Source organism: Ornithorhynchus anatinus, chromosome 2 (genome assembly GCF_004115215.2).
Source record: "Ornithorhynchus anatinus isolate Pmale09 chromosome 2, mOrnAna1.pri.v4, whole genome shotgun sequence".
In the NCBI taxonomy this organism is placed as follows: Eukaryota; Metazoa; Chordata; class Mammalia; order Monotremata; family Ornithorhynchidae; genus Ornithorhynchus; species Ornithorhynchus anatinus.
Genome location: NC_041729.1, coordinates 86,697,822 through 86,986,179, shown reverse-complemented (window position 1 = coordinate 86,986,179; position 288,358 = coordinate 86,697,822). Strand labels below are relative to the sequence as shown.

At 45.1% G+C, this 288,358-nt stretch overlaps 4 protein-coding genes and 1 non-coding gene across 8 annotated transcripts in view; 3 read left to right on the top strand and 2 right to left on the bottom strand.

Annotated features, from left to right (window-relative positions):
* Positions 1-68,898: 68,898 nt before the first annotated feature.
* On the top strand, positions 68,899-83,116 carry CCDC28A (coiled-coil domain containing 28A). 2 transcript variants are annotated; one of them, XM_001508948.4, is made up of 6 exons: positions 68,899-68,997; positions 73,097-73,294; positions 78,405-78,568; positions 80,488-80,642; positions 81,703-81,725; positions 82,514-83,116. In XM_001508948.4, exons 2-6 carry the CDS (start codon positions 73,137-73,139, stop codon positions 82,566-82,568), a joined length of 555 nt encoding a protein of 184 aa, XP_001508998.2. In that variant the 5' UTR covers positions 68,899-68,997; positions 73,097-73,136; the 3' UTR covers positions 82,569-83,116. The 2 variants fall into 2 exon arrangements, with proteins under 2 accessions (XP_001508998.2, XP_039767102.1); XM_039911168.1 differs by lacking the exons at positions 81,703-81,725; positions 82,514-83,116 and adding an exon at positions 82,028-82,507 and having other exon boundaries at positions 68,907-68,997.
* Positions 83,117-87,682: 4,566 nt separating this feature from the next.
* Positions 87,683-156,001, top strand: ECT2L (epithelial cell transforming 2 like). The gene is given in 24 exon segments (XM_039911167.1): positions 87,683-87,767; positions 95,531-95,708; positions 97,004-97,116; positions 109,123-109,285; positions 110,508-110,588; positions 110,590-110,761; positions 115,865-116,033; positions 117,761-117,899; positions 118,945-119,113; positions 123,592-123,623; positions 123,625-123,721; positions 127,904-127,996; positions 131,427-131,609; positions 134,661-134,764; positions 136,552-136,680; positions 140,952-141,038; positions 143,110-143,324; positions 144,771-144,918; positions 146,478-146,551; positions 147,453-147,609; positions 149,654-149,719; positions 151,322-151,410; positions 154,423-154,595; positions 155,416-156,001. Coding segments are annotated over 23 exon segments (2,901 nt in total). The 5' UTR covers positions 87,683-87,767; positions 95,531-95,588; the 3' UTR covers positions 155,544-156,001.
* LOC114809284 lies at positions 125,165-125,302 on the bottom strand. The gene has a single exon (XR_003757071.1). It is a non-coding gene; the product is annotated as a small nucleolar RNA SNORA7 (small nucleolar RNA).
* A 377-nt stretch (positions 156,002-156,378) lies between the features above and the next one.
* On the bottom strand, positions 156,379-250,979 carry REPS1 (RALBP1 associated Eps domain containing 1). Its single transcript, XM_029057595.2, is given in 22 exon segments — positions 156,379-157,787; positions 158,657-158,762; positions 159,750-159,898; positions 160,989-161,084; positions 161,320-161,505; positions 163,491-163,555; positions 164,322-164,440; positions 165,753-165,822; positions 169,463-169,564; positions 170,680-170,767; positions 178,285-178,365; positions 182,330-182,451; positions 196,580-196,734; positions 197,623-197,686; positions 197,974-198,136; positions 198,678-198,802; positions 207,159-207,312; positions 211,674-211,870; positions 213,520-213,643; positions 250,623-250,730; positions 250,732-250,746; positions 250,748-250,979. Coding segments are annotated over 22 exon segments (2,388 nt in total). The 5' UTR covers positions 250,778-250,979; the 3' UTR covers positions 156,379-157,718.
* Positions 250,980-281,324: 30,345 nt separating this feature from the next.
* ABRACL (ABRA C-terminal like) overlaps positions 281,325-288,358 on the top strand; it is a 14,739-nt gene continuing 7,705 nt past the window's right edge. The window contains exon 1 of one of the 3 annotated variants that reach the window (XM_029047759.2): positions 281,325-281,382. The gene's annotated coding sequence lies outside the window, so the exon portion shown is untranslated. Of the gene's footprint in view, positions 281,383-282,630; positions 282,650-285,949; positions 286,084-288,358 lie in introns of those variants that run through there. The other 2 variants (XM_039911166.1, XM_029047768.2) reach the window with 2 other exon arrangements.

The following is a 288,358-nucleotide window of genomic DNA, read 5'->3' as shown; positions in this document are numbered from 1 at the left end:
CCACTCAAAGACCAGTCACTTGCTCTAGTTATCGGTCACATGTTGTTCCCCCCCAACTACCATATCCTGGGCTTCCGGCAGTTCCCAGACTACCCGAAGCCACAGGCTATAGAATTCACATCCTGTGACAGGGAAAAACATCAAATCATGACGTCCAAAGATGTTCCTGTCAATTAAATACTTATCACATTCAATCCATTAGTCACTGAGTTGACAAAATCATCAACCCTCCCAAGTACATTTGTTGCCATTCCCAATCTTCAAGGTCAAAAGGCTGGAGCAGCCACAGAATGAAAAGCAGTGCTTTGTCCACAGACTCGCTAGAATTAATGTCGTGTCAATTCATCAATTTCAAAAGTGCATCACCGACGTAACTCCGGTGTCGGTCTGGCGGACCGGCAACCGTGCTGGAAGCCAGGATTGGCTCCCACCTAGGCCCCAGGGCCCGGGGATGCGTTCCCAGCATCTTCACCATCAGACCAAGCGGGAAGGAGACCAAGAAGACTGACCAGAGGCCATATTTGAAAGTCCAGGCACAGGCTGGGCAAGCCCAGATCTGCCTTCCCCAGCCCGATACAAAATCCTCTGGCTGTTACTTGCCACAGGCCTCCTGCTCACCAAATACCACCACTGGCAGCTATTTTTATTTTCTCTCAACCCTGTCAGCTACAGCGAGTAGCCCCACGGTGGCACAGAGGGACTTAATAATAATAATAATGTTGGTATTTGTTAAGCGCTTACTAGGTGCCGAGCACTGTTCTAAGCGCTGGGGGAGATACAGCGTAATCAGGTTGTCCCACGGGGGGCTCACACACTTTTAATCCCCATTTTACAGATGAGGGAACTGAGGCACAGAGAAGTTAAGTGACTTGCCCACAGTCACCCAGCTGACAAGTGGCAGAGCCGGCAGTCCAACTCAAGACCTCTGACTCCGAAGCCCAGGCTCGACTTCTGATCATGTGCATTTTGCTGCACAACTGGAGGCACGTTCAGCTACAACATCTTCCAAGGGCCCTTCCTCCATGCTCCCGATACTGGATTCTGAACCCCTTAAGATGCCGCTACCCACTGGGCTACGGTGAGAGCTGGAAGGCATTCGGAGATCGCCGGTCTGGGCTGCCAGGGCTCACTGAGAGAAAGCTGCCATACTGGGAGCAGTGTGGCTCAGTGGAAAAATCCTGGGCTTCAGAGTCAGAGGTCATGGATTCGACTCCCGGCTCTGCCACTTGTCAGCTGGGTGACTGTGGACAAGTCACTTCACTTCTCTGGGCCTCAGTTCCCTCATCTGTAAAATGGGGATGAAGACTGTGAGCCTCAGGTGGGACAACCTGATTACCCCTCTCTCCCCCAGTGCTTAGAACAGTGCTCTGCACATAGTAAGCGCTTAACAAATACCAATATTATTATCTAGCTCTGAGCCAGTTCAGAGAAGCAGCTTGGCTCAGTGGAAAGAGCTCATGGAAAGAGTCAGGGCTCATGAGTTCGAATCCCAGCTCTGCCACTTGTCGGCTGTGTGACTGTGGGCAAGTCACTTCACTTCTCTGGGCCTCAGTTCCCTCATCTGTAAAATGGGGATTAACTGTGAGCCTCACGTGGGACAACCCGATTCCCTGTGTCTACCCCAGCGCTTAGAACAGTGCTTGACACATAGTAAGCGCTTAACAAATACCAACATTATTATTATTACTTCACTTCTCTGTGCCTCAGTTACCTCATCTATAAAATGGGGATTAACTGTGAGCCTCATGTGGGACAACCTGATGATCCTGTATCTCCCCCAGCGCTTAGAACAGTGCTCGGCACATAGTAAGCGCTTAACAAATGCCAACGTTATTATTATTATTATTATTACTGCTAGCCAATCAAGGGATTCTGAACTGAGACAAAAAAACATTCGACTTAAAGTAAAGGAAGAAAACAGGGGTTCTTAGTACAGTGCCTGGCACATAATAAGCATTTAACAAATGTCATATATTAAAAAAGGAGTCGGGGGGAGCTAATTCAAATCATTTACCCTTAGAAAGCTTAACTTGTCTTTCTTTCCTCACCCTGTTGTCCTATTCAGGGCTCTTTGAGACAAGTGTTCTACTCAGCATTTTCCTTCTCAATCTAAAACTAGTATTTGAGGGCCGACCGTATGAAAAGCACTGTTCTAAGCCCTTGGGAGAGTAGGAGAGAGATAAAGGACACAATCTCTGCTTTGAAGGAGCTTCCAAGCTAAGGGGGGAAGAAATGGAAGTATTTTCAGATATGAAGAAAAGGAGAAGAGAAAGATGGTTATGTACATGCTTAAAGAGTAGAATGCCTAATCTAATATGCACATACATCCCTTGGGTATCATGGTGGAATGCCTCTTGGAGAGGTGAGATTTCAGGTGGGCTCTGAAGCTGGGAAGAGCTGATGTCTGGAGAATGTGAAGGTGGGAGAGAGCTGCAGGCAGTAAGGAGAATATGTGCAAACTGGGTGGGGAGGCAGGAGAGATGGGAGGGAAGGACAATGAGATGGCTCACTTGGGAGAAGGGTAAAGCATGGGCTGAGGAATAGTGGGTGAAGAATGCTGATACGTAAGTACTATGCGCAAAGCACCAATACCCAGAGGGCCCAGATTATATATTTAAAAAGGCCCCTTGATATAAAAATAAGGGGCAAAGATTGACAATAGGCCCATAAGGACAGATGAAACAAACCAAAAAAACCCCAAGAAACCAGGACTGCGATAAACATGAAAGAAACAGCAAGATTTCAGGCGCCTCACGGCCCAGACGAGTCACAGAAGGCACAGCCGCTGCTGCGCTGGTGACCTTCTCCAAGTTCTGAATGTTGGGAAGACACACTGTAAAAACGAGCAGGAGGTAATGAGAAGCAGCGTGGCTCAGTGGAAAGAGTCCTGGCTTGGGGGTCAGAGGTCATGGGTTCTAATCCCAGATCTGCCGCTTGCCAGCTGCGTGACTTTGGGCAAGTCACTAAACTTCTCTGTGCCTCAGTTACCTCATCTGTAAAATGGGGATTAAAACTGTGAGCCCCGCATGGGACAACCTGATCACCTTGTATCCCCCAGCGCTTAGAACAGTGCTTTGCACATAGTAAGCGCTTAACAAATACCACCACTTTTTAAAAATTTTTAATGAGAGTACGGCTGGTAGGGGGATGGGGCAGCCTCTCTCCCACATGGTTCGGCCCCAGCGGTTGGGTGTAAAGGAAGCAGTGAAGGGCTCCTTGCTGCTGTCACTCTATAAATCTTTCCCGGACTCAAAGAGAGGGAGCTGGTGGACAGTCTTGAACGTAATGGTCAAGAGTTTGGCTTGAGGCAGAGGGAACTAGGTAGCCACTGGAGGTTTTGGATTGTGGGGAGAGAGATGTGAGCAGAACAATATTGTTGGAAGAGGGTTCAAAACTGTGGGGTGGAGTTCAGATTGATGAGAGAAGATGAGACAAGCAGTGTGACTCGGTAGAAAGAGCCCGGGCTTGGAAGTCAGAGGTCATGGATTCAAATGCCGGCTCTGCCACTTGTCAACTGTGTGACTGTGGGCAAGTCACTTAACTTCTCTGTGCCTCAGTGACCTCATCTGTAAAATGGGGATTAAGACTGTAAGCTTCACGTGGGACAACCCGATCACCCTGTATCTCCCCCGGTGCTTAGAACAGTGCACTGCAGATAGTAAGCGCTTAACAAATACCCACATCATTATTATTATTATTATTATTATATGAGAAGATGAGAGAGGCCAGAGGCAGGGAGACCAGTGAGGAAGAGGTTATGGTAATCTAATTGAGAGAGAAGAACTTGAACCAGGGTGACAGCTAGTTGGGTGGAAAGGACGGGAGGGTTCTGAGAAACAAGATGGAGAGACAGCCAGTAGGATTTCATTCATTCATTCAATAGTAGTCATTGAGCGCTTACTATATGCAGAGCACTGTACTAAGCGCTTGGAACGTACAAATCGGCAACAGATAGAGACAGTCCCTGCCCATTGATGGGATTACAGTCTAATCGGGGGAGACAGCAGACCCAATGTTCGGTTTAAGACGCTGAGGAATTAAAGATGACGCCGAGGTTGGAGGCTCCGGGGACAGGGAAGGGGGTGTTGTCAACAGAGATGAAGAAGTTAGGAGAGGAGCAGAGACAACGCTCCCCGCTCGCCTTTCAGACCTTTTTAAAAGCCACCTCCTCTACAAACGATTCTGACTAATTTCCCTACTCTGATCTATTTTCCCAGCCCCTTTCCCAGCAGTCATCCATTCATGTATTTTTGCTATGTGTCTATTTAATCTATGGTCACTTGCTGGTCATGCTTACCCCCACTCCTTTCCCCACAATCTACACTGGACTTCAAATTCCTCAAGGGCAGAGGCAGTACTTGATAATTGTTTTAGGCACTCAGATACAAAATTCAACCCATTAAGCGTCTAAATTCTGTTCAGTTTTTCTCCCAGTATATTATTCAGTTGGGTTTTTTTACACATACTAAAGAATTCTAGAGTTATATTTTAGAAAACATTACCAATTCTAGTGTATTTCTTGTAAAGAATTGTTCATGAATAGATCTGCCAGAGATGGCAGCCTCACAGAGCAATTACTGATTTCAGGCTCGCAGAGAGAGAAAGGTAGAAGCAGGAAACTATCAGTCTGTTCCACTTCCATCCCAAAGAAGATTAAAAGCAAAATAATTGAAATAATAATAATAATAATAATGATAATAAATAATTGAAAGACAGATGACATCAAATAAGCCTGAAACAAATCCTAGTCATTTTAAGGATCTGAAAAATCTCGCTTAGCAGATACCTATTACAACCCTCTAGATTGTAAGATCCTTGTGAGCAGGAATTGGGTCCAAAACTCTATTGTATTGTCTTGAAGCAGTGTGGCTTAGTGGAAAGAGCACAGGCTTGGGTATCAGAGGTGGTGGGTTCTAATCCCAGCTCCGCCATTTGTCTGTTGTGTGACCCTGGGCGAGTCACTTCACTTCTCTGTGCTTCGGTTAGCTCATTGCTTCGGTTAGCTCATTTGTAAATTGGGGATTAAGACTGTGAGAGCCCCACGTGGGACAACCTGATTACCTTGTATCTAGCCCAGTGTTTAGAACAGTGCTTGGCACATAGTGAGCACTTAACAAATACCATTACTATTATTACTCTCCCAGGTGTTTAGTATAGTGCTCTAGTGCTCTGTACAGAGTAAGAGCTCCACAAATACCACTGATTAACCGACCGAATAGAAACATTTGGCTGTAGATAACTGGGAACTCTTCACTCAAATTGGTTACCACTTCCCACTGCCTCAATGCTTCCCTTTTGCTCGTCTCCTTCCTTTTCCCTACAGCATGGGGATGGGGTTAACGAGTCTGCCATTTCATCGAACCTAGTCTAATTAGGAGGCTACGGTGAAGTGGAAGCATTATCTTCCAAGAACAACTAGAAGGGTTTTTACCTCTTTAAGTCAGAATTCTCTTCATGATAGACACCGCTCCTTCAGCTCATTGCCTTTTTCTGAGCACTTTGAAGTAAAGGGCACTGGTGAAGAGCCCAGAGCCCAGTCAACCACTTCTTTGGACTTCCTCCCTCACACAAGCCACTCTGAACAGTGCTGAGAGCTTAATACAGTGCTCTGCACACAGTAAATGCTCAACAAATGCCACTGATTCGAACAATCCTCATGATTGTCTTCAAAGCTCTCCGTCACCTTGCCCCCTTCAACCTCGCCTCCCTTCTCTCCTTCTACAGTCCAGCCCGCACAATCTGCTCCTCTGACGCTAACCTCCTCCTCACTGCGCCTCTTTTCGCCTGTCCCGCCGTCGACCCCTGGCCCTCATCCTACCTCTGGCCTGGAATGTCCTCCCCCTTCTCACATTCGCCAAACTAGCTCTCTTCTCCCCTTCAAAGCCCTACTGAGAGCTCAACTCCTCCAGGAGGCCTTCCCAAACTGAACCCCCCCTTTTCCTCTGCTCCTCCTCCCCTCCCCATCGCCCCGACTCCCTCCCTCTGCTCTACCCCTTTCCCCACCCCGAAGTACTTGTGTATATTTGTACATATTTATTATTCTATTTATTGTATTAATAATGTGTGTATATATCTCTAATTCTACTTATCTATTTTGTTGCTACTTGCTTTGTTTTGTTGTCTGTCTCCCCCCTTCTAGACTGTGAGCCCATTGTTGGGTAAGGATTGTCTCTATCTGCTGCCGAACTGTACTTTTCAAGCATAGGTGCGGTACAGTGTGTGTAAGTAAGTAAGTAAGGTAAGTATACAGTAAGTAAGGTACCAACTAAGGTTCAGCGCTCTGCACACAGAAAGCTCTCAATAACTACGACTGAATGAATGAATGAATAAGCCAAGTTTACTCATCCTTGCGGGCCTGCCCCTGGATGCTATCTTGGGATTTTTGTTTGTTTGTTGTAGTGGTTCTTCTCATGCGCTTACTTTGTACCAGGTACTGTACTAAGCATCGAGATAGCTACAAGACAATCGGGTTGAACACAGTCCCTGTCCCACTTGGGGCACAATAATCGATCTCTTAGAGCAAGCGTGCAGCTCTGCTCTTCTCGTTGTACATTCAAGAGGCATTTGCCAGTAAGCTTTTATTGTCCTGGGCGGGAGGCAGAAGCTGTCGGACAGACCCTGTGGGTATTGAATCACTGAAAGATCTGCTGCCGAAACAGAGCCCAAATCTCCGAGCGCGCCCTCCTGAGGGACCATCCTCTCCGAGCTCGGCTAATAGGTTTCTTCCCCGGGTCACCACTGCCAGCTGGTACACCCAATACCTAGCGCTAAGAGCGAATGGGACAGGACCAGGAGCCTTACAGTTGTGGGGCTTTAGCCAATCATCACCGCTTGTTCAAATTTGCCATCATCTGAAGAAATATTTAAACGATACTATTTCTGCCTTCCCTCTTCCAGGAACCGAAGATGATAATCTAAACAGGAAACCAGGCAGTCACAGATGGTGTTTATATTTATTTTTTTACATCCCATCAATCCCACGGCAAACCTGAAAGCACCTTTCTTTACAATAAACAAAAATAAAAGGCTACAATTTTAACCGCCACCAATTTCGCCATCCATTATTTCAACTCGGCAAAACTTCTTCAGCTTGGAAAAATAGGTCCGAAAAGGAAATGTGAAGTAAAAAATAAGGAGTCCTTTCAAAATGCTCTGCATCTGAGAAGCTCCAAGCACCTAACAAACACGATGAATTCAACAGTACTGTCCTGATGGTCAGGTATAGCAGGAGGAGAGCAACGCAGTGATTGAGTCCTCTGCGCAACTGAGACATACCAACAATAATATGGGCAAATAAAAGTATTTCACTACTGCATTACAATGCTGGGATTGGGTGGGGAGGCGAAGTGGGGGGGGGGGGGAGGGAATCCCCTGCTCTAGCATAAACATTCACTTTTTTTTTTAATGGTATTTCTTAAGCGCTTACCATGTGGCAGGTTGGGTGTAACAACAAGTCAATCAGGTGAAACACAGTCCATGCCCCACCTGGGATTTACAGTCTTCATTCCCATTTTGCAGATGAGGTAAGTGAGGCACAGAGGAGGAGTGAAGTGACTTGCCCAAGGTCCCACAACAGACAAGTGACGGAGCGGCATTAGAACCCAGGTCCTACTGACTCCCCAGGCCCGTGTTTTATCCATTAGATCACAGTGCTTTGGGATTCTGCACACACTAGAGGTCGAGGAACTGGTTGGTGATTTGTTCATCTAACTTCCCTCCTTAAGCAATGAGTCAAAAAGCCAGTCCAGGAGAATTGTGAAAGAGCCTTTTTCTGACCAAGCCGCATTTGGTTTAAACACCATCATCTCTAGAAAGATTAGGAAGGGTGATTTCCCGTTCATTCCTCCTTTCCTACTGAACAACAAGAACAAAAGGTGCAGCTAGAGATAACCTTATGGGCCTATCTTTTGAATCCTGTGAATCCTGCGGGGCTCCCTTTAAGTGGGCTCCATATGTTAACTAAAGCAGGCACTGCCCAAGATGGAAAAACAGACAGATGTCGGTTTGCCATTCCGCTGGGTGGGAGGAAGGGGGCAGGAGATGAAATGGAAGAGAGAAGCTACAGTTTGTTTGGGTTCTTAAAGGAAAACAAAATCAAAAAGAGCAAGACAAAGGACCTTCTCGGTGCCAAGCCGAAGCATGGAACAGGCAAGCTTCTCAATTCACGCCGACTAAAGAAGAGAGCGGAAAGTAACGGCTGCAGTACTATTACCCTGCAGATACGAAAAGTTTGGTAGTCACAGTACAATTGATGCATGGAACTAAATTAAAAGTTTATACAACCCATTCTTAAGGAAGGCTTTTTTCAATAAGTGAAAATAACCTGTTAAAATAAAGGCTTCACTCTTCCCCACACACAAGTACAGCAAGTGTCTGTTAAGTCAAGATTTAAGCCAAATTTTGACCAAGAGACCGATTTATATGTATCTGAGGGTAGTGATTTCTCACTCAGAGCCCTAGTAACGGAAGCCCATCAAGCTATGGGAGGTCGGCAAGCAAGAAACCAACAAGAATACCCCACGATGCAGCCGGGTTGCGTTCCTAAAAAGTGTGGCAGTATTGGGGGATGTTGTTTCCCCCGATTAGACTGTAAGCCCGTCAAACGGCAGGGACTGTCTCTATCTGTTGCCAACTTGTTCATCCCAAGCACTTAGTACAGTGCTCTGCACATAGTAAGCGCTCAATAAATACTATTGAATGAATGAATGAATGTTTCCCACTGATTTAAATGCAATTAGTTAGGTCCACTCTAGAACCAATCATATTTATCGAGCATTCACTGTGTACAGAGCACTGTACTAAATTCGGGAGAGAACAATAGAACGGAGTTGGTAGACACATTCCCTGCACACAGGGAGCTTACAGTCTAGAGGGGGGGACGGACATTAATATAAATAAATGACAGATATGACAGATATGGGCCTGGGGAGGTGAATAAAGGGAGCAAATCAGGGCGATGCAGAAGAGAGTGGGAAAAGTGGAAATGAGGGTTTAGTCAAGGAAGGCCTCTTGGAGGAGGTGTGCCTTCAATAAGGCTTCGAAGGTGGAAAGAGTAATTGTCAGCTATGAAGAGAAAGGATGCTCTAGGCCAGAGGCAGGATGTGGAAGAGAGGTCAGCGGTGAGATAAATGAGATCGTGGTACAGTGAATAGGGTGGCACTAGAGGAGCAAAGCGTGCGGGTTGGGCTGTAGAAGGAGAGCAGGGAGGTGAAGTAAGAGGGAGCAAGGTGATTGAGTGCTTTAAAGCTCATGGTAAGGAGTTTCTGTTTGACGTGGAGGTGGATGGGCAACCACTGGAGATTCCTGAGGAGTGGAGAAACATCGACTGAACATGTTTCATGAGGAGGAGGCAAGGCAAGATAGGATAAGTCTTGTATTAATGTAGTAGGAGTTCGGATGGAGAGGAAAGAAGAGATGTTAGTGATGTCGTGAAGGTTGAACAGACAGGACTAAACGACAGATTGACGATGTGGGTTATATGCGAGGAAAGAGTCAAGGATAACGTCAGGGTTATGGGCTTGAGAGACAGGAAGAATGGTGGTGCCGTCTACAGTAATGGGAAAATCCCGGAGGACAGGGTTTAGGTGAGAAGATAAGGTGTTCTGTTTTGGACATTTTAAGTTTGAGGTGTCAGCAGGACATCCAAGTAGAGATGCCTGAAGGCAGGAGGAAATGAAAAACTGCAGAGAGGGAGAGAAATCAGGGCTGGAGATGGAGCTTTGGGAATTATCTGCACAGAGGTGGTAGTTGAAGCCACGGAAGCAAATGAGTTCTCCAAGAGAGTGGGTGTAGATGGGGAATAGAAAGGGACCCAGAACTGTGCCTTGAGGGACTCCCACAGTTGGAGGATGCGAGACAGAGGAGGATCGCGCGAAAAAGACGGAGAATGCGCGGTCAGAGAAAGAGGAGGAGAGCCAGGAGGGGAGGGTGTGTGTCAGTGAAGCCAAGGATGGACAATGTTTCCAGGAGACGGGGTGGTCAACAGTGTCGACGGCAGCTGAGAGGGTGAAGAGAATCAGGATGGAGCAGAGGTCGCTGGATGCAGCAAGAAGGAGTTCACTGCTGACCTTTGAGAGGGGGGTTTCTGTGGAGTGAAGAGGAAAAAAGCTGGATTGGAGGGGGTCAAGGAGAGAACTGGGCCAGAGGAAGTGGAGACAGCAGAGCAGTGGTAGGAGGGAGATGGAGCGATGACTGGAGGGAGTCATGGGGTCACGGGGGCAGGTTAGGATAGGGGAGACACGGGCACGTTTGAAAGCTGTGGGGAGGAAGCTGCTGGAGTGCAGAGTTGAAGATGACGGTCAGGGAGGGAAGAAGAGAGGGGGTAAATGCTTTGAGACAGTGCAAAGGGATGGGGTCAGATGCGCAGGTGGAGGGGGTGGATTTTGAGAGAAGGCAGATCTTTTGAGATACTGCTGGGAAAGATGGGAGAGTTAAAGAAGGGGGCAGAAGGGAGGGAGGAACTGGAGAGGACCAGGGGAGATTTTAGGGAGAGACGCCTGACAGTTTCAGTTTTCTCAGTAAAGAAGGTGGTCAGGTCATTAGGGGCAAGAGCTGGGAGAGGTGAGGGTGCAGGGGATTTAAGAAGGGAGTTAAACATCCAGAACAGACGGTGAGGGCAATGGGCATGTGTATCGTTAAGGATGGAGAAATAACTTGACCGGGCAGAGTTAAAGCAGGCAAGGATAAACCTCACATGGACGGGGTCAGCCTGATATCTAGATTTCCGCCAGCAGCGCTCTGTGGCTCATGTGCAGGAGCAAAGGAAGCCGACTACGGAGGTGATCCAGGGACGAGAATGACGAAGGGATAAGAGAATAAATGAGTTGGGTAGAGAGGGTGGCTGAGGCCTTCGGCTAAGAAAACATTTTCAGAGTAATTACACTGAAAATTCCTGCCCATCTCCTTATGCACTTCCCTGCTCTGAGCAACCTCCTCGTCCTGGGCATCCCAAACCCCACCCAGTCTTCTGCCTTCTCAACTCCCCTTTCACCATCCCACACTCCTCTACATATTTTTTCCTAAAAGTGGAGTACAAAGAACAACTGCGGGCTGTAGGTGCCGCTATCAGTGTGCCCACCCCCCTCCGCCATTACTTTCCTGGCTTGTAGTCCCCACCCCCCTGCTCCAACCCGTGGTGTTACCCTGGGGAAGCAGCATGGAGGAGTGGACAGAGCACGGGTCTGGGAGTCAGCAAGTCATGGCTTCTAATTTCGTCTCCGCCGCTTGTCTGCTGGGTGACCTTGGGCAGGCCACTTTGCTTCTCTGTGCCTCAGTTACCTCATCTGTAAAATGGGGATTAAGACTGTGAGCCCCATGTGGGACAGGGACTGCTTGCATCCACTCCAGCTTTGCTTGCATCCACTCCAGCACTCAGTACAGCACAGTGAACGCTCAACAAGTACCAAAATCATTATTATTGTTGTTTTGCTAGGAACGGGAAGGACGAGGGGAAGGAGGGGCGGCCCAGGGGTGTCGGCAGCAACAGCTGCTGCCCCAGTCTCACGTCAGGGCAAGGAGGGGGGCTCTAAGCAAAGATGGGGTTGTGGGATATTACCACATATGGGGTGTGCAGTGGTAGCCTCTAGACTGGAAACTCCCTTTGGGCAGGGAAGGTGTCAACCAACTCTGTCGTATCATACTCTCTGAAGCGCTTAACACGCAGTAAGCGCTCAATACATATCACTGATTGTAGCTTGCAGCGGCACCTCAACTAGACTTAGTTTAAGAAGGAAGAAAACAAAGAGGGCGTAGAGACAGAAAAACTGCTTGTGAAAGGGAAAAGTACAAAGGGAGCCAAATTGAGGAGAGGGCGGGTACGGAGCTTACCAGACGCCGGGGAAACGGCAGGACGGAACCGTGGGCTGCGCGTTTTGTCAGGTGGCTGTGACCTGGGGTACAGCTCAACTTGAAAAACATGATTTTTCCAGGACAAAACTTTAACGTAATGCAACCCATTTGATGATTAAGATTCATTCAGAGTCTACACCCACGAATAATGCTTTAATTATTTGTTTCCAATCTTCCACATTAATGCAAGGCAAAGCTTTGATCATGTGCTACTGACTGCGGTGACTAGAAAGGAATGATTTTAATGGTCCGAATTGCTTCATTCCCATTTCGCAGGCTCGTTGACTAAAATAACATGAACTCATAACGAGGCACTTTCTGTCTGACCAACACGTCACTGAACGCCGAAGTTGTGCCCATCCAGCGCAGGTGCACTCTTTCAGTTTGCCTCACTGAAAACGCCTCGTGCCACTGCAGATTCTACCTTGGAGACATCCCCTGTTCAAACACACTCAACCCCCAAGATTAGGAGGCGGCGAAAGGCTAATTCATCACGTGTCTGTCTTAGTCTGAAAGGAAATACAATTCAGGTGAGCAGCCTTGTGCTGTATTCAGATATCAGGGGCAACAAAGCCGGAATTGCTTTGTTCAGGCAAGACATTCAGTGGTCAGCCATCCCGCACATGAATATTCAGCTCCCTGCTTTCCGCTCTCCCCTCACCTCACTTTTAGAGCATCATGAATCTATTTGTTTTACAGTCTCCGAGGAACCTTATAGGCCGGCCCCAAACCCACACAGAGATGGACAATGCCAGGGCAAGACCGCACACTGGAAGAGGCATTAATATAGACAGACTGCATTGTAAATGTGCTCGTGTGTATTTTAATAGATGTCAGAGGTCAGACACCTCGCCCCACTCAATGCTTTTCTGAAACATATCGGGGATGTCCATCATGAATATTTTAAAAGGAGTCTCAAAAGGCTCTCCCCTCTTCAGAATCCCTCCTCGCCCAGCAGGCCCTCCCCGATTAATTCCCTGCCTTCTAGGGGAAATACACCCCATTTATCCATGGCACTTTGGTCCCTAAGCTTATTCGATTATTCACCTTGACTGCTCAATTTGTAAATATTTTTGATGTCTTTCACTCCACTGGGCCCCTTTCCCACATCCTCCCTCTGGCCTGTAACTGTCTCCCCCCTGCTTACGAACCAGACCCCCACTCTCCCCACCTTCAAAGCCTTATTAAGGTCATGCCTCGTCTAAGAGGCCTTCCCTGATTAAGTCCTCTTTTCTCTGGCTCTCTCTCCCTTCTACGTCGTCTATACGCCTGGACCTGTGACCTTTGGCATTTGGGATTCACCCCACCGGCAGCCCCACAGCACTTATGTACTCTCTCAAGCGCTTAATACACCATAAGTGCTCAAGTACTTATGTACACATCCCTAACTCATTTATATTTATCTCTGTCTCCCCCTCTAATCTGCAAGATCCCTGTGGGCAAGTGTCTACTAAAGGTTGTATTATACTCTCCCAGACACTTAGTACAATGCTCCACAAACATTCAAACGCTCAATAAATACCTCTGCTTGATTGAGGGCAAGACCCCTGTGGGTGGGGAATGTCTGTTTATTACTTCCCAAGTGGTCAGGAGTACACTGAACCCAGAGGGTGCTCAATAAATAGTAAATAAATAATCATAAAAAAGTAATACAATAACTTAAAAGTGCATTCACAGCTAACAGAGCAACACTTGAGAAATACACAAATGTAGCTCCAGACTCAAACCGGAGGGAGGCTGAGAATGAAGGAGCAGAAAAAAGAAAATCTTTCCCTTCAAGAGAACGGTGTCCATCACGCAGGGATTCCACTTCCATAGGCAAACTCTCTTTTAACCCTGCTCTGATTTCTAATCCTATTAGGAGTAGTGATAATAATAATGGTATTTGTTAAGCGCTTACTATGTGCCAGGCACCGTACTAAGCACTGGGTGGACAGAAGCAAATCGGGGTGGACACAGTTCCTTGTTCCAAATTATCCAAGAATCCATCCGGATTTCTGTAATTCTGTAAATTTATGTATTTATATTCATGTCTGTCTCCCCCACTAGACTCTAAGCTCGTCGTGGGCAGGGAATGTGTCTGTTTATTGTTATATTGTACGCTCCCAAGAGCTTAGTACAGCGCTCGGCCCACAGAAAGTGTTCAGTAAATACGACTGAATGAATCAATTTCCGTAATTGTCTCCAAACCAAAGAGAGAGAGAACGAGCAAGTGCCAGTTTCCCAGTAGTCTGATTAAAAGGTTAGAAAGTGTCGACTTGTGGTTGAAATTAGCTATTAGAAGGGCATTATGTTCCCAATTAAGGCAACCTATCAGGCGGGTTTGCTCCACGGGGCCAATGAGGAATGTCCTCTTGCTTGGATGGTGGTCCCAGCAGCCGGACTAGCATCTGGGAAACCAGGCTCCTGACTGGAGTACCTGTACTGTAGTGCTCAGATATCAATATAATGATAATAATAATAATGTTGGTACTTGTTAAGCACTTACTATGTGCAGAGCGCTGTTGTAAGCGCTGGGGTAGATACAGGGGAATGAGGTTGTCCCACATGGGGCTCACAGTCTTCATCCCCATTTTACAGATGAGGGAACTGAGGCACAGAGAAGTGAAGTGACTTGCCCACAGTCACACGGCTGACAAGGGGCAGAGTCGGGATAAGGTTTTTGGGCCACAGGCCAGGCCCTGCGTAATTGAATTTCCTGTATTATCAAGCACGATTTATTAGACCCTCCCCATCCTACAAGCAAGATAACTGGCAATGTCTTAGGAAGCCTTCCATTTTCAACATTACAATAAGAATCAACACCACTGCTCAGGTCATTGCAACCTGACAAGATCTTGAACAGAGGTCACTTTGGAGAAGGACTGGAGTGCAGGAAACGGAGATGGAGAAAAGAGTTTCCTTGTCGGAATAGCCTGAATAAAGTTTCCTGTCCAACTGAAGCAGGAAGTGTATGCTCCAACACTGCCTTCATACGCTAGTGGAAATTACTCACTAAACAAAATAACAGGAGATGAGGTGAAAACCAAGTGGATTTGAAACTCCAGCACCACCCGATTGCAGCCAAAGTCCCGTCGAGATTTGAACTCTTCAGAGAAACACCGTATGGACACCATCATTCTACTCCTCCTACAGTTCCAACCACCCAAAGAGGGGCAGCAAATGTCTCAAAAAAAAAAAGTGTGGGTGTAGAAGTATATACTATGTATAATATAATGTATATAAGCATACAATAAAATACACTTTATTATGCATACAATTCCAGGTTAATGATTCAAAACAAGAGGACACGCTGCATTGACATCAAATGAGGAACAGATGTGAGCCCCACGTGGGACAATCTGATTACCCTGTATCGACCGCAGCGCTTAGAACAGTGCTCAGCACACAGTAAGTGCTTCACAAATACCATAATCATTACTCTTCTTATTATTATTATTATGTGGCCAAAACACTGGGCCAACGACTAGATACACCAGACATTTTACACCGCACTCTTATCTCATTCTTCTCACTAGAGAAGCAGTATTGCCTAGTGGAAAGCGCATGAGTCTGGGAGTCAGAGGACCTGGAGTCTAACTCTGGCTAGGCCACTTGTCTGCTGTGTGACCTTGGCCAAGTCACTTAACTTCTCTAGGCCTCAGTTATCTCATACGTTAAACGGGGATGAAGACTTTGGGCAACATGTGGGACGGGGACACATCCAACCTGACTAGCTTGTATCTATCCTAGCAGTTAGTACAGTGCCTGGCACATAATGCTTAACAAATACCATTTAAAATATATAAACACACACACATGTACACACACAGAGACACACACACAAGTAACAGCACTATTACAACTGGAGAACTACTTTAAACTGACAAAACAAATTGAATAAACCCATAATCCACCTCATTCTTGGGGTTACTCTGTTTTTGTCCAATGGCTAGAGGTTTTTTTTTTCGAAGAGTAATTAGCAAAAATCAGCCATGAAGTGGGTTTATTAATTTAGCAACTTCATTTTAACCCGTTCCAACTGCATTTTCACACTAAGTACGGGGCACCACTTAGGCAATATAATCTTCCTCGCATTAAGAGTTTCGTTTTACAAAGAAACTCTGCTCTGTAGGAATTTGTCAAGCAAAAACTCTAGAATACTTTTCTTAAAACTGATTTTAGTCTATTCTTGGCTCTCCACGATAATGGGTGTAAGGAAAAGAGGAAGGGTCGGAAAGAACCTGAATGAGTGAAATCCACAGAACCCCAAAACCTATCCTATTTAATCTTCTGTCCTTAGAACCCTTTAAACGGAGGTGCTGGGAATAACTACGCTGACGGATTTATGTCTCACCTCTTTCCCTAGTCCAAGACTATTTGGGGGGAGAGATTGCTCATGACCAAAAGAATACAACAGGAGTACAAACAAAGGACCCGGAAAAGTCCACAAATCGGACCACGGGACCCCTGAACGGAAAGTATTGAAAAGGAAGAAGGAGAGGAGGGGTCATAAAGCCGGAAGAGGGCACAAGGAAAGCAACTCTTAGTGCGTAGACTTCCTTTAAGATGGGAAGAGTGCAGATGGGTTCGGAGGCCGCTTCTGCCACTTATCTGCCGTGTGACCCTGGGCAAGTCACTCCACTCTTTTATGCCTCAGTTAAATGGGGATTAAATATCTGTCCTCCCTTCCACTGAGACCGTGAGCCCGCTACGGGCCTGCATCCAACCCCATCATCTTGTATCTGCCCCCGCGATTAGTCCAATGCCCTTAACAAACACCACAACTGTTGTATCATTCACAAGTTTGAAAACAAGCCTCGATGGCCTCCGCCTATGACGTGCTCAGCCGCCTAATATCTACCACTTCAACAATGTCTTTCACCTGGCACTTAAGTAGCTTTCCATTATCATTAGTCACGACGATGACAGAGATGATGATTTCTCAAATCCCAGGGTTAGAAAGCGATGAAAAATTTTGAAACAATAACAAGAAAATGAAAAACAAGGAGGGACCAGTGGTAGGCAGGCAGCGTTGGCCCCTAGCGGCACAGCTCTTTGCTTGAGAGGAGAAGTTTGCTCGGTGCAGATTCGGGGACCGGGAGGGAAGCGAGACCTTGCCTCTAACCAATTTTTAAAAAAAAGATATCCCTGTCTTAGGGTCAGTGCCAAGAATACCAAGTACGGTTCGAGACCGAAACAGGGGTCAGATAAGCCAACCATTTTAACAAAAATACAAGTCTTTGTCAATTTAGAGGTAGTGAGGTCATTTCAACATACGCCCCCTGCCCCCCCTCCACTCCTTGCCCCTAAAGTGAAGATTTTTCCATTCTGTCAACAGAATGAAATCTTGCTCCAAAGTGACACTGGAAAGCGGTCTGACACTGGAAAGCGGTTTGCAGGGGAACATCTACAATGCAGTGCAAAGGTCAAAACAACTCTGGCGATCTGCTCAGACAAAGGCAAGGCTAACCCTAACACTTCCATCCTCGGGAATCATCACAAACAGTGCCCCCTCTGTGCAAAGCGCCAACAATGGTGGGAAATGATACAAACTCCTCCCTCCTCCGCTCCCCACCATTCCCCTATGGTCTTATTAGGAAAAACATCTAGAATATGGGAACTGAGTCCACCCGATGCTGACAAAATAGAGTTTGCAGAAATGGCGTGTTGTTTGGAAGAGCTATTCATTCAATAGCGTTTATTGAGCGCTTACTGTGTGCAGAGCACTGTACTAAGTGTTTGGAATGTACAATTCAGCAACAGATAGAGACAATCCCTGCCCAATAATGGGCTCACATATTGAAAGACCAATATCTACATAGACATTTTATATATATATATATATATATATATATACACGTATTATTATTTATTTATACATATGTATATATATATGTGTGTAAACACGTATATATATACACGCATATATACATAAAAATATATAAATAAATTAAAATTGTGGTATTTGTTAAGCACTTACTAAGTACCAGGTACCGTTCTAAGTGCTGGGGTGAATACGAGCATATCGGGTTAGACCCAGCCCCTGTCCCACGGGGGGCTCGCCAGTCTCAATCCCCATTTGACAGATGAGGTCAATGAGGCCCAGAGAAGTGAAGTGACTTGCCCCGAGTCACACAGCAGACAAGTGGCGGAGCTGGGATTCGCTCCCAGGACCTTCTGACTCCCAAGCCCACGCTCTATCCACTATGCCACGCTGCTTCTCCGTTGGGAGAGACATCCTGGAGTGGACACAGTCCACTGTCCACGAAGATTTTGAGGATTTAGTTCACGACAGGAGGGGGGAGTAATTCAGGGTAACCCAGAGGGGCCCGTCGAGGATCGGTGCAGTAAAACCCGACAGCGGCCTTTCCTATCGAGAAGCAGCGTGGCTCAGTGGAATTTCCCGTCGAGAGTAGCGTGGCTCAGTGGAAAGAGCCTGGGCTTGGGAGTCCGAGGTCACGGGTTCGAATCCCGACTCTGCCACTTGTCAGCTGGGTGACTGTGGGCAAGTCACTTCACTTCTCTGGGCCTCAGTTCCCTCATCTGTAAAATGGGGACGAAGACTGTGAGCCTCGGGTGGGACAACCTGATTACCCCTGTCTCCCCCAGCGCTTAGAACAGTGTTCTGCACATAGTAAGCGCTTAACAAATACCAATATTATTATCTAGCTCTGAGCCAGTTCAGGGCACAGCGCAGTCCGGCTCAACTCACTGGAAAAGGTGAAAGAAAGAAAACAAAACATAGCCTAGGCTAATGCGATGACATCCCCATCCCAGCTAGAGTCCTCTATCCATGTCCGTGAAGAAATTTTCCACGTATCGAGCGGAATCCTTTTCAGGACCTCCTCTGAACGTTTTGTACTCTGATCGTAGGGCACTCATTTCCCAGCAATTTCGGCTTCCTTTTTCGGCAAAGAATTGGCCCCACTGCACACCACAGCTAAACCAACCTGGCCGCAAGGATCGATAACCTCACCCCAGGAGAAAAAGGTGGTATGACACTCAATCACGTCACGAGCTCTGAACTGCACTCCAAAGTTTGAAAACTCGAGGCGAGGCGCATAAAACACAGGAGTCCGGTGGAATCGCGCTTTCTGGCCCAGTCAAGACGTCTGCCGAACGCTATTTTAAAATCCTGCATCCCGGACCAGAGAAAGCCCATCCATTCAGGTTGGCAAAGCGAAACATCAAGGAAAATGCGCACTAAAAAGTATAAACTGGCTCCCCCCCCCCCGAAAAAATATGGCAGGGTACCCATTCGGCCGAAAGATACTCTTGTGAAGCACAAATCGGGGAGCGTCGCAGAGCAATAAAAGATGGAACTATCATCATCAGCCCTTTAGCCATGGCGGGTACTCGGTTGCATGAGGCGAACGGCAAAGTGCCAAACACAGACGCGCAGACACACTCCACTGAGAGTTTCACCGTCACAGATCACCAAGAATTTCCAACAGTTTCACGTACAGGAGGTCAGCAGAGCCGCTGAAATCGAACGCGGGGTCGTGCTATCGACTGGACTTCCTGGGATGGGAGAGTATCAAGAGAGAAAGGACGAGGGAGATTTCAGGAGGCAAAGGCCAAGGCCCGGAGAAACACCGAATTTCGTTTTTCTCTAAGGGCCGGGAAACCAGGGGTAAGCGAAAGATAGACTATCTGCAAAACTTCCTGAAAGCGGCCTGGGATTTTCCAAGCGAGAGCGCTCGGCAGCCTCAACGGCGGAGGGCCCGTACCAAATGTTGAGGGATGGTGGCAAGGCGGGAATCACCCCTGTGCCATCCTGGGGAGGGGGAAAAAAAAATATCCCCCTCCTCCCCCAAGCGGGCTGCTTGAACGTAATCTCTTCCCCCGCGCAGATTTTACTCCATTTTATTAAACTTTAGCTTGGTCCACTTAGACACCTACTCAGGCTGAGAGAATGGGAGACAGCCCTCCCCCCAAATATCTCTCACTCACAGTCTCTCTCACTCACACACTCTCACACAGACACACTGTCGCTCGGTCTCACACACACTCTCACACTGTCTCTCTCACAGTCTCACGCCGTCTCTCACACACACACACACACACACACACACTGTCTCTCACAGTCTCACACACGCTGTCTCTCTCACACACTGTCACAGTCTCACACACATACTGTGTCTCACAAGTGTCTCTCTCACATAGACACACATGCTGTCTCACAGTCTCTCTCGCACAGTCACAGTCTCACACACATACTGTCTGTCTCACACAGTCTCACATGCTGTCTTTCACACACCCACACGCGCGCACACGCAGTCTCTGTCACACAGTGTCTCTTGCATAGTGTCTCACACACATGGTCTCTCATGCACACGGTCTTCTCATGCACACAGTCTCCCCCGGTTGGACCGTGAGCCCGCCACGGGGCAGGGATTGTCTCTGTCGTCCAATTGCACATTCCAAGCGCTTAGTATAGTGCTCTGCACATAGTAGGTGCTCAATAAATACTATCGAATGAATAACACAGTATCTCTCTCACACACACTGTCTCTCTCTCACTCACACACACACACACAGAGTCTCTCCAAACTCTTTCTCTCTGTCTCTCACGCACACAGTCTCTCTCTCTCTCTTACACAGTCTCACACACACACACACACACACACACACAGACACACTGTCTCTCTCTCACACAGTCTCAACACAGCCACACACACAGTCTCACACACGCTGTCCCTCTCTCACAGTCTCACACACCCACACACTGTCTCTCACGCAGTCTCAACACAGTCACACACACACACACTATCCCTTTCTCACAGATGCTTACACACACACACACACACACACACACACACAGAGTCTCTCTCTCACACACACACACACACACACACACACACACAGTCTCTCACACACACACAGAGTCTCCCTCTCACACAGTCTGAACATAGTCACACACACACACACACAGAGTCTCTCTCACACTTTCAAGTCACACACACACACAGAGTCTCTCTCACACTTTCAAGTCACACACAGAGTCTCCCTCTCACACAGCCTCAACACAGTGCCACACACACACACACACAGAGTCTCTCTCACACTTTCAAGTCACACACACACACACAGAGTCTCTCTCACACTTTCAAGTCACACACACACACAGAGTCTCTCTCACACTTTCAAGTCACACACACACACACACACAGAGTCTCTCTCACACTTTCAAGTCACACACAGAGTCTCCCTCTCACACAGCCTCAACACAGTGTCACACACACACACACACACAGTCTCTCTCACACACAGCCTCAACACAGTGTCACACACACACACACAGAGTCTCTCTCACACTTTCAAGTCACACACACACACAGAGTCTCCCTCTCACACAGCCTCAACACAGTCACACACACACACACACACGGTGTCTCCCTCTCTGTGTCACACGCACGGTCCCTCCAAGCCCCTTTCCCACGGTGTGCCTCTCAGGGACAGAGACACCAGCCGCCCAGAGAGTGTCACACCCAGGGCCTCTCCCAGTCTCTGTCACCGCCCCCCCCTCCCACCCTGTGTATCTTCTCCCCTCCAGCCAGAGGGGGGGGGGGTGTCCCCGGGCTGGCGGTAGGGGGCGCTGTCCCGCTCCCGCTCCCGCCCCCACCCCGGGCGGAGGCCTCAGCAGCGCCTCTAGCGGCCGGGCAGGGCAGGGCCGGAGCCCCCTCCTCCCCCCCCCCCCCCCCCCCCTCCGGCCAGGACCGGCCAGGACGGACGGAGGGACGGACGGAGGGACGGACGGAGGGACGGGCCCGGCCCGGCCCGGCCGAACCGGAGGAGGAGGCACTTACGGACGGGGAGCTTTCTGGGGTCGAGTCGGGCGGCGGCGGTTCGGAGGGCGGCGAGGCGGCGGTGGAGGCGTGCGCCGCGGCGGGCGAGGGCGGCCGCCTGGCCCTCCAGGTCGGCGAAGATGTCCCCGGCGGCGCGGCAGAGGTCGGACAGCTGGAGGAGCAGCGCGCCCAGGGCCCGACGGCTGACCTGCTCCAGCGAGGCCCAGGCCTGCGGGGCCCCCTCCGCCCCCGCCCCCGCCCCCGCCCCGACCCGGCACATCCTGGCCGGCTCCAGCGTCCTCTTGGCGAAAGGCATGGCGGGCCCGGGGGGCCCGGCCCGACCCTCGCATCCAACCGAGAACCGGCAAAAGTTGGGCGCGGCGGGGCGGGCCCGGCCCGGTCCCGGCCCGGTCCCGGCCGACGGGACGGACGGAAGGACGCACGCAGGCGAGAGTTAGAGGGGAAATGCTCCTCCGGGCGGCCGGGAAGAAAGGGAGGCGCGGGACGGGACGGGACGGGACAGGGCAGAGCAGGGCAGGGCAGGGCAGAGCAGAGAAGGGGCCCGGCGGAAGCGCCACCTGCGGGAAAGACCCCGCCGACCCGACCCGCCCCCGACCCCGCCACGGGCTCCTCCGCCCTGCCACCCGCTCGCCCCACCTGACGCCCCACACCTTCCTCCTCTACTCTTCCCCCTCCTTCTTCTCCTTACTCCTCCTCCTCTCCCTTTTCCCCTCCTCCTCCCCCTCTCTCTTTCCTCCTCCTCCTCCTCCTCCCCACCTTCCTCCTCCTCCTTCTACTCCTCCTCCCCCTTTCCTCCTCCTCTTCTCCCTTTCCTCCTCCTCTTCTCCTCCTCTCCCTTTCCTCCTCCTCCTCTGCCCCTTCCTCCTCCTCTCCCTTTCCTCCTCCTCTAGCCCCTTCCTCCTCCTCTCCCCTTCTTCCTCCTCCCCTCCCCCCTTCTTCCTCCTCCCCCCTTCTTCCTCCTCCCCCCTTCTTCCTCCTCCTCTCCCCCCTTCTTCCTCCTCCTCTCCCCCCTTCTTCCTCCTCCTCTCCTCCCTTCTTCCTCCTCCTCTCCCCCCTTCTTCCTCCTCCTCTCCCCCCTTCTTCCTCCTCCTCTCCCCCCTTCTTCCTCCTCCTCCTCCTCCTCTCCCCTTCCTCCTCCTCCCTCCTCCTCTCCCCATCCCCCTCCTTCTCCCTCCTCCCCTTCCTGTCCTCTTCCTCCTGCCCTCCTGCTCCTCCTCACCCCCCCCCCCCCCAAGGCCAGGGAGCCCGCAGTCCCCAGGGCACCGGGCTACACTCCTCCGGCTTCGATGGTACTCATAATCACTTTAGGGTATTTCTCCATTCATTCAATCGTACCTAATAATAATAATGACTATGACGACGGTATTTGTTAAGCGCTTGCTATGTGCCGAGCACTGTTCTAAACGCGGGGGGGCAGATACAAGGTGATCGGGTTGTCCCACGTGGGGTTCACAATCTTCATCATTGTCCCACGTGGGGCTCACAGTCATCCCCGTTTTGCAGGGGATGAGGCGCGGAGAAGTGAAGTGACTTGCCCAAGGTGACACAGCAGACACCGAATTGTACTTTCCGAGCGCTCAGTACAGTGCTCTGCACGCCGTAAGCTCTCGATAAATACTACTGAATGAATGGATGAATGACGAGTGGCGGAGCCGGGGTTAGAACCCACTGAGTGCAGAGCGCTGTACTAACCGCTCGGAAAGTACAATTCAGCACCAAAGAGAGACGATCCCTGCCCACACCAGGCTCACAGTCTAGACGACGGGCTCACAGACCGCCCTTTAAGTGCTGTTGAGCGCTTACTGTGTGCCGGGCACCGTACTGAGAGCTGGGGTGGATGCAAGCAAATAAGGTTGGACGCGGTCCCTGTCCCCCCCCAGTCTCGATCCCCATTTTCCGGATGAGGTCACTGCGGCCCGGAGAAGTGAAGCGACTTGCCAAGGTCACGCAGCAGGCACGTGGCAGAGGCGGCATTAGAACCCATGACCTTCTGACTCCCGGGCCCACTAGGCCGTGCCGCTTCTGCTTCTCTTCCTCCGTAGGGAGGAAACCCGCCTAAGCCTCTTTTCGGCCGTCGGGGCATCGGGGGAGACCGTGGGGAGAGAAGAAGGAGAGGCCAGACCCTGGCGTGGCCTGGGAGCCGGAGACCCCCCAGCAGACACACACACACACACACTCACACACATACGCACACCTCCCCCCGCCCCTGCTCCATCTGGGACACTCCTCGCTGAAATGGTGTGAAATTGGGGATTTTCCCAGGCATCCGCACTGGCAAAAGAAAACAGAGACGGGCGGGGGTGGGGTAGGCCACGGCTTGCAGCCGGCTATGAACCAGGCGGTGTGCGGCCTTGAAGAAACCTCATCCATCAGTGGATCGGGTTTACCGAGCCCTTCCTGTGCGCAGAGCACTGTCCTAAGCACCTGGGAGAGTACGCCATTCAACTGAACGACCGCGTTCGTTCATTTATTTACCTGTTAATTTATTTACATTAATGTCTGTCTCCCCCACCTCTAGACCGTGAGCTCGCGGTGGGCAAGATTGTGTCCGTTTGTTGTTATAGTAGGTTCTCCCAAGCGCTTAGTACAGTGCTTAGCGCACGGTGAGCGCTCAATAAATACGATCGACTGATTGATAAGGCTTCTTCGAGGCCGCACGCCGCCTGGTTGATGGCCCCGGCCAGGGTACGGTCTAAGCCTGCTGGGGACAGGATGAGAGAGCGGTCATCCGTGCGGTCATCCCCCATCCACAAACTCGAACCTAACGGTCCGAAAATAGCCGAGGGGAGTGAGACGGCCCCGACATGCCGAACCCGAAATCCCCCCGGCCTCTGGGGTGTGTTTGCTCAGAAAAGGGCCCCTCCGCTCTTCACTTTCGGTCCTGAAATGACCCGCGTTAGACTGCCTCTATTTTGCCGCCCGAGGAATCCGTCTCCGTGGGTTGGAGACGTGCTAAGCCTCTTTTCCCGCCCACGGCGATGTAATCTAGGCCGCGGAACTCTGAGATGGGGACGTTCGCCTCTGAGAGCATCTCCTAGATAAAATTTAGTTCCAAAAAAATGGCGTCGAGTCATTTAAATAGACAGTCGTCCTTCTCAAGTGTCAGGAAATGGAGTTAAGTTGGATCAGTTAACTCCAAGATTCAGAACTGTCGTTTCTGGAGGTTTACCCAGCTAACCAGATACAGAGGTACGTATCCTGAACGGTGCCCAGAGAAAACGCGCTGCACTTTAAAGGGGATCGGATGCGGCCTCGACCTCGAGGATTTGCAATGGGGGGGGGGGGGTCAAACGGGCAGAGTCCCCGACCGGAGCCGATGGTGAGACGAGTGCGACAGGTAACTAGCGAAGGGGGACGTCGCGGTGGCGATTCAGGCCCTCGGGAGCAGGAGAGGGTGGGTGACGGGGGAGAGGTCCTTATTCTCAGAGCCCCGATCACACCTCTCCCGTCTGTTCCCGCCGCGGCCGCCACCGCTCTTCTCTTACGTCTCGTAAACTCGACGAGTGGTTTGGCCCAGTTCCACGTGACCGTTAATCTCTACTCGGGAGCGGCCGAAGCCTGGAAGAGAATGAAATACGGCACTGGAGGCCCGTGACAGATCTGGGTGTCAACTCTTGGGCCGTTTCCTGCCGTCGCTCTACCTGGTTCCGCGTCATTTTCATCGTTACGTGTGGAGACGGGGAAGAGGCCGTGTGAGACTCTACGGGATCTGTTAGCTGGACGGTGAATCACAGAAATTTCCAAAAGCCAGAGTGGCAGTAGATTGATTATAGATTTGGGCAGGTGACCACGGGCGAGTGAAAAAGAAAATCGGTGGTCGATTCGAGTACTTCATGCCTTGCTTTTTTTCACAATCCTATACAGATTGTCCGATGATTTCAATAAATGCCTGCTTTTTCAGGGAGGCCGATTAGACTGTGTGCCCCTCAAAGGGCAGGGACTGTCTCTGTTACCGATTTGTACATTCCGAGCGCTTAGTACAGTGCTCTGCACATAGTGAGTGCTCGATAAATACTATTAAAGTTATTGAAGTACCCCAACTCTAAAATGCCAAGAACTATACGATGAAGGTGCACTTGATGAAAGGGAAAAAAGCCGCCAAGGGCTAGCGTGTCAAGTAACCCGTAGCATGACAACTTAACCTGATACCTTATAGCACAGATAGTTGGTTGGCTGGTATCAGGTTTATTCAAAGAATAAAATTCCCTCTTCGACCATTGTGATCTTGATTCCAAATTAATTTACCGAGGCAAAATTTTTACCCGGTCTTTCACGCCAATGATAAACGGACCCTATTTCTCGTGAATTATGCGTAAAATCAAAGTGATAAATAGCTTTTGATCAGTGACGTGACTTTTGTAAGTGGTTGATGGTAGAACTGATGAACTCTTAATAGCCTTTCCATTTGCAGTCACAAATACAGCTGTAACAACACTCTCCGGGATTTTTTAAGAGTCCTCAGTGTGGTGTGGGTCAGAAAACCAAATGTCTGGCCAAGAGGCCCACTCTTTGTGTAGGAATTAAAGAGCATCTTTACCGATTCAAATAGAAGATGCACGTGGAGTCTTCAGATACATACGATCGCGTGCACGTGCCTCTCATTAAATGCTAGATTCCTTCGCTCGCTGATTTATGAATCTTGTTTTGCCTCTACTGAAAAGAGACGGCTATTCCAGCGGTGATACTTGGCGAGCCCTTATCGTGTGCATGGCGCTGTAGATAGTGCTGGGGAGAATACAGTCGAATAGGTAGATGTGAACCCTGCCCACAAGGAGCTTACTTTTACTGCTCTGTTGATGTGGGTAATACGTGAAGATATTAATGCTAGGACTTCTGGCCTGGATTTTTGAGGCAGGTGTACACCACTCTGAAGCGGAAAGACTTCTAAACCTGGGAGGGTGTATGGGGACAAGCAGAGAACTGAGATCATCATCTGGGTAATCTGGAGAAGAAAAACGAGGGTGGGGGAGATGCCGCGCTTGAATGACCTGGTTCGTTTTTGGTGAGATTTACCGAGGCACTTGCCTCGATTTTTCATTCCTCTGTGAGGATCCAGTTAGAAGACCTAGGTGGTGTGGGTTTTGGGATTTTGTTTTGGTTTCGTTTGGGAGGAGGAGGAAGGTGGTTGTTTTGGGGGGGTTGCTTTTTTTTTTCCGAGTTACAGTTCCCCATCCATTTAAACCGTAAAACTGAGAATGAATAACACATGCACAGCAAGCACTACGCTCTCTGGGAAAAGGAACTCTAGCCAATTCACCATTAACCACGCTAACGGTGGAGACAAACGGAGGTGGATTTTTGAAAAAAAGGACACTGGAAAAAGGAGAGGTGATTTTGGCCTCAGATTAGGATTAGGCCACGCTGGGACGAGTACGGGAAGTGAGGGAAGGCAGCCTGGGGGTCAATGGGACTTGGAGCCATCAGGATGACCGGACGGACTTTGGTGTACGGTGTGTGAGGTGAACTAACTTGTCGCTCCTGAGACCTCAAAAGAAATCCGCTCTGGATATAATGTTATTAAACTCGGCCGAGGCCTTATCCTCTAGAGCTCGAAATCGGGTCCGCCTCGCTGTGAGAGCCCAAATTAGGACCAGTGGCAGCCATCGTACGTTTATGGCCATCCAACGAAGATGCCAAATTAACAATTTCGTCCAGGATCTAATTGCGTCGTCTGTGTAGGCCCCGGTGGCTACGGCCGAACCAGACTCCCAAACAAGATAATGATCAAAATTGGGATGTAATTAGTCACCTAAGGGGGAAAAAAACTCACCACAGAGACTGCTGAAGTCAAAGTTTGCCAGGTAAACCACTGAGGTTCAGGTGTGTCAGAACCACAGTGACGATCTGAAGAACGGAAGTCAGACAGCGTGTATTTTGGCCGCGCCCGAAAACCTGACCTTGGAAAAGAGGGTTGGGTCTAAAATGCCCCCCAAATGAGTTAATAACCAAATTAACCCGCTCTCACTTTTAACCCAAGCCACGTCTTAAGGAAAGGAGAATAAATTACCACAGGAATAACTCTTGATGCGAAGCAGCTCGCCCTAGTGGGAAGTCCAAAGGACTGGGAGTCATGAGACCGGGGTTCTTCTATCAGCTTGACCACTTACCTGCTGTGTGCCTTTGGGCAAGTCACCTGACTTCTCTGTGTCTCACTTTCCCCTGTAAAATAGGATGACATGCCAGTTCTCCCTCCCCCGTGGACCTTTGATTATACTTGAGCCCAGCTTTGAACACTGCGCTTGGCACATGGTGTCGGCTTAACCCATACCGAGATTATCATTACTCTTGTTAGGGTCATCATCATCATGATCATTATGGAGTCCCAACGAGTCTCAGGGAGAGCAGTCTGGAGCAGACGTAAGAGCCGACGGCAAGCTCCAACTGCCTGACCTCTCTTTGCTCCGCCTTTAGGAGAGTGTACATCCCCTTTATTCTATTTATCGTGATAACGTTGTCTTGTTTTTGTTTCGTTCTGTTTTGCTCTGCCGTCTGTCTCCCCCGATTAGACTGTGAGCCCGTCATTGGGCAGAGATTGTCTCTATCTGTTGCCCAATTGTACATTCCAAGCGCTTAGTACAGTGCTCTGCACGTAGTGAACGCTCAATAAATACTACTGAATGAATGAAGTTGGCTCCGCTCCTAGGAGGGGGTGGAGTTTTCCCACTATTGGCAGAGAAGCCAGCCTCCTCCCCCAGTGTCCCGGATTATTCGGGGACAAGGGGTCTGGCCTTTTGCCAGGCCCGGGATCTTACCATCTACCAAATCTGCCAAGTGGATAATCGATTTTTGGGTTACTGAGAGTCGAGTGAATGAATCTACAGGCACCTTCTCATTCATACTTCTCCACCAAGGAGAAAAAGGACCAGAGCTATTCCTTTCAAAAATATTTGGCAAAGGGCTTTCTTTCTGATGCTTAAAGGTACTACTTCTACCATCATATAATCTGGGAGAAAAAATATGCCCAAGCAGTCTTGCCAATTAAATTACAGCACATCCCTACTCATAAAACCTGATTAAGTGAATATTGTCATGAAGTTTAGCCACTTATCATGCTGCCCGGGTAATGAACAAGCAGTTAATTACTTGTGAGAGTACCCATTTCCAAGGATCTCATGATGAAAGCAGGCAGCTCCTTTGTCAATGTGGAAACAAATCTGCGTTCCTCTTGGAACTCTTCTCATTTACGTAGCTCAGCGACGAGAACGCCACCAAATGACCAATATTACAAATTACCACCACCTATTTCATCTATCTTTCCACTCGGTAGATAAGGAGAATCAGCAAAACCCGGTTTATGAAAGGCAGTTTTCATTACACAAGGCAGAGAAAGACACTGTGCCTCACCCCATTCCGTTAACTTCCGGTTGCTGTTAAAGCACAAACTCTCTTCTCCCCCCTTTCCCTCTCCTCCTCCCCCTCTCCCGTCCCACCCCCTCAGCACTGTACTCGTCCGCTCAACTGTATATATCTTCATCATTCCTATTTATTTTGTTTAATGAGATGTACATCACCCTGATCCTATTTATTTGCCATTGTTTTTATGAGATGTTCTTCCCCTTGACTCTATTTATTGCCATTGTTCTTGTCTGTCTGTCTCCCCCAATTAGACTGTAAGCCCGTCAAAGGGCAGGGACTGTCTCTATCTGTTGCCGATTTGTACATTCCAAGCACTTAGTACAGTGCTCTGCACATAGTAAGAGCTCAATAAATACTATTGAATGAATGAATTCTGGAGAATTTCTCATGTGAAAAATGGGTTCGATTGTAGCTTCAGCAATTAGCCTCCTATTCCTAAAAATGGAGCTAGGGAGCCTCCTTACTTAAATCCAAGAAATTCAGTAATAAGAATTAGTGAGATTCTAAAGTGCACTGGTTTATTCAATTCTAGAAACGGCACCCGTAGAGAAAAATTGCCTCGAGGTGCAAATACAAAAGACTCCGGGTTAAAATCCGTGAACAAGGACAGCAGTGATTGGGATTCGCTAAATCAGTAGAAAGTCATTTTCCATAACGTCTTCCACTGCAGAGTGCCTTGAAGGGTGGAGAGTGAGTTTCTGACAAACCAGAGTGGACAAGGAATCCGTGACTCGTGGGTTCACCGTGGGAACACTCCCTTCCTTCAACCAAGGATAGATTTTTCCATCAGGCAATGCCCTGGTTCTGACCTGTCTGGCTTGAGCCTGTACAGGGACTCCTGCTGACGCCCATCTTGGGGACTCCCTCGGCCGACTCTGGTAAAAGCTCTAGCTTCAGCAGAGGTGGAACTTCTGCATTTCTCAGGCAGCTCAGTAATAATAATAATGTTGGTATTTGTTAAGTGCTTCCTATGTGCAAAGCACTATTCTAAGCGCTGGGGTAGATACAAGGGAATCAGGTCGTCCCACGTGAGGCTCACAGTTAATCCCCATTGGACAGATGAGGTAACTGAGGCACAGGGAAGTTAAGTGACTTGTCCACAATCACACAGCTGACAAGTGGCAGAGCTGGGTTTCGAACCCATGGCCTCTGACTCCGAAGCCCAGGCTCTTTCCACTAAGCCAGTATTTAGACTATCCCTCTCATTCTCAGTTCCTGGCCTTGGGACCAGGAACTGGGTTTATATCTCATCTATATCTTTCTTTTCCCAGTGTTCTGTATAGCACTTTCCACAAAGAAATAATAATGTTGGTATTTGTTAAGTGCTTACTAAGTGCCAAGCACTGTTCTAAACACTGGGGTAGATACAAGGTAATCAGGTGGTCCCACTTAGGGGTCCCCGTCTTCATCCCCATTTTACAGATGAGGTAACTGAAGCACAGAGAAGTTAAGTGACTTGCCCAGGGTCACGCCACTGACAAGTGGCGGAGCCAGGAATAGAACCCATGACCAAATAAAGGCCAAATAACTACTACTACTGGTACTACTGTTTTCCCACTCTGGGTTGCGACTAGGAAAACCCGTATTCCAAACCCACCTTTCAAGAACAGAGCAGTTTAGAGACAGAGGCAGTGTGGCCCAGTGAATAGAGCATGGGCCTTGCAGTCAGAAGGACCTGGCTTCTAATCCCGGCTCCGCCACTTGTCTGCTGTGTGACCTTGGGCAAGTCACTTCACTTCTCTGGGCCTCAGTTCCCTCATCTGTAAATGGAGATTAAGACTGTGAGCCTCACAGGAGAGATGGATTGTCTCCAACTCTGTTAGCTTGTTACTATTCCAGTACTTAGTATAGTGCCTGGCACACAGTAAGCGCTTAACAAATACCATTAAAACAAAGGAAACTGAGGAAATCTCAGTGGGGCTCGTCAGTCACACCTAGCTCCGAGAGACAACTTACTTGCTTGGAATTCTGGGCAAACAAGGCATCGGTTAAAGTGACACGGAGGAAGGAAACCTAAGATCTTCCCTCACTCAAACTGTTCACCCGCCCCGTTCTCTTACCATTATTTCCCAGTCAGATTCGCTGGAGCAGTCTGGCCCTGAATGTAGGCCTGGATCTGGGCAGGCCTGGTGGTGGAAGGAGTGTGAGTCCACATCAACCTGGAGCGGGCCTTTTGGGAAAGTTCTGGAGGTCCAGTTTCGCCTGGATCCGCTGGAGCCTCTCTACTCCTCTTAACCTGTTCAAGAGAACTTCGGTAGACGGCATTACTGCTCTGCGCTAGATGTATTGAGAGCCTGGGGCTTCTTGGGGTAGACTGGTTAAATACTGGTTGCAAATGGTAACATGAATTCTGAATGACCGATGGAGTAGTAGTAATATTAATAGTAATTATTATCATGGTATTTATTAAGCGTTTACTATGTGCCCGGCACTGTTCTAAACGCTGGGGCTGGATACGAGCAAATCGGGTTGGACACAGAACCTGTCCCTTGTGGGGCTCACGGTCTCCATCCCCATTTTACAGATGAGGTAACTGAGGCCCAGAGAAGTGAAGTGACATGCCCAAGGTCCCACGGCAGACAAGTGGCCGAGCCGGGATTAGAACCCCTGACCTTCCGACTCCCAGGCCCGTCCTCTATCCAGTAGCAGTTGTATTGCTAGTTGTACTATTTATTTGGCCTTTCTTTGTGGAAAAGCATTGTACAAAACATTGGGGAAAGAAATATATAGATGAGATATAACCCCAGTTCCTGGCCCCAGGGGGCTCAATCTAAGAATGAGAGGTGTGTGTGTTGGGGTGTGAGGAGAGGGGGTGTGGGTGACAGACACAGAAGATATGGCAATCAAAAATTCGAAAGACAAAGCGGACAACCACCATGAAAGAAGATCATGATCAGCTTAATCAGTTCCTTATTTATGAAACATCTACTATGTACAGAGCACCATAGTAAGTGCTTGGGAGAGACGCAACGCCGGCCCAAGGATGAGTGCTCAGTGATTCTCCTGTATTTTATCAATTCAACCCTATGTAACAGAGTTAGGCTACCCCTCAGGTATCTACAAATCAAGAGAGCTCCGGATCCAAACGTAGCAATCCGATGGAATGAGGTGAGGAAAGGCTACAGAGGAGAGCGGAAATAGACATTTACTACATATGAATGTAACTAAATGGGCTTTCCTAGAAATTGCAATCTGGCCCCACTGTGAATATATGGTACTATTTATCAGAAAGGATTAAGTTTGGTGATCATTTTAAGGTCTTTAACCAAAACACATACACTGCGTAATAAACAACGCCAGCAAAAGGAACGATCGTCTACATAACAGCTCTTTTGGGTTATAGTGCTATCCTCGTCATTAATATTATTAGAAGTGACATTACAACTGTTCTCAAAGTTCCAGTCACGGTACTGGAGAATCAAGTCTCCGAAAATGGTCGTTCCTGCTTTCAAGGAGCTAACATTTTAAAGAGCCAGAGTGACGAGGCCCATAAAATGGCTCCCAGTGAAGCACACCCCCACTGGATTTTTCATTCGATCGAATTTATTGAGCGCTTACTGTGTGCAGATTTTTCCAACAGGTAGGGAGAATGCTGTGGGAGTTTAAGCTGGGAAAAGGGAAGAGTCATTCAGCAGGGATGACTCTGGCGCCAAGGTTGAAGCTGTGGGGAAAAGAGGGAGACAGGATTGGAGAAACCTCTCATTTCTTTGCTTCAACTTTTCCTTGTTTCCCCTTTCTTGCCTTCCACCATCTTACCTACAGTGGCAAGAGCACAGGCCTGGGGGTCTGGGCTCCAGTCCTCACTCGGCCACTCGCCAGCTGTGTGACCTCGGGCAAGTCATTTAACTTTTGTGTGACCCAATTTTCTTATCTGTAAAATAGACTTTCAATACCTATTCTCCCTCCTATTTAGATAGGGAGCCCTGTATAAGACCCGATTAACTTGTATCTAACCCAGGGCCTAGAACAGTGCTGACACACAGTATCTTCTTCAGTGGTATTTGTGAAGTGCTTACTATGTGCCAGGCACTGTACTGAGTGCTGGGGTAGATTCAGGCAAATCAGGTTGGATGCAGTTCGCATGAGGCTCACCAGTCTTAAATCCCCATTTTCCACATAAAGGAACCGAGGCATGGAAAAGTTAAGTGACTTGCCCAAGGTCACACAGCAAACAAGCACACAGCAGACTAGCAGCCGATATTAAAATACAGTAAGCACTTACAGTTATTATTAAGTCCCAGGTTTTAGTTCTAAGTACCCACCTTCGAATGCTAAAAACAAAACTGACTCATAAGAAAGTTGGAGAGTCCACATAATTACATAACAACAATAATGATGGCATTTGTTAAGCACTTACTATGTGCCAAGCACTGTTCTAAGCACTGGAGGGGTACAAGGTAATCAGGTTGTCCCACATGGGGCTCACAGTCTTCATCCCCATTTTACAGATGAGGGAACTGAGGCACAGAGAAGTGAAGTGACTTGCCCAAAGTCATCCAGCTGACAAGTGGCAGAGCTGGGATTAGAACCCATGACCTCTGACTCCCAAACCCGGGCTCTTTCCACTGAGCCACGCTGCTTCGCTTTCATTTCACTCTTGGACGGAAACTATATTTCCACATGTGCAGAAGAGACATTAGTCCAGAACCTGATATTTAGCATCTTTTTACTTTTAGAACCAAAAGTTATTTGAGAGACATAGGGAGGACCTCTCTTATCAGCCTTGCTTTGGAAGTAAAAGGGAGGGGGATATTTCAATGACTCTTTTTTTTTTATTAAGGCCCTTTTTGTTAACCATAACTTGGTGAGGGTACGGTTTTGAATTTGATTTCCCTTTTAAAATGTTGGTATTTGTTAAGCGCTTACTATGTGCCGAGCACTGTTCTAAGCGCTGGGGTAGACATAGGGGAATCAGGTTGTCCCACGTGGGGCTCACAGTCTTAATCCCCATTTTACAGATGAGGGAACTGAGGCACAGAGAAGTTAAGTGACTTGCCCACAGTCACACAGCCGACAAGTGGCAGAGCTGGGATTCGAACTCATGAGCCCTGACTCCAAAGCCCATGCTCTTTCCACTGAGCCACGCTGCTTCTCCTAAGCAAAGAAACCTTATGGCTCAACTATGTATTTATTTGACATACAGGTAAGAAAGCACATACTTAAATGGCTAATCCTCGACAAAAACACAGCTGTGTTTATTTCAGTGTATTAAATTCCAATTATATGTTTGCATGGGTGTACATGTCTGAAGCTGGGGCACCTTTATGTGTAGAAAAATCACGTACACGCCATATTTAAAAGACAATTTGTTCTTATTAATATTTTAACTTCTGTCTTTCCAAAATATTGTTTCAACTTTCCAAAGCATCATTTTTCATGGAAATTGCTACCCCGACAGTCCGAGTCGAAACATTTTAACCCACCTTTTTTGACTAAACAAACGTAAAAATGCTTTTTGAGCATATTCACTTTAATACTATGTTTTAACACTGAGGAGCTTCCCAAAAGGCACTGTATTGATTTATTACATCATAATCTTGGGGGAATAAAAACTTGAGGGCTGAAAACAAGCAAAGTCATTCCAGAAACAAGTTGTCTGAGAATTCTTCCTGCTGATCCGATTCGTACTGCTTTCCGATTAGAGTGCATCAGAATGCCAGATTAGGTTTGATTTTTGCTCCAATATCTTCATAATGTAGAACATTCTTTCTCTCTCTAGACTTTAAGTTCGTCGTGGGCAGAGAACATGTATAACAACCCAGTTGAACTATACTCTCCCTAGTGCTTAGTACAATTCTCTGCACTCAGTAATCTCTCAATAAATGCCGAGGATTGACCTAAATGTAAATCTCAGTTCTTTCCAGCTAATCGGTCAACTGTGTTTACTGAGCACCTATAATGTGCAGAGCAGTGTACTAGGCACTTGGAAGAATATGATAGAATTAATAGATAGGATCTTTGCTATTAAGGCACTTCCAATCTAACAAGACAGACAGACCCTAAAATAAAGTATACATAGGAGGAAGCAGGAAATGGGAATAGGTATATGAGTGAGTGCTTAATAGGGTATGTAAAATATGTATCATGTACAATTCTATGCACAAAAATGCTACGGGAGGTTGTAAAAACCTAAGTTCTTATGTGGTAAAGAAGTGCTGATTAGGCTATGGCATGCGTATCAGCATGGGATGTCAGATAGTAATTGGGCATGTGATTTCAGAAGTGCTTTGAAAATAGGAAGAGCTGTGATCTGTCAAATTTGAATAAAGGAGATCCAGGAGGTGGGAGGTTAGTGGAGGGAGCAAGAGCTCTGTGTTAGGAGAGACAAGAAAGAGGCACAGTCAACAGCTTAGCTTTAGAAGAATGAAGAACGTGAGCAGGGGTGTACAGGAAAAGGAGAGTGGATAAGGAGGAGGGACAGAGCTTACTGAACACCCAATTTCAAACAGTGTTTACATTTTAGAAGGAAAACCTAATGAAATAATTCACTAAAACCCCATAAAGATGCTTTTCAAAGGAGAAACTATTACAAAATGCAAAATTTGTGACATGATATTATTATAGATCACTAGTATTATTCACTCACTTATATTACAATCAAACACTACTATTATTACTCAATACTACTACTACTACTAATACTAAATACTAATACTAATATTACTCAATAATAATAATAATGATTACTTTGATCATTCTTAAATGTAGCATGATGCTATGATAGACAAGAATGTAGAAATCCAAAACAAGGAAGTTGGGGGAACTGACAGACAGAATGTGGCACCAACATAACAAACATCTGAAGATATATAGGGCAACTGTAGAACCCGATTTTTTTTATGGCTATGAGGCTGGATCTGTCACAGGTGTAACCTTTGAGTTTTAGAGCAATTCCTCTAACACCAACAAGGTGCGATATTTAAACACCAACTAGAAAGACAAAATTTCAAAAATGAAGTCCGGGAACTCAAGGAGAGAACCAATATCAAAGCAATACCCTTTACGTGAGACCCTTGCTGAATGGGACACTTGGAGATAATTATTGGCAGCAGGATACCCAAACAGCTGCTCTTACTGAGACCTGAAATGGGACAACTGTAAACTGGATAGGCAGAAGAAACTCTTTGAAAGACAATGGTGGGGGAAAAAAAACCCAACATCCATTAATTTGGCATAACAGTGAACTGTTGAGAAACAACAGCAGGGAGCAAATCAATTTGATGTATAGCAGTCAGAAACGGTGCAACTGTTCTGGAGTGGAGGCTTCAAATAATAATAATAAGGTTAGTGTTTGTTAAGCGCTTACTTAGTGCCGAGCACTGTTTTAAGCGCTGGGGTAGATACCAGGGAATGAGGTTGTCCCACGTGGGGCTCACAGTCTTCATCCCCATTTTACAGATGAGGCAGATGAGGCCCAGAGAAGTTAAGTGACTTGCCCAAGGTCACACAGCTGATAAGTGGCGGAGCCGGGATTAGAACCCATGACCTCTGACTCCCAAGCCCGGTCTCTTTCCACTGAGCCACGCTGCTTGATGACAAGAGGGTAGAAATGAAAATAGTGCCAGACGCCATGGGCAATGAATGTGACAGCACAAAAAGAGGCAATTCTTTCGTATGCACACCGTGAAAGGGATTGTCAGCTTTATTTTGGTCTTTAATCCCTTCTCTTACATACTGGTGAAAATGTCACCATCCCCAGTTTCTTCTTTGAACCAAAATAGCCATAAATATATGTATTATTATATATGTATATGGGAAGCAGCGTGGCATATTAGAAATAGCACAGGGCTGGAAGTCAGGGGATCTGCATTCTAGTTCTGGCTCCACCACTTGCCTGCTGTGTGACGTTGGACAAACCACTTCACTTCTCTGTACCTCACCTTCCTCAGCTGTAAAATGGGGTTAAATACCTGTTCTCCCTCCCCCTTAAGGTGTGAGCCTCATGTGGGACAGGGACTGTGTCCAACTTGATTATCTTGAATCTAGTGCTCTGTGCAGCGCTTGGCACGTAATCAGTGGTTAACAAATAGCATCGTCATTATTATTATTATCGATATTTCTGTTATCTAAATTTGACTGTGCAACTCCAAATGTGCCATGACTGGGAAAGCGCTCATACACAGGGGGACTAGAGTTAAAGTACTTTCTTAACCACATAAAACGGCATAACTCTTCTCAGGATTCATAAAGAACTGGAAGACTACTGACAAGTTAAGGCTACAACTGTCCTACCACAGCCATGGCTCTTAACTTCTCTGTGCCTCAGTTCCCTCATCTGTAAAATGGGGATTAAGACTGTGAGCCCCACGTGGGACAACCTGATTCCCCTGTGTTTACCCCAGCGCTTAGAACAGTGCTCTGCACATAGTAAGCGCTTAACAAATACCAACATTATTCCAGGTCCCCCAGTTCCGGCTGCGATCAGTCAGCCTGGTGGCCACCGCTCCCCAGGGGCACCTCCTCGCCCGCCGTGCACCTCGGCCTCGCCTCCTACCGTGACTTATTGGTCACAGACTGGAGTCCCGGAGGGCCGCTGACTGGGGCGACGACCCCCCGGCCTACTCGGCGGATCCCCTGGGGGGGTGGTGCCCTGCTGGGCCCAGCTGATGGGCACGTGGCGTTCCTGCGGCGCTTTCCGAGGGCGGCCGAGGCTCCCGGCCTGGTTCCCGTGCCCAGAGGTCACCCCGAGCCTCAGGTAGGAAGGGGTAGCCGGAGTCTTGTGGGGAGGACCTGCGGGCCGGAATCCCCACGGGCCGAGGGAGCCTGGGGGCCGGTGCCCTCGGGGACAGAGCTCCTGATCTTTCCATCCAAACCCCATCGTCTCTCAGACTTTCCCGGCACTGTAGACAGCACCACCATCCTTCCCATCCCACGAGCCTGTAACCTTGGCGTTATCCTTGACTCCTCTCTCTCATTCAACCCACAAATTCAATCCGTCACCAAATCCTGTCAGACCCACCTTCACAACATCGCTAAAATCCACCCTTTCCTCTCCATCCAAACTGCTACCACGTTCATGCGTTCGTTCATTCAATCGTATTTATTGAGCTCTTACTGTGTGCAGAGCACTGTACTAAGCGCTTGGAAAGTGCCATTCGGCAACAGATAGAGACAATCCCTACCCAACAACGGGCTCACAGTCTAGAAGGGGGAGACAGACAACGAAACAAAACAAGTAGACTGCCATCGATACCATCAAAATAAATAGAATCATAGAGATATACACATCATTGATAAAATAGAGTAATAAATATGTACAAATATACTCAAGTGCTGTGGGGAAGGGACGGGGGTAGAACGGGGGAGGGAGTAAGGGGAATGGGGAGGGGAGAAGGAGCAGAGGGAAAGGGAGGGCTCAGTCTGGGAAGGCCTCCTGGAGGAGGTGAGCTCTCAGTAGGACTTTGAAGAGGGGAAGAGAGTTCGTTTGGCAGATGAGAGGAGGGAGGGCATTCCAGGTTAGAGTAGGAGGTGGGCCGGGGGTTGACGGCGTGGCAGGTGTGAATGAGGCACAGGGAGGAGGTTAGCGGCAGAGGAACGGAGCGGGTGGGCTGAGCTGTAGAAGGAGAGAAGGGAGGTGAGGTAGGAGGAGGCAAGGTGATGGAGAGTTTTGAAGCCAAGAGTGAGGAGTTTTTGCTTCATGCGAAGGTCAATAGGCAACCACTGGAGGTTTTTGAGGAGGGGAGTGACAGGCCCAGAGCGTTTCTGTAAAAAGATAATCCAGGCAACGGAGTGAAGTACAGTCACTCACCCTAACCCTGGAGAAGCAGCGTGGCTCAGTGGAAAGAGCATGGGCTTTGGAGTCAGGGCTCATGAGTTCGAAACCCAGCTCTGCCACTTGTCGGCTGTGTGACTGTGGGCAAGTCACTTAACTTCTCTGTGCCTCAGTTTCCTCATCTGTAAAATGGGGATTAAGACTGTGAGCCCCACGTGGGACAACCTGATTCCCCTATGTCTACCCCAGCGCTTAGAACAGTGCTCGGCACATAGTAAGTGCCTAACAAATACCAACATTATTATTATTATTATCCCACCTAGATTACTGCATCAGCCTCCTTGTTAACCTCCCAACCTCCTGCCTCTCCCCACTCCAGTCTATACTTCACTCCACTGCACAGATCATCTTTCTACAGAAACTTTCAGCACGTCACCCCCCTCCTCAAAAATCTCCAGTGGTTGCCTATCCACCTTTGTATCAAACAAAAACTCATCACCATTGGCTTTAAAGTACTCCATCATCTTGCCCACTCCTACTTCACCTCGCTTCTCTCCTTCTCCAGTCCACCCTGTACACTCCGCTCCTCTGCCTCTAACCTCCTCACAGTGCCTCGATCTCGCCTGTCTCGCCGCCGACCCCTAGCCCACATGCTACCTCTAGCCTGGAACACCCTCCCTCCTCAAATCTACCAGACAATTACTCTCCCCCTCTTCAAAACCTTACTGAAGGCACATCTCCTCCAAGAGGCCTTCCCAGACTAAGTCCTACTTTGCCTCATCTCCCACTCCCTTCTGCATCCCCGACTTGCTCCATTTGCTTTCCCCTCTTCTCCCAGCCCACAGCACTTAGGCATATAGCTGTAATTTTACTTATTTGTACTAATGTCTCTTTCTTTGTGTTGATATCCATCTCCCTCCCCTCTAGATTGTGAGCTCAGTAAGGGCAGGGATTGTCATTCTTTATTGCTGTATTGTACTTTCCCAAGCCTAAATACAGTGGTCTGCACACAATAAGCGTTTAAGAAATATGATAAAATGAATGAATGAAGACACCAGGCCTCTGAGCTTCCTCCTTCAGCCTTCTGACCCCTGTTTCAATCAGTCAGTCAATCGCATTTATTGAGCACTTACTTTGTGCAGAGCACTGTGCTAAGCGCTTGGGACACATTTCCTGCCCATGTCAGCTAAACAGCCAAACGGAAGGGGTCTCAGCAGAGCAGGGTCTGAGACCTGAACTGGATGCGCTGGGAGCTGTACCCTTTGGGCATCTGCTATTCATCACAGCCCCATGGCACTTATGTACATATCTGTAAATCATTTATGTCTGTCTCCCTCTCTAGACTGTTAGCCTGTTATGGGCAAGGAATTTGTCTGTTATACTGTGACTCTCCCACAAACTTAGTGCTGTACTCTCCCAAGCACTTAGTACAGTGCTCTGCACACAGTAGGCGCTCAATAAATACCCTTGACTTACTGACTGCTTCCCCCTCTCGACCGTAAGCTCATTGTGAGCAGGGAATCTGCCTACCAACTCTGCTGTATTGTACTCTGCCAGGCACTTAGTACAGTGCTCTGCACATAATAAGCACTCAATAAATATGATTGGTTGATTGGATGGATGCTGATTGATTGATGAACTGTCATTTACCTTCCTCAGTGGAAAGCTGTTATCACTGTGTGTGTTTGAGTGAGTTCAGAAGCAGGTCTCTATGTCCTTCCATCTCTTCTTCCATCGACTCTGACTCCCTGTTTCTGTCTTTCTCTTCCCTCCTCTCTCTCCATTTCCCTCTGCTTGCTCCTTCAATGTCCTCCTCACCCACAAAGCCAGGACCTCTTTGCTAATAAACGTATCAAATGATAAAACATTGGTTTTGAAGCTAGGTCAGATGGGCCCATAAGCAGCGAGTTAGGATTTCAATCAATCAATGAGAAGCAGCGTGGCTTTGTGGATAGAGCACAGGCCCAAGAGTCAGAAGGACCTGGGTTCTAATAGCGGCTCCGCCACGTGTCTGCTCTCTGACCTTGGTCAAGTCTCTTAACTTCTCTGTGTCTCAGTTACCTCATCTGTAAAAAATGGGGATAAGACTGTGAACCCCAAGTGGGACAGGGACTCTGCCTGACCTCATCAACTTGTATCATCCCCAGTACTTAGAAGAGTGCTTGGCACATAGTAAATGCTTAGTAAGTACCATGTTTATTATTATTTATTCAGCACTAACTGTGGGCAGAACACTGTACTAAGCACTTGGGAGAGTACAATACAATGGAGTTGGTAGATATGTTCCCTGCCCACAAGGATCTTACAATCTAAAGACTTCATGGTAAAGCTGACCACTACTAGGTCTTTGCTCATCAAGTGAGAATAACCAGTAGCCCAGGCTTTGCTCAACAAGTGGCAAGGGGAAAATGAAGAGCAGACTGATGGAGAGAAAGGGAGTGCCTTCAATTTGCGAAGTGACTTGTTAGGTTTTTGCCTTTGTCCCCCAACTCCTAGTCCCCTGCCCCTTCTTCTAGGCCACACTGCCCAAGTGATCTATTATATGCCAGTCTTTGATGTTCAGACTAGCCCAGCCCAGAACCCTTGAAAGTGTGTACATGCAGAATCCTATGAACTCTTCTATGCTAATTAGTTTAATAGCAGATTCTATAGTCTGTTGATGTTAATGAGATTACTTCCTATAGCCAAAAGAAACAAAAAAGAGAAGAAGCCAACTTTGTCTGGGCCTGTTCTTTCCATTCAAAAAAACTCCTCATAAATGGTTGAAATGATTGTCTTCTCTCGTTTATGACCCTTTATTCAATTACTCATCAGCCTGAAGATGGTACTCTTTGTTTTAAACAAATAAACATTGGTATATGTCAGAAAGCTCAGCCCTCCCCACTGACAAGAAATCCATCCCAAACAATGTAAAACAAAAATGGTCACAAGATGTTTCCCTTTATTTTGTCACTTGCCTCAGAAAAGTGGCCCTTAGTACACAAACCACAACTCTTTTTTTAAAAAAAACAAGCAGCTACTTAGGGTAAGACAACCAGGATTGCTAGGTAAAGGAGAAAAGAAAAAGGAAAAAGGAAACTTGGAAGTCTTGAACTAAACTCTGTAGGTTTTTTACATTACATTCATATGGAAAAGCGGTCCATGTGTCAAGGGTTCAAAGTTAGCCTACTGTCTGATTCTGTGGTGACCTCTGACACTGGCTATTCACTCGCTGTGGTAACTGGTTTTTCTGTTGTTTTTAAATGGTATAAATTAAATGCTTACTTATGTGCCAGGCAGTACTAAGCGCTGGGGTAGAAACAAGCTAATCAGGTTGGACACTTAGATCATGCCCCACAGAGGGATCAGACTCTTAATCCCCATTTTACAGATGAGGAAACTGAAGCATAGGGAAGTGCAGTGACTTGCCCCAAGTGACACAGCAGATGAGTGGCACAGCCGGGATTAATAATACTGGTATTTGTTAAGCGCTTACTATGTGCCGAGCACTGTTCTAAGCGCTGGGTAGATACAAGGTGGATCAGGTTACCCCACCTGGGGCTCACTGTTCTAATCCCCATTTTCCAGATGAGGTAACTGAGGCACAGAGAAGTTAAGTGACTTGCCCAAAGTCCCACAGCAGATAAGTGGCAGAGCCGGGATTAGAACCCATGACCTCTGACTCCCAAGCCCGGGCTCTTTCCACTGAGCCAGGTCCTTCTGACTCCCAAGCCCATGATCTAACTACTAGGCCACGTACATCTCATCTGATCCTTACAGAGCACCAGTGTATCTTGGAAAGAATAATTTACCAATCGGTACTCTGAAAACAGGTGATAAGTGACCTTTCCTGACTAAGCTCTCATTGCTCCTTCTCCCTCTCCCTTCACCCGAGCATTTGGATCTTTTGGCACTTGATATTCACCCCACTCTCAGCCCCTCAGCACTTATGGACAAACCTATAATGTATTTTAATGTCTGTCTCTCCCTCTCGGCTGTCAGCTCCTCCTGGGCAAGAAACCGTATCTACCAATTCTATTGCATTGTACTCTCCCAAGAGCTTTGAATAGTGCTCTGCGCACAGTTAGTGCTCAATAATTAATCCAGAGACAGCATGGCCAAGTGGAAAGAGCATGAAAGTGGGAGTTTTAGAGACCACAGTTCTAACCCCAGGATCTAATTCACTGGCTGCTAGGTGGTCTTGGTCCAATCACTTATCTGCTTTTTGCCTCAGTTTTCTCATCTGTCAAATGGGGATCTGCTCTCCCTATCTCTGAGTCCCATTGGGATGGGAATTATGTCTGATCTGACCGTATTCCATTCATCCCAGTACTTGGCATAAAGTAAGCATTTAATAATTATCACAGGGATCATTATATCGAGTAGATTTAATCTTTTGCTAATTTTCACTTTTTTCCCCAAGGGAACCAAGACTGTCACAAATGAATGCTTAGTCCCCTCAAATACTGAGTAATAATAATAATAAAAATTGGTATTTGTTAAGCGCTTACTATTCGCCAAGCACTGGGATAGATACAAAGAAAGCAGATCAAACACCACCCCAGTCCCGCATGGGTCTCACAATCTAAGGGAAAAGGTGACTAACACTAGCCAAATCCCCAATTAACTGTGTCCCTAAAACAATCAGCTGTCACCTCCTGAGCTTTGGGGGCATCTTTCAGGGAGTTAAGATAATTTTGGATGGAGCCACTATGCTCCGTTCTTTTATCCTCAGCTCCGTCCCTGCAAGCCCTCTTTCAGACGGGCTTGTCTTGGCTCTGGGCAGTATCAGAGGTCTTCTCTCATCCAGGCAGTTTTACGCCCGAGCTGTTCATAAGACTAGGAAGAAAAGCAGCAGGTTGCTCATCTTCCACACTTGAAGCTTGAGCTGCTCATAAGACTAGAAAGGAAGGCTGGTGCTAGTCTTCTATACTTGAAAGAGTGAGTCTGAATAATAAATGTGTTACAGGAGGCTTCTGAGAGGTTTAATATGCCCAATTACTAGATGCATCAATGCATTTATCAAAGTTACCTGTGAGGAAAGCGGAGGAGAGACCTTATATCCTCTTACAAGTTGAGGAAAGTCACGGAAGCAATCTGGTAATTTAGCCTTGCTCTTTACCCAAATTAAGACTCTGTTTAGAAAAATGAAACAAACCCCACCCCCAGGCTTTTAATTGTGACTTTTGTTTTGGAATGTGTTTTTAATTGTGACTTTTGCTTGGGAATGGGTTTAAGGGCTTAGGCTTGATCCAATCCCTTTCCCACTGTAAGGAACAGGTTAGCAATCAATCAATCAATCAAACAAACAATCAAAGGTATTTGAGTGTTTATAATGTGCACAGCATGATACAAAGTACTTGGTAGAGTTACAATGCAACAGAATCAGTGGACCCTTTCCCTGCCCCTAACAAGCTTAGAGCCTAGAGGGACAGAAACCTCTTCAGTTTCTCTCATTTAGTTGCCCTTTCGTTTCTTCAGCAAACTTTTGTATGCATTTCGTTATTAATTGCACATACTCCATACAGGGATTTGTGCACACTTCTGTTGTGCAAACAAAAATAGACGTACACTAACTATATTTTACAACAGTGGAAGAGTGTACCTCTTCATTCCTCTCAAGCGAACCTTTTCACTGTGCTTCCTTCTCATCACCCCAACCATCCACCGTTTGCTCACCTTCTACCTCCTGTCTGGAACTCCTTCCTCCTTCAAATCTGCCAGACCAAAGTGAACCCCATCTTCAAACCGTTTTCAAATCTCAACTTCCTCTAGGAGGCTTTCCCAGTTAATTGTTCTTCTCCCCCAGATCATCTCCTTCTAACTTCCCCTCAACATTTTTGTGCCCCTTCTCCATTATAGTAACAATAATTACAGCATTTGTTCCATGCTTACTATGCACCAGGCACTATACTAAGCACTAGGGTGGTTACAAGCAAATCAGGCTGGACACAGTCCCTGTCCCACATGGGGCTCATAGTCTCAATCCCCATTTTGCAGATGAGGTAACTGAAGTCCAGAGAAGTGAAGTGACAAGAGGCGGCGACGGGATTAGAATCCGTGAGTCCAGGCCCGTGCTCTACCCACAACGCCATGCTCCTTCTCATTATGGATTCGCAACTAACCCCAGTACTTTGTACATCCTGATTTAATAATAATAATAATGTTGGTATTTGTTAAGCGCTTACTATGTGCAGAGCACTGTTCTAAGCACTGGGGTAGATACAGGGTAATCAGGTTGTCCCACGTGAGGCTCACAATCTTCATCCCCATTTCACAGATGAGGGAACTGAGGCACAGAGAAGTTGTGACTTGCCCACAGTCACACAGCTGACAAGTGGCCGAGCTGGGATTCGAACTCATGACCTCTGACTCCCAAGCCCAGGCTCTTTTCCACTGAGCCACACTGCTTCCCATTTACATGCTCAACTCATCAGTCATCCCGGGCTCTTTCCACTGAGCCAACCAGGTCTTCATGCAGTGCCTGCCACACAGCAGGCGCTTGACAAATACCATAAAAAAAGAAGTTCCTAATATACTTTTTGCCCGATTGAAGATTCTGGGTTTAAACACTGTAGCTGTGGGTCAGATGTGCTCATTTTTGATGACAGAAATTGGACTGTGTTGTCATTTTGGTTTTCCTCAAATGTGTGGCACTGGTCATTTAAAGAGCTGACCTAAAAAAAGCAATTCATAATATATTTTTTTCCCGATTAAAGATTCCGGGTTTAAACTTCGTAGCTGAAGGTCAGATGTGTTCATTTTTGATGACGGAAACTGGACTGTGTTGTCAATGGGTTTTTCTCAAAAGTGTGGCACTCGACATTTTAAAGAGCCAACGTCTCATGTGTGGTGTGATAGTTCTAGAGCCCCAAATTCCGTCGCTTGCAACTGTGAAAACGACACTCCAGATTCCTTATCAAAGAAGATTTTTTTTTAAGATAGGAGCAGTAGTGGTATACTTGTAATCTGATTCTGAGTCTTTCCTGTGTCTCTCGGTTACAGTGTCTCAGTAGGGTAACCTTGCTAATTTCAATGATGTTGAATTTTTCACTGTATTCCCACTCCAGGACATCCTTTCTCTTTCACCTCTGTATCACTTCTGTTGTCCGTATGATCGTCAGGTGTTTCAGGATCTAAAACCTACTATGATGTGATACTGTGTGGATATTGCTATTTAAATAATATAACAGGACAGGTTGATTTATTCATAATATAGAAGAACAATTTCCAGCACTAAAACAATACTAATTTAAGCCTCGTGGGGCCAATTATGTTTCCAATTACCATTGTTTATCGCTTCCGCTAAAGCTTCGAGAAAAGGAATAATTGGGGAATTTTCTAAATAACAATCAGACGACATGGTATCAAATTATAAGGGGAATTATGGCATTAACTTGACACCCAAGCAAATTATAAAGTGTAATTTACTCCTTTTCGAGAACTATGGTTCTACATATGTACGGCAGCAGAACAATTTCATGCTAAAAATAGAATTATAACCCAGCTGGAGCCTTGGCAGTGCTTTTCACACTCTGTTTTGATATTGAGAGTAAATAGCCTGTGTTCCTTCATTATGGACATAATTAAAGTGCATTAACTAATTCCGCTTGCTGACAGAGTGGCTACAGACCCCAACTAGATGTGAAGTTAATTTTCACATGCAAGTCCTAGCCATTTCTGTACAGTGTGAACTCTGTCTTTGGGAATTAGAGAATCCTGCCGTTCTTCCTTTCACCATCATGTAGTCTGCGGTTCTTTCTACTAGCTGACGTGTGAAAAGTTACCATTCTTAGCGGGAAACAAACCTTACATTAAAACATTTTCCCGATCTTTGTCGGTCCGGGTTGAGGGAATCTAGGTCAGTCTCAAACTCCAGAGAGATGGCTACAATCTCACTGGAAGAGGGTTGAGAAATATCTGCAGGGCGTATGTGGATAACCTGAAGGGCTTGGCGCTACACTAAACAATATTTACATGCAGAAAACCTCTTAAAATTTGAAAGGAAAAAACCCCAGTGAGATTTTTTTTAAAAAAAGATTGAATTACTGACAAGATATTGAATTTGAATTGAATATTGCAAAATTGAATTACTTTCCAAAACAGCAACTTCACTGAGGCCCGTGAAAGCCAGAGACTTTGTGAAGACCTCAGCGCGTCAGTTCCGTCTCACTTCTCGAGAACTACTTCAAGCACTCAGCTTTGGCCGATGGGCATCACGCTAAATTTGCGGGTTGAATCCAATTTTGGGAATGGTCGGGGGAGGAAGTGGAGGGAACGGAGCTGGGTGGAAAAACACATCAACATGCTATTGATGCCTCCTGTCTACTTGTTTTGTTTCGTTGCCTGTCTCCCCATTTTCGACTGTGAGCCCGTTGTTGGGCAGGGATTGTCGCCATCTGTTGCCAAATTGTACTTTCCAAGCGCTCACTACAGTGCTCTGCACACGGTAAGCGCTCGATAAATACCGATTGAATGAATGAGTGAAGAATGCTCCCTGGGGCTTGTCCGGGGGCAGTTCTTCTCCTGCTGGGTAATAATGAGGTGGAAGGGCAGGGCATGCTTCCTTACAGCTGGGAGTACTCTCCTCCCCTCTCCTCCCACTTCATCCCAACCCCGACCACATGGGCTAGCAACACCACAACAGTGTTTGGAAAGAGGGAAGGGAGGGAAGAGGAGTGCACGATCGAGGCTGGGCCACAGATACTAATGTATCCAGGGCAGCCTAGATTCTTAACCCCTACATTTTGGAGAGTTGGGATTCACAAAATGACAGGGCAAATGGGTGCTATGGTCTAGAACAAACAGAATGAAGTTCAGTAGCTACTGGGTAATATCCTTTCGGAGAAGTGTACTTTTTTTTTCCTCCTGTGGTATTCCTTGTGGCTGGTCACAATATCTCTAGGCCCACCCTTTCCTTTCCATCCAAACTATTACCAAACTGATCCAAGCACATACCATACCCCACCTCGATGACTGCATCTGCCTCCTCCCTGACCTCTCTGTCACTCCCCCCTCCGGTCCACATTTCGCTCAGCTGCCCAGATGATTTTTCTAAAAAACTGTTCTGCGCACATCTCCCACTCTTAGAAAACCTCCAGTGGTTGCCCACCGCCCCCCGCATCATATAGAAACTCCTTATCATGGGATTTGCGACACTCGATCCGCTCTCCACTACAAGCCAGCCCACACATTTGCTCCATGAGCGCTTAACCAAGCAGCGTGGCCTAGTGGAAAGAGCGTGGGTCTGAGAGCCAGAGGACTTGGATTCTAATCCTGGCTCTGCCATTTGGACAAGTCACTTAACTTTTCAGTGCCTCTGTTTCCTCAACTGCAAAATATGGATCCAATACTTGTTCTCCCTCCTACTTAGACTGAGGAGCCCCGTGTGGTCTGGGGACTGTCTGAACTGACTAGCTTTGATCCATCCCAGTGCTTAGAACAGTGCTTAATGCATAGTAAGCACTTAACAGGTAACATAAAAGAACCAAAATACTTTTTACTGTAACTCAATCTCAGCTCTCTTGCCGCCGAGCCCTTGCTCGTGTCCCGTCCCTGGCCCGGAACCATCTCACCCTTCACATCTGGCGAACCACCACTCTCTTCAGTTTCCAAACCCTACTAAAATCACACCTCCTCCAAGAAGCCTTCCCTGCCTAGCTTCATTTCCCCACCTTATTCGCCCTCCCTTCTGCTTCATCTCTGCGCACTTGGGTCTGAAGCCCCGTAAGTGCTTCGTTACTCACCTCACGCCCAGCACTTACGTCCATATACTTATACTCTTTCGCTTCCCCATCTGTAATTTATTTTAACGACTGTTCCCCCCTTGGACTGTAAGGTATTTGAGGACCGGGTTTATCAACTCTATTGTACTGTGCTCTCCCAAACGCTTAGTATTAGTGCTCTGCACAGAGTAGACAAACAGCATGGCTTAGCGGAAAGAACACGGGCTTGGGAGTCCGAGGTCATGGGTTCTAATCCCCGTTCCGCCACATGACAGCTGTGTCACTTTGGGCAAGTCACTTCACTGTGCCTCAGTTACCTCATCTGTAAAATGGGGATTAAGACTGTGAGCCCCACATGGGACAACCTGATTACCTTGTGTCTGCCCCAGCGCATAGAACGGTGCTTGGCACGTAATAAGCGCTTAACAAATACCATCATCGTTATTACTATTAAGCACTCGATAAGTACCATCCATTGATTGATTACTGAACGTTAAGATGGGTGACCTGAAAATGAAAGCGGTAGGAATTACAGTCGAAAGCAAGCAAGACATGAGTTTGCAATACAGTGATGTTATGCAAAAAGAATCTGGAATGTTAGGTGCATACTGTACAGTGGATGGAAGGGTAGGAGATTCAAGACACTAAGGTAACACCCTTAAGGTGACTCAGCCCTGAGCAAACCCTTACTTTCCGGGTGGGTGAACTAACCTCGATATTGCAATTCTTATAATCAAAGAAGGTGTTTACTCTTGACACTTCCAAAGCCTCTCCTATTGACTAGTAAGTCTATGAGTTTTATTCTATTTTTTGTTCCAGAAGGAAAAGCTACATAAATCATATCATTCATGTACTGGGGCAAGATTTGAAATTCCTGAAAGAGACATTTTTAAAAGGTATCCAGAATAGTTTCATATGTTTTTTTTAAGGCTGCCTCAATTCATCAATACAACAAAGGGAGGCAACGTGGCCTAGAAGAAAGAGGACAGGCTGGAAAACAAAAAAACCTGGGTTCTGCTAACTCTGTTGAACCGCACTCTCCCAAGCGCTCAGTACAGTGTTACAGTGTTGTGCACTTCATAAGCACTCAACAAATACCATGGATTGGCTGATTCTTATAATAATAATGTTGGTATTTGTTAAGCGCTTACTATGTGCAGAGCACTGTTCTAAGTGCTGGGGTAGCTACAGGGCAATCAGGTTGTCCCACGTGAGGCTCACAGTCTCAATCCCCATTTTACAGAGGAGGTAACTGAGGCACAGAGAAGTGAAGTGACTTGCCCACAGTCACACAGCTGACAAGTGGCAGAGGGGATTCGAATCCATGACCTCTGACTCCCAAGCCCGGGATCTTTCCACTGAGCCACGGATACCAACTCTTACTTATCTTAGGCAAATCAGTTACTCTCTCTAAGCCTCAGCTTCCTCATCTACAAAATGGGGATAAGACACCTACTCTCCTCACCTTATAGACTGTGAACCCCATGTGGGACAGGGACGGTGTCTGATCTGATTATCTGTGTCTATCCCAGAGCTTAGCACAGTGCTTTATAACACAGGTGGTGCTTGATGAATGCTTTATCATTAAGAGAATACCATCTGATTTACTCACTAACTTAAAAAACCATTCAAATATGAATTTTATTTTAAATATCCATATTTTCCTCATTCACATTATCATAATCAAGCACCAGTGACGAATGTAGTACTTTACTAAGTGCTGGAAGTGTTCCAGGACAGGTGCATGGTTCAATTTCAACTGATGGAGTTTTACGGTCGAAAACAAACCTGCAGGACAAGAGATCCTGTGCATGAAAATGGATTCTTAGAGCTAGTGGTTTGGGTGGGGCCACTCCCACTCTCTCTTCCCTGCATGCCAGGTTTTTTTTTAGCTTTTTGTAAAAAATGCGAGACTCATTCGCAGCCAAAATGACGCCAGGATAATAGTGTCGATCTTCTGCCTTGGCATCGCGACCGAGCCACTGGTTGCCTGGGTCGTGGCCACAGCCTACGTGGCCCCCGGCAGCCGGCTGGTTTTTAGGGTTCCAGCTGGGCCGGTTCACCTTGCACAACGCCCTGGGTGGTTCTTCGGTCAGAACCCATCACTGCTGATGTCATGGCCCCAGCGGGCTGATCTGGGAAGGATAGGGGCCTGACCTCCTGATCTACAGACCGCGCTAGTCCACCGGACCGCCAGCCGGCTATGGCGGTGACCATCTGGGACGGGTCTTCTTTGCCCTCCTCCCCGGAGCCACCGTAGGCTGGCTCTCCCTGGCTCTTCTTCCCCAGTATCACTACCGTTCCCATTCCTCAATGCTCTGCGCCTACATGGCCCCTGCATGTGTCAGGCCTTTCCTCTAAGAGTGATTAGAGCAATAATAGTAATAATAAACGGCAATTATTAAGCGCTTATTATGTGCCAGGCACCGTACTAAGCACTGGGGCAGATACAAGTTGAGAAGCTGAGAAGCAGCATGGCCTAGCAGCGAGAGCATGGGCGTGGGAGTCAGAGGGCGTGGGTTCTAATCCTGGCTCCACCACTTGACTGCTGTGACCTTGGGCAACTCACTTGACTTCTCTGTGCCTCAGTTACCTCGTCTGTAAAATGGGGATTAAGACCGCGAGCCCCATGTAGGACAGAGACTGTGTCTAATCTGATTACCTTGATTCTCCCCCAGTGCTTAGAACGGTGTTTGGCAAATACCAGAATTATCATTATTATCACAAGTTAATCAGGTTGGACACAGTCCATGATCCACATGGGGCTCACGGTCTTAATCCCCATTTTCCAGATGAGGGAACTGAGGCATAGAGAAGTGAAGTGACTTGCCCAAAGTCACACAGCAGGCAAGCGGCAGAGCTGGAATTAAAACCCAAGTCCTTCCGACTCCCAGGCCCGTGCTCTATCCACTAGGCCATGCTGCTTCTTTAGAAGGGGAAGGAGAATCCACTTCCACCTTTTGCGGGTGGGAACCATAAAGTCCAACTTTAACCTACATCTGGTCATGATTTTATGGGAAAGATAAATCCCGGAAGATGTAACTGTTGAAAAAGTAACAACCTTGACGAAAAAGAAACATTGCGTTAAGGAAGAGAACACACTATAGTTAAAAAAATATTTTCTAGCTAAACTTTGGTGTCAAATCTAACTCGCATTTTTCTTAACATTTAACAAAACGCTCCTTTCTAGCTTTAACGTCTTTAGCAGTGAAAGCATTTACTTAATTCAAAGGTTTGTTTTATGCCAAGCAAACGCACACGATCCGAACATTTTTTTAAGCACGACGATGGAAACTTTTGCAAGCGATTTCGTGATGTATTTCATCGTTCAAAATTTACATACACCTCATCTGTACCAATCATACACTTACACACCCTTGTGTCTTAACGGCACAAAGTGGAGAAGAGAACTGGCCATTTCCTCATCCGGGCAGCCAAACTGGATCATTCGGGTGTCCCAGACCTATTTTGTGCTGTGTCTACCCAGCCTTAGTCAATAACCAACCCTCCTCTCCTTCCTCGTCCTTCCCTTCTCCGCCTCTTTCCTGTGATTCTTGTAACAAGTCAGTTCTCCTACAATATATAGTGCTCGTTTTTACCAAAATCCATGTTAAAACTGGAACTGTAGCACTCACCCCGGGTTTCACGTCCCAAGCCTGCACACGTCCATTTCTTCTGCCGTGGCGATAGATGGTTATCCAGACAGAAGCGCAGTGCCGGAATAACCTTCCTAATTCCGTCGGCAATCTTAATGGTAGTGATAATGGTAGTACCGGTAGATGAGCAGCATGGCCTAGTGGAAAGAGCATGGGTTTGGGAGTCAGAGGTCATGGATTCTAATCCTGGATCTGCCGCTTATCAGCTGTGGGTTTCTGGGCAAGTCACTTCTCTGTGCCTCAGTTCCCTCACCTGTAAAAGGGGGATTAAGATTGGGAGCCCCACCTGGGACGACCCTATTTCCTTGTATCTCTCCCAGCGCTTAGAACAGTGCTTGGCACAGAGTAAGCGCTTAACAAATGCCACCATTATTATCATTATTGTTATGTACAGATCTGTAATTTATTTATTTATATTAATGTCTGCATCCCCCTCTAGACTGTAAACTCATTGTGGGGGAGGAATGTGTCTGTTACATTTTTATACTGTACTACGCTCCCAAGCGCTTAGTACAGTGCTCTGCGCACAGCGAGCACTCAGTAAATACAACTGACTGACTAATACACTGATGGGGGAGAAAGGACATATTCTGGAAAAACTGAGTGTAATCTCATAAATATACCTTCACAGATAAAGTTGAAGACGTGTTGAATACAACTCCACTGTTCTCCCAGATGCCGCACCTGAAAGACCATCACAGATCTGGGTTTCTTTAATTTTTTCCAGTAGCTGACGCAGAGCAGGACTAAGGTCCAATGATGCTCAACTCCCTCTGGGAAAGCTGAAAAAGAGGGAGATATTGATCATTTCCCAGTGGCCCTGATAGTGGCCACTTCTGCCTCTACCAAACCCCATGCAAGATTCTTAGACTTCGCCAAATTATATTTATGGAGAAGGGAGGGGAAAGGAAGGGCGATGGGAAGGAAAAGTAGAATTGATCTTCTGAAGAGGACAGTGCTGACTGTACACAGGAGTGTCATTCAAAGAGACTCTTTTGCACGTGGTGTACGTGAAAATCTAGAAGTGGCTCTTCTTGGCCCCCGCCTCTCGGAGAGACCACTGATCAGATGCCACTGGGTAAGACTGGAAAGGCATGTTCTGATGCCAGCAGGAAATGCATTCGAGTTGATTTTACAGAAGTAGAGAGGGTTTGCACTGACCCATCCATACTCCCTTGCCTGGGAGAGGGGGAGGAATCTGCACCCTTCGCACTCCCCAGTACCACTTTCACACCATTCCACCTCCCCCATCCCTCTGTTTCCCTTCCTTTGAAGCCCTTATCACCTGCCTCTATCACCCACTCCAGTTAACCAGTCACAGTCATCCACCAGCCACTAGGCCCCACCTCTAACTTTCTCACCTATTTTTATCTCTTTCTCCAATTTCTTCTCTCCTTCTCCCTACCCAAAATTGAGCCTTGGGGACTTCAGTCTCCACATGGATGTTCCCGACAACCCTTCCGCTGCTCACTTTCCGTTACTCCTCAACTCCACTGACCTCCTGCTCCACTCCACGTCATACACTCGCCAATTCGGACACACACTTGATCGATCATCTCTGGTCACAGAACAATCTCTCAAATCAACTCTCCACCATCAAATCACCAACTCTCAAATCCCTCTATCCGACCATGGCCTCCTCACCTGCCTTCTCTCCCACACTCCAGCCCTCAGCACATCTATCCTGTTCCCCAACGGAGATCTCTTGCCTTCTGACCCCTCCCAATTGTTCCATTTAGTGTCCATATCCAACCTACCTTTCTTTGACACATAAATAAACACCCTGGACATGACCAACCTCACTGAACTCAATTCCTTCCTTCCTCTATCCCTTCATCAACCTACAACCCAGCCCGCACACTTCGCTCCTCTAATGCCATCCTACTCGCTCTACCTCGATCTCGTCTACCTCACCACCGACCCCTTGCCCACACTCTGCCTCTGGCCTGGACCTCCTCCCCCTTCATTTCCAACAGACCACCGTTCTCTCCATCTGCAAAGACTTATGAAAATCACATCTCCTCTAAGAGGCCTTCTCCGGCTAAGCCCTCATTTTCCCTACTCCCTCTCCCTTGTGCTTGGATCCGTACCCTTTATTCACCCCAGCCGCAGCACTTACGTACATATCCGTGACTTATTTCAACGTCAGTTTCCCAAGTGCTTATAAGGTGCCGTTCTCTGCAAACCGTAAGTGTTCAATAAATACTACTGCTTGGATCCACTAGGCCCAGGTGTTAAGGATAGGGGACGTAGTCTGTAGTCACTGAAAATCTCTGAGACTTCCTCAAAAGGAAACAGCACTGTGTCAGTCATTGCCATTCTGTAAGCCAGCTTTGTGTACGACAAGTACGAGAAGCAGCGTGGCTGAGTGGACAGAGAAAGCATGGGAGTCAGAAGGTCCTGGGTCCTAATCCCGACTCTGCCACATGCCTGCTGTGTGACCTTGGGCGAGTCACTTCACTTCTCTGGACCTCAGTTGCCTCATCTGTAAAATGGGGATTAAGAGTGTGAACCCCAGACTGTGTCCAGCCCGATTACCTCGTATCTACCCCTGCGCTTCGAACGGTGCATTTAACAAGTACCATTACCATTATGACACACTGAGTGGCTTAGCATGGATTAGAAGGGTCTTTTCCTTTTTCTCCTGAAAACCAGGGGAAAGGTAGCAACCCAAATCTACTGTCCTTCCCTAAACTACTGAGGCTGGCGCTGGAAAACGCAGGGGTCCTTTCAGGGCAGGCACAAGCAGGAAAAGCAGTTGTTTCTCCGGGTAGTGCCGCCTTACCAGAGACTTTGGTCACTTTGGTCTCTGGGCAGGTCCGGAAGCCAGATCCCGGCCATTGCCTCAGTGTGACCCATCACCTGACAGACACTGCTCCAGTGAGGAAACAAGGTGCGCCCGGCACCCGACTCCATGAGCCATCCTCCACACGCAGTACAGCCTTGCCTCGTGCTGTAATTTCAACTCCACACCTGCAAGCCACCCTTTCTGCCCAATGACTGTTTTTATTGTTTTGTTTTCATGCGGCCGCCTGGTCAGAAAAGGTATGTTAGGTAAGTGATACCTGTAAGGAAGTGAATGAGTGAAATAGAAAAAAAGAAGCTGCGTGGCCTAGTGGGTCGAGAATGGGCCTGGGAGTCAGAAGGACTCGGGTTCTAATCCCGGTTCTGTCACGTGTCTGCTGCGAGACCTTGGGCAAGTCACTTCACTTCTCTGGCCTCAGTTCCCCTCATCTATAAAATGGGGATTAAAACTGTGAGCCCCATGTGGGACACGAACTGTGTCCAACCTGATTTGCTTGGGTAAACCTCAGCGCTTAGTACAGGGCCTGGCACCTAGTAAGAGCTTTAAAAATTCCATAAAAATTAAAGAAAGAGTGAAACCTAAAAGATGAAATCCCCGAAAAGTTAAGAACCCACACTCTGCCTCATGTCAGTGAGGAACTCCCAGGACGTCTTCTGGAGGTCCACTGACTGAAGCAGGCCAGTCGAAAAACTCAGAAATTAAAAATGGCTTACTCTGCTTACTGCCCTCCTGTTGCCTGGATCTGGTTTTATTCACTATCGTGGAGTGCCTCTCACTTCTGATGTACAAAATATAGGGACACCCCAAGATTCAGCAGGATTACGTTCCTTGAAACCGTGGTTGAATGGCGAGTAGCTGTTTCACAGGGCATGTTTTTCCGCAGACGTATACGATATAAACTACGGTTCATTCTAGAAAGTCTGGAAAAATAATAGGAAATTCCTGAAATTCTTTTCTCTGCTTCTCCTGTGGTGTTTCACATCACTAAACTATTGTTAAATCCTTGTTAGAGTGAAGTATTAAATCACAGCATTAACTAAATGAGTAGTTGAAATACGGTTATGAGTCTTCCCAGGAGACTGCAGAAATAGAAGCTCGTTCTGCTGACTTGGGGTAGCGGTTTTCCAACTTCAGTGAATAATTTGTCCAACTTAACAGCAGCCTTCTTTATTTCAAAAAATAAGCTCGTAGCAGACCAACTCCTGAACACCCCTGCTCTTCCGAATCTTCCCCGAGTGAGTCTCACGGATTATTCCACCCGCACCCGCATGCCGGGATTCCCAAGGTTCGATCCATTTGCAGCCTCTGATTCTGAAATCTCTCACTTTCACTCCCTTGGTCCCTTCACTTGTAAGGAACCCCCAAATCAAGCCCAGGAAGGAGGGCGTTCCCCGATTGTACATCAGGTGAGCAGTCCCACCCCTGCCTAGACTATTCCGCCACCCCCCTTCAAAGCCTTACTGAAGGCACATCTTTCATTCGTTCATTCGATTGTATTTATTGAGTGCTTACCGTGTGCACTGTACTAAGCGCTTGAGAGAGTACAATATGACAGAGTCGGTAGACACATTCCCTGCCCACAGTGAGTTTACAATCCAGAGACGAGCTTACAGGCTAGAGACCGTTCAGAGAGAGAAGTGCTAATTGTACAGAATGATTGGCGGGGAGGCGGGGGGGATAGGCGGAGAGTGGTAGGGAGAGAAAACCATGTTAGGCAGGAGGCACGAGAGCCGGGAAACCCGGAAGCGCTCCTCTCCTGCGTTAAAACAGTGGAAGGACATGGCAACCAAAGCCAAAATCCAAACAAACCATAGGGCGAGCTTACGCTGACTGCTTGCTGCCCTCCTCCTGCCTGCGCCCAGGCCACAGGCGCTATGATCACAATCAAAACCTTTCTGAGGCAGCACAAGGGTCTTTCCGGCCCAGTATTCTGGCTCTGACGGTGGCAACCTTGAGAGAAGGACAGGGAGGAGGGTGGCGGTTTCCTCCTTGACATCCATTCCGAGGTTAGGGCTGCGTTATCGAGCCCTGATTTTTTTTTTTTTTTTTTGAATGGCATTCGCTAAGCGCCTACTGTGTGCCAGGCACTGTTCTAAACGGTGGGGTAGATGGACGTTAATCAGGTCGGACACGGTCCATTCCCCACATGGGGCCGACGGTCTTAGTCCCCTTTCGAAAGATGAGGTAACGGAGGGGCAGAGAAATGAAGCGACTCGCCCAAGGCCACACACAGCAGACAAGTGGCAGAGCCGGGATTAGATCCCAGGTCCTTCTGACTCCCGGGCCCGTGCTCCTTCCGCTAGGCCACGCTTCCCCCCGCCTCCCTAACTCTCCCTCTCGTAACCCATTATCAGTGGTCGGCCTTCCCACGTTATTCATTCATTCGATCGTACTGATTGAGCGCTTACCGGGTGCCAAGCGCTAGAGAAGCAGCGTGGCTCAGTGGCAAGAGCCCGGGCTTGGGAGTCAGAGGTCGTGGGTTCGAATCCAGGCTCTGCCACTTGTCAGCTGGGTGACTGTGGAAGCAGCGTGGCTCAGTGGAAAGAGCACGGGCCTGGGAGTCCGAGGTCATGAGTTTGAATCCCGGCTCTGTCACTTGTCAGCTGTGTGACTGTGGGCAAGTCACTTCACTTCTCTGTGCCTCAGTGACCTCATCTGTAAAATGGGGATTAACTGTGAGCCTCACGTGGGACAAACTGATTACCCTGTATCTACCCAGCGCTTAGAACAGTGCTCGGCACATAGTAAGCGCTTAACAAATACCGACATTATTATTATTATTATTATTAAGTCACTTAACTTCTCTGTGCCTCAGTTACCTCATCTGGAAAATGGGGATTAACTGTGAGCCTCACATGATTACCTCACCTCACCCGATCACCTCACCTGATTATCTTGTATCTACCTGATCACCTCACCTGATTACCTTGTATCTCCCCCAGCGCTTAGAACAGTGCTCTGCACATAGTAAGCGCTTAACAAATACCAACATCTTCACTAAGTGCTTGGGAGAGTACACTATAACAGCAAACAGACACGTTCCCTGCCCACAGTGAGCTCACAGTCTCGAGGGGGAGACGGACATCAGTATAAATAAATAAATCACAGATATTGACAGAGATATAGCTATGTGCTGTGGGGACGGGAGGAAGGATGAAGGAGCGAGTAAGCGCAGTGCAGAAGGGAGTGGGAGAAGAGGAAAGGAGGGATTAGTCAGGGAAGGCTTCTGGGAGGAGGTGTGCCTCCAATAAGGCTTTGAAGTGGGGCACTGGGGGGGCAAAATTCTTTCTGCCCTCCCGTCACCAAAGCGAGAGCCAGCGGGACCCACGTGGGTCCACCTCGGCGGGGAGTCCTGTCCCGCAGTCAAAGGCCCGGGGTGGGGGCCAGACTGCCACTCAGGATGCACCTGTCAGCACTGCTCCGCTGCTGCCATTTGCTCCTCTCAACTTGAAGCAACATGGCCCAGTGGCAAGAGCCCGGGCCTGCAAGTCAGAGGACGCGGGTTCTGATCGATTCTATTGATATCCCCTTGATTCTATTTATCGTGATTATATTGTCTGGTTTTTGTCCCTCTGTCTCCCTCGATTAGACTGTACGCCCGTCGACGGGCAGGGATCGTCTCTATCTGTGGCCGAATTGTCCATTCCAAGCGCTTAGTACAGTGCTCTGCACATAGTAAGCACCCAATAAATACTATTGAATGAATGAATGCATGATCCCGACCATCACTTGTCTGCTGGGCGACCTTGTGCAAATCACTTCGCTTCTCTGTGCCTCAGTTACCTCGTCTGGAAAATGGGGATTAAGACCAGGAGCCCCACATGGGACAGGCTGATTACCTTGTATCTACCCCAGTGCTTAGAACAGCGTATAGTAAACCCTTAACAAATATCATAATTATTATCATTATTAATATTAATTTCCTGGTATTTCTGGCACTGGTTATTTTCTTCTGTTCATTTGGAATCTGCCATTTCAAATTCCGTCGGGGAGCCCTTAGCGTCGTGGCATTCGGTAAACGACAATTCTAGTTTTCCCCGTCCACGCCCTTCGTCGTCGTCTTCGCCTAATGTTCGTCTTTGCAGACAGACGAAACATCATTTTTTCAGACTATCCTCATGCCTTTGGAACTGGATCTAAATTTAGAGCTGGCACTGGAATATATCCGTTGACTTTTTAATTTTATAAAGAAAAATAATTTCCCTGACGGTTGTTAAGTAAATACTGAGGAAGCAGTCGATAGCATGTATGGAGAGTCTGTTGGGTGCAGACTACTGTAGTGAGCACTTATGGGAGGACAGTAAAATAAGTACTAATAATAATAATGGTATTTGTTAAGCACTTACTATGTGCCAAGCATTCATTCATTCATTCAATAGTATTTATTGAGCGCTTACTATGTGTGCTTGGAATGTACAATTTGGCAACAGATAGAGACAATCCCTGCCCTGTTCTAAGCACTGGGGTAGTTCTAAGGTCACCAGGCTGTCCCACGTGGGGCTCACGGTCTTAATCCCCATTTGACGGATGAGGTAACTGAGGCACAGAGAAGTTAAGTGACTTGCCCAGAGTCACACAGCTGACAAGTGGCGGGGCCGGGATTCGAACCCACGACCCCTGACTCCCAAGCCCGGGCCGCTTCCACTAAGCCACGCTGCTTCTCAAGTAGACACGATCCCTGCCCTCGAGGAGCTTAAAAATCTACCCAGGGAAACAGATATTTTATTCTGATGCTCTGCACATAGTAAGCGCTCAACAAATACCAACATTATTATAAGAGGAAGTAATGGAGTATATAACATAGACACGCAGAAGTGCTATGGGGCCTGTGAGAACTGATGAAGATAATTAACTAGAGAACAAGATCCTCTTGGGGTAGAAAATAAGGAAAAGCATAACCAATATCTCAAATCATAATAATAATAATGTTGGTATTTGTTAAGGGCTTACTACGTGCAGAGCACTGTTCTAAGTGCTGGGGTAATCAGGTTGTCCCACGTGAGGCTCACAGTTAATCCCCATTTTCCAGATGAGGTCACTGAGGCCCAGAGAAGTGAAGTGACTTGCCCACAGTCACACAGCTGACAAGGGGCAGAGCCGGTATTCGAACCCATCACCTCTGCCTCCCAAGCCCGGGCTCTTTCCATTGGGCCTCGCTGTTTCTCTATGTACTATGAGAAGCAGCGTGGCTCAGTGGAAAGAGCACGGGCCTTGGAGTCAGGGCTCATGAGTTCGAATCCCAGCTCTGCCACTTGTCGGCTGTGTGACTTTGGGCAGGTCACTTAACTTCTCTGTGCCTCAGTTCCCTCATCTGTAAAATGGGGATGAAGAGTGTGAGCCCCACGTGGGACAACCTGATTCCCCTCTGTCTACCCCAGCGCTTAGAACAGTGCTCGGCACATAGTAAGCGCTTAACAAATACCGACATTATTATTATTATTACCGCGTTATTTTTTTTTTTTTTAAACGGCTAAAAGGGCCTTTTGAGCGGACCCATGAGAGTATCAATCGTTTGTCCAGGCTTTCGCGTTTTAGCGTTGGGAGAAACGCAGCACAGTGTGTATTCTACTCACTTCTCGGTGCCTCAGTTCCCTCATCTGTAAAATGGGGATGAAGACTGTGAGCCCCACGTGGGACAACCTGATTCCCCTGTGTCTCCCCCAGCGCTTAGAACAGTGCTCGGCACATAGTAAGCGCTTAACAAATACCGACATTATTATTATTATTATTATTCTAAGGTGTTAGCGAGGCCTGACCGTGAAAACATACTGCCACCTGGAGATCACACGCCAGAATTATCTTCAAATCATCAATCTGAAGGCCCAAAACCTGGGAAAAATCGCTAAGTGAATCAGGTTCAGTCCATCGTCTCCCTAGAACAATTACTCTGCGCGGAGCACTAGGGGTACCGTGACTTTGGGAGAGTGCAACCCCTTGTGCCCTCCCCAGCTCTTGGAACAGTGCTTTGCAATAAGCGCTTAACAAATACCGACATTATTATTACTGGGAGTCAGGGGTCATGGCTTCGAATCCACTTGGCAGCTGTGTGACGGTGGGCAAGACACTTCACTTCTCTGGGCCTCAGTTCCCTCATCTGGAAAATGGGGCTGAAGACTGGGAGCCTCACGTGGGACAACCTCATTCCCCTGTATCTACCCCAGCGCTTAGAACAGTGCTCTGCGCGTAGTAAGCGCTTAACAAATACCAACATTATTATTAACCTGATGACCCTGTATCTACCCCAGCGCTTAGAACAGTGCTCTGCACGTAGTAAGCGCTTAATAATAACTTGGTATTTGTTAAGTGCTCACTATGTGCCGAGCACTGTTCTAAGCGCTGGCTAGATACTTAACAAATACCAACATTATTATTATTATTATTAAAATGGGGATTAAGACTGTGAGCCACACGAGGGACAACCCGATTACCCTGAATCTACCCCAGCGCTTAGGACAGTGCTGTGTACACAGTAAGTGCTTAACAAATACCAACATTATTATTATTTGCCTAACGCTCTCTCTTCCCCTCTTCAAATCCCTCCTGAGAGCTCACCTCCTCCAGTAGGGCTTTCCAGACTGAGCCCCCCTTTCCCTCTGCTCCTCGTCCCCTCCCCATCCCTCTTCCCCTCCCCACAGCACTGTGCTCATTTGTATATTTGTATACCCTATTTATTTTGTTAATGATTTGTATATATCTACGATTCTATTGATCTTGATATCTACGCCAGATGAGTTTTCTCTTGTTCCGTCTTGTTGTCTGTCTCCCCCGTTTAGACTGTGAGCCCGTCGGTGGGCAGGGATGGTCTCTCTCTGTTGCCGAATTGTCCATTCCAAGCGCTTAGTCCAGTGCTCTGCACACAGTAAGCGCTCAATAAATACGACTGAATGAATGAATGAATGAATGAACAGTAAACAGACACATTTCCTGCCCACGACGAGCTTACTCACTGTCTAGAGCGTCGTCTCGATGAACTGTAAAAGCAGAACAGGCTGGATCGTTCCACGGGGAAAATAAAACAACCGGAAAGCTATCTGGAAAGGGTAAAACCCAAACCTTTTAGATGATGGAAGTACGCTGAATTTTCTTTTTCAGGATGTGAACTGCCCCACTCTTTGAAAGTGAGGGTCTAACAACTTAACGCTTTAGCTCTGGGTTCTGTGGCCCGGAGCCCCAAGGTGCTCATTAAATGTCGGATGGCAAAAGCAACCGGGATCGAGTGGATCAACAAGGGCAGGCTCGACCTATCCGCCCTTTTAAGATTGGGAGCCCCGCGTGGGACAGGGACTGGGTCCGATCTGCCCACCTTGAATCTCCCCCATTGCTTAATCACAGAATAACTGTCTAATAAATGTCATAATTATTAACTCTCTAGGGTCATTACCGCAGTCATCTTCCTTCCTCCGTCCCTTCCTCCCCTCGGGATGCATGGTTTAACGGTAAGGCGGGGTATGAAGCAGCGTGGCTCAGTTGATGAGAGAACGGGCCTGGGAGTCGGCCCTCGGTTTTAATCCCGGCTCTTCGCTGCTGTGTGACCTTGGGCGGGTCATTTCACTTCTCTGCGGCTCAGTCACCTCATCTGTAAAATGGGGATTAAGACCGTGAGCCTCTGGTGGGACAGGGACCGCGTCCAACCTGATTAGCTTGAATCTACCCCAGTCCTCAGTGCAGCGCCTGGCGCACAGGAAGAGCTTCATGAATGCTACAGAAAACAAAAACAAGGAAATGAAGGTGGGAAAGGAGTCTTGCACGCTGGCCTGGGAAATGGTGCTACCTCTCAAGGCGTTTAGAACATGATAGACACCCCCACATCTGAAACGGTTTAGGTGCAATCGTGGAAGGACGGCTAACAATCTGATTATAACGGATGACTGTCTTGAGTTAATAACTTCTCTTTTATGCCATTTGTTAAGCTCTTACTATGCGCCAGGCACTGTATTAGGCGCTGGCGGAGATACAAGTTAATCAGGTTAACCGCAGTCCATGTCCCACACGGGGCTCACAGTCTCAATTCCCATTTAACAGATGAGGTAACCGAAGCCCAGAGAAGTGAAGTGACTCGCCCACGGTCACATAGACAAGTGGCGGAGCCCAGATTAGAACTCGGGTCTTTCTGACTCCCGGGCCCGTGCTCTATCCACTAGGTCGTGCCGCTTCTACAGCGTCTAAACATGGAGGAAAGTCTTCAGATCACATGGGATTGGCAAACTAAATACGAGTGGCCTATTTCTGGTCAACGAATGTGCTCTGAGATCAATCAACACTCTATTCCATCAGCCAAAAATAGGCTTTCGGGACACACACACACACACGACCTAAACTATATCACAGTATGAGAGAGGGACCTGAAAGATGTTGGGATCACAGCATCTATATGAGCAGCAGAAAAATTGCGGCCAATTATCTGACACCCTCGCAGGTCCCAATAACTGTCGAATCACCGCAAGATCTCCAAACTTCCAAGAGGCTGGAAAATGTTATTTATGCTTTTGAAGACGGCTGCGAGGAGCTTGGCAATACCATCACAATAGCCCTGTTGGAACAAGGACCTCTAGCCACGATCCTCAGTGAAAATAGTGAATAGGATTTTCCGGCGCGACAACCGAGCGAGCGTCGATACACTGGGCGTGGCCAGACTAAGTGACCGACATCGGTGCGATGTTAGTGACTCACAACGTTTACCCGCACCAGCGATTCCTTGCAGCTCTTCACGATTCAGACAAAAAGAGGCTTACGGAAATCTTCGCTGCAACACGAAAACCGGGTCCGGGATTCTGCGGGACGGGTGGTGGGACACCAAAGCAGGAGGGATGCGAGGTTGTGGTGACCGCCACCAAACCGAGAATTATTACCTGTCATTAAAGAAGTTAATAAATAAAGAGGTTCTTTAAAATTAAAGAAGTTGGACTCTGTCCAAGCCACCAGAACACCTCTGGAGAATGAAGATGGCTCTCACCTCATCACAGAAAGGAAGACGGCAACAACAGAAGCCTCCCCAAAGCATCCTCGACTACTGAAGCAGCGACCGCGGCAAACAGAGCCTTCGAAAATGGTTGACCAACCGACCCGATGGCCACTGAGCTCCACCTCCACGGAGGGACGCACCGCTTAAACACAACTCCTCAGCGTCCGGAACACAGACGTGGATCTCCTTCTTCAAGGAGAAAGGAGAGAGATCAGAAGGCCGCAACTGCCAGACACCGCGCTATTCTCCATCGCTGAAAAGAACCCAAACCAGAATCCTTCTGAACTTTTCCACTAAAGAGTATTGGCCCGTACCTGGAATCGCGGCGTGGCTTCACGCCACAGCACGGAACGCCGGACGCAACCTTGGAAATGCGGCAGATGCAGGAGAGATGCAGGGTGAAAGATTGATTCTATGTATCGCGATTAAGTTGTCTTGTTGTCCGTCTGTCTGCCCCGGTTAGGCTGCGAGCCCGTCGATGGGCAGGGATGGTCTCTATCTGTTGCCGAATTGTCCATTCCAAGCGCTTAGTACAGCGCTCTGCACGTAGTAGGCGCTCAATTAATACTATCGAATGAATATTATTTATTCCGTTTTCGTAGGCCTTACAGAAGCATTTGACGCCGTGATAACAACTGTGTTAAACGCTCACTGAGTCCAACACTGTTTCTCCCCCCTTTCCTCGTCTCCCTAAACCTTCCACTTCTCCCCTTTTTTAGCAGGAGTGAACGAATGACGTTCTACCACATCACCTCTAAGTTCGTTAGGGGCAGGGAACGGGACTGCTGACTCTGTTGTGCTCTCCCAAGCATTTAGTGCAGTGCTCTGCACATAGTAAGCGCTCAATAAATACCACTGACTGACTGGTGACCCTCCTCTCAACTGGCTTCTCTGGCTGGGATTAGGGATCGTCTCTATCGGTTGCCGGACTCTGCATTCCAAGCGTTTAGTTCAGTGCTCTGCACAGAGTAAGCGGAAAGAGCTGGGGCTTGGGAGTCAGAGATCATGGGTTCGAATCCCGGCTCTGCCACTTGTCAGCTGGGTGACTGTGGGCAAGTCACTTCACTGCTCTGGGCCTCAGTGACCTCATCTGTAAACTGTGAGCCTCACGTGGGACTACCTGATTACCCCGTATCTCCCCCAGCGCTTAGAACAGTGCTCTGCACATAGTAAGCGTTTAACAAATACCAACATTATTATGATTTTACCAAGCACGGGACAGAATGACATTACATTATCAGTTTGAGGGAAGGGCACGGATCGCATGGCCCTTGGCCAACCAGCCGCTTAAAGATTTCATTTTCCGTGCTCTCCCGAAAAAAAGGAAAAGGGCACCAAGTTGCCAAACCCCAGTTTGGGGGACGAGACAAAGTGGAAAAGGTCTTTTCCACCAAGGGCTTCCAGCAACAAATACAACAGTGGGAAGCAGGGCGACCTAGAGCCCAGGCCCGGGAGTCAGAAGGTGCTGGTTTCTAATTCCCGCTCCACCGCTTGTCTGCTGTGTCACCTTGGGCAAATCACTTCGCTACGCCCCAGTTATTCGTTCAATCGTATTTATTGAGCGCTTACTATGTGCGGAGCGCTGTACTAAGCGCTTGGAATGGACAAAGCGGCAACAGATAGAGACAATCCCTGCCCATTGACGGGCTTACAGTCTAAGCATCTATAGTTACATCATCTATAAAATGGGAATTTAGACCGAAAGCCCCGGGATAATCATCGTGATCATGGCATTCGCTCGGCGCTTACCGTGCGTCTGGCACTGAATCGGGACGTGGGCTGTGTCTAACCCGGCTAATTTGTATCTACCGTGCTGAGTACGTTGTATGGCTCATAGTAAGCGCGTAACAAATATCATTTAAAAAATAAACAGCAGCCAAGTCAAGGGCAGCCTTCGCGTGGTCACGATGTGGTCAGGTCCGAGGTTCCTGCAATAACTGGACTTTCTCTGTTGCCGATTTGTCCATTCGAAGTGCTTAGTCCAGTGCTCTGCACACAGTAAGCGCTCAATAAATACTATTGAATGAATGAACCACTGATACCAAAAAGTGAATTTCACTGTGAGTCGTGTCTTTTCGCTACAAATGACTATATTGTAAAAATATACACACAATCCCACAACTCACAGGTCACTTAGACTGTGAGCCCGTTGTTGGGCAAGGGATCGTCTCTATCTGTTGCCGAATTGTATATTCCAAGAGCTCAGTAGAGCGCTCTGCACACAGTAAGCACTCAATAAATACGATCGACTGAATGAATTGTACTCTCCAAGCGCGCAGTACAGTGCTCTGCACACAGTATGCGCTCAATAAATACGGTCGACTGAATGAATTGTACTCTCCAAGCGCTCAGTACAGTGCTCTGCACACAGTATGTGCTCAATAAATACGACTGACTGAATTGTACTCTCCAAGTGCTCAGTATACAGTGCTCTGCACACAGTAAGTGCTCAATAAATACGACTGACTGAATGAATTGTACTCTCCAAGCGCTTAGTACACAGTGCTCGACACACAGTACGCACTCAATACGATTAACTGAATGCATTGTACTTTCCCAGTGCATGGTACAACACTCTGCAGAATAAGCGCTTAACAAGTACCATTAACAAGTACAAGAGCCCGGGCTTGGGAGTCAGAGGCCCTGGGTTCAAATGCCCGCTTTGCCACTTGTCAGCTGTGTGACCGTGGGCAAGCCACTTAACTTCTCTGTGCCTCGGTTCCCTCATCTGTAATATGGGGGTGAAGACTGCGAGCCCCACGAGGGACAACCTGATTCCCTTGTGTCTACCCCAGTGCTTAGAACAGTGCTCTGCACACAGTAAGCACTTAACAAATACTAACATTATTAGTATTATTATGGGTTCAAATCCTGGCTCTGTCACTTGTCAGCTGTGTGACCGTGGGCAAGCCACTTAACTTCTCTGTGCCTCGGTTCCCTCATCTGTAAAATGGGGATGAAGACCGTGAGCCCCACGTGGGACAACCTGATTCCCTTGTGTCTACCCCAGTGCTTAGAACAGTGCTCTGCACATAGTAAGCGCTTAACAAATACCAACAGTATTATTATTATGGGTACGGATCCTGGATCTGCCCCTTGTCAGCTGGTTGACCTTGGGCAAGTCACTTCACGTCTCTGGGCCTCAGTTCCCTCATCTGTAAAATGGGGATTAACTGTGAGCCTCACGTGGGACACCCTGATTCCCCTGTAACTCCCCCAGTGCTTAGAACAGTGCTCTGCACAGAGTAAGTGCTTAACAAATACCAATATTATTACTGGGAAGCAGCGTGGCTCGGTGGAAAGAGCCCGGGCTTGGGAGTCAGAGATCATGGGTTAGAATCCCGACTGTGGGCAAGTCACTTCACTTCTCTGTGCCTCAGTTCCCTCATCTGTCAAATGGGGGTTAACTGTGAGTCTCACGTGGGACAACCTGATTCCCCTTTATCTCCCCCAGCGCTTAGAACAGTGCTCTGCACCTAGTAAGCGCTTAACAAATACCAACATTAGTAGTATTATTATTATTATTGCTCTGCACCTAGTAGGAGCTTCACAAATACCAACATGATTATTATTATTATTGCTCTGCACCTAGTAAGCGCTTCACAAATACCAACATTATTATTATTGCTCTGCACCTAGTAAGAGCTTCACAAATACCAACATTATTATTATTGCTCCGCACCTAGTAGGAGCTTCACAAACACCAACATGATTATTATTATTATTGCTCTGCACCTAGTAAGCGCTTCACAAACACCAACATGATTATTATTATTATTGCTCTGCACCTAGTAAGCGCTTCACCAATACCAACATGATTATTATTATTATTATTATTGCTCTGCACCTAGCAAGCGCTTCACAAATACCAACATGATTATTATTATTGCTCTGCACCTAGTAAGCGCTTCACCAATACCAACATTAGTATTATTATTATTATTGCTCTACACCTAGTAAGCGCTTCACAAATACCAACATGATTATTATTATTATTATTATTGCTCTGCACCTAGCAAGCGCTTCACAAATACCAACATGATTATTATTATTGCTCTGCACCTAGCAAGCGCTTCACAAATACCAACATGATTATTATTATTGCTCTGCACCTAGTAAGCGCTTCACAAATACCAACATGATTATTATTATTATTATTATTGCTCTGTACCTAATAAGCGCTTCACAAATACCACCATGTTTATTATTATTGCTCTGCACCTAGTAAGCGCTTTACAAACACCAACATGATTATTGTTATTATTATTGCTCTGCACCTAGTAAGCGCTTCCCAAATACCAACATGATTATTATTATCGCTCTGCACCTAGTAGGCGCTTCACCAATACCAACATGATCATTATTATTATGATTGCTCTGCACCTAGCAAGTGCTTCACAAACACCAACATGATCATTATTATTATTATTGCTCTGCACCTAGCAAGTGCTTCACAAACATCAACGTGATGATTATTATTATTGCTCTGCACCTAGTAAATACCAACATTATTGTTATTATTATTGCTCTGCACCTAGTAAGCGCTTCCCAAATACCAACATGATTATTATTATTATTGCTCTGCATTTAGTAAGCGCTTCACCGATACCAACATCATTATTATTATTATCATCGCTCTGCACCTAGTAGGCGCTTCACCAATACCAACATGATCATTATTATTATGATTGCTCTGCACCTAGCAAGTGCTTCACAAACACCAACATGATGATTATTAGTATGATTGCTCTGCACCTAGTAAACACCAACATGATTGTTATTATGATTGCTCTGCACCTAGCAAGCGCTTCACAAACACCAACATGATTATTATGATTGCTCTGCACCTAGTAAGCGCTTCCCAAACACCAACATAATTATTAAAGAGCCCAAAAGGGCTCCAAAGGCGAGGCTTCGGAGGCCCCTAGAGCGGGAGAGAGTTGGGAGGGAGGGAGGGAGGGGGAGGGAGCCGAAAGGGGCCGCGAGGGCTGCTGGGAGATGGAGTTCGGGCGGCGGACTACATTTCCCAGAAGGCCCCGGGGGGCGGAAGTGACGCGCGGGGCGCCGGAAGTGGCGTGGGCGGCGGCGCTTCCGTCAACAAAGGCAGCGGCTGCGATGTGACCGTCCGTCCTCTTCCTCCTCCTTCTCGCTGTCTGTGCTCAGGTAGGCGCTCCCACCCCAGCGGCAAGGGGAAACTGCCCGGGCTGGGGACGCGGAGGTCCTGGGTTCCAGTGGTACCGTTGGTATTTGCTTAAGCCCTTCCTAGGTGCGGAGCGCTGTCCTAAGCGCTGGGGGGAGGGAGCAGACACAGGGGAATAATGATAATAATCATGTCGGTGTTTGTTAAGCGCTTACTAGGTGCAGACCGCTGTTCTAAGCGCTGGGGGGAGACACAGGGGAATAATAATAATCATGGTGGTATTTGTTAAGCGCTTACTAGGTGCAGAGCACTGTTCTAAGCGCTGGGGGAGACACAGGGGAATAATAATAATCATGGTGGTGTTTGTTAAGCGCTTACTAGGTGCAGAGCACTGTTCTAAGACGCTGGGGGAGACACAGGGGAATAATAATAATCATGGTGGTGTTTGTTAAGCGCTTACTAGGTGCAGAGCACTGTTCTAAGCGCTGGGGGAGACACAGGGGAATAATAATAATCATGGTGGTATTTGTTAAGCGCTTACTAGGTGCAGAGCACTGTTCTAAGACGCTGGGGGAGACACAGGGGAATAATAATAATCATGGTGGTGTTTGTTAAGCGCTTACTAGGTGCAGAGCACTGTTCTAAGCGCTGGGGGAGACACAGGGGAATAATAATAATCATGGTGGTGTTTGTTAAGCGCTTACTAGGTGCAGAGCACTGTTCTAAGACGCTGGGGGAGACACAGGGGAATAATAATAATCATGGTGGTGTTTGTTAAGCGCTTACTAGGTGCACAGCGCCGTTCTAAGCGCTGGGGGAGGTACAGGGTCATCAGGTGGTCCCACGGGAGGCTCACAGTCTTCATCCCCATTTGACAGATGAGGTCACTGAGGCCCGGAGGAGAGAAGTAACTTGCCCACGGTCACCCAGCTGACAAGCGTTGGAGCCGGGATTCGAACCCGTGAGCTCTGACTCCCACCTCTGCCACTCGGCAGCTGTGGCACCTTGGCTAAGTCACTTACCTGCTTTGGGCCTCAGTTTCCCCATCTGGAATATGGGGGCGAAGACGGGGAGCCCCACGTGGGATGACCTCCTCACCCCAGCGCTCTGCACGTAGTAGGCGCTTGACAAATACCAATATCATTATTATTCATTCATTCATTCAATAGTATTTATTGAGCACTTACTATGTGCAGAGCACTGTACTAAACGCTTGGAATGAACAAGTCGGCAACAGATATAGTCCCTGCCGTTTGACGGGCTTCCAGTCTAATCGGACTGTAATTATTTATTAATAATTATTATTACCCTGTGTCTCCCCCAGCGCTTAGAACAGTGCTCTGCACATAATAAGCGCTTAGCAAATATCAACATTAGCATTATTATTGGGAGTCAGAGGTGGCTTTTGAACGCTTACTGTGTGCGGAGCCCTGTATTAAGCGCTTAGGAATCAATCGATCAATCACTCTCCCCCTCAATAATAATAATTAATATTAATGATGGTCTCTGTTAAACGCTTACTTTATGCCAGGCACTGTACTAATAGTTAATATTAATTATGGTCTCTGTTAAGCGCTTACTATGTGCCAGGCACTGAACATGATGCTGCGTGGCGCGGTGGAAAGAGCACAGGTTCGGGAACCAGAGGGACCTGGGTTCTAATCCCAGCTCTGCCACTTGTCGGCTTGTGTCACCTTGGGCGGGTCACTTCACTTCTCTGGGCGTCAGTTACCTCATCTGTAAAGTGGGACGAAGACTGGGAGCCCCACGTGGGACACCGTGATTACCTTGTATCTGCCGCAGTGCTTAGAACAGTGCTTGGCACATAGGGAGCGCTTAACAAATACCATCGTTATTATTATTACTAAGCGTTGGACTCTAAACCGAAGCTCAAGACAGTTCAAGACTGTAAGCTCGTTATGGGCAGGGAACGTGGCCACTGATTCTCTTGTAGTGTGCTTTCCCAAGCGCTTAGCGCAGTGCTCTGCACGTAGCGAGCGCTCAAAAAAGACCGTTGATTGATCTACGATATTTATTGAGCGGTTACTGTGTGCAGCGCGGTGTATTAAACACTACAACAGATTTGGGAGACACATTCCCCGCCCGCAACGAGTTTGCAGCCTTGAGAAGAACGGTGGATGTTGTATTGTACTTTCCCAAGCGCTTAGTACAGTGCTCGGCACGATTTAATGCTCAATACATAATACGGTTGAATGAATGAATATGGGAGACGCGATCTGTCCGTCGTCCTCTTTACCTCGTAGGCTGCCCCAGCTTGGCCCATTCTCGGTTGACCGCGTTTGGTTTTGACGACTCCCGCTTCCTCCTTTAAAAAAAAAAAAGGTATTTGTTAAGTGCTTAACTGTGGGGCCAGCACTGTGCTCTCCACCCCCCCCCCCCCCCCCCCCCCCGCAGACTCCAAGGCAGCCTGATCTGGTGAAGGACCAAGTCTGCCCGGGCGAAACCGGTCGCGCATTTCATGAATCGCAGTCCTTTAGCTTTGGAGAAATCACTTCATCACCCCTTCTCTCGCCTCCGTGGCTTCCTGCACACTTCCAAAATGATTGGGCGAGAGGGGTCACACAATCATTACGATGTACAATTTCCTGGAGACGTATTGTTAAGATCAGCTTTGTCCTTTCTTCAGAAAGTCGGCTGCGTCAAGGTACAGTACTGTGTTGCTTTTTGATTTCCTACTCTGTATCTCCCCCAGCGCTTCGAACAGTGCTCGGCACATAGTAAGCGCTTAACAAATACCAACATTATTATTATTTCCTGTTTATGCCACTGGCACCACACACATCATCCTCACCATGAAGGATGATGTAAAAATGTACAGATATATGTGTGTATGTGTGTGTGTGTGTGTGGCTTCAATGTTCATGTATATTCCGGACATTTCTGAGAGCTAATCATCTGTACATTTCCGCGCATTTCCAAATGCCATTTAACAGTAGGGCTTTGCTGAAAAGTGACTATTTCCGTAACCCAAAAACTTGGCAGAGAAATAACTCCTCTCTGAGATCTGCAGCGTATAGGCGTATTGAGCCGATTTATAACGACGGTAGGTGGGGACCTCGTCGTTGGAGTTTTTTTCCACCTAAAAACTACCTTATCGAATCAAGGAAAGTGATCAGAGCTGCAGCCGGGGCAATATAAAAGCTGATTGAGTAGAATGAGGTAAACGCCAGTGTTGATGCTGTGCAGTCTGGACAATCACGAAGAAGCAGCGTGGTTCACTGGATAGAGCTCTGGCCTGGGAGGCCAAAGGACTCTGCCACATGTCTGCTGTGGGACCTTGGGCAAGTCACTTAACTTCCCTGTGCCTCAGTTTCCTCGTCTATAAAATAGGGATTAATAATAATGTTGGTATTGGTTAAACGCTTACTATGTGCCGAGCACTGTTCTAAGTGCTGGGGAAGATACAGAGTCATCAGGTTGTCCCACGTGAGGCTCACAGTTAATCCCCATTTTACAGATGAGGTAACTGAGGCACAGAGAAGTGAAGTGACTTGCCCACAGTCACAAAGCTGACAAGTGGCAGAGCCGGGATTCGAACTCATGACCTCTGACTCCCAAACCCAGGCTCTTTCCACTAAGCCACGCTGCTTCTCTAAGACCGTGGTGTTCAATCTGATTAGCTGGTACCTACCCTGGAGCTCAGAACAGTGCTTGGCACACAGTAAGCACTTAACAAGTACCGTTATTATTTTGGGATCGTGGGACTCACCGACATTTCTGGTCCACCTGGAAATTGAATGAGAGTAGGAGACGGTGTTCGGTGTATAAGAGGGTTTCCTCTTGACTCGGTGTCTTCATTTGCTACCTCGAAACCGAAAATTTCAGAGTAGAAAAGTGGGGGAAAACCTAAGAAGGGCAGTGTGGCATCCATTTGGGAATATGACTTGGACGCAAAACTGTGATTGATAGTGGAAATGAGAGTTGTTCCACAATACTTCATGGCTGTATAGTGCAGCTCATTACTCTGAGCCTTTTCAATTTGTGCAATTTCTACCGGTTCTACTTTAGAAAGTGAAATAGGTTATAGAGAGGGGCTTCTATAGTATATGTGATGGCATACTAAAGGATTCACATATGGTGATCTTTTGTTTCATTTTATAGGGCTTAAGAAGTTTGTGTGAGTGCAGAATAACACCAAAAGATGGAAGAAAGGAAAATAAAGAGGAAGAGTCCCAAATCCTTTAGTACCCACTCTACTCAGGTTGGTAATTCCAAGAAAACCTCCATGCCAGTAAGCAGAAGCACAGGATTTTCAAATCCTGCATCCCAATCAACCTCCCAAAGACCAAAGTTAAAAAGGTGAGCGCTCAGAACCGTAAGAGGAGATGATAATGTCGCTTCACACCATAGGGAAAGGTCTACTGCCTACTTGTTCTGCCTTCACACGACACCTGAGCCCTTGGTTTGCCTTTGTTCGGTTCACGAAGGCCGACCCAAGTTTGAAGCGTGAATGGTGTGCAAGAATGAATGATTCAGGAAAATAAATATGCTAAATAGGAAATAGGAATCACAGAATCCATACTGGAGGAGGACAGAAAGTAAATTTTAGTCGACCGTGAATTCAAAGGTTTGGGATCAAGAGGTGAAAGAAGAATCATAGGAGTGGAAGTATTAAGAAGGGAAACCCGGAGACCCTCACCATTCCTTTCTCCGGCTTGTCAATTCCCAATTATACCCCAGGATCCATATGTAATATGTTTCCAAAATGGGGGTCTGTTGTGAACCGTCGTATTGTGGGATACATTTTTCCCATAGGTGTACCTGTAATTTCTTAGTTTCCTGCTCCTCTCTTGGAGACCCACGGCAATGAAAAAGTACACTGTAAAACACTCCCCATCTTTCCTGCTGTAATAGGAAGTTACGTCCGGCGGGGCTTAGAGATTTCTGGCTACGTCAGCCATTTGTGCGTGATACATCTCTAGATGAAATGTGTTGAGGTCATTCCGAATCAGGGTTATGCTTATAGATGCTTAAAAATATTTCTGTTGCTAAGTTGTAGTGTTTAAAGGAAATTGGAATGACGTAGAGTTGTGGCAATGGAGGGTTGACTGTATTTTAAGTTCACAACATGCTTTCTTTTTATTTTCAACATTTTGGTAACAAAACGACATCTTTATCCTTTACTGAACAAGTCTCATTTTCCCAGAAGAGATTGTTTTAATTTCCAAAGTTAGATTCGTGTTGAAGAAAAAAATAATTATTATGCCAGAGCAACTTTAAGAAGCAGGGTGTGTAGAAAAGCCCTACATTGCATATTTATTGGGAATTGACTCAAATTGCCCTCAGGTTTTGACGGTGGGAAGATTTTATCAGGATGTTTTTCCATCTCAAGTGCCACCACATTGCTCCATCACTTAACATCGCCTGATTTGACTACTGCATCAGCTTCCTCACAGACCTCCCTGCCTCCAGGCTCTCCCATCTCCAGTTCACACTTCACAGATCATTTTTCTTAAAAAAAAAAATCATCTTTTCCATCTCTCATTCATTCGTTCATTCATTCAGTCGTATTTATTAAGCACTCGCTGTGTGCAGAGCACTGTACTAAGCCGTGGGGAAAGTTCAATGCAACAATAAACAGTGACAATCCCTGCCCACAGTGAGCTCACAGTCTCACTCCCCAAACATCTTGATTCTATTTATTCTTGAGTCTGTTTATTCTTGATTCTATTTATTGCCCTTGTTCTTGTCTGTCCGTCTCCCCCGATTAGACTGTACGCCCGTCAAAGGGCAGGGACCGTCTCTATCTGTTACCGATTTGTCCATTCCAAGCGCTTAGTACAGTGCTCTGCACAGAGTAAGCGCTCAATAAATACTATTGAATGAATGAATGAAACACCTGCCAAAGCCGCCCATTCCTCCACACAAGAAGCAGAGACTCCAGCCCATTGACTTGAAGCATTTAATCAGCTCTCTACCTCTCACTCACCCTGGCTCCTTTCCTACCACACCCCAGCTCCCATGCCTTACGTCTCTCAAGCCAACCTAGTCGTCCCGCCCCGCTCTCGTCTCTCTCACTGCCCACCTCTTGCTCGTTCTCTCCCTTCTACCTGCAACCCTTCACATCCAGCTGACCACCGCTCTCCCTGCCTTCAAGGCCTTTCAGAAATCACACCTCCAGGAGCCGTTTGGGGTGAATCTCTCATCTCCCCACCGGGTCCTCGGGATCACCTGATCCTTTGGAAGCTCATCAGCCCCCGCCACACCCTTCCTGTAGCACTTATGTACGTGCCTTCAATGCGTTGTTGCTTCCCCCTTCCTGTAATTTGTTTTACTGCCGGTCTCCCCTGCTCTATTTGTAAGCTCCTTGAGGGCACCCTTACCACTCCTTCTACTGACACCCTGTCTACACACTTCACTCCTCTAACGCCAACCTGCTCTCTGTAGCTCGGTCTCATCTATCTGGCTGTCAACCCCTTGCCCCCATCCCCCCTCCCCTTTCATATCCGACAGTCCACCGATCCCCCAACTTCAAAATTTGACGGAAATCACATTTCCTCACAGAGGCCTTCCCCGAGAATTCCTTAACTCCCATTCTCTCCTGGACCCCCTCCAATCTGGCTTCTGTCCCCTCCACTCTACTGAGACTGCTCTCTCTAAGGTCACCCGTGACCTCCTTCTTGCCAAATCAAATGGCTCCTACTCCATTCTGATCCTCCTTGACCTCTCAGCTGCCATTGACACTGTCGACCATCCCCTCCTCCTCCACACCTTATCTCACCTTGGCTTCACCGACTCCGTCCTCTCCCGGTTCTCCTCTTATCTCTCTGGCCGGTCATTCTCGGTCTCCTTCGCTGGCGCCTCCTCCCCCTCCCATCCTTTAACTGTTGGAGTTCCTCAAGGGTCAGTTCTTGGCCCTCTTCTGTTCTCCATTTACACTCACTCTCTCGGTGAATTCATCCGCTCTCACGGCTTTGACTACCATCTCTACGCAGACGACACGCAGATCTACATCTCCGCCCCTGTCCTCTCGCCCTCCCTTCAGGCTCGTATCTCCTCCCGCCTCCGGGACGTCTCCACCTGGATGTCGGCCCGCCACCTAAAACTCAACATGAGCGAGACCGAGCTCCTCATCTTCCCTCCCAAACCCGGTCCTCTCCCAGACTTCTCTATCACCGTGGATGGCACGACCATCCTTCCCGTCTCTCGGGCCCGCAATCTCGGTGTCATCCTTGACTCGTCTCCCTCGTTCACCCCACACATTCTATACAGTACCGAGACCTGCCGCTTTCACCTTTACAATATCGCCAAGATCCGCCCTTTCCTCTCCACCCAAACGGCTACCTTACTCCTACGGGCTCTCGTTATATCCCGGCTAGACTACTGCGTCAGCCTTCTCTCTGATCTCCCTTCCTCCTCCTTCGCCCCGCTCCGGTCTATTCTTCACTCCGCTGCCCGGCTCATCTTCCTGCAGAAACGCTCTGGGCAAGTCACTCCCCTTCTTAAACACCTCCAGTGGTTGCCTATCAACCTCCGCTCAAGGCTGTCCATCCCCTTGCCCCTTTCTACCTCTCCTCCCTTCTCTCTTTCCACCGCCCACCCCGCACGCTCCGCTCCTCTGCCGCCCACCTCCTCGCTGTCCCTCGGTCTCGCCCATCCCGCCGTCGACCCCTGGGCCACGTCCTCCCGCGGTCCTGGAACGCCCTCCCTCCTCACCTCCGCCAAACTGATTCTCTTCCCCTCTTCAAAACCCTACTTAAAACTCACCTCCTCTGAGAGGCCTTCCCATACTGAGCTCCTCTTCTCCCTCTACTCCCTCTACCACCCCCCCTTCACCTCTCCGCAGCTTAATCCTCTTTTCCCCCCATTTCCCTCTGCTCCTCCCCCTCTCCCTTCCCATCCCCTCAGCACTTTACTCGTCCGCTCAACTATATATATTTTCATTACCCTATTTATTTTGTTAATGAAATGTACATCGCCTCGATTCTATTTAGTTGCCATCGGTTTTTACGAGATGTTCTTCCCCTCGACTCTATTTATCACCATTGTTCTTGTCTGCCCATCTCCCCCGATTAGACCGTAAGCCCGTCAAACGGCAGGGACTGTCTCTATCTGTTGCCGACTTGTTCATCCCAAGCGCTTAGTACAGAGCTCTGCACACAGTAAGCGCTCAATAAATACTATTGAATGAATTAATGAACCCCTCATTTCCCTGTTCCATTCACCCTCTCTTCTATTCCGCCTATGGACCTGGCTCTCTAGTTCTTAAACACTTTACGACTCATTCCACCCCAGCCTCCCGGCACTTAGCCTTATGCTCTGCCGTTTCCCCTATCGCTAATTTATTTGAATGTTTGTCTCCCCCTCTAGACCGTAAACCACTTGCGGGCAGGGATGGAATCTACCAACTTGACTATATTGTACTCTCCCAAGCCCTTAGTATACCGCACACTGTAAGCACTCAATAAATACCACTGATTGATCGATACCAACTTTATTGCACTCTCCCAACGGCTTAGTGCAACACTCCGCACAGAGATAGTACTCACTGCGTACTGATGACTAATCCAGACAGCTTATCAAATCTCCTTGGGCACAGCCGTGAAGGGGGCCTGGTCAGGCTAACACCTGAAACAATAATTTACTAAGGGATATTCCAGATATCTCATTGTGTCAGAAATTAGACTTGCAGAATTTTTCCCAGGCAGGATTGGGTGCGTTGGTAGAGTCTGATATGACAAACTACTATTTCAAAAATAACAATTTCTTCTGTCAATCCCATGTGGTATTTCCTCCACTGTGGCTAAGATTATCTCGGGAAGTCCTGGAGAAGTGTCAAGGGAAGCCGAACTGTGTAGAAGCCCTGAATCAATGGGCAACGTAACATACCTGCTGTTAGTGTTCTGTCCTTGTGTTATGAAAGGACAGAAACTTACATGGTAGCTACTTATTATCAGTCACCTTTGGAAGACGAGCAAGTCGTAAAACCACATTATTGTGTTCTGGCGGTAGCTTATCTCCTCAATTTTTTTTAACTCATAAGATGTTTTTACTATGAGGGATGTATATTAGCCTAATAATCCAAAATTTCAGTCATTTGGAAATTCACCAAAGTTCATGAACTCTCAAAACTGCATTTGAGTTTATCTTCGATAAAAATAATGTTGTTTAACCCAACCGTGGAAACATCAATCCACTTTCCTTTTTGCTGTGGTAACAGATTGTTCCTTATCGACTATCTGAAAATATGTGCTTGCTTTTGGTTTTCAGGCTCATTCCAGTTTGGTTTTCTTTATTATTTTGATTTCATTTGCACCTAGTGGGTTTTTTTCCCTTGTTTGGAGATAAACTTCATCGAGACTACTAATTAAAGCATACTCTATTAGGGACCTCATTTCTTTGTAAGTTTCTAGTACAAACAACAGCAGTGAAAGCAAGGTTTTAAATTGAATATATTTAATCTTTCCAGAGGGATAAAAGAAAAGCCCAAACCTCAGGGAGGGGAAGGAAAAGGTGCCCAGGCGGCTCCAATTCAACACTCCTTTCTCACAGATGTCTCAGATGTTCAAGACATGGAGCGGGGGCTCCTGAGCCTTCTCAATGATTTCCACTCTGGGAAACTTCAAGCATTTGGTAATAATGATAATAATAATAATAATAAAGATTGTGATATTTGTTAGGTGCTTCTTACTATGTGCCACGCACTGTACTGAGCACTGGGGTAGAGCCAAGAGAATCCGACTGGACACAGTCCCTGACCCACAAAGGTTCCCAGTCTAAGTAAGATGGAGAACAGGCATTGAATGCCCATTTTACAGATGAGAAAACTGAGGCATGGGGACATAAAGTGACTTGCCCAAGGTATGGGAAGCAAGTGGCACAGCTGGAATTAGAAATCCCAATTCCTCTGGACTCCCACGCCCGGGATCTTTCCACTCGGCCACACTTTGAATTTTCTCTCTCAGGACTTTTACCATAGCGTTTGGATTTTTTTTTCATGCAGTAGCCTGTTTCCTGTGGATCTCGGAATTCCGATGATGATTTGGTATTCCTTTAAATTTCCATTAACTCTCTGAAGACAGTTACACCCCTCCCCAGTCCTGCAGTGGCCCCTGAGTCTAGGAAAAGCTACGATTCGCAGGGTTCATTTGTCCTAGAAAGAGTTCATGTGTTTCTAAAATGGTTTCTAAAATGGTTTCTAAAATGTGTGAAAAACTAGAGAGTTGGAATGTCTAAGCAAGACTGCTGTCCCTTGATTAGCACATGGAAAATTTAGATGAATTTATATGCTTGTCTTAGGTTAAGGTCTGAAGGTCACAATCCCACTCTGCTTCAAGCGGAATGACCTCAGCTAATTTCCTGTCCTTTACTCAAGTCTTGTGAATGTAAAAAAAAAAAAAAGAACCAAAAACAATTTCCGTGTTGCTCGGCTATCTGTTCTTAGCTATGAAAAGGACATACAACTGATTGTTTTAATAGCACAGTTAATAAAGGTATTGAGATTTTTCCAAAACTATGATCTACATTATTTTAATTGACGTACCCCAAGCTACTTTTCTCCCGACCGCAACGTAATTACATTATACTTGAGTGAAGAAAAATGGCATGATAAATTTAAGTGGTCTTTGAAAAATACTCTCTAGTGCCCCTTATAAAGAAATATTATCTCATATAAGAATATTGCTCCAAAAATAGAAATTGCATTAAAGACTAAGGTTCCAAAGTCTCGTCTGTATTGGATTGCTATTTTTCACTAATTCAGAGTAGGTGTTCAGTAGAGGATAACCCATCTTCACTTCACTGGTAGTGCAATGGAATAACTTATGCAGCTACAAAACATCTAGCTAAAGGATTAGTATTTTTCTAGTATCCCTTCTCTTCTTTTTACAGCTGGTCACCATTGCAAGTACCTTCCCTGTGTGCAGAATATATTGCTTATGGACCTTTTGACTTGAATTTTTGTAGAGGAAATATACTTTTAAAGAACTATATCTGCTACAAAATCTGTTATGTGCATCATGATTAACTACTAATTTTTTCAAGTAGTTTAATCGCCAATTGGATGCTGCTGTTGGTAACTCCATCTGCTAGATGAGCCATTCAACTATGGCACGGAGAATATCACAAAATATTGGTCACTTGTACTGTCGATTGATTTGTACACAGTGACCTCCCATCTGGGAGTACTTTCAAACCAGACATCTCGCAGTACTGTGATTATTTGATTTTTATGGAATATTCAGACTTTAAAAACTAGTTTCTGTCTTTGTGAGGCTTCAGAGATTGAATTGGGGGCTTGACCCTATCCCCCCCTTGCAACATAGTCCAATTCTTCATCCTGTTACTATAACTGCAGGCGGGTAGTATTGAGAGCGATAGTAACGATAACATTTTGTAGGGTCTAATAATATTTAAAGTGCACTATCTTAAAGTTGGTAAAGAAGGAAAATTTTGTCACCATATTTACTGCTTTGAACTCTGTTCTGTGCATCATCATTCTTTCCTAACCTCCGTTAAAGCTGGATAACCTTTTTTTTGTTTCTTTTCCCCAGGAAATGAGTGTTCCATAGAGCAGATGGAACATGTGCGGAGCATGCAGGAGAAGTTAGCCCGCTTGAATTTGGAGCTCTATGGGGAGTTGGAGGAGCTTCCTGAGGATAAGAGAAAAACAGCAAGTGATTCAAATCTGGATAGGCTTTTGTCTGATGTAAGTACAGATTTTTTTTTTTCAAAAGGACTTGAAAGGAAGTCACCATATTTAGAACTTCTTGGGGATTCCAGAAGAGTGAAGGGACTGCTACAAGTTGGTTGCCTGTTTTTCCAGATAGCTTCGATAAGACTGTATATTGATATTATTGTCGGTCTCCCCCTCTAGACCGTAAGCTCGTTATGGGCGCGGAACGTATCTGCTAATTCTATTGTATTGTATTCTCCCAAGTACTCAGTACCGTGCTCTAGTACAGAGTAAGTGCTCAGTGAGTTCCCTTGATTGACTGATTTGGAGATGTAGAGGTCAGCGTATCAAGGAAAAGATGTTGTCTTTAGATGTTACATTTAGTTAATTATGGGAGTAAAAAAAAGAAGAAAAAGTACAGAGGTATGGGGGATGATTCATGAAGTTAAATTACCAGTTGGATGGCGTTGTTGGTAACTTCATTTGATAGATGAGCCTTGCAGTTAGTCATTCAAATAAGGCAAATCAACATTTGTGCCAGATGAGTTTCTTTTCATTTGTTCCTTGAACAAAGGCTGGTTGGGCTGAAAAACAGACAAAAAAAAAATGTGGAGGCCAGTAAACTTTGTACTTGGCCAAAGCCGTGGTAGCAATAACAGTGATGTGCTGAATCTATTTCATTAAAAATATTTTTGATAAAATCCACAGAATTGTTTCCATTTATTCTGATTGAGATAATTCTTTACGTATAGTTTTTAGACCGTCCTAATGCTTTGATTTTTAATAACCTTTTTGTATTTTAAGAAATTATTGCTTAATGAATCAGTAGTATTGTGCATCTGCTTTACGCAGAGCACTTTACTATCCAATTGGGAGAGTTCAGTAAAAGAAGATATGAGCTCTTGTCCACAATTTCTGAAATTTTCTTTTTAGTCAAATTTTAAATTCCTGAATATTTTGGTCTGGGGGAGTTATAGTGAGTCATATTTCTCTTTATTTTTTTCCTTTTTTAAATCTGCCTGCATCATGAGACTTGTATTATTGATAGGGATTCTCTTAGAATAATTAATAGTTTATTTCTGATTCTTTGCAGCTAGAAGAGCTGAATTCTTCTATGTATCCTTTGCTAAGCATCTCCAATTTGGAAAATCACTGCAGCCGGGAATACCCGCTTTATAGTCAAGTTTCAGTGTGGGCACAGTACAGACTTCTTGGAATTAATTATGAGTCTTAGTATTTACATTCCATAGCTTTTGGCTTCAGAAAGTGCTGACAGTTTAAACCAAACAGAGATTATGAATTCCTCTCGGAATCATTGAACAATTCAAATTACTTTGAAAAGCCGAAAAATAAACTAATAGGCATCATGAAGAAGCCCTGTTTCTCCTCCTGGATGCTATATTTTTCTGACATTTCAGGATGATTGACTGTGGCCACTGCCCTGTGAGGGTGGTATGAAGGTGCAGAGGCGCTTCAAAGAGATTTGACCAGCCACCTTGGTGAGAAGCCATCTTCAGGTCAGATGCATTTCTGAGTCTGCCCTACCTCCAATAGCCCCTTTCTGTTTGAGTTGAGAAGATGAAATATTAGTGTCCCCTGACCTTTAAAAGCCATTTTTATCTGGTGGTGTTTTATCATTTTCCCACTGAAATTCAGCCAGTGGCTGGCTCGAGCTATATCCAAAACGATTTTTCTGTCGTTTCAGTGTTCAGTGGCTGGACAGAGGTTTCCTCTCCATTACCAAGGAGAGTTTAGCTGCCTCCTCCAGCTAAAATTTGACATGTGCAAGCTTGTTAATATGCTAAATGCCCCCACCTTAAGGCTTTCCTTCTTTCTTTCTGCTATCCACTACTCCAGAACCTTAGTGTAATTTTAGTGTAATGCTTCTTAACTGGTTATTTCAGACAGAAACTCCACTTGGCAGATACTCAGGATGTTCCAAATACTTCAACCAGTTAAAATTAAATGCAGTGCCATCTCTTGTCAATTGGAGGCCCCGAAATGAAGCGGTATTCTTAATTTTTCCCATGGAATGCAGAAGCTGATGACTCTCCTACCATAGAGAATTAAAGTGCAAATGCAACTGATTGTTTTCACATACTGCTTTTTGCCAATCGAAATGCTGTAATTCATCAGGGCCAGAGAACCGGCTATGTTGAAGTCTTAAATCAGGAAATGTGACTACAAGATTGTGCTGCTAAGCTTCATATTACTACTGCCTTATGGTCCAAAAGCTGGAAGTAAAACTTGAAAGCACATTTATTTCACGATAAGCGTTGTCCATAGGGCTGGCAGATTTTTGTCCTGAGCTCACCAAACTCACTCCAGTTTTGTTTTATAAGCTGGCAACTCTCAGGCTTTTTGTTTTGTTTTTGTGGCTGCCTGGCTTCAGTTTACAAGGAAAAGTATCTGCACACTATTCAGTGTGTGCTTCAGTGCCCAGTGACGACAAAATGTTTTGCGTTTGTGAATTTCCTATTTTTAATAAAGTAATCATTTTAAACTGCTGCCTGTGCATGCTCTCTTTATGGAAAATCTGCAATACCCAAAGTTAGATAGTAGTCAGAAGTAGTTGAGTTATATAATATAGACTTTACAACTGTTTACTTAAACTACATACATCTATTTCCAAGCTAATGTCACTTATAACACAAGCATTTTCACTGCTTACTGTTTCTCAGAAACAGCAGTACCGTGGATCAGAGATACACTGAAAATGGCATGATATGCTCATTTTAGAGTAAATTTTTAATGTTTCAGTAATTTCAACCAATTGATGTTTTTTTATGAGTTTTGGAGGCAGGGTAGAGGAAAGTTGAACTCTTGGACTAGCAATTCTGAAACTTCATTAGCTAGGAAAGGGTTGTGGAACTTGACTAAACATAATAAACTATACATGTATGGAAAAGCCTGAGGGGGAAGTTCACCAAAAACATGCGAGGTTTTTTTTGGATAGAGGCTAAGCTCCAGGGTTCTGACCTTGGTTAAGACCCTATTGTTCTTCAGGTTTATCAGCTTCAAAGTGAGGATAATATGTGGGTCCCTGTTACCTCATCTTTTAGGCTTTTCCTATTAAGTTTCCTTTTTACTCGTACAATCAACTCCTGTAAAGAAACCACAGAAAGTTTAGACAAGGTGATCTAAAATCTGCAAGTGTGATTAGATAATTTTAAAGGGCTGGGGACTGAGTTTAGATGGTAAACTTGTGGGCTGGGAACGTGTCTACCAACTCTGTTCTATTGTACCCTCCCAAGTGCTAAGTACAGTGCTCTGCACACAAGCTCTCAGCAGTGTGGAGAAAGGGAAGAGAGAGCCATTTATCTTTCAACTCACGCATTTGTTATGGGCAGGGAACGTGTCCACTGATTCTGTTGCATTGTACTCTTCAAGCGCTTACTACAGTGCTCCGCACACAAAACGATTGCTGTTGCTTCTACCTTCATAACAGCACTAAAACCCACCCTTTCCTCTCCAAATTGCTACCGTGTTGATCCGAGCACTTATCCCGTCCTGCCTTGATTACTGCATCGGCCTCCTAGCTGACCTCCCTGCCTCTCCCCACTCTAATCCATATTTCACTCTGCTGCCCGGATCATTTTTCTAATAAATAGCTCGTGTTTTCCCACTCCTCAAGAAGTTCAAGAGGTTGCCCATCTTCTTCCACAGCAGACAGAAACTCCTTACCATTGGCTTTAAAGTACTTAATCACCTTGCCCCTTCCGATCTTGCTTGGCTGGTTGCCTACCACAGCCCAGCAGCTTCACTTCGCTTTGCTTTGCTCCTCATCTGCCCCTTATTCAGTCATTCAATTGTATTTATTGAGCGCTTACAGTATGCAGACCACTGTAGTAAGGGCTTAGGAATTAAAATACAGCAGCAAAGAGAGACAACCCCTGCCCGCAATGATTCATTCGTATTTACTGAGCGCTTACTGTGTGCAGAGCACTGTATTAAGTGGTTGGAAAATCCAATTCAGCAACAGACAATCCCTGCCCACAATGATTCATTCGTATTTACTGAGCACCTACTGTGTGCAGAGCACTGTACTAGGTGCTTGGAAAATCCAATTCAGCAACAAAGAGAGACAATCCCTGCCCACAACAGGCTCAGAGTGTAGAAGGGGGGGACAGACGTCGCAATAAACAAACAGGCAATAGCATCAATATAACTGAATACAACTATATACTTATATAGATAAGTGATGTGGGGAGGTGGGGGAAGAGCAAAGGGAGCGAGTCGAGGTGACGCAGAGGGGACGGAGCTGAGGAAGAGGGGGGTTGGGGGAGAGGCAGACATCAATACAAATAGACATCATTATACAGAAAAAAATGACACACACACATATATATATATATATATAATGTCCTGTGGGGTGGGGAAAGGGTGGGGGGGAGCAAAGGGAGCAAGTCAGGGCAACACTCTTACCCCTCACCCCCATGTCCTGCCTCTGGCTTCCTTCCTATAAGCCAGACCATCACCCTTCCCTCTTTCAAACCTTTATTAAAATCCCATCTCCTCCAAGAGGCCTTTCCCCACTCTGTCGCTTTGTCTTCTCCTAAGCTCTTAGTACAGTGCCCTGCCCACAGTAAATGTTCAATAAATATGACTGATTGATTAACTCTAGGTGGGCAGGGGGCAGTCGTGCAGTTGGTCATATGTTGGGGGGGAAGGCATGTGCATATAGCTATAATTCTATTTCTCTCTTTTGATGGCATTGATGCCTGGTTGGTTGGTTGTCTGTCTCCCCCCTTCTAGACTGTGAGCCTGTTGTTGGGTAGGGCTTGTCTCTGTTGCTGAATTGGACTTTCCAAGCGCTTAGTACAGTGCTCTGACCCCAGAAAGTGCTCAATAAATATGCTCCTCCCCCTTCCCCTCAGCACTGTGCGTATTTGTATATATTATTTATGACTCTATTTTATTAATGATGTGTCTATCTAAAGGGCTTGGTCTGATCATGCCTCTTGGAGAAAATGTGATTTTAAGAGGGATTGAAGGTGAGGAGAGTGATGAACTGCCAGGTATGAAAGAGAAGAGAGTTCCAGGCCCTAGGGAGAATGCGGACAAGGTGGTGATGGTGGGGTAGATGAGACAGAGCTATAAAGAGGATGTTGGTGTTAGAGGAGCAGAGTCTGTGGATTAGGCTGTAGTAGGAATTCAGGGAGGCTAGCAAGGAAGCATGAGAGAGCTGATTGAATGCCTTTAAGTCTATGTAAAAAGACTTTCCGTTTGGTGTAGAAGTGGATGGGGCAAGTCACTTCACTTCTCTGGGCCTCAATTACCTCATCTGTAAAATGGGGATTAACTGTGAGCCTCACGTGGGATGGAGAAGCAGCGTGGCTCAGTGGAAAGAGCACGGGCTTTGGAGTCAGAGCTCGTGAGTTCGAATCCCAGCTCTGCCACTTGTCGGCTGTGTGACTGTGGGCAAGTCACTTAACTTCTCTGTGCCTCAGTTCCCTCATCTGTAAAATGGGGATGAAGACTGTGAGCCCCATGTGGGACAACCTGATTCCCCTATGTCTACCCCAGCGCTTAGAACAGTGCTCGGCACATAGTAAGCGCTTAACAAATACCAACAACCTGATGACCCTGTATCTTCCCCAGTGCTTAGAACAGTGCTCTGCACATAGTAAGCGCTTAACAAATACCAACATTATCATTATTATTTATCTATTTTGATGGTATTGATGCCTGTCTACTTGTTTTGCTGTCTGTCTCCCCCTTCTAGACTGTGAGCCCACTGTGGGGTAGGGATTGTCTCTATCTGTTGCCGAACTGGACTTTCCAAGCACTTAGTAGAGTGCTCCGCACACAGCAAGCGCTCAATAAATATAGAGAAGCAGCCTGGCTCCGTGGAAAGAGTCAGGGCTTGGGAGTCAGAGGTCGTGGGTTCCAATCCTGGCTCAGCCACTTGTCAGCTGTGGGACTTGGGGCGAGTCACTGAACTTCAAATGGGGAAATGGGGAGAAAGACTGTGAGCCTTGTGTGGGACAACCTCATCACCTTGTATCCTTCCCGGCGCTTAGAACCGTGCTTGGCACGTAGTAAGTGCTTAACAAACGCCATCATTATTGGTATGAATGACTGGCTGACCGTATGAATGAACGAATGACTGAATGAGTGAATGACTGCCTGAATGAATGACTGGACTGACAATGACTGAATGAATGGACTGAATGACTGACAATGACTGACTGAATGAATGACCGACTGACTGACTGACTGAGTGAATGAATGGACTGAATGACTAACAATGAATGAATGAATGAATGGACTGACAATGACTGACTGAATGAATGACCGACCGACTGACTGACTGAATAAATAACTGGCTGAATGACCGACTGACCGACTGACTGACTGAGTGAATGAATGAATGACTGAGTGAATAACTGACTGAATGAATGGACTGACTGAAAGAATGACTGACTGAATGACTGACTGACTGAGTGAATGACTGAATGAATGAATGGACTGACTGAAAGAATGACCAATTGAATGACTGAGTGAATGAATGGATGACCGACTGACAGTGACTGATTGAGTGAATGAATGAGTGACTGAGTGAATGACTGACTGAATGAATGGACTGACAAAGAATGACTGACTGACTGAATGACTGACTGACTGAATGACTGAGTGAATGACTGAATGAATGAATGGACTGCCTGAAGGAATGACCAGTTGAATGACTGACTGACTGAATGAATGGATGACCGGCTGACAATGACTGACTGAGTGAATGACTGACTGAATGAATGGACTGATGTAAAGAATGACTGACTGAGGGAGTGACTGAATGAAAGAATGGACTCACTGAAAGAATGACTGAGTGAATGACTGACTGACTGAATGAAAGAATGGACTGACTGAGTGAATGACTGAATGAATTGACTGACTGACTGAGTGAATGAATGAGTGACTGAGTGACTGAGTGAATGAAGGACGGCCTGCCTGAGGGAGGGAGGAGGGGGCGGGGCCCAGAGCCGCTCTGCGCAGGCGCGGGGACGGCGCCCCGCCCGCCCCACGTGACCGCGCCGCCCCACGTGACCGGCCGGAGCCCCGGCCCCCTCCCCCGCTGCTAGGGCGGGCGCGGACGGCAGGGGGCGGTCGAGGGCGGGCGGTGTCCGGGGAGACGCAGCGGGCGGACGCGGCCCGGAGGTAAAGGCCGGCGCTTAACCCAGCGCCGACCCTCGGCCCTTCTCCCTCATCTGCCATAATCTTTTGCTTCTATTTAGTTGCCATTGTTTTTACGAGACGTTCTTCCCCTCGACTCTATTTATCGCCATCGTTCTCGTCTGTCCGTCTCCCCCGATTAGACCGTCAGCCCGTCGAACGGCAAGGACCGTCTCTCCCTGTTGCCGACTTGTTCATTGCAAGCGCTTAGTCCAGTGCTCCGCACCTAGTAAGCGCTCCATAAATACTACAAATAATAATAGTGTTGCTATTTCTTAAGCAGTTCCTAGGTGCGGAGCACTGTGCTAAGCGCTGGGGGGACGTGCAGGGGAATAATGATCATCATGCTGCTATTTGTTAAGCTCTTCTTAGGGGCGGAGCACTGTTCTCAGCGCTGGGGGGACATGCAGGGGAATAATGATAATACTATTATTGTTATTATAAGCAGTGATAGTATTTCTTAAGTGCTTACTGTGAGCAGAGCTCCGTTCTTAGCGCGGGGAGAAAATACACAAGGGGGGTTAACAGTCTCTGTCTCTCTTGGGACTTTCAGCCTAAAACGATACCCCATTTCTGTAGGCCTTCGCGTCTCTGCGTATGTCGCTGCTCAGGAGGTGGGATATTGAGTTGGCATAACTGGGCAAAGACCACTGGTCCATTCAAGGAAATTGCAACTTTTCGAAGGGTCATTCATTCAATAGTATTCATTGAGCGCTTACTATGTGCAGAGCACCGGACTAAGAGCTTGGAGTGAACAAGTCGGCAACAGATAGAGACGGTCCCTGCCGTCTGACGGGCTCACGGTCTAATCAGTCTTAAGGGTCCCATTTCCCTGTCTCTCGAGGACCCCGTGAAACCACCATCCCAACCTCCCCCAGACCGAGTCGCTCGAATCTCACGGCTGGCCTAGAGAGAGGGCGGTGGGCATCGAAGGAGACGATGACTCCCCCCTGCTCTGCCACCGTTGAGGGATCGATCGACCGTTGCCCCGGTTGACATCATAGATAATGTGCTAATCCTCCAGAGAGAGATCCTCGGCGACCTTCCACATAAATCACTGTTAATTTAGGTAGTCGTTCGAGCGGGGGAAGGTCTAGGTTTTCGTTGGTGCTTGCCACGTTTGTGCACGTGTTGCTATTGATAAAATAAAGATACTAATAAACTTACCGTCAGCCTCCCGTCGGCCCACTCGGCCCTCATGCGGAGTGACTCTGGAGAGGAGGGGAGGTCAAATCCTGTTTCCTCTGTCCTCGGCTCTACCTTGGCCTAGTCACAGATGAGCATGACTGTTTTCACTTGACGAGGAGGAGAGGCCGACGTGTTTGATCTCTTCCATGTTCTGTATGAGGGGAGGAAGGAAGCTTACAGTCGCCAAAGGCAAGAGTCCACAAGAGATTGATGGCTCCCTTACTTTCAGCACCCGCTGCTATTCTATCATCCTGGGAGCACAGCCCCAATCTAATAAAGCTCAGAATTGCCCTTCCATCACCCCTATGCCAAGCCGAGGAATAGTTTGGCCGAGTGGCAAGAGCATGGGCCTGGAGGTCGGAGGACTTGGGTTCTAATCCCGGCTCCTCCACGTGTAAAACGGGGATTCAATCTCATCTGTAAAATGGGGATTCAGTACACGTTCTCCCTCCTACTTAGATTGGGAACCCTGTGTGGGACAGAGACTGTTTCTGAGCTGATTATCTTGCATCTTCCCCAGCTCTTAGAACGGTGCTCGACACATAATAAGCACTTAGCAACTACAACAATTATTATGATATTTCTGTTGAGTGGAGATGAAAGATTCATCTTTCAGTACCTAATGCAGCTAAAATACAATGGAGCCCAGTACATTGGTAATATTGAATCGACAATTAAAATAGGTAGTCATCTATATGATTCACTTGAGAGTTGGCAGATAGGGAGCTTTCAAATGTCATTTATTACAAAAGGGGCAACTGAAAAGGAAGAGATGATCAATCCCCTATTTCACTGAGCTTTGTACAGCTATTTTTCTTTTCAAAGTCCATTTTCTGTGGTGGGGTGCTTAGGGTGAGTTTGATGCTGGGTAGTATTGCAGTTATTAATTGAATTGAATGTTGTCAACTGTAATCTTGTCTGGGGTAAGAATGATAAAACATTGAAAGAAGAAATTTTCAATTTGACTGTGCTCCCTCGGAGAAACGGGATCCATGTCTAATTCCCACTTGTGTCTTCTCTCCTAATACTCAATACAGTGCTCTGTACATAGTAAGCACTTCATAAATACTATCACTTTTATTTCACAATATTGTCTAGTATGCTGGATCTAGTACACTCCACTGGAGGTTTATCTGGAGACTAATCCTTAGCATTATTACCGTCATACCAACTATCTCAGGAAGTCGGAATGCACTTGTCTGGGCACTTGAATCTGAACCCTTTGGGCGCTTGATATTAATCCCATCCTCAGCTCTGCAGTACATATCCGTAATTCATATTAATGTCCGTCTTCAGTGCTCTGCGTACAGTAAGTGCTCAGTATATACAATTCCCCCCTTCAAAGCCCTACTGAAGGCTCACCTCCTCCAGGAGGCCTTCCCAGACTAAGCCCCCCCTTTTCCTCTGCTCCCTCCGCGACTCTCTCCCTTTGCTCTACCCTCCTCCCCTCCCATAGCACTTGTGTATATATGTACATATCTATAATTCTATTTCTTTATCCTAATGATGTGTATATTTCTGTAATTCTATTTATTGATAGTAATGCCCGTTTACTTGTTTTGATGCCCGTCTCCCCCCTTCTAGACTGTGAGCCTGTTGTGGGCAGGGATTGTCTCTATTTGTTGCTGAATTGTACTTTCCAAGAGCTTAGTAGCGTGCTCTGCACACAGTGAGTGCTCAATAAATACGAGTGAATGAATGGATGAATGAATACAATTGATTGATTGGTTGATTGTCTCCTCTTCTAGGCTGTAAGCTTGTTGTGGGCGGGGATTGGGTCTACCAACTCTATTTCAGTGTCCTCTCCCAAGCGCTTAGTACAGTGCTCTCTGCACAGAGTAAGTGCTCAATCACTACCACTGAGGGACTGATTGACCGTTGCCCCATAGATAAGTAATAATCCTCGAGAGAGATCTTCAGCGACATTCCAGATAAATGACTATTCATTTAGGTAGTCGTTAGAAAAACTACAGAGCGGGGGAATGTCTAGGTTTTTGTTGGTGCTTGGCACATTTGTGCACATGTTGCTATTGATAAAATATAGATACTGATGAACTTACCGAGTGCGTACAGTGTGCAGAGGATTGTATTAAGTGCTTGGAGCATACAATATGACAGAGTTAGTAGACATGTTCCCTGCCCTGTCCCAGTCTACAAGGGGAGACAAGCATAACAATGAATTACGGTTAGGTACATTCATTCATTCAATCAGTCGTATTTATTGAACACTCACTGTGTGCAGAGCACTGTACTATGTGCTTGGGAAAGTACAAAGCAGCAATAAAGAGAGACAATCCCTGCCCACAGCAAAGGGAGAGGGAGTAGGGGAAATGAGGGCTTAGTTGGGGAAGGCCCCTTGGAGGAGATGTGTTTTTAATAAGGCTTTGAAGGAGGGGAGAGTGATGGTCTGTCGGATATGAAGCGGGAGGGAGCTCCAGGACAGAGGGAGATTATGGGCAAAGAGCCGGCAGGGAGGTAGACGAGATGGAGAAAGTACATTCATATATTCTGGCCCTTAGCCTTTCAGTTAGTCGTATTTATTGAGCATCTAATGTGTGCAGAGCACTGTATTAAGTGCTTGGGAGAGTACAATGTAACAAGATAACAGACACATTCCCATTCAAGTGAGCATTGCTCACCAAGAGTTATCAGGAAAAGGATATGCTCTGCTGCCAGAGTGGTTTTGCAGTAATAATAAGTGTGTATGCTGCACTGTCCTTCATTCAGTCATATTCATCAAGTGCTTACTGTGTGCAGAGCACTGTACTAAGTGCTTGGGAGAGTACAATATAACAGAGTTGGAAGACCAGTTCCCTACCCTCAACAAGCTTACAGCCTAAAGGAGGAGAAAGACATTCATGTAAATAAAGTATGGCTATCGGGGAGTGGGTCCCAGTGTATGGTCACTGAGCAAGATATCTCCAAGACCTCAACTAAAGCCCAAACCACTCCGCCCTCACCATTTTGCTCAGCCGTTGTTGAGTACGATACCCCGATTGTAAGCAAAAGTAGCTAAGCATCTACACACGAGGAGATGAAAGGTGATATAGCCATAGAGTTGGAGGTGTTGGATTTTTAGGGGGGGCATGGAGAGTGGAGAGGGACTTGGTTTGGAGAATTTCAAGAAGGAGTTCTTGGCAGGGAAAAGGTTAGCAAGAGGTGGAAGTGTTGCAAAGGAGATAGAGTTGAAAGGGAAATTTGCGAGGAGCAGAACACGGAGTTGGCAGAGACGGGGGAGGACAGTGGTGCTGTTCAAACCACCGGCACTATAATCTATTTCTTTGCCCAGGTTCTCAATCTGTAGCATTTATTTAGAGCATGGACTCTGTGCAGAGGCTCTAATGAACACTTTGGAAAGTGTTAGTAAATATGATGCTTACCCTCAAAGAGCTTTTTTTTTTAATGGTATACATTAAGCGCTTACTATGTGCCAGCCACTGTATTAAGCACTGGGGTAGATACATGGTCCCAGTCCATGTCCCACATTGGGCTCATAGTGTTGGTAGTGAGTTACACCCCTTGGGAAGGCCTGGGAAAGAGCATAGTTTTCCTATGGGATTTCCCAGAGGAAAGTCTCTCTGTTTACTGCTTTTGTTCTTATCAGTTGCTAACTCTGTCTCTCTGTGTGTGATTGCATTTCTCTGTCTGTCTCTCTGGCTGCTGATTTGTTTTTGCTTGTGAAACCAAGCTTTCCAGAAGCAGCTTTCCATGTTGTGATATTATGTATTAATAATAGCAATAGTGCTGGGATATTATGTATAATCAATAATAATAATAATAATTACTCGCCTCTAGTCTGTGAGCTCACTGTGGGCAGGGAATGTCAGTGTTTATCGTGGTATTGTACTTTCCCAAGTGCTTAGTATAGTGCTTTGTGCACAGAAAGTGCTTAGTAAATACAATTGACTGACTAAATAAATGAATAATAATAAAAACAATAACAATAATAGTGGTATTTGTTAAGCACTATATTCCAAGCACTGTACTAAGAGCTGGTATAGATACAAGATAATCGGGTCAGACAGACATGGGCTCTCTCCGCTTAGGCAACGTCTGGGATAAAATAGGTCCCGGACCTAAAGAAATTTTCTTATGGAATTAATTTCACCTTCTGTTCAAACAAAAGCCAAAGGCTACAGGTCGCCTCACCTTCCCACCCTCTTCTACCTCACTCCTGCATCATCTGTGCACTTAGGTCCCTGCCCCCTAAACACGATACCCTCACCCCATCCCTACAGCACTTACGTACATTTCCTTCCTTATGCTCTGTTGCTTCCCCTAATCCTAATGTATTTTAATGCCTGTCTTCATGTAAATTTGGAGTCATATATGCCAATCTGTTGTACTCTTCCAAACCCTTCCAACAGTGTTCTGCTCACGGGAAGCTCTCAGTAAATAACTGTGATCGCTTGATTAGTCCCAAGCTGTAGAAATCTGGCTCCAAGTACATGTTGCAAACCTCTATCTCTCTGTTAATCTCCGGGTACGCAGTTTAAAATCTCAGTCTACAATCTCTCTTTCTATTCCTTCCCATTGTACTATGGATTAAACAATGCCCTGGCCCATTCTCCTGTCAGCGAACCCGGTTCCGTCGCAGAGCTAGCAGGTGGATTCCCGCCAGCCTCCCCGCAGCCCAGCCCATCTTTGGGGTGTGCTCAATGTAGGAAGGTCGAGATTTTTTTTTAGTTTAATCCTTGTTTAGTGTAAATCAGCAAGGAGGCCCAACCAACCTCACAAAATATGTGCTTCCAAGTCTAAAAGCCTCCCAATATACAGCTCCTCCCTGGGCTAGCAGGCCCCACCTTCACAAACAGACTCTCCCTGTTGGAATTGCCTGCTTCCTCTTAGGGAAGCAACAGGGTGGGTGAATACAGCACGGGCCTGGGAGTCGGAAAATCATGATTTCTAATCCCGGCTCTGTCACTTCTCTGCTTTGTGATCTTGAGCAAGACACTTCACTTCTCTGTGTCTCAGCTACCTCATCTGTAAAATGGGGATTGAGACTGTTGAGCCCCATGTGGGAGAGGGACCGTGTCCAACCTGATTTGCTTGTCTCCACCCCAGCACCTAGTACAGTGCCTGGCACATAGTAATCACTTAACAAATACCATAATTATTAATTATCATTATTCTTTGCATTCTCTTTCACTCTGCTGAGTTCTAAAATGCAGGCAGGTGGAGTCCTAGTCCAGAGTGACAAGTTTCTGGTTATCTTGGGTTTTTGCATGGGTCAGGGCATCGGACCTGGAAAGAAACAAGTTGCTTCCTGAGACTTCAACAGCACTTCCTAAAGAACCTATATTTTTTCTCCAAGTTTCCTGTCAAAGTAATAAGCGAGTCTGTACTGGGTTGAGGCAGGAGAACTGATGAAATCACAATCAGAGGTAATAGCGCTGAATTCAGTTGGCAATAATAACTTGAATTTGCTCCTCCTGTCTTTGAGAAGCTTAGAGTGCTTCACAGGTAAGTTAATAAATCCTCGCATTTTTCATTAAAATGATTGCTAGGTATCATGCAAATCAATTCAATAAAACATTTAAACTATAACTTTTCAACCGATCGTACTTATTGAGCGCTTACGCTGTGCAGAGCACTTGGGAGAGTACGATACAGCAGAGTTGGTAGATATGTTCCCTGCCCACAACGAGTTTACAATCTTAAGGGGGAGATGGACATTAAAGAGTAAGTATAAATATTTTTTTAAAAACTGAAACTGTAAAAAGTGTAAGGACTCCATGGAACAGCAAGAGGGAAGAACAGGGAAGGGAGAGGGGAGTGTCAAGGAAGAGGGAAAGGATGGAACTGTGGTGAGAACGGTAAGGAGGCAGCTCAGGAGAGCTTGGGGAGATAGAGGCAGAGGTCCTGTGAGGACCTTGCTGGGGAGAGGCTGCCCCCCACCCCCCATCTCTCCATGATCCCCCTCCCCTCTCTCCAAAACTTCCCTCGTCTGACTCTTTCTCTCCCAGGTCTTTCTGCTGCTCCTCAGGGCAAATGTTAGTTGGTCAAACTCCTAATCTCTCACATCTCCACTGCATCTCTCCCAACTGCCACTCAAGCCCTTGCCCACCACCTAAACACTAAAGAACCCTCACCTCACTGAAGCACCTAAGTATATATTTTTATATTCTATGGATTCCTCCTACCTAAAATGTACCCTAGCGTCTGTCGCCCTTCGGGACTGTGAGCTTCTTGAGAGCAGGCTCATGTCTGCTAACTCCATTCTACTCTCCTAAAAGCTTAGTACAGTGCTGTACACACAGAAGTTCGATCAATTTAGTGGAATGACTGGTAAGGGGAGTAAGAGGGAAAGAGTGACTCTGGCTTAGTCTGTCTTGAGCATCTCTGGCAAAGGAGGGGTGGGAGGTAGCTTAGTGGTGGGTCCTCTGAGACCATCTCAAACACAGTGAGGGGACTTCATGTAGTTATTTGCCCTGGTCCTATCCTTCTCCCCCTATGGGGTGGCCCTGAGTCCGGGCAACAGTTTTCCAGATATATGGGGTTTTGACTGTAGGAATTTTTACTGCATCATTAAAGCTTCATGGTTCCTTTGGCGTTTCTAGGTAAACTTTAATCAAGGTCTGAGTCCTGTAACGAGCCTTTGGCCGGTGAGACCTCGACATGGACTTCTTGCCAGAGATGTCCGCGAGGGCATCTTCTGGCAGAAGGCAGGCCACTGAGGGCTTGGACACAAGGTTCAGTGCTTGGACGCCTCTCATCAACAAACCCTGCAATAAGCAGGTGAGTTACATTTTGGTCTGAGCAGTGGTGGCGGGCTCCGGAGAGGGGCCGCGCCCCTTCGCCACCCTGGGCGGGGAGCACCGGCCGGACACAGATGTGGAGTGCCGGTCCACGGGCAACGTGGGGGCCCCTGCCGGGTCCTGGGCTTGGCCAGCGAGCCCCACGTAGCTCCAGGACGGGACCCGAGGTGTGGCAGGCGGGGTGGACTGGGGTGCATGGCTGGGTGGCAAGGCGGTGGCTGACAGACCAGGTTGGCTGGGGAAGCAGTGTGGCCTAATGGATAGGGCACCCACCTGGGGGTCAAGAAAACCTGGGTTCCAATCCCCCCTTTCTCTGCTTTCTGACCTTGGGCAAGTCACTTCACTTCTCTGTGCCTTAGTTACCTCATCTGTAAAATGGGGATTAAGACACTGAGCCCATGAGGGAGAGGGACTGTGTCCAACCTGATTAGCTTGGGTCTACCCCAATGCTTACTATAGTGTCTGGCACATAGTAAGCACTTAACAAATACCATAAAAAATAAAAAGAGGGGTTTTTGTGTTTGTTTCCATCCCTGAAAATAAAATGTGAATTCAGTTTATTTTCCTGTGAAGTAAGTGGCTTCGTGAGGCCATTTTAAATCCCCCAAAAGGTATGGCCTTTGAAATGACTGACTTCTCCTGACAGCGAAAAAGGCAGACTAGATATACCATATTTACTTGTATAATTGCCACAGTTTTTAACATAATTTATGTAACATCCACAAAGGCAGTGGGAATCAAGTTCAGCTATAGAGAGAGAAGGAGAAAAAGAAAATCAAAGGAAAAAGAAGGTCAGAGAGCAGTTGAGACTGCTTCTCTTCTCTCAGTTCTCTTAAGAATTGCATAAAGTAGGCACTCAAGAGATTAAGCTCTCTCCCTTCACCTCTTCCTCCCCTGAGACAATTTCAAAGAAGAAATCCCTCCCCACTCCCAGAGTTCTGATGCTTTCCCTTATCCTACCCCAGAGCCCAACTTTTAAAGAGAAACTCCTTTTTGAGGTGACCATATTCTGACCCTCCTCTTCCTACCTTGAATTTGCTGCTATCACCCCTTACAAATCATCTGTACATGGTACCAAAAAAAATTATTATTTCCTCCTCAAAAATTAGGGTGAGAGAAATTATGGAGTGGAGGCAATCGTGCAAGGAATTATGGTAAATTTTTTGGCAGTATGTAGATGTTCTCTCTTGTTGGGAGATTTCACCTTTAAAAATCTGGGCTTCTGTGAATCACAGTTGGAATTGATATGAAAGAGAATTGTCTTTTTTTTTCCAGCTCTTTCAGGAAAGAGTTGGCCTTATTAGCCATTGGTTTGATCTTTGGACAGACAAACAACGCAAACAATTTCTGCATACAATATTGTTGAAATGTAGTAAATCACAACTAAGGTAAGTTCATTACAAGGCTGCATTCATTGTTCTTAGTAGTAGTAGTATGTTTCGTACAAAGGTAATGTTTTTGTCATTCAATAGTATTAAATGCTTACTCTGTGCTTAAGCATTGAGCTGAATGTTTAGCTATATGGTAATCAGATCAGAAACTTTTCTTGGGAGAGCAAGTTTTTGGCCTCATCTTCCTAAGAAGCTTGGTAAAAAAAAAATTAATTATTGGGAAATTTCTAAGAGATCTCCCTCCCCCTCTCAAAGTCTATAACCTCCACCTTTGCTTCCATTCCCAACCCATTCCATCTTGTCAAAACACTTGCCCTCTTCATTCTTTCCTCCCTGACCGCCATCTTCAACTGTTCACTTTCCAGTGCCTTCTTTCCCACTATTTTCAAACTGCTTTCGTGTTCATGTATCCCTTATCCCCAACAAACCCTCTTTTGACCCCCACGGCTCCCTGCAGTCATCGCCCATCTCCCTCCTACCATTTTTCTCCAAATTCTTTGAGCGAGTTGTCTACACCCACTGCCTCCACTTCCTCTCCTCCAATTCTCCCCTTGACTCCCTCAACTCTGGCTTCCACCCACTTCACTCCACCAGAATTACCCTCTCGAAGGTCGCCTGTGATCTCCTTCTTGCCAAATCCTATGGCCTCTACACTGCTGTCCTAAGCTTCCTCCTCTCAGCTGCCTTTGACACTGTGAACCTCCTCCCAACCCCTTCCCCGGAAACATTATCCAACCTTGGCTTCACGGACTCCATCCTCTCCTGGTTCTCGTCTTATCTCTCTGGCTGCTCATTCTCAGTCTCCCTCGCAGGCTCCTCCTTTACCTGCCACTGCTTAATTGTGGGGGTTCCTTCAATCTGGGTCCATTTCTATTCTCCATCTACACTCACTCCCTTGGAGAACTCATTCGCTCCCACCTGATTTTTCTCCTTCTCTGCAGTCTTGCATTTCTTCTGCCTTCAGAACATCTCTTCCCGGATGTCCTGCCAGTACCTCAAACTTAATATGAAACTTGTCCAAAACAGAACTCTTCATCTTCTCACTCAAACCCTGTTCTCCCCTAGACTTTCTCATCACTGTAGAGGCAGCACCACCATTCTCCCAGTCTCCCAAGCGGTATTGTCTAATGGAATGGGAGTCAGAGGGCTTGGATTTTAATCTCGTCACTGCCGCACGGCTATTGTGTGACCTTGGGCAAGTCACTTAACTTCTCTGTGCCTTGGTAACTTCATCTGTAAAAGGGAGATTAAATCCTACTCCATCCTATTTAGACAGGGACAGGGACTGTGTCCAGCCTGATTAGCTTGTATCTACCTCAGTGCTTAGTATAGTGCTTGGCACATAGTAAGTGCTTAACAAGTACCAAAATTATTATTCTCGACTCAACTGTCTCATTCAACCCACATATTAAATCTGCCACTAAATCCTGTGAGTTCAACCTTCACAACATGGCTAAAATTTGCCCTTTCCTTTTCATCCAAACTGCTATCATATTAATCCAAACACTTATCCTATTCTGCCTTGACTACTGCATCAGCTTCCTTGCTGACCTCCCTACCTTCTGTTTCTCCCCATCCAGCCCATACTTCACCCTGCTGTCTGTATCATTTTTCTACAAAAAATTCAGTCTGTGCTTCCCCACTCCTCAAGAACCTCCAGTGGTTGGCCATCCTCCTTTGCTTCATAGAGATCCTCCTCACCATTGGCTTCAAAGCAGTCAATCACCTTGCCTCCTAATAATAATAATTATGATATTTGTTAACTGCTTACTATATGCCAGGCACCGTTCTAAGCACTGGGGTGGATACAAAAGAATCAGGTTGGACACAGTCACTGTCCTATGTGGGGCTCACCATCTCAATCCCCATTTTACATATTAAGTAACTGAGGCACAGGGAAGTGAAGTGACTTGCCCAAGGTCACACAGCAGACAAGTGGCAGAGCCGGGATTAAAACTCAGTCCTGAATCTTAGGCCCGTGTTCAATCCCCTATCTTACCTCACTGATTTCCTACTACAACATAGCACACACTCACTTTGCTCCTCTAATGCCAACCTGCCCACCGTACCTCTATCTCGCCCGCCGACCCCTTTCCTATGTCCTTTCTTCTAGCTTGGAACTCCCTCCCCCTTCATATCCAACAGACCATGGCTCTCCCCTCCTTCAAAGCCTTATTAAAATCACATCTCCAAGAGGCCTTCCCCGCCTAAACCGTCACCTCTCCTACTCTCTCTTCTTTCTGCGGCATCCCTGCACTTGGATTTCTACCCTTTAATCATCCCACCGTCAGCCCCACAGCACTTCCGTACCTATCCGCAATGTATTTTAATGTCGGCCACCCCCTCTAGACTCTCAGCTCCTTGTGGGCTGGGATCGTGTCTGCCAACTCTGTTACATTGCGCTCTCCCAAGCGTTTAGTTCAGTGCTCAATAAATATGATTGATGAATTGAAATGGGAAAATTATGGGAAGAAGCGCGCGTGGGGGGTGATTTGAAGTTCTATTTTAGACATGGTGTGTTGGAGAAGATGGCAGGACAGCCAAGTGGATATTTTCTGGGATCAAGAGAACATGCGGGATTACAGGTCAGCCGAGCAGTCGGGGCTAGAGGGGTAGATTTTGGAGTCATTTGCATGGAAGTAGTAGCTGAAGCCATGTGAGTGGATCAGCTCCCCAAGAGAGTGTGAAGCTAAAAGAGTAGAGGACCCAGAACAAAGCCCTGAGGGCAGGGCCGGAATAATGGAGGAGCTCACGGAGCTTAAACGGCAGGCCGACCTCCATAATTGGGTCCCGTCTTGACCTTTCCCATATACCTGTTGCTTGGGGTATTATGCAGATGATGGTTTCTCTGAAAACTGCCAAAGGGATGCTGCTCTTGAAATTGTAAGGAATGGGACAGCAGAGACCCAATCAGTTCACCCTAGGGGGCTTTGCCCTGCCCCTACCTCTTCATTCAATCCTATTTTTTGAGCACTTACTGTGTGCAGAGCACTGTCCTAAGTGCTTCATCTCAGTGACTCCTGGAGGAATCTTTTTGGGAGAGATAGTAGAAGCACGGAGGTGACTAGAAGGCGACTCCCCCGCCACACCTTCACCCTCTTTTCTGACCAGAACTGCTTTTGGTTTCACTTAACTTCTCTGTGCCTCAGTTCCCTCATCTGAAAAATGGGGATTAAGACTGTGAGCCCCACATGGGACAAGCTGATTACCTTGTATCTACCCAGTACTTAGAACAGTGCTTGGCACATAGTAAGCGCTTAACAAATACCATCATTATTATAAGGAGAAACTTCAGGGTGAAGCAGAGGGGAGGAAGAGATGTTAGGACACACAGTCCCAGAGAGGATCCTTCTGACTCCTACTCCCCTCTTACCTCCCTGCTCCCTTCATCGCCAGGAGAAAGGAGTGGACCGTGGTGTCAAAAGCAGCAGAGATCCAGGAAGTTCAGGATGGATGGAGTAGAGCCCTGGGCTCTAAGGAGGTCATCGGTGACCTTAGAGTGCGCAGTTTCCTTGGAATGAAGGGTTGAAAGCCAGCTCGTAGAGGGTTAAAAAGAAACCTGTGGAGAGGAAACTAAGGCAGTTTGGATAGAAATGGGAGCAGAGGGATGGGGCAATAGCCGGAGGGGATGAGAGGACTTTTTTGAAATGGGTGACTTACTGTTAAGCTCCGTGAGTATTATTGAGTATCTGGCAATGGTATTTTGAAAAAAAAAAAGCCTAGAGTGAGTTAATGGGCCTTCAGAAATACCTAACTCATATCATGTGGATAAAGTATTCCGTGACCATATCTAGTGGAATATGCACATTCTCATTGTGGAAGGTATTAAAGGCCATATAGTACGACTCTAGTAGCAACAGCATCCCTGATGACGTCTGGGTGTTAGGTGAAGAAATCAACTTAGAGTTTGCTGAACAAAAAAAGAGACTTTTTTTTTAAAAAAAGGCTGAAGGTCAAACTTTTTAAAAACCTTACTTCCTGCCTGCTGCAGAAATGTAGTCAGATCATAAACCTTCTCCATCACCCTGACCTGCTCCCTTTATTTATCCCCACCTCCCAGCCCCACAGCACTTATGTAATAATAATGTTGGTATTTGTTAAGCGCTTACTATGTGCAGAGCACTGTTCTAAGCGCTGGGGCAGATACAGGGTAATCAGTTTGTCCCACGTGAGGCTCACAGTAATCCCCATTTTAGAGATGAGGTAACGGAAGGCACAGAGAAGTTAAGTGACTTGCCCACAGTCCCACAGCTGACAAGTGGCAGAGCCCAGGAGTTGAACCCATGACCTCTGATTCCGAAGCCCACGCTCTTTTCACTGAGCCACACATCTGTAATTGATTTTTTTATATTAATGTCTTTCTCCCCCTCTAGACTGTAAGCTCACTGTGGGCAGGGAATATGTTTGCTTATTGTATTGTACTCTCCCAAGCACGTAGTACAGTGCTCTGCATCCAGTAAGCACTCAATAAATTCGATTGAATGACTAAACCAATCCACAAAGCTGTAGCCAGCGTCCAGTCTAGTTCCATAGGGTTGCAGACCAGCTAATTCTGTTGTAGCTAGTTGATTTTTTTTTAAGGTATTTGTTAAGCACTTGCCTTGTGCCAACCTATATACTAAGTGCTGGGTAGATACAAGCTAGTCAGGTTGGATGCAGTTCAGGTCCCACATGAGGCTCACAGTCTTCACCCCCATTTTACAGATGAGTTAAGTGACTTGCTCAAAGTCGCACAGCAGACAGGTGACAGAGCCGGGATTAGAACGCAGCTCTTTCTGATTCCCAGGTCCATGCTTGATCCACTAGGCCATGCTGCTTCTCATTAGAGAACTTGTATTTTTCAGAAATATCGTGTGTTGGGTAATTGGGTCTCTGGGAGCATCTAAATTCTTACTTCCCTGAGGCAAGAGTGTCTTCATTCCTAAAACTAAAATGTTTCCTGGGATTGCTTTGCCCTGTTTAATACAATTTTATGTTCCGCTAGAAGTGATTTGGCTTCAGATTTGAATGAAGTGATTGTTATAAATTTAAGATCAGTTTTGCTTTTGGATACTCAACCTCTTCTGCTGATTTCAGTGGCAGTTCTTTATCATCAATAACACTTATTGAGTTCCTATTATGGGCAAGGACCTATATGAGGCACTTGGGAATGTACAACAGAAATAAAAGACACCGGTCCCTGAAAATCATAAATTCTCTAATGAAATCAACTAGTTGCAGTTGAAATAGCTACCCCTGAGGAGTTTACAATCTAACAAACTTGTGTGTAAATTGTCTCGAGGCCTAGTTTGGCCCATCTCTTGGGAAACTGATTCATAGGGCCCTATAAACCCAGCCAACTCTCAGTTCTTCAGAAGTTTATTAGACAGATTGTGGATTACCCAAGCTCTTTGCTGCTTCTCTCTCTGGCTGCCTGCCTACCAGCTTTTGACTATTTCACTGTTCATTAGCACCTCTACCAGATGGTGGCCAAAGGAAATAAAAGGAGATGGAATTCCTTGTAAAAGTTTGTGGGAAGGAGGTTAACTCTCTTGCATAAAATTACATTTTTGGAGCGACTTGTGTATTTTTTTATTCATGCTCTTCTTGCCTACCATTAGAATAGAGAATTAGTATTCTGTTTGTCATAAACTAGGTAGGTTCTGTAAATATAATACGTTGCTTTTGCTTGGGTGACTTTGGATGCATTTTGAACATAAGCACGACTCTGCTAGTATAGTTTCTTCAATACAGCAAAGAGAATTGCTTGCTGTGTTTGGTGATAGCAGAAACTAGGTAGATGTATTTTTTTTTAACTTCCTGATGAGATAATAATGTTGTATTTGTTAAGCGCTTACTATGTGCAGAGCATTTTAGTAGGGCATGGTTACCCCTCTCTGTTTTATTCTCTGTCACCTCACATTTGTTTCTCTTCTGTACCTCTCATTTTCCCTCTAAGGACTCCTGTGTTGCTCTTTTATGTCTCTGTCTACACTTTCTCCTTATCAGTCTCTCCCCTGCAGCGTGGCTTAATGGATAGATCAGAGGCCTGAGAGTCAGAGAAGGACCTGGGTTCTAATTCAGGCTCTGCCACTTGTCAGCTGTGTGGCCTTCGGCAGGTCTCTTCACTTCTCTAGGCCTCAATTCCCTCATCTATAAAATGGGGATTAAAACTGTGAGCCCCACGTAGGACAGGAACTGTGTCCAACGTGATTAGCGTGTATCTACCCCAATGCTTAATATGTTGCGGGCACATAGTAAGCAAGCATTTAAACAAATACTATTAGAAAAAAGCAATCATCCCATGGTATTTCCTGAGCACTTACTGTGTGCAGAGCACTATGCTAAGCATTTGGGACAGTATAATGTATGTGTGTGTGTGTGTGTGTGTGTGTGTGAGAGAGTGTGAAATTTCCTTCAGAAGGGCAGGAATGGCAGGTTTTCATTTTGAGCATGGGAGCTAACTGGGAAAGAAGGTTCAAGGGGGCATGTTTTTTCCAGGAGCAATCAATAAATGGTATTTATTGAGTCCTTACAGTATGCAGAGCACTGTACTAAGCCCTTGGGAGAGTACAGTATAACAGAGTGGGTAGACACATTCGCTGCCCACAACTAGTTTATGATCTACAGGGAAGTGTAGTGTTAGGTCATGGTTTCCCAGGGCAGAATTCCTACATGCATACTTAAAAACCTTTAGCTTGCCCTAGAGTTGACAGGGAAGAAAAAAGGCTCCAACCCAATCTCTGAGTCTACTCAGAGAGTCTACTGAGTCTACTCAGGCGCATACTGCCAGAGCCTGGAGGGCCATAAAGAGTCCCATACTGGGCCTCAGGAGCTCACTGGAGGCAAGAGGAACTCTTGGGTCTCTTTTCCTTTCCCCTCTGTGGCCGCTGTCTCAGGATGAGGCAGATGTCTGGCTCACCCTGGATCCCTACCAGGCTCTGGGGTCAGAGGGGAAAAAATGGAGCTCAGAGTCATTGCCAAGATGCCTGGCCAGCCTGGGGTGGACACATACACCCCTTCTCACTCCCTGACCCTCTGCTGGACCCTGGGATTGGGCCCCAAGTGAGAGAAACCTTCAGCCAGGCCTTGAACTTTGGGGACGGGGAGAGAAACTCCACCTGGTTCAAGAGTCAGGCAGGAACCTCAGCCTGCTGTGGGGCCACCATCGTGGCCCCGCTTTCTCCCCACATGCAACACCAAGGGGTGGGGGAAAGTCAAGATGTAGCTCCTGCCCTGACCCTAAAGCTGTGAGGGAGAAGCTAATGATTTTCTTCCAGTAGTGCCAGGCCTGTAGAGGCAGTGGACTCCTATTGCCTCATGGAACTGGAGCCCCTGAAGAAGTGTACTATTTCCTGGGTGATACACTGTAAGCCCTTTCTATAAGCCCTCATGATTTTCCTTTTCCCCGTTAAGATGTTTTTCTCTTTAAGGAATAATTGGAAGCTGCTGGTCATTTGGAAAAGTCATAAAAGTATCATAGCCAATCCTGCTTAGGAGTTTCCTCGTTGTCCCTAGAGAAGTGATCTTTATAATAATAATAATGGTATTTATTAAGCGCTTACTAAGTGTCAAGCACTGTTCTAAGCACTGGGATAGATACGAAGTTACCAGGTTGTCCCATGTGGGGCTCACAGTTTTAATCCCCATTTTACAGATGAGGTAACTGAGGCACAGAGAGGTTAAGTGACTTGCCCAATCCACACAGCTGACAAGTGGAGGAGTCAGGATTTGAACCCATGACCTCTGACTCCCAAGCCCATGCTCTTTCCACTAAGCCTCGCTGCTTCTCACTTTTATGACAAGTGGTCTTTTCTTGATTTTATAGTTTATAACTGCACAACAAATAGTCTTTTAGATAATGATCTTCTAGAAGAAGGGGTACCGCATCCATCACTAACCGGCAACTGCCATTATATTTCATTTGTGAATGATTTGCATATCAGACACAAAGCAGAAAGATGAATAATTTGTTTAAATCAGATGATCCATGCCCTCATAATCATTAAGACTGTGTCCATACGGATAAACCACATACTGACTAATTTGCCTAACATCACTAATGTACTGGCAGCCTTCAAGGGGAGGAGAAAATCAGGAGTTTGAGTCTGTTTTATGGGCAACAAGTTGTGGAAACTATGAGTCAGCTTCCTTGCCTAACTTGTGGAACAGGTTTCTGAGTGTGTTGAGGTGGACCGGTCCCTGGTTATGCAGTGGCCTGCAGCCCTCCTTTCCAGTTACAGCTTTTCAAGCACACAGGTTCTTGTTTTGTGGAGTCGGGGTAGAGAAAATTTCTCCCCAGCGACAGACCCACAGGAGCGAGACACTCTAGGTTTGGGGGTTCGGACGAACTCAGCTAGGCTTCTGTGGGATGTCTTCTCGTTTCGGCCCGGGTGCCCGGCAAAGCACACTCAGGGGTCATGGTCGCCGGCACGACAGCAGGAGGAGAGGGTGGCCACTGTTTTGCCGCCCAAGTATAGCTAAGCATCGGAAACCAAGTCCTGGCTCCGCCAACTGTCTTCTGTGTGACCTTGGGCAAGTCAGTTAACTTCTCTGTGGCTCAGTTACCTCATCTGTAAAATGGAGATTAAGACTGTGAGTCCCATGTGGGACATGGACTGCGTCCAACCTGATTAACTGGTATCTAACTCAGCGCTTAGTACAGAGCCTGGCACATACTAAAGTATTTAACAAATACCATTTAAAAAAAACAAACACAGACCTCATCACGGCTTCTCTGGCAAAGGGAAACCTTTACAAAGCAGAATCAGGCTCTGTACTAGCCTAATGATTATTTCTCCACTGCATTCATTGGTCTTCATTCACACTTAACTGAGAAAGCCCAACTCCACCAGTCTCTTTAATGTGGCTTCTTTTAACCGCAGTTCACTGGAGGGAGGCTTTTCTTCCTCTCATCACTTACCCTCCGCCTCAGCTTCCTGGCTTCTTTCCCCCGCTGTGGATGCTGCTCCCGCCAAACACTGCTCATCACTGCTGGACGACGAGACGCAGAAAGAGTGGGAGGAGGTTCCCAACCATCTCATTCCCTGGAGATTTAGATGATGGCTATCTGGGATGGTCTAACGGAAATCTCACCGGTGGGAGCGAGTGATCTATCGAAGCTCCTTCGGGTCTACAGCTCTAGGAAATTGAAATGCTTTGCATTTCTTACTTGCAGTTGGCCGGACTTCAAGTGCCTATTCAGTGCCGTGTTCCCAATAGGTACTCGGTAAGCTCTGACGACCATGGTGTCGATGATGATGATAGTCCATCCACATAATCAATTCAACTGAAAAAGTGGAAGTTATTATGCCGTAGAAATCTGCTAGAACAGAGTAATGCACGTCCATATGTTCTCTGCAGTTTTCCTCCTCCCATCTAAACAGCCCACTCTTGTAAAAACTGGAAATTCCATCAAATCCATTGACGCCCTTCGAAGACTCCAAGAATTTTGAGGGTGAAGCTATAGTACCTTATGAGCCTCCCAAATCCCACTTTTCCCTCCGGTTAGTAAAATAACGTAATATTAATAGCATAACATGCATCGGTTGGTACTCATGAGAGTGAACCTACTAGGTCAGTAGCTCTCATCACAGTTTTGGCAACCTCTTTATCTTATCAAGCAGTGAGCCAGAGTCAGTTATCATATTTCTAAGCTATATTATCTATGCCAAATACACATTGTACATTAAGCAGCACCCTGCAAAGCGTTTTCATGAATAATTTAAACTGTCCTTGCCACAGGAAATGAGGGAAGCACATTTGGTTCATCGTCTCCTCACAGTTTCTCATTTTGGTTTATGTACTTCATACTCCAACACGTTCATTAGGCTGTCAAGAGTCTCACTGCTGTTAGAGAATAATACCACTTCTGTTGTTAATGAAGTTTGAGGCATGTTGTGGGGGACTAAAAGGTTCGTCTTACTGCTGCTGCTAGTTGCAAGATTTTGATGACTCCTTAAAGTCTCACTCGTGAACTATGCCGAAGTGAAAGCTACTGATTTAAAGTAAACGTCATTCTCCTGCTGCTGGTCCTCTCTCGATTCATCGACTCCAAAATGATATTGGGAGGGGGTGGGCATGTCAGTCGGCGGGGCTCAGATCCCCAGTGGCTCTGGAATCTGCCTTGCCGATCGCTGCCCAGAAAATGAGGTGTGAAGAAATCCATCAGAGATTTGCAGACCCTCTCCTAATTTTCTTCTGCTTCTTTTTCGGCTATCACTCTGCCTCCTGTCTATTCAGAAAAACTCCAACTAGCGGGCCCGTGGAGGCCTTTCTGAGGAGCCTATGATTATAAAGGCTTGATAAGGTAATAGAGACAAATACCAGAAGAGTCCGTAACAAATCACAACTTCAGCTCCCCTGTCTCTCATATCTCCCTCTGCTCAGTCACGAAATTCTCCTGGGAGAGGTACCGGAGCGCTCAAATCCAACAATTGGCACCTCTCCCAGAGACTAAGATGTCTCCTCCCGATCAGGGAGTGTTGAGAGGCAGGGAAGAGGGAGATGTTTGAAAATTGGCACAAATGAAGAAGCAGTAATAATGACATTCACCACACTCTGGATGTGATGTCCTGAAGCAAGCACTTGGGGAACTTGCCTCCCCTACTGATGGACATGGCCTCCTCTTCTCTCTCTCAATACCCAGTGTGATTTACTCAAGTTTTTAATGCTTTTCCTGGAAAATATCTGAAGAGAACTAATGAGAGTTGGTGCATTCCGGTAATAAGGTGTTGGGTGAGGAGGGTGGGGGGAACCATGGCACTATTCATTATGATGAGTATGGTTTATCTGTGGATCTTGCTTATTCATAATACCCTTAGTCACAGAGAGCCCTTCCTACCTCTCCTCCCTTCTCTCTTTCTACCACCCACCCCACACGCTCCGCTCCTCCGCCGCCCACCTCCTCACCGTCCCTCGGTCTCGTCGACCCCTGGGTCACGTCCTCCCGCGGTCCTGGAACGCCCTCCCTCCTCACCTCCGCCAAACTGATTCTCTTTCCCTCTTCAAAACCCTACTTAAAACTCACCTCCTCCAAGAGGCGTTCCCAGACTGAGCTCCTCTTCTCCCTCTGCCATCCGCCCCTTTACCTCTCCGCAGCTAAACCCTCTTTTCCCCTTTCCCTCTGCTCCTCCACCTCTCCCTTCCCATCCCCAAGCACTGTACTCGTCCGCTCAACTGTATATATTTTCGTTACCCTATTATTTTTGTTAATGAATTGTACATCGCCTTGATTCTATTAGTTGCCATTGTTTTTACGAGATGTTCTTCCCCTTGACTCTATTTATTGCCATTGTTCTCGTCTGGCCCGTCTCCCCCGATTAGGACCGTAAGCCCGTCAAACGGCAGGGACTGTCTCTATCTGTTGCCGACTTGTTCATCCCAAGCGCTTAGTACAGTGCTCTGCACATAGTAAGCGCTCAATAAATACTATTGAATGAATGAATGAATGAAGATCAGGAGCATTTCATTAGGAAGGACTGGCAAAAGATACCTGGCCTTTATGTGCTTCCCTCACTTGCGGTGACCTCTGTGCTCACCTGTTTCACTGTTGGTGGTTTGAGCAGGACCTCGAACCCAACTGCCGGGGCCCAGGTCACTCTGTCGCCACTAGGGTCTCTGTTTCCCATCTCGGGGCCCGACCACGGTGAGAAATCCATCCAGGCAACAAAGGGCAGACACAACCCCAGCTTTGGCAGGAACGTCCAGATCTATTTTCCAATTTGTAGTTCTCAGCCTTCATCTGTGAATGCAACCCTCACACTCCCCTTGAATGGCAGCAGTGTATTTCCGTGCCGTATACAACATTTGTGTTGCCTGTTAAGTTGAAGATCTGAGGGGGGAAGCACACCTATTCATTCAATCGTATTTATTGTGCGCTTACAGTGTGCAAAGCACTGTATTAAGCGCTAGAGAGAGTACAATACAACAAACTGACCCATTCCCTGCCCACAGTCTAGAGGGGATTTTTGCCATCTTTGGATACTTATACTTTAGATGAAAATCTTGTGACTGTCTTTGCAGATTTACCCAAGGCTGGTTGGCAGAGAGGATTCCGGCATCCGCGGTGGATTTCTCTACAGTGTTACCACGTTTCATTTCTCTGTTCATCTTCTCCTTTCTGAACCCCAAAGATCTGTGTGCAGCTGCTCAAGTTAACTGGCACTGGAAGTTTTTAACTGAACAGGTTTATTTCTTGTCACTTCAGAGATAGAAATGCGATCTACCCCTTACCTGCTGCGCAAGCATTCTTTCCCAAAGAAATGGATGACTTTCCACTAAGTGATAAGATCGGCAGGACCGGAATTGTTTTGAAGCCCTTCCCTGGTTTCACTCTCACAGTAATGCTCCACTGTCTGTGGGCCAAATGTATGAGCTTGGCCCAATCAGTCAGTTGTATGATTGAGTGCTTACTGTGCAGAGCACTGTTCTAAGCGCTTGAGTGAGTTCAGTTTAAGGGTTGTTAGACAAGTTTCCCTGTCCACAATGAGCTTACCATCTAGAGGGGGAGTCAGATATTAACACAAATAAACTATAGATATGTACATAAGTGCTGTGGGGCATTTTCATATGTAGTCATTATCACATATGGCGGTTGGTGATTGGAATGCTTTTCAAATGCTAAATTTATTAACTGAACTAAAGGGGCAAAAAAAAGGCAGTTGGGGGAGAAATTGGCATTTTCATGCTTTTGTGTGCTTATGTCTGCCTTGATTTAAATGTTTTACCCCAAGAATGTGTTAACATTAGAAACTCATTAATAGGGAGGATTGGTCTGTATGATCTATCTGACTGATGTTTGGAGGATCAATCTGTCACTCAGTCTTTCAAAGTATTTTTGATGCTCTTGAACTCAGGAATGAAGGTCTTACCATCATCATCATCATCATGAAAGGTATTTCTAGAGCACTCACTGTGTAAGAGCATTGTACTAAGTACGTGGCAGAGTATAGCTCTGTTGATACACACATTCCCTGCCCATAAGAAACTTACAGTCTAGAGTGGGAGATGGACATCAATATGAATGCATAATTGATAATATATCAATTTCTAGATATGTACATTACCTATCGACCCAACAATGGATTTGAGAGTAAGCGCTCATTTTGCCTCCGGAAAAAGCCAAATCAGTTGGAGGTAATATAAATCAATCAATCGTATTTATTAAGCGCCTGCTGTGTGCAGAGCACTGTACTAAGCACTTGGGAGAGTACAATATGGTAGAGATGGTAGACCCGTTTCCTACCCACAACAGGCTTCCAGTCGAGAGGGCTCTAGAGGACATAAAGCATCAAGGCTGATGCATCACCTACCAGAGAAGCTTCCCTGTTACTGAGCCAGTGCGGCCTGAGTTCCCAACCATTCGGGTGGTGACGGCTTTTCTTTCTCTTCCATGTCTCTGCCGGCAGGATGGCCTGTGGAGACCCAAGTGCGTCAAGTTAGGATGGTTTCTGCCATACACCCCTGCAGTCAATGAATATGCCGCTTGGGAAGCAACATTACATTGCCTGCGTCGCCACTTTAGACTGGCTGAGCCCAAGGGAAGCCTCTGCCATCTTCGGGACCGGCACGGGATGGAAGGCACAGCAGGAGGAAGGGGAGGAAAGGCAAAGAGAGAAGTTCTTGAGGAAGATGATTTGGAAGAGAATGGTGCAACAAAGGCGTCAGTTCATTTGAAAAACCCAAGTCTTCTTCCCAAGGCGGGCGGGGGCTAATTCTTGGGCGAAAGTGTGCATGGAGAACGAGTGTTTTTTAAAACTATTTTTTCATCAGGAAAAAATTCCATATGCATCCGCAGGGGGACAAATTAACATTAGCTGCTATCCCGCCTCTGCCACTTGTCAGCTGTGTGACCTTGGGCAAGTCACTTAGCTTCTCTGTGCCTCAGTTACCTCATCTGTAAAATGGGAATGAAGACTGTAAGCCCTACGTGGGACAACCTAATTACCTTGTATCTGCCCCAGCATTTTAGAACAGTGCTTTGGCACATAGTAAGCGCTTAACAAATGCCAACATTATTGTTATTATTATTATTCCTAATGATGTTTTCGAATATGATCGTGCAGGCACGATCCAAAAGTCAAAAAGCGATACCGCCCATCTGTAAATGGGAATGAAGACTGTAACCCTACGTGGGACAACCTAATTACCTTGTATCTGCCCCAGCATTTAGAACAGTGCTTGGCACATAGTAAGCGCTTAACAAATGCCAACATTATTGTTATTATTATTATTCCTAATGATGTTTTCGAATATGATCGTGCAGGCACGATCCAAAAGTCAAAAAGCGATACTGCCAAGTTTCTTCAAGCATTTCTGTGAGCAAAATACAGAAAGATTTGTGGGTCATGATCCACTAGTCATAACCCAGAACCTGCCTTGTGAACCCCTCCAGGAATACGCCTACCTGATTAATGACATTTAGGCTTTATTATGCTAATAGTAATAATAACAACTGTGGTATTTGCTAATCACTTAATATGTGCCAGAGTCTGTACTAAGCACTGGGGGGAGATTCAGGGTAATTTGGGTTGGACACAGTCCCTGTCCACATAGGACTCACAGCCTTAATCCCCAATTTTCCAGATGAGGGAACTGAGGCTCAGAGAAGTAAAGTGACTCCCAGAGTCACACAGTAGGACAAGTGGCAGGCCTGGGATTAGAACCCAGGTCCCTCTGACTCCCAGGCCCTTGCTCTATCACTAGGTCACACTGCTGCATCCTCCCCCTCTTGCTCGCCACCAACCGTATCGCTGCCCTGCTAGCCAATCACAGGGCGTTCTCCCGTGTGACTGGGGGAAGACAGTGAGTGTGACAGAGTGGCTGCCAGGCTCCCTTAGCTGTCATCAGTCAGGCCAGTAAGACCAATCGCAAAGGGAGAGTATCCTATCTGCAAGAGTACAGTCTATTATGTTTTACTTTTTCTTCTGGTATTTGGTAAGTGTTTACTATGTGCCTTGCACTGTACTCAGTGCTGGGGTAGAAGCAGGCTTATCAGGTTGGATAACGGTCCCTGTCCTGCATGGGGATTACGTCTTATTCCCCGTTTTACAGGTGAGGTAATGGAGGCACAGAGGAGTGAAATGACTTACCCAAGGTCACACAGCAGACAAGTGCAGGACAGGATTAGAACCCCGGTCCTCCGGAACTCCCTGGCCAGCACCTTATCCACTACAGCTGCTTACGGTTTCCCTGTTAATTGTAGCCAAGCTCGCCTAGCATAAATTTCCATATTGTTAGCACCATTAGGACATAGGTGGAATGCCTAATTATCTTTAGCTGCCCCATCCGAGGTGGGATTTGTTTGTGTTTGTGCAAAGGGATGCGGATTGGTGAGTGTGATAATATCAGGCAAATTAAGTCAACCTGAATGGCTAAAACCCCTCGTTTTCCTCAGTAACACTTCACTTTGTCAATGTAGGTTCAGGCAGAGCAGTAGTGCTTTTATTTAACCAAGAACAAGCTTTTTGCTTATCTAATTTTGTCTAACAATTTATTCAAGCTAGATAAGAGTCTAAGAAGGCACTTATTGCATTTTCAGACATGAATATATTCATTGTTTGGAAAAAGCATTATGGGGAGGAGAGGGAATGAATAATGTTTTTCTCTTTATTTTTCCTTCTGATGTACTATTTTTTGGCAATAGTTTCATTGACAAGTTCCAGTTCACACATGGATATTTCCTTGGGCATAGATTCCTCTGTAGGGAGGGAGAGTGAAGAGAGCTAAGGAGAAATGAGGTGTGTGTTTGCATTTTGATCATCACTTGATCTGAGCCAAGCATTTAATCCTGCTGGGCCTCAGCTCTCCCTCTGGAGAACAAAAAATGCAAGGAGACTTTAGCTTTATGATGAAAAATGACTTCCAAAAGTCAAAAGCAATTCCACCAAGTTTCTTCAAGCATTTCTGTGAGCAAAATACACCAGGAGAGAGCATAGGATGGGGGTGGGGGAGGGATTGAAAAGGGAGTGAAGCCCAGAAGAAGAGCCCAGGCACGGGCCTGAGAGTCAGAGGACCTAGCTTCTAATTCTGGCTGTGTCACTTGTCTGCTGTGTGACCTTAGGCAGGTCACTTCAGTTCTCTGTGCCTCAGTTATCTCATCTGTAAAATGAAGATTAAGACTATGATATGGGCTTTGTCCAACCTGATATCTTGTACAGTACAGTGCCTGGCACATCGTAAGCCCATTGTAAATGCTATTTTAAAAAGCAGATCCGAAGGGGTGAAGGGGAAAGTGGGGCACGATGGGGGAAGAGAGAGGATAGAGAAAGTGAGAGAAGGAAGGAAAGAATGGGTGGATCACAAAGGGGGCACAGTGGAAGGAGGGAAGTAGAGATGAAGAGAGGAAAGGAACAGTATGCGGATCAAGCCCTGTTTGTGGCCACAGGTTTCTAGTTTGCAGAGATCTGAGCATGTATCACCTGAGGAGATTCACTGCATTTTACAAGGAAATTCAGGGAATTTAATGGAAAAATGATATCATTTGGGATAATTCTGAATTCTGCCGAAGTGCAGGCCTGATTGAACTAAATTTATAGAGTGCTCTTTAGTATTTAGCCAGAATAAAATACTCGCTTAGAAAAATACTTACTGGGTAATTGAGTGCTACATTAATTTGACAAATTACCTCTCATTGGTATCTAATATAGGTTGGCCATCTGCTCTCAGGCATTGTTTTATTCACACTGGTATTATGTGATGTTTTGCTCACCCTGACCAGATATTTCATCAACTAATTTACCCAATTTTCTCTAAAACAAATATGTCTAGTTTGACTTCTCAGAGAAATGGAATAGTATAGTCAATCCTCTGGCCTGGAACCTCCTGCCTAATCAAGTCCAGCATGGACTGACCCAAGCAGAACCCCAGACCCATAGTTTGAATTCCAGTCCAGTTCCTAGTGAGCTGGGATGAGCCTTGACCAAATCACAAATAGAGAAGTAGCATGGCCTAGTAGAGAGATCACGGGCCTGGAAGTCAGAGGACCTGAGTTCTAATTTCGGCTCCACCAGTTTGCCTGCTGCACGACCTTAGACAAGTTACTTCTCTGTGTCTCAGTTTCTTCATTTGTAAAATGGGGATTCAATCAACACCGGTTCTCCCTCCTACTTAGACTTTGAGCCCCACGTGGGACTGTGTCTGACCTGATTAACTGGTATCTGCCCCAGTGTGTAAAACAGTGCTTGACACACAGTAAGTGCTTAACAAATACCATAATTATCATTATTGTTATTAGACCCAGGCCTGATCTCTCTCCTTCTCTGCAGTCTTATATTTCCTCCTGCCTTCAGGACATCTCTATTTGGATGTCCTCAAACTTAACTTGTCCACAACAGAACTCCTCATCTTCCCACCCGTCCTCCCTCCCTGTGTCTTTCCCATCACCACCATCCTCCCTGTCTCACAAGCCCGTATCCTTGGCATTATCCTTGACTCATCTCTCATTCAGCCCACATATTCAATCTGTCACCAAATCCGATCAGTTCAAACTTCACAACATCGTTAAAATCTGCCCTTTCTTCTCCATCCAAACTGCTACCATGTTAATCAAGCAGTTATCCCATCTTGATGGACTGTATCAGCCTCCTTGCTGACCTCCTGCCTCCTGTCTCTCCCAAATCCATTCCAAACTTTACTCTTCTGCCAGATCATTTTTCTACAAAAATATTCAGTTCATGTTTCCCCACTCCTCAAGAACCTCCAGTGATTGCCCCTCCACCTCCACATCAAACAGAAACTCCTTATCACTGGCTCTAAAGAGCTCAATCACCTTTCCCCCTCCTACCTCACTTCCCCACTCTCTTATTACAATCCAGCCTGCACACTTCACTCCACTAATCTCAACCAACTCCCTCTATCTCACTTCCGACCTCTCGCCCACATCCTGCTTCTGGCCTGGAACCCCTCCTTCTTCATATCTGACAGACAGTCACTCCCCCTTACCTTCAAAGCCTTATTAAAAACACACCTCCAAGAGGCCTTCCCTGATCGAACCCTCACTGGTAATTCTCAGACGGGATAACAATAATAGTAATAACTGTGGTATTTGTTAAAAACTTCCTATGCACCAAGCACAGTATTGAGCACTTGGGTAGATACACATAATCAGGTCCCACATGGCTCCCTGCTCCCCATCCCCCCCCCGACTAACTCCCTTTGCCCAACCCTCCCCCCACCCAACATGTGCTGTTAACATAAATTATTATTAACATAAATTAACATAAACAATTCGGTTTATTTTTATTAATGATGGGTATATATTTATATTTTTATGTATTTACATTGATGCTATTGATGCCTGTTTATTTGTTTTGATACCTGTCTCCCCTCTTCTAGGCTGTGAGCCTGTTGTGGGCAGGGACTGACTCTATTTGTTGCTGAATTGTACTTTCCAAGCGCTTAGTACAATGCTCTGCACACAGTAAGCACTCAATAAATACGATTGAATGAATGAATAGGAGGGAGAACACATATTGAATCCCTGAGATGTCTGAGGCACAGAGAAATTAAGTGACTTGCCCAGGGTCATGTATTAGACAAGTGACAGATCAGGGAATCCAGGCCCTCTCGGTCCTAGGCTTGTGCTCTTTCCACGAGGTCTCTCTGTTTTCCTTAGTGGATATCTTCACCAAATCAGATACATACATTGCCATGGGCAGTGAATGAACAATGCCGCCCTTCCTATTCTCCCACTTTTGTACATATTAACATGGTTTGGGGAAAGCTAAGGGGTGAAATGCAGTGTTTTCTGGTGTTTGTTTTTCAGGGGAGTTGTTCAGAATTCGACCCCCTTGGGTGAGTGGAACATGTTGCCATGGACGCTTAAAATCCAGAGTCCATCCACGTCTCTCCCAAGCCATGGAGGAGTCAATGGAATTAAGTTCAGCTCTGGAGAAAAGACTTGTATTGGAGTCCGTAGAAGCTCTACCCAAAAGGTACACAGACCTGGAGGCCATCCTTAAAGAGGTGCTTCACAGGTCTGGGAGAGGGTTCAATATTGTTGGGCAGGGAATGTGTCTGTTTATTGTTATATTGTACTCTCCCAAGCGCTTAGTATAGTGCTGTGCACACAGTAAGCGCTCCATGAATATGATTAAATGAATGAATGGCCACAGGTAAGAGCAGGGAGGGCTAGAAGAGTGCTGAGATAGTCCTGTCTCGTGCTGAGGAATAGCTAGTTATATCTCTGATCTCAATATCAAACTTGAAAGAAATTTATCGAACATTATAGAACTCCTTAGAACAAAGACGTGACCCCATTCGCAGGGGAGATAGCATAATTAAAGGAGAAACTTTCTGTGATTGAAGAAGCAATTCAAGTTACTCATGCGTATAAGATTTCATGGAACCTACATTCTTGAGTGAGGTTTGAATATGCTTCTATCTTATCCAGTATTAAACCTACAGCAAACACCCATCCTAATTACTAATGGGAAATTGGCACCAAAACGTAACATCGTATGCTGTCTTAAGGCAATTGATAAACTTTAAAGACTCTTTTTAGATTGGGCTCTATCTACTTAAGGAAAACTTCTTGAAAATGGATATTCTGGTTTAAATTCACTAGGAAGAAAGAATTCTTTTGTTCTTTTCAGACACCCAGCTAGTGCCTTTTAATCCTCCTCTCACCACAGAACAAAAGAAGGCATTGAGGAATATTTTTACAAATCCAAGAGCCACTAAAACCTAGCTTGAAAAATAAACCAACTGGAGGCCCCCCAAAGCACCAAATGCCTGAACCCCTACCATTCCAATCAGTGATTTAAATTGACATAAAAATTTCATTTCACAGACATAAAGCTGCAGAGAGCTTGCCTCACCTAAAATAAGATTAATGTGCTAGACAGTAGTTTGTTGACCAAAATGAAATTTCAGTGTCCAGTACAATTTCACCCATACCAACACCATGTAACTAGCCTCTCTGTGAGTAAAGGGTATTTAGCCCATCATGTAACATACCTCTTTGGGCATCCTCCAAGGATGTCTTCGCCACTTGTCTGCTGTGTGACCTCAGGCAAGCCACTTAGCTTGTCTGTGCCTCAGTTACCTCATCTGTAAAATGGGGATTAAGAGTGTGAGCCCCACGTGGGACAACCTGATTACCTTGTATCTACCCTAGTGCTTAGAACAGTGCTTGGCACATAGCAAGCACTTAAATATCATAATTATTATTATTTTTTTTTGCAAGAATTCAATCATTTGCTGTTCCTGTACTTACCTCTGAAGTACCCATTAAATATCCCAAGGGAGACAAATCCTTAGTGTAGGAAAATTCATTCAACTGTATTTATTGAGCACTTACTATGTGCAGAGCACTGTACTAAGCGCTTGGAATGTACAATTCGGCAACAGATAAAGACAATTCCTGCCCATCGACGGGCTTACTGTGCATGGTGGGAGGAACTGCCCTGCTCTGGCCACTGTTCAATCCCCCCAGTTCTTGTTTCCGGGGCCACCATTACGACTGAAGAAACCGACCCCCTACTCCATCCCCTGGAATGCTCACCCAGAAGTCAAAAGCCTTGGGGTCCTTTTGTCTGGGAAAATCTCCACCTAAGGATACTGCTGTCCCCTGGAGAACTGTGGCAGGAGAAAGTGTTGCTCACCTTTCAAGAATCATGCTATAAGCATTAAAGCTATGATTTTTCTTTTTCTTATATAGAAAGAATGTGGCTGGAAGTCATTCTTACCCTCGATCAACCTATGAACACCAGCGGGTAGTTTATCAAGACCATGACACCTTTTCTTGTCCAGCTCAGCCTTTCCTGGTGTTGATATCATCTCGGGTTCCTGCGTTTGAGGCAAGACCAATGATTTTGGATGTTTTGCCTAGGTCTAGAAGAGGTGCTTGAAAATAGCAAGCTTCTCAAACTCTTCTTTTAAAGAAACATTCATCAGCTAGTAACCGGAAAATCGTAATTTATAAATACATAGCTCTATCGTTCAATGAATTAAGCGGACAGAGAAGAAATTGTAAGTGAGCAAATTTTAATACAGCAAGAGTAAGGTCAAAGTTGATTTAATAAAAGCCAGAACGTGTAGGACCAACATTAGAATTTTTCTAAACATCTTTGTGAGAGATTAATCATGCAAAATAGGATCCTATTTTTTGCAGAAATCCAGTTGATGAGACTGTGCTAATCAAGTTGTCTTTTTAAAACATTTTCATTAAGTTGCCTAGGGACAACTGTAAGTTGGAAGGTCTACCCATCTACTCTTTCCCCCATTCCTTCTGGAAGCGAGATAGGGCCAGGTACAAGCTTTGCCTTCCCAGGCGCAGTTTGAGTCAGGCTGAACTCCGCAACTTCAGCCAATACAGGGTTTCACCTTCATTCTAGGCCTGCAAGAGAATGTTAACTAAATCTCTCTTGGGCTTCAACAGGGGAATGGAAATAGTGGAGAGGTAGCCTTCCCAGTTGAGCCTTTCCTGGTCTTTAACAACATGAGTGATAAATGAGGGTAGGGGCTTAAAGCCCCAGGAATTCCCGAAATTCATTGATGCGAGGCTAGAGCGCATGCAATGGGAGCTTAAACCCGGAAGTCCAAATGTGTTCAGATCTACTTTGCTCACAGTTCTCCTTGGTTAGTGGGGACTCATCAGCAGGGACCCTCAAAATCAGGGGATGGCTGCATTTTTTTCCTCAAAGAATTAGCCTGCCAAGCCACTAGACTCCTGGGATAGCCACCCTCACTATCCTAGAGGTGGTTCTTTTCCTGAATGATACTCTGTCAGTGAATAAGGTGAATTCCAACATTAAGAATTGCAGAGGATATGCATTACTTCTTAGTTGCAAACTACTGTCCAACAAAGTAGTTTATTCCCTGAAGCACTGCTTTCCTCTCTAGATGGTTGTGGACAGCGTGAAGGCCGGCGTGGTGCCTCTGTTATATGAACACACTGGCATGACATTGGAAAGCCTATTTTTCCTCATAGAAAAGGCTCTGGACGGTCAGAAGGCACAGAGTATTGGAATATTTTGTGATGGAGATTCCAGAGAGATCAATTTACTTCAAGGTAGGAGGGTGAAACACCCAGATGTTTATACTTACCTAGAGCTCAGTTCTCTTTAGACTTGTCTCCCGCCATGGTTCAGTCTAGCCTTGCTTGTACCTGTAAGCATAGTAATAAGAACATTTTTTTAGCATTTACTGTGTGCAGAGCACTGTACTAAGTGCTGGGAGAGAATACACAGGTGGGAATTAGACCCGGTTCCTGTCCCTGTCACAATCTAAGGGGTTGGTAAGGTAAACTCTTGGCTTTGAAATAGGACAACTACAAATGTGCCCAGTTAAGATGTGAAAACACTGAGCCAAGGGAAAGTAAATCTTAAAACTGGATTTGTTAGGGGGGTAAGGGTAGCGAAATAGAAACCTAAGAAAGGCCAGTTGCTGACATCGCAAGTAATTCAAAGCTCATCAGCCTTGTTCTTTGATGGTGACAAGAGTGGAGATTTAGGTTAGGATGGAGGTAGCCATCAGCACATCTCCAACAACAAGCAGGCTAGTTGCTTAAGCAGTTCCAATCTCTTTCTTCATTTTTAGAAAATCATGATTTCACTAAGCCACCCCTGACCTCAGGCAGGTGTCCTCTTGCCTCACACAGCACCTAAGGATTCTCCAAAACTTGGTTCATTCATTCATTCATTCAATTGTATTTATTGAGCACTTACTGTGTGTAGAGCACTGTGCTAAGCGCTTGGAAAGTACAATTCGGCAACAGAGACAATCCCTACCCAACATTGGGCTCAGAGTCTAGAAGGGGGAGACAGACAGCAAAACAAGAAGACAGGCATCAATACCATCAAAAGCTTTGTATTTTCCAAAGGTCTTGAAAGACAACCCTCAGCTGCCAATTTCATTGCTTGACCACCTTGAGTATCTTCTTTTCATCTAGCCTCCATCCTTCATGCAACCGACTTCAAACCCATTCCCTCAATAAAAAAATTGCCTGTCATGAGCACTGAGTTCCACCATAACACATGCTTTCACTATGTTATTGGCTAGAATGTTGTGAGGAAATTAAGGAGTGTCCATCTGACAAGGTGAGCCTATTTACGCTCAGGATATTGTGCTCCCGGAAAAAAACACTCATAAGCATGCTCGTGATGTTGTAACGGTCAAGTGCTACAGTGCCAGTTTTCCTTACCACGAAGTTCGGTAAGAACGCAACCCTTAAATTATAGGAGAACTGCATGTACCTGAAGATCATTTTAAATTGTTTTTCAACTATGTGTCTAGGTACATCTGAGTTCCATCAGCCTTTTCTTTTTTTGAGAAGCAGCATGGCATAGTGGCTAGAGCACAGGCCTGGGAGTCAGGCCTGGGTTCTAATCCCGGCTCTGCCACTTGTCTGCTTTGTGAGCTTAGGCAAGTCACTTCACTGCCCTGTGCCTCAGTTATCTCATCTGTAAAATGAGGATTGAGACTGTGAACCCCATGTGGAGCAGGGACTGTGTCCAACCTTGACTTGCTTGCATCCACCCCAGCGCTTAGTACAGTGCCTGGCACAGTGAGCGCTGAATGAATACCACAGTTTTCTCTAGGCTCTTACTTATGGGAATTTTCTTGCGGTTCTGTTTCCTGTACTGTGTCATGGAGCCTAAAATCCAATCTTTTTCATAACAAAAATTTGCAGATCAACCTCCTCAGCTTCACTTTCTCCTTTAGTGGTGATTATGATAAAACATCCTGTTAGTGATTTTCTTAACTCCACTAGAGCTAAGCAGTATATGCTTAGAGAAAGTGGCTTCTTCCTTTGGTTGGGTAAGTTTAACTCTGATATCTGTCAGTCTTTCTTTCTGGACTTCTCACTATGAGAAAAAGTTGGAGCCAAGACACCCTCTTATTTTTAGCTTCCTCATCCCATGCAGTGGCCCCACTGTAGCCACCCCAAGGCCTTAGCCTGAACCCCATAGGTTTGTGCAATTTGACCAAGTCAGGACCTCCTTTAGGCTTCAGGGTGGGAATGGAGGAGTGTCTGGGGTCACGTTTGCACATTCGTGAAAGCCTTCCTTTTACCCTTAACTCCTCATCTCTCTTTAATGGGCATTCTTGAGCGTTTTGTCTGGCAGCCTCTCAGTTCTAGGATCCTGAGGCCAGACTCATAAATCACCCAGCGAAAGAAATCAAGTCAAAATCACGTACACACAAAATTCAGTACATCCGTTGCCCGTCTCCATTTATAACTGGGGAGATGGTGTCTTGGATTGGGAAAAGAGACCCTGCAGAGGCAGCACCACTTTCACTTTTTTATGGTATTTGTTAAGTGCTTGCTATGTGCCAAGCGCTGTACTAAGCACTGGGGTAAATACAAGCTGATCAGGTTAGACACAGTCCGTGTCCTGTTGGGCTCACAGTCTTAATCCCCACATTAAAGTTGAGGTAAGTGAGGCACAGAGAAGTGATCTGAGTGAGGTCACACAGCAGATGAGTTAGGATTAGAACCCACATCCACTGATCCCCAGGCCAGTGCTCTTTCCACCAGCTGCTTCCCACGTGTGGTCCCGAAAACCCAAAGCAGACTCTGAAAGATCACCACACCCCATTTAGGGGTTGCAAAGGTGGGAAACGGTTCCCCGTCACCAGCAATCCCACGACCAATGGTGGTAGGGTGGGGTGTGGAGACAAGGAAGAGGAGGGTGTGTGGGGAGGAAAATGGATGAAGCCAATATGAACGCACAGTGCCTGTACGGAGGCTGGGATGCATTAAGGGTAAAGGTAAGTTATTTTGTGATTGGATCGAGGCAGGTGAATTGTCTGAAAAGTGACATGGTTAGATTGTCTTTGAGCTGCCACCTCCTGTGCAGACAGCCTCTTGGGGCCGATGTGCTTGGAGTAGGATCGGGAGGTCGACGTAGTGTACGGAGACGGAGCAGAGCTGCCAGTTCCGTGTCTTGAGGATGCCTCTGTGTTTTCTTTCTTGGGACTTTTTTTCTTGTATCTCCTTTGGACTTGGGTTCATTTTCCGGAGTGTTGTCAGCTCCAGAGCAGAGATGTAAGAAGCGATGTAGGAGAAGGCTCTGCAGTGACCCCGATGGGTGTGTAGGGAGTGAGATGGAGCTTTATCCACCCTGTCTTGTTCTCAGTTTCCTTCCCCTGCCACCATCCAGATGTCTTCCAGAGCACTTGCAAGTCGCATTACTCTTTTCCTCACTACCTATGTGAGGAGATAATAATTATGGTATTTGTTGAGCGGTTACTCCTGTGCAAGCACTAAGTGCTGGGGTAGATACATGATACACTCCCCTAGCCCTCAGCGGCACAATTGCCAGTTAACTCAGGCCTGGGTTGGAAGAAAGACTTGGGAAAAAGAAGTTTGACATGGACTTCAATCAGTCAGTGATATTGATTGCTTGTTGTGGACAGGTAAGATGTCTGTTGTACTCTCCCAAGCTCTTAGTACAGTGCTCTGCACAGAGTAAGCACTCAGAAAATACGATTGATTACTGTGTGCAGACGTTGACTTGAGTGCTTGGGAGGTACAGTATTACCGAGTTGGTATACACGTTCCTTGCCCACGAGGTGCTTCCAGTCTAAAGGGAGCCCTACTGCCATTGCAGCTGTGGTCCAGCTGGGAGTTGTGGCTGTTCCCTGCTCCCCACCCCCACTGGGAAAGCCTTTCCCCAGGACTACCCAGCGAGCTCATATGCCCACCAGCCCTGCTGGGCTGACCAGACCAGACAAGAAGACCAGGACCATCCCACAAGGAGCTGTGTGGATAATTGTGGGTGTGCATCTGTCTCTCTGAGCAAGTGAGTGGACTCATTTTTCTACTACAGTGCTTCTTCCTCCAGCGTGAATAATTGAGAGTGAAATATAGAGACAGCTACTTGGCTCAGCAAATGCGTTAGTCAGGAATTGTTAGGAACCATTTTGTGGTGATCCATTATCAGTATTTCTCCTCATGGTGCCAAGAAGCGAAATTGAATTTCCTATAGGTGATCATACAGGGACGAGGAGGGGGAGGGGAAAAGTGGACAGGGCTTCTGAGTGGCAAGTAGTCTTTAAGCAGCGTGGCTCAGTGGAAAAGAGCACGGGCTTTGGAGTCAGAGGTCATGGGTTCAAACCCTGGCTCTGCCACTTGTCAGCTGTGTGACTTTGGGCAAGTCACTTCACTTCTCTGGGCCTCAGTTACCTCATCTGTAAAATGGGGATTAAGACTGTGAGCCCCACGTGGGACAACCTGATTCCCCTGTGTCTATCCCAGCGCTTAGAACAGTGCTCGGCACATAGTAAGCGCTTAACAAATACCAACATTATTTAAAGGACTAGCAGGTCCAAAAGACCCAATTGTAGGAAATGCAGCTCTGCTAGAGCGGTCTCTGGTTTTGTTGGAAGGCCAAAGATGCGTGAAGCTGAGTTCAGCCCAATATTCTCATTTCCTAGAGCTAGAATCACATGAATCTATGGCCCCAGTGGATATGACATATATATGATCCTGCTTTTCTCAACAGGAGCTAAAGGGCTTTTGTTGTTTGTTTGTTTTTTTTGCAGGCTATAAAATTGGTGTTAAAAATGTACTGAAATGCCGAGGTGAGAGAATTTTGGAGGAAACTAGGAAACTGTGTGGTGACTCCAGAAGAAGGGGGTCACGTGGATCTCTTCATGCCCCTGGCAGCATCAGGTTGGCTTTTGTCAAACTTTAACTGCAATGGAGCAGTCCTGCCTCACTTTCTCACCATTCTCTCCTCCCTGCACTTGGTGGAATGAATCTGATGGAAAGCAAAATAGCATTATAAAGCTGCTCTTTATAATTAACCTGGTTGCTTCTCTGCCGAGAGCACTGACTAGATGCCAGGCACTGAACTATGCACTGGGGCGGATACAAACAAATCAATATGGACACAGTCCCTGTTCCATGTGGGGCTCACAGTCTCAATCCCCATCTTACAGATGAGGAAACTGAGGCAATGAGAAGTGAAGTGACTGGCCCAAAGTCACCCAGGAGGCAGGTGGCGGAGCCAGGATTAGATCCCATGAACTTCTGACTCCTAGGCCCGTGCGCTATCCACTACACCGTGTTTGTTTCAAATCTTCTAGTATATGATGCAAATTCAATATCAACTAATATCAATTACATGGGGAGAGAGAAAGTCTCTGACATGTTTTGTAACAGGCTTAAAAGGGATCTTCCGGACTGTTGGGCTGTTCAGAGAAGCAGCGTGGCTCAGTGGAAAGAGCATGGGCTTGGGAGTCAGAGGTCATGAGTTGGAATCCCGGCTCTGCCACTTGTCAGCTGGGTGACTGTGGGCAAGTCACTTAACTTCTCTGTGCCTCAGTTACCTCATCTGTCAAAGGGGGATTAACTGTGAGCCTCACGTGGGACCACCTGATTACCCTGCATCTACCCCAGCGCTTAGAACAGTGCTCAGCACATAGTAAGTGCTTAACAAATACCAACATTATTATTAAGTAGCATGGGAAAGGGAAATGCCCTCTGGAGTTAAATTCTTCTCCACTCTAAGACTAAGAACTGCCTTTATCAGGTCAGTCCAATGGTCTGTCTAGTCCAGTGTTCTGTCTCTGACTGCGGCCATGGATTCTCAAAGGAACCATGCCCTATTCTTAAAAAATCATAGGTATTGACTGGTTACTGTGTGCAGAACACTGTACTAAGTGCTTTGGGAGAGTACAGTTATAAAAGAGTTGGTAGATACCTTCCCTGCCCACAAACAAGCTTATAGACTAGACTCTAGCTTATAGTCACAGTCCTAAATGTTTAGAAATGCCATCCATCTAGCACCCCAACTTTCCCCCTCTTTCTATAATGACCTCTTTTGAACTGCTTGTCCATGAATTTTCTAGCGCTTCCCTACCCCCCACCACCAAAGTAACCCTTCTGTCTTTCTTATGCCATCGAGTTGTGTCCGACCCATAGCGACGCCATGGACACATCTCTCCCAGAACGCCCCACCTCCAGCTGCAGTCGTTCTGGTAGTGGATCCAGAGAGTTTTCTTGGTAAAAATATGGAAGTGGTTTACCACTGCCCCCTTCCACGCAGTAAATGTGAGTCTCCACCCTCGACTCTCTTGCCATGCTGCTGCTGCCCAGCATAGGGGAGTTTTGACTTGTAGCAGATTGCCTTCCACTCGCTAGCCACTGCCCAAGCTAGGAATGGAATAGGTATGCCTCTGTTTGACTCTCCCTCCCGTGGTCGAGACTGGTAGGGTACTGGAAAGTCTCCAGGTGCAACTCTGAGAGGGGGGAAAGTAACCTTTGCTCACTCTCAATTTCTCCAGGGAATTCTTTGTTCTCCAGACGGCAGTCAGGTTACAGTTGAGGATTTGTATAAGGTAGCTTTCCTCCCTCTCCCTGCAGAGTGGCTTTTACTTGTAGAATACCTTTTCCAGTCCTCGAAAAGGGAATTTACAGTTTTTTTTTCCTTTTTGTGGTATTTGTTAATCGCTTACCATATGCCAGACACTGTATTAAGCCTTGGAGTTGGTACAAGCTAATCAGATTGGACTCAGTCCCTGTCCCACATGGGGCTAAGCTGAGCCCTTGTGGGGCTGACGGTCTTCATCCTCATTTTACAGATGAGGTAACTGAGGCACAGGGAAGGGAAGTGACTTGGCCGAGGCCACAGAGCAGACAAGTGGAGTCTGGGTTAGAACCCGTGACCCTCTGACTCCCAGGCCTATGCTCTATTCCGTGCTGCTTCTCAGATTTGTTTTTTTTTTTGCAGAGGTTTGGTCCTCTAAATCTAATGGTGCAGCAGAAAAAAGTTGGGATGGCCAAATGTTTAAATCTCTGAAGTCAGCACTTCCTCCCTCTATGAGCCTTTTTCTAGGGTTGGTGCAGCATTGTACTCACTCTCCCTTTTCCCATTTTTGACTGAGTGCCTAATGTGTGCTTATCCCCTTCCCTGTTAGTAGAAGCACTGAGGAAAAATGCCCTGTTCATAGCAAATGTTCTTGCCTAGCCTCAATAAGCATAGCGTATACTGAGTGCCTTCAGTGTTGAGAACACTGCATTGGTTACTTTGGGAGCATCCAAAAGAAGTCAAAGTAAAGTCATTTCTCCTATATGTGTGTTTTCATTATGGGTTTTGGATCGAACACTGTGAGGAAAGTGGGCAGTGTTCTCCCGATGGTGCTCATCTGAATAGAATGCAGAGCAACAGCAGAGACATCCATGTTATAAAGGGGTTTCTTCTTACGCTGTTAGCTCGTTATGTGCAGGGATGGTGTCTGCTAATTCTATTGTATTGTACTCTCCTAAGTGTTTACTACAGTGCTCTGCACATAGTAAACACTCAATAAATACAATTAACACAAATCTCTTCAAAAATGCAATTCCTATGTTTTACTAACCTTGAACTCCAGGATCTTACTGGGTAGACCATAGATGTGCCATGTCTTTAGTGCTAGAGAAAACAAAAATCAATCAATAAATGGTATTTATTGAGCATTTACTGCATGCAGAGCACTGTACTAAGCTTTTGGGAGAGCATAATGCAATAGAGTTGGTAGTCACAGTCCCTGCCCACAAGTTGCTCACACAAAGAAAAATTGTAAATTTGCTTAAGGAATTTTGGAAAGAGAGGAAGTCAGTGAATGAGCGACATAAAACCATACAGTCCTCTAGACTGTAAGCTTATTGTGGGCAGGGAAGGTATTATCAACTCTGCTGTACTGTACTCTCCCAAGCACTTAGTACAGTGATCTGCACCCAGTAAGCATGCAATAAAATATCAGATTGATTAAAATACTGTTGAGCCATTATATTTGTTTGCTGTAGAAGCCCCACAAAATTCACTTGTCTTTAATATTTCCAGCACACAAAGTTCCTTAGAATGTATGATTGTATGCACTATTTTTCTAAGAAATTCAGAAAAGAGTAATTAAACTTTGGCCACTTCATTTTATCTTGAGATTTTAATTTTTCATTATTATTATGGTACTGGTTAAGCACTGCAGTAGGTACAACACGACAAGATTGGACAGTCCCTATCCTACAAGTCCCACATTTCACAAACTAAGAAATAGTGAGGGCAGGTGCCTGATAAATGAAGGAACTGGGGCACAGAGACCTAAGTGATTTGCTCAAGCTCACACAGCTGGCCAGTGGAAGCAGAGTAGTCAGAATCTAAGTCAATCAAGCAGTCGCATTCATTGAGTGCTTACCGTGTGCAGACCACTGTACTAAGTGCTTAGGAGAGTACTTTGGGCGAGTCATTTAACTTCTCTGTGCTTCAGTTACCTCATCTGTAAAATGGGGATTAAGACTGTGAGCCCCATGTGGGACAGGGACTCTGTTCAACCTGACAACCTTGTATCTACCCCAGCACTTAGTACAGTGCCTGGACATAGTAAGCACTTAAATACCATAAATACAATATAACAGAGTTGGTAGATGTGTTCTCCATCCACCAGGAGGTTACAGTCCTAGAGGACTGTAAGACTTCTGTCTACCAATCCCATGTGCTCTTTAAATTATTCTGCTTGGAATCTCTCCCACTAAATCTGGCTTCATCCTCAGTCAAGATAGTTTTGAGAAAAATGTACAGTGTATTCATCATATCATTTGTAAAGAAGGATTCTGAGGTTTTCAAAACTGAAAATATGGTCCTCAAAAAGCATTCTTGGTTCACCAAAATTGAAATAGGGTAATTTAGTGTTTGCGTCCAGCTTTCAAGGATTTTACTGGAAAAGTCCTTTTGGACTTAGATTGGTGGTGGTGTTTTGGATTGAGAAAGAGAGCTGCTAATGGATTGGCTTGGCGGACTTGCTGCACTTTCTTAATAATGCAGTCACTTCCTATGTAGCATATAGGCACTGACGAAAGTCTGTCTAAACTCTGCAGAAGTGGGCATGGAGCTCCTTTCCCAGCTGGCTCAACTAACTGGGGCATCCTTCAGAACACCTGCCGGAATAGCGACTGGATCCTATCAACGCGGTAAGTAATGAGGAGAGCTGAGAGCATGGAAAATGCACTCACAGAACATACATCGTGGCAGCAGTAAAGATTAGATGAATAAATTAAAGAAGAGAAGGAGCATGGCCTAGTGGATAGAAAATGGGTCTGGAAATCAGAAACACTGCCACCATTTGTCTGTTCTATGACCTTGGGCTAGTCATTTCACTTCACTGTGCCTCAGTTATCTCATCTGTAAAACTGGGATTAAGACTGTGAGCCCCTTGGGGGACAGGGACCATGTCCAACCTGATTAGCTTGTATTTACACCCCAGGACTTAGTACAGTGCCTGGCACTTAGTAAGTGCTTAACAAATACCATTTAAAAACAAAAAATAACTGTCTTGCTTTTGCATAGTCCTGCATTAAAGGAAGAGTGGGTGTTTATTTCATATTTATATATGCTGTGTGACTCTGACAAATCACTTCTCTGTGCCTCGGTTACCTCATTTATAAAATGGGGATTAAGACTGTGAGCCCCATATGGGACATGAACTGTGTCCAACCTGATTAGCTTGTTACTGCCCCAACATTTAGTACAGTGCCTGGCACATACAAAAGGATTAGGGGATAGTGTGTGTGTTTAGAGAGAAAGGGGGGGAGAGAGAGTGAAAGAGTGAGAGAAAGAGAAGGGTCTGGGAGAGGGAGAGAGATTACTAGGCTCCTCTTACTCCCTACTCCTGATATAAGTAAGTGACTCCAGGAATTGGTCTTTCAGTGTTGGCTGAGGCAGCATTGGCATTCAGTGGCAGCCCCCCATGTGTCTGAGCAGCTCAGGCCTTCAGCTGCCCCAAAGTGGATCATAGCACTTGCCTGAATAGTTAACCTCCATGAGCGTTGTTATTCCTCAAAAAAAAAGGATTTTGATAGTAATACTTATATTTTTCAAAAATATAATGCCACCTCTGAACTTTTTACATAATCTTTGCTTCCAAATTTCCAAAGCGCTACATAAAGTCTTATTTGAATGTTCTTGTAAACATGCTGCATTATTATCATATGATAAGAAATAGTATATGGACATACTTGATATTGTTTCGTTATAGGAAGAATTGTTGATGATCATTATAAAGACAAGAGTCCACTTTAACCTTGACTTATTAAGAATTAAGGAGGAGAAATCAGAGCTAATCATACTTTACTTAATCTACTGTGGACAGATTAATTAAGACTGGTCTAAGAGATATAAAATAACCATGTTCTTATATCAGGAAAATGCATATTTTTCCTGAAACCTTCTTCTTCAGACCAGCCTTGCCCTAAGTGAACTAGACACTAAATCAAAGCAGTCCCCACTTCAGTAAAGTATGAGAGCTTTCCCCAGAGGAAAATAAAGGAAAGTAAGTTTTGTACTGGTTGTGGGGGATAAAATGCTCCATATGGCAGCAAGAGAAAACATAATGAACCTAGAGTACCTTTGACACTGAAACCACAAATTGGTTTGCAGTTCCTATATCTATGTTATCAAATTGGCAGAGAGGAGCCCCATGGGGCACATGGACTATGTCTGACCTGATTAGCGTGTATCGATCCTAGTGCTTAGTATGGTGCCTGGCATGTAGGCACTTGACAAATATTATTAAAAAAAAATTTTCTGATCTCAGATGGGCAGGCTGGATCTCCCCACACAAACTCTCCCTAGGAAAGGCTTGCTTGGGTCTCGGGGTTACTCTCCTCAAACCGTACTGGCTCCGCTGTGTTTCGTCCCTATCATGGGGGGATCAAGTTGCCAAAATCATTTACTTGCAGTTTCTTCAGAACAGGCAGGGGTTAATGTTCTTCCAGGGGACCACCAAAAACCATCTAAAGGCTGCTTGGACCTGAGTAGAGACAAAATAAAAGCTTAGGTAGGGAAGTCCTGGACAAGAGGAATCCTGTTTCTAACTCCCAATAGTCAGTGCTTAATTAGAGACAGAAGAGTTGCTGGGGCTTTGCCAACTACAGCATTTCTGCATTTTCAATTTGGAACAACTTAGTATGGGCTTGGTGCTGTCATTTTCAGCAGAGAGACCAATACTACATATTCAGTCGTAATAATGTTAGTTGAAGGAGTCTCATACTGATAGAGTGCCTTTGGAGAGGGAGTCTTTGCGTGTGAATAGGGCGGGGGCCTACAGGGCCTACCGGGGCCTCTTCAGCCACACATGCACCAGGAGGTGAATGGCACCTGGAGTGCTGGGGGTCCTTAGGATTTTGTTTGTTAATTTTATGCTATTATGTGCTTACTATGTGTCAAGCACTGTTCTAAGCCCTGGGGTAGACACAAGTTAATCAGGTCAGACACAGTCCCTGTTCCACATGGGGCTCACAGTCTAGGTAAGAGGGAGAACAGGTATTAAATCTCCATTTTAAGTTGAGGAAACTGTGGCACAGAGAAATGAAGTGACTTGCTCAAGGTCATACAGCAGACAAGCAATAGATCTGGAATTGGAATCCAGGTCCTCTGACTCCCAGGCCTGTGCTCTATCAACTAGGCCATGCATGAGAGGCAACTCTCTTTCTCTCTCTCTTTTTCTCCCTCTCTCTCTCTATTATATATACATGTATATAATATATTTCTCTCTGTCTCCCTCTCTGTGTATACATTAAATGTTTATAAATATAAAATTTTAACGTAATTTTTACTTTTCTAACGAAAGTGGAAATCTTGCTCCAAAGGTGGCAGGGTTTTAATTAGACTTGCCAAGCCTAAAGATGTCAGGGTTATGGACTGCCCAGTTTGACTCCTGTGGAGCCCTATCAAGCTTTGAAGGTGCTCATAATACCAATGTGTCAGAAAGGATCAACATTTGGAATGAACTCACCTAGAAATGTTCAGAATAATGACTTAAGCTGAATTGGGGTTACTTGTAAAATGTCATTATACTGTGTTGGAAGAATTCAGCTCCGGATGTGACTTATAACTAAGGGAACTTTTAACCAAGGGGCCAGGAAGAGTGGGATTTATTCTCACCGCTATTCCTGTCCCAGAGCCTCCAGATTTGGCCATATATGCTGCCAAATTAGCCACTGTTTAATTTCTTGATTAAAACTGCATTTGTTAAACCTATTAGCATCCAGCCAGGAGGAATCTGGCTTTTGGAATGAGTTTCGGTGCCCTTCATAAGCATCAATTTGTCTCTCAGAAATCAGTCTGCTGATGCTTTTCCATCCCCCTCAGTAAATCATTCCATCAGTGCTATTTCTTGAGTGCTTACCATGTGCAGAGCACTGTACTAAATGTTTGGGAGAGTATAGTCAATATATCCCTGTCCTCGCAGACCTTACTTACAGTGAAAAGAATGATTAAACCTGATTTGAGTGGGAGCTGAATTTTGGGGGGGGGGGGGGGGTAATTTCAACATAATGAGAATTTCCCCAGTGTTAGACCTCCCAAGCAGAATCCTTATCAAGAGGAGCAATTGTATGTCAGTTTTTAGTGACTGGCTCGGGCAAAAACCTGGTCAGGATCCCTCTGCCACCTACTTCAGCGAAGTGAAACTTCACACATGGAATGGGCTGGCGGAACTCGTGGAAGAGACCTTGCAGTTGGTCAGGAAGCAGTTAAGGCCCCATTTCAAGGAGCTTCAGAAGAACCTGAGTGGCCGGATTATTGGTAAGATTTTCTTTTGCTGTCCTATTGCAATTTTACTAATAGGTTAATGGCATAGAAGGTAGTTACTAAAGAAAGTCCCTGGAAAAAGAACTCACTGAACCCAAAGAAAAAATTCCTTCTTGATTAAAAAAAAAAAAAATCAGTCCCCTTGAATCCAATTCCTCCTCCAGTATCATCAAATAATATTTATTGAAATTCATTGGCCTGAATAAGTATGATATCCAACCAAAAGATCACTTTAAACACCATGTTCCTTTATCATTCTAATCACATCTCCAATTTTCCCCAAATCTTTGTGGTTCCTGGATTTTCACTAAGTTCAAGGATGCCCCCATGATACCCTTCCTTCCATACCATTGACCTTACTGATTTCTTTCCAACATTTTGCTGACATAGCATCCTTCCTCATCTTTTCTCACTTTTACCTATAGCTTATCCTCTTTCCACTGATGACTGTCTTCTTGACACTCCCTTGAATCAAGGAAACACATTCTAAGACTGCTCTTCAATCTAACCTTTCTTCTTTTCCAGTTTTGCTTGAAATAATCACTACTTGACTGTTGTAGCCTTCAATTCTGGCCTTTTTCCACTTTGTGCACATTATACTCTCAGCCCAGACATAAATAAGATAAGGGCTAGATGAGCTGGCTCAGATATTTATTATTCTGCATAGATATGAACCTGGCTACCACCTACCATTGGAGAAGAGCCCACAACCTTGCTGACTTCATCTATTATAATTTCACCTTCCCCTCCCTCAACTCCCTGTAAGGCAACTGACTGCTCTCTTCTTCAATTTCCTATCCCACTGTCTCACATTCCCTATTGTTTCAAACCTCACCCACTGGGTTTATCTCATGTGGATAACTGCCAGCTTCTCTGTAGTGATCTCCCCACCCTCTCTGCCTCCCTACTACAAGGCATTCTAAATTCCTTTAACAACACTTTTTTCCTGGGATGCTTCAGACCTTATCAATCCACAGTAAGCTTATTTTGTGCTGAGCACTGTATTAAGTGCTTGGGAGGGTATAATAGAGTTAGTAGGCAGGGTCCTAGAGGAGTTTACAATCTTTTCTTACCCTATTTGAATTGCTCTACTATAGGAATCAAAATGAAAAGGTCATTATGGGCAAGGAATATGTCTGCTAATTCTGTTGTATCATACTCTCCCAAGCTCTTATCTCTGCACATAGTAAGTGCTCAATAAATGCAATTGATTGATTGAAAACAAAAACTCATTGTTGGGCCTCACATCCCCCAGGAGCCATGGGAGCAGTAGATTCTGAGCTGGAGCCAAATGCCCTCTTTGGAGCTGGCCTGGGTTTGCCCATGACCCATGCCCCGCAATAATTTCTCTTGAAACCACTTGGCACCCAATCAATCAGTGATATTTGTTGAGCACTTACTGTGTGCAGAATATGGTTCGAGGCTCTTGGGAAAAAACAAGAGAATGTCTCTCTGGACTAAGCTCGTCATGGGCAGGGAATGTGTCTACCAACTCTGTTATATTATACTCTTCCAGGCACTTAGAGTGCTCTTCACATAGTTAGTGCTCAATACATACCATTGATTGACCGAACAATACAGTGGAGTTGGTGGACGTGTCCTTGTCCACAAGGAGCTCCCAATCCAGAGGGAGAGGCAGACATTAAAATATCTTAGTAATAGGGGAATGGGACAGTTTAGGGATATGCACTTGCGAAGGGTGGGGGTGAATATGAAGAAGAAGAAATAATTTCCACTTCTAACTCAGGGACCTACAATCAGTCGGTGGTATTTATTCAGTTCAGATTGTAAACTCCTACTAGATTGTAATCTCCTTGAGGGCAGGGATCATGTCTACTAATTCTGTTGTATAGCACTCTTCCAAGCTCTTAGTACAGTGCTCTGGACAAAGAAAAATGCTCAATAAATTCCTTAGAGTGATACCATATGCAGAGCGCTTGGGGGAGTACAAGAAGTCACAGTACCTATCTTCAGGAGATTTACAATCTGCACATTATCGTGTTGACTTCCTTTCCAGCCAGGCTAACTTCCTTCTCCTCACATAGTCCACACACCTTCTCTACCTTCTGACTCCAACTCTTCACTAAGGCCAACCAGGGCCAGACTTTGACCTACATGGACCCTAAGGGGTAAATTTTAAAAGTTTCCTGACCCATAACATTTTAAGGTTTATTCTAACAGCAAGAAAAATACATTACTACTTTTGAAGATAAAATTTATGTTCACCTTGACTTAGTCATGTGTATTATTTATGTGTGGGGGAATTTTGTCCTATATCAAATCAATTAATCTATTTTCTCTCAACTAGAGAGTCCTCATCACGTGAGACCCTGAGCCAAACCTAATTTAGCTTGTACCTTCGCCTGGCATTAAAGCCAACCCTTCTGGGGCTGCCCTTTTCCCTGTCCTTCCCTTCAACCGGCCCCCTACTCTGTCATCTTTCAGAGCTCTGCTAACCAGTTTCTTTTCCTCCTTCCATGTCCTGACACTGTATGTGCCGCCTCTCCTCATATGTGTTCACCTCCCCTGCTTTCTCAGCTTCGGTTGTGAGCTCGTCAAAGGCAGGCACTATGGCTCTCCTGTGTTATTCTGAATCCTCACGTGGCCCTGACCCAACCTGATGCCACGGGAGTGTGCCCAAACCGCTCTTTGAGAACGAGGCAAGGAGGGCCCAAGCCATCTGTGTTATCAGAAGGGGCGTTCTCATATTCCTTAATAGCATTTTTGCCCCAAATAAATGGAAAACAGACCTGAATGTACTACTTCCTAGCACTAGTTCAGACCTTGGGAACTCATAAAATATAGTTTGTCGATAAAAGTGCTAATGGACTTCGACTGTTTTCATCTAGGAACTTTCACAGCTCTTTTCTTTACAAGAAGAGAAAATAGGAAGTGGCAGCCCCTGGCCACTCCTTAGAGTGGGCAGAGGCTGCTTCATCCCACATGGATGCTTTGCATCCCTTGGCTTTGTTTACTCACCCTACTGGGATAGCAACCTCCCACTCCAATGGCTGACATGGCTTTTGACCTCACGTTCCTCTGCAGGCCAGTTCCTGTTCGATTCCCTGAGCGTGGCTCGTGTTAAGACTCTTCGAGAAACGGCCGGCATTTTAGTTGATGGATTGGTTGAGCTCTCTAAAGAAAAGTCTGTAAGTGTTTTTTTTTAAAAAAAATGCCAGTGAACAATTCTGAAACCTGTCCTCACTGAGGTGAGAAGTCAATGCCTTTGGGAGGAATTTATCATGGATGATTAGTCAGCCTGAAACTCTGCCAGAACATGGCCAATGACAGATGCCCTTGTTCCTTGTTAAGATTTGTCTGGATTGGCTCCACGGTTTCCTGGTCATGCACTGGTTGGGGAGTACTGACCTGTGATGTAATCCTTCCTCCCATCCCGATTCTGCTGCCCTCCTCCCTCAGCCCCCAGCTTCCCGCCCTGCCTTCCTCCTCTCCCTTGATCCTGCTGCCCTCACTCCTCAGTCCCAAACCTTCCACTCTGCCCTCTTCCTCTCCCATGATCCTGCCGCCCTGTCCCCCTGGCCACTAGCCTGTTGCCCTCCCACCCTGCCTTCCTCGTGTCCCCTGATCCTGCCACCCTCCACTTCAACCCCCAGCGCTGCCTTCCTCCAGTTTGCTGATCCTGCCACTCTCCCCCTCAGCCTCCAACCCCTAATCTTCCACCCTGCCACCTTCCCCCCTCAGCCCCCAGTCTCCTACCCTGCTTCCCTTCTGTCCCCTGACTCTGTCGCCCTAGCCCTCAGCCTCCAGCCTAACACCCTGCCTTCCTCCCGCCCCCTGATTCTGCCACCCTCCCACCTCAGCCCCCAGCCTCCCATACTCCAGTTCTCCGATCTTGCTGCCCTCCCCCTTCAGCCCCATGCCTCCCACTCTGCCTTTCTCTCATCGCCTGATCCTGCCACCCTACCTGATCAGTCTCCAGCTCCCAGCTTCTCGCCCTGCCTTTCTCCTGTCCTCTGATCCTGCTGCCCTCCTCTTCGGCCCCCAGCCTCCAACCCTGCCCTTCTCTTCAGACTCCAGCCTCCCACCCTACCTTCCTCCCATCCCCTGATCCTGCCACACTACCCACTCGGCACCCCGCCTTCTGCTGCTGGTGATGCTGGGCTGGGGTTGCCCAAATTCTGTGGAGTCAAGGGAAGAAAAAAAACAATGTCAGGGAAAAAACTCAGGCCCCATCTTCCAGGGCTCCATCTTGGAGCAAGAAAGAGATGGGCCACCTTCTCCTGTCTGCACCCTGTCCCCTCCTGTCCCCCCTCCCCTGCCCCAAACTGACCGGTTCCACAGCTTCATAGAGCTGGAAGTATCAGCTCAAAGGCAGGGGTCAGCAGGAGCCTCTAGAGAAATCCGGGCTGGCCAGGCTCCAAGCCAGGAACCCTGGGAAAATGTCCTAATCCCAGCGTGGGCAGGGAGAAATTCAATTCGGGGGCAAAGATTGACTGAATACGACATCCATGAAGGGTGAGGGGATAGAAGGCAGAGGTAGTTGTCCGCAGGGCCTATAGAATGTTTTCAGAGAAAATCCCGAGCAGGGAAGCAGGAGATGGATGCTCACAGCCCAGACGATGAATCCTGGGAAGCGTGCTCTTTCCTCTCTCCCCTCGCTCCAGCCACTGCCTATCCTGCGGCCCTGGGATAGGGAGTTGTGCTCTGTGGCCTGGGGGGTGCAGGGGCGTAGGATGGATTCCCCCATGCTGACATCCATATGGGCCCCTGGCAGATGGTGGGTGGAGGATTTAGGTGTGGGCGAGGGGAGGGCAGATGGGTTAGAGGAAATCAGACTCATTTAGAAAAGCCAGGACTACAGGAAAAAAAACAAACCATGTTTTTCCTTTCCCTGGAGTATCTCTTTCTCCATCTCTGTCTCCCTATCATTTCAAAGGCCTTCGAGCAGTGGTGGCTTTCTTTTTGGGTATTTCAGGAAAATCCTTTGGAATTTTTATCGTATTTCCTGTTGAAGAAAGGACAAGGTAGAAAGGACAGAGAATTTGAAGACAATGCTATCCTGACAGAATGTGACCCAGAAGCGACTCTAAATTCGCTCCTCCAGGTATAGGTGCCTTGTGTTTTCAGTGCCTTCACTTCCCCAGTGCCTGCCTCTTCCCCCGCCCCACATAATCTCCCCTCAAGGGACCTAAATCCAGGCAGTTAACGTTCAGCCTCCCACCCCCTACCTCTCCTTGGGTCCTTCTGGTCCCAAACTGGAGGCTCTAGTTGCCTCCTCCTCCTACTGCGGGATTATCTAGGAATGCCTCGAATTATCTAGAAATGATAAGAAGAACCAGGCCTCAAAAACCTCTGATGGTTGCCCAGGTCTTTCCTCATCAAGCCGAAACTCTTGACCACCGGTTCTAAGGCACTCAATCAGGAATCTCCCACTGCACCCCATTTATCAATCAATTGTCCAATAGCACTCACTGAGCATCTATTAAGTGCAGAGTACTATACTTAGCACTTGGGAGAGAATAAAGAGCTAAAACAACCCCTGTTTAGACTCTAGCTGGGGAAACAAATAAATTACAGCTAGGGAATAGTAACAGAGTCCTGCATATATGCACATAAGCACTGCAGGGGATTGCTAGGAATTTAAATGCCTTGACTTTGGGGGATGGGGTTCTGAGGAGCTGAGGGGGTAACTGGGGATATGGTATTTGTTAAGTGCTATATGCCAGGCACTGTTCTAAATTCAGGTCCCACATGGGGCTCACAGTCATAATCCCCATTTTACAGATAAGGTAGCTGAGGCACAGAGAAGTGAAGTGACTTGCCCAAGGTCACACAGCAGACTAGTGGAGGAGCCAGAATTAGAACCCAGGTCCTTCTGACTCCCAGGTGGGTGCTTTGTCCACTTAATTATGTGTCAAACACTGTTCTAAGCACAGTGGATAGAGCACAGGCCTGGAAATCAGGACCTGGGTTCTAATCCTGAATCTGCCACTTTTCTGCTGAGTGATCTTGGTCTAGTCACTTAACTTTGCTGTGCTTTAGCTACCTTATCTGTAAAATGGGGATTAAGACTGTGAGCCCTATGTGGGACATGGAATGTGTCCAACCTGATCAGCTTATATCTACCCCAGGAGTTAGTACAGTGCCCAGCACATAGTAAGCACTTACCAAATACCATAAAAAAGGGTGGAGGTGGATATAAGCGAATCAGGTTGGACACAGTCCTTGTTCCCCATGGGGCTCACATTCTAAGTTGGAAGGAGAATGCACATTTCATCCCCATTTCATAGTTGAGGAAACTGAGGGAAAAAGAAGTTAAGTGACTTGCCCAAAGTCATACATCAGGCGTGTGGAGGAGCCAGAAGTAGAACCCAGGTCCTCTGACTCCTAAACCTGTTCTCTTTCCACTCAGCCACTCTGCTACAGTTGGGAGATTAGAGATTGATTACATCCCCTCCACGAGACCGTCCCCAAGTAACCTCAGAAGGGTTTGGAAAATGGGGAGAGCTGTGTTCTGTCAGACATGAGGAGAGGGAGTCCAATCAATCAATCTGTGGTATTTTTTGAGTGCTTACTGTGTGCAAAGCACTGTACTAAATGTTTGGGAAAGTACAATACGACAGAGTTGGTAGACACCATCCTTGCCCACAATGCCTCATTGTGGGCAGGGAATGTGTTTGTTTATTGTTGTACTGTACTCCTCCAATCGCTTAGTACAGTGCTCTGCACACAGTAAGCGCTCAATAGGTATGATTGAATGAGTGAAAGAGATTACATTATACAGTCTACAGATATTTAAATAGAATGGAAAAGGGAAAATAGAGTATCAAAATATATAAGCAAGTTCTTCGGGGCTGATATATCAAAGTACTTAAGAAGTATTAATAATAACAATAATTATAGTACTTGTAAAGGACCTACCATGTACCAAGCACTGTTCTAAGCACTGGGGTAAATACAAGTTAATTAGCATGAGAAGCAGCATGGCTCAGTGGAAAGAGTACAGGCTTGGGGGTCATGGGCTCTAATCCCAGATCCGTCACTTATCGGCTGTGTGACTTTGGGCAAGTCACTTAACTTCTCTATGGCTCAGTTACCTCATCTGTATTAGCACTAGAATAGAGATTGGCACATAGTACGCGCCTAACAAATACCATCATTACTTTATTAAGTTGGACACAGTCCCTGACCCACATGGAGCTCATAGTTTAGGTATGAGAGAGTACAGTTTAACCCTGCATTCGGAGTTGATGCAGAGGGGAGGGTGGATTCTAACTTCTCTGTGTCCCAGACTCCTCATCTTTCAAATGAAGATGAAATACTATTCTCCTTCCTCAATAACAGTAATAATAATAATAATAATGATAACAATAGGCATTTGTTATTATGTGCCCAGTATTGGACTAAGTGCTGGAGTAGATACAAAATAAGGTCAGGGACAATCCCTGTCCCACATGGGGCCCACTATACTTAAGACTGTCCCAGTGGGACCGATCTGATTGTCTTACATCTACCTCAGTGTTTAGTCCGATGTTTAGCATTTAGCAAGCGCCTAACAAATGCCACAAAAATAGTAATGGTAATAACAATAATAATAATAATGATGTCATTTAAGTGCTTGCTATGTGCCATGCACGAGGGTAGTTCGAAGATAATTAGGTTCTGTGACCTGGTCTGGGAAAGACTGTGAGCCCGTTGTTGGGCAGGAATTGTCTCTATCTGTTGCCGAATTGTTCATTCCAAGCACTTAGTACAGTGCTCTGCACATAGTAAACGCTCAATAAATACGATGAATGAAAGGTCTACATGGGGCTCACAGTGTAAATACGAGGGAGAACAGGTAGATGACGGAACTGAGGCCCAGAGAAGTTATGTGTCTTCCCAAGGTCACATGGCAGACAGGTGGCAGAACTATTATTCATTCATTCATTCATTCATTCAATATTTATTGAGTGCTTACTATATGCAAAAGCACTGCACTAAGTCCTTGGGAGAGTACAATATAACAACAGATACATTCCCTGTCCCCAATGAGCTCAAAGAGAACCCAAGTCCTCACTCCCAGGCCCGTGCTCTTTCCACTAGACCAAGAGGGTTCTCTTATCATATCACAATACGTTACAATACGATAATTACAAATGCCGAATCCACCTCATATTTTCCTACCAGATGTCATTAGGAAGAGCTGTCCAAAACTCGTCATATGCCTTCAAAGAGAAAGTGAAAATTTGAGCCTCACTGTTGGAACAATCAGATGTTTTTGCTGGTGAAATTGGCTTTGTAGGTTAATAACAAAACCCTAACCCTAATGGCAACTGGAGACAAACCCTTTCCGGGACCTCCACAAAAGATACTTTCTGCCTAGGATCCTCTAAATAATCCCCTCTCCAAATCCACAGTCAACTGGTTGTTTTCCAAGTCTTTTCAGCTGGGAACCGGGCCTACCACTCTGAAAACTCCGCTGACCTTTATTTGAACAAAATCGGTTCCTGGCAGAATAAAATGCTTAATGGTTCTTGGCTCAAAAATATATCATTGTTGCTGGAAATGTGGATTTCCTGGTGCTCTAACTACATACATCATGGGCTGGCGTTAAGTGAAGGGGCCTTAGACTCCTGTATGCTGAAGAATTCACCATGACCTTTTTGTTAAATTAGAAAAACACATTTCAAATTCCCATCTATTTACATATGACTTAATGTCTAAGCTACACCAAACCACAGAATCTTGAGGTGATTAATCCTGCCACCACAGCTCAGGCTTACATACTGATAAAAAGGCTTTAAAAATATCTATATTGAAATGGAGTTTCTCTCAAACCTGGGTGTTTTTCATGCTGGAAGTGACTGGCTAAATGAATTAAAAACGAATGGGAAAATATGCACTATTTTCACACACAAAAACTGACGGTTCAAGAGCCAAAGAAAAAGGAAAATGTTGAGGCCAAGCAACCAGGTCCAGTTGGATAGATAAAAAGGGGAAACGGTGACGTAAATTTGCATCCGAGAATGAAACGGAGAAGATTTTTTTAGATCGTCTTCTCAGAAGGTCCCTCTGGCTTACCAAAGCTGAGCAGCGTTTTTCTTTTCCAATGATGATGCAAATCAAAGGAGGCTCAAAGGAGGTTGAGGCAGATCAGGCCTGGCAAGATTTGATTACTTCAGGCTTCACTTCATTTGGCTTCTCCGTTTTAATGTGACGCAACAGAAGTTGGAAAGTGAAAAGGCTCTTAGGAGAATAGAGTCTTGCATGCACCAGAATGACAGATACATTTGTTAAAAATGTTACTATATTATGCACTAAAGTTCACAGTTTAGCATTACAGCATAAACCATATAAACCACCTCATGATTAAAGTCTCCGTTTAATTCTCAGGAAGGAAATGTGATTGAAGATCATTCTCGTAGCAGAAACCGTAGTAAAAGAGAAAATGAACTTAAGTTTGAAGTGTTGGTGGAACTGGTAAGCCTAATCCCTTGATTATTATTATTATTATTATTATTATTACAAGTGGTATTTGTTAAGTGCTTAGTACAAGTCGAACACTTTACTAAATGCTGGGGTAGATACATAATAATCAGGTTTGGACACAGTTCCTGTCTCACATGGGGCTCACAAGTACAAGGGGAAGGGAATGCAGTTATTGAATCCCCATTTTACAGATGAGAAAACTGAGGCAGAAGAGTTAAGCGATTTACCCAAGGTCACACAGCAGGTACATGACGAAGCTGGGATTAAAACCCAGGAATGATTGCAGAGGGACAGTGGGGCGTACTGGGAAAGATGTGTCCATGGGAGTCGCTTTGGGGCGGAGATGACTCGACAGCATAAGACAAGACCTCTGACTCCCAGGCCCATGCTCTTTTCACTAGGCCACATAAAGTGCCATTCTCCCTGACCCTCTAACCTGATTTGTCCCTGTCTTTGATCATTCTCTTTTCTGCAGTTCTTGCATGAAACTCTTGAGAAGCAGTGTGGCCCAGTAGAAGGAGCATGGGCCTGGGAGTCAGAGGACCTGGGTCCTAATTCTGCCACTTGTCAGCTGTGACCTTGGGCAAGTCACTTAACTTCTCTGCGTATCGGTTACCTGTAAGATAGGAATTAAGACTGTGAGCCCCATGTGGGATCAAACTGGGTCCAACCTGATTATCTTGTATCAACCCAAGCGCTTAGTACATTGCCTGGCACATAGGAACCATTAACACCCCTCCTTCCCCCCTCCCATTCCCACAAAAAACCCTCTTAGTTTCCAAAACTGAAATTGACCTATTAACAGGGGAGCTGGCATTTACGCACCATTTACATTCACCAGAAGAATCAGTTCTACCCCAGGCCTGGAACAAAGTAGGCTGGGAAAGATGGGTGAGACTCAGACAGACATATAGGTTCTGAGCTATAGCAGAGCAGGCTGTCTCTACTGGGCAGATTGCATATTCATTCAGTAGTATTTATTGAGCGCTTCCTATGTTCAGAGCACTGTATATCATGGCCTAGTGGATAGAGCACGGGCCTGTGAGTCAGAAGGTCCTGGGTTCTCATCCCCGTACCTTCTCTGGTCTGCTATGTGACCTTGGACAAGTCACTTAATTTCTCCGTGCCTCAGTTATCTCATCTGTAAAATGGGGATTAAGATTGTGAGCCCCACGTGGGAGAAGGACTGTGTCCAACCTGATTACCTTGTATCTATCCAGCCCTTAGCAGGGAATGTATCTGTTTATTATTATACTGTACTTTCTTTAGCACTTAGTACAGTGCTCTGCACACAGTTAAGTGCTCAATAAATATGACTGAATGAATGGCGCTTGACACATATGAAGCACTTAAATACCATCATCATCATTGTGAGCTTTTTTTTCCCCCCCGTTGTTATATTTTACTTTTGTAATTCCCAATATTGCTGTAGGCTTGTGGTTGATTTTCCCCAATAAGGTTTGAACCATTCTGGATCTCACAAAGAATGCCTGCTGCCTGGGAGCAGCCGGATTCAGGCTCCTCTGTCAGAACCACGGCGGGAGCACGGAGGAAGAAGCCTGCTGTGGTTGCTGGGGGGGGCAGGGCAGGAGTTCACCTTTAAAAAAGGCACGTTATGACACCTGGAGCCAAGAAGGAGCCACATTCACCAGAAGAAGGGAGCAAAGCTTCAGGATTTGTAACTGGAAGACAGTCAGGAATGCACAGTGTAAGAGGAAACAAGGGGAAAGGAAAGGACCCGAATGCGAAAATAAAAGCTCCCTCCTAATACTGCTCTGCTTAAGACACACACTTTGAGAACCAACAAGTTGTCTCTGTCTTCTAACTTTCACTAACACCACTAGGGTGATGTGTGGAGACAGTACAACAGTTGATTTGTCCAATTGCACAGGGCCAGTTATTAGGAGCGTCTACTAGGCCAGGAGCACGCAGGATAAAGTGAAATGTTTGCTACTTTTGAGCGTACTCCTAAACGTAACATTTTCATTCAGTAACTGTGCAATTACCTACATGCCTGTTGACTTGCCAACTTTTCCTGTCTGTTGTGATGTTGAATTGGAAGGAGCGGAAGCTTCAGGAAGACGCTGTAGAAAAGAGAACCAAAGTTGTCGGGGAACTCTTGAAAAGCGAGAGGACGTACGTGCAAGTGTTGGAAATAGTGAGAGATGTTTACGTTGCTCCACTGAAAGCAGCTGTGGCATCCAACAGAGCCATCCTCAATGCAGCGAACATCCACATCATCTTCTCGGATATCCTGGGCATTTTAGAGCTCAACAGGTAGGGAATTAGCATAGCCTAATGGAAGAAGCACGGGCCTGGGAGTCAAGGGGCCTGGGTTCCAATCCTGGCACCATCACTTGTCTGCTCAGTGACCTCAACTTCTCTGTGCTTCAGTTACCTCATCTGTAAAATGGATTAAATCCTCCTCCCTCTAACTTCAGACTGTGAGCCCCATGTGGGACAGGGACCTTGTCCAACCTGACTAAACATTCAATTGTATTTTCATTCATTCAATCATACTTATTAAGTGCTTACTGTGTGCAAAGCTCTTTTGTATCTAGCCCAGTGTGTGGCACTTAAGAAGTACCTTAAAACCCCCCACAAAACAACAACAACAAAAACAGACCTTAGATGGCTGCCTAGACACTATTCAAAACCAAAATGATCAAAAGTGCACTCACTGATAAGCCTAGTTATTAAAACTAGAAGCAGCATGGCCTAGGGGAAAGAGCATGACCGTGGGAGTCAGAAGGACCTCGGTTCTATCCCAGCTCTGCCACATGTCTGCTGTGTGACCTTGGGCAAATCACTTAACTTCTCTGTGCCACATCCCCTCATCAGTAAAATGGGAATTGAGACTGTGAGCCCCATAAGGGACATGGACTGTGTCCAACCTAATTACCTTGTTTCCACCACAGTGTTTAGTACAGTGCCTGGCACACAGTAAGCATTTAACAAATACCGTAGCACCCGCTGCCCCGGCAAAAAAACCCCTCCTAACCCTTACCATAAATCCCTTCTCTAATCCTACCTCTATCCTTGGTCCAACCGAGGAAGTCAAAGAGTTCATTTTGATTTCTGAAGATGGAAGTTAATGGATTTAAATGGTACTTAGTTGTTCTAGCATTTTGGATACTCCATAAAAGTCTGATTTTGGGGGTGGGAATCTATATCTCCATTACTTAAATCCAGGATGGGCTAAAAACTCTACCATTTCCCTGCTAAATGTTACATTTTATTCTTAGCCCCAATGTGGGTAAGAGCCCCTGAAACTTCAGACGGTTCACTCTAGCTGGATCAGCTCTTGTTCTGGGGAGCTGCTGGGGTTCAAGGACATTGCTGGCTGGGTCTAACTGGATCCTCTGGAATCCTAAGCATTATTATCATTATTATTATTGTATTTGTTGAGCACTTACTCTGTCAAGCACTGTTCTAAGAGCTGGGGTAGATACATTGTCATGATGATCAGTGGTATTTATTGGGTGCTTACTGTGTGTAGAGCACTGTATTAAGCACTTGGGAGAGTCATTCCCTGCCCACAACGAGCTCACAGGCTAGAGGGGAAGATAGACATTAATATAAATAACATATCACCAGCAAGCTACCTACTCTCGGACATGCTGTGACCCTGCTGAGGGACTTGCTAGCAAGCCTCCCATTGTGGATTTAAAAGGGTGGAGACCACATCTTGGCTAGATTTCACTTGTCTTTCATGTGTTGCAGCCATTTTTTAGATGAGCTGACAGGAAGACTCCAGGAATGGGGTCCGGCTCAATGTGTCGGAGAAATATTCACAAAGTTTGGAAGCCAACTGCACACGTATACCAGTTTCCTCAACAACTACTCTGTGATTCTGAAATCCATCGATAAGGTACAAATGAAGGAAAGATTGGTATGTCATTGTTGTGTTCACTTCAGCTGGGAAGGGAAACTGATCCCGAGCCTATCTCCATCAGAAAGGGCAACAGTTCCTAAGAACTTAACTTCTCTGTCTCTCAGTTACCAGCTCTGTAAAATGGGGATTAAGACGATGAAACCTATGTGGGACAGGGATTGCGTCCAACCTGATTAACTTGTATCAAATAATAATAATAATAGTGGTATTTGTTAAATGCTTATTATGTGCCAGGTACTGTACTAAGCACTGGAAGGGAATAGAAGCAAATCATTTTGGGCACAGTCCCCGTCCCATATCGGGCTCACAGTCTTAATCCCCATTTTACAGGTGAGGGAACTGAGGCACAGAGAAGTGAAGTGACTTGCCCAGGGTCACGCAGCAGATAAGTGTCGGGCCCGGGATTAGAACCCATGAATGACCTTCTGACTCCCAGGCCTGTGCTCTATCTACTAGCCCTTGCCTCTTCATCTCAGCACCTAGCACAATGCCTATACATAGTAAGCACTAAATAGATACCATAAAATTATTTACATACACATACACACACTTTTCTCTTGATCTTTCCCCACTGTTCACCTCTGAGTTTCTGCACATAAATATATGGTGAAAACTCTTCATAGCAAAGCTTCTCTGTAAGAGAAATCTCCCTGAAACCACTGTCCAACAACACACTTGCTCATTTAATACTTTCAAAAGATCTCTGCAAATTGGACCCTGCTGTTTTGTTACAACGATTTGAGGTGCTAAGCCAGTATCTGTTAAAAATAACAAATGGGAAAGGAAGGATGTTGAGTGGATTAAACAGTAGACTGGAAAGCCTGGAACTATGATTCCTCTTCAGCTATTACCATCCTTTGAGCCTCAGGACAAGTCCCTAACCATAACAAGTTTGAGACTGCTATGAGAGCTAAGTAACAAAAACTTTAAATCGCAAATCTCTTTGCAGATAGAGTTCCAAAAACCATTTTGATTTTCACTGAACAGTGGATTCAGCCAGATATGATTTATGCTTTCCTTGGGCTTTCCTTAGGATTTCATTTGCCTTGTGCCTTATTTTTCCCCTACCCAAGGAAAAAAAAAAAAAAAAGGCCCAGAAAAGTTGACTTCTAGGTTGGCCTGGCTGTGCTCCCAGAAAGGAAGGATAGCATTCCTTGAAGTTGTTGATCAGATACAAGAATGAAGCCAGGAGGATCCACTCAACAGCTGTTTGGTGGCAGCAAAGGCGAAATGGCTTCTGACCTTTTCCTTGCCCACTTGCGCAGCTACTTGGCACTACACCCCCTGAGCCCATAACAGTCTCCTTCTCATCCTCCCCGACCCCTACCTCCCACCACAGTTTGTTAGAGGGAACATCTTTGTTTTTTTATATGGAGGATAAAGCCTTCCTTCCAATTCTGTTGCCGAATTGTACATTCCAAGAGCTTAGTACAGTGCCCTGCACATAGTAAGCGCTCAATAAATACTATTGAATGAATTGCCTGGGAAAATCTGTTGCATCACCCAAGTATTGACAAGCCATCTACTCTTTTCAGTGTAGAGAAAGGATCCCCTTATTCCGTGCCTTCCTGAAGAGACACGATCAGACGATCGCTACTAAAATGATGAGGTAAGAAGAGGGGTGGAATCCAGGGCATCACATCGCACCCTCAACCAAGCTAAGCTCAACCCTAAGGGCCTGCAAACATTTAAGATGAATTAAAATTTAAATAAAAACGATGCAGCACTTTGCTTTCTTCCCACCTGATTTTAGCTCCACAGCTCAGCTTGAAGTCTCAACACTTAAGCTCAGGATGAGCAGTCCTAGATGCTGGTACTACTAGTTGGCCTTTTCCTCTATTGAACTTCTTCTGGCTACGACCAACTATTCCTCAGTTTAGGGTCACTGTGAATTCACTCTTAGCTGACGTGATGCTAACTGCTCCCATGCGTCAGTCAATGACAGCAATATCACAGCACTAACTGAGCCTCAGCTTCTTGACTGCCACATAGGTTAACGCTGAGCCACAAGTTAGTGCTTTTTGAGGGTGAGTGGAGTCGTTCTCATTCATTCATTCAATCAAATTTTTTGAGCACTTACTGTGTGCAGAGCACTGTACTAAGTGCTTGGAAAGTACAATTCAGCAACAGAGACAATCCCTGCCCAACAACGGGCTCACAGTCTAGAAGGGGGTTCTCCCCGGCCCAGAACCCCAGCTATTCAGCCACTATTTTCCCCCCAACCTGCCCACGCTCTGTAAAGTGTGCAAAGCCCAGTGAAAGTACGGGGACTAGTAGGTTTCCTGAAACTCTGAATGGCTGAATTTTATTAGGTGGATTGGGCTGTTAGACCCTGACCCCCCGGGACAAGGACCATGTCTGTTCTGACTGCATGTTTAGCACAGTACTTGGCATAGAGTAAGCACCCAAGTGCCACAATTATCGTGATAAAATGCCACCCTGGAATTTGGGCAATCAGTTCTGAGGCGTAGTTGCCCATGAGAACAGGCTCTGTCTTTGGTTATTTATAGCTTGCAGGAACTTCTCTTGTATCCAACTAAGAGATTTGAGGAGTATATCAACCTGCTTTACGCCCTGAGACTTCACACTCCTTCGGAGCACGCCGACCGGGAAGATTTGACTACTGCAATCGAGCAGATCCGAAAGTACAGGGGTTTCATCGATCAGGTTGGTTGTAAGTTCTCCCTTACTTCTATCCTGACCCACTTACAAATGCCTTGAAATTCTATATTTGCCTCTTGGTCTTTGTCCTCCTGGGTTGATATTCCTTTCAATTCAGCACCTTCGTTTCTAGCAAACCACCTTTCTTTCAAACGTCAGGATGGTAGCCTATAAAAATCCAGAGTTGGCCTACCTGTTGGGTAATTTCAGAGTAATATGCAATTGTCTCCAGCTAATCTGATCAACCCACACCACTGATCTTCTCACTGGAAGTCTTTGGGCTGTCCCTTCAGGGCTGGAGCAGGTTCAGTACACACTTACTTTAGATTGCAAGCATTTTAGGAACTAAATTCCACATAGTCCTTTTAACCCCACCCTTCCTCGCTGCCTTTTTCTCTTTTCCTAATCCCACAGCCATATATATCTCTTCCCAGTGTCACAGTTGTGAATAGGACAAAAAACATGTAAGCTTGGGGTAGCATCCTGATGTTTCCTTGACTCGTCTCTCTCGTTCACCCCACACATCCGTTACCAAGACCTGCCGGTTTCACCTTTACAATATCGCCAAGATCCGCCCTTTCCTCTCCACCCAAACGGCTACCTTACTGCTACGGGCTCTCGTTATATCCCGACTAGACTACTGTGTCAGCCTTCTCTCTGACCTCCCTTCCTCCTCTCTCGCCCCGCTCCAGTCTATTCTTCACTCCGCTGCCCAGCTCATCTTCCTGCAGAAACGATCTGGGCATGTCACTCCCCTTCTTAAACAACTCCAGTGGTTGCCTATCAACCTCCGCTCCAAACAAAAACTCCTCACTCTAGGCTTCGAGGCTCTCCATCACCTTGCCCCTTCCTACCTCTCCTCCCTTCTCTCTTTCTACCGCCCACCCCGCACGCTCCGCTCCTCCGCCGCCCACCTCCTCACCGTCCCTCGGTCTCGCCCATCCCGTCGACCCCTGGGCCACGTCCTTCCGCGGTCCCGGAACGCCCTCCCTCCTCACCTCCGCCAAACTGATTCTCTTCCCTTCTTCAAAACCCTACTTAAAACTCACCTCCTCCAAGAGGCCTTCCCAGACTGAGCTCCTCTTCTCCCTCTACTCCCTCTACCACCCCCCCTTTACCTCTCCGCAGCTAAACCCTCTTTTCCCCTTTTCCCTCTGCTCCTCCCCCCTCCCTTCCCATCCCCTCAGCACTGTACTCGTCCGCTCAACTGTATATATTTCCATTACCCTATTTATTTTGTTAATGAATTGTACATTGCCTTGATTCTATTTAGTGCCATTGTTTTTACGAGATGTTCTTCCCCTTGACTCTATTTATTGCCATTGTTCTCGTCTGTCCGTCTCCCCCGATTAGACCGTAAGCCCGTCAAACGGCAGGGACTGTCTCTATCTGTTGCCGACTTGTTCATTCCAAGCGCTTAGTACAGTGCTCTGCACATAGTAAGTGCTCAATAAATACTATTGAATGAATGAATGTTTCAATTTTCGATTAAAATGTAAACTTTCAAAGGTCATTACAAAGCAATCTTGGTCTTAAATGCATATAAGGTAGAACTTCTGCAAAAACAGGGTAAATTAAGTTTCTGGTTTTTGTTTTTAAATTCGGACTCATAATAATAATAATAATGTTGGTATTTGTTAAGCGCTTACTATGTGCCGAGCACTGTTCTAAGCGCTGGGGTAGACACAGGGGAATCAGGTTGTCCCACGTGGGGCTCACAGTCTTAATCCTCATTTTACAGATGAGGGAACTGAGGCACAGAGAAGTGAAGTGACTTGCCCACAGTCACTCATCAGATTTGAAAAAATAAGACTCTCTCAAATCATGTTTTTAAATGTGAACGCATTTTGTAAACTTTCAAAAAAAATTGGTAATTAAGTTTCGTATAAGGAAATTGTGATTTACCTGAGTGTCTAATATTTGTTAGTCCATGGTCAGCACCCTGTACTGCTCTACTCTGCTGAGCAGAACCTACCAGTACTTCTCCCTGCATCAGTCCCCAAAACTCGGTCATTTTTCCGAGTGTATAAATAACCACCTTGTTTTCCAGTTGAAGCAAAATGTCAACAAGAAGGATCAAATGTTAAAAACACAACGAATCATCTCTGGATGTCCTGTAAGTACGGGTGAACCCCGAATGTTGTACTCTCCCAGGTGCATAGTAAAGTGCTCTGCACACCATCAGTGCTCAATAAAGACCACTGTCCCACTGATCCGAACGATGACAATACATAAAATCCGGTGATGTTACATGCTAATAGCGGTTGTAGCCCAGGATAATAATAATAATACTGTTGGTATTTGTTAAGCACTTACTATGTGCAGAGCACTGTTCTAAGTGCTGGGGTAGATACAGGGTAATCAGGTTGTCCCATGTGAGGCTCACAGTCTTAATCCCCATTTTACAGATGAGGCACAGAGAAGTTAAGTGACTTGCCCACAGTCACACAGCTGACAAGTGGCAGAGCAGGGGTTCAAACTCATGACCTCTGACTCCCAAGCCCGTGCTCTTTCCACTGCTGCTTCCCATCCACTGGACCAGCCCAGTGTTACCTTCAGTCACTGCCAGGCATCAGAGCTGGAACCACTCTGGGGTGTGTGGGGGTGGGAGGGCCTAAAATGATGCCATAAGTGCTGGGAGGCACCAGCAGGGACAAAGGGATTTGCAGGGAGGAGCTTCAGAGCCAGCTGGTCAGCAATTAGAGAGGTAACTGGGTCAGGCCCGGTTGGCTCGTTGACATTTGGGGCAGGGAGGTGGGACCAGAACTCCACTATCTCTAGCCATCAGGGTCCTCCTGGGAGGCCCTCACATTTTACCAGAAGCGGGTGTGTGGTGGCACACGGCTTGAGCATCAATCACACAAAGCTCTGGGCACAGCTGAATATTGGCGTGGCATCTAGAAGGAGCTATGTTTGGGATACACAAGATTTAAGGGAGTCTTCAGAAATGATAGCGAGGAAGGGACCAGTGTATCTTTTAATGACCCCAAAGGCTCGGTTGTCATGCTGGGGTTGACTCTGGAATGGGAAACTAACAAACTACATTTTAGTCTGTGGGAAAACGCCTCCCTCAAGACGATTCACGACAAACCCACAGTTTCAAGGAACGTATTACACATGTATCGTGGGTGTGCCTGTACAGAAGTTCAGGTAAGAGGATCTCACTCACATTGGTTTTGGCTTTTGCCATGATGATCTGGCTGAAGATTTTACTGCTCAGTAAATTGAAGTTAGCTAAGATCTCACTCACGTGGGTTCTGGCATTTAAACCATTGCCCAGATTATCTGCCGGATGATCTTCCACAGGGTATTTTCAGTTAAACAAATCCTCCTGCTCCACACATTTCTCTTGCCCACCTCAAACATGGCCGGATACCAGCCAGCCCCGGCTCTACCCTCTGGGCAGGCTGGACCGTTGCCTGGGGCACAGGGTGGGTCAGGGCACTGTTGGTCTGATTTACATAGCCGCCTCAGGTGGTTGAATAGCCTCCCGGGTCCGTCCTTGCTGCCTAGGAGCCAGAAAGTCTGAGGTGGCCCTGCATGTGCTCTAAGGGGCAAGCTCATCAGTTGGTTTATGATTTCCACAGTTTTTTCAAAGTGCAACTATGAGTTAGGTTGCAGCATGTCATCCATGACAGTCAAACTGGATTGACAGCAGTACTAGGGACCTTCTAGACAAGACGGTCCTTTTGTTTCTCATTATTTGTTTAAACCGTAGACCCTAACCGAGGACAACAGGTACCTGATTAGAGTTCAGGATGTAGCCCAGCTCCGCTACTGCGATGAGGACATCATTTTCTCGTTAAGGTAAAAACCCACTGAGCAATTGATTAACTTGCAATCCTCTCTGCATGTAAAACAGCAATTTTCAGGCTGGCACCTGGAAATGGAAGATATTACCGACCCATTCATTCAGATACTCCACCTAGCCCAGTGCCAGGGGATTTAAAATAAAAAATCTGAGGACTGAGAGCCTATCTTAGATGAATTTTCTGAACCTAGATGGGAGAGATGGGTACTAGTTTCTTCTGTTTACTGAAGATACCTTCCCGAATCAGAAAGTTAGCTTTCAATTCACCTAGTTTTCAAAAACAAAGGCTTACCAAAAACTGTGGGTATGGTATTTGAATACAGCTAATTACAAAGGCTGGACATAGCCAAACTTTAGATACATTACTAAGTTCATTATGGGAAGGGAACGTCTGCTCTGTTGTATTGTACGCTCCCAAGGGTTAGTTCAGTATTCAGCACATAGCATTCAATAAATACTTATTCATTCGGTAGTGTTTATTGAGCACTTACTATGTGCAGAGCACTGTAATAAGCGCTTGGGAGAGTACAATACAACAATAAACGGTCACATTCCCTGCCTACAACGAGCTTACAGTCTAAAGGGGGCAGACAGACAGCAATATAATAAAATTACAGATATGTATATAAGTGCTGTGGGGCTGGGATGGGGGAAGAGCACAGGGAGCAAGTCAGGATGATGCAGAAGGTAGTGGGAGATGAGGAAAAGTGGGGCTTAGTCTGGGAAGGCCTCTTGGAGGAGATATGTCTTCAATAGGCTTTGAAGGGGGCAGAATAACTCTTTGTCGGATTTGAGGCGGGACAGCGTTCCAGGCCAAAGGCAGGACGTGGGCGGAGGGTCGGTGGCAAAACAGGAGAGATTGAAGCACAGTGAGGTTAGCACTAGAGGTGCGAAGTGTGTGGGCTGGGTTGTAAGAGAGAAGCGAGGTGAGGTAGGAGGGGGAAAGGTGATGGAGTGCTTTAAGGCCAATGGAGAGGTGTTTTTGTTTGATGCAGAGGTAGATAGGCAATCCCTGGAGTTTCTCGAAGAGCGGGATGACATGTCCCTAACATTTCTGTAGAAAAACAATCTGGGCAGCAGAGTGAAATATGGACTGGAGTGGGGAGAGACAGGAGGCTGGGAGGTCAGCAAGGAGGCTGATGCAATAATCCAGGCGGGACAGGATTAGTGACTGTATTAATGTGGTAGCGCTTTGGATGGAGAGGAAAGGGCGGATTTTAGCGATGTTGTGAAGGTGGGACCGACAGGATTTAGTGATGAACTGAATATGTGGGTTGAATGACAGAAAGGAGTCGAGGACAAGGCCAAGGTTACGGGCCTGTGAGACAGGAAGGATGGTGGTGCTGCTTTCAGGGATGGGAAAGTGGGAAGATAAGGAGATCTGTTCTGGACATGTTAAGTTTGAGGTCATGGGAGGACATCCAAGTAGAGATGTCTTGAAGGGAGGAGGAGATGAGAGACTGGAGAGATGGACAGAGATCAGGGCTGGAGATGTAGATTTGGGTATCATCTGCCTAAAGTGGCAGTTGAAGCCATGGAAGCGAATGAGTTCTCCAAGGGAGTAGGTGTAGATGGAGAATAAAAGGGACCCCACAGTTATGGGGTGGGAGGCAGAGGAGGAACCCGTGAAAGAGACTGAGAATGAACGGCCAGAGAGATAAGAGGAGAACCAAGAGAGGATAGAGTCAGTGAAGGCAAGGTTGAATAAAGTTTCCAGGAGAAGAGGGTAGTCCACAACTGAGAGGCAGCTGAGAGGTCGAGGAGGATTAGGAGAGATTACCGATGGAATTACTCAAAATTTAATATTTAGTCTTCCAAAACCTAGACAAAATAACTTGGTAAAATGTTTCAATTGCCGAAAATTATTGGTAGAACGCAAGGACCTCTTCCTCTCTCTAATTAGAAGGGGCAATTCTGACTCATTGGGCACTTTTTCAGGTTCCCGCCAGCAACTGAGACGAAAGTTAATTTCATGTTACTCATCGGAAGTATAAAATTAAAGCAATTAAATACAGTCTCACGAATAGTTTATGAAGAATCCCACTGTAATTTCCCCCCAACTCCAGTTGTTAAAGTTTTAGAAAGATTCAGATGAAAGCAACTGAGGGCCCCTTAAGTGAATTGTCATCAGATTGTCAAAATCAAATTACAGCACTATATACACCTCAGGGGTTCTTCATCTCAAATCCTGGGTTGATGAAGCAAAACATCAACAGCTCTTATTTCCTTTTCTTGCCTTTATCCTTTTTGACATAATTAATAGCCCACTACATAAAAAGCTGTTCCTTGTGGAGATCACCGTTAGTCATATCAATCAGTGGAGCAGCATGACTGAGCAGACTCATCTGTGACCAACTAACCCTTTCCATGCTATATACCCGAATGCAATGGCTTTTGTTGAGCACTTATATCCACTGTTTGCAGCATCGGGTGGTTCTAAACTCTGCCTAAGACTCATGACATTATTGTTGAGGAAAAAAAAACACCCAAAAACCAAAAAAAATTCAATCGTATTTATTCAATGCTTTCGGAGTGCAAAGCATTGCACTAAACACTTGGGGGAGAGTACAATAAAGAGTTGGTAGACACATTCCCTGCCATGACAAGCTTATAGCCTAGAAAGTTCCAACATCCCTATACATTTTCTCCTTTGTGCTAGTAATTGTTCACTAAGAAATTTCCGGAGTCAAAAAGAGACAGAGCCCCTATTAGTCAAAGCTTGAATCCTAAAAACAGAAGGCAGAGGACAGTTAATGGAATAAGCTCATCGTGGGCAGGGTATGTGTCAGTTAAACTGTTGCTATGGGTCAGAGATGACTCAATAGCATAAGACAATATTGCACTCTCTCCATGGCTTAGTACAGTGCTCTGCACATAGTATGCACTTATGTCTGCAGTGAGAGAGATCTTGTTAGATTCACGCACAACCAAATTCTTAAGCTGTAACTTGTGACGTGGCAAGAATCTGACTGGTTAATTTGGTTGTTTTTTCCCCCCTACCCATCCAGACTCTATGAGCACATCCACGACCTCAGCCTTTTCCTTTTCAACGATGCCCTCGTTGTTTCCAGTCGTGGAATCTCTCACAGCCCATTTGAAAGGGCCTCAAAGACAACTTACCGGTTCTTGGCATCAGTAGCCCTCCCCCGGCTTTTTGTAGAAGATATTCCTGACTCGCAATGTAAGTCCTCCCATTTTGGGAACAGCATACTTATTATGGGATGCCACAATCCGCGGGTAGCATTAGCAAAGGACAAGCGGTGGTAAAGAGTCAAAAAAGTTAGTTTGACAGTGTGCCACAAATGAGCATCTGACCATTTTCAAAGCTGAATTAGGTTTGGCTTTGAATAGGGGCATCTGATTTTCTTGGGCTTGTCGGTGTACGGTCCATTTTGGGCAAGCAAAAATTGTGGCAAACAGCAGGCTTTAAGCAGACCATCTGTGAGATTTAGTATCCTAACACCCATGATTTCTTCTCATCCGTACTAATAGGGGGTTACATTCACGTCAAAGGGGAAGGCATACTTCCTGCTGGACCCATTTTATGATTCTCAAGCTGCAGTGGACTTCTCAAACTTTAGAAGATGCACTCATAAAAAGAGTGGTCTGCTCTACTACAAAACCCATGAAGAAAGAGAACTCTTATTCCCCCATTTTCCTCTAGTACAGTTGGTCTTTTGGAAAGAAGCTATTGCCAATTTTAATTTCACACAGAGACATGTGTAATGTAAAAATAACCAAAAACTTATTTTCCCGGCTGTGTCCTATTTGGGGTGTGAAACAAACGCAGTCACCAAAAGTATTTTTAGCGATAGTCTGAAGTTAAATTCTGTTCCCTTTTACAGGGTGTTAAATTCAATGTTAATTTTTAAAATTCTTAAAGATGAGCTAGCCGCTAATCTGCATTAAGTTCTAAATACAAGTATTTTGTCAAAGCACTTCATGGTAGCTCTCGAATTCTTGATGATATAATTAAACTAAGGTGACTTACTGTTCAACAGATGTCAAGAATGCATTTATCCTCCAAGCTCCAACTCGTCAATGGATCTGTTCTACAGAAGTGGAAGATGATAAATTCACATGGCTCTCTGTGTTGCAGAGGGCCATCAAAAGTGCTATTGAGAAGTAAAATTGGACCCAAATGAAACAAAGGAACGTTTATGACAGGCCCTCAAACAACAGTGTGTATCTTTTCTGTGCCTCACAATTATCTGAGCAGGAGATGCTTCTGGTTAACAAGAACAGTTGACTCCCTCTCTTTGAAACTAGGCCCATTGTTACTTGAGAATCATTTGAACATTCAGATTCAAGAAGGATAGGCCTTGAAGCTTGGAAGTCTCTTGAAGTAGTACACTCTGCATCAAGTGGCAATGTGGTCTTTATAAAAACATTCCCTGCATCATTAACCATTCTCAAAATGCGTGGTTCCAGTTTGAGGCTCACAGATTTTCCATAAGCAGTAATTTGCACAAGGAAAGGTATGATTTGTTTATTTTCCCTAATTAATGCTACATTACTTCTTTAGATGATGCTTTGAGTTTTGTGAATAACATATGCTATTAAATGGAATTTTCACCCTACTTTGAAGTTTTTGTTTTGGAGAGTTTGATTCTCGGTTTCGAAAAATTCCCTCCATCATTCCAAAAGTTAATTTAGGAGGCCGCTGTAATGGGTGAGACTAAAATCCAAAAAACATCTGAATCCTTTAAATTGTCCTTAAGAAGCATTCCATACTTAGTTAAATGAATCTATCACTCTGTCCTCTACGCTGCCTTAGCTTCGCTTTTGCCTCACAGTGTCAGTCAAAACTGTTTGCCAAAGGCAGACTGAAGTTTCCCAGCAATGACAGTGAAGACCTAGGCAACAATATTTGGTTCCTGCCATCAACAATGAGGGGAAAAAAAAGCTCTCCCTGAAGTTCATTGGTGAAATTTGGATCCTAATTTAAACAAAAGGAACAAAAATTAAAATATTGTGCTGTTTTATTGGTGTAAAAATCACACAATTGCTAGTTCTGATTCTGCTGAGATACATCCATGCAGTTTAACATCTATGATCCCACAGCCAGAATAAGCCATTAAATAGAATATTTGCTGTTAGTCAGCAATTAATGCAAATTTACATATGAGATCAAAAGGTGTGTATCATACAATATACAACAAATCCTAATACAGTACATCAACCTGAAGCGTAGGATACACTCAGGGGACTCTTTGTTAATAGTGAAAAGCCTGTCTATATGCCAACAGAACGAGGCCTAGTGACGATGACAGAAGGTAGCCCAGAAATCCTACGTAAACTTCGCTAGGAAATGTAAGTCCATCAAAGTACTGACACTTTCTACTTGATAATAATCTGTTACAGTAAAGACAGGTGAGGGTGGATTGTTAATGAAAAGGTAGATGTGTGAAGCATGCAGATCAAGGAGGAATCTGGGGGGCTGTGGGGAGAGTGCAAACAGAATGCTGGGATAAACACCCATTTCTCTTCACAGAAAGGACAGTTCAAGAAGGCCTGCTAGATTTATCCTGGTTGTAACAGAAGAGTCATTTACATGGCGCTGCTGGATCAAAATCAGGATGGGAAGATTATTAAGTGGGTGGGTGGCTTTGCTGTCCTACGTGGCAAGAGACAGAAGGAAAAGCATGAAATCCGACAAGCCGGTTGGTTGGTATGGCTTGGCAGCCTGCAAGAACCCTGGGCTACCCTGAAGGATCCTGTTTATTGCAAAGAGGCAGGCGCTTCCCGGAGGTGGTGTGCTAACTGCTGAAGAATTCTCTGTCTGGTATTATGGTCGCAAATGATCAAATTAAAAGAATTTCAGATTTATGAAAAAAAAATCAAAACTGACCCACTAGAGTTGACAGTTTGAGGGATAACGTCAGGGCTCTGCTCATTTCCTTTTCTGGAAAGCTATTTCTGTGCACAAGGTTTCATGCAGTAGAGAAGTCCATTAGTCAAATCACTTCCAGTTTAAAATTCTGGCCATCATCTTAACTCTAGGGTCTAGACACCATCTATTTCTGTGTCGGGGATCGGTTGGGGGGAGGGGGAACAAGGATGGGACGTGCCAACGAATACACCATGCCTTCCAGAAAGTTATCCCGACCCTTTTTATTGTTGAGATTTAAAAAAAGGTACTTAAATACAGTGGAACACACGGGACAGAACAGAATCACAAAACTTAACCGCTGGAGAGTGCACTGGGCTGAACGTCTGGGTCCTCAAATTGGCTTTGAGCCCCTCCCCACCCACCCTCCCACCCCTTTAAAAACAAATACGTTCACAGTTTACGGCAGTTGGCTTATAGGTGAGAGAAAGGCCGAAGTTGTTCCAGCTGAACTTCCAGGGAGATTCTCTCTTCAAGAACATCCTGGAAACGAGATGTGGGTTGGCAAATGATGGATGAAAGTTAAGGTTTGTTAGAGATAAGGCATGCTTCCCATTATTCAACGGTACACCCCCCAACCAAGCTGATCACATGATTCGTGGCTCCTTTCTTTTTCCCAATTTTGCAATCCCGATTCTCTCCGTACAGCTTCTCCCTCTCTTCACCCTTCACCAAATCCTGTCTGGTGCATCTACCTCTCTGAGTGCCTTAATGGCTGCGAACTTCTGACTTGGAATCCCTCCTCTTCGACTGCCTCATTATAGCATGATAATCCTAAAAGTGCTCTAACTTTTTTTTTTGGAGGCGGGGTTTGCGGGGAGAAGGGGGAGAAGAGAAGAGGGGTCACTTGCATGTCAAAACTTTCTTAGGGAACATGAAATCTTAACATCAGATGATAATAATAATAATGTTGGTATTTGTTAAGCGCTTACTATGTGCAGAGCACTGTTCTAAGCACTGGGGTAGATACAGGGTAATCAGGTTGTCCCTCCTGAGGCTCACAGTCTTAATCCCCATTTTACAGATGAGTTAACTGAGGCACAGAGAAGTTAAGTGACTTGCCCACAGTCACCCACCTGACAAGTGGTGGAGCCGGGATTCGAACCCATGGCCTCTGACTCCCAAGGCCGTGCTCTTTACACTGAGCCACACTGATATTATAGTAGATCATTTATATTAATATGTAGGATGACAAAAATTAGCCCACTCATGTCACTTTGGCAACCTACCTGATTCCTAACGATACAGTGGCTCTTGGCAGACTATTCAAAAATATGATTCTCCCGTGACATGAAAACAATTTAACTGTAATTTTAGATGATCTATCCTACTTAGCCCAACAATACTATTACCTTTAATTGTTGCTGCAATTCACTATTCAATCTTGCCAAAACTGTGTTGGTTTCCTTATTGCGCCTAATTGATGCTTGAATAGCTTTCTTGTCTTTCCCAACTGACCTGAGGAGGTAAGAAGGAAAATAAATTTCACTTCCTGACAACTTAATGCCCAACTGCAAGCATTCGATGAAGACGCAGAAATAGTTTCCATTTATTGCAGTTCAACCCATTTCAACATCCCCCAAGACATCTACACTTCAACTTTCCAAATTATAAAATCATTTTTCAGATTACGCTTTCCCTGTGGTTTTTAGGACTTTTGAAAGCCCTGGCATTCTCACTTAACTAGTCTGCAGTAAAATCCTGTAGTTGTCTTGCTGGAACAGGAATGGAAAATAACTCTACAACCTATTTTCCTCTCCATCTATTTCACTTGCTAATACTAGAGCGATATATTCAGTGAATCGGAGTTCACACTTAGACTTAAGAGTTGATGTTGCCTTTGTGGCACACTGATGTTTCTTGAGAAAAGCAATTTACCAACTAAAGGAGTAACTCCATTTGGTTTCAGGAGACCGGTTTGGCTTAATACTACCTATGGCTGGTAACTGTCTTTTTAAAACTAACCCCAAAAGGTGAAGTAGACCTGGGAGGCAAAAAGTTTGGACCGGACAAAGACTTTTCCGGGAGATGGGGGAACAGAGTGGTAAGGAGCGAGAGGATGGGCAGGTGCTGGCCTAGGGAGACTGCAGGTGGAAGGAGGAGGGCCCTACGTTGGCAGTGAAGGAAGCAGCGGGCGCGGAGACCATGGGCCACGTTGCCACTGGGCACGTGGAGAACCTGTTCAGCCCACTACCACTCCTGGCATCTCTGGGCACCTTGGTGCTGGGGAGCCGATGAATGGTCTGTTCCCTGAACGGGGGGATCTTTCAACAGACTAGGGCTCGGCTCGCAGAGGGAGCAGAGGCAGTGGGATGGGGTCATTTTTTAATGTGAAAAATGTGTGAGTGGATTAGTCTGTTCTCAGCGGAGAAATGTTTTTTGCCACATTCTTTAAAGCAATGGAGAAATAATCCATCAAACACAACAGGGCTCATTTTTGATTACCTAGGAATGGAAGGCTGGGCAGCGAGGACAGCAGCCAATACACCTGTCTTCTGTGCATGCTCATCGACCTCTGGTCTTAGTTCATCCTCTGATTTTAACCTTCGACGCACGGGCTTTGGAGGTGGAGCAAGAGGTGTTGTGCCTTTGCCCTGGAGAAAAGAGAAGACAAAATCCACAACTTCAATCATTCATTTCGTTCAACTGTCTTTACTGAGCGCTTCCTGTGTGCAGAGCACTGTACTAAGTGCTTGGGAGAGTATGATACAACAATAAACACACTTTCTCTGCCCACAGTGAGTTTACAGTCTTAGAGGGTGGGGAGACAGACGTTAATATAAATAAATTACAGATATGTACATAAGAGCTGTGACGCTGGGAGGGAACAAATCAGGGCAATGAGAGTGGGAGGAAAGGGAAGGGGGGCTTAGTCAGGGAAGGCCTCTTGCAGGAGATGTGCCCTCATTAAGGCTTTGAGGGCAGGGAGGGAGAGTAAGAGTCTGTCAGATTTGAGGAGGGAGGGCATTGCAGTCCAGAGGCAGGATGTGAGGGGTCAGCGGCGAGAGAAATGAGATCAAAGCACAGTGAGAAGGTTCTCAAAGCCTTCCTCATTCACGCTTAAATCCTACCTACAAGGAGCTCCCATTAATTGGTGAAACAGGCAATATTTATAAATAAGGTGAGCAAAATCAATAGCTAAACATACATATATATATGTATACACACACACATATATACATACATATACATATATAAAAATGTAAATACACACACCACACACACAGAGCTGCAGAGTAGGTATAAATAGGTTCACAACTGCTAGAGCTAGTTGGTGACTTGCTATGACTTGGACGGTTTTGAATATGGAGAAGAAGAAAGATCCAGGCCAAGGGGGGGTGGTGAGGAGATGAAGGTGAGAGAGTTGAGAGAGATACAATTAGAGGGTTCTTCTCCGAGGTTAAGTTTCAACAGAAAGCATCTGATGTTAGGAGACCTTTCTAAGGGATAAGGTTGTGAGATCCTAGAGACTCCCTAGGCAATGGTTTCAGTAGGACCTGCCTTGAGCTCTAGACTGGATGACCTCCCAGACCCTTCATTCATTCAATGATATTTATTGAGCACTTACTTTGTGCACAGCACTGTACTAAGCGCTGACTCTGAAGCTTCTGACAATCTCAAAACAAGTGAGGGTGTTAGGGGCAAAAACATTGGCCGTGACTACAAAAAAGACATTGTACGTACCACTGAAGCAGGAGCACTAGCGACTGTCTTATCTTCACCTCTTCCATCTGTTTTGGCAACTCTAAGAGAACTTGTGGGATCAGATGGCTTTTCCACCTATAAAGGTATCCAGTGAAGTATTGTTAAGAGCAAGTACACTGTAATGTGTAATTCACATTTAAGAAACTCAAACATCACGCCATTTTTCCATCAACAGAAACAAATACATAATTTTTAAACGGGCACACGTGCAGAAAACGAATCATCAAGTATTCTCAGAATCATGAGCTGAACCAAGAGATGCAGAGAACCGCTAAGCCAAGAGGAATCACGTAAACCCATGAATGCTCACCTGCAAGACCTCAGGGTGTTGCTCAGCTTCATCTTCTTGTTCTTCATTTACGCCTGATGCAGCAAATACCTCAAATTGGCTGAAATCTGCAAAATTTGGTTGTTCTGGGATCTGTTGAGGTGAGGTACTGGTGTGGGCTATTAGGCCTTCAGCATCCACTGGGCGATGCACGTGAGGCCCTGCAGCCTAAAAGGCAAGAACGTTGCATTCGTCATATAAAACAGTCCAAGAAAAATTAAGTTGGCATGAGTTCAGTGTTCAGAAAAACTCTAGGTTCCTCTCTACAGGAGGTGGAAAGGAGATCAATTATTCTAATCACTCAGGCCTTTCGCAGCAATACATAATAAGAACTGTGAGTTGGCAAGAGAGATAAGTAGGAAAAGGAAAATAGAAAATGAGCCACAGTGCAGGGAGCAATAAGAAGAGGATTTCAAATGCCTATTTATACTTGAACATGTACGTACCTGACTCTCATGCCTCCCAAATCGGCACTCACATCTTTGCAACTCCCAGCTGGGAATGATTTCCTGTTTTGGCTTTGTCTAGCTGGGTAGCACCCTTCTTTCCAAGCCCATCTAAATGGCTACTTCCACACCTCTCCCCTTGACCCTCCCTTCCTGGTTACACCATCCCTCTGCCATCTCATCTCTCTTCTTCACTTATTTATTAATATGTCTTATTTCTTCCGTTTCCCAAGCCCCTTACTCAGCACTTTCAATCTGTCACCAAATCCTGTCGGTTCAACCTTCACAGCATAAGGCATTGCCCTTGCCCCTTCCTACCTTAGCGCTGACTTCCTACTTCAACCCAGCCCATACACTTTGCTCTAATGCTATCTTACTCACTGTACCCCAATCTTGTCTATCTTGCCACTGACTCCTCGCCCAAGTCCAGCCCGTGACCTGGAACGCCCTTCCTCCTCAAATCCAACAGACAATTACTCTCCCCCCGCTTCAGTGACTTACTGAAGGCAGATCTCCCTCAAGAGACCTTCCCTAAGTCCCCCTTTCCTCTTCTCCCACTCCCTTCTGAGTCGCCCTGACTTGCTTCCTTTGTTCTTCCCTGCTCCCAGCCCCACAGCACTTATGTTCATATCTGCAATCTATTTATTTATATTAATGTTTGTCTCCCTGCCGCTAGACTGTAAACTCGCTGTGGGCAGGGAATGTATCTGTTTATTGTTGTATTGGACTCTCCCAAGCGCTTACTGTGTTCTGCACAAAGTGCTCAATAAATACGACTGAATAATTAAATGAAATTCATTTTTTAAGACACATTGTCACTTGTTACTTTCCTTCCCCATCTCAAGGGGACAGATCCCTTCTTGTTCTCGTGTTCTTGGCCCAATTAAAGTCCAGGTTCTGTTTTCCTTTATGCAGTTGCATAGTGTGGTTCATGCCCTATCTTAGGCCTTTAGACCATCACTATTACCATCCTGAGTAATTTTTCCCAGGTTTCATGTTTTCTGGTTTTCCTCATGCATTTCACCACTATATGCAGATGATCTGCTCATGTGCCATTCCCCAGCTTCACATGGGATCATTTGTTCTTATACCATACTATATTTTTAAGGTCCAGCCATCTCTCCTCCTCCACTAGACTGCAAACTCGTCGAGAGCAGTGATCACGTCTACTAACTATATTGTTTTCTCCCAAGCACTCTGTACAGAGTAGTAGCTCAATAAATACTACTGATTGATTCTGGATTCTTTTGCCCCTTATACATCCATGATTACTGAGGTTTAAGGGGGACAACTTGGTAAGTAACCAGGATTTTCAGGGTACTTCTCCCCATAGAAGCATGGGGTTATGGAGAGCTACTGGAAGTGAAATGCGGCCCTGCAAATGCACAGAATTCCATGGTGTTAATAAGGTGCATACCGTTGGGGCTGTGCATACCCTCTTCTCAGATGTAAAAGGTGCAGGATGACCTAGCACTGAATCCCTTTGGTTTTCACATGTGCAACGAAGCTGGACTGACAGGACCTTGCAATGCCAAGGCAACCTGTCCTGTCCTCTGCATCTTCATTCAGAAAACCATAACAATAGTAGTGGCATTCATTTAGTGGTTACTGTGTGCCAAGTACGGAAACAAGGGCTGGGATAGATACAATATAATCAGGTCAGGGACAGTTGATTGAAAGAGGAGAAAAAAAGAACCTCAACATTACCTGTGATGGCTGTGGTCTTGGAGGCACTGCGGGTGGATAGGCAACAACTCCAGTCTGTTGCTGTCCTGTAAGGAAAGGAAATTTGTGTTTCTTTGGGTATGTAAGTTGCTGTAATGCTATTAAAACTCTATTCATGATAATGATACAGTGTTGTCAATTTTAAAGGAAAAAGCACACAGATACATCTTAAGGCAACAAACCATTTCTCAGAAAAACTCTTAAAATCTGGGCACTTTATTACTCAATATAAAAAATATATTTCGCAAGATAGTAACGACTTTGCACTGAGGCAATAAGGCCCTGAGTTTTTCTTCTATTTTCATTGCAGTACTATGACAAGTTGAATTCTATCCATTGCATTTTGTAGAAAAACAAATAAATGTTGTACAGTGAAAAGTTGATTAATGAAGCTAGCTCAGATCAGCTAAAATTTCAGTCACAAGCAATTACGTTTGACTATCAGGTGGATGCATGTCTAATTACACTGATTATGCCTTTTTCAAAAATGAAACCAAACAGCTTTAGATTCTGCCATTTGAATAACTAAAATTGGGATAACCATCTTTTTTCCATATTTGACTATGGGAACTGAATTCTCTTAATGTAATTTACTCCTTTTAAGAGAATCAGAAGTGATTTTCACATCTGACAATGTTTGACAATGTTTACTCCAGATTTTAACTTCAAAATAATACTGGCATCTACATCTTCTCGGATAAGAATTAAACAGGTCGGGTACAAAACAAATACCATGAAAATATGAAACGTTTCCTTAGCGGATGATTTCCGAAGCCGATCACATTCATTCTTAAAATGTTTTCTAACCCCTACCTGTCGTAACCGTAAAGGTCCTGTTCATATCTAATGATGATGATCTAGAATGATTGGGATGAGACCTCGGAGGTGGCGGTGGTGGTGCAGCATTATCTGGAGATGTTCCCGAATGGGACCTGTAAAATCAAAGGCAAAATGCCAATTTATCAGGACACTGACACGCAGTTCTTATTGCAATACACAGCCTTGATGATAAGCACTCAAAATAAACAGGCCACAAAACCACTTTACCAACCCGTTGCCGGTTCAGGAGTTTCCCAGGCAGTAAAATACTTCATGACAGAATACCTTCCTCTTACCCCAAATAAAAAGCTGAGCAAATGGGCCATAGATGTGGCTATCTATTTAAAAGAATAAAAAAAAACTCCCATTTAATAGTAATAAAATCCTACCAACTATATTTGACAATAAAATCATTTACATTTGGAGGTCTATACCATTTCAAAATGGGCCCTGAATTTACTTTCACTTCACGACTATGTGAGAGTTCATATTAGGAAACCTGAATCTGCCAGGGTGCCAGTCCCCTTTCTGAAGCAGGGTGAGAGCCAGGCAGTCAAAGGAAAGAATAGCACTGGTGAAAGTGGGGGAGGATGAGGGAGCTAGCGGGGCTGCTTGGGGAAAAAAGCAAAAGGTTGGGGGAGGAGGAACGTGGGGAGGTAACACTCACGAAGTTCTCTTCTCCCCGTTCCCCGTTCAGGCTGAAGGTAATGATATCCTTCCCAAACGCTAAATGGAGGGCACTCCTAAGGCCGGGGCACTGAGGTTACCAGAATCCTCCTGCCTACCAGCAAGGCCTAAGGGTACAGATCTGAATGCTAGGGACAAATGTTCAAACCTGGATTTTGCTCACATCCTTCAGGATACGACTTTAATACAGAACTTGCTGGGGGGGGGGGGGGTGGAAGTGGAAAATTAAGTTCTTAGCTTTCTCCCCACCTAGTTGTACCCCTCTGTATTTTTCATCTCTGTTCAAGTTTTTCCTACTAACTACTGCCCCTCTCAACCACTTCAGAGGCCCCCCTCACTCAGCTTCTTTAGCACTCTGGGCTCTGGTTTCAAACCATACATTCTTAGTTAAGGTAAGACAGAGTTCTCCCAAACATATTATGAAGTCTTCTGCTAGTGCTTTTGTTTTTGAAATACAGTTACAGTGCTAGTTTTTCTTTCTTAAGTTATATGGAATCATAGTTTTTGGAGTTAGAAAGACTGAACTGGAGAGATTATGGTTCCTGAAGAGCTAACAGTTTCTTAAAAACACTACTAGAAAGAAGAAAAGTATGTTTTCAAAGGTTTATAGTCAAACTACAAAGCTTTCTGAATTATTTTAAGACTCTAGATGAATAACTGGTAAATGACCTTTTCCTCCCAGAACAATGTGCTCTGTTCTAAGCAATTTAACGTTTATTGGTTACAGAAAATACTGACCGTTGGCGAGTTACATTGTTCCCAATCTGTTCTGGATCAGAAGCAAAAGAGTCTGAACTGCTATAGCCATCTGCAGATAAACGAAAAGTACAAAATACTGAGTTTGGCCACCTCTGGTAATAACTAGGACTAATCAATCTTCCTTTATATGAACAGGAAGACCGCCAACTGAAACCTGAAACACCTAGGTGAGAAAAGCAGACCTGAAATAACTCTGCAGCTAAGAAATGGATAGGGAACTGGAGTCTGAACCAACAGTGCTAAAACTAATGGTATATCTCACAACACACTTTAGGAGGTAAAGTGCAACATTAGCTTTTGATGTTACTGATGGATTTCTCCAGGCTATTCTGTTATCTACAGACACTATTCTTTTGTCTTGCTATATGTCTATTTATGCAATTAGTGACTGTTCTGGAATACAAATTCCCAGGGGACAGAAATTGTGTACTTAGCTTCTTTAACTGCTGTTGATATCATCATTATCATTTCAATCAGCAACTATGATGTACAAAGCATTACTCTGGGCACTATGGGAAGTAATGGAGGAAAGAAATGGTTTCATGAGTGAAAAATACACACACAGATATTTGGGGCACAAAGGTGACTAGAAAGTACTACATAAGAGAAATGTTAGTACAAACAAGAATGGAAAGAAGACAGGTCCAGGAGTCAAATGACCTGGGTTCTAGTCCTGGCTTCCCAACTTGCCCATTCTGTGACTGTGGGCAAATCACTTCTTTATGCCTCAATTTCCTCACTTGTAAAAAGGGGGACTAAAAACCCATTCTCCCTCCGACTCAGACTGTGGGCCCCATGTGAGACAGGGACTGTCTGACTTATCTTTATCTAACCCAGCGCATAGTATAATGCACAGCACACAGTAAGCGTTTATCTAATGCCATGATTATTAATATTATTTTTACTACTACTATTACTAATAATAATGGTAACAATAACGGTGATATTTGCTAAGCGCTTATTATGTGCCAGGCACTGTATTAAGTGCTGGCGAATTGGGCTGGCCACAGTCCCTGTTCCATATGGGACTCACAGGCTTTACAGATGAGGTACCTGTGGCACAGAGAAGTTAAGTGACTTGCCCAAGATCACACAGCAGACAACTGGAGGAGCCAGAATTAGACCAGGCCCTTCTGATGCCCAGGCCTGTGCTCTATCCATTATGCCACACTGCTTCCCCACATAGATATTCATTATTATTATAGAACTACTCTAAGTCCTAGGAAAGAGCTGGAGTAAATGGCCTAAAAAAGTTCATGTAACATTAATCTGTGTAGGCCTCTAGGAAGAAAAGGTAGCTTTAATAATGAAATGGCAACTTTAATTTTTAATTGAATCTGTTACTCGCTTTCCTCCTCTTGCTTTTTAAGGGACCAACTGCCTTTGATTAAAATCACCATGTGGGGAACTGAAATATTTTCTTGACGATTATGAGTGCAAAATTTGGTGGATACTTTAATACAATGATGATGCTCACCTATTTCTGGATTAATACCCTGTGCACAATTAATTCTGCCATAGTAAAACAAGCATCATGTTTTTATTTCATATCTGGGCATGGAGAACATATGCCTTGCATTGGAGGGAGGTTTCATTATGTTTAATTCAAGAACAGAAGTTCTTCAATAACAGGTCCAAATGCAAAGAAAAACAGCTTCAGTGGGGAGTGAGTCTACAGGTGAATGAGCTCCCTAAGAAAAATCAGAAATGTGAGGATGGTTTTCCCTTTATCTAGCTAAAGGAGAACAGCATGAGCCAGTGGAAAGAGCACAAGCCTGGGAGTCAGAGGACCTGGGTTCTATCTAATTCTGGTGCCACCATTTGTCTGCTGTGTGACCTTGGGCAAATCACTTAACATCCATGTGCCTCGCTTACCTCCTCTGTAAAATGGGGATTAAATCCTCATCCTTGATTTAAACTGTGAGCCCAATGTGGGACAAGGACTGTGACCAATATGATCATCTTGTTTCAACCCCAGCGCTCAGTACAGTGTCTGGCTTATAGTAAGCGCTTTAGTACCATTAGAAAAATAAAAGATCGGGAAGAAAAGAAAAAAAAAATCACAAAATAATAATTGGAAGGATTTATAGTATCCATTACATATCTTCTCATATCCTTGGGGAAACAGTTCTGCGATTTAGATAATCAGGAGGAGCTTGCATTTTAAGTTATAACTACAGTTCTGTTATTTAGGATTTTACACAGAGCGCTGCTTCCGAAGAATTCAAAATACATTCAGAGCTTATGTCATTTTCCTCTTTCTCTCTCTGGAAGGTTAACAGGGATAGATATTTTCCCTATTTTCAGATAGAAAAAGTGAACAGAGAGGTTAATGACAAGATGAGCCAAGTACGTCTATGGCAAAAGGGTACAAGAACTTTAGGTGTCCTGACTCCATTAGCCTTCTCTCTGATCTCCCTTCTTCCTGTCTCTCCCCGCTCCAGTCTATTCTTCATTCCGCTGCCCAGATCATCTTCCTCCAGAAACGCTCTGGGCATGTCACTCCCTTCCTTATAATCCTCCATTGGTTGCCTATCAACCTCCACACGAAACAAAAACTTCTTACTTTGGGCTTCTAGGCTCCCATCACCTTGCCCCCTCCTACCTCTCCTCCCTTTTCTCTTTCTACTGCCCATCCCGCACGCTCCGATCCTCTGCCGCTCACCTCCTAACTGTCCCCCGTTCACGCCTATCCCGCCGTCGACCTCTGGCCCACGTCCTCCCGCTGTCCTGGAATGTCCTCCCTCCTCACCTCCACCAAACTCTCTTCCCCTCTTCAAAGCCCTACAGAGAGCTCACCTCCTCCAAGAGGCCTTCCCAGACTGAGCTTCCCCTTTTCCCTCTGTTCCCTCCCTGCTCCCCCTTCACCTCCCTCAGCTAAGCCCCCTTTCCCCCCTTGCCCTGTGTTCCTCCCCCCTCCATTCCCCTCCGCTCAGCACAGTGCTCATTTGTTTATATTTTTATTACCCTATTTATTTTGTTAATGAGGTGTACATCCCCTTAATTCTATTTATCGTGATTAAGTTGGCTTGTTTTTGTCCGTCTGTCTCCCCCGATTAGACTGTAAGCCCATCAATGGGCAGGGATTGTCTCTATCTGTTGCCGAATTGTACATTCCAAGTGCTTAGTACAGTTCTCTGCACATAGTAAATGCTCAAAAAATACTATTGAATGAATGAATGAATTATGAATTAGGCCACAAAGCTGGCTTTGAGATTTTATTACACATTGTGTCATGATTTTACACAATTTTCATAGCCAGGGTTTCATATGTATGACATTAAACATAAAAGGTGTAGAGAGCAATGAAACATTTAAAATAGAAAAATTCACTTTTTCACAGCTAGGGTTAAACTAATGCAGTTTAATAGTAAGATGGAGAAATGGGCATTAGACACATAATAATAGTAATGGTGTGTTAAGCATTCGCGATGTTCCTTCACTATACTATGTACAAGACAATTCAACATGCAATTTCTAAAAATAAAGTGGTTGAGAAATGTGGACAAATTGATTTTGTGACAACTGGCATTCTAATTCAATTACGATACTGAAAATGAACTTTTTTTCAAGGTAGGAATAAAAACTATTTAGTACTTTTCACTCTGCAACACATAATTTATGGCTGCCATTTACTAAAGCTTCAACTGGAGGGGAAAGGTATTTTTAAAGCAGTACCATTTACTTACCAACTGCATTTCCAGGTACAAATTTCACTGATGAACTAATCTTATTTTCTTCTGAAAGGTCAGGTGGCTTCACAAGTAAGGGGCTTGTTGGATTAGTATGATCTAGAAGATAAAACATTGGCAAATACAGTTATGATTAAACAAATATTTGAATGTATAGCAAAGAGTCAAACAAATCCACCAAGCTCAGGTATGCGATATGAAAGTTCCAAAATGGAAACGGAAGTCCTCATGGGAGAAATTCCCCACCCATAATTTTATAGTGCCATTTAGGAATCAGAGACATCTATTTGGCATATATTTAGAATTTAAGTTTAGATTAAAAAGAAATACATTTTTATGAAACAACTTTGAGTTAATTTCCTCATGTTTGTCCATATCTTAATTTTACAGTGTAGATTATTGTCCAGCTAAGAAATCGCATGCTAAAAAAAGCTCTCACATAAGCAATTTGGAGATTTCACTAGTACTAATATATCATTCTTTAACAGTGATAGAAAATGATTAAAATGGCTTATTGAAAATTAAATAGATTTCAAGTTTATAACTTTATATTCCCCTAAACTCTTACAAACTCATACCCAACCACAGCACAAAAGTACTTATTTTATAATTCTCCATTGCTTCCTCCTACCTGTAAATTAATTTAAATGGCTGTGACCCCTACAAGATTGTAAGGTCCTTGAAGGCAAGGAGCATATATACTACTTCTACCATACTCTCCCAAATGATTAGTACAGTGCTCTGCACACAGTGGGGAACTCAACAAATGTTTCTGGTCGATATATTCCTGAGTGCTAGAAAAATGCATTTTTGATGAAAGGGCTGATCCAGCTTTAACTGCGTTTTTTTATGATGGCTTCATGAAGCTATTTAGAACAATTTCCCTTCACCAAATATTCAGGGCATTTCCACATTTGAAAAGAAAAACCTTCCATACACTAACAAATGAATCATTCTTGCACACCCTATATACCTTTAAATTCTTCTGTAAACAGAAGCCTCAACTGTATTGAAATTTTAGGATTTACATCAGAGAATAATAAAAGTGACAGATCCTGAATTGGGTATCAAATTCTACCCTTGGCAGGTAGACAACTTTAAGTAAAAAGTTAATATGGAAAAAGATCAAGCCGTTGAATACAGCTGAACAAAGATGTTACCCTACACTGGCAGCAGAACCATCCTTATTTTTTCTCCAACACCAGCTTCCTTACCACTTCCTGTTCTTTTCAGTTCCATTTCCTGCATATGGATTTTGCTTGGAGTCATTCGAATGGGAACTGGGTGAACAATAGCAGTATCCTAAAAATGGAATGGAGGAAATAGTGTCTTTTAAAAATTCACTCCAGAGAAACAACAAGAACTATAAATTAAACTCAAAACTCCAACAAGATTAACAAAACTATGCAGAATTTCTTAGTATGTTTTTTCAGTAGGCACTCACAACTTAGTGGAAAAATTGAATAAAAATTCAATTTGGGGTTACCTTAACATCAGCACTAATCTACCTGGAAAGAAGCCTAGCGTTGCTCAGAATGCACATTTTAAAAATTTATTTTACGAATCCAGTTTTTCCAATAGAAACTTTCAAAGCAAAGTATATGGGTTAAATCAAAGTGATGACAGCAAGTGATGAAATGATCTTGCAAAAATGCTGCCAGTGTCTTTATTCACAAGCAATATTTCATGTGGGCTTGAATCTGTAAGGCACCAGCATGCTTCTTACTGCAGGCTTAATATTTTAAAAATACTATTAAATCAATGCAGTTAGATCTTGAGGAGGGCGGGGGGTGAGTTAAAAAGACCACATTTTAGTGCCAGCTTGGTTTCTCCCCCAGCTTTGCCAGGGCCTGCTTAGTCACCCTGGGCAAGTCATTTAACCTCTTTGTATTTCCTCATCCACAAAACAGGGAAGATTATATTCTCATTCCACCTCACAAGATGATCTGAGGAGAAGATGTAGTAATGGATGTTAAAGTGTCTTGGAAGAGTATTTTTTAAAGCCCACTCTAAAAATTATTTTAAAAAACCCTATTTATTCCTGATAAACATATATTAATTTAATAAACTAATTAATTTGTGGGATCACTTTTCTTACTAAGTTGCTGTGCATTCTAGAAGCAAATTATTTTAACTTAAAATAAGTGAGCTTTGATTAATGGATCAGAGTTACATGAATTGCAATTATAAAGCATGGGATGTTCCACCAATTTATTCTAATATGAGAAATTACACAATCACATCAGGTTAGCTTAATTTCCAACCATATTAGGTTAATAAATATTATCAGCTAAATGAATACACTGGGCTTTAATTGAAAAATTTGGAAGCAAGTTCCTGTAAGTTTAGCAGCTCAACTAAGACGTTTTCATTATAACCATTCAGTCTACAAGAGTAATGCAGCAGCCATTCGAGTTATCAAAATCCTGCATGCACCCCAAAATTTCTGCCTGCAGTGCTGCAACCCTGCCAGTTCTCCAAACTTTCTCTGTCCCACAGTATCTCTCTGGCTCAGCTGGAGAAGAGCAGGGAGAGACATGCAAATGGATCACAGTTCCACCAGCGATGATGTCTCAGTTCCCTCTGGGCACCTCTCCTTCTGATCCCACCTTTCTGACTCCTTGCACGTCTCTGCTTTTGTGAGCCCAGAGGACAGGGACCAGTCTAACCTGTTTATGCTGTATTTACCCCAATGTTTAGCACATTAATAAGTGCCTAAAAATGACATTACTACAATTGCTGAGCTCCTTAGGCTTGTAAGCTGTACTAAACAGAGTGCAACTTCCCATTTTTCAGCTTGTCATTAATTTGGGACATTTTTTACCCCAAGTTTCAATTCCCATGATCTTGAGAAATGAGACTGCCTTTTGAGAGTTTCTACAGGTGGGATGACAACTGGTTTAATGAGAGAGGTCATAATCAGGGTTCAAGAGCAGTTGCACGGGAGAAAGCTGCTGGCATACTGATATTTCCCCAACTCTGTCGGCACCTGAGGTGTATATTCCTGTTTAGATAAAATGTCTTTTTTTTATTATGGATTACCTGATGATACTTGATATATACTAATTAATCCAATGAATGGAACTAGTAAATACCGCTTCCATTTTTTTCACTCAAGACTAAACAATTGTGAGGGAATGTTTTATAAAAATATGCATAAGAAATTTTATATGCTGCATTTATTATTATTAAAATTGAGGAAAAAATCCAAGTCATTTTGGGAATTCATAATGATGGTCATGGAAAACAGTCATGCCAAATTCAGCACAATCAGCAAAGGGCAAGGTCAAAATGGAGAGAAAAGAGATGGTAAGCAACAAGCTCTCGTTCAAACTAAAAATAACCTAAAATGCTGGAACAATGAAAGGAAACCTTATTAGAATTTGCTTATATCTCAGTAAACGTACACATCCCGTCTCCTCAAATGTGTGAATGTATCTTGAACAATTTCACATTTTCAAAATTCTGTTTTCAGGATCCATTTGATATCACCACTTCAAGGTTACAAAATTACAATGCAAAATTCCTGAAAATATTTTAAAATCCTCATTTTTATGACTTGAATTCTGAGGTGACAAGCTAATAGGCTGTGGAACACATCCTCCATCCTCCAGAGAGGGCAACAGGCACTGTCTACAAACATTTAATTGAATTTTCATCTGAATTTCAACTGAACAGTCAGAAGCTAGCACATAGAGGCTTATCTTTAGCATGTTTCCTTTAGGCTGTGGATTTATTCAAATCATATTCTATTTTTTTTCACCAATCCAATTCTTTCATCCCAGCAGGAAATGATCCTATAAACTCTCCTTTCTTCAGTTTCTGAAGAATGTGATTTCTAGCTCCATACTTCTACCTTTTTTGGTGAAGGTGTAATATACCAAATGAAGTTACACTATGGCAACCTAAGTCTTCTCAAACATATCTGGAGGATTCACAAACTTGTGGAAGTAGCAAAACGTAGGCTGGTTGTTTCATTGGTTTGAATTTTGAAAATAATTCACTTTAGTTACTAAATATATGGGCTAAACTACTGCCACAATGATTACCTCCAGATTCAAATTTCAAAACTCTCCTGTGCAGGCCTATCTGCTATAGCGTTTGATTTGCCTAATCATAAACCCAACATGCGCACAAACACACACACACATTCTCTCTCCTCTCTTGATTACTTAAGATTTATAGAAACTGTTACTACCATTTTGCATTTATACTATAATTTTCTTCCTAATCACTTCAAATCCTTAACAAAGGGCTTATAAAATTCCACTTGCACACAAAACTTGGGACTTGAAATTGTTCAGGAAAGTTGGTAAAAAGCTACAGGTGGACAAGTCAGGGCAATATCTGCTCAAGGCAGCAGCTGGGGTCAGGCTGACCTTCTCACACACACACTAATCTCTTCAAAGCTGCCTTGGCCCCCATGGACTAACAAGAGATTTGTAGCAGTGTCTGGAAAGTGGCTTACAGAGCACTTTTCTCCAGGGGAGCTGGTAGGAGGAGCCTTCATTTGTGTGTGATAACCAAAAAGCCCAGAAATGGAGATCTCTGCTTAGTACATGTTAGATGAATAGACGGCTCAGGAATGAGACAGTGGTGGCTGCATTCAATCTTCACCACTATTATCTTTTTCTGGGCTGAGAGGGTAGTTTATAGAAGCCCGTTCAGAGGCTCAAAGGGGTGTGCAGCTCTGTAACCACTGACCTGGCCTCAGTTCTGAAGATGTGGGAGCGTATACACTTTGGATTGCTTACGTGTGGTGGGGCCATTACCACCGCCTTTCCAGGGGACTTCAGGCTCCCACCTATCCTATCCTCAATCCTATCCTCCTCTCCCACTACAACCCAGGCTACACACTTTGCTCCGCTAACTCTAACCTATGCACTGTGCCTCACTGGACCCTCACTTATTTCATCCCCTCTGTCTAGACCATCTTCCCCCCGACCCAAAAAACCACCACCACCTTTGCTTTTTCAAAGCCCTATTAAAAGAACATCTCCTCCATGAAGCCTTCCCTGATTAATCTTTTATCTTCACCACTCCCTAAAGCATCACCCATGCACTTGAGTCATACGCCCTAATTTTGTAGGTACTCACCCCACTTTCACAGATCTTACGTATATATCATTATTCCCTGATCTGTAACTTTTTGTGTTGGTCTCCCCTGCTAAATTTTAAGATCACTAAGGGCAGACAGAATGTCTATTAACTTGGCAGAGAGCATGTCTATTAACTCTACTGCACTCTCTCATGAGCTTAGTACAGGGCTCTGCGCATACTAAAAGCTCAATAATCGATCAGCTGACAATTCCTTTTTTTCTGACCCATACAAAGTCCTAATGACAACTACTACCACCACCAGGAACCTGTACTCTCATAGCTCAGCCTTCAGTTTTGCTGCAGAGAGAAAACAAAAAGAAGGGAGGGTGCTGTGAATTTGGGAGGTGGGGATGGAGTCTGCACAAGGAAAGTGTCAAATGTTTGGCAAAATGACCCACTCTGGGGCCACAAATCACTGGGGGTCTCTTTCCCTCCCTGCCAAATTTTGGGTGAGGCTTTTAAACAACACTGATAAAACAGCATTAGATAATAAATGTCTTCCACCATCTTTTTCACTTTGACTTGAAAGAAAAACCATATAATAGATTAAAATAATTCCACATATCTAGGAGTGTACGAAGAGAATATTAACTGAAATCTGAGAATATTAACAACTTGCCTACTGACCTTGGAACCAAGCCTCTGAAGTTGGACGCTCTTAGTTGGTCTGCCACAAGGCAACAAAACTAGAACAGGATACGTTTTTATATTCCAACCATTCTTAGCTAGTGAAAACAGGTTTCCCTTTGCTGCCTCAGCACTTTCTCTTTCGGCCAGCCCTGATTTTAAGGCATGTAAGATTCCAGCTCATTCGATTACACATGAGCATGAAAGACATAAGGATAGTTGAAATCACTTGATCTCATTTTCGTCAGTAGATTCCCCCTCCTCTCCACAAAATCTGTAACATAATTGTTTAATTGTAGTAGAACTGATCACCCTGCAACTTTTATGTACATATTTGTATACTCTGCAATTTCCCCTATCTGTATTTATTTTGATGTCTGTCTGCTCCTCTAGACTGTAAGCTCTAAGGGTCAAGTCTACTGATTCTATTGATTGTACTCTCCTAAGTACTGAGTACATTGCTCTGCACACACTAAGTACTCAAAAGATACCACTGATGGCTTGATGCATTTTGGCTCACTTCCATTTCTTCCTCCTACCTTAGGACTTGGCATGAGGCAGAAATCTGGGATCCAACCCACTTCAATCTAGCATATTACTGGCTGGGGCCTCTGGCAAGTGCCCCAAAGGAGGGGAAATCAGCCTGGGCCAATCTGGAAATTAGTCTGAACTCACATCCAGCGATGCTACTGTACATATGGAAGATGTAGGTAGCACGACCCCAGGGGAGAAAACTTTTCAAGTGTAGAATTTACCCTATATGTGCAGCAGCAACTCATCACATCACAGACCTCCAACTTGGAATCCCCGAATGGGAAAAAGAGGAGATTTGGGCACCAGCGTACTTTTCCAAGCCACACTGGGTTCAGTTTGGTACTACCTAGACTTATCCCCAAGAAGCTCAAAATCCATGAGCCTGGGCCTTTCTCCCTGCATGCAAAGTTCTACCACACCAATCCCAAGAAGATAATGCATGCTGAATACGTGCAGTAAAAAGACTCAGAAGTCAGGTAGCAGGAGAAGATGAGACGTAGCAAGGATCTCATTCTACAGATTGAATGCTCGGCCTCCAAAATATTGAGAGTATTAATCAATCATATTTATTGAGCACTTACTATCTGCAGAACCAATCACTTTTATTGATATGCAGAGCAAAGTACTAAGCACTTCGGAGAGTACAATATAACAGTGTTTGGTAGACCCACTCCCTACCCACCGGGAGCTTATTACTTAGGGGGGATACAGATACTGAAATAATGTCTGCAGGGCTGAGGGTGGGGTGATAAAGAGTGGAAATCCAAGTGCAAAGGTGATACAGAAGGGAGTACATGAAGCAACATTTGCTTTTAAAACCCAGTTATTGTAACCTTTATTTACTATTACATTTCCTTAATATAATCAGTTGACCTATCTTTAGGCAGGTGTATCTGTGATATCTTTATTTCATTTTTTAAAAGTAGGTGACAAAGCTGCCTTAGAGGGTCACCTGTATGGTTTTCAGATTACAGGGCAAGAAGAAGATATTTCTTAGTTATTTTAAAAATTCCAGTTCTTACCGGACTAATGTCAACTCTCTCTTTGAAGGTGCCCATTCATATTTTTTCATCTCTTCACCTCACTTTATTTTACTCTCCTATTAATGAATTCCACCCAAATCCACTAATTGTAAACCCCTTAAGGGCAGAATCATGTCTACCAATTCCATTCATTCATATTTACTGAGTGTTTACTGTGTGAAAAGCATTGTACTAAGCGCTTGGGAGAGTACAATACGACAACAGACACATTCCCTGTATTCATTTGTACACTCCTAAGGTAGTACGGTGCTCTGCAAACAATAAATTCCGTTGAGATTATTTAATTTACGTTCTCTTTCCTTTTTGCATGGTGTTAATTTAATAGCACACTATTTTTTTGAAGCTGAAAAGCCCAGTGGAAAGAGCATGGGGCTGAGAGTCAGAGGACCTGGTTCTAATCTCAGTATTGCCACTTGCCTACTTTGTGACCATGGCCAAGTCACTTAACTTCTCTGGGTCTCAGTTTCCTCATCTGTAAAATGTGGATGAAATGCCTGTTCTCTCTCCTATTCTGATGGTGAGCTCCAGGAGGGACAGGGACTGTCTGACCTGATTATCTTTATCTTATATACCTACCCCAGAGCTTGGCCCAGTGCATCGCATATAGTAAACACTTAAATATCACAATGATTTTACTATTATTGTCTCTTTAAAGGTAATGGCATGAATAATGAGAATTACTAACTGACAAAATAGCTTTAAAATAATTTGGGCCAAATAAATGCATTTCCAATTGTTTTAATGAGATGTTCATCCCCTTGATTCTATTTATTGCTGTTGTTCTTGTCTGTCCGTCTTACCCGATTAGACTGTAAGCCCATCAAAGGGCAGGGACTGTCTCTATCGGTTACCGATTTGTACATTCCAAGCGCTTAGGACAGTGCTCTGCACATAGTAAACGCTCAATAAATACTATTGAAAAAAACTTTTAGGGACAGTTGCAATCCAATTACCAATCTGAGAAATGCATGACAAAGACCCTCGTCTGTATAATGAAGTTGTTGAGCAATTGGATTTCTTGTGATCCTAAAAGGTATCTCTTTGGTAGAACTCAAAACAGCAGCAAGAGCAAAGCCACGCCATTTGGAGAATGAAGAAAGCACCACACTGTATAACACACATACTTTACACAGTACATGATGTGTAGGCACACAAATAAAACAATACATACGTGACTATAGTCACATTTTATGGGCAGACTATGATCAAAAAAATCATATGCTATCTTGATAAATGTATGTGATTAATTTAGTTGTCATGGAACATTCTTTACAGACTGGACAACATATCTGGCTTTAAAAGAATTTTTCCTCACTGTCATTAAAATCAATAGGGGGAAATGGCAAAAAATCTTTCTCCCAAAGCATTCAAAACAAAAAAAATCAAAATAGCCTGCCACCATTCCCATCTGAGCACTCCAAGGAACCATGCATAATAGCTAAAAAAAACACAATGAATGGAAATTCAGGGTTAATAAAATTAATTTCAAACAAGCAAGCTAAGTGATTGACTTACAGGATCAGCTGGTGCAATGTTAGAATCAAATTGGGTCAGAGTTTGTGAGCTTGAAGAGCGTTCGCTAAATGTCTCCCACTGCTGAACAGACAGAGGAGAGACAAGTCAGCATGATGAGAGAGATGGAGTAAAAGATCACTGGAGAAGATTTAGCAGAGTAATTCAGGGATTGCACTGCAAGTTCAGTGGGGATCATAAGCCTAAACTGTAGTACCAGACAATCATTTTTTCCATAAATATTTTTCAGGTTCAGATTTACAGTTTCAAAGTAATCTCATGGAAGCAACTAGACTACAGTTGCAAGTTAGAATGGTCAGAATGATTACCCAATATTGTGTAAAAATATCTGTGCTGATGGGTTTTTTCCTGTAAATCTCACTTCTGAGGGTCTAAAATGTTTTTTCTAACTAGTCATAGAGATAGTTGATTTCAAATGTTAATCATTTGATGTAATTTACACTGTAATTCCCTAATTTTGTTTAAAACATTACTCTAGAGACTTGCAGGTGCAACCCCTGAAAGGTGATTCTACTATGTACATGCACATAATTCATACAAATGTAGAGATACTTAATAAAATAAGATCATTGAATCATAATGCAAAGAATTCTTGACAATCATGTGAGCTATTGTAAACCTGGAGCGAGTCAACCCCTGCAATCAGCATGACAGAATAGGGCCATGCTGGATCACAAGACAGAGCTACCAATCAGCAGCCCCCACTCATGCTAGGAACAAAATCAGAATATGGCCCAAATGAGAGCAAATTAAGCACCAGATAATGCAATCTAGATGAAATATTTTGATTTAAAAATTATAATACTGTTCAAAAGTGGTCAACTGAAATTAGACCCCTTCATTCAATGGAATGAGTCATTTATTAGTGTGACCACTTCACTTTGGATATGAAAGGATATTCTGTTTTGGAGAGTTCTTTGGAAAGGTTAAGGATTTTCATGTGAGAAAATGATGTTAGTAGTACAGCTGAATTTGATTCTGACAGGTACTGACCAATATGAGGCTCAAATAGAAAATGTTTCTAAGGATACAAAATGATCACTTTTTGGAGAGGAGGGAGATGGAGGAGAGGGAAACATACATATAGCACACATACAGAAACTTTAACACATACGTACAAAAACACCTACTCCAATAATCAAAATCCTAATTTGAAGATACAATTTTACCTTTCAACCTTCAATTTACCAAGAAGGGGGCAAACAATTTAAGAACCCATTAAGAAATGATGTTAAAAAAAATTAGCTGAAATGAACTGTCCAGCACTCCCCTAACTTATATAAATAAAAACTAGATAGCTGGATTCACTTAGGCTCTAGATAATGTCTAATGAACCAGGAGGTATTTCATGGAGATTAAAGGTATTTTAAAGAGAGACATAGCCAGGTAATATTCAATTGTATTTCATTTTGATCACAATGAAGTAAGAATACACTTACAAGTAACATTTGTTAATAGAATTAACCTCATTGATATATCTTAACATTGCATATCCACTGCAGGCATTCATAAAAAATGTTTGTTGACTGCCTGGATGAATTTTGTACTTAGAAGATAACTACCAAAAAGAAAGTTAATTTTTTGAAGTTTAAGTGACACAAGGTCACATCTGATAACTTAGTTCATGCAGTATGAGGAAAAATTAACATACATAAGTTTCAGTTTTTTGTAATATTAAAATATCAGGTGGAGAGAACTGTATGTCTGTCTTTACCCTTAGCAAAGATTTCAACTGCATACTCGCTGCAAAGAAACTGACACTCCTCCCAATTTATGGGCATGTAGGAACACTAAAAAGCACTGTGACTTGAATGAAAGACAAATTTCATTAGGAAGAATGCACATAAAAATTCATGATCATACACAATCACACTGAAATCTGTTTTACATGTCATACAATACTTACTAATTTTGAAATTACCATTGTAGAGGCAAATCGACAGAATTCAAAAGGAGGAAATAACTAAAGAAAATGTCTGACAATTTTTGGCTGGATAAAGTATGCTAATTAAGGCAGGTTACAGGTAGTAGTTTTTGTCACCAATGAAAATCTCAGACCCTTTAACTCTTTAACTCAAATAGTGAAGTTACTTTTTCCTAACGGATCAATGCGAATACCCTCAGCACCCCCAGGGAAAGGGGCCAATCCCAAATATTCCAAATGACTATCTAGAACTACCTCCTAGTCCCAACCAGATCCTTCTCCAGAGTTCTTCTCTTTTTATCACTGAAGAAATTTGAGCTTTTCCAACCTAAAAAACTAAACCAAGTAACATTGATTAATTTGATGTGCCCTCATCGTGCATCTGGACTCCATGATTATTTGGAAATTATATTCCTGCTTCACTCTGGAAGTACTTTTCAGAGTAGATGCTGCTTCTTCATTTTCCCTGTTTCCTCCACTGCCCCAAACAAAATGCAGTGTTCCTGCATCTATATTCTAATGGCACATTATGTGGTTCAGAAAAAGGAGAAGTGATAAATCCAAGCAAACACAATGAGAAACAGTGTGCTATTCCAAATCCTTTGGGCCAAATTACCCAGACTCATTTTGAAATGGAGCTCTCCTTAAGAAACTATGGAATCCATCAATGTGAAGTAGGATGAGGGAACCAAAAGGTTAGAATATTGTAACTTGAGACACTCATATCTCATAGGTAAGCAGAATGGCGTAGTGGATAGAGCATGGGCCTGAAAGTCAGAAGGTCATGAGTTCTAATCCTGGCTCTGCCACTTGTCTGCAGTGTGACCTTAGGCAAGACACTTCACTTCTATGTGTCTTATTTACCTCATCTGTAAAATGTGGAATAAGACTGTGAGCCCTATGCAGAAGAGTGACTGTATCCAACCTGAATTGCTTATATCCACCCCAGCGCTTAGTACAGTGCCTGGCACATAGTCAGCACTTAACAAATACTATAATTATTATATCTCCCTTTTCTCTGATTGGGCAATTAAGCAGACTGTTTTCAGCATGAAAGAACTGCTGCCAGCCCACTGGCATTTCTGAAACATTCTAAGTGTTCTCTCATCCATCTGGTATTGATTCAATTTTCCATTTTTTAAGTCTGCTACTAAGCTTACAAGTGTGGTGAACGAATACAGTCCGGCAGGCCCACCTTATTTGAGAACCCCTGTGTGTTCTTGTTGTAGGTTCTGAACTAACACGGAAAAAGCTGATTGATTATACATTTATCCAGTCCATCTAGCCTTGGGGCTTTTATCTGAAGGAAGCCTTTGTTCTTCATATCTTTGGGGATTTTCTTCAACTCAATTTTTAATCAAGGCTAAAAGATTGGCTCACTTTAATCATACATTACTGAAGCTTTTTTAACTATTCTAATTCATGATTAGAAATAAGTGGCTAAAATTACACCATGTTCAAAAACCTTGGTCCTATTTTAGGCCCAATATCTTTTATTACTTTAAAAGATAATTTGAGCTTTTACACTTTTTTATATATGCATATTTCTCTCTCTCTGTCTCTCTCTCTCTCTCTCTCACACACACACACACACACACACACACACACAGGAAGGAAAGGGGACTCAAATCTCTAAATGTTCTGCTACCCATATAGAAAGCTGTTGCATTTCTAGTACTGAGGGCTTTGACTAGAAAATGGCAGGAAATACAGTACTAACATGTTAAAAAAAATTCATCCACCATCAAAACTGCTTTTTGAAAAATGCTGAAATCTAATATATCATATAGGATTCACTATATAAAGATCATAAAGTGCAATCACAAATAACTTGTTCTGTACTCCTAAAGGGAGAATCTTTAATATTAATTTTGACTTTCTGTCTTTTGGAGTTAATTGTTCTTTGAGAGATATTCCGCATAGTCACATTTTTACTCAACTACAATTTGCTTTTAAAAAAAACAAAACACACAAAACACTCTATTTCACCACTTGGTAGGTCTTACCTTTCTCAAATTTATATCCAATTAAATGTCCTACTTCAGAGAAGTTACCAAAGCACTTATATATTCCTCTATTAAAGAAAGGGGGAGCTTTGCTAACCTCACTGCCCTGATTCAGTTCCGGCCAGGTTTGGTTGAGCGATGGCATTGATGGTGACTTGCTTGGAGGTGCTTCTGCCGGAGAGCCTGAAAAACCTACCTCACCTGACTGATCGCCAACGTCTGAAATAAAAATAACTGCAATGAACCAAATACTACACTTTAGAAACATTCACTTAGAAAGCTACCTAGCAAGCTTTCTCAAAATCATTAATAAGGTCTTGAGGTTTCTATTTCCCCATCCCAGTAGGCACCTTAATAAAATACAGATTTAATTAAGCCACTGCTTACCCTTACTCAGTGATCAACTCAGAAACAAAAACAATAACTAGTTCCTTTGACAATTTCTATCCCCTCAGAAGTAACCAATTTCAAAGGAATAAAGTATCATCCAATTAAATATTAGCAAAACGTTCCATTTCCAGGAAAATGTCAATGACTTTTGAATGTTAGAGAAAAGAAAAACAAAGTTATAGAAATGCAAAGGTATTTCCTAATACATTTTTTTGATGATACCTCATTGGGCATTCTCTCCTTTACTATTTACTTCTGTGAATAATCCTTCAATAAAAAGACATCTGTTCTTATGGTAATATTTAGTAATGAAGCAAATTTCTCCCAGAATTAAAAATGTACTTTTTTTAGGTTAGGCTTTTCTTCTCTCTATTCTTTTTAACCTCCAATAGTTTAGCTCTTCTTCTGACACAGCATATTTAAGTGACTATTTGCTAGCATGATGTTTTACTGGACAGGAGGCTGATCACAAAGACAGATGTTTGAACCCTCTGTTTACAGGACACAACATTACCATTTTCTGAAACCTTGGGCAAGTCATGTAAACCTCAGTTCCTCAGTTTCTCCATCAAAAGAATAAGAATATTTACCACAAAATTCTTGTTCATTAATTTTGATCCTTCAAAAAAGAGGACTGAACACAAAGTATCCCTGTGCACATTTTAGCTTTTCAATCTTTTCCTCAGTTCTTTGAGTCATAATAAAATTTGTTTCTCTACTCTGAATTTCTTCTGTTTCACTGCCATTGTTATAGGATGTGGACCAAAAAGTAGTAAAGCTTACTCACAATCACAGGACCAAGGCTTCCCCATGCTGCTGTGGGATTTACTAAGTAATAACAACCCATAGTTTTCTTTACTTCCTCCACTAGCCACAACGCCATCTTCTCATTTACAGGGATCTGGCCTGGTTTGGTCATCTTGGGTCTATTCCATACCTACTCAAACTCAAACCTCTACACTGGTCCTATAACTGCTCAAACTGTGTGTATGTAGTGGTGGTGGGGTTGAGGGAGAAGCAAAATTTATGAGAGAGAGAAGGAGAAAAAGAAGTGATATCTCCTTAAATGCACCCCCCGTCAGGCTTTGGTCCATTTTATCTCTTAAATACCTCAAATAATTATTCGTTCATTCGTGTTTATTGAGCACTTACTGTTTGCAGAGCATTGTACTAAGACCTTGAGAGAGTACATCAATAAAAATACACACTTCTTGCCCACAATGAGCTGGTTGGGAGAGGTAGTTCAATTGGGAAGCAGCTTAGCCTTGGAAAGAGCAGTGGCCTGTGAGTCAGAGGACCAGAGTTCTAAACCCGGCTCCGCCACTTGTCTGCTGTGTGAGCAATTCCCTCATCTGTAAAATGGGCAATAAGATGGGGGAATTGGACTGTGTCCAACCTGATTATTTTGTATCTACCCCAGTGCTTAGTACAACGCCTAGTACAAAGTAAGCACCTAACAAATACCATTTAAAAAAAAAATCCCTTCCTCTGGAGTCTGTAGAACTTTATTAAGCCTTGGTAAGTGTATATAAGATAGGTGCTCTGGGTCCAAGTTTACAGATATGACTGCTCTCACCTGATTATCCTATATCTCTTCCCCAGTGCTCAGTACAGCGCTTGACACATAGGAAGCATTTACCAAATACTAAATAGCAGCGCGAGCCCAGATTAAATCCAGAGCCAATCCTTACTGCCAATGGAATCTGACACAAAGCTTTAATGATACACAATGAAAAAACAGAGGGGAACCAGAAAGATATTAAGGACTTATAAAACCCCTACCACAACCCAACTAAAGCCATGGGCAGAGAGGAGGTGGTCTAGGGCCAGAGTTGGAGAATTGGACTTTTCTCTCATATGAAAGAGAGGTCTTTCTATTGCAGCTGAATTCAGACTTTTCGGCTCCTTCTGTGCTTTCTCTAGAGTAGTGGGAATGGCAGGAGAGAAACAGTTCCAATGCACCTGACATAAATTAGTCAACCCATGTCTTCAGAGCTACCAGGAATCCATCCCCCAAATAGCTGTTTCCTTCACTTTAGCTTCAGTGCATGAGTAAGCCCATTCACATAACTTTAATCCCTAAGATTTTATCCTTGAGGAGGCCGGGATGTAATTTTACTCTTACCTTTATTCATTCATTCATTCAATAGTATTTATTGAGCGCTTACTATGTGCAGAGCATTGTACTAAGCGCTTGGAATGAACAAGTCGGCAACAGATAGAGACAGTCCCTGCCATTTGACGGGCTTACAGTCTAATTGGGGGAGACGGACAGACAAGAACAATGGCAATAAACAGCGTCAAGGGGAAGAACATCTCGTAAAAACAATGGCAACTAAATAGAATCGAGGCGATGTACATTTCATTAACAAAATAAATAGGGTAATGAAAATATATAGAGTTGAGCAGACGAGTACAGTGCTGAGGGGATGGGAAGGGAGAGGGGGAGGAGCAGAGGGAGATGGGGGGAAAAGAAGGTTAAGCTGCGGAGAGGTGAAGGGGGGGCGGTAGAGGGAGTAGAGGGAGAAGGGGAGCTCAGTCTGGGAAGGCCTCTTGGAGGAGGTGAGTTTTAAGTAGGGTTTTGAAGAGGGGAAGAGAATCAGTTTGGCGGAGGTGAGGAGGGAGGGCGTTCCGGGACCGCGGGAGGACGTGGCCCAGGGGTCGACGGCGGGATAGGCGAGACCGAGGGACGGTGAGGAGGTGGGCGGCAGAGGAGCGGAGCGTGCGGGGTGGGCAGTAGAAAGAGAGAAGGGAGGAGAGTTGGAAGGGACAAGGTGATGAAGAGCCTTGAAGCCTAGAGTGAGGAGTTTTTGTTTGGAGCAGAGGTTGATAGGCAACCACTGGAGGTGTTTAAGAAGGGGAGTGACATGCCCAGATCGTTCCTGCAGGAAGATGAGCCGGGCAGCAGAGTGAAGAATAGACCGGAGCGGGGCGAGAGAGGAAGAAGGGAGATCTGAGAGAAGGCTGACACGGTAGTCTAGCCAGGATATAACGAGAGCCCGTAGCAGTAGCATAGCCGTTTGGGTGGAGAGGAAAGGGCGGATCTTGGCGAAATTGTAAAGGTGAAACTGGCAGGTCTCGGTAACGGATAGAATGTGTGGGGTGAACGAGAGAGACGAGTCAAGGATGACACCGAGATTGCGGGCCTGAGAGACAGGAAGGATAGTCGTGCCATCCATGGTGATAGGGAAGTCTGGGAGAGGACTGGGCTTGGGAGGGAAGATGAGGATGCAGGGTCCCAACCTAGCCTCCTGCTGAAACGCTGTGTCAACCCTGCCTCCCTCCAGCTGGATCTATTCTGTCCCTGACATCATGAGAGCATCGGGGCTGGAAAAAAAAGGCTATGATCCTAAATTATTGCTTTTCAAGTCAACCTAAACAGGGACATAACTCACAGGACACTTTCCATGTTCAAAAGTAGGTGTTGTAAGAGGAGGAAACAACATAAAATGGCTATTCTGCCATACAGTATATGTACTTATTCAAATCTGTGATAAATGTGGTGGAGAGAAAAGACCAGATGGAAAGACAATTTGGGACACTTTAAAAGGCATGTCCTCGATATAGCATCTAGCAGTGATCCAACACTGGGTCCACTGTTTCGCTGGTTAATTGAATTTTCAACTAGGCCACACCAGGAAACCAGACTCTCAAACGTTCCCTCTAATGACTTCAAATGCTCTGCTAAATTTGCTTAAACTATGTCTTTGTATCTATGGTGTTGCTTTCTTCCCAAAAGTAAGACTTTACTTTCAGAAATCTTGATCTGATTATCTTAAAACAACATACAGCCAACTATTCACTTTTATGGCTTTCCCAATATCATTAGTTTATTCCAATAATGGGGGCTCAAGTTCCAGTGTAACTGCAATTACTTCAGCAATAAGCCAAACTTCTCCTTCGCTTATCTCAAATCTGAATGTTACATTGTTCTCTGAGGGAACCTTTCCAATTCTACATTAGAAAAATATACTACCAGGTTTTAAAAGACCATAAGCCTCTAAAAGAAAACAAATATGTAGTCCCAATCTGATTCACCAACATCAAGATATAAATTAAGTAGTCTTTAAGCAGCAGTTAAAAGCAATAATTTAGGATCATATGTTTCTTTTCCAGTCCCCATGCTCTTATGATGTCAGGGACAGAAAGGATCCAGCTGGAGGGAGGCAGGGTTGACACAGTGTTTCAGCAGGAAGCTAAGTTGGGCTACTGCATCAGGTACGAGTAAAATTATATCCCTGCCTCCTCAAGGATAAAATCTTAGAGACTTAAATGTTGTGAGTGGGCTGGCTCATGCACTGCAGCTAAATTTGAAGAAAACATGGCTATTTGAGGGCTTGGTTACCGTTAGCTCTGAAGACATGTGTTAGTTAATATATGTCAAATACTTCTGACTGTTTCTCTCCTGCTCATTCCCACTACTCTAAAGTACAGAGGACCTGAAAAGTCTGAATTCAGCTGCAATAGATCTCTCTTTTATATGAGGTTATTTTTTAATGGATTAGTTAATATTGCTGTGATTACAGTGAATCTTCTTCTATAAGGTGAATTTCGAAGGGACCCAAATGACTAACATTTGTGTTGGTTGAGAAACTCTGAGCCCGCTTTCAATATCGACTCTCTTCCCTGTCAACAAACTACATAGTAAACTGTATTTAGCAGTTACTAGCTAGTGAGATACAAACAGCATCAGTGAAAACATACGAAAGGTACTAGGAGGCATAAAGGTAATAATAATAATAATAATAATGTTGGTATTTGTTAAGCGCTTACTATGTGCCGAGCACTGTTCTAAGCGCTGGGGTAATAATGTTGGTATTTGTTAAGCGCTTACTATGTGCCGAGCACTGTTCTAAGCACTGGGGTAGACACAAAGGAATTGGGTTGTCCCACGTGGGGCTCACAGTCTTAATCCCCATTTACAGATGAGGTTACTGAGGCACCGAGAAGTTAAGTGACTTGCCCAAAGTCACACAGCTGACAAATGGCCTAGCCGGGATTTGAACCCATGACCTCTGACTCCAAAGCCCATGCTCTTTCCACTGAGCCACGCTAGGGTAGATACAGGGTAATCAGGTTGTCCTACGTGAGGCTCAGTCTTAATCCCCATTTTTCAGATGAGGTAGCTGACGCACAGAGAAGTTAAGTGACTTGCCCATGGTCACCCAGCTGACAAGTGGCAGAGCCGGGATTCGAACCCATGACCTCTGAGTCCCAAGCCCAGGCTGTTTCCACTGAGTCACGCTGCCCAAGCCCGGGCTGTTTCCACTGAGTCACGCTGCTTCTCTAGCTTCTCTCACACTACCTAGTTAGAAAGAGTCCTTCAAAATTTATTAATGTAATTATATCTCCCTATGGGTATTCTTTAAAAAAGCCACTGACTATGTGCCAGGCACTGTAGCACTGGGATAGATGCAAGATAATCAGGTTGGACACAGTTCTTATCCCCAGTGGGACTCTCAGTTTTAATCCCTATTTTACAGGTAAGATGACTGAGGCAGAGAGAAGTTAAGTGGCTTCCCCAAGGTCATACAGCCCCTGGCTTTAGAACCCACAACCTCTGATTTCCAGGCCCATGCTAGACCATGCTGCTTTTAGTTCTAGGCAAGGCTCAAGCTCTGAAATGGGATTTAGCCAGTGCGTCAATAGCCCAGTGCTTTGAAGGGAGCTATATGTACAAAGCCTTAGCAGCCTTTTCTATTTGCCAAATTTAAATATTTATTTTACAATGCTCTGAAGTCAACAAAATATTACTTAGCTCATGGGAGATGCAATAAAAAGCACAAGCAGTAGCCAGTTTCTTTTAATTGGTGAAGCCAAGTGTGCAGCCATTGCTTTTAAATTGCTGTTATGATTACAAATGTTACTGGCCCTTCAAAAACAAACTGCAAATTCTTTAAGGACAGAAGGAATCTGGTTAAGAGCCTCACTGAGTATTCAAAAGCAATGGACAGAAAAATGGCTGCCATCAACATGCTCAAAAATGCGGCTTTCAAATTGGACATAAGAAGCAGCGTGGCCCAGTGGAAAGAGCACGGGCTTTGGAGTCGGAGGTCATGGGTTCGAATCCCGGCTCGGCCACTTGTCAGCTGTGTGACTTTGGGCAAGTCACTTAACTTCTCTGTGCCTCAGTTCCCTCAACTGTAAAATGGGGATTAAGACTGTGAGTCCCACATGGGACAATCTGATTCCCCTGTGTCTACCCCAGCGCTTAGAACAGTGCTCGGCACATAGTAAGCGCTTAACAAATACCAACATTATTATTATATTTGTATACCAATGTATTCAAAACTGGATTGACAATTATTTGGAATTTCAGTAGTAATAATGTCATGAAGCATTTTCTGTTTTTGAAAGATTTCGCTAAAAATTATATTCATTTCTACAGCTGCATGCAGCTGAAATAATCAACCAATGGTATTTATTGAGCACTTATGTGCACAGCTCAATATTAAGCACTTGGGAGAGTACAATACAACAGATAAAGTGGATAACTAACTGAACTGGGGTTTTTTCTTTTTTTTCTTAACAAGCTCTCCAAATACATCGTCCTTGAGAACACATTAATGTAAAGTGAAACTTTTAATATATTTTCAATGCTAGAAGATTACAAAAACATTCAATCAATCAACGGTATTTATTGAGCGCTTACTATGTGCAGAGCACTGTACTAAGCACTTGGGAAAGTAAAATACAACAGAGTTAGAGGACATGTTCCCTGCCCATTCCCAATAAACCCCAGCATATGCATTTAACAAATCTGAATTCGCATGTTGTGTTGAAACTTTGTATAGTAGACAGAGTGAGGAGCCACTTAACATACTGGTCATGTATCATCAGGGCTAGAAAAATCTAAAGGAATTTGGGTGTGTCCAGAAAACTACAAGATGACTGTAAAATCAGAGCTTCTGTTTTGGAAAACATGTCTAACAAGTCTAAAGTTAAACAAAAAACCAGAACTGAACAGGACTTTTGCCCAAGCCAAATAAACATAGTCCTGTAATTCAGTTTGAAGATTAAGGCTATCCAGGAATAGAAAAGATGAAGAATAAGGAGGCTAAATAACAAACCAAAACAAAAAACACCCTACAGATTTCAAACAACTGGTTGATGAATGTGAATGCCAATCTAGATGACAGTACCCTGGAAACCCCATATAATGACACATGACGGATTACAGATTGCTTTGAGCTGACAACCTGAACTGCTAGGCTATCAACTTTCAAAGAACAGAGGTCATGAAGAAACCAGAGAAAACAAGATGGCTTCATCAACAGCACAGGGTAGCTGAATTTTACTCAGTCAAATGATGCACTGAGTTAGAAAGCAGGTTTTTTGGGCAAAGGAACAGTCTTAAAAAGAGAGGTTATCAAACTCGTGCCAAAGCACATAACACATAACAGTGTAATTTACTAAATGAAGGACCTGCTATCAAAACTGAAGAAATATATCATAAAGTGGCCTGTCGCCCCTTAGATTCACATATATCTGGTTGTTGGGCAGGGATTATCGCTATCAATTGCTGAACTGTACATTCCAAGTGCTTAGTACAGTGATCTGCACATAGTAAGTGCTCAATAAATACGACTGAATGGATGAATATATCTATCTCAAACAATGGTGCTTACTTACTGCATGCTACTGAATACAGAGCACTAAGCAACCTGATTAATCTTTATCTACCCCAGTGCTTAGTATAATGACTGGCACCACAGTAAGCACTTAAATAACATTAAAAAACAAAACAAAAAAACCAAAACAGAGTTAGTAGACGTGTTTCCTGCCCACAAAAATCACCACAGGCTTTAAAACACTTAGTCACTTTGCCCCTTCTTATCTCACCTCAGTATTCTTGTACTACACCCAGCCCAACCGCTTCACTACTCTAATGCCAATCTTTTCCCTGAACCTCCACCTCGTCTATCTCACCTTGAGCTCTTGCCCACAGCCTTCCCCTGGCCTGGAATACCGCCCCCCCTTTGTATCTGACAGATAATTACTCTCTCCACTTTCAAAGCCTTATTGAAGGCATATCTCCTCCAAGAGGCCTTTCCTGCCTAAGCCCTCTTTTCCTATTTTCCACTCCCATCTATGTTGCTCTGACTTGCTCCCTTTATTCATCCCCCACCCCAGCCCAACAGCACTTATATTAACGACTATAATTTTATTTATTGCAGCACTTATATTAACGACTATAATTTTATTTATTTGTATTGAAGTCCATCTCCCCCACTAGAGTGTAAGCTCAATGGGGGCAGGAAATGTGTCTGATATTATTGTATTGTTCTCTCCCAAGTGCATAGTATGGTGCCCTGCACACAGTAAGCACTCAGTAAACACGACTGACTGACTAAAGCAACAAGTTACTGAAAAACCTCAGTCTGTAAAGTAGAATTACTGATATCTCCAGTAACAAAATTCCATTATATAATGTGTTTAAACAAATTATACCATCAACATCAATAGTTTACCTTACTCCACAGCTGGGAAGAGACTTTTGGGGCTCAGCTGATCTGTCCCAGACTTTAATATGAGGAGAATAAGAGACATGGGGATTTTTAAGGCATAGTCAAAATTCAACTCAGAAAAGTTGCCTCCTCCAGGAAGTATTCCCTGATGCATTCCTCTCCTGTCAGTGACACCTTCCCTTCAGTGCTCATAGGAAGCAGCATGGCTTAGTGGAAAGAGCACAGGCTTGGGAGCAGGCTTGGGAGTCAGAGAACACGGGTTCTAATCCTGGCTCTGCCACTTGTCTGCTGTGTGACCTTGGGCAGCCACTTAATTTCTCTGTGCCTCAGTTACCTCATCTGTAAAATGGGGATTAAAACTGTGAGTCCTACGTGGGACAACCTGATTATCTTGTATCCACTCCAGTGCTTAGAACAGTGCTCAACACATAGTAAGTGCTTAACAAATACCATAATTATTATTATGATGTGTTTACTTAATCACTTACATAGGTCTAGTGTTAATATCTTTCATCATTCCATGGTATATTCATGAATTTGCATCTGCTCTCTTCTCTCATTTGATTCTAAGCAACTCAATGGTGGGGATAACATCTTTTGCTTCTTCTATACACTCACTTCAAGTGATGAATCTATTGCTCGACACATAAGAGGTGCTTATGTGTCATATAAGGTGATCGTATTAATGGAAAGACCCAAAAAGGGAGCCAAAGAACTACACCAAAAATACCATAAAGCACACCACGATGCAACATGACCGAAACCTGTCTGCCTCCCCAACTCTAGACTGTAAGCCCATTGTGGGCAGGGAATGTGAATGCTTATTGCTGTATTGTACCTTCCCAATCACTTACAGTGCTTATGTCATGCTGTGTGTGGAGCAAGGTGATGCCATCACTATGCTGTGCAGCTGCTTCAGAGCAAAAGGCGTTTGTTTCCAAAACTGAGGGAAAGGGAAGGAGGAAGAAATGAAAAGTGATCAGGGAGGTGGAAAGAGGAGGGAAAAAGGAGGAGGCAAGGGAAAGGGGAGGAAAGGAAGAAGTGGTAAGGGAAAGGGGAGGGAAGGAGGAGGAACGGGAGAGAAGAGAGAGGAGGAGAAAACAGAGGGAAGAGAAGGGGGAAAAAGAAGAGTCAGGGAGGGCAGGGAGTTGGGGAGAAGTCAACAACAGGCCGCTCCCTGGAGCACCTGTGAGACAGGAGGGGTGGGTGAGCTGCAATTCCCAGAAGGCCACGGACCTGGTCACCCACCGTAGGAGGGAAGGTGAAAGTGGCGAGACTCCAAGGATCTACAGGGCCCGGTGGTCAAGTCTGGGCAGGGTGGAAGTCGTGCCCCTTCTGAACATCCACCCTGTGCTGTTTTGCAATGGGAAAATCCTCACTCTACTCCTCAGAGGGAGGCAGTTCTCACCTTTCAAGGGAGGAAGTGGACTTCCCTGGGGGTTCGGCAGATTTTTGAAGCCAGGAGGGAAGCAGGGAGCTGTAGGCAGGAGCAGTAAGAGGCGCAGGCCTGGGGCAAGGACAGCCCACAGTCCCCTATCTTCCCTTCTGGGTCCCAAGGTCCCCATGAGCCTTAGGCCGGGGACCAGGTCCATGGACTTCTGGCGGAGGGCCCCGGGTGGACTGCCCATTGCTGATTCCCCCCCATCTCTCTTCTCCTGACCTGACACAATATGCCAGTTGAAGTCCAGCGACTCCTCACTGTCTGCTGGGGCTTTTGGTTGGGTCATGCCTTCAGCGCCATGTCCATTAGCGGCACCATTCATTGAGGGAGATTTCACAGGCCCTTCCCTAAACCCTTGCCCGGAGACCCCGCTTTAGAGCCACAGGCTGTCAATCCTGACTATGGGGGCTCATTCTGACTTTTTTTACACTGGCTAGACAACAGCCTCCAGCTCTTGAGGGTTTCCCTGGCTACAGGTGGCACTTTGTTATGCGCAGGGTCACTGTACACTTCTGTAAAGAGGAAGAGATAGGGGATGGGTAGGAGGAGAGGCCCAATTTTTCCCTCTTCCCCCACTTAATACCACTGAATAATTAATTCTAGCCACTGGTCGGGAAGCCTTAATATAATTGTGGATTTCTGCAAAAACAAGTTATTGATAATTATGGTGGTTTTTTTAATGGTATTTGCTAAGCGTTTACTATGTGCCAGGCACTGTACTAAGCGCTGGGTAGATAGAAGTTAATCAGGTTGGACACAGTCCTTGCCCCACATAGATAAGATAACTGAGGCACAGAAAACTTAAGTGATTTGGTATTTATTAAACTTCTATTAGATGATAAGCTCTTTGAGGGCATGGGTCTTTCCTACCAACTTTATTGCACTGGCATTTATTAAACTTCTATTAGATGATAAGCTCTTTGAGGGCATGGGTCTTTCCTACCAACTTTATTGCACTGCATTCTCCCATGGGTTTAGTGCTCTGTACAGAGTAAGCGCTCAATAAATGCCAGTGATTATATCTGTGGAAGGTATCCTCTATGGGTCTGCATTACTCCATCTTTCCCTCTCCCACTCTGGCATGGGTGGGAGAATAGAACCTTAGGATCAATGGCTGGGGAACGCCCCTGAGTCAAAAACTATCCTAGTGTGCAGTAGTATAGAGACAGGGACTCATTTCAACTGAAGAGACAGCTGCATCTGCATCATTAACCAACCAAAGGATGGCCTCCCAGCTTCAAAGTAATTTTTCTGCCTGGGGCAAGAATCAGTAGGAAAAAGATGTTTTTTTTCACTGCTGGCTGTAGAGCTCCTTAAAGTAGCAGAGCCTGAGTTAAATAAAAATCTGTGCATTGGAAAATCTTGACTAAGGCCAGACTATTCACCACATCCTACCACTGACCTGGAATGCCCTCCCTCCTCACATCCACCACACTAACTCTCTTCCCCTCTTCAAAGCCCTACTGAGAGTTCACCTCCTCCAGGAGGCCTTCCCTGACTGAGCCCTCCCTTTACCTCTGCCCCTCCTCCCCTCGCCATTCCCCCTACTCCCTTCCTCTGCTCTACCCGCTTCCCCTCTCCACAGCACTTCTGTATATTTGTCTATATTATTTCTCTATTTATTTTATTCATGCTTTATTTTGCTTTCTGGCTCCCCCTTTTAGACTGTGAGCCCATTGTTGGGCAGGGATTGTCTCTACCTGTAGACGAATTGTACATTTGAAGCTATTAGTACAGTGCTCTGCACACAGTAAGCGCTCAATAAATACGACTGAATGAAGGAAACTTCAACCAAGCAACTATCATTTTCTCTGAATTCAGTAAGTACGGTATTATCAGTATTCTATGATACAGTGGAACAGTCAACAAATATCAACCAATTTTTGAAAGTAGCACATCCTGATCTTAGCTGACCTATTAGCTTTATCTCCTACCAAATTCTGGGCAAACAGAAATTGAGCGGGCCCAGTGAAATGTCACAAATCCATCTGAATTATTTTTTCCCTCATTCAAATACCCAAGGAACATTTCTCTCCTGCTGCGCATACTGCTCGATCAGTTCTTTCTTTGTCATGGCTGCAGGCTCTAAAATACTTTCCCCTCTCTCCCAAGACCCCATACTTGCCTAACTCCAAAGGGGAAATAAAGCTAGAAGATGCAGTTATTCTGGCCTTTCCTTGTCTCCCTCTTCTCAATACCTCATCCCATCGCTAGATACTAAAAGGAACTGGATTTTGGAGGCCTCTGAAAGATCCCCAAAAGTGAGCCTTGAACAGTGTCAATACCCTCACCTAAGAGCCAAATAAGATTCACTCTGAGGGATTTTCAGGAGCCTTAATGAAGGGTTAAAATGAAAACTAAGCCAATCCTAGAAATGAACCAAGAATGCTAGTTTGGCCAACGGACAAAGGTTTAAGGAGACCTAGACCATTAGAATATTTGCATGTTTACATGCCATAAAATTCCTGAAGTCACATGAAAGATGGTGCAAGTCTGATGTTAATCATGCTAAAATTGACATCTGTAAATACCCTCACCTAAGAGCCAAATAAGATTCACTCTGAGGGATTTTCAGGAGCCTTAATGAAGGGTTAAAATGAAAACTAAGCCAATCCTAGAAATGAACCAAGAATGCTTGTTTGGCCAATGGACTAAGGTTTAAGGAGACCTAGATCATGAGAGTATTTGCATGTTTACATGCCACAAAATTCCCTGAAGTCACATGAAAGATGGTGCAAGTCTGATGTTAATCATGCTAAAATTGACATCTGTAAAGTTCTTATTGGGATGCTATCAGTAAACTAATAAAGAAACATTTTAAAACCTCAAACCTATCCTAACGTTTGTCTTGTACAAAGCTATTAGTAAATTTTGAGGTCATCATCAATAAATTTACCAACAAAACTTCAAGTGGTAAGACTTTGCCCTTTTCAGAGATGGAGAAACTGGGAAAGAGGATAATTAAAACTTGCCCAAGCCACACGAAACAGTGACAAAATCAATGATACTCCCAACTCTTAGGTCCCAGGCAAATGCCTACAGCTTGATAGTTTTTCATGCCTTTTATCCTGCTTCCAGACTCAAAATAGTAGGAAATGAAAATTTCAGGTCTCCAGAAGAACCAACAGATTCATGCAAGGTATACTTTTAAACCAGGGTCAGGGTTTTAATTTTATCTCTAGAAGTTCCAATTTATTAATAATAGCTGGAAAAAAAGAACCTTGGGACCATGACCATTAGTTGCTTTTTGTTAGGCTTACCCAAGAATTTACAGTTAGACCTTCAATAGGCAGGTATAATTCTAGGGCAAGGAATACATCTAATCCCATTGCTTTGTTGTATTTTTTTTCTTTAACAAAATAAAGCTGGTCATAAATATGGGCAAATCCACACCAAGAAACTTCAGCATTTTACACTTGTGGTTTATGTTTTTTTGTTTTAAAGTTTACTGCATCCCTCAATGCAATTTATTTGAGAACTATAATTCCAACCAACTTCAGGGAATGCAGGAGGAACCCAGGTTGGACTTCTAGAGAGAAAACGTTTCTTAATTGTTATCCACCATAAGTCAAATCAGATGAATGATAATGGGAAAGTGACTACTGGGCAGATTTGCCAATTGCCCCCTCTGATGAAAGCCAATTTACAGAGGAATAGAAGACAAGATAGCGGGAAGGGTCAGTTGACTAAAACCCAGGGAAAAGGGGAATCTACTTGAACTACTTTCTATGAGTGTGAAGTGTTGAGGAGAGAGCTAGTTAATTGAGCCCGGGCTGTCTACTCTGCCAGAATTCAAAAGAGAGTCTGCTAAATGGCATATGACTGATTAGGCTGAATCTGGCCTAAATCTACAAGCTACAATTTTTACTTGACTGACCATTTGAATGTTCTCTCACGAAAGAACAAAAAGTTAAAAAAAAAAAAAAACCCCACTCAAGGACTGGAATGTAATACCTACTACCTCCTTTTCCAAGCTATTTTGGTCAATTTTTTAACTGGAAATATGGCAAGGTATGCAGTCTAAAGTTTCTTCAGCCCCCAATCTTACCTGTTGAGTCTTCCAAATCAATCAGTTTGGGCATTAAGCTTTCAGGGAGTTTGTCAGGCAAATCATAGCCATTCTTCCTAGCGACGACCAGATGAAAAGCAGCACAAAACTCATCCAGTGTCAACGAGCCATCTTTATCAAAATCTGAAAGTTCCCTAAAAGACAAACTTACTATAAATATAATTAAAATCCTTTCAGGAAAATTTGATTTCTCAAAAGGGACTCATCCAAGAGATAAGTCAATACATTTGGGTTGCTTAAAAAACAAAACAAAATACAAAAAATAAAAAATCAAACAAAAACAGTGACTGATGTAAAAATGAACATTAAATATTGCCTATTTTCAATGCATTTGTCTTGAAATCCACAGTTTAGCTTAAAATGTGCTTCAAAAAAAAATCAGTTGATTTTTAAGTCAGTAATCTCAATTTCCTAATTGAAACTATGAAATTTTAAATTGCAGCTGTATAATTTTACACTGCTCCATCTGCAGCCACTCTCTTTGGCAACAGAAAAACCAGAGGTGTTTGAAAGAAATATATTTGTATGCCAATTGAAGTCATACATTTTAATGTTCATCTGGCAAAGTTTGTAAAAGGATATGCTTTGAACAAGTCGTCTGGCAATTGGGCCTCCAACAACAGGGCAGCCGGACTAGGCCTGAAATGAAGGATAAGCATTGTGTCTAAGCCCATCATGGCTTGTTTCAGTACTTATCCCGCTTGTTCAGAGGCATATGCAATAAACTGAAATATGCATGAGCAAACTGGGTCCTTTGTTCCCTGCAAATCAATACTACCATTGTGTCAATGTGAAACAGTTGATATCACCTTGTGTTCTTCACTGCTTTGAAAGAATTTAACAATACTACCTTCTTTCTATTTTTCCAAAATAAAGGTGGAATAGTACTGTCTGTGGTGAGCTGAGATCTGTGGAATGAGGAGTTAGAGAAAAATAGGCCCAGCCAAATAAACTTCTGGCGGTTCCAAAAATCTCCCTAATGTAATTCATCAGAAACGATCCACATCAAACACCACACTTACCAAATATGAGAAAGTTCAAGAATAGGTAGTTTTGATTTTGTAAAAAACTCTTTAGCTGCAGATCCTGAAATATTAAAACAGTGGTTTAAATTGTAAATTTGCAAGTCTAAGGATAACATCTGTGCACAACCATATGATATACTATTAAGGGAAAGATGGGAGTATTAAGAATATAGATAAGGCTAATTTGGTGTGGGGGGGCGTGTATTGATGGTAAATGCACAAACTTAATAATGTCTTACAAATATGAAAATCCATGTCCTTCAAAACATTTTTGGGAATACAAAATTGAGACTAGGACCTGCCATATCTAGAATAATTTCGGATTTTTTTTTTTTTTTAGCAACTCACCTGGAATAAAGCCGTTTAGATCAGGTTGAATGGTTTTAAACTGATTTACATAATACTGTCTTTGTTCATCTGTAATTTTCCAGGGATCATCATAACTACTGGATTGCCTACGAATTTCATTGGCAGTAGTAGCTGATGCTACAGTTCGTACTGTTGTCTGGTCCTGAAATGAAACATTTTTACCTCAGTATGTTATCTATCTAAATGACCATATGGACCATTGGCGCTAGGCTACTTGCCCTTGGAAGTAAAACAAACGTCTTTCTTGAAGAAAGTTTCAACATCAAAAGCTTCACAAAAATCATTAGCAAAGTACGTATTTGTGACACGCAGGATACAGGGTATGCTTCTGCAGACTGTAATAAATGATTAGCGATGATGTAAAGTATGTAAGCAACAGAAGGTTTATGAAAAATGCTAAGAAAGCCAAGCAGAGAGAGATATAAAAATGGGCCTTTTTAAAAAAATTCTCTTAATATTAGAAAATTTTTATTTTTAAAAACTACCGCCAAAACCTTTAGTGAACATTCCAGTGGTACCAGACTGTTGCAGAAAAAGGTCTAGAACAGATTTCTGTTCTCCATACAGGCCAACTTCTATGAATGAAATTTGCAGGGACAAAGTATGAAGAAGAAGAAAAAAAAATGATTGCAACAGTAATTTGAATGAAGCAAATCAAATGCAATACCAATAAAATGTCACACCTGGACAGAAGCAGGATGCATGGCTAAAAGAGTACTGGTTGGTGGAGTATCTGCAAAACTGACCCAGTTTTCTTGAGGTGGAGGTGGAGAATTACCAGACCACATCGCATCACCAGTAGAAGAGCCTAAAAGCAGAAGGGGGAAAAAGTTGGCTTACCTTGAAACGAAAAATTAAGATTGCCAACTAAATGGTTTGCTTAAGTCTAGCAAATCAAAAACCATTAAGATCTTGACATGAATTGCTGATATTTTAAAAAACTCGCAGTGGGAATATAGAAAAACCCAGGGGTTGCATTAAAGTTGATGGTGCATTTCTGAAATAAAAGTGATGATAATCTAGAGTGTGTGCTTTTGCTTACTATTTTGCATTAACTTCTTAGGAAATGGAAACACTAAAGGTTCACCCAGAAATATTTCTAAAACAGAATGGCCTATTATTATTTTTATGAACAACACTTGGTAAGTGCAGGAATTTTAAAAAAGAGTTCTCATTCTGCCAAGTCATAATTGATCCCCACTGGACTCCCCAACCCTAGCAAAAACAAAACAAAATATTAAAAAAAAGCTTCCAAGAGCCACTTGAAACCAGAAAGTAAAATACAAAAAAAAAGCTTCCAACAGCCAGTTGAAACTAGAAACAAGATTAAAGAAGATTAATTTGCCTTAATATAACTTTTCAGATAGAAAATTGAAATTATCCTGTTTTATAATTTGTACTTTGTAAATAACCAAAGTAAAAATTTTCAAGACAATCTCAAGACAATCAATCTATCCTTAAATCCTGTCAGTTCGACCTTCACAACATCGGTAAAATCTGTCCATTCCTCTCCATCCAAGCTGCTACCATGTTAATCCAAGCATCCTATCCTGCACTAATTACTGCATCAACTTTCTTGCTGATCTACCAGCTTCCTCTCTCTACCCACTCCAGTCCATACTTCACTCTGCTGCCCAGATCATTCTTCCTACAAAAATGTTCAGTCCATGTTTCCCCATTCCTCAAGAACTTCTTATTGTTGCCCATCCACCTCCGCAAACTGAAATTCCTTACCATCAGCTTTAATGCCCCTCCTACCTTTATCTTCCTCATTTCCTACTACAACCCAGCCCACACACTTTGCTCCTTTAATGCCTATCTACTCGCTGTACCTCAATCTCATCTATCTTGATGCCAACCCCATGCCTACATCCTGCCTTTGACCCGCAACTCCCTCACTCTTCATATCTGACAGATAACTACTCTCCCCATCTTCAAATCTTTATTGAAGGCATATCACCTCCAAGAGGCCTTCCCTAAGCCATTTCCTCTTTTCTCACTCTCTTCTGCATCACCCTGTCTTGCTCCCTTTCTTCATGCCCCCCCACACCCACCAGTCCCACAGAACTGATGTATATAGCCGTAATTTATGAACATGTATTTATGTCTGACTCTCCCTCCGGCCTGCAAGTTCGCTGTGGACAGGAAATGTGTCTGTTATATCGCTGTGTTATAATAATAATGTTGGTATTTGTTAAGCGTTTACTTTGTGCAGAGCACTGTTCTAAGCGCTGGGGTAGATACAGGGTCATCAGGTTGTCCCTCATGAGGCTCACAGTCTTAATCCCCATTTTATAGATGAGGTAACTGAGGCACAGAGAAGTGAAGTGACTTGCCCACAGTCACACAGCTGACAAGTGGTGGAATGCGGTTCGAACCCATGACCTCTGACTCCCAAGCCCAGGCTCTTTCCACTGAGCCACGCTGTGTGGTACTCTCCCAAGCACTTAGTACAGTGCCTGCCTGCACACAGCACTCAATAAATACAACTGATTGACTGAATAAAACTAGTCCTAGTTTTGTCCTTTGTCGATGAAGACCACACAATTTGGCTTCACATATTCATCTGAGAAAATGACATATAACAAGTGTCTCATTCCCAGCAGACATGTTAATTTCACATTTCCTAGCTGGGGCACTCTGTGCATTCAAAATCCTCAGAATTATCACACTCTTAATATTGTCAAAAAATCTTCCCTCAGCGGAAACTGTACTTTGACACTGAATATAGCAAAACACCAGGTTTAATATACAGTGAGTGGGTAGGAATATCGCATGTATGCCTCAAGAAAGCCTAGTAAATCTGGTTTTATTATAAGTTCGGCTCTTTGGAAATATGATATCCTCTCTAGAAGGATAAAGGCCATAAAAATACAACGTGTAACAGTACTGTGGGGATTAAGGTGGCTGGCCATGGACGGATCTCACAAAATCTGGACAAAGAGGCATATGTGACATCGCACCTGCAACCCTGAGCATGCAGCACACACATTTGGTGATATCACAGACAGGTTTGGCTGATCCTCAAACATTTCTCAAGGTGGGCCGGCATCCTTAACCCCACTCTCTGCCCCAACTAGCTCTAGAGCCTTCTCAGGTGTGGATGAACTCTAGTACCACAATGGAGATTGTGGTGCGCAGGGAATGTGTCCATTTCTTGTTGTACTGTACTCTCTCAAGTGCTTAGTACAGTGCTCTGCACACAGTAAGAGCTCAATAAATACGACAGTAAATGAATGGAGCTGTTAACATGGCAGCACAAAGTGAGGGAGGCTCACACTTGACATTTTAAAAGTGAACATGAAAGTCAGAAAAAACCCTCTGGCCAAAGCTAACCTAGTTCTAGAGCATGCTTGGCACAAAACATTAGTTCTGATATGACTTCGGACTACCTGAATAATTCATTATAGTCTAAAATGTTGGAAAAATAACGATCCTCATCTACTTGCCTTCAACTGATAGAATAGCCAGCCAATTGACACGTCATGTTTTGTTCAAGTAAAAGGTGTGAATACTGGAAATTTGATGGTTCTGGCTTAATTTATAATCAGTGGCCAGAAGAGCATCTATTGGCCTCTTCCCGCAAGTGCACTGATTAAATCAATCAAATTCATTGAGTGCTTACTGGATGCACAGCACTGTACTAAGTGCTTGGGGGAGTACAACAGCTTGCAGACACACTTCCTGCTCACAATGGGCTTTGGGTATAGACAGGGAGACAGATATTAATATGAATAAATTACAGATAGATTCGTAAGGACTGTGGGGCTGAAAGAGTGAATAAAGGGTGCAAAGGTGACGCAGTAGGGAGAGAAAGAAGAGGAAATGAGGGCTTAGCCAGGGAAGGCCTCTTGGAGATGTGCTTTGACTAAGGCTTTGAAGGTGGGGAGAGTGAACGAGGTCTGTCAGAAATGAGGAGGGAGGGAATTCCAGGCCAGACGCAGGATGTGGGCAAGAGGTTGGCATGAAATAAGATGAGATTGAGGTACAGTGAGTAGGTTGGCACTAGAGGAGCAAAATGTGTGGGCTGGGTTATAGTGGGAAATGAGGGAGGTAAGGTAGGAGGGGGCAAGGTGATTGAGTGATTTAAAGCCAATGGTAAGGAGTTTCTGTTTGATGCGGTAGTGGATGGGGAACCACCAGAGGTTCTCACCCAGTAGAGACACTGAATACCAACAATGACCACTTTTCACATTTTAGTAAATCAAAAAGTGATCTTAGGTAACTCACTATCTTAATAAAATCTTGTATTTCTCTGAGCATGTAACAATAACAACAGTAATAATATTGGTTAAGCCTTATGTGCCAAGCACAGTACTAAGCAAGCACTGGGGTATATACAAGATAGTCATGTGGCCCTCAGTCTAAACAGAAGGGAAAACAGATATTCAGTCATTCATTCAATAGTATTTACTGAGCGCTTACTATGTGCAGAGCATTGTACTAAGCGCTTGGAATGTACAAATCGGTAACAGATAGAGACAGTCCCTGCCCTGTGACGAGCTTACAGTCTAATCGGGGGAGACAGACAGACAAGAACAATGGCAATAAACAGAATCGAGGGGAAGAGCATCTCATTAAAACAATAGCAAATAAATAGAATCAGAGTGATGTACATCTCATTAACAAAAAAAATAGGGTAATGAAGATATATACAGATGAGCGGACGAATACAGTGCTTAGGGGATGGGATGGGAGGGGGGAGGAGAAGAGGGAAATAGGGAGAAAAGAGGGTTTAGCTGCGGAGAGGTGAGGGGGGGAAGAGGGAGCAGAGGGTAAAGGGGAGCTCAGTCTGGGAAGGCCTCTTGGAGGAGGTGAGCTGTAAGTAGGGTTTTGAAGACAGGAAGAGAAGTAGTTTGGCGGAGGTGAGGAGGGAGGGCGTTCCAGGACCGCGAGAGGATGTGGCCCAGGGGTCGATGGTGGAATAGGAGAGAATGGGGGACGGTGAGGAGGTGGGCGGCAGAGGGGCAGAGCATGCGGGGTAGGCAGTGGAAAGAGAGAAGGGAGGAGAGGTAGGAAGGGGCAAGGTGATGGAGAGCCTTGAAGCCTAGAGTGAGATATCTAATCTGCATTCTTAAAGAAAAGCAAACTGAGGCATAGATAAGTTAAGTGACTTGCCCTTGGACACACAGCAGGCAAGTGGCAGAGCTGGAATGTGTGTTTACTCACACTGTGCTCTCCCAAGCTCTTAGTATAGTGCTCTGCTCACAGTAAGAGGTCAATAAATACAATGGAATGAATGTATGGGATTAGACAAACTTGAATTTGATCTAAGGAATGAGGACTGAAGTGAAACAAGAAATTTATATCTCAGGTGAGCAAACATTTAATGTAAATAGTATAAGTTAAATAAGATAAAAAGGGGCAACCACCTCTCCTGAAACAGAATATACAACACAATTTCTAAGACCTTCTGCAAGATTCAGACAGGAAAGATAAGAATATTTGAAAAATTTCGTTCATAATGAAAAGGGTTTACTGTTTACTAGTTCTGCTAGCTGAAATACCCGCTTCCTACACATTTAGGACATCAAATTCCAAGAATTGGCAAATTAATTCTCAGGAGCTGCGCACACTGGATATTCCACGAGGATGTAGGGCAAAAGAGCTAATCCATCACTGGTTTATCCAGGCAGCTTACTATGTGCAGAACAAAGAAGTGCTTGGGAGAGTGCAATATAACAGAGTTGGCAGACACGTTTCCTGCCCACAGTGAGCTTACAGTCCATGGGGAGTAGTGAGTCACCTATTTCCGAGAGAGAAATGCCTCACTACCTCCACCTTTCCTAAGGCCACAGAAGCCTTCTCGGGGGTTTGGGGGTAAAAGAAGTCGGGGATGAATCTTGGACTGGTGCCACCACATCCTTCAAGCTCCCACTGCTATGCACATTCACATGTTCCCAGAGTCCCTAAAACTGAGCCTGCACTCCCTCTGCTTTAGAGGTTTTAGGGATAAAGAAAGGGAAGGAGGGTAGTTGTGTCAGGGTTTTGACCAGGGCAAAGAGAACACAATCAATAGCATTTACTCAACCAATCATTTATTGAGCGCTTACTGTCTGCAGAACACTTTACTAAGCGCTGTACTAAGCACTGTACTAACAAGAGTCCAAGATAACAGAGTTGGTAATTATTATTACGTGCCAAGCACTGTTCTAAGTTCTGAAGTAGATACAAGGTAATCAGGTTGTCCCATGTGGGACTCACATTCTTAATCCCCACTTTACAGATGAGGGAACTGAGGCACAGAGAAGTTAAATGACTTGCCCAAGGTCATACAGCAGACAAGTGCGGATCCAGGATTAGAACCTACGATCTCTGACTCCCAAGCCTGTGCTCTTTCCACTAAGCCAAGCTGCTTCATTCACTGTCCACAACAAGTTTAGAGTCAATCTAGGGGGGAGACGGGCATCCAATAAACAAATGATGAATATGTTCATAAGTGCTGTGGGGCTGAGGGAGGGGTGAATAAAGGGAGCAAATTAGGGTGACACAGAAGGGAGTGAGAAAACAGGAAATGAGGGCTTTGGAAGGGATGCCTTCTTGAAGGAAGTATTCCTTCACTAAGGCTTTCGAAGGTAGGAAGAGTAATTGTCTGCCAGAGACGGGACCTGGGCAAGAGGTCAGCAGTAGGATAGATGAGATCAAGATACAGTGAGTAGGTTGGCATTAGAAGAATGAAGTGTGCAGTGAGGACTCTAGAAGAAGAGCAGTGAGGTAAGGTAGGAGGGAGCAAGGTGACTGAGTGCTTTAAAGCCAATGTTAAGGAGATTCTGTTTGATACGGAGGTGGACGGGAAGGTGGATGGGAAACCACTGGAGGTCCTTGAGGAGTGGGGAAACATGGGCTAAACGGTTTTGTATAAAAATTATCCAGGCAGCAGAATGAAGCATGGACTAAAATGGGGAGAGACAGGAGGCAGAGAGGTAAGCAAGGAGGCTGATACAGTATTCAAGGCCAAACAGGATTAATGCTTGGATTAACATGGTAGCGGTCTGGACGGAGAGGAAAGGGCGAATTTTAGTAGTGTTGTGAGGTTGAAACAACAGGACTTAGTAATAGATTGACTATGTGGGTTGAATGAAAGAGATGAGTCATGGATAACAGGCTTGTGAGACTGAAAGGATGGTGGTGCTGCCTAGAGTGATCGAAAAACTAGAGGGAGGACAGGGCTTGGGTGGGAAGATAAGGGATTCTGTTTCAAACATGTTAAGTTTGAGCTCTTGGTGGGACATTTCAAACATGTTAAGTTTGAGCTCTTGGTGGGACATCTACTGTGTGCAGAGCACTGAACTAAGCACTTAGGAAAGTACAATATAATAGTGTTGGTGGACACGTTTCCTGCCCTCAGTGAACTTACAGTGTAGAGAAGGATGTAGACCATATGAATACATAAATTACAGATATGTACATAAGCAGTAGGGATTGAGGGAGGAGTGAATAAAGGGTGCAACTCCAAGATCAAGGGCAACACAGAAGGGACTGGGAGAAGATGAAATGAGAGTTTAGTCGGGGAAGATCTCTTGGAGAAAGCCCTTAGTAAGGTGGTGTTAACACAGGATATTATGCATCATGTTTCCCTAGAAAATCTAGGGAATCTAGAAAACATCTTTCATCTCAAGAAAGATAAACCAAACAGGTGCTCTACAATAGTATGCATAAAGGGTTGCCAAATGGTGAAAATGATTTCACGAAGGACCTAATAAAAATGACCGACTTTCAATTTTTTTTGATAGAGCAAAAGGGGTGAAGAGTGGGGGTTCTGGGAAGGTGTGCACATGTTGGGATGGGAGGGCTCTGCTCACTGGGTCACAGCTGGCCAACTCTGTAGGCAGACAGGATATGTGAAGAGAATTCCCAGAGGAGACAATCCTGTGGGACAGGATGCAGGAGAATGCCCAGGCAGATTCCAGGGGATTAGTTCCTGCAGAGTTTGACATGCTAGCCTTTTCTGATGCTACAGCAGCAAATCAACATGGCCTAGTGGATAGACCATGGGACTGGGAGCTAGAGGGATCTAGGTTCTAATCCTGACTCTGCCACACATCTGCTGTGTGACCTTGAGCAAGTCACTTAACTTCTCTATGCCTCAATTACCTCACCTGTAAAATGGAGATTGAGAGTGTGAGCCCCATATTGGACAGGGATTGTGTCCAATGGGATTAACTTGTATCTAGCCCAGCTCTGAGAACAGTACTTGGCACGTTGTAAACGTTCAAGTACTATTATCATTAATAGTAGAATTAGTATTATTAAATGAGGCAGGGCAGAGTGAGGCAGCTGCATCAGAGATAGGAAGGCTTTTGTGCCGTGGCCGATCCTAGGGCTTTCCTATGGACCACCGGTGAATGTACAGATGGCTGACAACAAGCGTCAACATCCTAATGGTGGCCCTGCACTCTACCAACTCTGAAACCATCTCAGGGAATCCATCTATCCTATTATTGAGCTCCTTCGATGTACAGAGCACCATACTAATGGCTTGGGAGATACACATTATTTACAAAGAGGGGAAGCAGGAGGAAGAACAGGGTTTAGCTTATAGCAACAAGGATAGGTAAGAGCCTGGAAAAGTGGAAAAGATGATTAAAGAAGTAACCTGTGTGGATCAATAAATCCATAAGTACTGAGGATGGATTTATACCACACTTGAGCACTTAATAGCGAGAATTTAACCTTGAGGAAAATCAAGCGAACTCTCCAGTGGAATCTTTACCTCCTTATATAAACAAGTCCCATTCCTTAAGATTTCCCTTCATCTTCTGTTTTTACCCCCTGCTGTCATTTTTACATGGAAGCGCAAGGATTGGCTATTCCTCAGAAATGAGTGAACATTTGATGGCTCAGAATATATATATACATGTACATTCCTGTATTAAAAAAAACTAGATAAAATGATTGTTTAAATTATCCAATCTAGAATAACCATTGCTACCAACAGCATTAAGATATATCTGCATATGTATTTTCATAGTGCCTAGCACCGCAGTACAAAGCAGCAAAATGCAAAATCACTATTCTTTGCTATTCTAAATTTCAACAGTACTCCTAGGAGAGATATCTGGTTTCCCCCCACCCTTCTACCTTAAATCCTAGCCAACATCACTTCTAAATTATTTGATTGCATGCTCTTAAGCCATAGGAGTCATAATAAAGGGAATTCACACCTGGCTGTGCTTCACTAAATGGAGACCAAAAAGGCCCAGGTCCTGCAAGAGGTCGCTCGTTATTTCCTCCGCTGGGATGGCGATTGTGCTTCCTCCACGTATGAGGAGACGCTGGTGGAGACTGCTGGGGTGAAACAACTGGAGATGTGGACTCCTGGAAATGCAAAGTTTTGGATGATGATTTTCAAGGTAGCGTTTCAAAAATTAAAGATGTTTTAAAATGAGACATATAAAAAGTGTGAAAGAGCAAGATTAGCCTTTAAGTTTTTACAGGATCGTATTTCTCCACCTGTGAATTTTTTTTTTCATTAGAGCTAAACCAAAGAAGCTCATTTGAATTTCTTTAAATCCATTTTGGTAGTGAAAATGCTATGGCAAAATTCATTGTAATTCTGCTATAATATACTTGAGTCAATTTAGGACAACAGCTTAATGAACTGCAACACCTTTACTGCCATCAACAGAATCATCATGTATTTGGGAACACAATATCTGTAAGGCTGGCTCATTTTTCAATGTCTCAAGTTCTTTTTCTGGGAGATTTTTCTTCTCCATTCACTATGATGAGCCTGGAGCTGCCTTGGGTAATTGGCACTGGTGACAACTACTTTTGTTTACATCTTGTGTCATCATCCTCTTCACTCTAATAGCAAGCTCTCACAGCACTGGTAAGATTCCATCAATCAAATCAATCAACAGTACTTGAGTGCTTAGCTTGGGCAGCATGCTGTACTAAATACTTGGGAGAGTATGTTTAGTTTGTTTAGTAGACACAATCTCTGCCCTCGAGGAGCTTACAGTCTATCACTCAATCATGGAAAATCCAAATTGAAGCTGGGAGTCCAACCTCCTAATGGAGTCCAATGCACCCAAATAGGTTTGCTCAATCAACTGTAATTACGAGGGCTTATGTGAGCAGACCGCTGTACTAAGTACTCAGAAAATTACAATACATTAGAGACTGTGGAAACTATCCCTGCCCATGAGGAATTTACAGTCTAAGAAGGCTGAAACTTGTGTGTTAACATTGTTGTGCAAGCCAAAAGGTAGTAGTGATGCTGAACATTTATTTAACCATTTGTAATGCTAGAAGGGAGTAATATTACAGTAATATTAATATTATACCATCCAGATGTTGTCCTATGTAAATCATAAAAATATAAACTAAAATGAAAAAAATTCAAACCCAATTTTTACCCAAATTAAAACAACTCTCAAAGTTCGATTTTTTTAACCAGAAAAATCCATACTCTAGTTAGATTAGCAATGATCAGTCCAGAGAAACGTATCTGGTTCCCAGAGTCACAATTCACAGCAACGTAGAGAACACACGCAGAGTTCAGAGAAAGCTGCCAAGAAAATTAACGGGTTGGGTAATAAGACTTAGAAAATGGGATGTTCTAGCCTGAATAAAAAAGGCTGAGGAGCAGTTTGAATAATAACATTCTCCAAGTTTCCATAGGGTTATCATAAAGATGGTGCCCAGATTATTCCCAGTTCCACTAAGGTTGGAACAAAATGGAATAGATGGAAACAGCAATAGAAGGGATGCTAATGTCAGTAAATTAGCAGAATTTTGTGAGGGCCTGTATGCAAAGGGCCAAACTATGCAGTTGGAAATGATCAAAACTGATGATGAGGTCCCTACCCTCAAGCACCTAGCAGTCTAATGGAGGAGGTATCATTTGTGGACATTCAGTAGGCACAAGAAGAAATCCATTAATAGCATTTATTCAATATCTATTGTATGATTAGAAGAGTTCCACTAAGAAAGAGACATAGACTCTGCCCCCAAGGAGTTTACTGCCTGGTAACAACAAATGCAAAAAGTTCACAAATTCAATGGACAAAAAAAGGAGTAAGAAATCAAATTATACATGTAAGTGCTAAGCGTGACTGATGGAATAATATGATGAGATAAATGGGGATTGGTCAGGGAATGAAGGCCACTGGAAAAGGTGACCAAGATTAACTACTAGTCTGGGTTTCCAAGTCTTGTAGATTTTTTTTTTAAAAGTAGAATTCATAGCTATCACTTCAGATGTGCATAGCTGTGCCTAGAGGCAGGGGATCGGATCAGCTGACTTCTTCTTAGGTCTTTCCCAATTTGTGATTTAAAAAGTCCCTTACTTCAAACATCAATCTATTTCAAAAATTCCAAATTAGAGCCAGAGAGAGGAAAAAGGGAAATAGTTATGGAAACAAGAGTCTAGGTCCAACCATAAACTTGATTACCCTATATTGTGAAGGACATTAAATTCATGTTCAAGGGGTGTCACCTAGAACAAGATGGAGGGTTGCTCACACTTTTGCCTTACATAATCCAGCATATCTGAACCTTCTAGTTTCTTTATAAGAATCAACCTCACTTGTTTTTTAGCAGAAGAAAAGGTTCTCCTGAATCCTGTCTTTTCTAACTGCCACCGTGATTTTGTTAAAAAAAAAAGTCATTTTTAGGAAGTTTATCACTACTATTGACGTAAAGAAATCACAAATCTAGTTTCACTTTTGAAATCTTCATAGGCTAAGGAAGCTTGGAATGAGTATACTTCTTCTTGAAACTACTAAAAAACCCCTAGTAAGATGCAATCAAGAATTTTTGTCTTTCTAGTTCACCATCCTGTAAAAATATGAAAGTTTATTATTATATTATGGCATTAAAGTGATTTCTAGGTGCCAAGCATTGCCCTAAAGACACAAGATAGTCAGATCAGATATAATTTCTGTCCCACATGAGGCTCGCAATCTAAGAGACAGGGGAACAGAAATATTTTTCCTTATTTTACAGATGAGGAACTTCATCTCTCACCCAGGAGGCAAGTGGCAGGGCTGAAATTAGACTCCAGGTTTCCTAACTCCCAGACTCAGGTTCTTCACATTTAATGGAGATGTTACCATTTTTGGTATCATCTCAGTGATATATATAACTATATCACTACTTCCTTATATATAGTTTATTGCTGTAATGTACTCTCTCAAGAGCTGAGTATAGTGCTCTGCACACAGTAAGTGCTCAATAAATATGACTGAATGAATACATAATACATAAGTACAGAAAAGAGGTAAAGGCAAAAGTTTGATTCAGGAACCTCATTCATAAACAGATTTAAAGTTTATGGCAGACTTCTAGCTTGTTAATCCATTGTGGAACATGGAGTGTAAGCCTTTTATTTATATTTTATTTATATTAGAGAAGCACCATGGCTTAGTGGAAAAAGCGCAGGCTTGGGAGTCGGAGGTCGTGGGTTCTAATCCCAGCTCTGCCACTTGTCTGCTGTGTGACCTTGGGCAAGCCACTTAATGTCTCCGTGCCTCAGTTACCTCATTTGTAAAACGGGGATGAAGACTGTGAGCCCCACACAGGACAACCTGATTACCTTGTATCTACCCCAGTGCTTAGAACAATGCTTTGCACATAGTAAGCACTTCACAAATACCATAATTATTATTATCTACAGCCCATAGTCAGTATTTAATAAAACTCCTTGATCCCTCAATCAGAACTAGATGATGCCACTTTTGTGAAAAATGTAAAATTTCATTCAAAAGCAAGCTAGGGTTCTGCAAAACATATTCTTGGGGCAATTTTTAAATTAATCCATGGTTGGAGATCCCATTTACATATGAACTGAAATTTCTCAATTTAACATTGATAAATTTTACTCACTCATATTTCAGTAAGCCTACCCATACAGTTTAGTAATGTGGAAATTATATATCTTCATTCATTCAATAGTATTTACTGAATGCTTACTATATGCAGAGCACTGTACTAAGCGCTTGGAATATACAATTCGGCAACAGATAGAGACAATCCCTGCCCAGTGATGGGCTCACAGTCTGCTATATCTAGTAATAAAAGAACATCTATCAACTTTATCATTCACCACCATACAAATGTTAATATCAGCTAGGAATTCTAAATATCAGGTACTGAGAGGACAGCTCACCCTTCTTTCCTGACTTTTTTCCCCTTATAATAAATGCTAGGTTGAGAAAACTATGAACAAAAGTTTGATTATATCTATATATATGGCCCTTCTGGTTTTTTTAGGTCTAGGGGGCATAAGGAGTTATCTTGTACTAAGCACAATGCAATGTGAAGCAGCAGGGTCTAATGGATACAGCATGGGCCTGGGAGTCAGAAGGGCCTGGGTTCTAATCCTGGCTCTGCCACTTGTCGGCTGTATGATCTTGGGAAAGTCATTTCGCTTCTCTGCGCCTCAGCTACCTCATCTGTAATATGGGGATTAAGACTGTGAGCCCCATGAAGACATGGACTGTGTCCAACCTGATTAGCTTGTATCTACTCCAGTACCTAGTAAAATGCCTGCACAGAGTAAACACTTTATAAATACCATTTTAAAAATGCTTGGCAAATAGTAAGCACTTAAATGCCACAGTTATTATAGGACTATTTGTAAAATACACTGAAGAATAATTTAAAGCCCTTCAAAAAAAATCCCAAACATTGCCTACATTTTCTCTTTTCCCTCAAATACCGATGCCCATTACCTGTTGATCTGTTGATGTACGTGGTTGGACTGTATCATGGCTTACAGAGCCTTTTTTGACTTGTACCCTACCAGGTGGGGGAGGAATTACACCAGAATAGGAGCCTTGATTATCAGCATCCGAGGAATAGGAGGCCGCGAGTCGAGATTCCTGTTCATTCTTTGAGGCTACGAATCTGGGCAATGGGAGATCCTTAACTGTTAAATACACGAATGAAGATTACTTTTAAAAAACAAAAACAACTTTAATGAGCAAGCAAGAGAGATTTTGTTTATATAAAGCAAGATTGGGGAAGAGCCGATTCATTTTAGGAATGATTTACCAGGAATTGATGGTTGAGGAAAGTTGTGGAATCTCCATAATCAGGAATTCTTTAAGAATAAGGGTAAGCAATATTTGAATTATTCGGTGTAGTCACACTTAAAAGTAGGGGCTGAACTGGTCTCTTAAGGTCCTCCCAACTCTATATTCTCTTGACCCCACGCAAAATGTTAACATTATTAAAAATCTGACTTTTCTAGCCACACCAAATTTTAAATGAGTTTCCAGTACTTGACTGAAATGTTTTAGGTATCTTAAATACCCACTCGATGCTACCATATTCAACTCTTAGTTAACAGGTAATAAGGAGTTACATCTCAAGGGGAAAATACATTTTATTCCTTTTTTTCAAATGAAATAGGCCAAACCAGGAATTTACTGATGTTGGAAAAGAAATCTATTCTTGGGTCAACAGTTCTGACAGTTCACTTCACTCTTCAGTGGGTGACTAAGAGTCAGTGAATTCTCCTTCACAAAAAAAAGCAGTAGAAATGTTTTATATTGAAAACTTCTGCCTAGTTCAAACCCAACCTTAGAAGAAATGTTCGTATTTTCAGCCATTAATAAAATCTTCTCTAGGCACTGTATTGCATCAAAAACTAAAAATATACACTCCATTTTACAAATTAAAAAATGCACTTTCCTCAAGTTCATTAAATGATGTCATCTGACCCAACCTGAACATGCTTCTAAACCAAGAAAACTCATTAAATTTCTGACGGGTTAAAGACCCATCCCAAATAATCTTTTACACAATTTTTGTTGCCAGCTGGTTTAAGAGTACATTCACATTCACTTATCCTTGATGGCAATGGAAGGAGCACCCAAATTTATTCTTAGAAGTATAACACTTAGTAATCACCTTATAGGTCGAACACCATGCTAAGTCCTAGGGTAATCATATCAGACACGGTCCTTCCTTATAATCACAGAGGTTACACAATGCAAGAGGGAAGAAGAGCAGATATCTTCCCTCCATTTTTTATTTCAGGGAAACTCATGCACCCAGAGGTTAACTGACTTGCCCAAGATCACCTAGAAGGCTATTAGCTGGAATTGGAACCCAGGTATCCTGACTCTTTCCACTACAATACCTGCATCCATCATCAACCAGTAAATGATTAACAAACTTGTTCTTACTGGTATAGAAGAGAATTAATCACACCATGACACTCAAGACTCTTCACCAAATTCAAAATCTAATGATATTCTCTAATTCCCCTGGGGAATGCTTCCCCACAAAATACCATTTATCTGAAAATAGCTATCCACTGAATCTTCCATATGGCTAACTAAAAAAACTTACATAGAAAGTCTTTCAGTATTTTGAACAAGTCTATAGAGCAAAAGAAAAAAATGCATTGGTTTGATTCAACCATCTCCCCATCACCAAAAAACCACTGCTCAAATTCCCATGAACAGAAATCACTTCATGACTCACAAGCTTTTGAGCTCTTCTGCATCTAACATCATTAGCAATTACTAATTTCCTACAGTTTGTTACAAAGAAAGATTCTGTATTTACCTGTATTTATGCTTTCCACTCTTAAAGGGAGACCAGATTGGGCCACAGCTACAAGTTTTAAAGCAATATAGAACTGACTTCTGCCAAAATAACCAAGCCTCGTTGCACCACACAGTTCCATAATCTGCAAAAGAACACAATTTCACGTTAGGATTTCTGCCAAAATACTCCCACTGAAGAAGAAACTATTGATCATTTCATTCATTTATTCAATCATATTTACTGAGCTCTTACTGTGTGCAGAGCACTGTACTCAGCGCTTGGAAAGTACAATACAACAGTAAAGAAAGACAATCCCTGACCACAACGAGCTCAGAGTCCAGAGGGGGAAGAGACAGACATCAATACAAGTAAACAGGCATCAATGTAAGTAAATAAAATTATGTGTATATGTGTATATATATATACATATATATGTACATTTTTATATATATACATAAGAGCTTTCTATAGCACCAAGTACTGCTTAACCTTCTTCATTTCTGCCACTCGTATCAGACAATTGTAAAGCCACTTATTTTCACTCCATACTATACATCTGAAAAGGGAATTGCACTGCTCGGGAAGCAGCATGGCCTAATAGGTAGAGCACAGGCCTGGGAGTCAGAAAGACCTGGGTTCTAATCCCTGCTCTGCCACTTGCCTACTGTGTGACCTTGAGCAAATCACTTAATTTCTCTGTACCTCAGTAACTCACTTGTAAAATGGGGATCAAGACTTTGCCCCCATGTAGGACATGGATTGTTTCCAACCTGATAGCTTGTATCTACCCCAGTGCTTAGCAAAGTGCCTGGCACACAGTAATCACTTAACACAAACCCTTAAAAAATCCAACATTTTTTTTGATGTTTTAAGGGAGTTAATTTCCTATATATCCCAAATTCACCCCCTTCTTTAATTTTATTGTATGCCAATTTTTCTGACTTCACTAAAAATAAAAAATGTACTAGTCTACAGGGATGCTTAGGAAATAGCACGTTCCAATTAAGGGCTCAATCAATCAGATTGAGATGATGAGAGAACGATTCTTCAGAATCTGAAAAGGAAGCTTGTCTACTCAGTATATTCTAGCAGAATTGCTTCATAACCATCTATCGTTCCATCACCAATCTTCAATGCTTTTATCATTCCTGCTTTCCGCATCAGAACCTAATGTTGATTGTGCTGATCAATGGTCCAAATCCACCAAACCCACGCTTTGCCCATCTTCAAAATCACTCCTCAAATCCCACCTCCTCTACAAAGCATTTTCCAGTTAAATTCCACCATTCCAAGCCATTTCATTCCAATGGTCATCTTCTGCAGTTTTATTTATAGTCACAACACTTACATGTAAAGAAATTCATGTGCAGTGTTCTGCACATAGTAAGCGCTTAATAAATATGATTGAATAAATGACAATTCATCAATGCATCCAATTATTTGTCCTTCCAATAGGCTATTACCAGTGGTAACCCCGTATCTTCCTCCTTCCTACATGTAAATATTTTGTCATCACCTATCTCACTGATTAGATTGTTTCTCTTTGAAGGGGTGGAAACCAGATTGGAGGGGATGAAGGAGAGAATTGGAGGAGAGGAAGTGGAGGTAGCGGGTGTGGACAACTCCCTCAAGGACTTTGGAGAGGAATGTTAGGAGGGCTAAGGGGTGATAACTGGAGGGAGCTGTGGGGTCAAGAGTATTTTTTTTTAGATAGGGGATGCACCAGCATGTTTGAAACCAGTGAGGAAGCTGCCACTGGAAAGTGAATGGTTGAAGATAGTGATCAGGAAAGGGGAGGGAAGGGACAAGTATGTCGATAAGTTTTGAAAGGATGGGGTCAGAGGTGCAAGTGGAGGGGGCAGATTTTGAGAATAGGTGAGAGATCACCTCTTGAGATGCTGCTGGGAAAACTGGGAGAGTCAAAGAGGGCACAAGCTGTGGGAGGGACTGGAGAGGAACAGATTTTACGGAAATCACCTCTGATGGTTACAATTTTATCAATAAGGTAGGTGGCCAGGTCAATAGAGGAAAGAGATGGGGGGGACAGGAGGTTTGAGGGGGGAATTAAAGGTCTGGAACAGCTGGTGCAGGCAATTGGTATGGGTGTCAATAACTATGGAGAAGTATTGTTATCGAGCAGTGGAGAGGACACTCCACTGCGGAGAGAGGAGAGTGGTGAACTGTACTTTCCAAGCACCTAGTTCAGCGCTCTGCACACAGTAAATGCTCAATATATGTGACTGAATGAACTGAATGAATGAAAGAGCAGAATTAGAGCAGGTAAGGATGAATTTGAGCTGGACAAGGTCAGCCAGTTGTCTGGATTTCTGCCAGCGGCAGCTCTGGCACAGAAGCCAAAGAAGCATAATCTGGAAGAGATCCAGGGTTGTGGATTAGTGGTACGAGCCCAGTGGAGATGTAGGGGAGGAAGAAAGTTGGAGTTCAGTAGAAACAGCATTGTTGAGGGCAACGATTTTTGTGTCAGGTGTTTCGGTATATAGACCAAATGGGGCATGATCACTTTAGAATACTGGAGGGGGGTCAGGAGATCGGAGATCTCTTTGTGGGAACAAGGCAGATTTGTAGGGAGTGGGTGTGGGGGAGAGAGAGCAGATGAGGAGGTTGTGGTCTGATAGAGGTATTGCAGAGCTGATATGCGTAGTTTGTACAGTGATTAGAGATGATGAATTATGTATGTGTCCAGGTTGGTGAGTAACTGAGGTGGGGAGGTACAGGAAGTTTTTAGAGTTGAGGACCGAGATGAAACGGACAATGGAGGGGTGGTTGGGGACATCCACATCGATTCTAAAGTGCTCAAGGATCAATAATGCAGGGATGGAGTAAGAGAGAAGGAATGTGAGAAGGGACTGAAATGGTTCAGATAGTTGGGGGAGGGTGGGGAGCGGTAGAAGACCATGACTAGGAATTGGAGTGGGTAGTCGAGTTGGATGATGTGGGCTTCAAAAGAAGGGAAATGCCAATAAACACCATTGACTGATATGGACATCAAAGGTCTAGGAATATACTTAAAATATGTAAGTAGTATAATTCTGGGGTAGAGAATTACGATTCTACTTTCACGCCCGCTTAAAAGATATTGAAATAGAATTTCCAAACTCAGACTCTAAAGAACAAAATTCCTTGAGAAACAATATTTTTCCTTTCCTGTTACACATAACATAAAAGAAAATCATTACTTGCAAAAATAAACAATGCAAAATCTATAGCCTCCATCCTGTACCAGAAACAGCCTATTACTGAAAATACAAAACCTTTTAGAAAAGCCTACTTACATCCAGACAACTAAACAAAAATCATTCAGAAAAGTAACCAATGTGGTAAGTCTGATAAGGCAGCAATGATTAACTGCAGCAGGAAGTTAGTTACTATTAGGTATGATTTTTAAATGGTTTTGGGTTGGCTTCTTTTGGATTTTTCAATCTTCAGTACTAAGTGTTTTAAAAGTGTTTTAAAGAAGCAGCGTGGCGCAGTGGAAAGAGCATGGGCTTTGGAGTCAGGGCTCATGAGTTCGAATCCCAGCTCTGCCACTTGTCAGCTGTGTGACTGTGGGCAAGTCACTTCACTTCTCTGTGCCTCAGTTCCCTCATCTGTAAAATGGGGATTAAGACTGTGAGCCCCACGTGGGACAACCTGATTCCCCTATGTCTACCCCAGCGCTTAGAACAGTGCTCTGCACATAGTAAGCACTCAACAAATACCAACATTATTATTATTAAATTTAATTTAATGTTGGTATTTGTTAAGCGCTTACTATGTGCCGAGCACTGTTCTAAGTGCTGGGGTAGACTCAGGGGAATCAGGATGTCCCACGTGGGGCTCACAGTCTTAATCCCCATTTTACAGATGAGGTAACTGAGGCACCAAGAAGTGAAGTGACTTGCCCACAGTCACACAGCTGACAAGTGGAGGTGATGCTCAACATTATATTAGAAAAGGATATTTTCTGGTCAGTGAATTAGCTTCTTACATACCTTCTCACCATTTCCACTGCCTAGTTGAATGGCCATTAGTTTGTATAGAAGTAGAACAGAATCACGGGCTAGCTTGTCCAACACTTGGAAAAAACTGCCACCAAATAACTACAGCATGATAGGATGAAACCAAATGTTGCTCTGGGTCACCTTGTTATTCAAAGGTTCGACATCAAGTCAAAAGGACAGGACCATTTAAGTGGACTGCTGAAAGGATCAAATGCTTTTGAATGAGTCCAGAGATTACACAGCCTTGTAGAATTACAAGGCCAGAACCAAACCCAGAGATTAAAAATTTCCCCAAGGCACAGAGGGTGTAAGGGGAGAGAGGGGAAAAGCCAGACTAGGAGAGATAAGAACTTTGCCTTCGATTACTCAGAGGGATGGCTTTAAGGCTGAAATTAGCCTTGGATGGGGAGGTGCAGGGGTAGACTAGTCCAGATTCTGGTGAGTTCTTCCAGATGATGCTGTCCCGGCTCCAATAGGCATTTAGCAAAAGAGCTGCTTCGTCTGGGAGCAGACTCGAGGGCATAGGCAGAAAACTTGGATTCTGTCTTGAAGAGCAACCAAAAGATATGTGCTCTCTATGCAGATGCCTGGTTCTAAAGAGACCATCTACATGAATCAAAGACCTGAAAATAGTGAAGGATAAAGACCCAGCCCACAGATGCCCCAGTAATAGTGTCTGGCTTCTTGATGTTTTGCCCATACACATGGAAGGAAAGGAAGTTTCACAGATGGAATTTAGATTCTAAGCTGACTTTGAAGTTCTGGACATGAAAGTACACAGGTACAGACAATACTGTGATGCTGCTTTCCAGACACCTTTTGTAATGAAAACCAATTTTCTGCTTTTTCAAATTCACACCTAAATTTGCCACTGATAAGAATGCATGCAAAGAGGAGCGCTACTAATGACTTAGCCCATTTTCACACCGACCCAGATAGTGAACTGGTCTACTGCAGATGGTTTGATAAGAAGAAGATACATTGAGAACAGTATGCAACTGGGTATTTTATTCAACCAGTAGTGGAATATCGCCAAGAGGAGAGTGACAAAAGGTAGTTCTGAGTAGTTTCTCCCAATCCAGAAACCAGAGTTAGCAGAGAAGACAGAAGTTATGTCCTGCTTCGGGCCCAGGGGCTGACTAAACTCCTATCAGGATTCTCTGTATTCCCCAGGGTGATAAAAAAGACAGAGGGCCCTTTGCCAAAGCATGGAAGAGAGTAGGCACTGCCTTTCCATGTGCCAAGGCAGACATGATTGGCATTTCACCCTGGGGACAGGCCCACAGGAAAGAAGGAGTGTGGCCTGGTGGAAAAAGCACAGGCCTGGGAGTCAGAAGGACCTAGGTGCTATTCTTGGCTCCATCACTGATCTGCTGTTTGACCTTGAGCAAGTCATTTAACTTCTGTGCCTGTTACCTCATCTGTAAAATGGGGATTAAGACTGTGAGCCCCATCTAAGACATGGACTGTCCCCAAACTGATTAGCTCGTAGCTACCCCAGTGCTTAGTACAGAACCTCGTGCATAGTAGGCACTTAACGACCATTAAGAAAGGAAAAAAGAGAAAGTATCCTATTAGAATTTTATACATATAATATGGATGGTAAATAAAATGGGCCTCACCAAACAATGGGCAGAGGGCCTAAAACTCCCTGGGAAATCTTTCATTTGTGAGCCCATGTGGAACGGAAAGAATTACAGGAAGAGGGTGGGTGAAGGCGGTGGTTAAATGTAGGCATAAGTCAGCAAAAAACTTCGAACAGGTGGGAAAGGATAGCCTTAGCCTAAAAGGTCTTGCATAACATGCTAACCTTCTCTGAGCCCAGTAAACTGAAAGAACGGTACCTGGCGTGAGGCCTACCAAGGGGCAAAGCAAGATGGCACGGCGTCAACACTGACATAATGCCACATCACCAACACTGCATCAGGATACTCCACCCTTGTTGGCTTCAGTCTACGTGGGGTATGAACAACAGTCATTTTTCACCTCTGTTTTCAGCCATTTTGAACCTTGCTAAAAGGCAAATTGCATGAACCCACTCAATCATAACTGTTTCGAGGTGCATTTAGTTCATTTGCCTTTTGCATTTTCCCAACAGGGCTGAAATAGCATCAACACACCCTTGAGCACAGCTTTAATCTATTACTAGATCCAGGTATGGAATCTATAAAAGAGTAAAACCCAAAACACTCAACGTCTATGTTTCCGGGGTCAAGTTACTATTTTAAATCCTGACACTCAGATTAGATTTAAACTAATCTATCTACTAGACTGTATCAAAACTACAATATACCATCTATCCCAATATTTTTTTCATCCCTGAATAGAAGTCCTATTCAATTTTATCTTTTTTTCTCTTCAAACTTTCAATATGGGAGAAAATACTTTCCCTTCCCCTATCATTTGCCAACAGGAAGAAATGATTTTTTTTACTTCGCTTTTTTTTAATGGTATTTGTTAAACACTTACTGTTGCCAGGCACTATATTAAGCCTTGGGGTAGATAAAAGAAGATCAGGTTGGACACAGTGTCTGTACCAGATGGGACTCTCAATCTTAATCCCCATTTTCCAGATGAAATGACTTGCCCAGAGACACACAGCAGACAAGTGGTGGAGTCAGGAATAGAACCTAGGTCTTTGGACTCCCAGATCCATGTTCTTTCCACTAGGCCTCGCTGCTTCTTTTGGAGGCAGGGAGGTAAATCCACATTCCCCTCTACTCCAGCTAGTTGTGCATAAAGAATATATGTGATAGTACCATCAATTGAAATAACTTATAAATAAAATATATTTTCAGCACAACTCACCCAGTTCTTAATAAGTTTCCCCAACAATTTAAAAAACACTTTCATGATTCCTCCTACCCTGCCAATTAATTTCTTGGAAGCCTATTACTGTCATTTTTCCATGACCCCTCTCTCTGCTTTCAGTTCTCCACATCATCTCTATCCATCAGACAGCACTTATTTATTTATTTTAAATGGTATTGTTAAGGGCTTACTATGTGCCTAACTGTACTAAACGCTGGGCTAGATACAAGGTTGACAGGTTGGACAATCCCTGCCCCACATGGGGCTCACAGTCTTAATTTTTAGACTGTGAGCCAGTTGTTGGGCAGGGATTGTCTCTATCTGTTGCCAAACTGTGCATTCCAAGCGCTTAGTACAATGCTGTGCACACAGTAAATACTCAATAAATGCAATTGAATGAATAATCCTCATTTTACAGATGAGGGAACAGGCACAGAGGTCACCCAACAGACAAACGGCAGAGCTGGGATTATGGTAAGGAGTAGCAACATGGTTTAGGGGACAGAGCATGGGCCTGGAGGTCACAGTTCTAATCCCAGCTCCGCCACTTGTCTGCTGTGTGACAATGGGCAAGGCACTTCTCTTCTCTGGGCCTCAGTTCCCTCATCTGTAAAACAGGGATTAAGAGTGTGAGCTCCACGTGGGACAACCTGATTACCTTGAGGAGGAATGAGTGGCTCAGTGGAAAGAGCCTGGGCTTCGGAGTCAGAGGTCATGAGTTCGACTCCCGGCTCTGCCACTTGTCAGCTGTGTGACTGTGGGCGAGTCACTTAACTTCTCTGTGCCTCAGTTACCTCATCTGCAAAATGGGGATTAAGACTGTGAGCCCCATGTGGGACAACCTGATTCCCCTGTGTCTACCCCAGCGCTTAGAACAGTGCTCGGCACCTAGTAAGCGCTTAACAAATACCAACATCATCATCATCATCATCATTATCTACCCCAGTGCTTAGAACAGCGCTTGGCACATAGTAAGTGCTTAACAAATACTATAATTATTATCCAGGTCCTTCTGACTTCCAGGCCCATGCTCTATCCACTAGGCCATGCTGCTTCTACTGAGCATCTACTTATGTAGGAACCCCTGCACAAGGTGCTGGGGAACATACAATAAAAGACCCAGACCCTGCCCTAGAGTTTACATTTGTACAGAAGCAGACCATCTCCCACTTCCCTTATTCCAGGGACAACTCCTGCCTTGGCAGGACACTTGCCCCAGAATCCTTCCAGGCAGCCCACCCCCCGATTCTGGCATGCAGTGGGTCTGCATGTGCTAGAATTTTTGCATTCCTGAGTTCACTCCAGTCCTGCCAAACCCCATGGGCTCCAGCTGTCAAGTCAGGCGGGGCCTTACCTGGGATTTCCCTGGGGAAATGTGGACCCTGGAAACTAGCTCGGCCATATCATGGCCCAGTCCAGGCCTCTGGGGCCAGCCAGATGAAAGCTTCTGGACTGTGGTGTCCAGATCTCACCCAGGCCACACCAAACTGGAAGTAGTCACAAGAGGATTCCTAAGTGGTGGGTGACTTCACCTCTGAATGGCAATACCACATGTCCACAGCCCAAAGGAGTGATCGAGCATATGTGAAAGGAGCAGGTTAATGCAGGGAACGCAGTCTGGCTGGGCTTGGCCCTGGTCCATCCTGGGTTCAAGAGCTCAGGAAACATAGACTCTATGGATTGGTCCTATGACCGAGTGTATTCTTAGGGACATCCTAAGGACACCATTAGGACACCATTTCCCTCTTTCCAATCCTACACTTATTCTATTCACGATCTATCCAGGACAAATCAATAAATGGTATTTACTGAGCACTCACTGGGTGAACAGCACTGTACTAAGCATTTGGGAGAGTACAGTACAACACGGTTGCTGGACACATTCCCTGCCCACAATGAGGAGAGATATAAATATATATAAAAATATAAATATATACACATCACAGAACCCAAATCCAACCTCACAAAACCTTCTTAATAAGAATTAGCCCTGCTGGCTTTTCTAACACATCAATAGTGTTTTTACTGAGTGCCTAATCAATCAGTCAATGGTATATGAGTATTTACTATATGCACAGCACTGTACTAAGCTTGGGAGAGGACAATACAACAGAATTAGCAGGCATGTTCCCTGTCTCCAGTGAGCTTAAAGTCTAGAGGAGGAGATTTTATAAATAGTTTATAATATATAATTTAAAGATATAAACAAAAGAACTGTGGGGTTGAGGGTGGGGATAATATCAAATGCCCAATGGTCAAAGAATCAAAGTGCATAGATGGCGCAGCAGGGAGAGTGATCGGGGAAAGAGGGCTTAATTTGGGGAGGGAATGTTTGAAAGCAGTGGGGAAGAAGCCACTGGAAAGTGAACAGTTGAAGATAGCAGTCAAGGAGGGAAGAAGAGAGGGGACAAGTATTTTTAAAAGTATGAAAGGATGAGGTCAGAAGCATAGGTGGAGGGGAGAAGGGGAAGATTTAAAGAGGAAGTGAGAGATTTCACCTTGAGTTCCCACAGGAAACACTGGGCGAGTTGAAGGGGGGTGGGGAGGGCAGGATTGGAGAGGAGCAGGGGAGATTTTAGGGAAGTCATGCCTGATGGTTTCAATTTTGTTGATGAAGTGGGTAGCCAGGTCATTAGGGGAAAGAGATAGTGCCGGGGGGCAGAACAGGAGGTTTGAGGAAGCTAAACATCTGGAACAGCTGGTGTCAGGGGCAGTGGGTATGGGAGTGAATTAGGAAGGGAAAGTATTGTCGTCAGGCAGTGGAGAGGATCATTCTGAAGCAGATAAGAATGAACGAGCTCAGAGAAATGTCTGGAATTCTACCAACAACGCTCCAAAGCTGGGGCACAGGAGTGGACAAAGTGTACTATGGAGGGGATCCAGGATTGCGGGTTAGTTCTACAAGACCTACAGAGGGACAGGGCAGGAAGGGAGTTGAGTTAAAGGGAGAGGGTAGTTTAGAGCGTGTCAAGAGAAGGCAGTGTGGGTAGGGAGATCAAATGGGGTAACATGGCTTTAGAATACTGGAGACAGTAAAAAGAATGGAGGTCCATGGCAGAGAGAACGACAGAATTACGGGAAAGAGAGTAGGTGAGGAGATTGTGGTCTGACAATGGGATTTCAAAATTGATGAGGGCAGAGATTGTACATTCACTAGAGATTATAAGGGCAGGTGTGTGCCCAAGATGGTGAGTGTGTGAGGTGGGGTGAAGCAGGAGGTCACTGGAGTATCCTTCCTGTTTCACAAGCCTGTAACCTTGGCATTATCCTTGTCTCCTCTCTCATTCAACCCACATATTCAATCCATCACTAAATCTTGTTGGTCACACTTTTATGACATCCCTCAGATCCGCCCTGCCCTCTCCATCCAAACTACCTTAATATTACAATCACTTATCCTATCCCACCTGGATTACTGCACCAGTCTTCTTGCTGATCTCCCAGCCTCCTATCTCTCCCCACTCTAGTCCATACTTCACTCTGCTGTCTGGATCATTTTTCTACAGAAATGTTCAGAAATTCTTCCCCACTCCTCAAAAATTCCAGAGGTTGCCCACCCACTTCTGCATCAAACAAAAGCTCCTCACCATTGGCTTTAAAGCACTCAATCACCTTAGTCCCTCCTACCTCACCTCGCTATTCTTCTACTACAATCCACCCTGCACACTTCTCTCCTCTAATGTTAACCTTCTCACTGTACTTCGATCTTATCTATCTCGACGCCAACCCCTTGCCCAAGTTCTGCCTCTGGCCTGGAATGCCCTCCCTCCTCAAATCCGACAGGTGATTACTCTCCCCTCCTTCAAAGCCTTATTGAAGGTACATCTCCTCCAAGAGGCATTCCCCAACTAAGCTTCCTTTTCTCTTTTGTTCGTCCCCTCTCCCAAGCCCACAACACCTATGTATATATCTGTAATTTATTTATTTATATTAATGTCTTCTCCCCCCTAAACTGCAAGGCCGTTGTGGGCAGGGAATGTGGGTGCTTACTGTTGTATTGTACTCTCTCCAAGGGCTTAGTACAGTGCTCTCCCCACAGTAAGCACTCAATAAATACGACTGAACGAATGAATGGAGTAGAGGAGAAAGAGAAGGTGGACAGTGGAAGGATTGTCAGGGACATCCAAATGGATTGTGACGTTCCCAAGAATCAGTGTAGGGATGGAGAATGAGGAGTGTGAGAAAGGGATCAAAATGGCTTAAAAAGTTGGAAGAGGAGCCTGTGGGGTGGTAAATGACCATGACTAATAATTGAAGGTTCAAAACTTGAACACGTAAAGGAAGAGCAAGAAGAGAATGACTAGCAAACTTCTCTTAATGAGCTATGTCATCTATCTGGAGAAGCAATAACAGCTAAAAATGGAAGAAATATTTTTACACTCGACTTAGAAAGAATGACAGACAACACTACTATTCTGTTTATCCACAGAACAGGTAAATAATAGGCAGCAGCTGCACAAACTTGCCCCCACTGCCCAAACAACTACACCCTTGGCTGTAATGATTCCTAGCCGAGAGGGAACACTGTGTCTTTTCATCCTGCTTCAATTGCTCTGCTGATATTACTCACTCGTATTTTCACAAGAGACTAATAGCCAGAGAATAGAAGGGATAAAGGGTTACCATGTACTGTGTGGTTTGCAGCACATTCAAACCAGTGACCTGGAAAGGAAACATTCTGTACCCCTCAATCTGCCACTGAGAGTAATCCACCTGTACTTTTCTCTCATAATACACTTGGACTCCATATTCTGGAACTGGTTGGTCTCCTAAAACCAAACTGTCCAGTGATTCGGCACAAACCATTCCCATATCTAAGAACCCCGAGCATTCCAAATAGACCAAGAGGGAATGAAAACTTATACCAGCCCGTAGCCCTGGGGTTCTTTCAGCTTCTGAACCTCCAAAGAGAACAAAGGAAGTTTTTATTACCCACCTACAAAATGGTAGCAGAAGCGGATGATGAAGAGAATGGGGAGAGCAACCTGAAGAGCAGCTGAAACACACTGCTCTCTTCAATTCCTTACCATTCATTTATTCAATCGTATTTATTGAGCACTTACTGTATGCAGAGCACTGTACTAAGCGCTTGGAATGTACAATTCAGCAACAGATAGAGACAATCCCTGCCCAGTAATTTGCTCAGTTTAAAAGGGGGAGACAGACAGCAAAACAAAACCCTTCCCTGAATGCAACCGGAACTTCTAGCACAGAGAGGATGTTACCAATTTTTTTAAGTGGTATTTGTTAAGGGCTTAAGCACTGTTCTAAGTGCTGAGGTCGATACAAGGTAATCAGGCTGGACAGTCCCTGTCCCACTTGGGGCTCACAATTGTAATCCCCATTTTAGAGAAGAGGCAACTGAGGCACAGAGAAGTGAAGTGACTTGACCAACTGCCCAGCTGCCAAAGGTAATGACTGACGGGGGGGTGGGGGGAGCCTGGTCGGGGGGAGGCCGAGGTTGTGACCAGAGCAACCATAGCTAGGGTGAGGGGCAAAACAGGAATGCTTACACAGGCATAATACACACTGACCCCAAGTGAGTGTCTACCTGCATGTCTGAGCTTGAACCCAAGCGCTGAATCACAGACCACTAAGAATTCAAAGAACAGAAGCTCAACCACTCCAAGGAAGTAGTAGGCTTATTTGAAATAAATCCGAATGCTCTAAGAAACAAAAATGTGTAAACGGTAAGAGAGAAAACAACAAGAAAACATAGAAGATACCTTTTTATCACTACAGTTAAAGAAAAGGTCCAAAAACATGAATTTACACCTTCATATGTAAACAATATTCAGCACAAGTGAAAATAAAATGCGAAAGACCAGAAGTTAAGAAGAATTCCATACTATAATAAAATTTATATTAATAATCAGTAGCCTGATTGAGCATCTTCTGTGTGCAGTGCACTATATGAAGGGCCTGGGAGAGGACAGAAGATTTAGACTGCAAAATCACTGCCCTCAAGGAGTTTACAGTCTATATACACTAAGCAGAAAGATACATTGGTATAATATGAAGCTATTGACCATTTTTTTTATATTTTGACTCAATTAAATTTATTGAGCTCTTATTGTTTGAAGAGCACTATACTAAGTGCTTGGGAGAGTACAATATAAAAGAGTTGAAGCCACAAGTACTGCCCTCTGAAACATTCAGAATAATGGCTGTCCAGGAACCTGGGTTCCTTTACCATTTTACCACTGACTTTGAGGCAAATCACTTTTAACCTTTCTTTATCTCACTATCCCCATTAATTAAATGGTAATTTTTTTCTTCTCTGCCAGCTGTCCACCTTGATGACAAAACGCTTGACAACTGACATTAACTTCAAGCACTTGCCTTTAGAGACTCAGACATCTATTTTCTGGACCTCTAAAATGCTCATTTCTTGAGTTGTGAGCTGAAATGAACTGAATATTGTTTCTGAGGAAATGGCAAAAGGGAGCGGGGACAGCTATTTTCATATGCATGTGTGATTAATACTCATCAGGTCAGGTGACCAGGTCTTGTACTGTTATTCCCAAAGTGTTCTAGAATGAGAAAATGCCTACAGAAGTTGCTACTTTCTTTATATTCTGACCACTAATACCACAGCATCCTCCCATCCCCTTCTCCAAGCAAAATCCCAGTCATTTCAAATATCTTTTAAGATATTCCTCCACAAAGCCCTTCCAGCACTGATCATTCTGGGCTTTACTGAGTCGAATCACTCCAACAACTCCTTAGTCCTTCATTATACTGCTCAAAGTTTTGTCTGTCACATTTACGCTTATGGTTTTCATGTCTATCCCTTTTGTCATGTTTATCTTATGTCTATTTGTGTTTACCTTGCTTCCCAATCACTGCAAATACCCTGTTACTAATTTTTCTCCTTCTTAAACACACCAAAGTGCTCTGGCCAGTGTTCTAATAACCTGTGGGCAACTGCCCTTCTTTTGACTTGCCCAAAATATGCAAGTCAATTAATCATTCACATTTACTACTACTACTCTGTGTAGGGCACTGTACTAAGCACTTGGGAGAGTACAATAGATTAGTACAATTAGACTGTAAGCCCGTCAAAGGTCAGGGACTGTTTCTATCTGTTACCGATTTGTACATTCCAAGCGCTTAGTACAGTGCTCTGCTCATGGTAAGCACTCAATAAATACTATTGAATGAATGAATACAATATACCAGAGTTGGCTGACATGTTCCTGGCCCACAACACACTTACAGTCTAGAGAATAAAATAAATTATGGATATGTAAATAAGTACTATGAGACTGAGGGAGAGATGAATAAAGGGTGAGAATCCTAGTGCAAAGGCAATGCAGCTGGGACTGGGAGGAAAGGAAATGAGGGCTTAGTCAGGGAAGGCCTCTTGGAGGAGATGTGTTTTCAATACGGCTTTGCAGGTAGGGGGGAGTGGACATTTGTTGGATATGAAAGGGAAGAGAGTTCCAGGCCAGAGGCAGAACGTGGCGAGAGTCGACAACTAGATAAATGAGATCAGGGCACAGAGAGTAATCTGGCGCTATAGGAGCAGAATGTGTGTGTTGGACTGTAATAGATCAGGGAGGTAAGATTCGAGAGGGCAAGGTGATTAAGGCAATGGTACGGAGTTTCTGTTTAATGCGGAGGTAGATGGGCAACTGCTTAGAGTGGGGAAACGTGGACTGAATAGTTTAGAGGAAAAGTGAATCTGGCAGCAGAGTGAAGTATGAACTGGAGTGGGTAGAGACAGGAGGCAGGGAGATCAGCAAGGAGGCTGATACAGTCATCAAGGCACGATAGGAAAAGTGCTTGGATCAATGTGGTAGCAGTTTGGATGGAGAGGAAAGCGCAGATTTTAGCAATGTTGTAAAGGTAGAAGTGTCAGGATTTGGGGACAGATTGAATATGTGAGTTGAGTGAAAGAGAAATGAGTCGCGGATAACACCAAGATTATGGACTTGTGAGACAGGAAGGACAGTAGTGCTGCCTCCCATGTTGGGAAAGTCGCAAGGAGGAGAGGGTTTGGGTGGGAAGATAAGGAATTCTGTTTTAGGCATGTTAAGTTTGAGGTGTCGGTGGGACATCTGAAGTAGAGATGTACTGAAGGCAGGAGAAAATGCGAGTCTGCAGAGAAGGAGAGAGAGCAGGGCTGGAGATGCAGATTTGGGAACCACCTATATAGAGATGGTAGTTGAAGGCATGGGAGCAAATAAGTTCTCCAAGGGAGTGGGTATAGATGGAGACTAAGAACTGAGACTTGAGGGATTTCCACAGTTAAGGGATGGGAGACAGAGGAGGAGACTGAGAAGAGACTGCAAATGAGTGACCAGAGACAGGAGGAGAACCAGGAGAGGGCCATGTCAGTGCAACCAAGTCGGGATAATGTTTCTAAATGAAGGGGGTGGTCAACAGTGTTGAAGGCAGTTGAGATGTCAAAGAGGATTAGGATGGAGTAGAGGCTATTGAATTTGGCAATATTTCTTTCCTTAAAATTTTCAAGAAAGAGGAGGCAAAGTCTGCCTACTCACTTTTGCTTGTACCCCTTAAACACTTAGATTTTCTTCCCACCCCGGCCCCAAATCACTCAAGCACTCTGACACTTTGAAACTCACCCCACTCAAGCTCCACGGCACTTATCCTCACACTCTACCATTTCCCTATCTGTAATTTATTTTAATGTGTATCTCCCCAACTAAACTGTAAGCTCTCTGAGGGCAGAAATTGTGTCTAATGTACTCTACTCGCTCAAGTGCTCAGTACAGTGCTCTGCACACAATAAGCACTAAATAAATCATTAAGTGACAACAGTTTTTCTTAATTTGAATTTACATGGTTGTGAAGGTGAAGTCATTCCTAAGCATTACTATTATCCAGTAACAATAATGATGGATACTTTCAAGATATTCCTTCTGCCCCTTCAAAATTCACTTCCTTGATCAAGTACTCTTTGATACCACAAAAACAGAGACATTATCATTTAGGCTTTAATTTTAAACTGACTCACAAGATACTTGGTATTCTAACAACTCTGTTCTTTCTTTAGTAAAAAGAATGTGTTTACTTCGACATAACCATTAAAGAGTCTTTTGTTTTGTGACATTTCTTTATTTGCACAATTCAAGGCAGCCTGGAAGGCAAACCTCCTGAGACCTGGACTATTTATCTTCCATTATATATCCTCACCCCATGGAATTGAGGAGAATTTAGATAATCAGGTAACCTCTGGGTGCTGAAATTTTAACTGAATTTCCCCATCAGACTTCGCTACGTAATTCCAAAGGCAATATGATTGGACATTTTCTAAGAGTGGCTCTACCACCTGAGTTTGGATTTGGAGTCAATAGTACTAGACCTGTATGAAAGGGTCAAAAAGACAAGTACTTTAAAGTTGGAAGTCAATGATTATCAGTTGATGAATCAATCCATCATATTTATCAAGCACTTACTCCGTACAGAGCACTATACTAAGTGCTTGGGCTAATACAATATAACAAAGTTGGCTGATCTCTCCAAGATGACTTCTTTCTTTCAGTCACTACTGTCATCGCAGAACAATTTTTAGCTTGTCTACAAGGTATGAGGAAACATTAATCTTCCACCATTACTTTCAAAAACAAATCAATTGGAGATTAAAATATTTGACATACTTCAGGAAGCAAGTAAACAACTCAAATTCACAAGCTCCTTTCCTTTCTTAATAGGCCTTCACTCAAGATCACTTTGTATTTTTAGTTGAACTTCTACTTCTCCACCCCCCACGGTCAAAGTCACGTCCTTACTCTAGCCAATCTCCCTTTATACTCTCCTTCTTTCAAATGGAACACATTCTTCTACAATAATCTCACGCCATGTTTTGATATTCTCCTCCACACTTCCACTCGTCCCTCATTTTTTAAGCTATTTTTTTACAATCCAATTTCTCCCTCATTTGTCAAAACTTCCAACCGAGGGCTTGACAGTTCTGATCCTTCCCCCTGCTTCTACTACTCCCTTCTGGGGAAACAGTATGGCCTAGTGGAAAGAGCACAGTCCTGGCAATTAGAGGACCTGGGTTCAAAGCCCAGCTCCACCACTTGCTTGTTGTGTGGTTTGGGGGTGAGTCACTTAACTTCTTTGTGCCTCAGTTCCCTCATCTGCAAAAAAGGGGTTCAATACTTGTTCTCCCCCCTCAGACTGTGAGCTCCATGTGGGACCGGATTATCTACATCTGCCCCAGTACTTAGTACACTGTTTGGTGCATAGTGAGCATATTATTATCATCATTATTTTGGGTGAACAGCTCCAGATCAAAATTCTATTAGAGTAAATGTGGTGAGGCCTACAATCTATTCCCTCATTTGGAATACCGTAATAACATAATTCCTCCTGCTCTACTGGAGTGGCCATTTAACTAGGAATAACCTGTGTCTTCATCTACCTGCCTTCAATTTCTAGAGGAAAGAAAATGTATGTGTGGACATTCTGAACAGTATCTAGCAATTACGAGACTCAAAACAATATGAAGAGACTGTTCCAGAGAGATCTCCCACAGACTACTATTTGGCAAAGTACAAGACATTCCAGGTAAATTTTTCAAGGACAGGGACACTACTTTACATTCTCCCAAGCAGCTAATATACCACTCTACACACAGCAGATACTTACCACTACCCAAACCACTACCACTGATGATAACTGAACTATTATCAGACACACTGTAAGCACTTGAATACCACAATTATTATGATAAACCCCCTCTAAACTATACTCCACCATCCCTGAATTAAAGGGACCAAAAGCCAATGAATGATATGGGCATCCAAGTTTCAATATACTGATCAGGTTCTCAGCCTCTCAATTCGGCCCCAAACCAATTACACTGGTCTGGAAAAATACCCACGAGGAGAGAAAAATCCACCTCCCCATTCAGAGACGTTCCGAGACGTCACCTCACACACAGCCTGCTGTTCAGGCAGACAGTGATATCGGCCCAGAACCACTCATGTCAATCTGGGAAATTCAAAGGGGGAGAAACAAATCCACCTCCTTGGCCCGGTGAGGCTAGATGCCACGCTGTAGCCAGCTGAACTCCAAAACTTGACTCTATTTATTGCCATTGTTCTTGTCTGCCTGTCTTCCCTGATTAGACTGTAAGCCCGTCAAACGGCAGGGACTATCTCTATCTGTTGCTGACTTGTACATTCCAAGCGCTTAGTACAGTGCTCTGCACATAGTAAGCGCTCAATAAATACTATTGAATGAATGAAAACTGAACTCACCTTCCCTCTCCAAACCTCTCTTCAACCTAATTTTCCCCTTAATCTTGACAATACCACCATCTTCCTTATCTCTGGAGCCTGCAACACTGGCCAAACTCTAGACTCCTCCCTTCCTTCTAAGCCCCATATTCAATCTGTCAATTCCAGCACGACAATTCCAGTGTCTGCTCCCTTCTTTTCCAAATAAGCAAATACCGTGCTGGTCCAGGCACTTATAGCTTGACTCCTGCAACTAACTCACTTATTTTTCTGCCTCCTGTCTCTCTCCTCGCCATGCCTTCCCATTCCTCAAAAACCTCCAGTGGTTGCCCTTCCTCTCTACGTCAAGCAGTAATTCCCAACAACAGACGGCAGACTACCACTCTCCCCACCTTTAAGCCTTAATAAAATCACATCTCCAAGAGGCCTCACCTGATTAAGGCCTCAATTCCACTACTCCCTCTCCTGTCTGCACTCCCTATGTGCTTGGATCTGTACCCTTTAAGCACTTGATATTCATCCCACCCTCAGCCCGACAGCACTTATGTACATATTCATAATTCATTTATATTAATATGTCTCCCGCTCGAGACAGTAAGTTCTTGATGGTCAGGAAACGTGTCTAATAGCTCGGTTGTGCTGCATTCGCTCAAGAACTTAGTACAGTAGTCTGCACACAGTAACAGCTCAATAAATACTACCAATTGATATCTATCTCCCCCCTAGACTGTATGCTTCTTACAGGCAGGAAACATGAAACATGTTTACCAGCTGTACTCTCCCATGCACTTAGTACAACTTTCTGTACACAGTAAGCACTCAATAAATACGATTGACTGATCGATGTCTGTCTCCCCTTTAGACTCTAAGGTTCATTACGGGAAGGGAACGTGTTTACCAATTCTTTTGTACTGAACTCTCCCCAGCACTTAGTATACTGCCTTGCACATGAACTGATTGACTGATGAGGTGTATGCAGAAAGCAGGTTTCAGTTCCTTCATTTTTTGACATGAGCATATAAAACTCGGGCTTGGGAGTCAGAGGTAATGGGTTCTAATCCCAGCTCCGCCGCTTGCCAGCTGTGTGACTTTGGGCAAGTCACTTCACTTCTCTGTGCCTCAGTTACCTTATCTGTAAAATGGAGATTAAAACTGTGAGCCCACGTGGGACAACCTGATCACCTTGTATCCCCCAGCGCTTAGAACAGTGCTTTGCACATAGTAAGCACTTAACAAATACCACCATTATTATTATTATAATAATAATTACTAGTGAGACCATTTGTCAACCCAGAATCCACTGTTTCCCAGAGCGGCAATTAGATGCTTGAAGTAACTATGATGGTTGCCTTTTTTGACATCCAAACCTAATAGGGATTACTATGTGCCATTCCTAACATTTCCAACTACATCCCTAGTTTTCTCTCTAGCAACCCATTATGATCCTTTTGGTCATTAACTGTTTTGAAAATATTAACAGTCCTGTACAACACGATGAGGTAATAAAATTCATGAGCCTACCCGCCTCTGAGTCAAAAGGTATTTTCTTGTTTTGGTTTTAAAGCAACCAGTCATTCGATCGATGGCATTTATTGAGCCTTTACTATGGGTAGAGCTCTGTTCCAAGCATTTAGGAGACTACAATACAACAGAACTGGTAGAAACATTCCCTGCCTGCAATAAGTGTACAGTCTAAACAGGGAAGTGCCCTCTCTCCTCCCTTCTCTACCCCCCACCCTCCACAGGGACAGAGGTCATTTTGTATTTGCCCTGCCCTCTACCAGTTGCTCTCCCCAGGGGGGCAGTGAGTCCTTTCCATTGCGGCTGCAGCTGCTGAGACCCCACCTCGGTGTCCTGTTCGAGGTTACCGCTACATCAGACCAGACGGCACCATGTCCATTAAGTAGTGGGCCAAGGTGGTGGAGTGCCCGGCCAGGGAGAGCGACCCTTGGGCGCAGTGGCGGCAACCGCTTCTGGGGAAGGAGGAGCTTCAGCCACCCTCAAACTCCAACGGCTGTCCTTTCTGTTATAGGGTTTGAGGAACAATAATTCCGCATTCACACCCTTCATTATTTTCTAAACTTTGATTGTGTCCTATGCCGGCTGTTGTCCTTTCAGACATACTAAGGGAATCCAATAATGCTGAGCCAGGAAACCTAGGAAAGTACGGTTCTCTCCGGATCATCTGTCTGGGATTTCCTGAAATCAGAAGCGAGTCAGCACCTGGGAATTTCAAGTTCTGATTAAAGCCATGTACTACAAAAATCAAACAAGGGCTGACACATCTCTGCTGGAAAATCACGCATCTGGACAGCCATACAAGAACACCAATGTTCTAGCAAACCATTAGTATCTTTCTCCCCACATCAGAGACTGCAATCCTGAAATGTCTCAACATTAACCTCCTATCTGTTCAATTATGCTTCCTAAAAATTTATTTCTGTACTATTTGCCAAAATCAGATAATTTTAAAAGAAACACTGTGTATTGAATTTAACAGATTGCCTTCGAACAATGTTCCCCAAAAGCACCTATTCATTATTTGTCTTAAAACCAAAATTTCAAAACAGGCAGGAATTCAGAAATGTCCACATATAAGCTTTCTGAAAACTACAATGACTTTTCCTGTTACACTGGTCAGTTGTTCTACTCATAAAATGCTATTTAAAGAAACAAGAGGCCCACTTCTTAAATGATCTGAAAAATATACTTTTGATGACTGAAGCCAAGTCTTCCCTAGGCATTTAGAACAATCAGAAATAGAACGAAAATTCCTGGATAAAAACTGCCTACACTCAGTTTGGCCATAACGTGTGTTTTCATTATGTGTTTTGGCTAGAACACTATTTGGAAACTATTAGGCCTCTACTCCATTCTGATCCTCCTCGACCTGTCAGCTGCCTTTGACACTATGACCTTGGGGTTTCTGGTAACTGCCCCAACCCCAACCCTACAGCACTTATGTATACATCTATAAATTATATATCATAAATTTCGTATTTATATTAATGTCTGTCTTCCCCTCTAGACTGTAAGCTCCTTGTGGTAAAATGTCTATCGACTCTGTTACACTGTTCTCTCCCAGTTGCTTAGTACAGTGTGCTGCAAATAGTAAGTGCTCAATAAATGCTGTCTAACCCTGGCATCACCAAAACTGTCCTCTTCTGATTCTCCTACTACTTCTCGCGCCACGCTTAACAAATACCAACAAACAAATACAAATACCAACACTGATAGGGATTGTCTGTCCTGCAACTAGGTGGACACACTGCACCATGATGTAAGAAATGGTTTGTGTGCTGCACTGTATAATAGCACAGCTCTGTTATACTGTATTCTCCCAAGTCCTTAGTACAGTGCTCTGCACACAGTAAGTACTCAATGAATACGAGTGAGTGATAGATTGGGGCCTTCTAAGACTGCAACCCTAAACAAAAACTTCTCACTCTAGGCTTCAAGGCTCTCCATCCCCTTGCCCCCTCCTACCTCACCTCCCTTCTCTTTCCACCGCCCACCCCGCACGCTCCGCTCCCCTGCCGCCCACCTCCTCACCGTCCCCCATTCTCGCCTATCCCGCCGTCGACCCCTGGACCACTTCCTCCTGCTGTCCTGGAATGCCCTCCCTCCTCACCTCTGCCAAACTAACTCTCTTCCCCTCTTCAAAGCCCTACTGAGAGCCCACCTCCTCCAAGAAGCCTTCCCAGACTGAGCTTCCCCTTTTCCCTCTTCTCCCTCTGCTCCCTCTCTGCCCCCCTTCACCTCTCCTCATCTAAGCTCCCTTTCCCCCACTTTCCCCTGCTCCTCTCCCTCTCCCTTCCCCTCAGCACTGTGCTCGTCCTCTCATTTGTATATATTTTTATTACACTATTTATTTTGTTAATGAGATGTACATCCCCTTGATTCTATTTATTGCTATTGTTTTTGTCTGTCTCTCTCCCCCGATTAGACTGTAAGCCCATCAATGGGCAGGGATTGTCTCTATCTGTTGCCGAATTGTACATTCCAAGCACTTAGTACAGTGCTCTGCACATAGTAAACACTCAATAAATACTACGGAATGAATGAATGATCGGAATACTGTAGGTACCTTCCTTCTACTGGTCACTTCCATTTTCTGAACAATCATTACTCCTTAAATCTTGGAACATCCCTTTCCTTATTTTGAGGGGGAAGAGGGGGGCGGTGGCATGTAATTAAATGAAATTCACTTATTCATTCAACTGGAAAAGAAATTTCAAGAATTATTAATTTCCAGTGAAACTTCCTACTATACCTAATGTACTTTAGATTCATTTCTTATATAAAGCCTTATTCAAAACAACAGATTCAACTAAAACATCATTCACCTTCAAAAATGTTCCATAGTTCCCAGTTTCCAGCAGCTCTCTTTCCCTATTCAAGGTAAATTTGGGGAACTGTTCCTACCCCTGGCTATAATCAATCCAAAAAATAAAATAAAATCAAAGTGTCTCCTTCCTTCCTCTAACTTTCACCGCCCGTACTAATGTTGCAACTTCGAGTCTACAATAACCTGGACTTTTCTGGACACTGAATGGGATTTCTTTTCTACCGCCAATAGGACTTGATGACCAGAGTTTACTTGGTCACCCGTTTCAGGCTTCTGATTGGGCATTACAGTTCTATTCAGCCTGAAGTGACTCATGTTCTTCATTTCCCCATGCTATCATTTTTTGGCCTTTCCTTGAATCCAGCTATTTTATGAGCTTAAGTGGACTGAGAGAGGCTGAGGGTTTGAAATGATATTTGTAAGAAATATCCTACTGTGAAGGTACTTCAAGATCTCTCACTTTGTACTTGAAAAATTATGGAGTGAGAGAACTGGCAGCTGCGCCAAGATTACCAGGAGGTCACCTGGAGGTCATGGTCAGGTAAAGAAAACCTGCAGGTTGAAGCCTTTTCTTTTGGATGCTTACTTCATCTCCACTTTTTCTTACCATGTAAAAGCAGATGACATAATCATTTCATCCACTGAAACACTGAGCACATACCTTCCCCGCCTTAAGGGGTGAACTTGACAGAGAACAGGTGGGGAAGACAAGAGCCTCCAAAATCAGCATTGGTAGTACAACTCCACTCGTCAAGAGGGAAAGGTATGGATTTTACTTTTTTATGGAAAACAAAAGGAATTCAAGGAAAACACCTCTCAGGGAAAAGCCAGCTTCTGACCAGAGAGAAAGCTCTGTTCCAAGGTGGGGTTGGGTGAGAATTGAATCATTTCCAAGCCATCTTTTCTAGACAACTCCAGAGAGGCACTATGGCCTAGTGGAAAGAGCACGGGCCTGGGAATCAGGGGACCTAGGTGCTAATTCTGGCTCCGTCACACGTCTGCTGTGTGACCTGGGGCAAGACATTTCTCTTTGCCTCAGTCATCTCATCCGTAAAGTGGGACTTCAGTCTGTGAGCCCCACAAGAGAAATGGATTGTGACCAGCCTAATTAACTTGTATCTATCCCAGCACTTCGTGTGTGCCTGGCACATAGTAAGCACTTAAATGCCATCAAAAACAACAACAACAAAAAAAACCCCAGCAACTCCACAGGAGTCCAGGATGGCCTAGAGGACCCTCAATCACAGATTATACATGCTCTACCATGCTATTCCTTTAGAGACTCCAGAATCTCCTGATAAAGGACACGACATTTCTCAGGGAGGTCTTGCTTGGGCTGGTTCTAACCCAAAATAATCACAGAGAGGGGACAAAGAAATCAGCAGTTTTTCTACTTCCCAGATCCATCTCTCTGTAACAAAACTGGGCTGTAGTCCAAGTCTCTCTCAGGCTCAGTGACCTCACAAGCAGTCACCAGATCAATCCAGAGATACCCTTCAGGTTGAAGACACCTACTTTTTCTACTTTACTCTCTCCTGTTTAGAAAAGGCTTAAAAGAAGTGCATTAAAAGATATACTCTGACGCACAAGAATGCCTTTGGAGTCCTTGGTACGAAATGTGGTGGAATTTTAACAAATACACTCATAGCCTAGAACTTCTGAGTTACCCTGTAAAGTTCCCTCATTAATAGGGTTTGAATAAGCTATTTGGAGTACAGGGATCCAAGAATTTTTTATTGAGAGAAGATGGTTTGCCTGTTTGTCATTTTCCTTCCAGATCCATGACCAGGTGGTTTTTCTGATTTGTGTTAATCTCAAGTTAAATGTGGGATTGATCTGTATTACAGTGACCTTATTTTACCTTTAAAAAGAAGCCCAAAAAAGTAGGTTACAAATGTCTATTTCTTATTGAAGTACATGCTTCCTCCTCCTCACTACTCATCTTGAGAGGATATACGCTCAGGAACCTTCAACAGACCTTGCTCTAGCAAATAATGTTCTTGGGCAGGAAGAGTATCAAGACTTGAAGCATAAAACATAGTTTTGAATAATCTCTGCTCACAAATGTGAGGCTCTTAAAACAGAGAGGAAAACTGATTTTTTTTTTCCTTGAAATGGACGTCCACACGGTCGGTACTTTCAGCAAACTCTAAAAAACTTCTAACTGACCTTAAACCGAGTTAAGGGAGTAATTCAGACACTAAAGGTTCAAGGAAAGATGTGCCTAATGCAACACCATGAAAGAATATTAGCCAAAGGATGTTAAGTATAAGCCATGTCTGAGAAAAGACAGTCAATTAGACTGTAAGCCCGTCAAACGGCAGGGACTGTCTCTATCTGTTGCCGACTTGTTCATTCCAAGCGCTTAGTACAGTGCTCTGCACATAGTAAGCGCTCAATAAATACTATTGAATGAATGAAAAGAAACGCTACCTTTAAAATGGATACACCTGTGCAAATGCAGGTGATTTGGAAGAGCCCTGAAAGGATTATTAGATTATCAGTCAATGCTATTTATTGAGTTCTTATTGGGTGCAGAGCACTCAATCACCCTGCCCCCTCCTACCTTGCCATGACCCAACCTACTACAACCCAGGCCACACAGTTCACTCCTCTCATGCTAACTTTCTCACTGAACCTCAATCTTGGCTATCTTGCCGCTGACCTTTCGCCCACGTCCTGCCTCTTGCCTGCAACATCCTCCCTCTTCATATCCAACAGTCACTTAGTCTCCCCACCTTCAAAGCTTTATTGAAGGCACAACTCCTCCAAGAGGCCTTCCCTGACTAAGCCCTCCTTTCTGCTTCTCCCACTCCCTTCTGTGCCGCCTTGACTTGCTCCTTTTACTCATCCCCTCCCTCCCAGCTCCACAGCACTTATGCCCATATCTGTAATTTTATTTATATTAATGTCTGCTTCCCCGTCTAGACTGTAAGCTCACTCTGGGCCAGAAATGTTTGTGTTCTACTGTTATGTTGTACTCTCACCAGTGATTAGCACACAGTAAGCACTCAATAAAAGCAACTGACTGAACCCTTGGAAGAGTACAATACAACAGAGTTACTAAACATGTCCCCTGTCCACAAGAAGTTTACAATCTAGAGGATAAAGTTACCATTATTGTTTACTCATTAAAGCATTCTGAAATTTACTAATCAGACAGAGACTTCTGACAGGGACAGGCAAAAGCTACCCAAACTAGTGAGCAAAGACTGGGGATTTACAATTCTCAGATCGAGATCAGGAACCAAATCAATAATCGTCTCTGTGCTTTAACTGCTGAGTCAGAGACTGACAACTAGGCCAACAATGCAGATGATGTGAAGGAGGCCAATAAAATGCAGTTTGATTTAACAGGTTCCAAAGCCAAAAGAAAAACAGTTTTATTTAATGACAGTGGATGGTCCAGTTCCACAGACACCATTACAAAAATACCCAAAAGCAAGAGGCATACAGATGGAGAACAGTCATTCCCTTTGCGCCTACTCTACCCATTGGAGCCTGTTAACCCAGCTAAGTATTGTCTGGCAGTCAACTGTACTTAGGCAAGCAAACTCAGATTTTAACACCTCACGTTGAATGTTACTTCAGGGCGGGGGGAACAAAAAACCCCACGCATATGTGCTTTAAATTTCTTAACACGTCCCAAAGCCCTTTCAATAATCTTCCAGTTTTTACCAGATCTTCCTTCAAGAATTAGTGCCATAGCAACATGACATCCAAGAGCAGACAGCATTAACCGCCTGAAGAAATATAATGCTTTGGACTGTATTTTTGGCTTACCTGCCCATGCCTGATTTCGAGTTCCACCCAGCCTAATTTCTTCAACCTGTCAGACCTACTAGCTATCAAAAATAATTTTATGGGACTTTGTTTTATCAAGAGCTAGTTTTTGTTAAAAAAAAAAAACACAGGCAGTCATGAGACAATATAATTAGTTCCTTGAAGGTGTTGTATACCTGAACCAATTTTCTCACAGGAACAACGTTACAAATGGGGAATCTGTTCCTGAATCAAAGTCATGATACCCAACACATTTTACAATAAAGATTACCCAGAATTGTGCAAGTCACTTTCAGATGAGTAACAAAGCTTTATTAATGTATTTATATTGAGTTAAATAGATTTCATAATAGTAAAGTGAATTAGATGCACTGACCTTCCCTGGAGATGGGGTAATCTTCCCCACCTCTGTTCTCCCAGCCCCACCCATTCAGGCATTCATTCATTCAACTGTATTTATTGAGCGTTTACTCTGTGCAATGTACTGCCCACAACAAGCTTAAATTCAGGGGCGGGGGGGAGGGGGAGACAGACATCAGTACAAATAAATAAAATTACAGATATGTACATAAGTGCTGTGGGGCTGGGAGGGGGAAAGAACAAAGGGAACAAGTTAGGGGGATGCAGAAGGGAGTGGGAGATGAGGAAAAGCAGGGCCTAGTCTGGGAAGGCCTCTTGGAGGAGATGTACCTTCAATCAGGCTTTTGGTGGGGGTGTTATTGTCTCCCTCCTGCTCTGTCACATATGCCCACTTTTTCCTTTGGTTGGCCCCCATCGGGGCTTTTAAAATTGTTCTACCTTTGTCCCATCCTGCCCCACCTGGTCCACAACGCCCAAGCCTCTGAAGTTTGGGCCATAAAGAGGGCTAGTTCTTTGAAGTTGAAATTGAGATATTATCAAGATGAACATGTGTATAATTTAGAAACGTTATAATGAGGAGAAGCTGCATGGCCTTGTGGATAGAACATGGGCCTGGGAGTCAGAAGGGCCTGAGTTCTAATTCTGGCTCTGTCATGTGCTTGCTGGGTGACCTTGGACAAGTCACTTCACTTCTCTGTGCCTCAGTTCCCTCATTTGTAAAACAGGAATTAAGACTGTGAGCCTCATGTGGGACACGGACTGTGTCCAACCTATCTTGTATCTACCCCCACGGTTAATTCAGTGCCTGGCACATAGCAACTGCTTAGCAAATACCATTTAAAAAAAAAAAAAAGAAGTCAAGGACTTCCCAATTATAGGAACTATGCTCACAATCCAAAATTGACACTGGACCTGGGACACTCCAAATAGGAAGGGGACCAGTAATAACAATATGGTATTTATTAAGCACCGACTTAGATGCCAAGCACTTCATTCATTCAATCATATTTATTGAGCACTTACTGCATGCAAAGCACTTGGGAGAGTACAAAACAATAAACAAACACATTTTCTGCTCATAACGAGCTTACAGTCTAGAGCACGAGAAGCCATGTGGTCTAGTGGATAGAGCACAGGCCTGGGAGTCAGAGGACCTGGGTAAAAACCCCAGCTCTTTGAGTCAGAGGACCTGGGTAATAATTCCAGCTCTGCCACTTGTTTGCTGGGTGACGGTAGGCAGGTCACTTAACTTCTCCGTGTCACAGGCACCTCATCTGTAAAATGGGGATTAAGACTGTGAGCCCAATGGCGAACATAAACTGTGTCTAACCTGATTATCTGGTATCTACCCCAGCCCTTAATAAAGTGGCTGGCACACAGTAAGCCCTTTAACAAATACCACTTTTTTTTTTAAAAAAAAAAGGCACTGCAGAGGGATAGATAAAAGATAATCAAATCTGAAAAGACCCTATCCAACACTGAGTTCACAGACAGCATACTAACCCCACTTTATATATGAGAAAGCTGGGTGTCAGAGACATTGATGGTTTAACCCAAGGTCGCCTCAGCAGATCAGGGGCGGAGCTGGGATTAGAGAACCTGGTCTCCTCTTTCCACTAGGCCACACTTTCACCCCAACTCTTTCGACTCAATGTACACTCAGATCTGCCATAACGTGTTTTCACATTCTGGCTCTTGCTGCTGGGGAATCGGTTAAGGTTCTTTCAACAATGTCTCTGTTTGGGCTCAGGCTACAAGTCCCCGGAGGTGACTGCTTAGCATATGACACTAGCATGGCTCCCAAGCGCTTAGTACAGTGTTCTGCACATGGTAGGCACTCAATGATTGATTGATTGATTGATAACACAGAGCAAGTTTTCTTAACGCAGAGTTTAGCAAGCAAGCAATGCTTTACTTAAGAGAACCAGAGGTGCGGTCTACTTTGAACAAAGGTCTGCAATGGCAATGAGCAGGGGGAGGTGCTGGGGAGGGACTTCAAGGCTGAGGTATGCCAAGACTTCCGCCGTACATACTTTGGCTCTTTAATTCAGATAATTCAGAAGTCTGAGCATTTCTGGAGTCACCCCAAACAATTTTTGCATGGTAGGAGCCCTGTCTCAATCCTTCATGGGGTGTGTACCACTAAAGAAATGTGGAAGGGGCCCCAGCGGCCTTGGGATGGGCCCCCCAAGCCAATCAACACAACATCAGAGTTATTCTAGGGCGCCCATTACCACTGCTGCAGCTCTTATTACCCTCCCCACACCCCCTGCATATGCCAGAGGAGGATACGTAACATTAACGTTTTTATGGAAGTCTTTCCACACCAAAAATGGCCAGAGTGAACAAACCAGCCCCATCCTCCTACCCAGATCCTCAAACTTCTGTGTCAAAGGGTGCCACCCAGCTTTAAGTGCTTAGTGGCCACAAATTAACACTAGGAGACAGTGACCCCATGAAATCACTGTACTGACATCGAAAATACAACTTAAGAACTACCAAAGTACTTGTAAAAGGCTAGGCTAAAAGACCAATGAAATAATCTGGGGGAAATCATTAGCATTTTTGTGTATTTCCTAAAAGGTTCAAACTGGGATTCCCGATTCTTGACAAAGCTCCTTAAGAAAAGGTGACTTTTTCTAGAAAAATCTTACAAACTTGAAGAGTTTTGTTACAGCAGGTTTTTACAGAGATGCTTACTATATACTGTATCACCTTCACAATATTGCCAAGATCTGCCCTTTCCTCTCCATCCCAACTGATATCGTGCTGGTACAGGCTCTTATGATATCTCAACTGGATTATTGTGTCAGCCTCCTCTCTGATTTCCCTTCCTCCTGTCTCTCTCCACTCCAGTCTATTCTTCATTCCGCTGCTCCGATCATCTTCCTACAGAAACGCTCTGGGCATATCACTCCCCTCCTCAAAAACTTCCAGTGGCTGCCTATCAACCTTCACATGAAACAACAACTCCTCACTCTTGGCTTCAAAGCTCTCCATCCCCTTGCCCCCTCCTACCTCACCTCCCTTCTCTCTTTCTACTGCCCAACCGGACACTCTGCTCCTCTGCCGCTCACCTCCTCACTGTCCCCCATTCACACCTATCCCGCCGTCGACCCCTGCCCATATCCTTCTGCTGTCCTGGAATGCCCTCCCTCCTCACATCCACCAAACTAACTCTCTTCCCCTCTTCAAAGCCCTACTGAGAGTTCACCTCCTCCAAGAAGCCTTCTCAGACTGAGCCCCCTCTTTCCCTCTGCTCCCCTTCCCCTCCCCACCCTCTGTATTTCCCACTTCCCCTCCCCTCAGCACTGTGCTCATTTGTATATATTATTTATCACCTTATTTATTTTGTTAATAAGGTGTATATCCCCTTGATTCTATTTATCTTGATGATGTTGTCTTGTTTTTGTCTTGTTCTGTTTTGCTTCGCTGTCTGTCTCTCCCGTTTAGACCGTGAGCCCATCATTGGGCAGGGATGGTCTCTATCTGTTGCCCAATTGTACATTCTAAGCGCTTAGTACAGCGCTCTGCACATAGTAAGTGCTCAATAAACACTATTGAACGAATGTACCTCAAGACCTACTGGCCGAAAATCGCCATTGGGAATTACATTGCACCAGCAGTAACAATATGAATATTAGTTCCAAAATTTGTTTAACTGTTCTAAGTAGAATAAGCAAAAAATACATGAACAAATCAACAAGGCGTTTTTTTTCTTTTAAACCAAATTAGTGTTCTGTCTGAAGTTGGAGAAAATATATTGTTAAATTACTATTGATTTCCATTTCCTGATACACTGTGTTACCTTGCTGGACAGTTACCAGAAACTGGAGGGAAAACAAAAGAGCTAATGTTTTTCTTCTCTATTAACACAGGAATTACTTTCCAAACTTCAAATGGATTAGAGAGAAAATTACAACTGGCACCTTGTATACTTCAAACCATCTGTAAAAGTTACCAGTAATTCAAAATTCCACCGTGACTTACAATCACTCTTTAAAAGGCGAGCAATAAATATGGACTGAAGTAATACATTGTGTGAAATGTCCTTTCCCAACCTTTAAAAGGTCACTAAAGTTACATTTGGAAGAGACGGCCATTCACCGCAGAGTAACATTTGATCATTCTCTAGCCTTGCAGATTGCCACATCGCTGGGGTGACTAAGTGCCAATGCATAGATGAACCCTGCCTTGAATCTCACATTCTCTGCTATTCCGGCATGTCGCTCAGTTTTATAAAGTGTGTGTCAATTCAAAAGTTTCCTTGGCAAAACTCGATATCCTGGACTAAGATCATCCTGGGACATACAATTCTTCATTTGTGGACAACGCTGTCTTCAGAACAGAGTTCAGAACACAGAAAAATACAACGGCCTCCTTTAAATGCTGAAATTTCCCTGGGTAGTTCCAAAAACATTGAGAAGCACAATGGGTCAATACTAAATAAGTGGTCTGTTTCTTCACTTACAAACCAAGCGACCATAAAAGTTCAGGACATCAGTCACTCAGAACCTACCAACTTTCTCCCAGAAACTCCACTCCATCAGCTTTAAAGCAGTCAATCACCTTGCCCCCTCCTACCTCATCTCGCTGCTCTCTTATTACAACCGAGCCCGCACACTTCGCTCCTCTAATGCCACTGACATACTCACTATATCTCATCTACCTCCCACTGACTTCTCACCCATGTATTGCCTCTGTCCTGGAAGGCCCTTCCTCTTCATATCCGCCTCCAAAGCTTTATTGAAGGCACCTCTCCATCGACTCTGTCCACCATTCTCTTCACCTAAAAACATTATTCAACCTCGGTTTCACTGCCCCTGTCCTCTCCTTGTTCTCCTCCTATTTCTCTGGCCGCTCATTTTAAGTCTCTTTCACGGTCTCCTTCTCTACCTCCCGCCCCCCCAGCCCCACCCCTCACCTTAACTGTGGGGGTCCCTCAAAGTGGGTTCATTCATTCAATAGTATTTACTGAGCATTTACTCTGTGCACAGCACTGTACTAAGCGCTTGGGAGAGTACAACATAACAGACATATTCCTGCCCACAACATTCAGTAGTGTCCCCTCTATTCTCTACCTACACCCATTCCTTTGGAAGAACTCATGCGCTCACATGGTTTCAACTACTACCTCTATGCAGATGATTACCGAATCTACATCTCCAGTCCTGATCTCTCTCCATCTGTGCAGTCTCGCATTTCCTCCTGCCTTCAAGACCTCTCTACCTAGATGTCCTCCCGTCACCTCAAGCTTAACGTGTCCGATACAGAACCCCTCATCTTCCCACCTAAACCCTGCCCTCCCCGTGACTTTCCCATCACTGTAGATGGTACCACCATCCTTCCCATCTCACAGCCCGTAACTTTGACATTATCTCCCATTCAACCCACGTATTCAATCCGTCACTAAATCCTGTCGGTTCAACCTTCACAACGTCGGTAAAATCCGCCCTCTCCTCTCCATCCAAACTGCTACCGCGTTAATCCAAGCATTTATCCTATCCCGCCTTGATTCCTGTACCAGCCACCTTGCTCACCTCCCAGCCTCCTGTCTCTCCCCACTCTGGTCCATACTTCATTCTGCTGCCTGGATTACTTTCCCGCAAAAATGTTCAGGTCATGCTTCTTCTCTCAAGAAACTCCAGGAGTTGCCCATCCTTATCTGCACCAAACAGAAATTACTCCCCATTGGCTTTAAAGCACTCGGTCACCATGCTCCCTCCTACCTCACCTCGCTACTCTCCTACTCTAACGCAGCCCACATGCTTCGGTCCTCTCGTGCCAACCTTCTCACTCACTCCACCTCGAGCTCATCTATCTCGTCACTGACCTCTTGACCACGTGCTGCCTCTGGCCTGGAACGTCCTTCGCTTCTCATAACTGACAATTACTCTCCCCGTCTTCAAAGTCTTATCGAAGGCACATCTCCTCCCAGAGGCCTTCCCTGACTATGCCCTCCTTTCCTCTTCTCCCACTCCTTCTGCGTCGCCCTGGCTTGTTCCCTTTATTGATCCTCCCTCCCGGCCCCTCATCACTTATGTGCATAGCTTTAATTTTATTTCTATTAATGTCTGTCTCCCCATCTAGACTGCAAGCTCACTGTGGGGAGGTAATGTGTCTGTTATATTGTACTCTCCCAAGTGCTTAGTACAGTGCTCTGCACACAATAAGCGCTCAATAAATATGACTGACTCCAAGAGGCCTTCCCTGACTAGGCCCTCGTTTCCTCTTCTCCCACTCCCTTCTGTGCTGCCCTTGCATCTGGATTTGCACCCTTTATTCATCCCCACAGCACTTTTGTACACATCCATAATTTATTTATATCACCAACATCTGTCTCTTAAGCTTAATGAATACTATTCCGACTATTTTAAAGTAATTCTCTTTGAGCTATCAGGACTGTTGTTTAGTTGAGGCTGTTGGATAATTCCTACATGGTTTAAACCTGTGATCACATCCTGGCCATTTATCTTTTCGGTTCAATGAGGCCAAAAAAAAAAAGCCAATTCTATTTAGGGATGCTAATCTATTTGGAAGATGATCTTAAAAATTAATTGAAGAATACACTTACTAAAATTCTAAATTTGAGAATCTAAAATCTGCCTAACTCTGGAGCATGTCCAACCTTCTAGTTTGCTCCCACTTTTCACCTCCTGAATGCTCTAAGGAAGCCTCTTAAAACAAGGGAAACCCTGATTTATAGGGAAAAAGAAAACTTCTTATCTGTTTTTGAACATCAGCTGACAAGCCCTCCATTTAATAAGTCTCAGTCCAACTGCAGATCCCTAGAGCATGTTCAACTTTCTAGTTTTGTCCCACTTTTCACCTCTTGCATGCCCTAATAAATTTTGCTAAAACAAGGAGGGAAACCTTTATTTCTAGAAAAAAAAATCACTTTCCAATCTGTTCAAGTTTAGAGGGCAGGCCTTAATTTTTAATATCTAAGGCTGAATCTCCAAACATGAAAAACAGATTGATTGCCTACTTTTCCCCAAATACTAAATCAATGAATTTATGCTTCCAGGTGTCATCCAAATCCAGTGCTTCAGCCGCTCCTCAACTCTCGCCTCTGAAGTTAAAAAGCAGCAACTTAAAATATCCCAGATAAGTTGTAAGATAGGATTCGTTCTAGGTATTTATTATACACACCTATATTCCTACCGCTACAACGCAAAGAAGATAACGCCGCTACTTACACGAGAGCTACAACTTCTGAGGGCGGCTTACGTGCGCGGCACATCTCTGACATGTTTTGGGCATTTGCTCAAATTTCAGAGCTTTGGATAATTAACTTGGATCGATATAAAGGAAAGTCGAAACCTTTTCATCCTGTCCCGTTTGGGCAGGAGAGTACAAGTGGTTGCACTTCATCAAACAGAAGTAAGTTACACTGGGGACAAACCTGCCTTTCAACAAACGAAAAAGAGATGGCACGATTCAAAAAGCAAGCCTTTTACCATTCTCCCCGCTCAGACGTGCGGCTTTCGGGTGGGCCATCTGTGCAGTTTTGTCAAAAGAGGGAAACAGTTCCGAGCCAGGGGATGGGAGGGGTGGCTCTGCCCAGGCTGCTCCCACCCATAATTACCCTTAAAAAAAAAACCCCAAAACTCTCTTTTTTATCCTAATACTATTCCCTGACAAAAGTTTTATTCCCCAGGGACAGGGGGCCCGCTGCAATAACACCATCCTTAGTAATAACGGCCCTTTGATGATTGTTCTGTTCCTTTCCCGTGGACATAGAGGAGCTGACTATCTGTAAAGCCAGAGGAGCCAACCTGGTCTATTTTTGGTTAACCAGAAAGTCAAACACCCGCTTCCTTTTCATACGGCGGCACCAAGAAGAAGAAGAAACTGTGTAGTGGCGTGGGCAGCCTCTGTAGTGGATTCCTTGCAGCCCGTCAGGGCCGGCCGGGGCCCGGTCCTTGGGGAGGTGGGAGCCCAGGGAAGTTTGTGCCCGCGGGACGGACTCTGAGCGAGCGCTCTCCGGGGTCCGGGGGTCCTGGGGGTCCCGGGGCTCAGCGGGGTCCGTCGTTGGGAGGTTTGGAATGGGGCGGCGTTTTCCCTCGGTCTTGCGGCGGGAGGGCCCGGGCAGAGATGCAGAACTGGGGTTCCCGGGTCGGACGGACATTTGGCCGCTCCCGGGAAACGGGGATGGGGACGGCTATGCACCCGCGCCCACCTACAGGCCAACACACCGCACATCCACACGGGTGTAAACGCACCACATATACACACACTCGGGCATACACACTCACTCATGCAGCCTACACACATACTCCCATGTACACACACACACACACACTCAAATACACACTGCTTCAGCGCTTAGTATGGTGCTTGGCACATAGTAAGCGCTTAACAAATACCATTATACACACACACACACACCCATATACACACTACTTGGCACATAGTAAGCGCTTAACAAATACCATTATTTTTATTATATACACACTCGTACATACACTGCTCCAGGGCTTGGTACAGTGCTTGGCACATAATAATAATAATGTTGGTATTTGTTAAGCGCTTACTATATGCCGAGCACTGTTCTAAGCGCTGGGGTAGACAGAGGGGAATCAGGTTGTCCCATGTGGGGCTCACAGTCTTAATCCCCATTTTACAGATGAGGGAACTGAGGCCCAGAGAAGTGAAGTGACTTGCCCAAAGTCACAGAGCTGACAAGTGGCAGAGCCGGTATTCGAACCCATGAGCTCTGACTCCAAAGCCCATGCTCTTTCCACTGAGCCACGCTGCTTCTCATAGTAAACACTTGACAAATACCACTATTAGCACTGTTACACACACACACACACTCATATACACGCTCATATACACACTGCTTGACATGTAGTAAGCGCTTAACAAATACCTTTATTATCATTATTATACATACACTCACCTATACACACTGCTTAGTACAGTGCTTGGCACATATACACACTGCTCCAGGGCTTTGTACAGTGCTTGGCAGATAGTAAGTGCTTAACAAATACTATTATTATTATAAACACACTCACATATACACAGACTCACATATACACACTGTTCCAAGCTTAGTACAGTGCTTGGCACATATACCCACACCTATATACGCTGCTCTAGGGCTTAGTACAGTGCTAGGCACATAGTAAGTGCTTAATAAATACCATCATTATTATTATTATTTATTATAAGCAGCGTGGCTCAGCGGCAAGAGCCCGGGCTTGGGAGTCAGAGGTCATGGGTTCGAGTCCCAGCTCTGCCACTTGTCAGCTGGGTGACGGTGGGCAAGTCACTTCACTTCTCTGTGCCTCAGTGACCTCATCTGGAAAATGGGGATGAAGACCGTGAGCCTCACGTGGGACAACCTGATGACCCTGTATCTACCCCAGGGCTTAGAACATGCTCTGACATAAGCGCTTAACAAGTACCGACATTATTGTTATTTATTATAGTATGGAGAGTCCCCTATAGCCACGGCCCCATCCACCTGAGGACGGCCCCCTCCTCCACCTTCGGGCCCAAGCACCTGCGGCCCCCTCCGGGCCGGGGTTCGGGGTTCGAGGATCGGGCCGGGCCCTCCGCAGGGGGGGACAGGGGAGGGGGACGGGGTCGTTCCGCGGCGACCCTCCGGCAAGACAGAGGGAGGGAGGGAGGGAAGGAGGGAAGGAGAGAAGGGAGGGAGGGAGGGAGGGAAGGAGGGAAGGAGAGAGGGAAGGAGGGAAGGGAAGGAGAGAAGGAAGGAGGGAGGGAAGGAGAGAAGGAAAGAGGGAGGGAAGGAGAGAAGGAAAGAGGGAGGGAAGGAGAGAAGGAAAGAGGGAGGGAAGGAGAGAAGGAAAGAGGGAGGGAAGGAGAGAGGGAAGGAGGGAGGGCAGGAGGGAGGAAAAGAGGGAAGGAGGGAGGAAAAGAGGGAGGGAGGAAAAGAGGGAGGGAAGGAAGGAGGGAGGGAGGGAAGGAGGGAGGGAAGGAGAGAAGGAAAAGAGGGAGGGAAGGAAAAGACGGAGGGAAAGAGGGAAGGAAGGGAAAAGGGAAGGAAGGAGGGAAGGAAGAAAAAGGGGAAGGAGGGAGGGAGAGAAGGAGGGAAGGAAGGAAGAAAAAAGGGAAGGAAGGAAGAAGGGGAGGAGGAAGAAAAAGAGAGAAGGAGGGAGGAGGGAAGAAAAGAAGGAAGGAAGGAAGGAAAAAGGGAAGGAGGGAAGGAGGGAGGGAGGGGAGAGGAAGGGAGGGAGGGAAGGACGGAGGGAAAGAAGGAAGGAAAAAGGGAAGGAGGGAAGGAAGAAAAAAGGGAAGGAAGGAAGGAAGGAAGGAAGGAAGGAAGGAAGGAAGGAAGGGAAGGAAGGAAGGAAGGAAGGAAGGAAGGAAGGAAGGAAGGAAGGAAGGAAGGAAAAAGGGAAGGAGGTGTGTCCCCTCCCATTGCGGTAGCCCGTCCTCCACCGGGAAGGGGGCTCGGGCCTGCACGGTGGGGCCCGAGCGGACCGGACCGGACCGAACCGAACCGAACCGGGACAGGGCCGGGCAGCACAGAACCGAACCGGGCCGGACAGCACAGACCCAGAAAGGCCAGGAATGAAACGGAGCGGAGCGGCCAGGACCGGCCGGGCCGGCCCCGGCCCTCGTTACCTGCAAGACGACGTCGTTGGGGAGCTGGGCGGCCCTGAACAGCTCCAACACCCGCCCGTTGGACGCCACCTTCTTGGCGCTCTCGATGTCGCAGTAGGAGAAGAGATCGGGAGTAGTATTTCTGCCTCCGCGTCGCTCAGCGTTAATCCCTCCATCTTCCCCGCTCCGCCTGCAGCGGTCGGGACGGACGGGGACGGCGGGAGCGGAGACCCGGGGGAAGCCACGGAGCGGAGCGGGGCGGGGCGGGAGCAGCAGCACGTCCCCGAGAGAGGGTTGCAACAGGACCTCGACCTCCTCCTCCTCCTCCTCCTCCTCCTCCTCCTCGCCCGGGAGAGGCGCGAGGCCCCAGCTCCGGCCGCGCCACGCGCTGCACGAGGACGGCCGGGAGCGCGCGACGGCCGCCGCGCGCGCGCCCCCCCCCTCCCTCCCTCCTTCGGCCCGGCCGCCCGGGGAGGGGGGGCGGGGCCGCGGGCCGCCGCTGGGGGCGCCCTCGCTCCTCCCCCGCCCCGCCCCAAGCGGCCGGGGACCCGGATGTGGGCCCGAGGAGGGAGGCGAGAGCGGCCGGGCGGGAGCGCGCCGGGGGACGGAAGGGGGAGGGCCGCGAGCGCGCGCGCGCGGGCGGATCGGGAGGGGGAGAGAGCGGGCGGGCGGGAGGGGAGGAGGGGGAGAGAGCGCGCTTGCGCAGGCGGGAGGGGAAGAGGGGGAGAGAGCGGGCGGGGGGGGCGAGGAGGGAGGCAGCGCGCACGCGCGCCGGGCGGGAGCGGGGGTGAGAGAGCGCGCGGGGGGGGGGGGCGAGGAGGGAGAGAGCGCGGCGCGCAGGCGCGGTCCGGGAGGGAAGGAGAGCGCGCGCAGGCGGGGAGGAGGGAGAGGAGAGCGCGCGCGCCAGGCGCGGCGGGAGGAGAGAGCGCACGTGCGCAGGCGGGAGGGGAGGAGGGTGCGAGAGAGAGCGCGCGCGCGCGCGCCGCGGCAGGTCGGGGGGAGGAGGGAGAGAGCACGCGCAGGCGGGGGCAAGGAGAGCGAGCGCGCGGGGGGCAGGGGAGGGAAGAGAGAGCGCGCGGTGCGCGCGCCCCGGCGGAGCTGCAGCCGTTCCCGAGCGAGGGCGCCATCGCCGCCACAGCGCCCCCAGGCGGCGGGAGCCGCCAGTCCACTCCAGGCCTGCGAAACCGCTGTTCCCCCCCAAACAATAGTCTTCATTGAGCGCTTAGTACGTGCAGAGCACTGCACTAGAGATGGAGCGTGCCTCAGGGGAAACAGCCCGGGCTTGGACTCAGAGGACGTGGGCCTAAGCCCGGCCCCGCCACTTGTCTCTGTGTGGACCTCGGGGCAAGTCACCCAACTTCTCTGGCCTCAGTGACCTCATCTGCAAAATGGGGATTAAAAAATGTGAGCCCCCCACGTGGGACAGTCTGATGACCCTGTATCTGCCCCAGCACTTAGAACAGTGCTCAGCACATAGGAAGCACTTAGCAAATATCATCATTATTATTATCATTACTACTAGGCGCCCTACTAGGTACAGTACAGCAATAAAGAGAGACAATCTTTGCCCACAATGGGCTTACAGTCTGGTGGCCATTCATTCATCCATCCATTCCTCCGTATTTATTAGAGAAGCAGCGTGGCTCAGTGGCAGGAGCCCGGGCTTGGGAGTCAGAGGTCATGGGTTCGAATCCCGGCTCTGCCCCTTGTCAGCTGGGTGACTGTGGGCAAGTCACTTCACTTATCTGGGCCTCAGTGACCTCATCTGTCAAATGGGGATGAAGACTGTGAGCCTCCCGTGGGACAGCCTGATGACCCTGTATCTACCCCAGCGCTTAGAACTGTGCTCTGCACATAGTAAGCGCTTAACAAATGCCAACATTATTATTATTGAGGGCTTGTGTGCCGAGCACTGTACTAAGCACTTGGAAAGTACAATACAGCAACAAAGAGAGACAATCCTTGCCCTCAGTGGGCTTACAGTCTGGAGGTCATTCATTCATCCATCCATTCATCCATTCATTCGTATTTATTAAGCGCTTGTTGTGTGCCCACTTGGAAAGTACAATACAGCAGTAAAAAGCAGTAAAATGAGACAATCCATGCCTACAATGGGCTTACAGTCTGGGGATGGTGGGGGGAGATAGACATCAAAACAAGTAAACAGGCATCAATATAAATAGAATTATAGATATGTACATATATATTTAAATGTTGTGGGGCAGAGAGAGGGAGAAAGAGCAAAGGGAGCGAGTCGAGGTGACACGAAAGGGAAGGGAGCTGAGGGAAAGGGGGCTTGGTCTGGGAAGCCTTCTTGGAGGAGGTGTGCCTCTAGTAGGGATTTGAAGGGGGGAAGAGTGATTGTTTGGAGGATTTGAGGAGAGAGGGAGTTCCAGGCCAGAGGTAAGACGTAGGCCAGGGGTAAGACGTGGGCCAGGGGTTGGCGGGACAGTTGAGAACGAGGCACGGTGAGGAGGTTAGCACCAGAGGAGCAAAGTATGCGAGCTGGGATGTAGAAGGAGAGAAGGGAGGTGATTTAGGAAGGGACAAGCTGATGGAGAGCTTTGAAGCCAGTAGTGAAGAGTTTTTGTTTGATATGGAGGAGGATAGGCTAACACTAGAGATATTTGAGGAGAGGGGTGACATGCCCTGAACGTAAAATGATAATCTAGGCAGCAGAGTGAAGTAAGGACTGAAGAGGGGAGAGGCAGGAGGTTGGGCGGTCGGCAAGGAGGAAGAGGGTGCAGGTAGTCAGGTAGTGATATTTATCGAGCGCTTACTGTGTGCAGAGCACTGTACTAAATGCTTAGGAGAGTACAATTCAACCGAGTTGGTAGACCCGTTCCCTGCGCACAGTCAGCCCAGTGAGAGGAAGCAGCATGGCTTAGTGGACAGAGCAGGGCCTTGGGAGTCAAAAGAACCTGGGTACTGATCCTGGCTCTGCTACATCTGCTGTGTGACCTTAGGCAAGTCACTTTTAACTTCTCTGTGCTTCAGTTCCCTCATCTGTAAAAATGGGGATAAGAACTGTGAGATAGGTGGATGGCACAAGATAGATGCAGCGTGGCTCAGTGGAAAGAGGTCATGGGTTCGAATCCCGGCTCGGCCACTTGTCAGCTGTGTGACTTTGGGCAAGTCACTTCATTTCTCGGTGCCTCAGTTACCTCATCTGTAAAATGGGGATGAAGACTGTGAGCCCCACGTGGGACAACCTGATTCCCCTGTGTCTACCCAGCGCTATAGAACAGTGCTTGCACATAGTAAGCACTTAACAAATACCAACATTATTATTATTATTATTATTATTATTATTATTAATTACAGAGGGAGATAGAGGGAGAATGTTGGCAATAGTGGAGCAAATGCTGCAGGCTGGGTAGTTGTGGGAAACCAGAGAGATAAGGTAGGAGGGGGCGAGGTGATTGAGTACTTTAAAGTCAGTGGTGAGGAGAAAGGGATGAGGCATTAAAATAAAGGACTCTCTCTCTCTCACTCAACTCACAACCAAACCTTCTTGGACTCCAAACCCTATTTATCCAAAGGTTGGTTCAGGGCCACTCCAGACCTTACAAAAATCACAGCACGGGCAAATAATGAAGGTATTTGTTAAGGGTTTACTATCTGCCAGGCACTGTACAAGTGCTGGGGTAGATACAAGCAAATTAAGTTGGACACAAGCCCTCTCCCATGTGGGGCTCTCAGTCTCACTCCCCATTTTATCGGTAAGGTAACAGAAAAGTGAAGGGAGTTGCCCAGTGTTACACAGCAGACAAGTGGCAGAGCCGGGATTAGAACCCACAACATTCTGACTCCCAGGCCAGTGCTCTGTCCACTACACCATGAGAGGGGTGCTTTGCAGGGATGGTGTCAGAGCGGATGGGGTGGCACCGATGCCGCAGCTGACATGACTCAATCCTGGGGCACAACTGGGGTGGTGCAGAGAAGCCTCCCAATTCCATGGGCACCCCCGGTCTTCTCCTCCTCCTCTTCCCAGAGCCCCCCGCTGCTTGGCCTGGGAACCTTGGCCCAGTCCCATCAGGTGGAGATGAAGCTGGGAGCCCAGTGCCCCAACCCAGCCGAGTTTGCTCTCCCTGATTGCCGGAGGCATGTCTGACTGTGACTGGTGACTTCATGTATGCTGTTGCCCTCCCTCCCTTTAGCTCTCGTTTGCACTTTACTCATTTCACTCGATTGTAATTATTGAGCGCTTACTGTGTGTAAAGCACTGTATGGAGTGCTTAGGCAAATGCCATAGAACAACAAATAGACACATTACCGCCCACAGTGAGCTTACAGTCTAGAGGGGGAGGCAGACATTAATATAAATAAATAGAATAAATACATCACAGATATCTACAACTATATACATATGTGCTGTGGGGTTGGGATGGAGGATGAATGAAGGAGCAAGTAAGAGCGGCGCAGAAGGGAGTGGGAGAAGAGGACAGGAGGGCTTAGTCAGGGAAGGCTTCTTGGAGGAGATGTCTTCCGTATGGTTTTGAAGTGGGGAAAGTCTTCAAGTTTTGAACTCCTCCCCTCTAACTTCCCTTCCAAACCCCACAAATTGCCCTATCCCAGTACCCCCTGTCGGGGAGGCTAGTTGAGCCCATTACCCTTGTGGTTGACACAGTGCCTGGGCACTGGCCTCTGGTTGTGGAGGGGATAGGGTGGGTTCAGGAAGGACTGGGAAGGGGAAGGGGCTTGCTTCCCGGTGTGTATGTCGAGTGTAGGCTGTGGGTGTGGAGTGGGGAGTATGCGGCCTGCTCACGTTGATTTAGATTCACCTTCCTGGAGCTGTCATGGCTCCCTGGATGGCACAGCCTTGGCTGATTTCGACTCTCAGAAGCATTTCCAGGATTCATAGTCCTCATCTGTGATGCTTAGTTTAGTATGAGAAGCTCTCGGGTGAAGGGGATTACATGCAGAAGAAAAGTCCTGGGGGAGTTGACTAGAGAGGAAGAGGAGGAGGAGGAGGAACAGTGCAGTTGATGGGAGATTGGAGAGGGTGCTTATTTGTCCCCTGCCTCGGGCAGTAAGTCAAGCTCAGGACTAAAGGATCAAAAAGAGCAATTTGGGTCTTATCAGGCTTACCTAGAAGAACTGAGTTCTCATAGGTAACCTGGAATGAGCGTTGGTTGATGAGACTTTAGCCCCCAAACCTGTGGGGATTAAAAACAATGTCTTTGCCCTCAAAACTGGACACTGTTATTCAGGATCAACATCAGGAGTGTGCCTCTTTTATAAGAACATGGCTGCTTTTATTAAGTCAGAGGTCAGAGAATCCTTTCAGGGCACTTTTTTCTTTTTTTTTTTTACATTTGGTGTAACTGTTTGAAAGCCAAAGCAAGGATATGTAACTCTGGCTGGCATTTCTGGAAAATTAAGTGTTTTTCTTTTCCTGCTATTGGGATCACATTCTGGGGCTAGAGACCATGTGTTTCTGCTGAGGACATGTGAGTTTAAGAGAGTAGGGATAAATGGGAAAACAGACACACACACACACACACATACATACATCCCTACCCCCAGGGCTTTATTTACCTGAGGATTTCACTAACAATATTAGTGTTTTTTTTAAGTGGAAAAGCTTGCACCTCTTACCTTTCTCTTTCTTCCCACTTTGAGAGCAGAGTGGGACAAAGCATGGGGATTGGGGAAGTCCTACAGCCCATAGGATAAGTCCTAGAATTCTGGGAGAAGAAGTCCAGCGTAGATGTAGAAAACCAATCAATCAATAAGCAGCATTTAATAAGCATTTTCTTTGTGCAGAGCATGGCATTAAGTGCTTGGGAGAGTACAGTAGAAAGAAAGACACAATCCCTGCCTTCCAAGGTTTACAATCCAATTGAAAAGGCAACCACCGAAAGTAGTTACAGGTAGGAGGAAAAGAGAAGCAGAGATGGATAAGAGAATACATAAATAATGGAGCAATATAAATGAATATGTACATAACTGCTTTTTTAATGGTATTTGTTAAGCACTTTCTCTGTGTCCAGCACTGTTCTAAGAGCTGGGGTAGATACAAGATAATTAGGTCCGAACTGAGTTTCCTGTCCCTCAAGGGGCTCAGAGCCTAAGTAGGAGGGAGAACAGGTATTAAATCCCTATTTTGTAGTTGAGCAAACTGAAGCCCAGCGCAGTTGAATGTCTTGCCCAAAGTCAGCCAATAAGCAATTGGCAGAGGCAGGTTTAGAACACAGATCCACCTGACTCCCAGGCCCCTGCTTTCTCCACTGGGCCAAGCTGCTGCTTCAGATGACTGTGCCTACGTAAATTCAAGCATTTAAGATGAGGAAGAACAGCTGGTAGGTTTGTACAAACCTAGGCTAACCAGTGTAGTTGGAACAGTCCCAATTTCAGGGCATTTATGTGTTTTTTCTAAATTTGCATGGGACAACCTACAAAAATTCAAGTCTGCCCCATCCAAATAAGGATATACGGTTACTCTTCCAGTGGGGCACTTTGCATTTCACTCTCTGGTAGAACTGAAAATTCAGAGGCAAGTCTCTGCTGCACGTCATTTAACTTCTTTGGTACCTCATGTTTCCTCATCTTGAAAATGTATTCATTCAATCGTATTTATTGAGCACTTACTAGGTGCAAACACTGTACCAAGCGCTTATATATGTATATACACCAGCACTTTAGCACACTGCTTTAGAAGCAGCGTGGCTTAGTGGAAAGAGCACGGGCTTGGGAGTCAGAGGTCATGAGTTCAAATCCCAGCTCTGCCACTTGTCAGCTGTGTGACTGTGGGCAAGTCGTTTAACTTCTCTGTGCCTCAGTGACCTCATCTGTCAAATGGGGATTAACTGTGAGCCTCACCATGGACAACCTGATTACCCTGTATCTACCCAGCGCTTAGAACAGTGCTCTGCACGTAGTAAGCGCTTAACAAATACCAAAATTATTATTTTTTATGGTATTTCATTCATTCAATCGTGTTTAATGGCACTTACTCTGTGCAGAGCACGGTACTAAGTGCTTGAAAAGTACAATTAGGCCACAGATAGAGACAATCCCTGCCTAATGAGGATGAGAGCACACATACATTGTCAGATACACAGCTGCAGGAAAGATCCTAAACTTGATCACCCTGGAACAGATTATGAGGCTCCATGTCACTGGTATCAGTCTTTCTTTTTCTAAAAAAATCTGATCATTGATCCATTTAGCTCACCCTCAAGAGAATGGAACCTTCTTCAGTGGAGCAGTTTTGAAGGGAGGAAAGAGAGCAATGTAAAAACTCGGGGCTCAAGTTGAACGGCTTCTTTGATTCAGTATAATTTAGTGGGTTGTGGGGAGAAGGGGCAGGAAGTGAACCGCTTCTTAAGTTTGCATAGACAGGGTGGGCAGATCCGGTACCTCTAATTGTCATTTAGCACACTTAAAAGCTAAGGGAGGCAGGGAGAAGCTTTTTGCCAAAGGTATTTGCCTGAAAAACACCACCTTTTGATAGATTCAGGGCAGGAAATGTTTCAAAACAGTTAATTAGGATATAATGAAATTCAGGAACAATACCAGGAAGACCTAAATCACCTGTGAAAGCAAACCACAGGAATAGGAAAATAAAACCCAAGAACAAAGAATGTCTCACTAATTAGTCTTAACATATTTCCAAACGGAATCATCCTTTTTTAAAAATGAGCCCTACAGCTTCGAGCATCTAAAACCTTGAGACTTGGATCTAATTAACCTTTTAACTTTCCTTAGAGTTCTAGTTTAACCGTGTGTCTCATTTCATTGTGAATCATGTCAAGTAGAGCCACTGCTCTGGATCAATGGGGTATCTTTTAAGCGTTTACTGCGTGCCAAACACTGTACTGCACTTAGAGAGAACAGTAGAGTCGCAGTTGGTAGACATGTTCCCTCCCACAAGAAGCCCACAGTCTAATAATAGTAATAATCGTGGTATTGTTAAGGGCTTACTATGTGCCAGGCACTGTACTAAGCTCTGGGGTGGATACAAGCAAATCGGTGGACACAGTCCTTGTCCGCATAGGGCTAGCAGTCTTAATCCCCACAATGATGAGGTTACTGAGGCACAGAGAAGTTGGAGTGATATGCCACCGACAAGTGGGCAGATCTGGGATTAGAACCCATGACCTGACTCCCAGGCCCGTGCTCTATCCACTAGAATTCTGTCTAGTGTCCTGGAATTATGGGAATTTGCTAGATGATAACAGTCCACCCAGTTTTAAAGTTCTAAGGTACCTTGTAGTCAAAGTTTAAATTGGGAAGTATAACAGTATTACAGTGTAATACCCTATATCGTATTAAAAAGACTCAGTCCTCTATTTTCCCAAACTCAGACGCGGCTTCAGTTCTATGCTACCCTCTGTGGTTGCTCAACCTTTGGTGTTCAAACTTTGGAGCCGGATATGACTCCAGTCTGGATCAAATCAGGGAGGTGAAGTTCAGCTGTCATCCTGAAAGGCTGGACCAGCTCAATCAATAAATCAATCAATCCTATTTATTGAGCACTTACTATGGGCTGAACACACTACTAAGCGCTTGGGAGAGTCCAATCCAATAGAATTAGCAGATACGATCCCCGCCCATGACCAGCACAAGGTCTAGAAGGGGAGACCCTGGAGGCCGATTCAGCTTCTGGATGGAACTAGACTCTAGACTGTTCCTGACGGGCAGCCGAGGGGTGGGGAGAAGGGGACCCTTGAGAGGAGGGAGAAGATGCAAGCAGAAACAAGACCCCCCCCGCCTGCAAGAGTGTAGAAAAATAATTTACATTTTAAAGAAATCATCAAGTGGGAAGGGGCTTTGCTTTTCAGGGTGCTTTCTCCACTCACCGGAACTTCATTCATTCATTCAATAGTATTTATTGAGCGCTTACTATGTGCAGAGCACTGTACTAAGCGCTTGGGATGAACAAGTCGGCCAACAGATAGAGACAGTCCCTGCCGTTTGACGGGCTTACAGTCTAATCGGGGGAGACGGACAGACGAGAACAATGGCAATAAACAGCGTCAAGGGGAAGAACATCTCGTAAAAACAATGGCAACTAAATAGAATCAAGGCGATGTACAATTCATTAACAAAATAAATAGGGTAACGAAAATATATACAGTTGAGCGGACGGGTACAGTGCTGTGGGATGGGAAGGGAGAGGTGGAGAAGCAGAGGGAAAAGGGGAAAATGAGGCTTTAGCTGCGGAGAGGTAAAGGGGGGGATGGCAGAGGGAGTAGAGGGGGAAGAGGAGCTCAGTCTGGGAACGCCTCTTGGAGGAGGTGAGTTTTAAGTAGGGTTTTGAAGAGGGGAAGAGAATCAGTTTGGCGGAGGTGAGGAGGGAGGGCGTTCCAGGACCGCGGGAGGACGTGACCCAGGGTCGACCGGCGGGATAGGCGAGACCGAGGGACGGCGAGGAGGTGGGCGGCAGAGGAGCGGAGCGTGCGGGTGGGCGGTAGAAAGAGAGAAGGGAAGGAGAGGTAGGAAGGGGCAAGGGGATGGAGAGCCTTGAAGCCTAGAGTGAGGAGTTTTTGTTTGGAGCGGAGGTCGATAGGGCAAACCACTGGAGTTGTTAAGAAGGGGAGTGACATGCCCAGATCGTTTCTGCAGGAAGATGAGCGGGGCAGCGGAGTGAAGAATAGACCGGAGCGGGGCGAGAGAGGAGGAAGGGAGGTCAGAGAGAAGGCTGACACAGTAGTCTAGCCGGGATATAACGAGAGCCCGTAACAGTAAGGTAGCCGTCTGGTGGAGAGGAAAGGCGGATCTTGGCGATATTGTAGAGGTGAAACTGGCAGGTCTTGGTAACGGATAGGATGTGTGGGGTGAACGAGAGGACGAGTCAAGGATGACACCCGAGATTGGGCGGGCCTGAGAGACGGGAAGGATGGTCGTGCCATCCACGGTGATAGAGAAGTCTGGGAAACTTCAGTTTCCCCCAGCTGCCTGCTGAAAGTTTTAGAGCCATTCAGATCAATCAGTAAACCAAGGGTATTTAAAGAGGGCTTAGGGAGTGCAGAGCCCTGAACTTATGCTTGGGGACGCATGATGGGTGGGGGCTGTGGGAGTGCTATCTGGGGAGTAGGCAATCAATCCTATTTATTGGGCACTTATTGTGTGCTGGGCACTGTACTAAGTGTCTGACAGCATACAACACAACAGTATAACAGACACAAGCCCACAGCGAGCTTCGAGTTAGAGAATAGTGAGAGAGAAGCAAGGAGCAAGTCACTTAACTTCTTCGTGCCTCAGTTTCCTCCTGATAAAATAATCGATTATCTGTAGAAGCCAAAGTTGGCTAAAAAGTAAATCCTCTTAATTCCCCAATTAATTAAGAAGCATCATGACCTGGTGGATGGAATATGGGCCTGGGAGTCAAAGTCTGGTTCTGATCCCAGCTCTTATCATTGTCTGCTGTGTGACCTTGGGGCAAGTCACTTCATTCTCTGTGCCATTTTAGAGATGAAATTAGTTCATCTCTAGAATGGGGATAAAGAATGTGAACCCCAGGTTGGACAGACACTGTGTCCAACCCAATTAGCTCGTATAATAATAATTACAGTACTGGTAAGCTCTTACTATGTGCCGAGCACTGATCTAAGTTAAAATCAGCTTGGACACAGTCCCCTGTCCCACATGGGGCTCACACTTTTAATTCCCATTTTTGCAGGTGAGGTAACTGAGGCACAGAGAAGTGAAGTACTTGCAAAGGTCACACAGCAGACAAGTGGTGGAGCTAGGATTAGAAACCCATGAACTTCTGACTCCCAGGCCCGTGCTCTATCCATTACACCATGTATCTACTCCATGCTCAGTACAGTGCCTGACACATTAGTAAGCCCCTAACAAATACCATTAAAAATACCTGAAAATTTCCACAAAACTGATGGTTAACTGACTCATCTTGCCACTGGAAATTGAGCAGACTAAATTCCCCAGGAGGCAGAGAGTGAGGGGAGGCACTAGGGATTGCATCATATGACCCTGGGGGGAGGGGAGGTACAGAGATAAAAGTAAAATAAAGTAAAAGTAGAAAAGATGGTCACCCAGCCCATGCCATCTGCAGAATAATCACAGCAAGATACCTGCAGTGAGCCTGGTTCAGACCAGGATGGATAGCTTAGTCATCTCTGGAACTGCTCAAGCAATAGCTTGCAAATCAGTTTAATCAATCAGTTGAACTTATTAAGTACTTACTGTGCACAGAGCACTGTACTAAGCGCTTGGAAAAGTACAGTAATAAAAGAGATGGTAGACATGTTCCCTGCCCACAAGGGGACTGACCGTATAGAGGGGGAGGCAGACATTAAAAGGAATTACAGATTTATAAGCTCATTGTAGGCAGGAAATGTGACTGTTATATTGTCTCTCCCAAGTGCTTACAGTGCTGTGAACACAGTAAGTGCTCAATAAATACAACCGATTGATTGATATATAAGTGCTGCGGGGCTAGGGAGGAGTGAATAAGGGAACAAATCCAAGTGCAAATGATGCAGAAGGGAGTAGGAGGAAGAAAAAACTACGGGTTAGTCGGGGAAGGCCACATGAGGAGACGTGTCTCCAGTAAGGCTTTGAAGTGGAAGAGTCTATCAGATTTGAAATGGAGGGAGTTCCAGGCCAGAGGCAGGCTGTGGGTAAAGGTCTGGAGAAACAAACAAGATTGAAATATGGTTACTAAGTTGGCATTAGAGGGCAAAGTGTGTAGTCTATTTGTAGTAGAGCGGTGAGGTAAAGTAGGAGCGGGCAAAGTGATTGAGTGCTTTAAAGCCTATGATAAGGAGCTGTCTGCTGATGCACAGAGTTGGATGGATTAACTGGTTTGATTAATTGTGTTAGCAGTTTGGATGGAAAAAAAGTGTGGATTTTAGCAATTTTTGAAGGTTTCAACAGATTACATTTTAGGGATAGATTAAATATGTGGGATGAATGAGAGGGGAGTCAAGGATAATGCCAAGGTTATGAGATTGTGAGTCAGGACTGGCTATACCGTGGATGGGAAAAGTTATGGGGGAGGACAGGGTTTTTGGGAGGAAAGATAAGAAGTTCTGTTTAGGATATGTTAAGTTTACGGGTGATGGGGAGGACATCCATTAGTGATGTCTGAAGGCAGGATGAAACATGAGCTGCAGAGATGGAGAGAGATCAGGGCTGCAGATGTAGATGTGGTAATTATCAGCATAGAGGTGGTAGTTTGAAGCCATGGGAGTGAATGAGTTCCAGGTAGTAGATGTAGGTGGAGGAATAGAAGGGGTCCCAGGACTGAACCTTGGAGGGACATCCACAGTCAGGGGGAGAGAGGCAGAGGAGGAGCCCACAAAAGAAGACTGAGAATGAGTGGCCAGAAAGATAGGAGGAAAATCATGAGAGAACAGTGTCGATGAAGCCAAGGTTGGATAATAATCCCAGGAGAAGGGGGTGGTTGACCGAGTCAAAAGCAGCTTAGAGGTCGAGGAGGATTAGGATGGAGTAGAGGCCGTTGGATTTGGAAAGAAGGAGATCATCTGTGACCTTTGAGAGGGGCGGTTTCTGTGAGTGAAGGGGACGGAGACCAGATTGGGAGGGGGGGTCAAAGAGAGAATATTAAATCAATTTAATTAATCAATTAAATATTGAATTAAGGTACTGCTGGTTCCGTTGTCATCACTGATTTTTTTTGGCTATATTTGCCAGGTTATTTTTTTCACAGCTTGTTTCTCTTCTCATGCTTTGACTGTGAGCCCTCTGTCAGCCAAGGATAGGGTGGATTTAGGGTCTTTAAACATTTCCCCAAGCTTAGTATTGCTCCTGGCATCAACTAAGGTGCTTAGTGCCTTGACACCAGGGACCATCCCTACTCAATACATTATCCAACTTTGGCTTCGCTGACTCTGTCCTCCTCTTGGTTCTCCTCTTAGCATTCTGGGCATTCATTCTCAGTCTTCTTTGTGGGCCTCCTCCTCCCCCTCCCATCCTGAACTGTAGGGGTCCCTCAGGTTCAGTTTCTTGTCCTCTTCTATTCTTCTTCTACACTCACTCCCTTGGAGAACTCATTCACTCCCTACAGCTTCAACTATGGGATCTCTATGTGGATGACAACCGCAATCTATATCTCCTCCCCTGTTCTCTCTCCTCCCTCCAGGCTCAAATCTCCTCCTGCTTCAGGACTCTCCACCTGGATGTCTGTCCGCCACCTAAACTCACATGTCCGAGACTGAGCTCCTTATCTTCCCTCCCAAACCCTGTCCTCTCCCGAACTTTCCTGTCACTCTGGACGGCCTACCATCCTTCCCATCTCGCAAGCTCACAACCTGATGTCATCCTTAACTCCGCTCTGAAATTCACCCCACATATCCAATCCGTCACCAAATCCTGCCAGTCTCACCTTCAAATATCGCCAAGATCCACCCTTTCCCCTCCATCCAAACTGCTACACATTAGCACAGATCACTCATCCAATCCCGACTGGATTACTACATCAGACTCCTTTCTGACCTCCCCAACCTCCTGCCTCCCCCCATTCCAGTCCATATGTTGCTCCGCTGCCCAGATTATCTTTCTACAGAAAGGTTCTGGCATGTCACCGCCCCCCTCAAAACCTTCCAATGGTTGCCTATCAAACTCCTATCAAACAAAACTTGCTATTGGCTTCAAAGTTCTCCATCACCTTGTCCCTTCTTACCTCACCTCCATTATTTCCTTCTCCATCCCAGTCCACACACTCCGCTTCTCTGGTGCTCACCTTCTCACTGTGCCTCAATCTTGCCTGTCTCACCACTGACCCCTGGCCCATGTTCCTAGCCCCTGGTCTGGAACACCCTCCCTCCTGAAATCCACCCAAACAATCACTCTTCCCCGCTTCCAAGCCCTACTGAAGGCTCACTTCCTCCAAGAGTACAGCTCAGGACTAAGCCCCCTTTTCTTCAGCTCCCCTCCCTTCTGTATCACCACGTCTCGTTCCCTTTGCTCTTCTCCCCTCTCCCTGCACGGTAAAGCACTTAATGTATATATGCATATATAATTCTATTTATTTATATTGATGCCTGTTTATTTGTTTTGATGTATGTCTCCCCCTCCCAGACTGTAAGCCTGTTATGACAGGGGATTGTCTCTCTTTATTGCGTATTGTACTTTCCAAGTACTTAGTACAATGCTCTGCACACAGTAAGTGCTCAATAAAACGACTGAATGAAGGAATGACTGCTTAACACAATTAGGTAACAACAATAATCATAGAAGTACATATTAAGAGCTTTCTATGTGCAAGCACAGCTCTAATACCAGGGTGATAGAAGTTAATCGGGTTGGACACGCTCCCATCTCACGTGGGGCTCACACCTCGTCCCCATTTTACAGATGAGGTAGCTGAAGCACAGAGAGGTTAAGCAACTTGCCCAAGGTCACAGAGAAGTGGCAGATCTGGGATTGGAACCCAGGTCTTCTGACTCCTAGGCTTTACTATATCTACTAGGCCGTGCTGCTTCTCATGACTTCTTTATGGCTTTATAACCTCCAGTTCCCGGGATTCAATTTCAGCCACTTCCTCTCTCTCACTCCTGGTGATGTGAGAGCAGATGGTCATCATCCTTTCAAAAAAACCTTTTTTATAATTATTATCAAGCCAATCCATCAATCAATCAATGGAATTGGTTGAATATTTACTGTGTGCTCTGCTACTTACTGTGTGCTGTGCTGTGGCTATACCTTAGCACTAGGAAGAGTAACAATATTAACTTCTCTGTGCCTCAGTTACCTCATCTGTAAAATGGGGATTAAGACTGGTGAGCCCCACGGTGGGACAACCTGATTCCCCTGTGTCTACTCCCAGCGCTTAGAACAGTGCTCTGCACATAGTAAGCGCTTAACAAATACCAATATTATTACAATATAATAGAGTTGGTAGACTATCACAAGGCGCTAAAGTCTTCCCTTACCTTCTGTGCTCCAGAAGGAGCAACCGCAGACCCTTTAAACATTACTCCATACAAGATATTTTCAATTCTTTTAATCAGATTTATATTCTTCTCTGGACTCTCCCCAGTTTTTCCACACCTCTTCCAGACTGGCAGTGATGAAAACTAGAGATAAAAGGTCTGACTAAGGATTACTTCTGGGCTCTCGCCAGTCACTGTATCATGTTACCTTTTTAAACAGTGCCATCACATTAATGACTAATTTTCAGATTGGTGATCCAGCTGACCCCGTTGGCCTTTTCCAGCTGTTCTTTTGCCTAGTCATTTTTTTTCCCATCCTGCCTCTGTGTTTGATTTTTGTACAAACTTGCGTATGAATTCATCCTGTTTTTATAGGAATGCTTCCCGTCATTTTTTCAAGGTCATTACAGGCTGCTCAGACAGAGGATGTGTGTGTACTCTTGAGCGTACTAGTGTCTACAGGATGCAGAATGTCCTTTGTCTCAGTGGAAAACATAAGAAATGTGTCAATGGCTTATACTTTTATCAGCTAAGGATGATTAAACTCAGAACAATGTAGAAGCAGCGTGGCTTAGTGGAAAGAGCATGGGCTTGGGAGCCAGAGGTTGTGGGTTCTAATCTCTGCTCCGCCACTTGTCAGGTGTGTGCCTTTGGGCAAGTCACTTCACGTCTCTGTGTCTCAGTTACCTCATCTGTAAAAATGGGGATTAAGACTGTGAGCCCCACGTGGGACAACCTGATGACCTTGTATCTATCCCAGCGTCTACCCCAGCGCTTAGAACAGTGCTTGGCACATAATAAGGGCTTACAAATACCATCATCATCATTATTATTAACAATGGCACAGAGAAATGGCCTCTTAGCACTAGATATTCTCTAGACTGTAAAATCTCTCTAGACCATAAGTCGATATGGGCAGGGAACATGTCCACTAATTCTGCTGTACTGTACTCTCGCAACCGCTTAGTACAGTGCTCTGCACATAGTAGGCTCTTAATAAATACCACTGATTGATTGATTCTTGGAAGGACAGACCCGATTCCCAGGGTAAAATGTCTGGAGTCCTGAAAATGGAGTCAAGCTGCCAACAATCTCCTGGAAATAGTGAGAGGGAGGAGAGAGTAGCATCGCCAGCCCTCAGCCAGTCCTGTCCCCTTACAATGGACCGTGGGAGAACCACCATGCTGTAGAGAGGCCCCTGATCCTCTCCCCACCTCCACCAGGACTCCCACTGGCCCTTCGTCTGCAGAAGGTATTCTTTGAATGCTTTAACGCGCCATGAGGGCATTGTACTAAACAATCAGGAGAGTACAATAATATAACAGAATTGGTAGACGTGTTCCCTGCCCACAATGAGCTTACTGGTTAGAGGATGAGGAAGCAATAGCAGCAAGAGGCATAGGCCTACTCTTACAGCAACCACCAGGCCTGGCCCAGGGGAGAGAGGCCATGTTCCCTCCTACCCTTGTCCGGGGCTCCCACCGCCACACTGTTCTGCAGCGGGAGTGCGAGGAAGCAGTAGCAGCTTGCGTTCTTAACCTTCCGAACATCGGGAAGGCCGGGGCTGCGGTTGTTACTGCTGGACTCTGAGTCACCAGAAGCCAGGAACTTGGCTCCTCTAGCCACAAGCCCTATCTCTCTTGTTGGATTTAGTGTTGTTCTTGTCTTCCATATTGTTTTGTGATTTTATCGTTTCAACCTTCTTCATGTAGCCCATCGTTTCTCCCCACCCTTAGTCTTAGATTGTGAACCCCTTCTCACCAGTGTATTTTTCCCAGCACTTATTACAGTGCCCTGCATAAATAATTCTTCTCCTCCTTCTCTTTCTTCTCCTTCTCCTCCTCTTCCTTCTCCTCTTTCTTCTTCTCCTTCTCTTTGGAGAATGGACCAGAACCACCCCTGCCCTGGATGAGAAAGAGTTTGTAAATGTTTAGGGTTCTTGTAATCATCAGCATCCACTGATGCTGAGAGTGGTGTTGATGAGCTAGAATATGAGTTTTCTACCCCTTTGGGACCCTCACTATGTATAAATAAAAACTGTATTTTTAAATCATGTAGCACTTTTATTTTCTCAACTGCTTTCACACTCCTAATCTCATTTTGCCCTTAAAACAACCCTGTGAGGTGGGAAAAGAAAGAGGGCAGACACGATTTCTGTTTTGCAGATATAATAATAATGTTGGTATTTGTTAAGCGCTTACTATGTGCCAAGCACTGCTCTAAGTGCCGGGGTAGACAGAGGGGAATCAGGTTGTCCCACATGGGGCTCACAGTCTTAATCCCCATTTTACAGATGAGGGTAACTGAGGCACCGAGAAGTGAAGTGACTTGCCAAAGTCACACAGCTGACAAGTGGCCGAGCCGGGATTCAAACCCATGACCTCTGACTCCAAAGCCCGTGCTCTTTCCACTGAGCCACACTGCTTCTCATGAAAACTGAGGTCTGGAGAGATTAATGCCTGAGGTCATGCAAGTCAGTGGCAGAGATGGGACTAGAATGGAGGCCTTCTGACTCTCATAGCACATCATAGGAGCTTAGCAAAAAACCAAAATGATCATCATGATTATTATACAATGCTATTGTTTAAATCCTCTATGTGAAAACCATGGTTTCTAGGAACACCCCCTACACATCTTCCTGGGTTTAAGGGTGAGGAAATTGATCCTGATAAGGATTTTATTTCTTCAACTAATGAATTGCTCTAGCTAAGAAGCAGCATAGCCTGGTGGGTACAGCACAGTCCTGGAGTCAGAAGGACCTGCGTTCTAATAATAATGATGGTATTGTTAAGTGTTACTATATGTGAAGCACTGTTCTAAGCGCTGGGGAGGGCATACAAGGTAATCAGGTTGACCCATATGGGGCTCACAGTCTTATCCCCATTTTCCAGATGAGGAAACTGAGGCACAGAGAAGTCAAGTGACTTGCCCAAAGTCACACAGCTGACAAGCGGCGGAACCGGGGATTAGAAACCCACGACCTCTGACTCCCAAGCCCGGGCTTTTTCCACTGAGCCATGCTGCTTCTAATCCCAGCTCTGCCATGTGTCTGCTGTGTGACCCTGGGCCAGTCACTTCACTTTTCAGCTCCTAAAACTTCCTCATCTGTAAAATGGGGATTAAGATGTGAGCCCCACGTGGGACAACCTGATTACCCTGTATCTACCCAGCACTTAGAACAGTGCTCAGCACATAGTAAGCGCTTAACAAATACCAAAATTATTATTATTATTATTACTAACTCTCATCTGATTAAGCTACAGAAGAAATAAGCAGCATGACCTAGTGGAAAGAGCACAGGCTTGGGAGTCAGGGGACCTAGTTCTAATCATGGCTCTGCCAATTGCTTGCTGTGTGACCTGGGGCAAGTCACTTAACTTTTCTGTGCCTCAAGTTCCCTCCTACATAAACCGTGAGCCCCATGCAGGACAGGGACCGTGTCCACCTAATTAACTTGTATCTACCCCAGTGCTTAGAACAGCTTTTAACACATAGTAAAGCACTTAAAACCATTAACATAATAATAATTACACAGAATTAGTTCTAGTAAAGGGGAGTTTAGAGTTGGGGAAGGTGAGAAAGGGAAAAAACACTGTTTTTAAAAGAATCTTCCACCACACCGGCGATTCACTGAACATACTCAGAAACTGATCATCTTGTATCTACCCAGTGCTTAGGTGCAGTGCCTGGCACAGAGTCAGCACTCAACAAATACCATAAAATAGAAAATCACAACCACTGACCATCCAAGAGGCATAGCTAGCAAAGCCAGAAATGCCCCCAACGTAGGACCCAAATAGATATGGGAGAAGCAGCATGGTGTAATGGATAAAGCATGGGCCTGGAGTCAGGAAGGTCATTGGGTTTTATTCATCTCTGCCACTTGTCTGCTGTGTGACCTGGGCAAGTCACTTCACTTCTCTGTACCTCAGTTACCTCATCTGTAAAATGGGGATTGAGACTGTGAGCCTTGGATCTACCCCAGGGCTTAGAACAGTGCTTGGTACATAGTAAGCACTTGACAGACACCAGAATTATTATTATTTGTATTGAAAAAAAATTGGACACTAACTCCCCATCCCCTCAACATTCCTTTGCTGCCTCCTTTCTTGCTCCTCCTTCCCAGCTGCTTCTCAAGAGGAAATCTCCCACCTACACTCTAAATCCTCCTCCTCTACCTGCACCACTGACCCTGTGCCCTGTCACCTCCCACTCTCCTCCCACTCCTCGCTCTCCATTTCAACCTCCCACTTCTTGGCTCCTTCTCCTCTGCTTGCAAACTTGTTCAAGTCTCCCCATGCTCAAAAAAGCCTCTCTCAATCCCGTGGCCCCTTCCAGCTATCATCCCGTCTCCTCCTCCCACTCCTGGCATGAGCTGTAGACATCTGCCATCTTCATTTCCTCTCCACCTCCTCTGCTGGGGAGAGAGCACAGGCCTGGGAGTCAGGAGATCTGAGCTCTAATCCCAGCTCTGCCACATACCCTATACTGTTGACCTTGGGCAAATCACTTGACTTCCCGATGCCTCGCTTTCCTCACCTGTAAAAGGAGGATTAAATGCCTGTTCTCCATCCGCTTAGACTGTGAGCCCCATGTGGGACAGGGACAAGTCTAACCTGATTGCACTGTATCTACCCCAGCACTTAACCCAGTGCTTGGCATAGAGTAAGCAAGTGCTTACCAGATACTACATTTGTTATTATCATCTGTGTCTTGGAGGTAGCATGGCTGTATGATTCCCTGTTAGGAGTCAGGTGTTGTCTTTTTCTTTAGTTCTCCTTGGAAAAACTGATAAAAAGCAAATCCTAGTCTCCTGACAGGCCATTTGGACAGTCTGAGAGCCTCTGTAGAGAAGTAGCATGGCCTAGTGGAAAGAACACCGACCTGGGATTCAGAGGCCCTGGATTCTACCCCCAGCTTTGCCACTTACCTGCTCTGTGACCTTGGGAAAGTGACTTCACTTCTCTGTGCCTCATTCCCCTCATCTGCAAAATAGGGATTCAATACCTGTTCTCCCTCTTCCTTAGACTGTGAGCCCCATGTGGGCCTAATTATCATGTATCTACCCCCTCACTTAGTACATACTATCAGGCAGATAGTAAGCACTTTAAAAGTACCACAACTACTATTATTAAGGAAGCTTGATGAAGATAAGCTATAAAGTCAAGAAGCTTTTTCCTATCCCAGCTCTCTGGAGCAACAAAGGCCTTGAGATGGGGTATATTAAGAGTATCCTGTGTCTTTAACATCGCACTCTCAAAATTTCACTTACTCCCTGTGGCCCCATAATAATAATAATGGTACTTGTTAAGTGCTTACTATGCACTGTTCCAAGCACGAGGGTAGATCAAAGTTAATCAGGCTGGACTCAGTCCCTGTCCCACATGGAATTCACACTCTAAGTCCCCACTGCAGGGACTTGCATAGTCACAGAGGAAAACTTACTTACCAGAGCTCCAGCAGTGGGAGCTAAAGCTCCTGCAGACTTTGTTTCTAGGCCTGTCAGACAGCTAGCTTGTTAATGGTCACTTGGGAGAGACACAGACCTTATAGAGCTGGCAATGGCAGCACTGACAGTTTCTCATTTCACCTGCTCCAGCTGCTCTAGAAACGGTTGCTCTGGTTCTTGCAAGGGAGCCCAGCAGTTCGGCCCGTGGCGAGAGGCATGGCTGCTAATAATGTCGCCAGACAAAAGAGATACCACTTACCACACATTGACTCATCCTAAGGCTAGTGGCGTGGGAATGCAATTGTGCATATTCCACCGTGTTCTAGTCCCGGCTCCACCACCTGTCTGCTGGGTGACGTGGGGCAAGTCACTTCACTTCTCTGTGCCTCAGTTACCTCATCTGTAAAATGGGGATTGAGACTAGGAGTGCCTTATGGGACAGGGACTGTGTCCAATCGCATTTGCTTATATCCACCCGAGTGCTTAGTACAGTGCCTGGTACAGAGTAAACATTTAACAAATATCACTATTACTATTATTATTATTACCCTGAGATGTTGCTGCGGTTTCTGTGGGCATTTAATACAACTGGGTCTGGAGGGCCAGCTTTTCCAGAACACAAGTAAGCTGGTTACCCTGAGAAACAGGATTTGGTTGGCATCTCTTGGTGGCAAGAAAGCCAAGGTTGTGAAGTGAACATATGGGTAATGGCTTCCAGTAGATGGAGAAGAATGGGGACATTGACAGTGATAATTGCTACACCTACGCGGCAAAGGCCAGGAGCAGCATGGTCTAGTGAAAAGAACATAGGCCTGAGAGTCAGAGAACCTGCGTTCTAATTCTGGCTCCGTCACATGCCTGCTGTGTAATTGTGGGCAAGTCACTTAACTTCTCTTTGCCTCAGTTACCTCATCTGTAAAAATTCAATCTCTATTCTCCTTCCTACTTCAACCAATCAATCAGTCATATTTATCAATCAGTCGTATTTATTGAGCTCTTACTATTTGCAGAGCACTGTACTAAGAGCTTGGGAGAGTACAGTACAACACAATAGCAGGCACATTCCCCGCCTATATTGAGCTTACATGGATTATGAGCCCTGTGTGGGTCAGGGACTGTCTGACCTGATTGTCTTGCATCAACCCCGGCACCTAGAAGAGTGCTTGACACACTGTAAATCCTTAACAAATGCCACAATTATTATTATTTCTAACTATTATTAGTACCATTGCTCATTGCTTAGAACAGTGTTCGACTCCCGGCTCTGCCACTTGTCAGCTGTGTGACTTTGGGCAAGTCACTTAACTTCTCTGTGCCTCAGTTACCTCATCTGGAAAATGGGGATTGACTGTGAGCCTCACGTGGGACGATCTGATGACCCTGTATCTCCCTCAGCGCTTAGAACAGTGCTCTGCACATAGTAAGTGCTTAACAAATACCAGCATTATTATTTGGCAAATAGTAAGCGCTTAACAATGCCATTATTATTATTAATAATAACAAATTCACTATTCTCTTATTGTGGTTGAAGTGCTTTACCTGTGCTTCTTTGCACCCCCTACTGGTTTGAGAGAGTTAGTGCAACTTCCAGAGATCCCTCATCTTTAGGCATTTGTGGAACCTGATTCAATAATAGTAATAATAATTATGGTATTTGTTAAGCGCTTACTACGTTCCAGGCACTGTACTGAGCGCTGGGGTGGATACAAGCAAATCGGAGTGGACACAGTCCCTGTCCCACGTGGGGCTCACAGTCTTTATCCTCACTTTACAGATGAGGGAACTGAGGTCCAAAGAAGTGAAGTGACTTACCCAAGGTCACACAGCAGGCTGGTGGCGGAGGCGGAGACGTGATTTGTTTTGTTTGGTTGTCTGTCTCCCCCCGCCTTCTAGACTGTGAGCCTGTTGTTGGGTAGAGATTGTCTCTGTTGCCGAATTGTACTTTCCAAGCACAAAATACAGTGCTCGGCACACAGTAAGTGCTCAATAAATATGATTGAATGAATGAACCCATGACCTGCTGACTCCCAGGCCCATGCTCTATCCACTACGCCATGCACCATAATAATGGTATTTGTTAAGGACTTACTATGTGCCAGGCACTGTACTAAGCACCGGGGTAGGTACAAGCAAAGTGGGTTCGACATAGACACGTAAGACTCACAGTCTCAATCCCCATTTTACAGATGAGGTAACTGAGGCACAGAGATGTAAAGTGACTTGCCTAAGGTCACACAGCAGACAAGTGGCAGAGTCTGGATTAGAACCCAAGACTTTCTGACTCCCAGGCCCATGGCCTATACACTAATGACTCCTGTAAACTGAGTTCATTGTTATTTTACTTAAGCTGAGTGCATCTGCATCCAGTGTAGAGCAGTAGGCCAAGAATCAAGCAAGCTGCAGTCACTGTTTAGTTCTGATGTCAGTTTCTCTCGAGATCACAGACACACAAAACACAGAGACATTTGAATATCTGTGGCTCTAATAAAATGGTAATAATGATAACAGCAACGGTAATCATACTATTCAGTGTGGCTCAGTGGAAAGAGCCCGGGCCGGGGAGTCAGAGGTCATGGGTTCTAATCCTGGCTCCGTCACCTGTCAGCTGTGTGACTTTGGGCAAGTCGCTTCACTTCTCTGTGCCTCAGTTACCTCATCCTGTAAATCAACACACCAGAGCCCCATTCTAGTGGTTTACTGGGAAGCAGCATGGTGTAGTGGATAGAGCACAGACCTGGGAGTCAGAAGGTCATGGGTTCTAATCCCAGCTCTGCCACTTATAATAATAATAATGACATTTGTTAGGCGCTTACTATTTGCAAAGCACTGTTCTAAGCACTTATCTGCTGTGTAACCTTGGGCAAGTCACTTCACTTCTCTGGGCCTCAGTTACCTCATCCATAAAATGGGGATTAAGACTGTAAGCCCCACATGGGACACCTTGATTACCTTGTATCTACTTCAGTGCTTAGAACAGTGCTTGGCACATAGTAAGCACTTAAAAAATGCCATTATTGTTATTATTAAGTCCTGACAACCTCTCATAGCCTTTATGTACATATCCTTGTACTCCAATACCTTCTTCTAGCTGTAATTTATTTATTGGCCATCTCCCCCATTAAACTGCACACTCCCGAGTGACCATATCCATGAATTCTATTTTACTCTCGCAAGTTCTTAGTGCTCTGCAAACGTTTGGTGCTCACTAAATACTATTGGTTAGTTGATGCTGTGTACCCCCAAGGCACCTCTGTATCAAAGGCAAAACTTGAGAGTAGGGATAGCTGTTTAATGATGTCAAATATGTCTGACGATTTCAGTTTGCTGATGAAAAAATATAATCGCCTAATTCTTTGAAAGAAAATAAAAAGGCAATAACATTAGATTCGAAGTGCCTTGAAACAGGGATCTTTATTTTGCTTCCTTAGGATGCTCCCACATGTTCAGCGTGAGGCTATATACACAATAGGTACTCAAGAAATACTGTTGATTAACAGTAACTGCTGTGTCTAGCTTAAATATAGCAGTGGAGTTTAAGCAACCAGGGATGAATGAACATCATCACCATTATCAATAGCAATTTATTCATTTGTTTAACATCACAAAGATCGGCTCTTTCCTCTCCAACCAAACTACTACCTAGGTGATCCTAGCACCTATCCTATCCTGCTTTGATTACTGCATCAGCCTCTTTACTGACCTCCCCGTCTCCTGTCTCTCCCTACTCTAGTCCATCCTTTATTCTGCTGCCCAGATCAGTTTTCTACAAAACTGTTCAGTCCATGTTTCCCCACTCCTCAAGAACCTCCAGTGATTGCCCAGCCTCCTCTGCATCAAACTGAAACTCTTTACCTTTGGCTTTAGAGCACTCAATCACCTTGCCCCCTCCTACCTTACCTCAGCGCTCTCTCCTACCACAACCCAGGCCGCACACTTCACTCTTTTAATGCCAACCTACTCAATGTACCTCAGTCTTGTCTACCCAGCCTCTGACCCCTCACCCACATCCTGCCTCTGGCTTGGAACACCCTCCCTCTTTATATATGAGAGATGATAACTCTCCCCACCTTCAAAACCTTATTAAAAGCCCGTCTCCTCCCCGACGAAGCCCTCATTTCCTTCCACTCCCTTCTGCATTGCCTTGGATTTTCACCCTTTATTCATCCCTCCCTCTGCCCCACAGCACTTATGAACACATCCGTAATTTTTTTATTTACATTACCATCCGTCTCCCCCTCTAGCCTGTAAGCTCATTGCGGGCAGGGAGTGTATCTACCAATTCTGTTATATTGTAGTCTCCCAATCTCTTAGTACAGTGCTCTGCACAAAGTAAGTGTTCAATAAGTACGATTGATTGATTAATTATTGAGCACCTACTAGTTGCAGAAAACTGTACTAAATGCTTGAGAGAGTATGGAAGACTTAGAAGACGTAATCCCTGTCTCTAGGAGCTTTCAGTCTATCAGGGAAGGCAGACTCTTAAATAAAGTGCCAACTGAGGGAATGATAGAACAAATAAGGGCTAAGATAAACATAAATGCTTAGGTGGGGTGGAAGACTCCTTGAGCCTCGTTCTCATCTCTCTCACCATCGACCCCTTACTCACACCATCCTCCTTCCTGCCTGGAACTCCCAACCCCCTTCACACCCGATAGGTCACCACATTCCCCATCTTCAAAGTTCTACTAAAATCACATCTCCTCCAGGAGGCCTTCCCTGATTAATCTGTCCTCTCCCATATTATTTTCCCTCCTTACTGAGACAACAAAGCACTCGAGTACATACTCCCTAAGCACTTGGGTACCAGCCATTATATACTTATCTTTATACTCAGCTACTTCCCCTACCTACATCCCAAGTTCAAGGATAATAATAATGATGGCATTTGTTAAGCGCTTACTATGTGCCCAGCACTGTTCTAAGCGCTAGGGGGGATACAAGGTAATCAGGTTGTCCCACATGAGGCTCACAGTCTTAATCCCCATTTTAAAGATGAGGTAAGTGACTTGCCAAAGTCACACAGCTGACAAGTGGCGGAGCTGGGTTAGAACCCATGACCTCTACTCCCAAGCCTGTGTTCTGTCCACTGAGCCACGCTGCTTCTCTAATTTGAAGCTTCCCTTTATCTTTGACCTGCTCCTGATCCAATAACTGCTTCTTCTCACCATTCCTGAAACCTGGCTTACCTCAGATGATGCTGTTTCCTCTGCTGCACTCTCTGGGTGGACTTCATATTCTCTCACTCCCCAAGTCACATGGGGAAAAGGGAAGGAGTCAACTTCCTTCTCGCTCCCCAGTGTTTTTGCGCCCTCCCATCTCCCCATCCCTCTTTTTCCCTTCCCTTGAAGCCCCCACCATCCTCCTCTACCACCTACTCCAGTTTCTAGTCATGGTCATCTATCGAATTCCGGCTCTGCCACTTGTCAGCTGTGTGACTGTGGGCAAGTCACTTAACTTCTCTGTGCCTCAGTGACCTCATCTGTAAAATGGGGATTAACTGTGAGCCTCACGTGGGACAACCTGATTACCCTGTATCTACCCCAGCACTTAGAACAATGCTCTGCGCATAGTAAGCGCTTAACAAATACCAACATTATTACCCTTCCTCTCCCCAGGCCCCTCCCACAACTTTCTGAACCATTTTGATCCTTTTCTCACATTCCCTCTCTCTTTCTTCACCACTACATTGATCCTCAGGGATTTCAATATCCACATGGATGTCCCTGACGACCCTTCCACTGTCCACGTCCTCTGACTCCTCAGCTCTGATGGCCTCCAGCTCCACCCCATTTCACCCACTCACCAACTTGGAACACACGCTCCATCTCATCACCTCTAGTCACTGTACAGTTTCAATCCTCACTGATTCTGAAATTCCTCAATCTGACCACAAGTTCCTCACCTGTCTTTCCACCCACACACCCACTCCCTGTTGGATCAGTGGTCAGGGCAATGGATCAGTCCTGTTCCCCCATAGCCACTTGCCATCTACCGACCCCTTCCAATTTTCTAAAGCCATCATGCCCCATTTGGTCTCCATACTTGAACTACTTTCTCTTGACACATAAATCGATGTCCTCAACATCACCCTCTCCACTGAACTCAGCTCCCTTGCTCCCCTGTTCTTCCACCTATCTCATGCCGCTAACTTCCAGTCCCCGAGTCGTCTCCACAGTCTGCTTCCTTCACTTCTGTGCGTGAGCTGCAGTGTGATGTGACTGGAAATCCAGATACCAGGCTGACCTCATCCATTTCAAGTTCATCCTTTAAATCTTGGCCTCCCCTCCACCACACAACATTATTTCTCCATCCCTACTGAATCCCATGCCCGTTGCCTGCTCCAGCAGTTTCAGACCTTTAGCTCCCACGTCAAACCACTGCCCCCTGTCCCAACCATCTCTTGCCCTTAATTACCTGGCCATGTACTTCATTAATAAAATTGAAACCATCAAACATGATCTCCCTAAGATCTTCCCTGCTCCTCCCCAGGCTCTCCCCTCTTTGACTCTCCCATCTTTCCCAGCAGGATTGCAAAAGATCTCCCACTTCTTGTCAAAATCCACCGCCTCCATCTGCGCTTCAGACACATCCCTTCACACCTCATCAAAATACTTGCCCTCTTTCTTCTCTGCTCCCTGACTGCCAACTTCAACCATTCACTTTCCAATGGCTTCTTCCCCACTGCTTTCAAACATGTTCACATATGCCCTACCTTAAAAAAACTCTGTCTTGACCTCATGGCTCCCTCCAGTTATTTCTTCATCTCTCTCCTACTTTTCCTCTCTGAACTTTTTAAGAGAGTTGTCTACACCCTCTGCCTCCACTTCCTCTCCTCCAATTTTCCCCTTGACCTCCTCCAATCTGGTTTCTGCTCCTTTCATTCCATGAAAACTCCTATCTCTAAAATCACCCATGTCCTTTTTCTTACCAATTTCCAATGACCTCTACTCCAGTCTAATCCTTCTAGATGTCTCATCTGCCTTTGACACTGTGGACCACCCCTTTTTCCTTGAAACGTTATCCAACCTTGGCTTCACGGATACCACCTTTTCTCTTTTTTTAAATGATATTTGCTAAGTGTTTACTATATGCCAGGGACTGGAGTAGGTGCAAGATGATCAGATTGGACACATGTCCCACGTGGGCCTCATAGTCTTAATCCCCATTTTACAGATGAGGTTACTGAGGCACAGAGAAGTTAAGTGTCTTGTCCAAGGTCTCAAAAACAGCAGACAAGGGGTGGAGCTGGGATTAGAGTCCAGGCCCATCTGACGCCCAGGCTGATGCTCTATCTACTAGATTATGCTGCTTCTCCCGGCAGTGCTCGCCTCAGCACTTACCTTATACCGCCTTTACTCCTCATTGCTGACCTCCTGTCTCTCCCCGTTTGGTCCTTTCTTGGCTGCTCAGATCATTTTTCCAAAAAAAAAATAAATAAAAAATTAATTCCATGTCTCCCTGCTTCTGGAGAACCTCCAGTGGTTGCCCATCCACCTCCACATCAAACAGAAACTTCTTACCATTGACTTTAAAAAACTTAAACAACTCATCCCCTCTTATCTCCCCTCACTGATTTCCTACTACCACCCAGCCCGCCCACTTTACTCCTCTCATGCCAACCTGCTGACTCTATGGTGGTGATCTTGTCTGTCTTGCTGCCAACCCCTTGCCCACATCCTTCCTCTGGTCTGGAATTCTTTCCCCCTGCATATACATCAGACCGAAATCACATCTCCTCCAAGAGACCTTCCCCAACTCAGCTCTCATCTCCCCTACTCCATCTCCCCTTCTCCATTACCTATGTGGTTGGATCTGCACCTTTTAAGCCCTTGATATTTACCCTACCCTGTCCCGCACAGCACTTATGTACATACTTGTAATTTGTTTTAATGTCTGTCTCCTTTTCTTGACTGAAAGTTCCTTACAGGCAGGGAACATGTCTACCAACTCTGTTTTGTACTTTCCCAAGCACTTAGTGCAGTGCTCTGCATACGGTAAGTGCTACAATAAATACCATCGATTGATACCTGTAGTAGATTGTAATGTCTCTCACTTCTGCTACACTGTAAATACCCTCAGGGCAGGAATTGTGCCTGTTTACTGTATTGCATTCACCAAAGCACTTGGTAAAGTGCTTTGCACATATTAATAGATTAATCATAATTAATAGATCGCTAAATACGATTTTAAGTGCTCAATAAATGCCATTGATGGATTAATTAGAGATTACTTGGGAAAGTTTTCCTGGAGGAGCTGCGATCCTTTGAAGATGGAAGGCCTGTGGTTGCCAAATATGAAAGAGGAAGGAGGGAGTTCCAGGCAAGAGAGAGCTGAGCAAGAAGTCCGTGGTGAGAGACAAGAAGAAGGCAACAGTGAATGATAGGATGGCTTGAGAGAAACAAAGGTTGTGAACTGGGGTATGGTGGGCCAGAGGACTGGAGAGGACTGGAAAAAGTAGGAGGGAGAGAGTTGATTGTGTGCTTTACTGCCAGTGATCAAGTGGGAACACACCTACGCTGAGCTGCAGGGTGAGATATAATGGGAAAGGAATCGTCATCGTGAGAAGGAATCGCAATCGTGAGAAGCAGCGTGGCTCACTGGAAAGAGCACGGGCTTTGGAGTCAGAGGTCATGGGTTCAAACCCCGGCTCTGCCACTTGCCAGCTGTGTGACTTTGGGCAAGTCACTTAACTTCTCGGTGCCTCACTGGAAAGAGCACGGGCTTTGGAGTCAGAGGTCATGGGTTCAAACCCCGGCTCTGCCACTTGCCAGCTGTGTGACTTTGGGCAAGTCACTTAACTTCTCGGTGCCTCAGTTCCCTCATCTGTAAAATGGGGATTAAGACTGTGAGCCCCACGTGGGACAACCTGATTCCCCTGGGTCTACCCCAGCGCTTAGAACAGTGCTCGGCACATAGTAAGTGCTTAACAAATACCAACATTATTATTATTGTCATTCCGTTTGTATGCCAACAGAATAACGAGACCAAGAAAAAAACAAGGAAAATAAATGGTCAGTGCTGTTCAGCCCCTCCAGCAGAATGCATTGCCACTTTGGCTCTGCTTCAAACCTGTCTGACACTTTGCTAGTGGCCAGAATATTGATGTCAGCTAGCCATCCCCCAGGTGAGGGGCAGTGTTGCTTGGCTGCAAGAAGAGGGGGCTTTTATTATTTTTGGCCATTTGTTAAACCGGCTGGATGGCCCGCTTGTTTCTGACCTTGTATCTAGTATTTGTTAAGACTTTACTGTGTGCCGGGCACTCGAGTGGGCACTTGAATAGACACAGGCTAATCAGGTCGGACACAGTCCCTGTCCCACATAGAGCTCACAGTTTTAATCCCCATTTTGCAGAAGAGGAAACTGAGACCCAAAGAAGAGAAGTGACTAGCGCAAGGTCAAACGGCTGACCAGTGGCGCCACTGGGATCCGAACCCAGGTCCTCTGACTCCCAGTCCCATGCTCCGTTCACAGGTCCACTTGTCCTCCCAGGTCAGCAGGGCCCTTTGGGGGCCAAAAATCTGCTGAAGGGAGGTGAGGAGCGGCGAAAGGGGACCCAGTTGCTCCAGTCTGGAAGAAGCCACAATGCAGGGGCGCCGCTCCTCCTCCTCCTCGTCCCTGCATATTTGACCAGTTTGCGGTGAGGTGGGCTGCCCTTCTCCTTCTCCTCCTCCCAACTCCTCTCCCCTTCCTCCTTCCCCCTCCTCCTCCTTCTTCCTCCTCCTTCTCTCCCCCTCCCTCCTCCTCTCCCCTTCCTCCTCCTCTCTCCTCCCCCCTCCTTTCTCCTCCCTCCCTCCCCTTCCCCCTCCTTCTTCCTCCCTCCTCCTCCCTTCCCCTTCCCCCTCCCTTCTCCTCCTCCCTCCTTCTCCTCTCCCCTCCCTCCTCTTCCCCTCCCTCCTCCTCCCTCCCTCCCCTTCCCCTCTCTCTCCTCCTCCTCCCCTTCCCCCTCCCTCTCTCCTCCCCCTCCCTCCTCCTCCCCTCCTTCTCCTCTCCCTCCCTTCTCTCTCCCCCCCTCCTCTCCCCCTCCTCTCCCCCCCTCCTTTCTCCTTCCTCCTCTCCCCTTCCCCCTCCTCCTCTCCCCTTCCCCCCTCTTCTTCCTCCTCCTCCCTCCTCCCTTCCTCCCCTTCCCCCTCCTTCTCCTCTCCCCTCCTTCTCCTCTCCCCTCCCTCCTTCTTCCCCCCTCCCTCCTCCTCCCCCTCCTCCCCCTCCTTTCTCCTCTCCCCTTCCCCCCTCTTCTTCTCCCCCGGCCCCGGCCCCGGCCCCGCCCCCCCGCTGTTGCTGCCCCCGGCGCGGAGTCGCGGTGCAGACGCAGGCGCCTTTCCCCGTCTGCAGCAGAGGCCGTTTTGCTTCCTGGCCCGCTCGCTCGCCCGCCCGCCCGCCCGCCCCCGCCGCGGACCCACGGACCCACGGACCCAGACGGACGGACGGACGGACGGAAGGACGGGCAGAGAGAGAGAGAGAGAGGGTGAGTGCGGGGCCCGGGAAGTCCCGCTCAGGGGCGGCAGGGAGGGAGCCGGCCAGCGCTCTGCACAGAGGAAAAGCGCTCAACAAATACTATGGAATGAATGAATGAATGAATGAATGAATGAATGAATGAGGAGGGGCCCCGCACTGCCCAGGCAGGCTCAGCCCTCGGACGGACGGACGGGAGGGAGGGAGGGAGGGAAGGAGGTCCGGGCCGCGATTTCCCCGGGCGTCTCCCCGCCTCCCCCGGCTCCCCCGGCTCCCCCGCCTCCCTGCTTCCCGCTCCCCGCCTTCCCGGTCCCCCGCCTCCCTGCTTCCCGCTCCCCGCCTTCCCGGTCCCCCGCTTCCCTGCTTCCCCGCTTCCCGGTTTCCCCAGGCTTCCCGACTCTCCCACTCCCCGCCTTCCCGCTTCCCGGCCCTTGCCTCCCCGCTCCCCCGCTTCCCCACTCCCCCACTTCCCCTGCCCCGGCTCCCCTCTTCCCCGCCTCTCCCTCTTCCCGACTCTCCCACTCCCCGCCTTCCCGCTTCCTCGGCTCTCCCGCTTCCCAGTCCCCCGCTTCCCGCCTCCCTGCTTCCCCATTCCCCGGCTTCCCGGTTTCTCCCGGTTCTCCCGCTTCCCGACTCTCCCATTCCCCGGCTGTCCCGCTTCCCTGCTTCCCCATTCCCCGCCTTCCCGGTTTCTCCCGGTTCTCCCGCTTCCCGACTCTCCCATTCCCCGGCTCTCCCGCTTCCCCGGCTTTCCCGCTTCCCAGTCCCCCGCTTCCCGCCTCCCTGCTTCCCCATTCCCCGCCTTCCCGGTTTCTCCCGCTTCCCGACTCTCCCATTCCCCGGCTCTCCCGCTCCCCGCCTCCCTGCTTCCCCATTCCCCGCCTTCCCGGTTCATTCAATAGTATTTATTGAGCGCTTACTGTGTGCAGGGCACTGTACTAAGCGCTTGGAATGAACAAGTCGGCAACAGATAGAGACAGTCCCTGCCCGCTTCCCGACTCTCCCATTCCCCGGCTCTCCCGTTTCCCCGGCTTTCCCGCTTCCCAGTCCCCTGCTTCCCCACTCCCCGATTTTCCCCGGTTTCCCCGCCTCCCCCCGGGAAGAAGTGGTCGCAGTCCAGACGGACGGACGCCGCGGGTCATTCATTCAATCGTATTTATTGAGCGCTTACTGTGTGCGGAGCACTGGACTGAGCGCTTGGAAAGTACAGTGCAGCAACAGAGAGAGACAATCCCTACCCAACAACAGGCTCAAGGGCTAGAATAATAACATGGTATTTGGTAAGCGCTTACTATGTGCCAAGCGCTCTTGCGCCTGGAAAGTACAGTGCGGCAACAGATTGAGACAGTCCCTACCCAACAACGGGTTCACAGGCTAGAATAATAACGATGGTATTTAAGCGCTTACTATGTGCCAAGCGCTGTTGCGGTTGGAAAGTACAGTGCGGCAACAGATTGAGACAGTCCCTACCCAACAACGAGTTCACGGGCTAGAATAATAACGATGGTATTTGGTAAGCGCTTACTATGGGTCAAGTGCTCTTCTAAGCCCACCAGGGTGGGTACAAGGAAATCAGGTTGCGACACTTGGGGTTCACGGTCTTCATCCCCATTTTATTCATTCAGTCGTATTTATTGAACACTTAACTGTGCGCAGAGCACTGGACTGAGCGCTTGGAAAGCACAGTGTGGCAACAGATTGAGACAATTCCTACCCGACAACGGGTTCACAGGCTAGAATAATAACGATGGTATTTAAGCGCTTACTATGTGCCAAGCGCTGTTGCGGTTGGAAAGTACAGTGCGGCAACAGATTGAGACAGTCCCTACCCAACAACGGGTTCACAGGCTAGAATAATAATGATGGTATTTGGTAAGCGCTTACTATGTGCCAAGCGCTCATCTAAGCCCACCAGGGTGGACACAAGGAAATCAGGTTGCGACACTTGGGGTTCACGGTCTTCATCCCCATTTTATTCATTCAGTCGTATTTATTGAGCGCTTACTGTGTGCAGAGCACTGGACTGAGCGCTTGGAAAGCACAGTGCGGCAACAGATTGAGACAATCCCTACCCAACAACGGGCTCACAGGCTAGAATAATAATGAGGGTATTTAGTAAGCGCTTACTATGTGCCAAGCGCTCTTCTAAACCCACTGGGGTGGTTACAAGGGAATCAGGTCGTCTTATGTGGGGCTCACAGTCTTCATCCCATTTTACAGATGAGGTCGCTGAGGCCCAGAGAAGTGAGGTGGCTTGCTCAAGGCCACACAGTGGACAAGTGGCGGAGGTGGGATTAGAACCCACATCCTCGGACTCCCAAGCCCCGGCTCTTTCCATTAAGCCAGGCCACTTTTCACAGCCAGACTGGGGGAGACAGACATCAACAGGAGTAAACAGGCGATAGCATCAATATAAATAAATAGAATTAGAGACTATATATATGCATATCAAAACAAGTAAAAAGGCACTAATAGCATCAGTATAAGTAGGATTAGAGATGTGTACACATCAAAGCAAGTAAACACGCATTAATATAAATAAATAGAATTATAGATAGGTACATATATACACAAGTGCTGTGGGGCAGGGATGAGGGGGTAAAGAAAGGGAGCAAAATCGGGGCGATGGGCCGAGGAAGGGGGGGCTCGTTCATTCATTCAGTCTCATTTACTGAGCGCTTACTGTGCGCAGTGCACTGTACTAAGCGCCGGGGAGAGTAGAATAGAACAGTAAAGAGAGACAATCCCTGCTGGCTGCTCTGGGGGCTGCTGCTGCCACTCGGGGACCGGATTCTGGGGCAAGGGAGAGGGGCGGGGGACGGTGCGGGACTGCGCCAGGCTGCATCGGCATCGGAGAAGCAGCATGGCCTAGTGGACGGAGCCGGGGCCTGGGAGTCACAGGGTCATGGCTTCTAATCCAGTGCGGTTTAGTGGCAAGAACACGGGCTTGGGAGTCAGAGGACACAGGTTCTAATCCCCGCTCCTCTGCTTGTCTGCTGTGTGATCTTGGGAAGCCACTTCACTTCTCTGGGCCGCAGTTCCCTCTGTAAAATGGAGATTAAGACTGAGAGCCCCATGTTGGACCACCTGATCACCTTGTATCTACTCCAGCATTTTAGAACAGTGCTTGGCACAATCCAGCGCTTAGAACAGTGCTCGGCGCTTAACAAGTACCGTAATTCTTCTTCTTCTTCTTATAATTAACCCTGACTCGACCATTTGTCCACTGTGTGACCTTGCGCAAGTCACTTCACTTCTCTGTGCCTCAGTTCTGTCATCTGTCATATGAGGTTAGAGACTGTGAGCTCCACGTGGGACAGGAACTGTGTCCAACCCGAGTTGCTCATATCCACCCAGCGCTTAGTAGAGTGCCTGGCACCTAGTAAGCACTTAACAAATATCATCATCATTATTATTGGTGGGCAGTGGGGTGCATGGGTCCGGAGGGTAGGGTGCGGCCGGCCGGGGATGGGGGTGAGGCTGCAGGAGGGTACAGCAGTCACGACCCCCTGGACCTGTTGTCCGTTTATGCTGACCTCGGTGGTCCGGATGCAGCAGCCCCCCGCCTCCGATGCCAGGGATAATGGGCTGCCCCTCCAAGCACCCCCAGCTAGCTCCGATGAGACCCGGATGCCTGGGACCCTCCCTCTTCACGGAAGCGCTGGGCAAGGGGCTGGTTCTTGGCTCTGCTGTCGGGGCCCAAATAATAATAATTACGATATTTGTTAAAGGGCCTACTATAATAATAATGGTATTTGTGAAGCCCTTACTATGTGCCTGGCACTGCTCTAAGAACTGGATTGTTCTAAGCACTGTTCTAAGCGCTGGGGTAGATAGAAAAGTGATCAGGTTGTCCCACGTGGAGCTCACAGTCTTAATCCCAAATTTAATAATGTTGGTATTAGTTAAGCGCTTACTATGTGCCGAGCACTGTTCTAAGCGCTGGGATAGACATAGGGGAATCAGGTTGTCCCACGTGGGGCTCACAGTCTTAATCCCCATTTTACAGATGAGGGAACTGAGGCACAGAGAAGTTAAGTGACTTGCCCACAGTCACACAGTCGACAAGTGGCAGAGCTGGGATTTGAACTCATGAGCCCTGACTCCAAAGCCCGTGCTCTTTCCACTGAGCCACGCTGCTTCTCCAAATTTACAGAGGAGGGAACTGAGGCCCAAAGAAGTGAAGTGGCTTGCCCAAGGTCACAGAGCAGACAAGTAGAGTGGGAATTAGAACCCGCGTCCTCTGACTCCCAAGGCTGGCTGGGCACTTGCCACTAAGCCAGGAAGGGCTTTAGGGTGGAAGGAAGTTGGTCGTTCTTTGCAGAAAGCAGCTGCAATTGGCCGAACAGGAGGGATTCTTCCGCGGAGATTTATGTCTTGAGCTCAAGCATCTTTGGAAGGCTACCAGCCAATGAAATTGATCAAAAGAATCTCTTAAATAGGGCGTTTCTGGGTTCCCTTTGGTCTCTGCTTCATTTTCAGTCACAGTTGTTGCTGGTATTCCAGGAAAACCAAAATGCGATTGATCACTTGTCTTAATAATCCTTGGTGAATATCTGTCACATGGGGAAATTGTTACCCTGAATTTTCACCAGTAGTTTCCTGTGGATCATCAAAGGCTTTCTTGGGTTCAATAATCAATTGGTAGTATACATCAAGCTTGTATAGTGTGCAGCAAGAACACTGTACCCAGACCTTGGAAGAGTACAATAGAGTAAGTAGACATGATCCCTGTTGTCAAAAATTTTACAGTTTAATGGGAAGACAGTTGTTAAAATTAAATTATAGGTACACACCTGCTGTGCATGCTCCTTATTGGTTATCTCTTCACTGGTTCTAAGTAGTCTGTGTCCTTTCCTTGTCATCCTACTCCATTCTAATCCTCCTTGACCTCTCTGCTGCCTTTGACACTGTCGACCATCCCCTCCTTCTCCACACCTTATCTCACCTTGGCTTCACGGACTCCGTCCTCTCCTGGTTCTCTTCTTACCTCTCTGGCCGGTCATTCTCGGTCTCCTTCGCTGGTGCCTCTTCCCCCTCCCATCCTTTAACTGTTGGAGTTCCTCAAGGGTCAGTTCTTGGCCCTCTTCTGTTCTCCATTTACACTCACTCCCTCGGTGAACTCATCCGCTCTCACGGCTTTGACTACCATCTCTACGCAGACGACACGCAGATCTACATCTCCGCCCCGTCCTCTCGCCCTTCCTTCGGGCTCGCATCTCCTCCTGCCTCCGGGATGTCGGCCCGCCACCTAAAACTCACCATGAGCAAGACTGAGCTCCTCGTCTTCCCTCCCAAACACGGCCCTCTCCCAGACTTCCCTATCACCGTGGATGGCACCTTGCCCCTTCCTACGTCTCCTCCCTTTTCTCTTTCTACTGCCCACCCCGCACGCTCTGCTCCTCTGCCACCCACCTCCTCACCGTCCCTCGGTCTCGCCTATCCCGCCGTCGACCCCCGGGCCACGTACTCCCGCGGTTCCGGAACGCCCTCCCTCCTCACCTCCGCCAAACTGATTCTCTTCCCCTCTTCAAAACCCTACTTAAAACTCACCTCCTCCAAGAGGCCTTCCCAGACTGAGCTCCCCTTCTCCCTGTACTCCCTCTACCGCCCCCCCTTCACCTCTCCGCAGCTTAACCCTCTTTTCCCCCCATCTCCCTCTGCTCCTCCCCCTCTCCCTTCCATTCCCTCAGCACTGTACTCGTCCGCTCAACTGTATATATTTTCATTACCCTATTTATTTTTGTGAATGAAATGTACATCGCCTTGATTCTATTTAGTTGCCATTGTTTTTACGAGATGTTCTTCCCCTCGACTCTATTTATCGCCATCGTTCTCGTCTGTCCGTCTCCCCCGATCAGACCGTGAGCCCGTCAAACGGCAGGGACTGTCTCTATCTGTTGCCGACTTGTTCATTCCAAGCGCTTAGTCCAGTGCTCTGCACATAGTAAGCGCTCAATAAATACTATTGAATGAATGAATGAATGAATGAATTTCATTCTCAAGGCAACTGAGAAAGGTTCATCAAGATCCCTCTCCCACCCATCAATCAATCAATCAGTGGTATTTATGGAGCGCTTAATGTTTGCTGAGCCCTGTACTAAGTGCTTGGAAGAGTACAATACAACAGAAGTAGCAGACATGTTCCCTGCCCATAATGAGCATAGAGTCTAGAAAATCAGACAGGAAACAGGATTATCTATCTTTGAAACATTTTTAGTATTAACTAGTATGCTCTATTAGATATTTTCTTTCTTTCTACCTAAAGAATTTACTGCCCCAAAGTGATGCAGTGTACAGGGGATGAGAGCTATGCACCATTACAGTTGTAGTGCATTGCTAATTTCTAGGATTTTATGTGGAAAATTGGTGAACATGAAGACATTGAGCATTTTAGAGCCAATAATAAAAGATAATTCTAAGAAAGCAAGAAAAGGATTTATGAATTTTCAACACCTAAACCAAACAGAAAACTTTCACTATACAAATGGTCAACTCTTTGGTATTTTCAGTGTGTGGGTCCGAAAGCTGGACGGTGCAAGAACAGGATCGATTCTTTTGAAATGTGGTGTTGGAGAAGGCTTTTGCAAATATCCAGGACTGCGTGAAAGACAAACAAAGGGATTTTAGAGCATATTAAACTAAAGTGATCTTTGGAAGGCCGAATGACTCGACTTAGATTAGCATACTTTGGACATATCATCAGGAGAACTAATTCTCTGTAGAAGATGCTAATGCTAGGAAAAGTCCAGGGAAAATGTGGAAGAGGCAGATCAGCAGCTGCAGGGATAGAGACCATAACAAATAATGGAAGAACCATTAAAAGGTGGCGGATTATGGCAGAGGACAGGACACTTTGGAGAAAAGTATATCCATGGAGTCGCTATGAATCGGAAATGACTCGATGGCACTTAAATACATAAAAATGGAATTTGATATAACGGGATGTTTTAAATTCTGGTTAAATGACAATATCCGCAGAAATGAAG

What these genes read in the sequence shown, in the direction of transcription:
- CCDC28A (XM_001508948.4), top strand. Translation starts at nt 73,137, where the DNA reads ATGGAAGAAAGGAAAATAAAGAGGAAGAGTCCCAAATCCTTTAGTACC. An exon ending in CAAAGACCAAAGTTAAAAAG is followed by an intron (nt 73,295 to 78,404) that starts GTGAGCGCTCAG and finishes TAATCTTTCCAG; the next exon opens with AGGGATAAAAGAAAAGCCCA. An exon ending in TGGGAAACTTCAAGCATTTG is followed by an intron (nt 78,569 to 80,487) that starts GTAATAATGATA and finishes TCTTTTCCCCAG; the next exon opens with GAAATGAGTGTTCCATAGAG.